This window comes from Pseudochaenichthys georgianus, chromosome 4, assembly GCF_902827115.2.
Source record: "Pseudochaenichthys georgianus chromosome 4, fPseGeo1.2, whole genome shotgun sequence".
Lineage (NCBI taxonomy): Eukaryota > Metazoa > Chordata > Actinopteri > Perciformes > Channichthyidae > Pseudochaenichthys > Pseudochaenichthys georgianus.
Window position 1 is genome coordinate 21,890,036 of NC_047506.1, and position 240,218 is coordinate 22,130,253.

The 240,218-nt window shown below is 41.3% G+C and overlaps 4 protein-coding genes and 1 long non-coding RNA gene across 10 annotated transcripts; 2 read left to right on the plus strand and 3 right to left on the minus strand.

Annotated features, from left to right (window-relative positions):
• Window positions 1-1,934: 1,934 nt before the first annotated feature.
• On the minus strand, window positions 1,935-44,969 carry dnajc6 (DnaJ (Hsp40) homolog, subfamily C, member 6). Of its 4 annotated transcripts, XM_034081266.2 has the most exons (20): window positions 44,803-44,969; window positions 42,702-42,761; window positions 41,032-41,179; window positions 34,391-34,526; window positions 29,628-29,677; window positions 26,481-26,629; window positions 25,221-25,343; window positions 23,954-24,087; window positions 23,346-23,540; window positions 23,033-23,150; window positions 22,632-22,711; window positions 22,325-22,518; window positions 20,063-20,428; window positions 8,161-8,304; window positions 7,130-7,231; window positions 6,808-6,933; window positions 6,379-6,720; window positions 5,867-6,015; window positions 5,297-5,473; window positions 1,935-4,521 (listed from the first exon to the last, which is right to left on the minus strand). In XM_034081266.2, the coding sequence occupies exons 2-20, from the start codon at window positions 42,711-42,713 to the stop codon at window positions 4,420-4,422; spliced, it is 2,847 nt and encodes a 948-aa protein (XP_033937157.1). In that variant the 5' UTR covers window positions 42,714-42,761; window positions 44,803-44,969; the 3' UTR covers window positions 1,935-4,419. The 4 variants fall into 4 exon arrangements, with proteins under 4 accessions (XP_033937157.1, XP_033937159.1, XP_033937158.1 ...); XM_034081268.2 differs by lacking the exon at window positions 42,702-42,761; XM_034081267.1 differs by lacking the exons at window positions 42,702-42,761; window positions 44,803-44,969 and having other exon boundaries at window positions 8,236-8,304; window positions 41,032-41,558.
• A 1,309-nt stretch (window positions 44,970-46,278) lies between these two features.
• ak4 (adenylate kinase 4) lies at window positions 46,279-55,085 on the minus strand. The gene is made up of 5 exons (XM_034080630.2): window positions 54,619-55,085; window positions 53,718-53,837; window positions 49,623-49,795; window positions 48,525-48,643; window positions 46,279-48,186 (listed from the first exon to the last, which is right to left on the minus strand). The coding sequence occupies exons 1-5, from the start codon at window positions 54,758-54,760 to the stop codon at window positions 48,057-48,059; spliced, it is 684 nt and encodes a 227-aa protein (XP_033936521.1). The 5' UTR covers window positions 54,761-55,085; the 3' UTR covers window positions 46,279-48,056.
• Window positions 55,086-55,971: 886 nt separating this feature from the next.
• Window positions 55,972-58,364, plus strand: LOC117445173 (uncharacterized). The gene is made up of 2 exons (XR_004551942.2): window positions 55,972-56,293; window positions 56,866-58,364. It is a non-coding gene; the product is annotated as an uncharacterized lncRNA (long non-coding RNA).
• A 4,703-nt stretch (window positions 58,365-63,067) lies between these two features.
• jak1 (Janus kinase 1) lies at window positions 63,068-115,694 on the plus strand. 2 transcript variants are annotated; one of them, XM_071202919.1, is made up of 26 exons: window positions 63,068-63,325; window positions 66,339-66,649; window positions 66,764-66,975; window positions 67,624-67,747; window positions 79,167-79,320; window positions 79,902-80,071; window positions 81,122-81,390; window positions 93,716-93,831; window positions 94,104-94,265; window positions 95,819-95,976; window positions 96,538-96,652; window positions 97,883-98,081; window positions 102,144-102,253; window positions 102,831-102,989; window positions 103,162-103,249; window positions 103,341-103,468; window positions 103,646-103,784; window positions 106,535-106,686; window positions 106,881-107,031; window positions 107,873-107,961; window positions 108,368-108,560; window positions 110,131-110,255; window positions 110,846-111,018; window positions 112,541-112,658; window positions 113,144-113,254; window positions 114,238-115,694. In XM_071202919.1, exons 3-26 carry the CDS (start codon window positions 66,771-66,773, stop codon window positions 114,355-114,357), a joined length of 3,528 nt encoding a protein of 1,175 aa, XP_071059020.1. In that variant the 5' UTR covers window positions 63,068-63,325; window positions 66,339-66,649; window positions 66,764-66,770; the 3' UTR covers window positions 114,358-115,694. The 2 variants fall into 2 exon arrangements, with proteins under 2 accessions (XP_071059020.1, XP_033936940.1); XM_034081049.2 differs by lacking the exon at window positions 66,339-66,649.
• A 4,437-nt stretch (window positions 115,695-120,131) lies between these two features.
• On the minus strand, window positions 120,132-217,607 carry raver2 (ribonucleoprotein, PTB-binding 2). Of its 2 annotated transcripts, XM_034082052.2 has the most exons (16): window positions 217,313-217,607; window positions 195,461-195,527; window positions 154,212-154,519; window positions 153,479-153,643; window positions 140,880-141,071; window positions 136,732-136,852; window positions 133,784-133,866; window positions 133,597-133,695; window positions 132,018-132,129; window positions 129,393-129,715; window positions 128,165-128,273; window positions 127,457-127,626; window positions 126,700-126,807; window positions 125,940-126,041; window positions 123,187-123,399; window positions 120,132-121,381 (listed from the first exon to the last, which is right to left on the minus strand). In XM_034082052.2, the coding sequence occupies exons 1-16, from the start codon at window positions 217,586-217,588 to the stop codon at window positions 121,241-121,243; spliced, it is 2,589 nt and encodes an 862-aa protein (XP_033937943.1). In that variant the 5' UTR covers window positions 217,589-217,607; the 3' UTR covers window positions 120,132-121,240. The 2 variants fall into 2 exon arrangements, with proteins under 2 accessions (XP_033937943.1, XP_071059021.1); XM_071202920.1 differs by lacking the exon at window positions 217,313-217,607 and having other exon boundaries at window positions 154,212-154,458; window positions 195,461-195,520.
• Between the last annotated feature and the right edge of the window lie 22,611 nt (window positions 217,608-240,218).

Sequence of the window (240,218 nt, forward strand, 5' to 3'; positions counted from 1 at the left end):
TCTTTACTGAGCTGTGTGGGGTTTGTTCAACTTTTAAAAGATGTTTGAATGGTGATATACACAGTGATAGATGGTAAGGACTAACATTTATAATAAATACATTTGTATTGATTTTAAGATCTTTAGTTCATACAATCATACGTAGGCCTATTGGGATCATTTGTATTAATGTGGACCGGAGGGAGAGGGGGACGAGCAGAAGTTTCACTTTCCTTTTGTATTTCAATTCCAACTTTGGTCCTGAAGAATATGTTTCTCTGTTGACACGTTCATAAAGCAAAGCAGCAGCATCAGAGCACGGTGCAGAGTCTCTAGATGAGTTTACAGTAGTCCCTCGTTCTTATTAAACATCCATGTTGTAGTCCGCTGTATAGAAAACTGTGGTTTCCATGGTTTCCCCACAGCAGCAGACGCACACAATGACGTCCGCTGGCGCATCATAAACACGTCGGATAGTGAAAGTGCATTCGGATTCTCTAAAGTACCGCAGTCTCTTCTCCTAAGTCCTTTTGAATTCTCCTATCCACTATCCCTTAACACTCACTCAGAGGTCAAGGAATAGACGATAGGGTTAGAACTTAGGAGCTGATTTTTAAACTATCCGACTGCAGCCCAGGAGCTGATTTTTAAACTATCCGACTGCAGCCCTGCTGTCAGACGATCAGCTGTGCAGCAGGGAGGAACGCTCCGGAGGAAAGGACGTCCCATTGCTCTTAAAACTAATTTCCCTGCTTCTAGTGGTTTCCTTGCGTCTCTCCATGCTTCCCTGGTGGGAGGGACTAGTCACAGGGAAACGGCGCGAGTGAGGGACGCAAGGAATCCATTTAACCGAAGTGAGAAGGGCCCTGCACTGACACTGCATTCCTGTTTTTCCCGGATCTCATCCCTGTGGGGAGAAAATCCCTCACTGGTAACATATGAGAGGAGATGTAGTCGTGAACAGCAGCATTGTACCGCAGAATATATCTGATTTCAGGATCATGATTGTTAAAATGCTGGCAATCCACTTAGAAAGGTCAACTCCCAGATTTAGTCACTATTTGTTTTGTTGCACTGATAAAAAAAAGAGAGAGTAATGCAGACATTTGCAAAGGGATAAGGTTAGAGTCACATTGACTGAAGGGCTAACTGACCATTATTTTCCTTTTTCAATCTACCGACAATATTCTTGATTTACAAATACCAAAAGACATTTAGTTAAATATTATTAGCAATGTTTGATCATGATTAATCAATTAAAAAAATATTGTATTGATTACTCTCCTGTCAATCGTTTAGTTGACTGATCAGCAGGTCTATATCATTTTCAACTGATATTACTGCCTGTCAAGTACATATTCCAAATGTGTGTTACTCCAATACGTTTTCTGACAGCAAACATCAGTAGTTCAGTTTCAGATTTTACATTTAAAACATTTACAAGCTTATAAAATATAATGTATGAAAACATCTAAAACCTTTGGTTTCCAATCTATTCGGCTTTAAATTATTTTCACAAAGAAGGTGTCTGGTCTTGGCTTGAGATCCTTCTGAACTTATCATATGGTATTATTTCAATAACTATTAGAAGTAAAACTATCCAGAAATAGGTAAAAAGTCCATAATGTGAGTAGTACTAATGTGTATTTTGTAGTTAATACGAACACATTTTTTATAGGACTTTACTTGTATTTGTGTATTTTAAAATTGTGGAACTGGTACTTTTATTTTGTTAAATAATGTACGCACTTGTTCCATTTATGAGCACAGTGCAGTGATGAAGCTCATTTGTTATTCATTGCTACCCTCTAGTGTTCAAAATGAGGAAAAACAATCAAACCTGCAGAGGGATGCTTTTGTTCTCTGTTGACTATTTATTTGTGTGCACTGCACTTGATCATTATGTACATCCCATGTATTGGTAAACAGAACTGAAAAGGAACACATGAACAGAATTGTTTACACAGTTTAGTAATACTTACAGCAGACAGGCAAACACATAACGTTGTCTGTGTCCAAATCGGATCACTTCCATACGCACCACAATTTCAAACAACACACATCCACTGACTACAATATAGAGCTTAGCTTTTTAACATAGCCGATAGATTGCAGGTAAAGAGTTCAGTCAGCGAGGGAGCTTATGAGGGTTATTTCACATGTAGTTCCTCAGTGTAAATAGAGCACAGAAGCACACACTACACACTTCCTGCGTCTGGTCAAGCAGTAGCCTTGAGTTCAGGGTCCAACATTTTCACCTTGAGACTCAGTGTCTTGTTCAGCGATGTATTTCAGCCAAAAAGCTCTGCCATGTAATCCATTCTGGGTCCCAAACCCAGTTGAAGAAACAGCACTTTAGAAGTCATACTTTATTTCCAGTGTTCAGTATTGAGTCAAAGTCTGAAACACACATGAAGAAACTTGGAGTCCTGGGTATGAATGAAGTCAAACCAAGGGAGATAAACCACATGACGGTTAAAAAAGATTTCCAAAACAGAGAGTATGAAAACAGTTATGATATAAAGAGCGGTTTATGAACATGTCTCTGTAGATATTCTGCCTTATTAGCTTTTGTGAAAATTGAGTTTAAACAGGGGGTTACAGTAGAGCTCTGTCAATGACTCGAAGCTGTAAGGTAAGGATGTTGTAAATAAAATGTCAGAGAAATTGAGAATTGATTCAGTTTCAACTTACTATGAGTACATAAGTATTCTCTATCTTGCATATGTTTGCCATTTGCTGATGGACTTCATTTCAGAACCGTATAATACTTTCTACACAAAATGACACCAGTATTACAGTTTTTATCGTACAGAGGAACAATACCATCAGTATATTATTGAAACTATATGGGGAGAATTTAATCTGTTTTAGATTGAATCAATCACTATTCAAAAATGCAACATTTTCTGTTACCTTTGATATGAAAGTGTGTCAGTAGAACTCAAGAGCACACAAAAAGCTGCATGATAATTACAAATAAAAGTGTCAGTGCTGTGATGTAAATGTAAACAAAGATACATTTAAAAAAAACATTTTTGCAATCACTGCAAATCAGTGTTTTGATATAAGTCTTGAAATAACAGCAGATATGTAATACCATCGATTTGAGAGAAATTAGTTTCACTAAAGCTCATTAATTCCCTCATATGATTTTACAGTATGAGAACATTTTCAATCCTGCGACTCGCAATTTAGAGACTTTGAATATAAATGTCATTTGTAATAGATATATCCACATCTGTTGTTTGGAACATGTTATTGCAGACTATAAAGGCTATCATAGTCTGATATAGTCTCAGAAGACATTCCTGTGTTTTGTCAGTAAATGAGTAAAACAGTTCCCCGCAAATAACCCAAACAACTTTACATACATTATCTGACAACATGTGCAGTTACATTTAACAAAAATAATTTAACAGGCCTGACACATGAAACAATAGATGAAGACAAACACAAATGAACAAATAAATAAATAACAATGGCTTTCCTTCAAAGGTGCACCGAGCAAAGTTTGTGCTTTCACACAACTCGCCTGCAAAAAAACATGTGACTGAATGAGTGAGAAGCCTCAAGGTGCTTCAGGTATGGATCTGTACATGTGCTAATCCCAGAATACAGTATATAACCCTCGGTTCCCTGCAAACATGGGAACACACATCAAGAATCATTCACCTAAAGTCAAAACACCATAGTGTTAATCTGTTATATGTATATAAGGTTCGGAGCAGCCTTCTGATCTGTGTTTTCATTGAAGAGCCCCTTCATTTTCATTCACTGTCAGCAGTTAACATTTTTAAGATAATTAAGAAGCCGACCTGTAATCAGAAGCAGTGTCAGCAATTTGTAATTATTCTCTGCACTTTTTAAATGAGAAAGATTGTTAATTCGTACCTCCAACCACCCCTATTTTGGATGGAAACCAATGTTTTGTGTGTAAGTGGCTTAAATTGATATGAAATGCTTACTTGTGCCTTACAGACTACCTGAATCCCCTTTTTAAAAGCAGTCTGTGTCATGCTTGCTCAATTTACTCCCTGATGTATTTTTCTCTAATCTTGGTTGTCCACCGTCTCTTGTCACTTTTGATACATCTCCTCTGAATCAAGCATTTCTTTTGTTTTTCTAGACGTCCCGGTGACTCCGCTTTGAATGCTGGGTTGGTTTCAGGGCTAAAGACACTCAACAAGGGAGGGTAATGTTGCACCACAAACATTCAGTAGGTAGGTTCATTAGAGCAGTCACACTGTTAGTCACTGGAGTTTTGTTGTCTTTTACTGTCTTTGAGAAGAGAGATATGGGTCAAAGCACAGGTATAAAGGCGATGTTGGAGGAGGAGCTGTAGTCTGTCGACCAAAGGTGGTGACACACTTTTAGGAGGGTTAGACGACAGAATCAGGAGGGACATCCTCCTCTCACTCACTTCCTCTCACTATTTATTCAGTAGAGGGGTTTTTGTCCTTGGCTGTCAAATTCTGACCAGGCGTCATTTAGTTCCATGAAAATCATCTTGGCATATTGTTCATAGGGCTGTCCTGTGGCCTGTGGGAAAGAAGGAGAAAGCAGTAACACACAGGAGAGTAACCTGAACACTTCTCCTCTTCTAGCCATATCCAAATGAGTGATGCAAAGCATCTGTTTTGCCTTTGCCAAACTTGATTGTCTCAATGGCAACAGTACAAATAAAAGGTTACAGATATACAACAGGTCAAAAGCAATAAGGACATCAAAAAAAGAATCAATCATAATACCCAACTCAATTGCGCAATAACATAATTCATCCTCCAAATGCTATCCTTGACACTTTTGAATGTTTATCAATTATCAGTTGTCACATTTTAAACAAATCAGTAATTTTGTATTGCTACTTGTATTTTGCATCTGTATCTATAAAGTCTAGTTTGTTGCTTTTTATTCTAATGTTTTAGTTTTTAATTATTTGATTGTTTTGTGTCCTTGGTGCTAGAAAAACACTATATTTTTACTAAAAGTATTATTTTTGTTGTTGTTGTCGTCGTCATGGCTGTGCAGATCAAGTTGGTTCAAGGGGAAGGGTTACAACTTCAAAACCTATATCAGGTTTTAACAAAAAGAGCAGGATATACAGTATATATTTCTGACAGGGAACATAGAGTTTGTGGGACCCCAAACAATGAAAAGAAATGTCAATAAAAACAGGGCGGATTGAAGAGAACTTTGATATAGGGAAAGAGGGATTTACATACTGTATCTCCTAGCATGCATGCAAGTAAATATCCTCACTTCTCAGTCATCATTAATATTATTATTATGAAGTCCACTAGCACATGTGTCTCACCTTATCTGGGTGCACGACCAGGACTGCTTTGCGGTAGACCTTCTTGACCTGTTCTGGCGTGACCAGGTCAGCCATGCCTACAGGCTTCCAGCGCGTCTCCCCCTCCCACAGCACCGTGTGCATGGTGGACAGTAGAGCGCGGATGTTACGCTCCTTCCCCTCGATCCAGTCCAGAATCTGGGTCACAAACAGGGAGAGAGGGGAGGGCCATTAGCCAGTGATGCCAAGATTTGGGGCAATTATTAGCAGAAATGCTTTGATGATGGTTCCTGGCTCTGGGGAAATGTTTTTGAAGGAGATATTAGGGCAACCAAAGTTTCATCGTGGGAGACCTATATTGGTCGCTTCATTAATTCTGAAACAACCAGAAAGGCTTTAACAGCCAAAGCTAAACTAAATGAAATTATGATAAAAACCTAGTGAACTGATGTCAAACCATAATTCTCCTCGGATATAGTCACATGACTTTATGGAGTTACTCACAGAAACTCTGACAGCAAATAAACAAACCAACACTTATTTCTATGACTAACCAAATGTAACTCAATTAAACTTAAGAAAAAAACCTGCCTTTATTTTCTCAGGGTCCATCTCTTTGGCCATCTCCTCCTTCCTCATCTCTGCTATAGTCCTGGGCCCTTTCTTCTCTTTGGTCCCAGCGAAGCCCTGGCCAGACAGCAGGTCATCAAAGTTGGCATTCACGACTTTCGGCTTAGTACCTGGCACACAGGGATATAAACAGAAAGTCAAAAATACATACTTTTAAAGATAATCCGTCACTTATTGTATGTTTCTGAACAACTAGATCCAATGTACTCTTTCTGGCAGATCCATTTCTACAGCATCAAAACGTTAATGTATACAGAAATCAAGTCTAAATATTACACCTACCTTTCTGCTCTCTCTTCTAAATATAGTATTTGTTTTCGTTTTTTTAATAGTACATTCATTTTGAACCATTTTGGCAAATAACGTTAAATATCTCATGCATAAAGAATTAAACACACTCCAAACTTTTTAAACTCCGAGCAAACTGCATAATGACAGACAGTATCAAATCCAAGTCCCCTTCTCCTGCTTACCCATGCTAGCCTGTGCTTTAACCGCTGCGCTGGGCGAGCCCCCTCCCATTGCTGAGAAGCTGACATTGTAGTTGGGTCGGCCCCCGGGCGATGCGTGAGGCATGGGGGTGTGGCTGGGGCTGGGCTTTGGCTGCGGGGCGGGGCCCGGTCCTTGGGGTTGCCATCCTCCGCCAACTCCAGCACCTGGCTGCCACGAGGGGAAGCCTGCCCCTGGGTTGGACTGCCACCCCTCTGCATGCTGGGGAGACGGGGGTGGTCGGGAAGGGGAGCCCATGGGAGGGATGGGAGGGATGGGAGGGGTAGGCCCAGTAGGAGTGGTCGGTTTGCTGGAGAAGCCAGAGCCTGCAATTGTAAAAAAACGGAGATAATGACATGAGATAAAAATATCAGAGAGTCGCGTTGGGCTTCAGCAAATTTTCAGTGACTGACCTCCACCGAGGTTGCCTAAGTCAGCGAATGGGTCCAAGTTTGGCTTGGATTGGTGGGTGGGGGTGCTGTTGACTGAGCCTGTGGGGCTCGTAGTGGCTGACCGACTTCCCATACTAAAGCCTGCTCCTGGATAAATCAACAAACAATGCATATACGTTTTAGAGTGTTTTTTTAATCTTCAGTATTTTTTTCAGTGACAAATTGGCTCGAAATTAACTTCCCTCGATGATTTAAGTATTAGAAAATTCAGTGTGTGTGTGTGTGTGTGTGTGTGTGTGTGTGTGTGTGTGTGTGTGTGTGTGTGTGTGTTACTGGTCTCTACCTGTGCTTGTAGTAGCGGGTCTGTTCCAGTCCCACCCTCCCTTTGCATTTTGCTGCTGAATGTTGACGGTTGGGGTGCTCGGTGGGACGGGGGAGTTTCGGCCTACAAGAAAATATAAAGGTTAGTCCAAGACTGAACACACAATGAAGAGGAACTGAGCAACATGAATCCAGACAGTCAAAGAAAATGATAAGTCATAAATCGTTACTAGAGGATGTTTGAAGTCTGAATGGATCTGGTGTTAGTTCTTGAAACTACATTTACTGTTGATATATTCCTTGCTCTAAGACAAAAAAGTGTCATACCTAACTGCGATGATCATGTTCAATTTATTGGTGGTAAGCCTTTGACTGAATATGTGCTTCTCTTGTTGGTTTTGTTGGTATATTATCCTTTTGTGAAGAGCCGAAAAACGTGTATTAAATACTTGAAATAGAGGACGGCAAATTCTACTAAATATTTATAAGGCTTGTTCAGACCGGTTTTTACAAGCATTAGTGCAAGTTAAGGTTGGGCTCAGGCCAACATGTACATTAAATGTTACTGTAAATTTAGAATTAGCAATATACATCAAAGATTAAAAAGCATACTGATAATGTTCTGGTCTTGATTCATTATGCAGACTCCTCTGTAGAAAATGTTGAATCGCAAGAAATGTCAGCAGGCTGAAAAAGTTGTTTCATAGAAACATAAATCACAAGTGCTGGGGTGACATGAAGCCTGTGCAATCTGCATGCAATACTAATCAGACATGCTTCAAACACTTGTAAAACATAATTATTTCCAAACATACAGCAGCAATAATATACAGGCTCACTCTTGCAAGCAAGCGTGTGATTAAGCAATGAGAAGTGCAAAATTATGAGAATGGAAAAAGACATTTATAACAGTGCAGGCTCATGCATTTTGGGGAAACATTTTTAAGGCATACAGTAGCAGCAGACACTCACTAACTTGCCTTAGCTTAATATGGAGTCTTCAACTAAATATAAAATGCTGTGAGAGTGTTCAGCAGCAGAAGCATGCCTTACCCGAGCTTTTAGGCTGCAGGGTGGGTGATGGAGAGTGAGCAGCATGCAGGAAGGGGTCTGGCTGCCCCACGTTACCTGTTGCAAGGAATGAACCCATCATGTCCTGAGGCTTAGGCATGGGACCTGCCCCGAAGGGATCAAATGCTGAGGGAAACACACAACAAAATAATCTTATTCTGTTACTCTATTAAATTACATAACCTAACTAGTTTATGTTGTTTCACTTAAAGGTCCCATGTCATGGCCATTTCTACTGATCATAATTCCATTGTTGAAGTCCACTAAAATAGATTTATATTGTGCAATTTTCCAAAATCACATTGGTTTCTCGTCCTAAACGGCTTGTTGGAGCTTCTGCCACTCCCTCCCTATGAGCCCAGTGGCCATCTGCGAGAGAGCGAGACACAGCGAAACCCAGCCCGACCCCACACACACACACACACACACACACACACACACACACACACACACACACACACACACACACACACACACACACACACACACACACACACACACACACACACACACACACACACACACACACACACACACACACACACACACACACACACACACACACACACACACACACACACTTAGTCAAAGGATGCTCTATCTTTGAAACATATCTTATCAAACAGAGGAAATAAATGCATGCCGAGCATGTAAAAGGTCAATCCACCTCTGCATCAGGCTACATGTCATGTATACACAAGTTATTCTCCTCAGCATGCTTCAGAGCAGATGCTTCCCCACATTAGGCTGGAATGACCAGGATCAAAGCGGTACCATATGTGAATTCTTCAATTGAGAACCATTGTCTTTTATAGCTAAATGTAGCTGTTCCATATGGAGTTTTCTTTGAAACTCTGAGAGCAGCTGCAGTGCAGACATAACTAATCCACTGCTGCTGCGCCATGGAAGTGAATGACTGCAGGAAAATTGTCTTATTTTTTATATTCTTTCTCAAAAATATTTGTACCCAGCAGTAACACATAGCTCAACTTCCCGCTTTCCTGCAATTATCATGCAAAACCAGGCTAATGTGAATCAAATTGAGTTGACTTGTTGCCTACTGTGAAAATCCCCTTAGCAGGGCTGATCAGGGCCAACGACCTCTGTGTGGTCATGGAGGAGTGCCATATGGCACTGATGCATTCCTTCCTAGACCTGGTTATGTAATGCACTGCTACTTAAAGACAGCAGCTAATATAACAAAATGAGCGATCAGAGCTGTTTAGTCAGTAATTCCTCCATATTAAAGTCATTTGACCACAGTTCAGTTAAAATGCAGCCTGCAAGTTTCACATATTGACATTAAAGTTGAATATCTGGATTGTATACTCATATTAAGGCCAGTACACAGATAACCTTTCCTAACCCTAAATTGATGTTACAAAATACAAAGAAGAGTATTTGTAGAAACTGCCTTAATTTCCTTGTTTTATGTTGTTAGAAATATATTCCACAAATCTGCAGTTTTACCTACTTATCTCCGGAAATAGCTTGTTGGCTATTAAAGGAGAAATTAGGTCAAGTGTCAGGTAGGTTTAAAAGGTGATGGCCAATAGTCACGAAGTATGCAAATGAGCAGCCTCACTGATCTCATGAAGTTAGAGCTGCAGCCAATTAACATGTACTGCAAGGTGTGGTGCAGGAAATGAAATAGTCAGGAAGGACACAACTGGAAAGAAGGGCAAAGCTGACGAAGGGGAATCTTCTCCTTTCTGTTAATCAAGGTAGCCACGATACTGTCTGAGACCAATGTGCACGTTTTAAGCATGTGTTATGTGTCTGACTCTTCTTACCTTCACTGATGTTGACTCTACAGTATGTGTATTATAACTGGCAATATCAATAATGCAAATAATTTAAATAAAGTCAATCTCTCTTTTGAACACTTTTACATTCTACCTTTGATATACCTTTCTTGTTGGTGGTATCTCACTTTGTTTGTAATCACTATAATTCAATTGTCCTTAACCTTTTATTGGAAAAGGTGTGTTTAGCTTACAGCAAAACACACCAAGCACACCTGTAATTACATCCATGAGGGTAAAGTGACAAAATCCTGTCAACAAAGGATACATTGGTTTAACACATTGTGGTTGTCAGACATAGGTGCCTCTTCCTGGTCCAGACACACACACACACACACACACACACACACACACACACACACACACACACACACACACACACACACACACACACACACACACACACACACACACACACACACACACACACACACACACACACACACACACACACACACACACACACACACACACACACACACACACACACACACACACACACACACACACACACACACACACACACACAGGCTGGGAGTTTGTGTGTGTTCACACACCGACTCAAAGCCTCGCCACGTCCCGCTGTCTCAGGGCAACACACTCTCACTCCCTAAGCGTCCAATAGCGACGTTTGGTCAGTGTCCGTGGCGTCCAATTGTGACGCTCCTAGGCTCCTTCAGCGTCATAAAGGGACGCAAATAGCTTTCGACTGATTGCAATGTATTCCCATCTGCGTCGGGATTTGACGCTCATGGAAGCACGGCATTCGTTTATGCCAGCTGCCCTTAAAGGCAATGTGAGCGTCCATTCCCATTGGATAACGGAGAATTGTACACCCGGAAGTAAGTATTCCTCTTACTGTCGATTGATTTTACAGTGATATCTGCACTACTCATCGACTAAAAAACACCAGATTATCCTTGTTAATTACACAACATTGATTGGTTTAAATTGTGTGCAATACTTTTGTATTTTTCCCCTTCGATTCAGAGAAACAAATGTTTTTTCTGAGTAAAGGATGGCAGAAGACACTACACTACCCAGAATCCCCAGCTATCGTTTGGACTACACCATGTGCTCTGTTTGACAAACCCCGTTTTTTTTCAATGGCTGGCGTCTATGTCACATGATCTTCAAATTTCTCCCTGCAGAAAAAGAAAACATGGCCGAAATTCGTTTTATTCTCGGTAGAAAATGCCTATTTTAAAGTTAGTTTGGCCATTAAAATGCGTTTTGATGTAATTTGATGCGAGAAATATGAGTTGTTATTTCAGATTATGTGTGCAGTGGATGTACATGATCTTTAGTTTGCTAGTTATTACGAAGATTACTTCAGGAAATCGCAACGTTTTCATTGTTACCAAGGTGGTTGCTCGGGACGCTGCTATCGATATTATTTCTGTTATGTTGTGTAACTGTTTAATGGTGTTATCTTTATTGCTACCCCCTTCCCCGTCAATGTATAGTGTTGGTCCACAGCCTAAACATATTAGTTTAACAAAATCCGCATCTAAAGATAGCCTACGTTATTTTCCCCCTGTGCAATTCCAGTCTCACATCTCACAGCACATCGTCATTAACAAATACCGGAAACAGACCGAAAACATTTAAAAAAAAAAATAATAATACTTTATTCCGAGTGTGCTTGCTTTTCTCTTTGAAATTCATCACATAACGGTATTGTAATACACGGTTCGGCTGCATTACATATTACATATCTGCCGTAGTTCTGTATTTATAGAGCCCTGATGAGAAGACAAACATGAGGAACTGAAAACGTGACGTGGATCATAAATATATCAGCCATTAAACAACATCTTACATTTCCTTTCACACAATACGTCTCCTTGCAGTATCAACACTAATTCGGCTCACTTTTATATTTGATCCAATTGGTAGATAGGCTGTATTTACACCATAAAGGTGCACAGCTGATATAAAGGGACACCTGGTGGTTAAAGCATGTTATTGAATTTAATTATTTTTATTATTAGATATTAATACGATCCCTATAAAGTATATTCATTACTCGTTATTCTCTACTAATAGTTAATTAAAGACTGTATGTAATGACTATTTTGCACATCCCTTTCAAGATTTCATGATTTTCTAAGGTTTATTGACATATCATATAGGCCTACACAACTGTGGTGTAGTTCTGCACTGAATGAAAAACTTGGGTCGCAGGTTCCTCAATAGTGAATTACAAGACATCTATCAATATGTGTGCATACCTCCAGCAATGTTAACTATGTTGAAGCACTTATTTTAACTGATATTATACATAATGTATTATACTCTTATAAGATGTATGTAGATATTTCATCTCCGGCCTTGTCAGGTATTGAACAATCAATAAATAAAGAACACAGAATTGTTGAATATAAAACACAGAATTTGTGTGATTATACTAAATGATTTTCAAATAAACACAACTGCATATTTAACTGTTACACATGCTGATGTAACGCAAATGTTCCAACTTGGGATCAATAAAGTATATCTTATCTTAAGCTGATCGATGGCTACTGCCATATTTGCAAAATGTGCCTCTGAACCTTGACAAGTGCATGTTTCAGGCTTATCAATTAATGTAATGTAATGTTATCACAGGGGTCACACACATAAGACCAGCTGTTAAATAAAGCTCTTCTGACCTTAGCTGGCATGTGGGTATATATATTAATACTGCCCATAATGGGCACAAGCAATTTTCACCCATTTATTAATTATATGTTTTAAATGTGAGTGTTTCCTGTCCCCTAAACCTCCAGGGATGTACACAGTTTAATACTGGCAACTTCTTATTATGGGAAATACGAAAACGTCTTTTAAAACTACAACTCCCAGTAGAGACGTGCCATAGAGAACATGTTGCGAAACAGAATAGCCAGCATGTGTAGTTCTGGAGACGGGGTGGGGGAGGGGGGACGCGGTGGACCCGTTCAAATCCAGTTTTGGACAGTCTGCCGTGGTTCCATCCCATTTCAAGTGCTGTTCGAGAATCGGCTTAACCCTCGGAGCACACTCTCCAATCACAGAGCTTGAGGACTATCACGGGGTTTGTCAAACAGAGCACATGGTGTAGTCCAAACGATAGCTGGGGATTCTGGGTAGTGTAGTGTCTTCTGCCATCCTTTACTCCTGGGAATGGACGCTCACATTACCTTTAAGGGCAGCCGACATAAACGAATGCCGTGCTTCCATGAGCGTCAAATCCCGACGCAGATGGGAATACATTGCAATCAGTTGAAAGCTATTTGCGTCCCTTTATGACGCTGAAGGAGCCTAGGAGCGTCACAATTGGACGCCACGGACACTGACCAAACATCGCTATTGGACGCTTAGGGAGTGAGAGTGTGTTGCTCAGGGAGGAGAAATCGGCGGAGCTGCAGCTGAGAAAAGATTGAGTGTGTGTGTGTGAGGAAGTCCGCGGATTGGTCCAACGTAACGGCTCCGCGGACGTAACATAACGGCTCCGCGGACGTAACATAACGGCTCCACGGATTGGTCCATTTGGATATGGGCACGTCACTGTACCCAGGCAGAAAACAATGGAAAAAGAGAAATCTCCAACGAGGCGTTCTGGGGCAGCATAGCAGGTATTTTCTGTGTTAGAGTTTTACTCGCTACAGGGTGTACTTTGAGGGTTTGTGACTTTGGAGACCACGCCAGACTATCCAAAACTGGACTTGGACGGGTCCAGCCCGGCCCTCCCCCCCCAGAATTACACTTGCTGGCTATTGTGTGTTTCGCAACATGTTCTATGGCACGTCTCTACTGGGAAATGTAGTTTTAAAAGACGTTTTCGTATTTCCCACAATTAGAAGTTGCCAGTATTAAACTGTATACATCCCTGGAGGTTTAGGGGATACGAAACACATTGGTGTTATCAAATTTAAAACATATAATTAATACATGGGTGAAAATTGCTTGTGTCCATAATGGGCAGCATTAATACCACATGACAGCTAAGATCAGAAGAGCTTTATTTAACAGCTGGTCTTATGTCTGTGACCCCTCCGGTTGTTCATTGATAAGCCTGAAACATGCACTTGTCAAGGTTCAGATGCACATTTAGCAAATATGGCAGTAGCCATCGATCATCTTAAGTTAAGATACTTTATTGATCCCAAGTTGGGAAAACTTTTTGTTACAGCAGCATGTACTACTTTGTTCTACTCCACTACAATTCAGAGGTTAACCTGGTATTTTTACTCTACTACATTTATTTTTGTTACTTTGCAGATTCTGATTAATGATGTGAAATATAAACAACCCTTAAATAAGACTTTAGTTACACCTGAGTAAAATTCAGCCTTATCAGTTTGTCTGTTTTGCACATCCTCCTGTTAATATCTTTGGACGTCCTGCACTAGGAGGTGCGGTTTAGACCAGTGGTCTAGTTAATAAAACATAATAATATCGTACATAATATGACTATAAACTTTATTGTGAAATTAAAACAGAACGTTAAAGGAAAATACAGTTTCAGTCTCTCGATGTGAAGCTTATGCATTGTACCATGAACTTGTATAGACCTGTAACAGTCAACTGCATGAGGAGTTGGAAAGGTAGTTCAGAAAATCAGTAATATCTTTAAAAACTACAAAAAAGTCCCTTTCTATCAGCTGTGCACCGTTCTGGTGTAAATACAGACTATCTACTTATTGGATCAAATATAAAAGTCAGCCGAATTAGTGTTGATACTGCAAGGAGACGTATTGTGTGAAAAGAAATGGAAGATGTTGTTTAATTGTTGATATATTTATGGTCCACGTCACGTATTCAGTTTTGGCGGCATCTCTTCCAGTTTGTCAAAAGGTCTTCTGATCAGGGCTCTATAAATACATATCTAGGGCAGATATGTAATATTTAATGCAGCCGAACCGTGTATTGCAATGCCGTTATGTGATGACTTTCTAAGAGAAAAGCAAGAACACTCAGAATAAAGTATTATTATTATTTTTTTAATGTTTTCCGATTTCATATCACATAAACACCATATCCCGACGTGCATTGCGGCGTGATTTTAGCCTATCAAAACCTCTGAAAACAGAAATGTGTCTCTCAGGATCGAAAGAGAAAAACCTATGGGAAAAACACAAAAGCATTGTACAGAATTTAAACCAATTAATGTCGTATAATTAACTAGGATAAACTGATGTTTTTTAGTGGATGAGTACTGCAGATATCACTGTTAAATCATTTGATCATTGGTTTTATTATGAAAACGGCGAGACCGGAAATACTGTTTTCAACCCGTAACTTTACATGGAAGCTTGCCGCATATACACGTTGTCCTGACGAAACCTCAAATCATCTTCGTAATATCTATGAAACTATAGATCCTACATATCGACTGGACGTGGATTCTAAAAGTACAATATATACTTCTCGCTAGAAATCTAATCATAAAGCGTTTTAATGGCCAAACTATCCTACAATTTAGGATTTTACAGAGAGGGTTATTTGTGAATAAACAACCCTCTGTAACGTTTGCATTGAACGGGAGCACTAGAGGCCGACAATTTTAAAACGTAATTATAGGTCGTATTAAGCGCTTGAACAAACGACATATTTGGTTGTATGAGTTGGAGGACTTGTTGACTCCTTTCCTTGCTCTTGACCAAGGCACCTCAGAATTAGAGTCGGTCCCCGGGCTGCCATGGCACCACTAACATTTAGGGTCAAATGCAGAGGACAATTATTGCAAAATCTTTTTTTCACTTTATTTAAAGGGGGGGAGGGGATACAAAAATGTGGTTATAATGGAAGTCTATGGTACAAATATTGTAGGTTAACAGTCCCTCATTTATTATTCAGATGGATCAGCTGATTATACTAAAAATAATCCTCTGTTGCTCTCCCTGAGGTTTCTCCCATTTTTCCCTTTAAACTGTGGGTTTTCTCCCGAAGTTTTTCCTTGTACGATGTGAGGGTCTAAGGACAGAGGGTCTGAGGACAGAGGGTGTCGTATTGTCATACTGATATTCTGTACACACTGTGAAGACCACTGAGATAAATGTAACATTTGTGATATTGGGCTATATAAATAAACATTGATTGATTGATTGATAATAAAGTCAAAATAGTTTTTAGAATATTGAATTATAGTGTATTTTTTCAAAAAAGCAGTTACTGGTATACGATCAAAACTGGTATCTAAAGGGTTACATTTGTATCGTTATTCATTAAATCATTATGTAAATTAAACACTTAAACACTTTTATTGCAGTTCAAATACAAATATTTTATGTTAACATTCCCAATGTTACAGGGCATTAAGTGCAAATTGAAAGTTTACAAAATATGAAAATATATTAAAAGATAATACAAAATAGGACCAATGTTGTCAACGGCTGCCTCCTCCACTCTCCCCCATCTCATAGAAGTTTCCAAAGATCTTCATAATCATGCTTTTTGGTCTCAATTTTTCTGGCTCTTGCTTTCGGATTGTTAGCTAAGCAATGGCTTTGAAGCCAAGTCTTGACATACCTCTGGTCTGAACTTGTTCAGTGGAGGGCCAACACACTTGATGAAAAGCAACCTGACATGCTTTTTACCTCTAGGGAGCTTCTAGTTGTGGTTAAAATGTTCATCTGACTAAACCCATGTTCACACTCAGCTGTGGAGATGACCAGAGTGTTCACTGCTTGAAGGAGGGGTTTCAGCTCTTCTGGTGCTGGTGGTATCATTTCATCAACAGTTTTGAGTCTTACCAGCTAGCTAACACGAGAGAAAAACGTAGCTAAACTCCAAACTAAGTTGTTATTGCTGCTTATGTCCATAGATTCCACCTTTGGTGACTAAAGTAGTGAGTAATGACTAAGATTACTGACTCTTGACTTACCTGAAATGTTATTTTTAGTATTTTTAAATATGAAGTCCCTCAGATCGCGTTGTCCTCCTGGTCGCTTGGCCATTGTGATGACCGTTACCTGCGCTTCTGGCATCGATCAAACAGGCGCATCACGGCGCTCTGGCGCCCTCTAGGGCACTCGCATAGTATAGCATCAGTGACTTGGTAAAAATGTCATTGCGTGTGTGCGTGCTCCCTCGCCCACAGTATTTTACTCAAAATGCGCACAATGAATGTTGAAATAGCAGTAATACCAGTGCCACGTTCATTGATAAAATGACATAAGGGATGGAAAGTGGGAATGGCAGTTTTAGAAGGGGGATGATTTTGACCGTTTTTATTTCAGGGGGGATGCCATCCCCCCCCAACTCGAGTACTGGTCACACGCCCACACTACGCCATCACAACAAACAACACGTGAATCTGACCAATCTCCTTCCACTCCCCAGGTCCACACAACCCCCCCCCCAATGCAACGTCACCTCAGAGCAGCCCTGCTCAACACACGCTCCATCCACAATAAAAGCCACATTCTAAATGAATGAATTAAAGACAATAACCTGGACTTTCTGTATCTGACCGAAACATGGCAAAAACCCCTGGACTATTTTTCTTTAAATCAAATCACCCCAGCAGGATTCACATACATTGACAAACCTCGCCCACAAGGGCGGGGTAGTGGTATAGCTGCTATTATCAGAAAGGAAATCAAAGCTACCATAATCCCCATCCCTGATGTTTCTTCATTTGAACACCTGATCTTTAAACTCTCTGGTCCCACTCCCCTGGTCACAGCCATCATCTACCGTCCCCCGAAGCCAAACCCCTCCTTTCTCTCCGACCTCTCTGACATTCTCACTCAGCTTTCTGCCATATCCCCATCTGTTCTCCTCTTAGGTGATTTTAACATTGATGTTGACGACCCGACCTGCAAATATGCCTCTGAATTTAAGGAAACCCTTCACTGCTGCAACTTCTCTCAACACATCAACTTCCCAACACACAGCCGTGGTCACATCCTGGACTTGGTCTGCTCCACTGGTCTCACCATCCATCATCTGTCCAGCCTCAATCTCCACATCTCTGATCACCTGGCCATCATCATGGACATCAACATCCCCATCCCCGCCCAAAAGCAAAAATGCACAATAACCTACAGAAATCTCAAATCCATCTCACCTTCAGCAATCACTGCCTCCATTACCTGCAAGATGTCTGTCTCCCCCCCCCCCCTTTCTGAAAACCCATCTGAACTTGTGGACTATTATAACAGCACCCTCTCCTTCTGTCTTAATGAACTGGCCCCCACAAAAACAAAAAATGTCTCTTTCATACACTCCGCCCCCTGGTATACCCCCGAACTCCGCCAAATGAAATCAAGGAAACGTCAACTTGAACGCCAACACAAGAAAACCACACTAACAGTCCATCTTCAAATCTACAAAGACTATCTCCAGCAGTACAGTAACGCACTCAAAGCAGCCCGGTCTAATTACTACTCACAACTCATTCAGTTTGGCTCCAGCAACTCCAAGCGTCTGTTCTCCACCATCAGCAAACTTCTCAAACCCTGTGACAACGCCACCTCATCCTTCATCACCGAACAGTGCAACTCCTTCCTCTCGTTTTTCCAAACCAAAATCAGCAACATTTACAGCAATCTGACACCCTCATCAGCACCCCCCACCTCCCCTCCTGGCTCCCCCCCTTCACCTCACAGCCCCTGTCCCACTTCTCCCCTGTGACCCCCATGCAACTGTCCGACTTCATGACTGGACACTTGACCCAATGCCCTCCAAATTTGTTAAAGAGAGCCTCCCTGCCATCTCCCAACTCATCGCCACCATCATTAACTCCTCCCTCAGATCTGGATCAGTTCCCCCCTCTCTCAAACGGGCTGCTGTCACACCCATTCTCAAAAGACCTGGACTCACACCTGACATCATGTCCAACTTCCGGCCCATCTCAAATCTCCCCTTTCTGTCAAAAATACTTGAACGTGTCGTTGCCTCACAACTTAAAGCCCACCTCAGCTCCAATGATCTTTTTGAGCCATTTCAATCCGGTTTCCGATCAAAACACAGCACCGAAACAGCTCTTCTCAAAATCACAAACGACCTCCTCCTCTCCTCTGACTCCGGCAACCTTAACATCCTCATCCTCCTCGACCTCACCGCAGCATTCGACACTATCAACCACGCCATCCTGCTGTCCCTCCTCGAATCATCACTCAACATCACCGACACTGCACTCTCCTGGCTGAAATCCTACCTCACCGACAGACATCAGTTTATCAACATCAACAACTGCACCTCCTCCACTGCTCCTCTGTCCCAAGGTGTCCCCCACGGTTTGGTGCTTGGCCCCCTCCTCTTCATCCTCTACATGCTCCCCCTTGGCAAAATAATTAGTCGCCACAACCTTCAATTTCACTGCTACGCCGATGACATCCAACTTTATATCTCAACAAAAACCAACACCCCCACAACACACAGCATGGATGCAAACAAACTCTCTCCAACTGAACAGTGCCAAATCAGACATCAGCATCATCGGCCCCCCATCCCGTATCAAAGACATCCAGAATTTCAACTTCACCATTGACAGCCACACTCTATCTCCCCCCCTCAATCCGCAACCTCGGAGTCATCTTCGACAGTCAGCTCAAATTCAACCACCACATAAATCACATCACCAGGACCGCCTTTTTCCACCTCAAAAACATTGCCCATCTCCGCCCATCACTCTCCTTGTCTGCTGCTGAAACCCTGATTCATGCATTCATCACTTCACGACTCGACTACTGCAATAGCATCCTCTACGGCATACCATCCAACCTAATCAATAAACTCCAACATATCCAGAACTCTGCTGCCCGCCTCCTCACCCACACCCGCTCCCGAGACCACATCACTCCCGTCCTCCAGAACCTCCACTGGCTCCCCGTCCGTCAAAGAATCAACTTCAAAGTCCTCCTCCAGAGACTGCACTGACCTCACCACCTTCAAAAAACTCACAAAAACTCACCTCTTCAATCTGGCTTTTAATGTGTGATTGTTTTTGTATTATTTGACTTTAACTTTAACTATATATTTATTTGTTGTTCCTTCCTGTTCTTTTCCCTTCACTATATCTGTAAAGCGTCTTTGAGCACCTGTAAAAGCGCTAACAAATTAAATCTATTATTATTATTATTATTATTATTAAGTTATCTCACCTGTTGGTGTCGGTGAGGGACATGGCGAGGCAGTGTTTGGGGCTACTTTATGTGGTGTGGACTGGGCAGATGACCCTCCACTGGTTGGCTGGGGTGGGCCCCCGAACAAGTCCCCGAGAAGGTCAGTTGTTGCGGCTGCAGCGGACGGAGGCTGAGATGAAGGACGGTTGACCCCCGCCCCATCGAGGCCAAGAAGATCCACTTCCTCTGCAGGTGCGGCAGGCATTGGAGCAGGGGGGTCGGGTCTTTGGGGGGCCGTGCTGGCGTTGCTTCGCTGGCTGGAGAGAGACAGCATCTCATCATCCGAGGGCTCGCTCTCCTCGCCGTGAGCCCGACCTTCTGCACCTCCTTGAGGCCGACTTGGCTCTGCAGGAGGATGAAACATAGAAAGAAGGAGGTAGAGAAAGAACGAGACAAAGGAAATGTATTTAATATCCCAATGAGAAAGAGTGAAAAGGGGTGAAAGTAAAGAGAAATATCACAGACCAAGGAAATTAATTGGGGTAACAAAGACAGAAATATACAGGAGGTTAAGAGAAAAAAAGGAAGGAATAATGGGCAAATACATAGGGAATCTCTGCTACATACCAACACTTCTGCTGATACTGTATTCTATAATGGTCTATGCTTTAAAAGAAGGCTTGGGCAGTATGACTATAAACCTAAGCTACTATTAGCTATTTCTTTTCACTTTGATAGAACATTTAACATGTTTCCCACCTATTGCTGCACTGGGCTTAGGTGCTTTTTACCCAGTTTCTCAATATTTGTCTGGATACAGGGAGAATATAGATTGGTCCACAAGGTATAAGGAGATGTTTGTAAGGAGAATTACTAAAACTAGTAGGCCTAATGTATTCAGATACCCAGCTGATGGGTATCTGTGCCAGAAACTGAACAAGTATGGGGTCTATTTCAATTCAATCAAAACAGGTTTTAAATGGAAACAGTCAAGTGTTTTTTCAATTACAGAATATTAATTAGTTAAAAGGATCAATGATCTCTCTAGATTTTTTGGTAGATGTGATTGAATTGAACTCATCCCCCAGGGTAACTACAGTACAGGTCTGTGGTCGCCATTACTGTCTTACCCTCCAGATCCAATCCCTCCATCTCATCTTGTAGGAACAAAAATAAAAGTTAATTAATTAGTGTGTTTGTGTGTATGCATGCAAGTGTGAGCTTTTGTGTTTTTGGTTATATAGCTACACTATTTTCCTAACTTATCCGTGATATTCTTCAGTTCTGCACCAGCACAACATTTGTACAGAACAATGTGTGTATAAGTTATTGTATGATATATATATATATATATATATATATAAATTAACTTATACACACATTGTTCTGTACAAATGTTGTGCTGGTGCAGAACTGAAGAACATATGTGTAAATGTAGTTTAGTGATTATTTATTAGGCTATTCAGTTGATTTATCCCTGTGTGCACCAGTCTGAGTTATAGACTTGCTATGTTTGGCTAGCATCAGAGTTACCTTAAGGTTATGATTATTTTTAAGTAGTTAATGCTTAAATGTTAGCAATGAACCACTTAGATTTTACATCACATTCAGGTTAGGAAGCTCTAACCAGTAAAGCAAGTAATGTAAAGACAAAAAGTGTCCTAATGTTATGTTAACAAGATAAAGTATACTGTATACAGTTCCACAGGAATTCATGTAGCTAATGTTACACAACAATCGGGCAAGGTTACTAGCTAGCTAACTAGCATGTAAACCAAGCTAGCTGGTGTCCTGCTAGCTTCTGTTACTCCTTGTGTTTGTTCATTGAGGTTGTGAGCTGAAACTTGATACAGGTCCATATTTTTGGTGCAGCCACTAATTGACTTTATTTCTAATTATATAGTTGATTGTAAAATGTGACGTATTCATCCCCTAAATAAAGATCTACGACCTTTTAACAAATGGGCCAACAGCTACCTCCCTTTTGTATCAGTCATGAGATAGTATGTTGTGATTGAATTAACAATATAATCTCCATTTTGATCTTTGTTTGTGTGACAAGCATATAGTTGCCAAGCCAGTATTGAACTATGAACAGAAAACCCTAATATCTTTATGATAGAGCTTTTCAGAAAGGCTGATTAAAGACAATAACACACAAAAGCTAATGGAGCATAGCATATAGCTTCCCACCTAAAGTGTGTTTTGCAGTATGTCTATGTTATTGATAAAAAAATGTGTGCAGTTCAAATCAGCAGAGGCAGTTTAGTACCCAGTGTAAGCTACCCATCCCAACGTTACCAGCGATAGCAAGGGCGTCCTGATTTTCCTGGTGGCAGGAGAAGAGCACATTGGGGTTGAGGTCTTTACAGGGGAACTGCTCCCAAGGCGGCGTCAGGTCTTTCTGCTTGTCCACCCCCTCTACTTCCACGTCCAGTATCACATGGAAAAGCTGGGGATACTTCTCAGGAGAGTCACATGCATCCAGCTCTGGTCTGACAGGGAAAATGTATGTTTGTTAGAGTGAGAGGGAAAACAGACTGTACTCAGCAGGTTTTTTTTTTCTTCCATTCTCATATATGTTATCAAATAGAAAAAAAGTCCTTACTTGCTAAACTTTAGCACGGTGGTACCAAGAGCAATGAAGCCAGTATGGAACTGAATCTGGAAGATCTGTGTGTTGGAAACCTAATAACAGCAGATCAAATGCTTGGACCATGTGCTTTTGTAGGCCTACCATTCTTAGTTGCATCAATAGTCAAATGCATTGTTGTATCACATGTTGCTTTGCAATCCTTAATACATCTATTTTCATAGATTTAGCAACAATTCCTTAGAACAATTTACCTATCATATTAATATATTTGACAGTTTGTGTGTCTGTGACTGGTTGCAAAGATGTTCAATTGAGTAGCAGCCCCATCCTGAGACTGTTTGATGATAATAGTTCAATATAATATATCTTGTGTAAACAACATTATCATTGTGAAAAAGGCAAATGAAATTGACCTTGGCCTGGAGACGTCCTCCGATGGTCGACCTCATGTGGTACACTGAAACAATGACGTCGCCTTGCACACTCGCACCTAGAGGAAAGGCGATCTTACCCTCTTGGATCCTGTGCTCTCTGGATATGAAGAGTGTGTGGGAGGGAAAAAAACATGGGCAAATTAGAGAGAGTCAAAGAAAGATGGGAGTGGAGCATAAGGAATAAAAAGCATGATGTAAGTCTCTGTGATTATACCTTCAAATGTATCATAAATACAAGTATAGATTTCTATTTAAGGCTTATACAATTAAAATAAGATAGTGCTGCCCCTACCTCATCCTCTCGTACTCCTGTGCAGTACTGAAGATCTTTGTCTCTCCAATAAGGACGTCACAGAAAGGCCGACAGCCGCTACGCTGCTTGTTAAAGCAGGGTACTGGACTTATTGTAAGACCCTTGATCATCAAGGGCTTGGAATGGGGTAGACTGGGCTTCTCCGATACCATGCTGCACACATAGCCTATGTACCTGCATGGAGAGAGAGAAAGATAATCGCTTAAATTATGTGTTAGTTTTCAATGTCAAATGCCTCACTTTGTGTTTTGTTATGTGTGTACGATAAGGATGAGTTATTGCTTCCATTTCCATAAATTCATTTTGCACTGAAACTCTAACAAGGACTGATAAATGATGCAGAACTGGCTGGCAGGGTATTCAAATGTCCATCCTTGAGGGGCGGCCAGCTCTTGGTATAACCTGCTGATTAAGTAAATGTTACGAACCTCAAAAACTGTTGTTGTAATCTCTAGGTAAAAAAGCAATCCCCCCTTCTCCTACTTCGTCTTACATTTTTTATTCCCATGTTCCTTTGCTTCTTTTCCCCTTTTATATTTTTAATTCTCTGTCACCCACACATATAAAGTATATTCGTTGAAACGGACCTGCGGTGTGAGGGCCACAGGCCAGATCCTGGTCTCTTGGCGCTGAGCAGCTGCATGGCAGGAACTGGATTGTTGAAGAGGTGGCAGAAGCAGAACATGGCACAAACCAAAACACCAGAGGGAGCCCGACCATCCTATAAACACAAAGCAAATTATATGCTGGGTAACTATTATATTTTAAAGCTTCAATAATATACTGTTTGGTGATTTCTGCCATGCAATTGAACCCCTGCACAGCGTGTAGGGCCATGAATAGATCCAGCCACTGAACATTGTGACTTTATCTCAGACAAGACACAGGTCTGTGAAAAACTGTTAAAGTTGAAGCTGCCTACTGTATGTCATAGCACAAAGAAGTTCATTTAATACATAAGTGTACAAAAATGACTAATGAAGACGTGTCCATACAGACCAACTCTAAAAACACCTGTAATAGATTTTTTTTTCCCTCTAAATTAAGCCATTGTTATACATCTTCTCTGAGTTCACTTAAGGTTACAGGGGGACAAAACATTCTTGTGATCTGGAGCAGAGAAAAAAACGGATGGACCCGTTTAGGGGAAGTTATGTAACTTGGAACTGTTTGCCAAGACCCAGCCAAACCAAAGTGACAATAACATGGTCTCCCACATTCCAGTGTACAGTGTGGCCATCACTTATTTAGAACAGACAGAAAGACCTGTTTCATTGAGTACTTCATTAGTGATTGTGTTGTGAAACATTTGTATGTAGGGTTTAAGCTGTGCTTGAAATATGCCTGACAGTTTTAAAGCTTTATCATCTTACTAAAAGTGAAACTGTATGAAACAACAGTTTGAATAATTTTCTTATAGGGGCCCTATTATGCTATTTACTGTCCCAATTGTAATCACCATGTTTTATACCCGTTTTCCCTTTTAGATTTAAGTTGATATTTTTAACATCAAGACTAAAGTTTCTCAAAAGTGCTTTTTTATATAATGACACAGCCAAGATGACAAATCCTTTGCGTTGACAACTAAATGTATGTGGTACGAAACACTGTAGTTTAAAATACCTTAGAAATCAATTGATTTTGAGTTTTAATGTGTCTGTCTATATTCAGTCAATTAAAACACAACCCGAAAAACATGGAGATGTGTTTTGGGACAACCCAAACAGGTGCTTCACAGTAAGATAACCTTACGTATGCAGTTATAGTAAACTAAATGGCAATGCACAATGTCAGGCCAACGATGAACAAATATGAAAAAAGTGTATGCTATGTATATGATGAGCATCGTCTTACCGAGCAGGTGATGACACACACATTCTTGGGATTCTGTTTGAGCCAGTTGTGCATGTTTTTACACACAGCAAAAAGGTTGTGGAGGCTGGGAGCCTGACGAGAAGGCCAGTTACACTCGGAAACCTGGAAAGAAATTGGAGCAAAATATAAGATAGGGGGATGAGGGAAACAGGCAGTGACACGGAAACAGAGGAGGCAAATGTAAACAAGCATATGAAGGCAGGGAGAAAGAGTGAATGAGTAAGGTAAAGAAATAGGAAAATATGTGAGAGATACAGCGACCTCCACAAGCAGACAGGGGGCCATATTCACTGTGTTAACGCCACAGATTGACTTTTCAGCTTTTTTGGACGTTTTCTGTCAGAGGGTGGCAGTGGCAATCTATAGATATTTGACCACTACAATCTGTGCTAAATGCTAAATGACACAAACCAAAGACCCTATTCTGAGGTTAGTCATCATAACCATAAGATGGGATAGAATAATAGAAATAGAGCATTCAGATTCAAATCTTGCTTTGTAAATGGAGATTTACAGTAGCTGGAACACTTAGTAGTTACCAATAAAAGAAATATTTATCCAAAGACAAGTAGTTATTCCTGAAGTTAACAATGTAAATGATGCATGTTGAATTTCTGCTGTGTTACATTTGGACTGAACATTTCAAAAACAATACTAATTATTCAAATAAATGTATATATTGTAATTTGTATTTTGTTCATTGCGAATATTGTAATTATCCTCAAAGCATGATAGGTGAGTTAAGTGATGTAAGCACTATTTGATATTCACTGGGAACTATTCCACTTCTCCTCATTTTAGATTTTTTTGCGGGGAGTTTGACAGACATTTTTGAAGACTGTGATCTTATTTGCATGTTGCTCCTGTGTAGTAGAGTAGCATCCAGCCCATTTAACAGAGCTATAGTAAATGCAACAATGCATTTGTGTAGAAGAGAACCAAATTTAACGCGTCACAAATGTTTTACCGGCATGTGAATGATGTGGAGTGGGGATCATTTTTGGTTCAGGCTGCTACGCTCACATGCTCTGCCAGGTGTCAGTAAAGTAAAGGAATATATCATGTTTAGGACAATATGATAGTTGCATGACATTTTGGAGAATAAATGAAGTCAAACTTCTCATATCTCAGTCTAGTGTTATAATAATCTGAAGAAAAAAAGATGCACCTACCAATAACAACATTTATATCAAAAACAAATACATCTGTAATGGCTTCATGAGGCAGAATCAAACTCACCCTGTTGGAGAATTTGGCACCGCGGTAGTTGCGCTGTGACAGATTGAAGACAGTGTAATGGTCGGCATGGCGACTGTCGAGGAAGGAGCGAATGTCCTCTACGTGGTTCTGGTAGCCAATCTGCACTGACTCTGCTGGGTAGGTCATCACTGAAAATAAGAAGTAGACAAATTATGAGTTTAACCTGTTAAGCCCCAAGCCTGTTTTTTAGGTCTCAGGCTCGAAAATGACATTCCCAGAACAAATGACTATAACTTCACTTCTAAAAGGGGTCAATTAATAATCTCTTTTCTCAAAGCAATGATAAACCTGTGAGTTGGATGTAGAAAAGTCAGAATCAATATAGAATTTTTTTATTTTAAGGTAAATTCAGATTGAACATAGTAAAACAAATTAAATTATAGTGTCCGTCCAAAAAGAAAACATTAATGAAAACCACCCTTGAATGAAGGGATAGTAGACTAAAAGCTTTAGGAATCCAAACTATAACATATAATAAGTACCCTGTATCAAGATTGATGCAAAACAAGTGACATTTGACATTTTTAGAGAGGTTTAGCAACAAACAAAAAAACCTCTGGGGTCATTTGGGTGTATTTGCCATTTCTCTGGAACCCATTGGCCGATTTTATTGATTGACACCTCTTTTTAACCGTTAGAGCCAATAGAATCGAGGGGGATATCCTAAATCCACATACAAGTACACCATGAGGAGTGAGAGTGATGCGCACGCAGTTTGCCCAAACCGAAAGCTACGTTACACTCTGAAAACTGAAATTGCCATAAATATGAAGATGGATTATCAGTAATCATTTCAAAGTGACACAGACACATTGGATTAACCATTGGATTAACCTTCAGCAGCGTTTTTATCGTTTTAATGCCATTGAACACAACTTTTGATCAGAACAACAGCAAAGGTAAAACTAATCCTGTTTTTGCTCGGTAAAGTTACGTCGTGTGATGTTTGGGTTTGCCGAGTCCGAGTTTTGGTTGCACAGTGATGATACTTATATTTCTGGAATCTGTGAAATCTCAGTTTGCTAGCTGATATTTTGTTTGTGCAGATCCGATAAGTAATAAAGTATTTCTACGGTGAGTTCTGTGCTAAGTGTGTTACCCCTACATTCCACCGGGTCCGTCTTCGTCGCGTTACGGCCACATTACGGCTGCGCCGCGGCGTCCGCGGCAGCAATCGCAGCCACTCCAGTCAATGGATGCTATTCCACCACACGCAGCGCGTTACGGCTCAGAATTGTCCCAGAAGCGTCTCGGTGCAGGACTGCTCTGAAATTAGGATGAATCCTATTTTTTACGCGACGCAGCCGTAACGGAATGTCGGGCAGGCAGGAAGTAGAACGTTCAGAGCATATATAACATATACACACACACAAACAAATTTTGCAGACCCTATCCCTCCATAGTCTTTCAAGTAGGAGGAGAAATGCCAGCGTTCTCCTCCGGTTTACAGGCACTGTGTAAATTATATATATCGAATAATTATGATGATGAATGCATTTTTTTACCACTAAAATACAGCAACACATCTTTGATTCATGTCGTTTATAACTGGAATATTACAATTATTATTAACTTTGTCTGTACAAAGTAGCCTGTCCAGGAAATATGCCCAAATCAACAAAAACTGTGAGCCGGCAGGCAAGACGCACCGCTTCTGAAATGCTTCTGAAATGCTTCTGAAACGCGCCCGGTAGGGTATGACGCCGGAGGAGGCCGGACCAAAACCGCGGCGCGGTCGTAACACGACGCAGACGGACCCGGTGGAATCTAGGGGTTAGCATTTTTTCGCTCAGGGCTAATTCAGAGGCTCAGCGTTAGACTTGTGTTTCGTTTAACAAATTTGACATATCGTCAGTTAGCTCAGTTTCTTCCCATTAAGTGGATATGACACATTCATAGTTTTTTAAATGTTAAGAAGCACTCAGACGCTGTTTCTTGCAAGATGTTGTGTTTTGGGGCTTAACAGGTTTTAATGCACTGTTGCAGATGATTATATACACAATGTAGATCAGGGGTGCCCACACTTTTTCAGCTGGGGAGCTACTTTTAAAATGACCAAGTCAAAGTGATCTACCTACAGGGCCGACCCGAGAAACTGTGGCGCGCTTAAACTTACTGTGCCACATTTGCGCTTCAGATGAGGAGGTGAGGCCCCCCTTATACCCTTTCTTTAGTAGAATTGTATAAATTGGAAGGCTAACTAGGTAATCAGCTCACCGGTGATTTGCAGCTGATTTGTTAGAAAATATGAGATCTCAGACTGGCTTACCTGTACGTTAATCAAGTGGCAAATGTCACAGTAAAGATGGATGATAGGCTAACCTTTCTTTTCATTTTTTTTATTTACATATTTTATTTTTTTCAATGCCATGCGATCTACCCACACTACCTTTGCGATCGACGTATTGGGCACCCCTGATGTAGATAATAGCCTCACACTCAATGTCCATCTTCAATTCTTCTCTCCAGTTATTCTACAATAAGTAAATGTGGAGAGTGGACCTACATTGACACACGACTATCCGTGGCCACACACAAAGCATTGTGTGAAGCCCCTAGAAGCCCTCAGGGGACAATTGTCCAGCTGACTATGCTTTACAAAGGACACACTGCTACTTCATACTCAAACGCATGTGGAACTAGAAGCAAGTGAGTATTCGAAATAAGGGACATTTCTGTGAATGTGTTTATGCTTATGTGTAGGTTGATACAGGGTCACATGACACATGTCTAGCTTATCATCTATAAAGCATTTCTACATTATACATTTTTAAGAACCTAAGCTTTTAGCTCTGAGAATTTGGAAATGGCCAAACAAGTTTAAGCCATGTATGTCCATGCACTAATTAGCATTTAGAAATGTTTGAATATAAATCAAATGAAAGTTTGTCCTAAAAAGATATTTGTTGATTAAAATATTTAAAAAATAATAATGTACCAGATTCTTGATCATTTAGTCGTGGGAGTTTTTTTCTCTCCTAGTAATTACTTCAAATTGTAACATTTCAATGTCTTTAAAGTGAAATTATTTTAATTGAGAGTTTTGGACTCTGATTTATTATTTCTTGTGAAGAGATTATCCAAACGCACACAAAAAATCTATTTTGTAAAACCAAATATGTTTACCTATGATCCTTGATGTGATGTAGGCAATGTCTAGCTCCCCTTTTGTGTACCTGCAACAAAGAAACACATATTTGAAGATTATTTTGAATGTTTGTCCATGCACTTGACATGACAAAATATCAACTCACACATTTATTGCAGGTAAACTATTAAACAGCAGGCACGTTTGTTGGTGGTTTTCACACATTTTAGGCATTTAGTCAAAGGATGCTCTATCTTTGAAACATATCTTATCAAACAGAGGAAATAAATGCATGCCGAGCATGTAAAAGGTCAATCCACCTCTGCATCAGGCTACATGTCATGTATACACAAGTTATTCTCCTCAGCATGCTTCAGAGCAGATGCTTCCCCACATTAGGCTGGAATGACCAGGATCAAAGCGGTACCATATGTGAATTCTTCAATTGAGAACCATTGTCTTTTATAGCTAAATTTAGCTGTTCCATATGGAGTTTTCTTTGAAACTCTGAGAGCAGCTGCAGTGCAGACATAACTAATCCACTGCTGCTGCGCCATGGAAGTGAATGACTGCAGGAAAATTGTCTTATTTTTTATATTCTTTCTCAAAAATATTTGTACCCAGCAGTAACACATAGCTCAACTTCCCGCTTTCCTGCAATTATCATGCAAAACCAGGCTAATGTGAATCAAATTGAGTTGACTTGTTGCCTACTGTGAAAATCCCCTTAGCAGGGCTGATCAGGGCCAACGACCTCTGTGTGGTCATGGAGGAGTGCCATATGGCACTGATGCATTCCTTCCTAGACCTGGTTATGTAATGCACTGCTACTTAAAGACAGCAGCTAATATAACAAAATGAGCGATCAGAGCTGTTTAGTCAGTAATTCCTCCATATTAAAGTCATTTGACCACAGTTCAGTTAAAATGCAGCCTGCAAGTTTCACATATTGACATTAAAGGTGAATATCTGGATTGTATACTCATATTAAGGCCAGTACACAGATAACCTTTCCTAACCCTAAATTGATGTTACAAAATACAAAGAAGAGTATTTGTAGAAACTGCCTTAATTTGCTTGTTTTATGTTGTTAGAAATATATTCCACAAATCTGCAGTTTTACCTACTTATCTCCGGAAATAGCTTGTTGGCTATTAAAGGAGAAATTAGGTCAAGTGTCAGGTAGGTTTAAAAGGTGATGGCCAATAGTCACAAAGTATGCAAATGAGCAGCCTCACTGATCTCATGAAGTTAGAGCTGCAGCCAATTAACATGTACTGCAAGGTGTGGTGCAGGAAATGAAATAGTCAGGAAGGACACAACTGGAAAGAAGGGCAAAGCTGACGAAGGGGAATCTTCTCCTTTCTGTTAATCAAGGTAGCCACGATACTGTCTGAGACCAATGTGCACGTTTTAAGCATATGTTATGTGTCTGACTCTTCTTACCTTCACTGATGTTGACTCTACAGTATGTGTATTATAACTGGCAATATCAATAATGCAAATAATTTAAATAAAGTCAATCTCTCTTTTGAACACTTTTACATTCTACCTTTGATATACCTTTCTTGTTGGTGGTATCTCACTTTGTTTGTAATCACTATAATTCAATTGTCCTTAACCTTTTATTGGAAAAGGTGTGTTTAGCTTACAGCAAAACACACCAAGCACACCTGTAATTACATCCATGAGGGTAAAGTGACAAAATCCTGTCAACAAAGGATACATTGGTTTAACACATTGTGGTTGTCAGACATAGGTGCCTCTTCCTGGTCCAGACACACACACACACACACACACACACACACACACACACACACACACACACACACACACACACACACACACACACACACACACACACACACACACACACACACACACACACACACACACACACACACACACACACACACACACACACACACACACACACACACACACACACACAAAAGCAGATACCAACAAGCACCACAGTGCCTGTTGTTTATGGTTCTTACTGGAACGCAAACATTACAAGCATCAAAGCAATTTTAGACCCGATTACAGCAGCAGAGAGGTCTCCACTTATCTTAAGTGACTATAAACACACACACACACACACACACACACACACACACACACACCACACACACACACACACACACACACACACACACACACACACACACACACACACACACACACACACACACACTCAAACACAGTGTAAGTGGGCTACATCCCAGTGGATATTAGATTGGAGTTTTCTACATTCCCTCCATACTTCCCTCAAAACGTCTTCATTGTGTTGCCGTTTTTATATTATTTTATTGGGTTGACAAAAAGTCACTAATGAAATAAGAAGTGAGAGAGAGATGAATGTGTGTCTAGTAGGGGGCTTTGCAGGGTATCTGATAGCAGACTTAGGACACTGCGCCTTTCACAAAACCACATCACCCATGTAAAAAAAAAATTGTCACCAGAATTCATCAACATTTCATTATCACTCACAAGTCACACATCAGTCATCACACACATCAGTCTATTAAGCCGCCCCCCCCCATCCCTCTGAACAACCAATCACAAATTATTTCAGGTTTCGCGCTCTGATTGCAGGTGCGCGAGATAATTGCTCCGTCACACTGGGAAAACTAGCTTACAGCACTATGCAAAAATGGTAAAGGAATATAGGAAACGAAAATATGAAGAGGAATATCGAACATTTAAAGAGGACTGGGAAATCAAGTTTTTCTTCGTCTCCACCGGTTCGGGAAAATGCATCTGCCTGCTTTGTGACAACGTCATTTCACAATTTAAAAAGTCCAATTTGCAGCGCCATCACGACACAAAACACCCGAAGTTCAGTACTGACTTTCCGAAAGGTGGAGAGTTGAGGGCGGAAAAGCTGGCGAGACTCAAACAGAACCGAACTGCTCAAAAAAACGTATTCCACACTAATACGAGTGAAAGAGCGACAGAGGCATCCTGTGATGATCAGTAAACATGCTGTCTGTTATCTGTTGTTATGTGCAGTCAGCAATGTGTGTTTTGTGGTTGCAGTGAAAATAATAAATCACAGTCATTGCACTGTACATTATGCTTTTCATTCCTTAGTAAGATATTACTATTATCCATATTCTCAAATGCATAATGGTTTCAGGGAGGAAAGGAGCGTTTTTGGATTGTGGCTCTTGCAAAAATATTTTTTCCTCAATGTGGCTCCTGATTAGGACAAGGTTGAGTACCACTGTACTAGATAGTCAGCCGGTAGCTCAGTTCACAGCGTGTTGATTTATTTATGAGGGCAATAAAGCATATAGTGCTACCTCTACCTCTGGAAACAACTTGTATTTTTAGAGTCACCTTTTCTGTCCTTCAATTCTGGGAATAAATGTATTAAATATGATGTAAACAACATGATCAACTCTCAGTGTCAGATCACAGCTGGATAGTTCATGTAGAAAGGGGATCATAAAAAAGAAATTCAAAGTGTACTGCCCTAAACTACACATTAGTCTACCTCTGCCCATCTACCTTTCCTTTCTGAGGCTTTTAGTGAGTTGCCACGGTAGCCTCCCTCCCACCACCCCATTATCACAACCACACATACTGTGTACACACACACACACACACACACACACACACACACACACACACACACACACACACACACACACACACACACACACACACACACACACACACACACACACACACACACACGCACGCACACACACACACACACACACACACACACACACACACACACACACACACACACACACACACACACACACACACACACACACACCACACACACACACACACACACACAGGGCCCTAATGAAATGAATCCTTCTGTATCAGCAGTACACTGGCCGTTTGGCACAATGAAACACCATGAATAATTCAGCCAGGAGAGGAGAAGGCAAAGAGAGGCGAGAAGGAAATGTGATGAGAGGTGAGAAACAGCCGAAAAACGACGGGGGACGGAATGACAGAAGAGTGGGAGTTTGTTGAGATGTTAGCAGCAGAGGAGGGGAGACACAACGGTCAAGCTTGCTGAGTCAGAGAGGAGCTGTGTGTTTCTGCCAGCACAGAGGCCCCTTTGTGCTGCCCTGTGCAGATGCCTGTGCACAAACACACTGGGACGACCGAGCCGTGTCAGACTCTGCTGCCTCCCTCTTTCCCTCTTCTCATCCACACTGCTCTCTTTCACTTTTGAAGCTATTTCCAGACTTACTTCACAATGTAATCAACAGCTGAAACAACGCTACATTAGAAGTCACAACATTTGATATATACTGTATATAACATTCAAGAATATGAGCTACGTTTCTGAATACCATTCAATGTTCATTAGTCAAATTAGGAGTCAAGATGTGATCAAATATCCAGCTGTGCTCAAGTTTATGAGCTAGGTTTTTAAGATGTGTTAAAAATGTCCACCGCTGTGCAGTGTGACTGTTTTGCATTATTTTATAAAGTCCTCCAAATGTTATAATATCGCTTCCCACCAGGGGTTTCTTTCGTAAAAAACTAGATTAGTCTTTATGCCAGACTATATGATATCAATAACAAGCGTTTCAGATACATTGCATGCCTGCTAATCTACATTGTAAGTAGAAAAATAAAGTTGAAAAAATCTGGCACTTTTATAGAAACATCAGATTTAAATGTAGGTACACAATTCTTTGATCACATAGTGTAATTAGTAGAGACAAACAGGGACACCAAAACAAAAGCTTTGTATGGCAGAAAGTAACAGTGAGTGCTAAGCCATAGTGCAGTTCATGTGTATAATGAAGCGGTAACTTACGTGGCCACCTGATGCATGACCTTGGTGGAGGTGTCCTTCAGAGTGTCCTTCAAGTTGTCCTTGAAGTTGCTGAAGAACTTGCCGGCTCCTCCCTTCACCATATCCAACAGTCCTCCGCCGTAATTGGCATCCATTTCTGGGGACAAAAGAACTTTCAGAAATTAAGAAGACAATTCTCAGACACACACACACACACACACACACACACACACACACACACACACACACACACACACACACACACACACACACACACACACACACACACACACACACACACTAAGGATGCAAAAAGGAGAGACACACTTTAATTGTAAATGGCAACAAAATAGACTTTTGGAAAACGGGGTAAGAGGGGATCAGTGGCTTGCTAAAGGATACTTCAACACTATCTGTAGGAGTCAGGGGTCTACTTACTGAGGCAATATGAGTCACTGTACATTAATGTGTAGATGTGAAGGAATGATGGACAAGGACAAAAGAGACACACAAATAAATGCATACCATCTGGACTGTGTGTGTGTGTGTGTGTGTGTGTGTGTGTGTGTGTGTGTGTGTGTGTGTGTGTGTGTGTGTGTGTGTGTGTGTGTGTGTGTGTGTGTGTGTGTGTGTGTGTGTGTGTGTGTGTGTGTGTGTGTGTGTGTGTGTGTGTGTGTGTGTGTGTGTGTGTGTGTGTGTGTGTGTGTGTGTGTGTGTGTGTGAGAGAGATCTTACTTTTAGCCATGATATGTGATCTGACTCATGTTTGAACCTTAGATATCCAGTCGATGGTTGGAACAGATCCAAGAGTCTTATATTAGTCAGCACCCCTTAGGAAAATTAAGATGTTCTCTCTTCCTCTCTCTCTCTCTTTCTATCCCTCCTCTTCATATATCTGTATTACTGGTATACCAATTCTGGGAGTTAGATAACCTTTGTGAAACAATTGAGGGGTACACTTTGGTGGATTTTAACAGCTTACTTTCACACTGACAAAGACATTAGTCTGTTAGGAAATCAGCTGGCTGCTTGGACGACTCTCCTGATTAAACATAAACAGTCACTGCTTATTACTCGTTCACTACTTGCCTACTCTTGATCCCTCCAATCCTCTCTCTTTCCATGTCTGAATCCCTCCATCCCTTTCCCAAAATGTGACTCTCACTTCACAGGCACTGAAATGTGTGACAGGGATTCATATTTTATTGAAAAAATAAAGCTCCTGCTTGTTAAACTGATACAGCATATGATCCCCTGAAAATTCCAAAACTCAAGTGGTGCTTTGCCAAATGCATACAAGAAAACTCCTGCTAAATGAAGAGGCACTCAAAAAGTGTTATCTGAACTTGAGATGTGGAGTTTGAAGGTTATAAAAATGTCAGTGGTGCAGTTCTAGACATGGAGGATCTGACGTAAGCTATTGCATCATGGGAACTGTAGTGTCATTTATTTTGTGAATATGAAAAAGACTATAGGATAAGATGTCTTCAGTTTAATAAAAGTACAGTGACCCTTTAAATGACTTCTGTACATCAACAGATAATAAACAAAGAGAATAAAAACATTACAAAAAATAGCCTCATCATCACCTTTATCATGGTTTTTAGTATATTATAGTTATACTTTAACTGAAGAGAACTAAAACAACATTAAAGCCGGAGTTACAGTATGACATTTTTACATGGAAACAGGAGAGTGGAGGAACATCATAAAAAGGACCAAAAGATATTTCAAGTCTAGTGCGGCACAACTGTCATCACATTTTTGCTGTTAAACCTTGAAACCCTAAGCTGACAGCAGGCCTCGTTTTTCACATCCTGTAAAACTGTGTAGCCAAGATTAACTGTCTTTTGAACTGTTTTTGAGACAGACATTTCATCTTTATTTTTCCATAAAGCATAAACTGTCAACGCTTTTTAAGAGAAAAATAAAGGGAAGGTAACATGCTGCAAAGCTCGCAAATAAGAAACATGTTCTTTGTTGTTTATTTGCTAAACTGCTGACTGTATTTAACTTCTAAGTTGTTAATTTGTTGATTGCATCTTGGGCTAATGCCATACAATCACCATTTAACCTTAATTTGCAGAAGGTTAGATTAGTAGATCAATATCACTCTCCTGTCTGCACACTAACATAAAGCTACAGCCACAAGCTGGTTAGCCTAGCTTTGTAAAAAGACATGGGAAAACAGTTTATATGGCTCTGTCCAAAAGTAACAAAATCCACTTAACAGTACCCCTGAAGAACAGTAATTAACCTAATTAATCCAGATTAAAAAATAAAGTCTGAAGGCAGATTTTATTACCTTTGAACCTATCAAGCCTAACTGATTCCTCCTGTTTCCAGCCTAATGCTCATCTAAGTAAACCAGCTGAAAAGTGTAATTAGATCTATACTGTACATACATGAGAGTGATAGCAATCTTCCTATCTAGCTGGCAAGCTTCCCCTTGCATTTCTCTCATTTCAAATGTAAATGCTCTATTCTAACCTCCTTACTATGCAAATTCCCCAGTTGGTGAGCATGGCGGGACGTATTAGGGAAACCTGGATCCTGCTCTGCATCAAAACCGACCTGGAACTGCCAATCATGTTTGTTGGGGAAATATTTTCCAAAGCCCATAACTTTGACCCAGTTTATCAGTTCAAACTGTCCTGACTGAGCACACGCACCTGTAACCTTGCCTGCTGTGCTCTCAGTGTTTTGTCTTCCTGTTCCTGCCTGTTGGCGTCAGCTGATAGAGGTGTTATGATTCTATCTTGTTATGCACAATGTTGATTATTCTCTCTGAACTAGCTATATACATGGGTCTGGGGTAGAGTTCTTCAGAATTGACGTGGCAACGTGTGAATTCTCCGGCCGAAGCTCCTAATAAACCATCAGAGTTTGACATCTAAGCTCCAGCTCTCCCCGTGTCTCCTTCCTGAGTCAGTGACTCCCACTACATTGCTACACAGAAGTTTCCCCCCACAATGTTCAGATATTTGCTCAGGTAAAGAGGCATCTGGTTTGATAAAGGAACACGCGTGCTTCAAAAAAGAGAGCTAATACATCCACCCTCCTCAAATGCATCTTTTTGCTTTCACCAATATAAACAGCTGAGAGGGAGAGCCACAATTATTCCTCCAGCAATATCTTGGTTGGTGTGAATGAGACATGGATGCACTACACAAAAATAAAGCTTGACCAGCAAACACACTGCACATGGCTGTATCTCAGTGCTGCTACTGTACACTGCACCGGGCCTTGTTGTGTTCTGGAAAAGAATGACTGCACCTTAAACCCAGGACTCAAACCTGCTCAATATAGATGCTGCTGATGAGACAAGAAGTGTATGAATAATAATTTTCTACTAAACAGCTTGACCAGAGGAAGATTCCACTGCATTCAATGGAAAGCCAACTAATGCATGCTACCAAACACGACACGTTGGTAAAAGAAGAAGCAAACTGTAAGGGACCAAAAGAGGTCAAACATTCCAGTATTTCACAAGAAATAAGATTAAGATTATAAAATAGGATTTGCGGAAGTTCCACTAAATGATATCTGAGTTTTATTTTCATGTTTTCTTTCTCTTGTCACAATCACCCTATGAATCCTTATATTTGTTGTGGATCTCATTGGGACAGATTATATAAAATAGCTAGCTTCTAACTTGATAACATTGGGCTAGGTCTGCTAAAAAAACCTGGTCATATAGTCAACTTAATTATCGTTTTGTTTTTAAATCCTTTTGAAATAACTGGACTTGATTTGATTATCTTGTAACAGTATTTTCTTTTTTTACCTTTCATTATGAAACTGGTCTACTATGTTGTATTGTAACTGGATTGTTCACCATCCTGATGATACTGTATAAATAATTATAATTTTGCTCTCTAAATGTATGCTCTCCTGTACTGTATGTTACACGCTTTGTCTGTATTATATGTTGCATTTATTTCTCTGCAAATCTGTGTGAATGTGTTCACTAGTCTGTGTGCCTCTGTGTCTGCGGCCAGATGGATGTGGGGGTGTGCAGACTGCTGAGCCAGTTACAGTGACAAACAGTGCTAAAACAGACACCAGAGGGAGGCTCTGGTACAGTCTCCATCAGGTAATACAGCAGAGAGCCTGGCCACAGTGTGAGAGAGCAGGGCATCAACAGAACAGAGAGCTCTGAGCTTTTCCAGAAAGATCAATGAATGTGTCTACCTTAGAGTGCCAACCTTTAGCCCTCAGTATCAGGCTGTGTGTGAACTGGACAGATGGATACAAAGACAGGTACAGGCACACACATACATGAAAGAGACCCTCCATAAGGCATGGCAAACCAGACAGACATCTGACACTTGATCCCCCTCCTCCACCCTCCCCCAACCCCAATCCCCTTTCCTCATTGACCCTCCTCATCCAGCTTCTTTTGTTTTACACCACTGTTCATCCCTAGAGGCTGGCTGTCTGCACAGAGCACTGCACAAAGGCACAACAGACTTAAACGTTAAATACCAAAAGTAAAATACTTCCTTATTATCCTTTCTTTATTACAAATCCAATAATTATATTTAATGCATATAAGCAGTGGTGCTTTTTTGGGGGGGAAATCCCTTTCTCATTGGAAATTACACAATACTTTATGATAAAAACAGATTTTGAAACAATAACATTTGCCAATTCCTCACTGTCTGATAGGTAAATGGTAGACCTGTTTAAATGTAAAAATTAATCATTTGAATGAAAGCAATGTAATTTGATACTTTTATTTACTTTCTTGATTATTTTTTACCGTGGCAGCAGTGCAGAGGGGTGTTGCAGTGATAGCATTGGGCACAGTAGTGGCCTCATTCAACTATTCTTCCCAAGAGGCTGTTTTACATATGACAGAATGTCATCAATTAGTAATAAGGCGTCATATCAAATGAACAATTATGACTGAATTCAATAAAGCATTAGGATTTGCCATCAGATTAATGATAAACAGATAGAAGTTGTAATTGGATTAAGCTTATTATCCATTATGACCAGTTGACTAAACTTCAGTACTGAGAGTATTTCGTGCATAATATGTACTCTCTTATCATTAGTGCTACACGGTTTCCCTCTTAAAGACCATAAGATAAAGTAAATGAGAAATGTAATTAGGTTATCTGGGTATTTTGTAATGTATTTTGTATACATATGCTTTAGGGGTGTAACGGTATACGTATTCGTACCGAAATTATTCGGTGTGGGCCATTCGGTTCGGTACACGTGTGTACCGAAGTGTACCGAGTGTACCGAACGAATATAACGTTAAACGTAAAAATAATTACAACGTGAACAACTTTTTGGAAGAAATCTTAGGTGCAGCGTTCAGTGTCATTTGCTTTGGGTTCAACGTGTCATAGAGTGAACAAGACATTTCATTGGACGGGAGGCATACTAATGATAGCTGGTCACAGGGACACGTTCAAATGTAGTCAGTAATTTGAGGAACTGTCAAAATGGGGAACGCAGATAAACTTGAGCTCGTTTGGGAACATTTTAGTTTCGCAGTTACGTACAAGGATGACGGACAAAGACAGGTGGACCGAACCAAAGCTGTTTGTCGGCATTGTTCAACTAAAATTGGTTACGCGGCTGGCAATACATCAAAAATTGCACACTCATTTGAGAAGGCATCACCCGAACGTGAATATCACCGGTACCAAAAGAAAAAAGATTGAAGTGCAAACCCAACTCCCGCTAGCATTTAAGCCTCCACCACTCTCAAAAAGTTCAGACCGAGCCAAAGCTATTATACAAACGCCAAATATCCTTATGTTGCTATGTTAGCAAAGCGCTACCTGGCTGCATCTGCTACCTCTGTCCCTAGCGAGAGGGTGTTCTCCACAGCAGGAGACATTGTTAGTGCCAGCAGATCTGCCCTTTCGGCAAGCAATGTTAATTTTTCTTAAAAAGAACATGAAAATACAATGACAAGCAAGCAAGTCCTAATGTCAAGTTGGCTGCTTAGGTACTAGTACAGTAGCCTACAGTTCAAATACAGATTATTTCAGTTCATCGAAATGCTGGACCTTAATGTTTATTTTATTATATTTTGTTTTATTTGAGTAAAAACATTATTCACAGTTTAATAATAATTTAAAAAAAACAAAAAACATTTTATGTATTTTCTCTGCTGCACCGAAAACGTACCGAACCATGACCTAAAAACCGAGGTACGTACCCAACCGAAATGTTTGTGAACCGTTACACCCCTAATATGCTTTCATATTTAGTTTTCACATTATCTTTTTGACACATCTAAAACATACCACTACATCTAGTCTGAACTGTGTGTCAAATGCATTGGTCATCTTTTAAGACTATTTACAGGACTGGTTAGCAACAGGACTGGTTAGCAACACATATTTAGAAATGTTGGACAAAAAGTCCAAAACCGTTCTGCATTTAGCCCAATTCAGCATATGGAGTCTGGGGGCCACTATGAGCCCTGAAGTGGGGTTCAAGGAGGTGCCTGCCTAGCATCATTATGCTATTATAGTATAGCCTACTTCACTATTGTAGCCATTGTGTTGTCCACTGCTACCCTTACACCAGGACAGTTGCAGGCCACATTAATACGTAGTATTCACATTTTACTCAAGCACTCTTCACGTCAGCGTACAATGCCATCCAAGTAGACGGCGGCGGTCTCTTACCTGAGCTGTCCATGGTGCTGCAGTCCTCCTCTTTCAGCGGGCCCGCCTTCGGTCCTAGGGTGGCCGATACTGAGCCTGCGATGGTGGCGCTGCCGCTGCTGCTGCTCCCTCTTCCGACACTGAAGCTATCTCCGCCACTATCGACCAACTGCAAAGATTCATAGCCATCGTAACTGGTCTTTTTCTTGTAGGCCCCCAGCAAGCTCATTACCGAAGCACACAAAAAAGAAAATTAAAGACAAAAGAAGCTCCAAAGACGTAAAGGGCAACGCCGCGCCGTCACCGCAAGCACCGCTGCTACTACTGCCGCTGGGTGCACCACATGTCCGGGGACGAGAGGACGACAGGTCGCCTCTGTTTTCTGGAGAGAAATATCCTGCCCGGTGGTCTCTCTCCCTCACTCTCTCGCTCCCCCTTCTCTCTCTCCCTTTCTGTCTCTGTCTATCGCCTCCTCTTTTCTCAGCAGCACCGCATTTTACTACGACGCTTTTGCTGCTGCTGCTGCTGCTGCTGCTGCTGCTGACGCTTTAGTCCCCGGCTAAGTAAAAGGGAAATCCACCCCAACGCTCAATCCTCTCATGTGGTTTGCTGCATCTATTATTCACATTCTATAATCAGTCCTTCTGATACTCTTTTATGTTTATTTTTCATTAAACTCTTTTATATGTTGTTTTTTATGGAAAAAACCCTGATATCAGTGTTGCAATATGCACATAATTTCTGTAACAATTAGAAATAACATTTTGTCTTTTATACTCATTGTCATTACATTTGCTCTCCTGTCCTATGTAAAAATGATTGATACTCAAATGTTATGAACAACACAGTTCTCATTCTTGGTGGATTTCCCCTTTTAAAAGCAATTTTCCAAATGGGCTTCAAGCCAATTATGATTCGTTTTCTGTGTAGGAATGGTAGATGGCATTTGTTCCAGCCCATGTTTGATTAGTTTTCATGATTGATTGATTGATTGATTGATTGATTGATTGATTGATTGATTGATTTTCCAAATATGTTCAAGAAAAATGGTTATGTCTATACAATTGTGAAAAATGCACATAACAATGCCTATACTTCAGATGTTTAAATTCCTAGTTTTGTCCAACCATGTCAAAAAACATATTCTAGTGATAAATGAGAAAAGCATAAATTATAGCCTTAAAATACTTATATGATTTATTGGTGATAAAAATAGTTGCCAGTCATTGCTCTACTGACTTGCAATACAGATGCAGACTGTATGATATGGTCTATAACCCTGACTACACGTGGCATGGTTAAGAAGATATGATAATGGTTGTGTAGTGTTAAAAACTAAATGCATTAAAACATCTAGTGAAATAACCAAATTGGCAAGGCCTAAATTATGAGTTTAGGCCCCCAATAGTGGACATTTCTCATTAAAATCCTGTGTATATAATGAACAAGGGCGCCTGGCCCTGGTATATCAAAGACGAAAATAAATTGTCAACTTTGCATAACAACTTACCATGGTTTGTCAGAAAATGAAAACTCACTCTGAATTAAAGAAGATTTCCTCTGTACTTCATTAATAGCATTCTTGAATGTTAATATCGTATTATTAAATAAATTAAAATCTAAAATGGTTGTAATTTTAGCTCGTAATTTGTGTGTAATGAGGGTGGATACATGAAGGACAAAACACTGACCACTGATGGCATGCTTCCTTCCTTGGCCTTGTCCCTTGGCAACAGAAACCCTGCATGGTTCTGAAAAGAGGACATGAGCATGGGAAACTCTTTTCGGAGAGCAGACGGGAGCTCAGTGCACAGCAGGAACGGAATGTCCGAAAGGGAGGAAAGATACCCCCGCCATCACTGGACGCAAAGCGCTGCCACTACATTGTTGCCATGGAGCTTCCTGTCCCCTGTGCCTACCAATATTTACCCTTTGATGCCCTTGTGAGTGTGACTGTGTTGGATGGAGCAAGCAGGTGCTTTAAGGTCCTAACAATATCTGCCACGATCAAAGACAGACATATCCGGAGCCACACAAAGATGCAAGTAGAGCTTAGCCTGTTCATCGTTTGATCCATGAAAGGGTCAACTTCTTGATAAATCAAATAATAATTTGTATAGTTTTAACTTCATTCACTACTTCAATCTTTTCAAAGTTGCTTTGTCATTTAAAGACAAAAAATATTAATTTACTGAGAAAATAAAACTTATCAACTAATAATGTGAATAACAAAACACTGAAAGAAAACGTATAAAAAGGATATCTTCTTACTAGAGCAACATTGCAAGTTAGTACTATTTTGGCCTATATTTTAAGACTTGGGCTCTATTGTGAGCATTGTATTGTGCACCATACGGATGTTGGGCGACCATTGACAGTATGGGCAGCTGACACCCAACAAAAAACACACAATAAAGCTTGTACAACACTTGCATCAGAGACGCTGCAATAATTACTAAATAGCCTAATGCAATGCTCAACGCCATTTTAGCAGTATGACATTCCCTTTTACTCTGCTGTGCCTTGTTCATATATTTTCATTGGTTTTTACCATCACTCTCAAGGATATATTGAGGATTAATGATTATCCTTGTAACAGTTAAAGCAGAATCCAGGAATCTGCTGGATCAGCTCTCCCTTGACATAAACAGACGGTGGACTTGAATCTGGGGTTATGTCTTTGAGACTTTAGAACCTGTAATCCATGTTCTGTGGGGTAAAAACTGAAACATGACAGATTACTCGTTGGCTGCTATATGCGTCTCTTTTTTTCAGAGAAAGACTATGGCATCAATGATGCCCTAGTTTTCCACTACCACTTGACAGATAGTCTATTTGAGCTCCTAAAACAATATCAATCAAGTTTAAATGTTGCACCAATTACATCCATAAAAAAGCATTTGGACCATTATGCATAATTAATACATTATACAGTATGTTGGTGCTAATACTCTAATTCCTTTACATTAGTTACTCAAGCCCTGTTTAACACTGCAATTGGCAGTTTACTAGCACAGCAATATAAAATAAGATGTGTGTGGATTTCTGCCTGCAACACCAAGCTGCGTTAAGCTGCTCACGTGACGTGCATGACGCTATTCGAGATGACGAAGATGGCTATTGGACCAAACAAGAGAGAGCTGTCATCTCAATGGAGAGCCAGCCCTACGTGATAAAGATAGTGATCATGATAATACTAATAATCAGGATAGAAGGGACAGCACATACAAATGCCAACTATAACCCTGAGGCTATGCGTACAAAATAAAACACCTGTCCTCTATTAATCGATTTGCAGTCGGAGTGCTCTGTGCCTTTAACTGGTGTCCTGAAATGCCGCTCCATCAGCTGATAGAAAAATCCAGCTGAAATCAAAGCGGCAACCTTCACATTGATAATTAAATCTAGTCCAGGCGATGACATTTATTAATTTAATTGAGTAACAGAAGCGATCACAGAACCAGACTGCAATATGTAATGTGTGAACATAAAATGGACATCCGCTGCACACAAAAAAACACATGTCATTAATTATGCTCTTGTGCAAACAAAAATAGAGGCCTTGAATGTGGGTTATAAGATGAATTCCTCTCATAAATTGAGAATGTAATAACCTCTCCGAGCAGAGATGCACAATGGTGGGAGGGAGTGGTGTGCATTTACAGAGGCAGCTGATATTATGTAACATCCACACACACATCGTGATGCTTCTATACCTGGGTAGGGATGCAAGATACAGCACGTCTCACGAATCAGGTATAATAGCCTACATATAAAAACGGATTACTTTACCTTTCAGAGAGCTTTCTACCATTCTCCCAGGAGATGCGTCTTGTGCTGTGGTGGGGATGCGCTTTGAACCCCGACTCCTCTCTCACACACACACACACACACACACACACACACACACACACACACACACACACACACACACACACACACACACACACACACACACACACACACACACACACACACACACACACACACACACACACACACACACACACACACACACACACACACACACACACACACACACCTTTGATTTGTCATTCGCTGCCAGTCAAAGGTCAACACGTTACACGTCCTGGGAGACACACAGTCCTGCAGGGATTCCCCTGTATCTCGCGAATAAGCTGTCGGTACATTTGCAGAGCATGCGCTACGGCTATGGCATCATCACAAATCACATTTTGGCATATGAGCAACAAACTGGGTCCAGCGATGGCGATTGGTAGATCTGTAGATGATGTGGATGAGCGTTGCAGTGCAAGGTAGTGTGGATGGACAGCAGAAAGTGCGCCGCTCAGCGAGACAGCTTGGTAAAACCTAGGATGGAGCTAAACAACGAGCTGAATGCAATGACCGATCTATTTATCTGTTTACCTTTAGAACACGATAGTCTAAAAAACAACACTGGTGATATTCACTAACATGTTGAACCTTTTTTATTATTATTATGCTCACAAAACGGCTGATCACTACCAGTAGAGGTCCCCATAACAACAAAGATAGGTGACTAAATAAACAACTACAATGCAATACTGTGCAGCATTACAGGTTTTGGACACACTAAGAGCAAAATGATGGTCCACGTATGAACATACAGTACTATAGTGCTGTGTCACGGTAAACACATCAGATGAGACTAATCCGTGAGAATCTGAAACGATTTAGATCGAGCTCTACGTCAGTGATCTAAATGGGGTTTATTTACAGATCTGAGAGTATTGGACATGAAAGGAGATTTACAGTTACACAGTAGTCGTATCTCGAACGCGTGTTCGTTGTTATACCTTCATTAAATCCACCCGCAGGCTTTTAGGTTTAATATGCAAATTAGTGCACCTGCTGCTTCCTGTTTTGCTCACTTGAAAGGCCAGAGAGCAAGAAGGGAGGGCCTTTTCTTATAGTGGGAACAAAGGTTGTTTGTAGTTTCAACCAGGAAGGACAGTATTCAAAATGTAAACTTGACATGTCTAGACAAATAAAACTGCTATTTAATTTCCAAAACACTCAGTTTTGTAATTCCTAAGGTTCAACTTGTGGTTACATGCCCACTTGCTATGATCCATTCTTCACACTGAGTATTACATCCTGAAAGCAAATAATTAAGTTGGGTCTTTGTATACAAAGACCCAACTTAATTAGTATGGATCATCTGACTAACAGTGCCAACAATGAGGACACAGTAAAGGACAGAAGATTAATGATGTTGTATACAATTAGCTACAAGTACATGATTATGTAAACCACACACACCAGCAGATTTGAGGACATATTTTTATTGTTTTTTAAGAATGTAACATGTTAGGACAGCAAGGTTTGAAAATATGAAAGAAAAAAAGCCCTTAATCCATATTACACAACAGCACTGGGGTGTGGTCGCACAAAATATTTGTACACTGTACAAACCAAAACACTGACTGGCATGTTGAGCCATCCCAGCTTTATCAAAGACATATTTTCTCAAGCTAAATATTTGTATCTTGTATCTTTGGTATGCCACAGCAAATGTTTTCAACCGACTATTTTCAGACCCTCAAAAAACGCCATCAAAAAACATTGATAAAAGGCAACATTCACCTAAAAAATATGATAAAGATGTGTATCTGCGTGCAATAGGTTGATGCATTGGTGAATGTGGTTCATAATTAATTCAGTTGTTAATTTCTGTCTAAAAAAATAACTAATTCTACAAAGCCAACATTTTACATGTTCTCTACCCTGCAACAGTGATGTATACATTCAAACAATCAGAGAAGTCAAATCTTTACACACGTGATGCTTCCCAAAAAGTGACCATCTTTAAGTTGAACTGCCACCGCAAAACAAAGCATTTTCTGAACCACTATCGGACATTTTCATGAATTCAATCTCAAGGCAACCACATGTTTAACGAAATGTAACGGCATTAGGGGTTCTCTTTATTCTGTGCATTGGTCTTCATCCCAGCCACAGAGTGTGGCGTTGAGTGCTTCTTGAATATTGGACAGGTCCAGCGCCAGCCCAGTAGATTGTCGTGCATGTTATCAACTGCAGAGTGCATAATATTCTGCAGCATTTCAGTACAAAAGTAAGAATAGAATAGCAGTTTATTCAGTGCACATTTTTCACGTATATTCTAGAAATACTGTGCGGATCAAGCCAAACAATGAGCCATGGCTTTGCAGGATTATTGCATAATCTTACAGTTTATTTCACACTCTGAACCTTTCTCGCCCAAATTGATTCATTTAATTTCCGTGTAAAATTGGCTTTTGATACAACACTATGTATATGTGATGTGAATCAATTCAATCCAAGTTGAGATTTCATTTATTTATTTTTAAAGTGATTTTGTGATGTGTATACAACATGAATACTAAAACTCCTAAGTCACTTGCCTTTGGAAAATAAGTTGGAGGGTTCCACACCAAAATTATGACTATAATCAAAGAGGCGACAATATGATATTGTTTGCCTGATTATTAAATGTTTGTTTAACGTGTAATCATTCAAATGTGGAACGAGAACAGATTATTTATAAGTAATATTCCATTTGTTTGCCATCATTAAAGTTGCAAATGTTCATAATCAATTTTAGTGTTCACTATCACTAATGTCGGACTGTGATATGTTGGTACGCTTTTCAATATTCTACCATACTCCTCTATTGTTGAAGATACAATCTTGAAACTAGGGAGCTTTAATGAAGGGAATCCTTCTCTTAAAATTTGAACTGTTTTACTTCTCTCTTAACCTTTAGTGTCACCACAGCTACCTTTTATTTTAATTCAATGTGTATTGATGCATATTGCCTTGAAAGATTTGAACATTCAGCTATGATACAATCAACCCAATCAATAAAGCTCTGACATACTTTAATTTGAGAAAAACTGTCGTTTAAATCCCAACATATTGGATAACTACAGTTTTGATCAGAGTCCTTATCCGCCTCTAAACCTCAAAATAAAGGAACCTGAAATCTGAGGCCAGCTTGTTGGAACATCACATCTCTTCCTGTGGCGGCCTCTTCATGTTTCACCCTGTTCTCCTTTCATTCATGGGGGTGTCTGGGTCTGGAAGGCATCTGACGTCTGCATGTGCATCTTGGCGCTGAGGAGGGAGTTGATATAAGGCCAAATCCTGTCCGTCTCTGTACCGGAAACGGCGTGAAGGATTCCCTGTGACCTGAGCAAGAAATGACAGAACAAATAAAAAGGAAGGATGTGTAAAATTCAAATATTGATTAAATGAATGGCAGAATATGGTTTATTAGTCTATATATTTTTAAGACAATCCAAAATGTTTAATTGTATTTTAAGTTATAAAATAGGAAACTATTGATCAAAAAACATACAAGACTTCATAGTTGACTGCTGAATAAAATAGTTTGGATAAACTACCAAATTCACACGATCCATTTCATGACCTCCATGTTTTGTTTGTGTTTGGCTTTGATTGCCCATGTGCAGCATCTGACTGCATGTAGGTATTTCACTGCTAAAAAGAGTTTAGTATATACTGACTTGTATAAATCCATGACAGGCTTGGCCACATCTTTGTAGTATCTCAGTCTGCTCAGCAGGGCTTCAGGTTTGTCGTCATCATGCTGAATGAGGGCCTCCCCGCTGACGTCATCCTTACCCTGAGATATGTAACACAAGGTTCAACAATACAACAAAGGTAAACTGAAGATCTCTCAAAATCGTACAGCATATGAGATTGGACAGTGCAATCACTCTACAGTAGGTAGACACATGCAGTTCCTACATCTGTATCAATACCACAATCCTTTGGGTAAATGTATTATAAAAGATATCAAGTACATAAGCTAATTATTGGCAATGGCATTTCTCCAGGTTGCTTCCTGTGCCTTGAACTTTCCAGCCATTGTTTAATGCAAACAAGAGGTACCATTGCGTAACTGTAATATCTAGGTTTCAAATTCCTTCCTTTTTTATCCTCATCCGGTTTCATTTCTGCATTCTGTTTAAAAAAAGTAAACTACAGCAAAACAACTTTAATCACGTGCCATATCTTCTGTAGTGAGGCAATCATTGGAAAACAAGTTGTATACAACCTATGACATTTGCTGTCAGGGCTCTGAAGTCTGAAAGTTGTAGCTTTCAGACTTCACTAACAATACTGTATTATCTAGAAAATATCCCCTTCAGAATTTTTTTAATATTTATATAAACACTTTAACACAATAAAAGTGCAGGATTTTTATGAATGTTTTACATGGTGTTGTTAGTATGTTTATTGGTCTTTAGTTATAATGTATGTGATGAACTCTGTTAACTTGTTTTATAGGTCATAAAAGATGATATCTAGAGATTTGAGTAAAGAAAGGTAACGATACGAAATACTGAACTGAGTGAACGTAACAAGAAACTTGTGAAGTTAAATAACAAACAGCAGGAGTGTAGATGGTGTTGTGTATGATTGTGGTGTAGTTAATTAGGATATTGTACTTCAACTGGTTTCAATCTCTAAATTCGACAAGCTTCCACCCTGCTGAAGCCCGGCATTCATTCCAATCAGCTTCAAAACACGCCGAAACAAATCCTGTGGTGAAGTAAATCAGAGCAGAATATTTGAAGCACTGTGACACTTGTTGAGACCTTCACTTTTGGCGGGTTAAAGCCCATGTTGTAGACTCGGCCACTGGCTGCATGCACCCAGCGGTCGCTCAGTCTCTCCCTCAGAGTCTCGTAGGGGATGTTCAGGCTGATGACCAGGTCCAGCTGGCACAAACTGTTCAGGGCTCGGGCTTGGGACAGAGTCCGGGGAAAACCTACACAGAGTACAAAGGACGAACAGGGAAGGTGAGAGACCAGGAACAGTTTGCTGATATATGACCTTTAATTTCCACAACATTTAAGATTTACAGGGTATGTTTGTTTTTGAAGTTGTGAGTGTCATTGCGAGTCACTAACTTCAGGAATAACGGGCCCCGTCACAGTTATGTACAGTTCATTTCCTGTTCCAATGATTGCTAATAAATAAGCTGACAGCAACTAAACTTTGATGAAAGTTCATTGACATTGTCTGTAGCCATGAAACAATAACCAAATTGTGTACATGTGAATGAACTTACTGTAGAGTAACAATGCGCTCAGTTACATAACGTGTATGAACCATAACCAGCAATAACAAGACAAGAGTCAACAGAGCTGTGCACAAATAAAGTGGTGCTTTGAGCTAAATGCGAACAAATGTTGATGTTTAGCAGGTAATGTTTACCCGTTTTAGCTTGTTGGGGATTTGATCATAAAAAAAAGGTGTTGACAGATTGAAAGTTTTACCTAATAGTAGTGCTAGTGAAAAAGTCAGTATGTCACCAATGTTATTGCAATTCATGAATATAACTGTATTAAACAGTTAAAAACAAACCATACACAGTACCACACACACTCAGATGGCCATATTATCTATAATGGCTGATGTCAAACAAAAAGGTTTCATCAAGCTGTAAAACTAAAAAGAATGTCTTGAAAATATTACATCATAAATAATAAGAAAGATAAATAGAGCGCAAAGTCGTTGAAAAACATATGCCAAAAGCATCCGTTATTTATTTTGGTTTCACGGCTTTCATGTCTATTGGCTTCTTAAAAGCAGCGGGGATCAGCTGTTGAACTGCTGTTGTCTTTTGCCGGGCTCCGGTGATTGGCAAATCTGGGTGATGCCTTCTGATATGATTTAGCATGTTTGGCGTGTGTTTCATTAGCATACCGCACCGCTGTCTAACAACGCCGACACACCGTCCTCGTCCGATCCACCACTCACACACGTCATCGTTATTGTAGTCCACAGGGAACCCGAAATGTTCCCACACAGCTGATTTAAAAGAAGCAGGTGAGTTCTAGCTCCTGTGTTTTATCTGAAATCGCCATACTAACTTTTCTTCTTCTTGTATTTAGTTCGTTTTGTTGTTGTGTTTCTTCTTGTTCTTCATTTGTTGTTTCAGGGCGGCTGGCAAACAGCTTTTAGGCGCAATACCGCCCCCTGGATTATAAATAGTGTAGTGGATACTGCCCTGAAGGACAGACTTTTTTCTCACTCGTAAAAAAAAAAAGTCGTATTCGTCGTGTGACTGCATGTGCCGAACCGTGACGTCCGAACCGTAACGGTACGGGACGAATACGGATACCGTTACACCCCTAATATGCACCTAATAAGACTATTTTCCAAGGAGGCATTTTCAGTTGCTAAAGCAGGAAAAACACAGGTGAAATGAATCGCATTAATAAAGGCTGCATTCCATTTAGGTTAGCCAGTTTCAGGTTTCTGGTATTGTGCATGCTGATTCACGGACATGGCTTGCTACTGCACTTAATAGAATGGCGCCATTATTATGTGATTAATGTCATCAGACTTGTATTGATATAGAGCCTTTCAAATCCACCGCATGCCCTCAGGGCTTCATTTCTAAACGCTGATGGCAGAGCTGCCATATAACGTGCCATATTGCTCATCAGAGATGTCATTCTCACACTCACACAACATCTCAAAACCTTTCCCAAGTGCACTTGAACATACGAACTGGAGGAGCCTGGAAATGAACCTCCAATCTTACAATAAGTGGACGACCCAGGAATAGGACACACAAATTCCAATATTTCCACTTATTAGTTCAGGGGAAACTTTGACCATGGGTAAAAGGTAATCCTTCAAATAGTTGCTGCTGTGATGCAAGAACAATTTCAGACTATATTTGACAATAAAGTATTACCATATCATAGTTGTGATAACATATCTGGACAGAACAACATTTCCATCCCTAGATCCTCAATGCTTGTTTGAATAAAAATAGTATTAAGTGTATAAAAGCAGAACAAGAAATAGAATATTTTAGTATTACTGTATGTCTACTTTTGTTATAAAACATGTAGATTACACTAGGAATGAGATTACATTGCTATGATGATCTCTATGGGGAAATTCAGCACCAGAGATGTTGGCTGGAATTCAAGGTCTTGCTCAAGGATCACTCCGCATGGTTGGTGGAATGCTTACTGCAAATATAGTTTAAAGGTCGCTTTTTCTTTTTTGGTTTTAGTATGCTTTGGTATAAATATGTTGGGTTTTACTTCTGTTTATTGTTTCATTATGTGGTAGAGTGGAAACTGGCAATCGCTGTGTATGTTCCATTGTTTGGTCAATAACTAGCTGTTAAATATCTCTCTAACCACCAGAGCATTATGCTGCTCACAAATGATTTACTGGGAGGCCCCAATTAAAAAGTAACATGCATAAATGTGTCCATGTTAGTTTGTTGGGCAGCATGGGGTTTATCTGTTATATTTTTATTTATACAGCCCAATATCACAAATGTTACATTTGTCTCAGTGGTCTTCACAGTTTGTACAGAATATCAGTATGACAATACGACACCCTCTGTCCTTAGACCCTCACATCGTACAAGGAAAAACTTCCGGAGAAAACCCACAGTTTAAAGGGAAAGATGGGAGAAACCTCAGGGAGAGGAAAAAATAAATGCAGGCCTTTGTGTGTGTGTGTGTGTGTGTGTGTGTGTGTGTGTGTGTGTGTGTGTGTGTGTGTGTGTGTGTGTGTGTGTGTGTGTGTGTGTGTGTGTGTGTGTGTGTGTGTGTGTGTGTGTGGTGGGAGGGGGAGGGATTAGTTTGCCCTTCTCTTTTGCTGAAAACAAGTATTTGTTTGCTGTTCATGTTTCAAGGTTAAAAACACAAAATACCCAATAGTTTCATCAATGTTTGGCATCTCACTTGGAGACAGAGGGTAATACTTAACATGAACAAGACAATGATCCGCTAAGTTTGTCATCATCTATGTTACTAATGCTCAACCTAAATGTTATCAGATAACAAGAAGAAACATGTCCTATTCCTTTGTGAGCTAACACACTTCTGAGGCAATTTCATCAATACTTGTTTTGTTTGTATTAACATTGCAATAATTTTTTTTACATATCACATATACAATAATTGACAAAAGAAAAACCTGTTTTTTTATTGACTGACTAATGTCACTTGGCACTGAATGTGATTCTATTATAACATTTCGAAACTTGGAATAAAGCTCAGGAAAGCATTTGCATCCTCCTGATAATGACGATGATCTTGTATATTTTATCTTTAAATTTGAATCTGATGCCTAATGTAAATTTAATAACAGTGTAGAGCATGCAGGGACCTGCTGATACTGGAGTCAGTACCTCGGGGTACTAATCACCCACAGATGTAGGATCATTTTTCCACTTACTTACTCCTCAGAGTAAAGGAGCAATACATTTGGCACCTTTAGGGGGCATGTTTCTAAGCATTCAGAGGAGTAGAAACTGCTTGCCTGAGCCGCTTTATTATATGATACTGCTTCAGAGCTGGGCTGAAGAGAGAACAGGAGCTTTCTGCCATGTTATTTCTTCATTTAAACTATGTTGCTGTTCACACAGCGATTAAAAGGATATTCTTAGTTCTACAGTTTAAGTGAGCTCACATGTTTATCAATCATGGGATTATGTGGGTGGCACATGGGGAAGCCAATCAGATTTAAGGAGTGGCTGACAGCTATTACTGACCACAATGCTGCATCAAGGAAGAATGTATCCCTCACTACCAATGATCAAGGCAAAGGATGGACGCTGCTATATTATAAATCATGCTAGTGTCATATAACGCATCAGTAGAATATAGAATGCACTCCGAGTGTTTAATAACTTAAAAACTATTTCATACCGTCCAGCAGCCAGCTTTGGCCAATGAGCTGTTCCAGTCTGGGCAGCATCAGTCTGGTCATCACATGGTCAGGCACCATCATGCTTCTTTCTACATAGCTCCTCACCAGCACACCTGCCTCTGATACACAACACACAGGTAAAGATGCTTCCAGCTGCTGAATTTCAAGAACAAGCCAGGACAGGGCCTGTTGAATATACCCACGCCATGATAAAAATAAAAATAAACACTTGGTAAGGCACATATCTGGTTAAAACTCTCACTGCAAACTCCAGACTGTAACTTTGTGCATCTGTGGATTATTTAAACAAACACACATTCTGAACTAATATTTTATAAATCCTAACACTATTAAAAGCAAAAATGCTTTGGTAATGACACAGCAAGTCACAACTTTAAGGAAACGTTTCAGTGATGGCAACAAAGCAGCACACAAGTTTTGAAGCAAACCCTCTGCAGTGCACTGGATTCTAATTTAGTAATCAGTGAACATGGGCTTTGCACATGCTTGGAACTGAATTGTCCCAGTTGGGATGCTATAATAAGGACGTTTAAAGAGACAAAACCAATGGTTTAAAGTGCATGGTTGGGTGAGTTATTGTGATAAAACATCGATGAGTGTTTAACTGGAGTCAATACTGAGTCATTGTGGATGTTGGGCATTTCACCAAGTTAGGTCTCGGAACTCAATACAAATCAGATAAAGATTTAAGTTTGTATTCATCCAAATGCACCGTGTGTTAACTTGGATTGTAAAGGTAATTTGTCAAATGAGCTTCGAGAAAACAACTGTGGAAACTGCGCACGTTAGGATAAAGATTCACATGCAGCATAAAAACACAGACTTCCCTTGTTCCTGTTAACACACCAGTATGGGGGCAGCAGTTAACAAGCATCATACCTGTATTTGCCGCTATGCTTTCTCGGAGATAGTGGCCACTGGAAAGATATTGCAGGTCAAAGCTTTGAGCAATCCTCTTGCATATCGTTCCTTTCCCTGATCCTGGAGGACCCATGATAGCAGCTCGGAATAACTTGGCCATGTCTTTGTAAAACCTCTGGGATGCTCAAATGTTAGGTTTGCGTGTAAAAAGAAGGAAGTAAACCTCCTAATTAAAAAAAGATGAGCGCATGAGCGATCAAACTGGTCAAAAGCCTGGCGTGCTTCTAAACATGTCTTGCCAACAAACTTCACCGTGTCTCTTTACCCTGCGGTTATTTGCTGTTAAACACTAAATGCGCACATTGGATCTATCCTGCTCGGATCAAGTCAAAACGCTCTTTTCCTTTTTTCTTGCAGGTCGTTTAAGGATACATTACACCCGCCTACGTCTTCATGGAGAGAGACTTTTGTCTGCGAATGAATGGGGGAGTCTCCCATACGCCCTATTTTTCTGCGCACATCATCCAGTAAAAATGCGGATGACTGATTCGCAGGAACTGCCGGGTAAACTGGTTACTGTAGTTTTTAATGAATTTCCAAGTAATGTACATCAACAACAACAACAACGACAACCGCGAAAATCTAATAATCCTTGACATATGTTACGAGGAACTTGAAGTGCAGAGAATGCTGTCTAAAATTATAAGATACGACGAGGGCGAGAAGATGTTTTTTTATAGTAGGCTACTCATAATTAGAAAGAAATGTATGTTTTCTACAACATAACTGCAAAAACACACACAATAATATAAATAAAAATAAAAACTGCATTGCCAATTCATTTCACTGCAACATATAGCCTAACCAGTTTATCAGAAAGGGAGTGCATTTATGTGCAGAAGGTTGAGACCAATATTATGTCCAGCCTTTTTGTTTGGGAAGCCTTATTTCAAGTTATTTTGATCTGCTAAACTAGACAAACTACCATGTCACTTATTTATTACAAGCCAGAAAAAAGTGCACGACAGTCAATGTCACACATCCCTAACATTATATTTATTTCACCATGTAAATAAATACAAAATATATTATGTCCCGTAATGTCCCACCACACAATATATGCTTTATCCAACGATTTCAAATATTCAAAGAATATTCAGATCTGCAATAAAGACATTACAACATTGACTTATATCTAATAAAGTGGGTTATTCTTGGATTTCACCACTTGTTGACAGTATTTCTCTAAAATCAGAGCCTTATATGTTCCTTATTAAGGTTCATGGGGTTCTTATTTGTCAAAGTTTCCAATGCTGGCAGCGGTTGCAGAAAAGCACATGAGTCGCTGTCATTCCGCGCAACATTTGCGGACGGGCGGATACTTGTTGCGAGCCATATCGGAGCTGTCAGATATTGCGCACAGCCTTCAGTCTACTGTCAGACTACCCAGACGAATCCAGCAGACAAACAGCTCGGAAGATTAACCTATTTGAGCCTCGAGATTAGAGAAACTAGTTTTCGTCTTCAGACCCGGACGCCTGCTTTTAATTACAAGATATTTTCTTTTTGTCACATGGCTTTGGAGAATTCAAAAACAACAAAAAATGGCGACATTCACGTTGCACTGTGTGGTCTTGCTGCGTCATAAAAAAATATTCATGTAAACACGAGGAGTTAAACGGGAAAATGTCAGGTAAGTGAGTCAAATTGATGTTATATACTTAATGTGTACTGGATGTAATTTTTTGTTGTTGATTTTATTGGAATTTTACAGCATGCAGTTTGTTTTGGGCCAGAAAGGGGTGTGTATGCTATGCTGGGCGTTAACGTTTGGCTGCACAACATTCAATACGAACATTGCACTTATATTTCGCATTGACTTGCGTTATAATGAATCCTAGGTAAAGCAGGTAGGCTTGTTTATATGATATGACATTAATAACGGTTTTGTTTGGATTTCGACAACTTTTGTTTATTGGTACAAAACAGCAACAAAGCGCTTAATTCAGTCCTCGCTCTTGTCGTCAAACAGTAGTTGTCTACCATAGACTTTTGTCAGAATCACTGCCTGTTACCTTTACGGTTAGCAGTTTACAAGCCATTCCTCCGTTATTTACATTGGGTTTATGCAATATGGACTTCACAGGGTCTCTTGTTACAGGCAAACGGAGCATTCCTCCCTACCAATATGTTTGTCCTCTGCCATAATTTTAGTTACTTGCAAATGTTGTTTTGCCTTTTCTGACATGAACATGTTTTGGACAGGGCCCCGAGCAGCGGGGATAATGGAGTTGTTTACATGAAGTGCGGAGGGCGGACTGGCGAGGAGGAGGAGAGACGCCACCGGACTGCACGAGAGGCTGCTCGTGCGGAGGGGGGCGGAGCCTGCGAGGGGAATCATAACAAGTCTGACGTCACTCGGCCTTGTTGTTGGTATGAATAATATACTGTAGTTTGTCTCGATCCAGTCTTAGCAGGAAAGAGCCTCAGAAAAAAAGTATTCGTACCCCTAGTTATTGTATGAGATGAAACATTAACGAGCCCTCTGTGTACCAGTGGAAACAACAAAATAATGAAAATATGTTCACTTGGAAATAGTTTGCGAAATAATTTAACACGATAGCATGCTTAATGCTGTAAAGCAATCTTTGTCCTCAAAATGTGCAAGTATTGTACATTTTGTTTAAATCACAGGTTCACAGCCAATAGGCCATAGGGTAGGCTACACATTGCATGTGTCTATTCATAACTGCCCAACCTTTGCAGTTAGAAGTTTCATCATATAATGAACATCAGAGTCTGTTTTTGAAGTACCAAATTAATTGTTGTGCTAAAAGAACATTTACCACAATAGACCAAATACTTGTGTAAAATACAACCTCATGTATCAGGCCTGATTTAAGGGCAAAAAATAGCTTTCTCCATTCACTTGAATGACTCACTGATGAACCAATATCTCTGTTCATAAATAAAGGAATCTTGGATAATCAGGATCATATTATCCTGCATAAAGACTGTTTTTTAATGTTCCCATTATCAAACTATGGAGAGTAGTTGTTGTATGTTTTTTACTTTACTTTGCAAAACTATTTTATAGTGGTATTATTATATCCCCAAACATGATATTGCATTTTTTTTTAATATTCTGTGCTGCTGATCACTGATGGGAAGGATATTAATAAAAACGTTTTTACACACAGAGAAGGATTGTTAGGTTAGACGTCCCTGTGACTCTGTAGACTAATCTGTTCTTATATTAGCTATTGTATGTTAACTGAACAGTATTTATATTGTAAGAATTACATGATGAAGATACAACATGCGAGGAAACCAAGGACTGCTAGAATAGTCAGGCTTCCCTGGTTCAGTTATCACAGTGCTGATGCTGTCCCCATCGAAGGTACAGTACTGTGATAACTGAAGGATGGCTGCCAACTTGACACGAGTGCAGTTATTCAAACCGAGTGCAGCTAACCAGCCAGAGGACCAGTGACCAATGAAGTGTGAGTATGTTAATAAAGAGACATATTTGTTTTCATTGTTAAGTATCCAAAAGTACTAAAGTGATTTATTCTAAAAATGTTTTTCCTTATTAAATCTGCCAGTAGATTGTTGCATGCTTAAAAAAGTCTATAAGTCTTTTATTGTCTTATTTTTAAGTTTAAGAAGCATTATACTCAAAACCTATAAATGTATATTATCTTCACTTTTTATGTAACTTTTGATCAACTCAAATAAATAAATAAATGTTTGTTTTCATTAAACCTGTATTTGTTTTATTCATTTCTGCTATTGCATATCCAGTGAATCCTAAACAAACCAAAGAACAGTCAACTATTGAGTGGATGTTGGCTTATTCTGATCAGTTTTAACATTACATTAGATACTTTCTGACATCTCTCTCTATAGCATTACCAGCAAAGTTAATTTAGCATTAGTATATATACTGTATGAGCTTCCGTCTCTGGGAGCACTGGTCTGCAGGCTGAAGCAGAAGGTAGTCGCAAAATGTTGCTCTACATTGTTGTCAACAGAGGGAGCTAAAGATCTATTAGTCATGTGCTTTGTGGTCTGAATAACATGTCTGCAACTGTGTCATTTTTTTCTGAAACTTCATATGTCATCTGACAACTTCAAAAAGTTTTAGTGAATCCAGTCTCATAAAAAAAACATAGCTTTTATTAATTGTTTCATTACTAAGTGAATATATTTCCCCCCTAAGAACAGTTGAATATGATCGAAACAACAATGTATGACTCACATTAATGACAGCTGCTGTCTCCATTTTGCCATCTCCATTTTGTTATAAGTCATTGTTTAAGAGAATCTTATGTTCAATATGTGATATCAGTATAGCACGGATCAAAACACAATTGTTCTGTGATATATGATGTCAACATGCTGAAATGAAATGTGTTTTTCATGTTTTGAATAATAAGTGCACTGTTTGAGTCATGTCTGATAAACCACAGGTCACTGCACCTGTCCTTACAATGTTTTCTGTAACGGTATAGCTACTGTGGAAATCCCCAAAGAGTCATGACAAATGTATTGTTTTTGTCCCACTCTAACCTCAATCTGCTTAACTTGACTTGAGGCGCATGTTTTTTTCTGACTCACCCTGTGCTATCTTGATCATTTGTGGCAATTCATAACTTGTGTTAATAAAGCATTAAACGTCAAGTGAAGCTAACATTGCTTAAAAGAGGTATAGCTATTTTCTAAGTGAGGTCAGGCATTCAAACCCACTACCTATCAGGGTAGTCAACACAACCATTGAAAACACCAACTTTATGAGAATATCATCTTCTTTTAATGCAAGGGGATAACTGTATTGAGTGGGATGCGGCATGGAAAGTCCCTACCTTAAAACTAACCCCCCAGTCTTTTGTTAGAAAGAAACGTTGATATCCTTTTTTTCTTTTGTGACAGTAGGAAGGTTGTTTCCTTTCCTCCACAAGGGTCACAGCCCATGCCTTTACCTGCCCATAAAATACACTTATAGACCTTACAGAAATGCTGTACAGATGTGGTTTTGTGCACAGGGGTCCACTAACAGTACTAAAGGCTAGGAACACAACCTAAGAACTGGGTTATTAAACTATTGTAATATGTTTTCATTTAGTAAGTTTTCCCTGAAACTGTTCCGATCCTCCCTGAGGGTTTGCCCTCCAGGAAGGAAACTTCTGCTCCAAATGTTTGTATACTGCTTTTCAGAGTCATATATTACAGAACTAAATATTTAAATAAGACCTGTGAATTGATTGACTTTGTCTCTGTGAGCGATCTTTAGTTTGCAGTTGGTAAGGAAACTCCATTACTTTTTTATGGTGGGACTTAGATGAGAGAGTCTGCTGGAAAGATTCAGTCACATATTTTCAAACACCTCCTTGACCTGTATGTCCGATGTTGTTGGTTTCCTCTTTGTAGAAAAAGCCCCTTTACATAAGAAACCCAAATGTTACATGGCATGCAAAATAATGTCATGATGCATGACTTACAACAACACATTTTGAATATTGGCAATGCTTCAGGTTCCAGTAAACAACCTCATCCAAAAGAGCAGTTATGCACATTTGCAAGAGATACTGTAGGGCCCATTACAAAAAATGGATTACTACGCGTTGAAATGTTTTGGAAACACAATCACAAAGATGTTTTAGATTGCTCAAACAAAGCCTTGGAAAGAACCACCGATTTGCGTGCAACCTACAGAATGGCAAGAATGAGCAATAACCCTCCCTGCAGAGGTCAGAATCTGTGCACAACTGCCAAGTCCATGTGTCCAAAGTCCTTGGTGTAAGAAGTATTCAGATAGTAAAAGTAACAATACATATTCATTTAAGGCCTCACTTTAAAATATCAAAAGTATCATTGGGCATGTTCGGTGTTGTCCTTTCTTTAATCAGAGTTCAGTTTTTTAATCTTCAGCATGCATCCTATACATTATGATCATAGCTGTTTAGAACCATCTATATCTAAAAAAATCCACTTTTATGAGCTCTGGCTAATCCAAGAAGGTATTTGATTATTTCAAATATAAGAAATGTGGGGTTTTCTTAATGCATAAAGGAATACACAATCCTTCGGTTTATCAGACAAGAAATCGCATTAAAATCTGAAGAAACGTGGATATCACTTGAAAGGAAGGGTAGATTGTAATTTAAGAAGGGTCTAAAGCTGGAAAACAAATTTTGAAAAGTGGAGTCAAAATAACAATATTTGCCTCTAAGATGTGGTGGAGCAGATGCATAAAGTTGCATGAAATTGTTCCCCTATGGTACTTCATATTTTTTACGTTCAATTATTTTGTCTTGTTCTTGTCCTTTTGAAAGATATTACATCAACTTCTCCAAAACTGTGTTTAACTTCTCAGCAGATTGAGATGCCTATGTGATGAAAAAACACATCATTTCATTTCATTTCAAACCTTTATTTAACCAGATTGGTCCCATTGAGATCATAGATCTCTTTTTCAAGGGAGACCTGCAAGACATGCAGACATGAGGTGGAAGAAGTATTCAGATCCTTTATTTAAGTTAAAGTACCAATACCATCCCATGAAGATACTCCACAACAAGTAAAAGTCCTGCATTTAAAACCTGATTCAAGCAAACGCCTATTCAGCAAAGTGTACAACTTGGTGGGAACTTGTACTCAAAGTTTCAAAATAAAACTACTCATTCTGCAATATATTGTTCCCTGCCTGTCAGTGTTTGAATATCATACATGTGGCACTTAACATATTTAAGCTTTTGCTCATTTGAAATCCTTTATTACTATGGGATATTTTAATCTACAGTGATACAATATACAGTTGCAAGAAAAAGTATGTGAACCCTTTGGATTCTCCACACATCGTGTGTTCCTTCCAAACAACTCAACTTTGGTTTCATCTGTCCACAGAATATGTTGCCAGTAGTGCTGTGGAACATCCAGGTGCTCTTTTGCAAACTTCAAACGTGCAGCAATGTTTTTTCTGGACAGCAGTGGCTTCCTCCGTGGTGTCCTCCCATGAACTCCATTCTTGTTCAGTGTTTTACGTATCGTAGATTCGTCAACAGAGATGTTAGCATGTGCCAGAGATTTCTTTAAGTCTCTAGCTGACACTCTAGGATTCTTCTTCACCTCATTGAGCATTCTGCGCTGTGCTCTTGCAGTCATCTTTACAGGACGGCCACTTCGTGGACTGATGGACATCAAGGCTTTTAGAGATACTTTTGTAACACTTTCCAGCTTTATGCAAGTCAACAATTCTTAATCGTAGGTCTTCTGAGAGCTCTTTTGTGCGAGGCATGGTTCACATCTGGAAATGCTTCTTAAGAATAGCAAATTCAAAACTGGTGTGTATTTCTTATAGGGCGGGCAGCTTTAACCAACACCTCCAATCTCGTCTCATTGATTGGACTCAAGATTGGCTGACTCCTGACTCCAATTAGCTCTTGAAGAAGTCTTTAGCCTTGGGGTTCACATACTTTTTCCACCCTGCACTGTGAATGTTTACATGGTGTGTTCAATAAAAACATGAAAACATATAATTGTTTGTGTGGTATTAGTTTAAGCAGACTGTGTTTGTCTATTGTTGTGACTTAGATGAAGATCAGAACACATTTTATGACCAACTTATGCAGAAATCCAGGTAATTCCAAAGGGTTCGCACACTTTTTCTTGCAACTGTATTTTACAACAGCATCATATTTTTCTAGCATCCCTGTTCAGTGAGAACCAATCAAGATGTTATGGAAAAACAGCTCTATTATGAGCTTTGTGACGATGCATATTTTCAGCTTTGTTACAAAGCATTTTTTGCCATTCCAGGAGGGTTTTGAAATAGTTTATTTAGCTTAAGAAGTATAGGATTTTCTCAACCTTTTAATGAGCTCTTAATTCTGCAGATTATCACACACATTCCATATCGACACATCTGGAAGTACATGGTTTTCACTGGGCAGGAGGATAATGTAAAATAGTTATGTGAAAAGTAACTAGTGCACTAAAGCTGTCAGACAAAATGTTGGGGCTAAACCCAAAAATATAAAGTTGCATAACATGGAAATACTCAAGTTAAATCACCTTCAAGTACAGTACTTGAATAAATGTATTCAGTTACATAACTTACATTCTACAAGCTCATATAGATGTTTGAATTTTATTTTATTTTTCTGGGTTCTTTAAAGATAACTGGACTAAAAATGTAGTGTGAACTATAACACAAACACTTGTTCTTTAAATGTGTTTTATTGTTTCCATATGAAAGGGTTTACAAGTTAAAACCATACGTTAAAACCATAGGTTCACCGTTCAGCATAGATAGACTGTATAGTAGATGAACAGTTTTGAACAGTCTGATGACAATACACACGCCAGCCTGAATCCAGCAAAGGGTTAAAGTCGTCATCTTGAGTGACGGGCTGAACAGCCAATGAGCAGCCGAATTCTACAGAAGGCCATTATGATGTTTTCGGGAAAGGGCCGTTACTTGTCAGGAAGGGTTAGCAAGAACAGAGGCTGCTTTTTCTCGTCTCAAGCTACCAGCCATCAACACATTCCGTGGATTAAAGTCGACATTTCTTTCCCTTTGGATACTGAATATTATTATTGGGAAGTTTCGGAATAAAGAAGCCGAGGCACGATACTTATAAATCCATCTAGAGAGGAGCTACAACTTGGTGGGAGTACAGAACGAAACGGAAGTAACTTGCCAGCAGTCTGGCCAAGCTCCGAGGTGAGTAAATAACCTTTTACTAAATGTTCCCATCGAGAAAGACATCTGTGTTCTAGATAGTTTTACTCATCAGCTCGTTTTTTATCTTTACCCGCTGTTGTCAAGTGGGGAGACATCTAGCTTTTGTTTGCTTTGCCCATTTAAGACTCATAACTTGCTAGCAAGCTAATGTTAGCCAACGATCGTCAGTTTGCCATGAAAAAAATGACACTCCATCCATGTCCACTGTGTGATGCCGTTTTATTGCGATGTAATGTAATTGGCTGGTTTCTTTGGAACATACAGTGAGTTACAGGAAGAAAGTACAATATGATGCAATGTAATGCCATCAGAAACGTGGGCCTAGTGAATGAATAAGTTTGACACTATTTTAACACGAGATTAAAGTACAGTCAAATACTAAAACACCATCAGAAGAGTTTCAAGGCTTTTCCTGCAATCAATGTGATTTGATATTGCACACTCGTGGAGAAAGCTAAATGTCTTAATAAATGAGCCAGCCGTCTATAGTCTTTTATTGTGCTGCTTATCGAGTGTGAAAGAAAAACTGAAAGCGATCCTTATGTCTTGGATCAGGGGAAACATTTGGAGTTAGGTAAAATGCTGAAATTGTATTCTGTGAACTGGAATTTACCCAGTGACATTACAGGAAGAAGCTCATGATCATATGTGTCACTAAATAAAACAGCAAATATTTTGATAAGAAATTCATTATTTTAGTACTTTCTAAAGCGAAGGACAATATTCACTTGTTTGATCTTCAACAATGTGAACATTTCCTGGTTTTCTTACTTTGTGATACACTGAATATCTAATGTTACTACTACTCTAGTCACGTTGGCATGGTTTTGGATCTTATTAACAAATTATTGATACTTCAGTTCAGAAAGAGCAATTGATAATACAAATGTGTAATCCAAATATTGTACTATATCAGACAAAATCCTGTCAACAAAGGATACATTGGTTTAACACATTTTGTTTGACACACACACACACACACACACACACACACACACACACACACACACACACACACACACACACACACACACACACACACACACACACACACACACACACACACACACACACACACACACACACACACACACACACACACACACACACACACACTACACACACACACACACACACGTACACACACACACACACACACACACGTACACACACACAATAGGCTAAAGCTTGATGCACTACCCATCAAAAGCAATTTTTTGCCATTGTGTTCCCTCGTTTTATTTTTTAACCCTGTTAGTGGAAAAGGATACTCGTTGTTTTCATGGTCACTGTTTGTTTATAGCTCTTCTCCTTAACTGTCACTTTTTGTAAAATAAATTAAGCCTCAAGAATAACTGAATAAACACCTACTGTAACTGTAAGTGACCTATGATACACTGCAGGCTGCCAGGGTTTCCTGTTGAAACTATTTAAGTCCCAATTGTCCCTTAGGAAATGTTTCACTGTAAAAAGGAAGTTTTTTAACAAAAAGAGAAGGTTGTCATGGAGAGAGGGGGGTCATTTTCGTTTCACTTTCTTCAGCTACTTTGTCCTTGTGATGTTGTCGTCAGTTTTTTTTTTATTCTCAACTGTTCAGATGGGCAATGCACCTCAGACTTAAATAGGCAAGGGAAACTGTAAACTAATGCAAAATGAAATGATGCAGAAGAGCTTGTTTGTTGGGGTTGTATTTATTTACAAGCACCCAACAAACATATAGTACATGTTATTCACAGTATATCATAATTTAATGTAACGCATAGTTTAAATCATTAGCACCAGATAATGCATTAATACAAATTCTGGTCCATTGAAACTATCAACACCTGTATAACATGTCTAGGCTGAAGAACAACGGTTTTTAGTTTTTATAGTCATCACATATTTATACCACTTGCCAACATAACATTACTAAGTATTTCAATAAAAGTGGTTTCTAAAGTGATAATGGAAGAATTGATATGGTTTCAGCTTCATAATGCAAATGTTTTGCTGCTACTTTACAATTTAATGACTACAAATAATTGATTTATCTACAAAAATAAATGTCTGATTAATCTGCAATAAAGTTATTGTTGCGGTATTTGGTGCATTCTGTTCTTGCTTTGGAAAAGGAAGAGGCATATGGAGGTAGTATTTGGCAAGCTTTTTATCGTGTCTTGATGGCTTAGTAACAGAGAGAAAAGGGAGGGAAATGGCCTCACTGTGTGATCGACACTCTCGCTGTATAAAGGCAGACAGATGACGCATTGAAAATGGCTTCGCAAGAAATTCAGCTGTAATACATGAGAATGAAGAAAAAGGACGAGTGTGACATTGAGTCTGAATAGATGCCTGTGTAATAAGTGATATTTGTGTCTGGTTATGCTGGCATCTTAGCTGTGCAAGTGCTGTCAACACAAGGGCTGCTGCTGTTTTCATGCTGCTTTTGCTATGCAGCTGGTGTAGACTGACTATTAGACCCATCCCATAGTGAGGCCCAGACTCCTCGCAGTCACTACGCAGCAACAATCTGTCCTCCATGTTGATGTCATCCTCCCAGTAGACAGGCTGACGTAATTATACTTTGTTGACACATCTGTGTGCTGTCTGCATCAGTGTTGGGGCACTGTGCTGTATTAATACAGGTTAGTGAACATTGGACCCTATTCTGGTGTTTGCTCAGCTCAGAATCAATATTTTTGTCTTACTGTGACACAGACACACACGCACATTGGTTGTAACTTGTAACACACTTGAATGTCTATTTTAAAAGCCACCCATTTCCTCTAAAATGTGGGTTATTTAAAAATGTGAGTTAAGTAATCATGTTATTACTTGTATAACAGGGTTACAATTCCACAGATCATCGACTTACAGTAACTTGTGTGTAAGAGAAATATATATTTAGTTGTTTCCCTTTTGTGTATGTTGTCATTTCTCTCATCTTTCTTGAGTTGCCAAACTTACTTTGAATGTACAACAATCTGTAAGCGAAACTTCTGTGTAGCAGCAATGCAGTGGGAGTCACCGACTCAGGAAAGAGACACGGGAATAGCAGGAGCTTTGATGTCAAACACTGATGGGTTATTTGGAGTTTCGGCCGGAGACATCACAAGTCACAGCAGCCACGATCTGACTGCACGGTAGAGTTGCCACGTCAATTCTGAAGAACTCTACCCCAGACCCATGTATTTAGCTAGTTCAGAGAGCATCATCGACATGCTGCATAACAAGATAAAATCATAACACCTTTATCAGCTGACGTCAACAGGCAGGAACAGGGAGACAGAACACTGAGAGCACAGCAGCCAAGGTTACGAGGTGCGTGTGCTCAGTCAGGACAGTTTGAACTGATAAACTGTGTCAAAGTTATGGGCCTTGGAAAATATTTCCCCAACACAACCTAATCTAACATTCTCTCTCCCTCTCGTCAAGTGTCTGAATGCCAACTCTGTGGGTGATGGAGTTGAGCAGGCAACTCTGTGGGAAGATGAGGAGATCCAGTAAGAGGGTCCAACTGTCCTCTTCTCCTTCTTCCATTCGGGGCTTGGAAATCCACTTTTACACAGAGGAGGTGCAACCGATGGAGTACTTCAAAGGCTGCTTCACCGCATTGGAGCTCTGTGTGGAGGCTGCAAAGAAATGCTGTGAGTGACTGAACTGTATAGCTGGCAAAATCAAGACGTGCCTCCTCTCCTTATTTATTCAGTTTATTGCCTGTAATGAACAATCTAATGTAAATGTTAACTGTGATTTATAGTATCTGACACATCAGTTGGACATTATTACCCTTATCACCATTTTTATATATTGGATTCCCACCTTTTAAATGACATTATATAAAGCTTCAAAATAATGTTAATCTTTATTAAACATGTACTGTACTCAATAACAATTTCACAGAGTAGAACTTATCTTCTCTGTGAGAACATTTGTCACTGCCTTACCTCGAAGTGCTGCCATTCTGTTGTTAAAATCTGCAATCAATTGCAACCACAGTTTTGAAGCTATGCATCAAATATTGTAGAACTATACTAAGTGCCACTCTTGAGGAAATAGCATATTCCCATCTTTACGCAGCAAATAGTAGCTGACTGGTTAGCAGACTGTGGTTGGCTTATGTAAGATTATTGACATGCTACTTGTAAATGATCCCTCACTTATCTTATAAGTAGATTGGTTGTTGCTCTTAAATCCTCTCTTTGGACAGAAGGCTGTAAAATAACCTCAACACCCAATACAATAATTGGTCTGAATATTGATCTTTTTTTCCTTTGTTCTCTTTTCCTTCTCAGCAATCTCTCCCTTGTGCCATAACCTATATGCCCTTTACGATGAGACAACTTGCACATGGTACCCCCCCACCTTTGAGTTCACCATCACAGATGAAACCAGTGTCAAGTTGCACTATCGCATGAGGTAAGACTACACTGGAGTTTTCATTCTTCCATTTAACTTCATTAAGTGGTGGCTGTGGCTAAGTGGATAGAGTGCTGGACTTCGAATCAGGGGGTAGCAAGTTTGAGTCCCACTGCAGTCAGCATGTCGTTGTGTCCCTGGGCAAGACACTTCACCCCAAATTGCTCCAGTGCGGATTGTCCACAGTACTGAGTAAGTCGCTTTGGATAAAAGCGTCTAACAAATGACATGTAATGTAATTGAGTCAATTGAACCACCTCATATTTTGTGTAACGTTTGAGATGGTGGAAATATGAAATTGATAAACATGACACCCATCACCCAGCCTGCAACATTAGTAAAGGGTATCTGTGCTTTGCCAGATGAGCCACAGGCAAAAGCAGGTACTTTGGAATGCTCAGTCCTGACTTTGTAAACTGGCTCCTGGTATGTGGAATGTGTCGTTCTTGTGGGATGAGCAGTAGGTAAAGCGATACCAAACTAACAGCGTGCCATAGCAAACCAGCCTGCAGGCCAACATATATTACTTGGTATGTGAGTTTTATAAATGGATTTATGTTAGGGCTGCTCAATTAATCGGATTCTAATCGCAATTACGATTATGGCTTGCAACGATTCCGAAAACAACGTAATCGAAATAAAACGATTATTTTTTATTATTATTATTACTTTTAAAAAACATTTTTAATTGGATTTTCAGTTGAATTATACTTAAAGTTCAGGGTAATCAACTGTTAAAAACATACTGTTCACATTTTATTTTCTCCAATAAATTGATGTTTTCAAACTAAATGGATTTTTAATAATCGTGATATTAATTATTGACCCAAATAATCGAGATTATGATTTTTGCCATAATCGAGCAGCCCTGATTTATGTTTCACCATAAGTGATGAGGGAGCAGGCCATCTACATTCCAACCGTTCTCATTATTACTGGAGATCTGGGTAGTGAGCAGAAGTGAGATTCAGGTGGCTGACATGTGTTTGCTTGAAGTGCTGTTCCTCCATGTTGAAAGGATACCATTTGGATTAGGATAACTCTTGTAGCTGTCCCTTTGGGCCTTTTTAGAGGCCGTGTCCAAATTGGAGGAGACAGTGGGACTAAATGTGAATACATAACAGGTATTACATAATATCCTACTCAATGACCCAAAAAGACATGGGAAGTTAGGAAAGTTTGTTTCCCATGCTGCCATCATTAAATAATGGAATATTGTGAGGCTTGTATATGTTGAATCTAGAAAGTGTCTAGCTCTGAGGATACATACATGTGTCTTTAGTAGAATAAATTAAACCTTTGAAATATTGTCAACGTTTTTGGTTTTTATTTTATCTATAGGGCTCCTTTAGTTGTATGCAACTGGGTCCTTTGCAAATTCACATTCTCTCAGCAGTGTTTTAGCGCCGGCCATAATGATCATAAGATCATATTGTGGACAGAGATTGATTTTTGAAGGGGATTAGAAGAGAAAAAGACAAATATATCTGAAACACTGTGTGGATGGAACAATTTTATGAGACTAACCAGCAATGTTCTCATTCATAACACTCCGTTCGATGTCTCACTATGGGATGCGCCTCATCGCGGAGCAAACAGAAGCATCAATCTCATTACGCCAATCCTGATTGGCTGGTGATCTTGACGTCAGCGTCAGGGAATTCACCCCCTATAAGTAGCTTGCGCCACAACGCATGCGTCATTCAAACACCTCTTCTCGCTTCAGAGCACATCTCTACGGTAGCCGGACAAGCTTAACGGTCCACAGACTGAACCCAAATACCCATTTCGGTCGACGGGCGCTCGCCGGCTACTCCTTCTGCTTCGCAGGAAGACGGTAGTACTAACGCAGCTAGTATTAATATCGACCTCGCCCTTCTCTCCCCGGGAAAGTAAGGTAGGTCTGATTTTTTTTTAAGCTAGCAGCACACCTGTCGCTAGCTCGCTTCCTCTCTATCGACACCACGGTAGCGAGGACGTTTTTTCTTTTTTCTTCTCCACGGAGGAAGAAAGGATTAAAGGAGCATACTGTCACACCAGTCAGTATTCTCCGGGAATAAAAGACCCACACCGTCCTTTTCTCCGGATTAAGGACAGGGTGGTAACACATTTTTCTCCCATCCTACCTGTCGAGAGCGGGCCCTCTCCACGCCACGAGGCGAACAAGATGGACGCCCCTCTCCCTCACACCAGAGGAGTCAGGGACTCGGTGGCTCGACTCTGAGGCTGCGGGTTGAAGATCTCGGGCGCAGACACACACCAGGTCTGCTCGTCCTGCCTCGGGCTGGAACACACCCGAGGCGCTATCGACAACCCCGGCTCGTGCGGACATTGTGTCCGCTTCACCGTAAAGAGCCTCCGCCGACGGTTAGCACGACAAGCTAGCCTGTCGGAGCAGGACCCCCCCATGTCCACGGACCCGCCGACCGGCAGTCAAGACACGGGGAGTGAACCCCTCTCCGTGTCGGTCTGGGGCTCATTATCTACGATGGCCACAGAACCGGAATCCCGCGCCCTGGCAGGCCGGGACCCGGTGACGGCAAGACACACAGGAACGGGTCCCCACGCTTTACCAAGCTGGGGCTCCCGGTTAGACCTCACCATGGTCTCACCCGCGGAGGATGTCCTCGAGCTGGACTACGAGGAGGACGAAGAAGAGGACGCCTTGGCGTTCCTCCTGTCCGAGTCGGATGAACAGGAAGAGGACACCTTCATGTCATCGGCTCAGGCTGCTCTCCCGGGCGATGGCACACCAGCTTCGCCCGGTCTGAGCATGGACCTGCAGGCCGTGTGTAAACGCGCTGCGGCCAGACTCGACGTCCTGTGGCCTGAATTGGCCAAGGAGACCTCCAGGTCCTGCTACGAGGGGAAACATTTTCCCCAAGCAGCGCGGACAAAGAGGCAACTCCTTCCGGTCTTCCCGGAGATGTTGGATGAGGTGTCGGTCTCGTGGAGAGACCGGCCCTTCAGCAACAAGGTCCCAATCCAGGGTGCCTCCTCCCTAGACTGTGACGGAATGGAGAATCTCGGCCTGCTCCGCATACCGCCCATGGAACCGCTGGTAGCGGCCCACCTCCTACCGAAGGTGGGCCCGTCACCGAGCAGGAACCCCACGCTGCCAGCAAAGTCAGGCCGACTTCAGTCGACAATGACTGAAAAGTCCTACAAAGCTGCAGCGTTGTCCACCAGGGCCCTGAATGTGTCCTCGCTGCTAACCGCTTACCAAGTGGAGCTCTGCGAGGACCTGTCGGGTAACCCGGGGGCAGCCACTCTGGACGAGATGGCAGCGATCACGGACATTTGTCTCCGTGTCCAACGCTGCGCCGTCCAGGCCACGGGCAAGGCAATGGGGATCATGGTGGTGCAGGAAAGAGCGAGATGGCTCAACCTCACCAACCTCCCAGACCGGGAAAAGGAGGATGTGGTAGATATGCCCATCGTTCCCGAGAGAATTTTAGGCTCCGCTCTCGCCTCCATGCAAAGGAGGTGTGAGTCGAAGGAGGACGAGGCACTCCACCTCTGCCTCCCTCGAGGGGTCCAGCCGCTGCCTTCACAGCAGCAGTCCTTCGCAGCAGCAGTCCTTCGCCCAACTCTGCTCTGTTTAAAGCACCGAAGACGCAGAGGTCGCAGCCCTCGTCTCCAGCCTGGGCTGGGGACTCGGGCGAGCTGGCCTAGAAAATCTCCGGCTGCAGCTCAGGAACAGCCAACCCAGAATTTCGGCCAGCAGTCGAGGAAGAAGAAGCAAGCGGCGTGACAGCCCCTCCTTCTCCCCTCTGTGACAGAGCTGGAAGTTCACGGTTCCCTAGCTCTGAATGTGTTCCCGCCGCCTCGAGAGATGCCTCAACACCATCCTCAAGTCCGCACAAACACATGTCACACATTGGTTGATTCTTCTGTTATAAAACATTTGCCGCTGACGCATCCAGGCTTCAGGCCGTGGGCGCAGCTCAAAAAAATGAAAAGAAAATCAATAAAACCAATAAACAGCCCGTCAACTGTTCCCCTTCTGAGAGCAGCTACGGCATCTCTCAAAAGACGGATTACTGGCGGGTCTGTGAAGGCACCACCGCCACGCGCAGTGCCGGCTGGGGCTTTAAGGGCACCACCGTCACGTGCATGCGCATCCTCGCTTCTCGGGCATTCTGCACTCGCAGGCCCGAGGAGAGTCAGCCCTCATTCTGGAGAAAGAGATTCTCTCACTCCTAGAAAAGAGGGCTATATCTATTGTACCCGCCGAGCAGAGTCAGGGCGGCTTCTATTCCAAGTACTTCCTCGTTCCCAAACGGGGAGGGAACGGAATTTGGCCAATACTTGATTTGAGGGCTCTGAACAAATATCTAAAAAGATATAAGTTCAGAATGCTCACTCACACATCTCTGCTGCGGCTCGTGCGACAAAACGACTGGTTTACATCAGTCGACCTGAAAGATGCGTATTTTCACATCCCAGTATATTACCCACACAGGAAATATCTGAGATTCGCATTTCAGGGGATCTGTTATGAATACAGAGTACTCCCCTTTGGTCTGTCTCTCAGTCCAAGGGTGTTTGTACGATGTACGGAAGCCGCGATAGCCCCGTTAAGACAACAGGGTATTCGCCTGGCGACCTACCTGGACGACTGGCTGCTTCTCGCTAAGTCGGAGCAGGAGGCTGTTACGCAGACAAATGTCCTCGTAAAGCACCTGCTCACCCTGGGTTTCATAATAAATACAGAGAAGAGCATGTTGTGCCCCGCACAGACTATACTCTTCCTGGGTTTACGCCTGAACTCGGTGCCCTTTTCAGCTCGCTTGTCAGCGGAAAGAGTGAAAGCTTTCAGAGCTTGTCTTGCTCTTTTCCAGCTGCGCAAACATGTTCTCTTCAGATCATGCCTGCGATTGCTGGGGCTCATGGCGTCAGCCATCCTGGTCGTACGACTGGGACGCTTACACATGAGGGAGTTTCAGCGCTGGGTGGCCACCCTAAAACTAAACCATGGCGCGCGGAGAGTGATGGTTACTGTGAAATGCGTAATGGCATTGCGCCACTGGCTGCACCCAACTTTTTTAGTACGAGGTGTGCCTATGGGTGCTGTCCTTTCACGGAAAGTGGTCACCACGGACGCATGTCTGACAGGTTGGGGAGGTATTTATGAAGGTCGCCCGGTGAGGGGTCTCTGGAGCAGAGACCTCCAGCGGGCGCACATAAATTACCTGGAGCTTTTAGCAGTGTTTCTCACCCTAAGACGCTTTCTGCCTTTCCTCAGGGGACATCACGTCCTCGTGAGGACGGACAATACGACCACAATATCGTATATTAACCGCCAAGGGGGTTTGCGTTCTCTCCAGTTACACACACTGGCGCGCAAACTTATCCTATGGAGCGGTAGACGTCTCCTCTCTCTGAGAGCGACGCACGTACCGGGAGTGATGAACCTCGGGGCAGATCTACTGTCCAGAGGTACACCACTTTATGCAGACTGGACTCTACATCCAAGGATTGTGAGCCAGCTGTGGGTGCGTTACGGCAGAGCCGCGGTGGATCTGTTCGCATCGAAAGACAACGCTCTTTTCGATGCGTGATCTAAATGCACCGTTAGGCGTGGATGCACTCGCGCACGATTGGCCCCCGGGCCTTCTGTACGCATTCCCACCCCTGGCTCTGATACCTCCAACTCTGGCCAGAGTGAGAGAGCAACGCCACACACTTATTCTGATAGCTCCGCACTGGCCAGCTATGTACTGGCTAGCGGAGATATATCAGCTGCTGTGCGGGCAGCCATGGCAGCTCCCACTACGCAGGGACATACTGTCCCAAGCGGGGGGGGGGGGTTATCTTTCACCCACACCCAGTGCACTTGGCTCTATTGGCCTGGCCGTGAGTGGTACAATCTGAATACAGTGTGACATGAAGTTGACCCCGGCAGCTGCAAAGCAAGCCAGTGGCACTCATGCGCTATCTGTACAGTCTTCAGGCCCTCGGTTCGCCCCAGGGCAAACAGAGTGTGGTTGAAGCCCAACCCTGCCTTTATTTTAAGGCGGTTGGTTCAGGTACCATATTTGACATTGAGGCATCCTCCCCGCCACTGTATTCCTCCGGGGAACAGCGGCCGGATTTGCCGTGTCCAGCCCGTGCTTTACGCACGTACAGGGACAGATCAGGGGTGCTTCGTCATAATGACCAAGCCCCTTGTGTCCTGGGCTATCCCTTATAAGGGCAAGCCTGTTACTAAGCAACGGCTCTCCCACTGTTTGTGGAAGCAATTGCTGTGGGGCCCATACGAGTCAGAGTTCGCAGGCACCCCCGGGTCCGCGAGCTCTTTTGACTCAGGGTCTGGCTGCATCCTGGGCTCTGTCCAGGATGTCTCCCATCCAAGACATTGGTGCAAGCGGCGAGCTAGTCCTCGCCGCTCACTTTTGTCCGCCTTTGGACAGTCTGGACGTTCTACTCCCAGTTTGACTCAAGCAGTGCTGGGCACCTTGTTGAGTCGGAGCCCTACCCGTTAAAGTTCTGGTCGGTTTGGTGATTTTCGAGATAAGCTCGTCTGGCAATACGGGAGCTACAATTTCCCATAGTGAGACATCGAACGGAGTGTTATGAATGAGAACTATAGGTTACTTACGTAACATGAAGTGAGATGTCTTTCGCCAGACGGCCCTCCTTGCTATGGTGAAGCGAGAAGAGGTGCTTATTTTGAATGACGCATGCGTTGTGGCGCAAGCTACTTATAGGGGGTGAATTCCCTGACGCTGACGTCAAGATCACCAGCCAATCAGGATTGGAGTAATGAGATTGATGCTTCTGTTTGCTCCGCGATGAGGCGCATCCCATAGTGAGACATCTCACTTCATGTTACTCTGACACCTGGGGTTACGTAAGTATCCTATAGTTATATTTGAGACTCACTGGGATCATTTGAAGAGAGCAAAGACCCCCTTTAGAGAATTAATTTGACATGTCAGGCCAAATTTCATGCAAAGAGGAGAAAAACATTACTGTGGTCGTGTTAACTGCACTTCCTCTTAAACTTTGCTCTGCTTTGACAGTAGCTAGTGAAGGCAGAGAATAGCGCGAGTGCATAGAGCCTAACCCCCTAAACGCACCAGGAGCGTCTGCGCCGCGTTACGTTGCGGCTGCGCCACGCTGCGACCTCCTCCTGCGACCAAACACACCAGGCGCGTTTCAAAACGTTGCGGAAGCGGAGCGTCGTGTGTGCAGCCTCGCAGTTCTTAATTAACTTTAAAACATTAATATGTAGTTGTTACCTTCCACTCCACAAACTGCAGCGACTAAAAACCAGTACTTGTCCTTTCTGATGTTGTCCTTGTAAAAAGCATTGGTTACATCGTATAACATGGTGTGTTTCTCCACTTCCATTATGAACACCTCGTCGTCCATTGTGCGTATCGTAGTGGAGGTGTTGTGATGAAGGAGGGGGGTCTGCTAAATTAGTATATATGCGGGATGGGCCTGGCCCGGATGCTCACCTTTCCACTTCCTGCGAGGGGGGGGCTGCCTGCCCGACCTTACCTTACGGCTGCGCCAAAAATAGGATTCATCCTAATTTTAGAGAAGCGCTGCGCCAAGCCGCTTCTGGGACGCGTCTGAGCCGCGTCTGAGCCGTAACGCGGCGCGTGTGGTGGAATAGCACCCATTGACTAGAGTGGCCGCGATCCTTACGACCGCCGCGGCGCGGCCGTAACGCGGCGCAGACGCTCCTGGTGCGTTTAGGGGGTAACTGTGGTGTGTACTACTATGTGTGTATTTGTGCTGAATGCTGTAGCCCAGGGGTGCCCAACCAGTCTGGGGAGATTCCCAGTCGATCGCGAGATGTGTCTAAAAATAGAACAACAATATTCTGTTTTATCGTTAATGTCCTATAACATAATCTTCCTGTGCCAGAATAATTTTTTGATTTTTTGATTTTGATATACTTTATAATCCCCGTGGGAAAATTTTTCTCTGCATTTGACCCATCCTAGTGTTAGGAGCAGTGGGCTGCCATTTTGAACGGCGCCCGGGGAGAATAATGCACTTGAACGCATCAAAGCTTTGTGATTGGCCGGCGTGTGTCGGGGCGTGGCTGGTCCGCAGTGGGCACTAGTTTTCTAACGTTGTCCGTGTCAACAGAAGTGACAGTCCGCACACACACAAGACCGCAATTATGGCAGAAGCAAAACATATATAATTTTCACTCCGAGTGGGAGGATGTTTATGTTTGTATAGATCTATTCCAATTCAAAGTCCATCTGTCTCATCTGCAATGCGAGCGTGGCTTTATCGAAGAAGGGTAATTTAGGAGCGACATTTCAAAACAGTGCACAAACGCTACAAGACGGAATTCCCTCCTGATTCTGCCCTATGCTCCCAAAAGGGGAGGGGCCTGAAAGCTAAATGCACAGCAGTCCATTTTCACCAGGCCCAACAACAAGAGCAAGGCTGCTACCAGAGCATCTTATCGTGTCAGTCACGTTATTGCGAAACACATGAAGTCTTTCAAAGACGGCAAAGTTGTGAAAGAAGCATTCCTGGAGGCTGCCGATGCGTAATAAAAATAACAGTAGCATTTCAACAGGTTTTTGATATGATAAAAACTCAAGTTAGATACCGTTATTAATCAGCTGTAAGTTTGAGTTTGTTTGAACTTATTCATTCTAATTATTGTACAACATGGTATAAGAATGCAAACTTAAATTGATTATAGTCTATTCAGGTTAAGAAACTAGTGTTGCTTGCATCCTATTTTAAAAGGCATTTATTTTTATAATCTACTAAAATGCAACAAAAAAAAGGGTTTGATTCTATTAATTTTGTCTTTTTTATTGCACTGTTGCATCAGATTCCTGTGTAGCTTCAGATCTGAGTTGTCTTATTAGTAAGACTAATTTATACTTTCGTAGCAACACTATTTTTAAATAATGGCAAAGAAAGGGTTCAGAGTTTTTTCCTGTGTCATATGTGGCAGCACTGTTCAATGTTTCTTAAACATTAGTGTGACGTGTGAGTAAACTCCAACTCTGTATCAACAACACTGTTAACTTCAGTTAAATACTTGTATGTGTGTAGAATAGATTAGAAAGAGGTGAGATAAAGGATCTGCAGTATTTTATGAAGTATTCATCGTACAAAGGTCAGTTTTATACAAGTAGAAGTGTGTATTTACCTGGTAGTAGGCTGTCAGTAATGGCTACGCCTCTCTATTTGGACTGGTAGATCTCGGCAGACTGGCAACTTTAAAAGTAGCTCTCGGTTAAAAAAAAGGTTGGGCACCCCTGCTGTAGCCTGCCCTGCGTTCTGCTGTAACCCTCTGCATAACAAGGAGATCATTGTGGTCAAGTCTGGATACACAAACAACTTTAGCATAAACAAATGTTTAACACAAACACAGGGATTAGGTGCCACCAGTTGACAGGAACGTGAGGCTGAACTTCAGACACAGTGGGGCTTTTAGAAAATACAGCTGCAGGAACATTGTTACTATGTTAAGCCCTGGAATGTTGCTCTAGCCAGAAAAATGCCGGTATGTGTTGCTGCATCTATTTCAGTTTTTTAAATATATATTATTTTTCTTTGTTTTTCGAATGTTGTCTTAATGGAGTTTTGCCCTACACCGTCTCTGCTGTTGGGGCTTGAAAGCGTATTTACAGATGTGTGGCTCTGGCTGAAGAGACAGAGAGGATGGTAAGCCGGAAAAGCACAGGCTAATGAAAAGAAAAGCTTTATAAAAAAACAAAAACAGGCAAGCAGGTCAAAACCTAAAAGGGAAGAAAGATGCCCAGTGATTGAATTCTGACATTTGTGTTGAGGTGTCAAGCCTCTTTTATCTTCACTGCTTCAGAATGTTATGGGCTTTTTGTTTAGTGCATACCAATAGTCTACCTGTATACATTACATGATCTGGAAATGGAATGGAAATAGAAATAATAATTAAAAGTTCCACTTTCAACAAATGCCAAAATCCCATCTATGGAAATGCAATTTATTATTATTATCTATTCAGATTCAGATTCAACTTTATGGTCATTACATAGTACATGTACTAGTGATGAAATGTAAGTTTAGGCATCTGACCAGAAGTGCAAAATAGCAGTGCAGGAGTCCACATAATGAGAATAATTATACATGGAATTTTTATTAATAGAATAATTATAAATAGGCTATAAACAGATGAATATATACAGTGTAAACGGCATTGACAGTAAAATATATAAACAGGTGGGTGGTGAGTATGGGCTTGAGTCTATCAGCGGGCAGAGTTCAGCAGGGTAACAGCCCTGGGGAAGAAGCTGACCCTGAACCTGCTGGTCTTGGACCGGAGGCTCCTGAGGCGCCTCCCCGAGGGTAGGAGGACAAACGGATAGTTTGCAGGATGAGAGGTGTCTTTGAAGATGTTGTGCGCCCTCTGCAAACACCGTATCCCCTGGATGTCCTCGATGGCAGGGAGTGGGACACCGATGATGGGCAATTTTCGTCACCCTCTGCAATGCCTTCCTGTTGAGTATTGTGCAGTTCCCATACCAGGCTGTGATACAGCTGGTCAGGATGCTCTCAATGGTGCAGCGATAGAAGTTCACCAGAATCTGAGGAGAGAGGTGATCTTTCTTTAGTCTCCTCAGGAAAAAGAGACGCTGGTGAGCCTTCTTTACAATGCTGGTGGTATTGTTGGACCATGAGAGGTCATCGGATATGTGGACCCCCAGGAACTTGAAGCTTGACACACGCTCCACCGCCATTCCATTTATGTGGATGGGAGTGTGATCTATGGAATCAAACATACGTCATTTCCTCTAGAAATATTTCAAAAGAAAACGTAGTAAAGAGTTTGTGGACGTGTAAGGTCTAAAGTAGTTCACCCAAAAACACAAGATGTTTTTGAATATATATTTTGAACTCCTTTAATAACCTAATGCGTGACAGCCTGCTATACTCTAATTTGCCCCGGCCACAGTATCATAATCTTCGCAAATATTTGTACACTTTTGTCACATTTAATCCTCTGTCTGCAGGGTTTGTCATGTACACAGTATAAATCAAGTTTCCCTGTAGACAAATAAATCTTAATTTGGCTTTCACTTTAATGCCACATACAAGATATTTAAAGAAATAAATACAAGAACATTAAACAATATATAGAAGAGGTATAGAGTGTATATGCGTATACTGTATGTGTGAGGTGGGGACAGGGGGGGGTTTGCATTGGTATATCCTGTATTTTCATTGGCCCCTATATTGTTTAGACAACACACATTATTAACAATAAATGGTTTTTCAGAGCACGACATATTTATAAATCTAACCTTTATATGTTGCTCTCAAACTAAATGAATACAACTTTGTAATATTCTTAGAGGAACACGGAGTCATGTTATCTAGTAATGCCACATGCATGCACACACACTGTGTATTCATTCCGTTAACCCTTTATCTCTCCTGTCAGGTTTTATTTCAGAAACTGGCATGGCACCACTGAAGGAGAGTCTCCAGTGTGGAGGCACTGCATCAGTAAACTCAAAGGAGGACTCAGCCCCAAGAAAACTCCAGAAGGAACTCCCTTACTGGACGGGGCCTCTCTCGACTACCTGTTTTCCCAGGTGAAAATAGCAATAAACAATAAAATACATACATATTTTACATTATCACAGGAGTGTTTTAATCATGGCTGTAGCCTGTGTAAATTATATTTTGTACACCAAACGGCAAGAAAAATTGGAATCCACCCAAACATTTATTTGAAAGATTGTATTTGTTATTTCTTCCTTTTTAAAAGTATGTGTACTGATCATTCCGATTAAGAGCTCAAACCTCACACTTCAGTTTCAAAACATCAACAGCTGAGAGGAAATGTAACAATACCAGGAAGTGCAGCTTAAAGTTCAGCATTAGACAGTCTAGAGCCACTGTTGTCAATACATTATTGTAAGCCATAAACATACAGACAAGTCTGAAAGAAGTTTTAACTCTTTCAAATGTTTGTTTCCTTACTCCAATATAAACCTAATTTAATTTGTTAGATCTCCAAAATATAAGAAATCCTTCTGCTTTTTCCAAATAATGCAGTCTTCAATTAATTTGGTCATAATTTTTGGTCAGTCAAAACAATTATTTTAACTTGTTTATCTCTATATGCGTTTGGTGTATCTCTGTCAAATATAAATACTTTTTTCTTTCCCAGGGCCAACATGACTTTGTGAAAGGCGTGGTTCCACTGAGGATCTCTCACTCAGAGGCAGACCAACACGAGATAGAAAATGAATGTTTGGGCATGGCTGTGCTTGCCATCACCTACTACAACATGAACATGACCACAGATATGTCCTCGCCCACTGCTTCCCATGAAATCAGGTAAAACATTATCTTTGATAACGATTCCAAAATCAGCATGTATGTGGATTACACAATCATGTAAACGGCAAGCCATTGAGCTCTCGCAGGATGTTGTCATTTACAAAATTAATACAGGTCCTTGATTAAAAGTAAAGGGAGGAAGGAAGGTACCTGTATACAGTCACTTCCTGCTAATACCAAGGCACATGGTTTAATAAAAGTTGTCTTTTAATATTGAATATCTTAGCTTTGGTTTTGGTTTTTCATCTTAAGGAATCTTTCCTTTTGAGGTCAGAAAGAGAATTGTCCAAAGATCTTTTATATGTAATTAAATTACATTGATGGGATTTATATGGTTGCAACTTCATTTCTACTTGGAAAAACAGGTCCCACTGCAATACATTTAGTAAAAGTACAGGCTCAGAAACTCACCAGTGAAATTGTTTTAATGTCCCCATGGTGAACTCAGAGCTTGGTAAGACCAGGCATGGAATTAGTTGCAAAACATAATTTAGATCTTAAAATAGCATCCACATCAAAAAATTATATTGGCAGCCTTTTATGGCTCGTTTCATCTTGCCAATTTCTACCTGCTCGTTCCAACTGTCACCTCTCAGATAAGTGCTCTGTTCACATGCACATGTTGTTCCAAAAATCTGCTAGTTACAAACAAAAGTCTAAAGAAAAAGTTGAAAAAACATCAAGAACATAAAGGCACACAAAAACAGTTTTACTAACACAGGAAGTGAAATACCTGCTTATTGAGGTTCTGAGAAATCATATTTTAGTTTTCCTAATGTCCAAAACACTTTTAAGATAAGATGTACTTTATTGATCCCAGTTTGGGAAATGTTTGCGTTGCAGCAGCATAAAAAGACAAGGCATTGTACATTAGAGAAATTAAAAGACTAGAAATAAATAATTCAAAATGTAAACATCTCAAATAGAAATAAAATAGCATTAGAAAAAAGTAGAAAATATACATGTTGAAATACTAATTTACAGTATTTTTGCTTTTACAAAGCTTTGGAAGTTAAAGTTAAGTTATCTCTGTGTTCACCCCTCCAGCTACAAACGTTTCATCCCGGAGTCGCTGAACCTCAACATTAAGCGGCGCAACTTCCTGACACGCATCCGCATCAACAACGTCTTTAAGAAATTCCTCAATGAATTCAACCAGCGCACAATGAAGGACAGCAACATCACGCCGTACGACCTGAAGATCAAGTACCTGGCCACGCTGGAGGGTCTGACCAGCGGGCTGGGCAGCGAGCTGCAGGAGCCCATGTCCCTCAGTGTGACCCAGGAGGGAGATCTCCTCAATGGAGGGTACAATGGTAAGATTTCATGAAGATGATTTTATAGGTGCAAAATGCACTTTTTGATATCTTTTATACATAAACATGTGTCCCCGGTGTGCCAGGGAACTCACAAAGTGTCAGAGAATAAAACCTTCTCTCTTTTCCTCCGTACCCACCTCCCCAAAAAACGGGGGTACAACGGAGCTGATCCAGATTTGCGTTCGATATGACGCAATATTCGAAATGTGGGCTGGCTTTACACCCTTAGCCCTATCAGAAACGTCGCCATCAGAAACAATGCGCAACGTGTTTTGGATGTAATATGGTCTTTGTTTACATTAGCAAGCATTGCTAACACTCAGAGCTAACCTGTACTGAAGAGATTATTGTGTAAAAAAAGCAGGAAATAAAAAGAGAATCAGCGTTTCTCTAACAGGGCTGAAATAGAGGGATATGAGGGATGTCTAAAATGCATAATCTGTTTGGTATTTTGAGCAAAACACATCATAAATATGTTATTTGTATATATCTGATAGCCTAAAATTAGCATGATGGGAGATCTTTAACATAATTTAAAGCTCCTAGGCACCGTTCCAGATTTGTGGCGTGCAACAGCTCAGTGTAGGTTTTTACCTAGGAATTTTACTAGTACTATTACAGGAAATTATACACTGAACAAAAATATAAATGCAACACTTTTGTTTTTGCTCCCATTTTTCACGAGATGAACTCAAAGATCTAAAACATTTTCTATATACACGAAATAACCATTTCTCTCAAATATTGTTCACAAATCTGAAAAAATCTGTGATAGTGAGCACTTCTCCTTTGCCGAGATAATCCATCCCACCTCACAGGTGTGCCATATCAAGATGCTGATTAGACAGCATGATTATTGCACAGGTGTGCCTTAGGCTGGCCACAATAAAAGGCCACTCTGAAACGTGCAGTTTTGCTTTATTGGGGGGGTCAGTCAGTCAGTCAGTATCTGGTGTGAGGGTTAGGTTGGGGAAGAGCTCCGGAGGAGCCCTGCGTAGTGCACTGGCTCTCAGTAAATAGGTGTTTAAAAAAACATTAAAAACCTCCGTAAATCACAGATTTTTTCAGATTTGTGAACAATATTTGAGAGAAATGGTTATTTTGTGTATATAGAAAATGTTTTAGATCTTTGAGTTCACCTCATGAAAAATGGGAGCAAAAACAAAAGTGTTGCGTTTATATTTTTGTTCAGTGTAGATTGCTAAGAAAGGAAACTATTTGTTTACCAAGATTATCTCCGTCAGAGTTGAAGACACCGTATAATAACTATGGGGAGAGATTGATAGAATGATCAGGATTACTATTTAAAATATTAAGCATGATGAGAAATAATACAGTTACTACTACTGTGGGATATTCTTTGTGTGTATTGAACAGATTATATAACAACCCTAATCATTGCAAGCATATATGCTCAGAAACACAAACGCTAACTGTTCATCTGTGGAATGTTCTCATTATGGGAATCCTTGTACCTGTTTAGTTAGGAAGGGAATTGGCAGATAAAGACAGCATGGTCAAAACACTATTAAAAATGACCTTGGCCAGAATGTCAAAAACACTATTAAAAATGATACAGGCCGAATCTTCATTACAAATGATCTAAGTCGAAATGTCAAACAAATGTGATTGAGTACGGGGATTCAAGATGGTGGAAGGAATAATGGTGTCCTACATAATGGAGGAAGTCAAGATAAAAAAAAGAGAGCCTGAGACTCTCCTGGGGGGTATACTGCGAAGCAGGATTTTCGCTTAGCCGGCTAAATTCAGGGAAAACTCCGGCTTTCCGGTCATCTGAAGCTGGTTCTCTTTTTAGCAGGCTAGATCTCCATGGTAATATATGCTAAGCAGCTAACCTGGTCGAGACCAGGTTAGGTTGCAGGCTAAGAGCTCAACTCAGTGAAAGCACCGCCTGCTGACCAATCAGAGCTCAGTGTGCGGAGTTTAAAGCGATCAAGTCATATTACAGGAGAAAGGAAATACAGAAAAACTGCCGTCGCAGGAAAGACGGCCGGCAGAAATCACCGACTGTGTGAACGTGAACATTAATAGAATATCACCTCCATCTTCAGAGCAATCTGACTATTATAACATTAGCGTTAAGAAAGCTTACTTAAATATCGGCCACAACATAAGTAACCGGATCAGAGTACATTAAGGACAGTCCGCGGCATATCACTTCATAATGTATCATATATCTCCTTATCTGAGTCAGCTGAGCCGTATCTGGCCGTGCAACACTCACAGTGTCACATACTGTATGCAGAAGTATTATTTTAAGCAACACATAAGTTGACGAAACACTCGAGACAAATGTAATTGAAGTCAGATCGTGTTTTAGACGGGGCAGTGATATCATAAACCTGTTAATGTACGCATTCAAACACTTTTTCTTTTTCCAGCTGTATTCACCTTGCAGGTGCAGCTCTGTGGCTTTGATCCTGGATAAAGTGTTTAAGTCATGGATGTTTAAAGTTTAACTTCTTCATTTTTGACTAGTATTAAAGTTCACTTTTCATTCAGGAAGTATGACGCTGTGCTGTCAGTACGCTTCTCCATGTTTGTGATTGGTCGAATGCTCCAAATACCACCCCTTTCATGTGAACGCGCACCTAACTAGATAGGACACGGCTGGCTTGAGCGATCCACTTGATAACCAGCGTCGTAGTACAGTTTAGCGAGAGCGCGTATGTTTTGGATTAGGCCAACCGGCCAACTCAAACATACCCAGGTTAGGTTGAACCAGGTTCGTAGTATAGGCCCCTGGTGCCTAGTACCTGAGATCATCTGATACTCCACTAATTAAACTATAACTGGGATGTAAGCCACACACACACACACACACACACACACACACACACACACACACACACACACACACACACACACACACACACACACCCCCCAACACGTTCTCACTCCCATCCCGTCACATATTGACGGACGGTCAGGGCCCCTCCCCGTCGCTATATTACGTACAGGGTACCCCTTTCCCGTCATTTTCTACGGGCAGGGCGTCCCATAGACCTTCATTGCGGACAGCGGACCCCTTGACCGTCAGGTTTCTACGGGAAGGGCGTCCCATAGACCTTCATTGCGGACAGCGGAGCCCTTGACCGTCAGGCTTCTACGGGAAGGGCGTCCCATAGACCTTCATAATGCCTATTTTAAGGTTCATTTGGCCATTAAAATGCGTTTTGATGTCATTTTATAAGAGTAATGAGTTTTTATTTCTGATTATTTGTGCAGTACATGTACATGATGTTCAGTTTGCTAGTTATGACGAAGATTACTTCATGAATGTGTACACATTCATGGTTGCTAAGGTGGTTGCTATGGACGCTGCAACAGCTCCCAGACCACGTGATCAACAACAATGGCTGTCCTTCGTGTTATTCTCGGTGGAAAAATGCCTATTTTATGGTTCATTTGGCCATTAAAATGCGTTTTGATGTCATTGTATGCGAGTAATGAGTTTTTATTTCTGATTATTTGTGCAGTACATGTACATGATGTTTAGTTTGCTAGTTATGACGAAGATTACCTTACGTCTGTGAGGAAAATGCATGGGGCTCAGAGCCTCGTATTTTTTAAATCTTTTTTTCCTTCTAATTTGTTATTCTTTTCAAAATAACACACTGTTATTTACTCACCAATAACATACAATTATCCTTGCTTTTATTTATTGGTTTAATTCCATAATCTCGGTCTTTTTTGGCGTTCGTCAGGAACTGAATTTAAAAATAAAAATAACCGGAAACAGACGTGGGCATTTCGAGCGATTACCAAAGATTCTCAGCTACGCTGATTGGATGTTTTAGCCGCAATGCATGCTGGGATTTGGTGTTTATATTATATGAAATCCGGAAAACATTTGAAAAGACTAAAATAATACTCAATTCCGAGTGCTCTTGCTTTTCTCTTTGAAAGTCATCACATAACGGCATTGTAATACACGGTTCGGCTGCATTAAATATTACAGATCTGCCGTAGTTCTTTATTTATAGCGCCCTGATGATAAGACCTATGGAAAAACTGAAGAAATGCCGCCGAAACTGAATACTTGACGTGGATCATAAATATATCAACAATTAAAAAACTTCTCAATTTCTCTTCACACAATACGTCTCCTTGCAGTATCAACACTAATTCGGCTGACTTTTACATTTGATGTAATTCATAGATAGGTTATATTTACACCATAACGGTGCACAGCTGATAAAAAAGGACTGTAGTTTTTAAAGATATTACTGATTTGAATTGGATTGCATTTTGAATGTAAGAATGTAAATTCTGATTCTGAAATAGTATAGCAATATGCTGTAAAATTATGTGAAAGCATGAATAAAACTACACATCTTCAGATGTTGTACATAAGTGTCTGTGTGTACCTTGTGTGCCTAGTGGTTAAAGCACGTTATTGAATTATTGTTTTTATGTGTTATATTTGATTAAAAAAATATTAAGAGTACATATACTTTCATAGGGGGAAAGTAGAAGGTCTGTGATAGAAATATAGAATATAAAAAATCAAGAAGATACTATAAGTGATCTCTTCAATAAAACAGTTTAGTGCAGGATGTACAAAGATATTAATAGGAGGAGGTGCAAAACAGAAAAACGAATTAACCTTTATTTAAACATTAAATAACAGATTACGGTCTTCTTTTAAATAAGAAAAAAACGTTGGGGGTATCTATCTACAGATAAATACAAAGTACTTAACGTCTAATATATTGCTTTCCTGCAATGTTAACTATGTTGAAGCACTTATTTTAACTGATATTATACATATGGATTATACTCTTATGTATGTAGATGGAATAAGAAATGTGCAGAATATGACAGTTTAATGGTGGAGGTACACACATATTGATAGATGTCTTGTACTGCACTGTTGAGGGACCTGTGACCCAAGTTCTATTTCGTCCCTACTGACCGCCAGAGGCGGTGCTTTAGTACTGGATATGTCCATCGCGCGCATGCGCAGCTCGAGTACCAATAACAACAAAGTCACCTGTGACCCACGTGACACCGGCTATATCAGCCGGTATTGTCAGATGATCTGTTCCTTTTCATCTTCTCGCTGCGCGAGGGTACCGTGGCTACGTTTTCGTAGCCTACAGCGTTCAGGCTTGAACGTTTGATCGGAGGGATTTCTCTGCAAACAGCTGGCCGCGTGAAGCTTCGCGACTGACAGTCGGAGCTACGGGTCGTTAGACGCGTCCTCCAGGAGCTGCGCCGGCTGTGCAGAGCCTCGACAGACAGGTTTGTGTCAGCTTGTTGCTAGTGATGGCTGTGTTTCCACACCCGCTCCCAGCCAAGTTGTCCTGATTACCGTCTTATTGTTTGTGGCTTAGACTTTCTGGTGACGACAGTGTTCCCGCTTCCTCTCCCATAAAGTTGCCCTTATGCTCTTTTGAAAGTTCTGCTTGTGGCGTTGTGCCCGAGCTATCATTAGCATTTGAGTCCCAGCTTTGGCTGCGTCCCTCATTCGATTTAGTATGGAAAGCCAAGAGTGTCATACTTTAAACCCGTTTTTGTTTAGATGCAGAAAGTAAGGTAAGTACTTTCTATTTTCTAGAAGCTATTATCTGGTCTTAACATTTGTGTTCTGACTTGGTCGCTTGTTTGTTAGCAGCAGCCGCTTGGCTAACACCTTGCTGTTGAGCTTAACTATTAACAGGGCAGTGCTCCCGCTCCCTGTAGCATAGGGTTTGATTGCAGTAGCGCTAGTTCGTTGTATTACTGCTCCTAGTACTAGACTCCTAGCACTAGGATGATATGATACATGATGATATTTTCGGCCCAACTGTATACAGTTAAATCGACCGGACTTCTTTCTGAAGATGTGAGCGTCCTTAACAACGGTCAATAAGTGCTTGACAGCGGTCTGTCTGTTCGGTATTAACAACGTGTCACGTGTTCTGAATTGACCAATCAGAATCGAGTATTCAACTAAGCCATGTAATAAGCAGAGAACATCTTCACGGCGGGTGCTGTGTGCTCGGCATGTGCGGTTACTACTGTAACCAGACACGGTTCTATGCGGGCTGTTCTCTTTCTTAGAAGCTAATTATCTGGTCTTAACATTGTGTTCTGACTTGGTTGCTTGATTGTTAGCAGCAGCCGCTTGGCTAACACCTTGCATGTACGGTTAAGCTTCATTATTTAACTCAGCCGGTGAGGGCAGTGCTCTCGCTGCTGCTCCCGGTAAACGCATGGTATGGTTGCAGTAGCGCTATATCGTGGTATTTACTGCTCCTAGTACTAGACTCCTAGCACTAGGACGATATGCAGAGAACAATCTTCACTGTGTGTGCCGTGTGCTCTGCATGTATGGCCATTAAGGAGGATTTCATCCTCCCAATATTATATTGTCTAGTGGGCTGACACTTTTAGGCACCGGCCACAGTTACTATTGTAACTAAGGTCCTAAGCCGTAAGTACTGGCCATAATTACTACTGTAACTACGGTTCCAAGCTGTGTAAGTACTGGCCATAGTTAATACTGTAACTACGGTTCTAAACCATGTAAGTTCTGGCCATAGTTACTACTGTAACTACGGTTCCAAGCCGTGCAAGTACTGGCCAGAGTTACGACTGTAACGACGGTGCTAAGCCGTGTAAGTACTGGCCATAGTTACTACTGTAACTACGGTTAGATGCCGTGTGAGCCCTGGCCATGGTTACTGCTGTAACTACGGCTCTGTGCTATTCTATTCTTTAGAAGCTAGTTATCTGGTCTTAAACATGTGTGTTATTTGACTTGATCTCGCTTGATCGTTAGCAGCAGCCGCTCGGCTAACGTCTTGCGTATACTGTTAGCTTCTTTATTTTACCCAGCTAGGTGAAGGCAGTGCTCTCGCTCCCGCTCCCTCTACCGGTAATGCGGATGTAGCTACATCCCTTTTTCTGTTCGGCGAGTAGTAGCACCGCTCTACTCTTCCCGTTCAGCAGGTAGCCGGTGAAGGCTGTGTTCCCGCTCCCGGTTACACTGCATCTGGCGTTCGACTCTAACTTAACCAGTGAAGGCAGTTCTCGCCCCCACTCCTGGTAGACGCCAAACGGCCTTGTTTTTCCGTTAAGCAGGTAGCCGGTGAAGGCTGTGTTCCCGCACCCGCTCCCGGTTACACTGCATCTGGCATTCGTCTCTAACTCAACCAGTGAAGGCAGTTCTCGCCCCCGCTCCTGGTAGACGCCAAACCGCCTTGTTTTTTCTGTTAAGCCGGTAGCTGGTGAAGGCTGTGTTCCCGCACCCGCTCCCGGTTACGCTGCATCTGGCATTCGTCTCTAACTCGACCAGTGAAGGCAGTGTTCTCGCCCCCGCTCCTGGTAGACGCGGAACTGCCTTGGTTTTCTGTTAAGCAGGTAGCTGGTGAAGGCTGTGTTCCCGCACCCGCTCCCGGTTACGCTGCATCTGGCATTCGTCTCTAACTCAACCAGTGAAGGCAGTGTTCTCGCCCCCGCTCCTGGTAGACGCTAAACTGCCTTGTTTATTCTGTTAAGCAGGTAGCTGGTGAAGGCTGCGTTCCCGCACCCGCTCCCGGTTACGCTGCATCTGGCATTCGTCTTAATTTAACCAGTGAAGGCAGTGTTTTCGCCCCCGCTCTTGGTAAACTGCCTTATTTAATAATCCAGCTAGGTGAAGGCAGTGATCCCGCTCCCGCTTCCTCTGCCGTAACGTGGGTGTAATTACATCCCTCTTTCTGTTCGGCGAGTAGCAGCAACGCTCTACTCTTTCCATTAAGCAGGTAGCTGGTGAAGGCGTATTCCCGCACCCGCTCCCGGCTACGCTGCATCTGGCTACCTACAGAATGGTTCATTCATGTAGCGCCTGTAGGGTTTCTCTTGAGCCCAAGGACGGCCACGACCGCTGCCCCTCCTGCCTCGGCCGCTTCTGGCGGTCAGTGGGGACGAAATTCGAGCATCTGAGGGAGGTTCTCACGGTAAACGCCTGCATGAGCTGTAGCTGCATGCCTCGGGTGCTCAGAGTGGCTCGAATCACTGAGGTGGAACGTCTGGCAGCAGCCAACAGACACCTCTCCTTGTCACGTACTCCTCCAGATCAATTCGGCCGTTCCCGGCGACTTGAGGGAGCGATGGCTTTGTGTGCTCCCCCCAATAGAAGGACTAGAAATAGGCTGTCCTCTAAAGTGGATCGGCTAGCTGCCGATAGGGGCATGATGAAGTCGCCTCTTGGCCCTATCAGCCTGGGCCCGGTGTAGGGGCTGCTAACCCCCCCCCCCCTCCTTCGGTGGGCGCCCCTCCTTCGGTTGGCGCCCCTCCTTCGGCTGACGCACCTCCTCCGGTTGACGGAGAGTCCTCCGTCGCGTACCAGTCGAGCCAGGGGAGCTGTTTAGATCAGCTGCCCTCGGAGGCACTGGAGTGTGCCGCCCAAGCTAGGCAGACCAGGCAGCAGCACTCGGGTCCTCGCAGACCTGTGCCCACTCCCAGCAGGCCCAGGGGCCGCTCTAGCAGCCGCACTCAGCCGCTGGATTACAGGGGTGGTCTGCAGAGGTCTTAGCGGCCCACTCAACGGCCAGTGGTCTGCCCAGCAGAGTGCGCGCCAGGTCAACGTGCTAGAGCTTCGGGCCGTGCAGCTTGCACTCACGCACTTTCTACCCCAACTGGGGGGCAAGAATGTGCGTGTTCCTTGGGGACAGCATGTACATTGTTGCTTAGACAACAGTCCCTTCTAGATAGTGGACGTTCTCACTCCACTCTGAATTTATGTGGCTGCGATTCTGCCCGACATGTTCGGGTCGACGGCGCCACGGCGGGGTGCCACAGGTCGGTGTCCCTCTTTATGAGAGGGGCTTTACGGCAGCGTCCCCCTTGCACCCCGAGGGCTCCGGCTTGGGACCTGCCCTTGCTGCCGGATGCCCTATCACCTCCTCCCTTCGAGCCCCTGGCCCAGGTGGGGCTTAGGTGGCTGCCCACCAAGACAGCATTTCTGCTTGCCATAGCCTCAGGGAAGTGAGTCGGGGAGTTGCATGTCCTCTCCATAAACAATACATGCCCGAGGTGGGACTCTCATGCGTTGCCCTTTGGGCAAATGTGGCATTCCCGCCCGGGGTCCTTCCACAAACTCACTTCAATCAGCCTGCCCAGCTGGCACGCTTTGACATTCAGGAGTACGGCACATCGAAGTTGCTGTGCCCGGGGGGTGCCCAAAGGGCGTATATCAAGGCTACTGCCTGTATACGGCAGGAGGAGCAACTCTTGAGTTTGCCCTGGCGGCACTAAAGGAGGTTAGGCCCTCTAACCAGTGGCTTCCCCACTGGGTTGTCGATACCATCTCACAGGCTTACGGGGCCAGTGGCCGCCCCCTGCCACCAGGCTGAGATGCCACTCTACAAGGAGCATCTCAACATATTGGGCTGCCCTGAGAGGGGTGCCCCTGGAGACCACCTGCGCCGCGGCGTCGTGGGCGTCTTCTGGCACATTCTCCAGTTGTCATCAGGTCAATGTCGCCACTCCCCATTCTTTGGGCGTGGTCCTTTTGCCGAGCTCCACTGCTTCCAGTGGTGAGCAAGGGCTTGGATTCTTCATGACATTGTTGGTATAGGTCATCCAGTGCTAAAGCACCGCCTCTGGCGGTCAGTAGGGACGAAATAGAACGATAGTTACGGCTGTAACTACGGTTCTATGAGTCCCGGATGACCGCCAGAGTTCCCTGTCACTCAGAATTCTTGTGTGCTCGCGAGAAGATTCTGGGAACAGATCCTCTGACAATACCGGCTGATATAGCCGGTGTCACGTGGGTCACAGGTGACTTTGTTGTTATTGGTACTCGAGCTGCGCATGCGCGCGATGGACATATCCAGTGCTAAAGCACCGCCTCTGGCGGTCATCCGGGACTCATAGAACCGTAGTTACAGCCGTAACTATCGTTTTTCATTCATTTCATAACTACACCGTAAGTTGTGTAAATGATATGTCAATACACCTTTAAAATCTTGAAAGGGATGTGCAAAATAGCCATAATATATAGTCTTTAATTAACTATTAGTACTAGAGAATAACGAGTAATTAATATACTTTATTACTCGTTTCCATTAATGTCAATTGCAGATACATGTTTAGTCTTCTCAAGCACAAGTATCAAATATCTCTCCTGATTGTTGGCACTTGACAATCACCTTATCTGAATTTTACTCAGGTGTAACTAAAGTCTGATTTAAGGGTTGTTTATATTTCACATCATTAATCAGAATCTGCAAAGTAACTCAAATAAATGCAGTGGAGTAATAATACCAGGTTAACCTCTGAATTGTAGTGGAGTAGAATTACAAAGTATCAATGAGCTTTCATATGGGTATATTAATGCTATATATTGATGCTGCGCATTATGGACAGCGATTTTTATCCATTTATTAATTATATGTTTTACATTTGATAACACCAATGTGTTTAATACTGGCAACTTCTAATTGTGGGAAAACGAAAAAGTTCAGTAGAGACGTCCCATAGAACATTTTGCGAAACACAATAGTGTAGTGTGTAGTTCTGGGGGGGCGTTCGATTCCAGTTTTGGATAGTCTGGCGTGGTTTCGTTCCATTTCACACAGCTGTTTGACGCTGTAACCTTGGCGCACTGCCACTCCAACATCCAATCCCAGACCTAGAAGAGTAATCACGGGGACTGTAGTCCTCAACGATAGCTGGGGATTCTGGGTAGTGTAGTGTCTTCGGCCATCCTAAACTCAAACATTTTGACAATCGCAATGATGCTCGAACTGTCCCTTATAGGCCTACGTCTGTTTCCGGTTATTTTTATTTTGAAATTCAGTTCCTGACGAACACCAAAAAAGACCGAGATTATGGAATTAAACCAATAAATAAAAGCAAGGATAATTGTATGTTATTGGTGAGTAAATAACAGTGTGTTATTTTGAAAAGAATAACAAATTAGAAGGAAAAAAAGATTTTAAAAATACGAGGTTCTGAGCCCCATGCATTTTCCTCACAGACGTAAGGTAATAATAAAGGTAATCTTCGTCATAACTAGCAAACTAAACATCATGTACATGTACTGCACAACTAATCAGAAATAAAAACTCATTACTCGCATACAATGACATCAAAACGCATTTTAACGGCCAAATTAACCTTAAAATAGGCATTTTTCCACCGAGAATAACACGAAGGACAGCCATTGTTGTTGATCACGTGGTCTGGGAGCTGTTGCAGCGTCCATAGCAACCACCTTAGCAACCATGAATGTGTACACATTCATGAAGTAATATTCGTCATAACTAGCAAACTAAACATCATGTACATGTACTGCACAAATAATCCGAAATAAAAACTCATTACTCGCATAAAATGAGATCAAAACGCATTTTAATGGCCAAATGAACCTTAAAATAGGCATTATGAAGGTCCATGGGACGCCCTGCCCGTAGAAGCCTGACGGGCAAGGGGTCCGCTGTGTCCGCAATGAAGGTCTATGGGACGCCCTGCCCGTAGAAAATGACGGGAAAGGGGTACCCTGTACAATATGTCAATATGTGACGGGATGAGAGTGAGAACGTGTTGCGCGCGCACACGCGCGCGCACACACACTATAGAAGGTGAAAACAACTGATAAGAGATGTGTATACAAAGAAGCGTGAACATTGTAAAGGTAGTCACTCCATGGACCGACTCGTGTTTACTGTAATTTGTTGAATCTTCAGTTAACTCTATTCTATTGGAACTATTTTGACTCTGTTGATTTTGTGAAAGTTAAATAAGTGTTAACATAGTGTTGTGAAGATCTCGAAGACATCCGGCCCAACTTCAGAGGTTTCTCCACGACACAACCAAAACAACTATAATTTGTTTGTTGTTATAATCCTATTGTGGTTAGCCAGGTGTTTACATGCAGAGGTGTCTTGCCCACAGTTCTATAAAAAAGAATAACAACATGTTTGAACTTTTTGACATCCAAATATACCTAAGACATTGTGTGTGTATTTTCAAATAGTGACGAATCAAAAGTGAAAGAAACAAGATGTTTACATGCCCCATTAAGCCACAGTACACCATAGCCTGGATTATGCTAACCAATGTGTAACGTTTTCAAGCACTGAGGCAAAGCTCGATGGCTTAAGCAACCTACTTATGATCAGTCTATTTCAATGTAAACAAATATTTAACAATAAGACATTCCCATGGCTTCAATAGTCTCTGCATAAGCACTGTAAGAACAATATTCAGAAGCCAATTAGCTAATCAAATGCATTTTCTTCATCTAAGTGTCCTACAACTGCAGCATTTACATTTCTGTTGCATGTGTAACTGCCTCAATATAATGTTTGCTTTCCTTTTCCAGGGTACTACCACCAGAGCCAAGTGCAGAGCCTGAGCCAGAACAAGGAGACGAGCCACGACATGCAGGTCCTGGTTTCTGGAACCACTGGCATTTCCTGGAGGAAGAAGCCTGCTACAGTGAGCGACACAATTGTCTTTTTTACACACAGTTTCGAAAAAAAGATTGCCTCCACTTTCACTAGCTTTCAGATAAACTAGAAGTTACAAACGAGTCAAATATCAAATAGGGAAAATATTAAGATATGAATATCATAGTTGAGAGGCCACAACAACACATTTTTTATAGAACAATATTATGATAAAAACGTATGAAGTCACCAAAACACTGTCATTTTTATTATCTGTTATCATTTGTGTGTTTATATTTCTTTTTATATCTTTTCAAATAGACACCTCTGATCGTCAAAGAAAAGGGCAAGTCGAAGAAGAACAAGTTGGATGAAAATCTGAAAAATGACGACTGGGTGGTGTTCTGTGACTTCCATGAGATCACACACACTGTGATCAGAGAGGCCATGGTCACCATCTACAGACAGGACAACAAGAAGATGGTGAGGCAAAATCTAAAAGCACTGTGTCCCATGGTTAAGTTACCACTGTATGAAAAATGTTGCACCCTTGCTTCCAAAATTAACCCATCTCTATTTTTTTACAACAAATGTTTATTGTATACAATCATTTAGTTTGAAATTAATATATTGTACACAGTTGATGGGTCTTTTTTGTTACAACGGCCCCAAACCTACACTTCATAGTAAATACTATTGTGATGTGTCATAGTGGGGTTATTCTCGTATAATTTAATAACCTGGACCGTTAACCGTCTCTACCTTTTTTCATAGTTAAAGGTGGGGTAGGTAAGTTTGAGAAACTGGCTCGAGATACACTTTTTGTTATATTCCATGGAATGCTCTTAACATCCTGATAGCAATGAATATCTTAAGTGCTTTGACAAAAAATCCATAAAAAGATGTCATCTGTGGAAGCCGTATTACTGTAAAAAGCACGACCAATCATCTGAGCCGGCCCGGCTAAAATAACTGGATGGCCTACCTGCCTGTCAGCCTTCCATCTGTGCACAAACTTATCTCGTGCCCTCATTGGTCATGTGTGCGTTCGTGTGTGTTGGAGGAGGGGCTCTGTAAGGAAGTGGCAGATTTCTTCCGGCTGTGTATTTTCTATTCTAGCGCACTCGAGCTGGTTTCTCCAAAATTACCTACCCCACCTTTAATGTGTCCCGACGGCAACATTTGTTTCACTTAGGCCCAATCCCAAACCACTCCCTCGACCCTACCCCTCCGTGATGGAGTGAACTCCGTCTGTAGCCACACTCGCAGCTCAACGAGGCTCCCTCCTGTCAGATGGAGGGAGTAAATACAGCAGCAAGCTTTGGGACGGCCTCCCCTCTCTCCGGCAGAAACAGGAAATGCCGTAACTGTATCTAACAACGGTTTCAAATCAGCATCTCTTAGACAAAAAGTTTAAATGAATAACTCAAATAAAACTCCAAACATCTTTCATTGTGTTTCAAAGCTCTTTTAGTTTTAAACCTGATGTTTATAAGCTTCTTAGTTTTTGCAACGGTCTGTAAATATACACAACTTTATAATAAAATGCACACATTTACCTTTTTCTAGACTAAACACAGGTTTGATCCTAAGTTAAAAACATATGAGGTTATCATGAGGTTGTTAACATCGCAGTTTATCAGTGGATATTTGCTGGAACTACTTGTAAACAGCGTGTTTCCTGACGGACACACACAGCGTGACTCCGGTCAGGTAGAGACCGGTCTCAAGTCAGCACCGCTGCAGACTTGCTGTTTGAGGGATTGATAGCCCACTCCCCCTCCACACTCGTTGCTTTGGAACAGCCCTCAATATGGCGGAGCCTCCGCGTGAACGCGCAAACGGAGGGATAGGGTGTAGGGGGCGGTTTGGGAATGGGCCTTAACATCCTGCTTGAACAAAACCTGCCTCTTGCTACACACCATATTAGCTCTGACTAATAGTGATATCATGCTTCATCAAAGATTTGAGTAATGTCATACATCACCACTGACTCATTCTCTTTATCTCCTTCTCGTCGTCTCTTCTCTTTTCAGGAGCTGCACATGCCCTCTAGGGTGGATGCTCTGTCCTTTGCGGCCCTCGTTGATGGGTACTTCCGGCTGACAGTGGATGCCCATCACTTCCTGTGCAAGGAGGTGGCCCCTGCTTCAGTGGTGCACAACATCAACAACGGCTGCCATGGACCCATCTGGTTTGTACCGGCAGTTTTATTGCGAATCTGTGTATATATGGGCATGTGCTTGTTTGCCTACAAAAACACTGGACACAGAAAGTCATACTACTCATAATGGTAACACTGTATAATAACCATTACATTACATTGCATTTAGCTGACGCTTTTATCCAAAGTGACTTACAATAAGTGCGTTCGACCAACAAGATACACACTTGAAGAAAACAGAATCATATGAGTACATCAGGTTTCATAGAGCAAAAACATTTCAAGTGCTACTCAACTGGCTTTAGATAAGCCAGTCCTTTTATTAGTATATAAGTGCTTTGTTAGTAATTATTTGTTAATAAATTATAAATTGGTAGTTTAATAACACTTTTCGTTTACAGCTATTTTTCTTTAAACAAACAATTAAATTATAAAGTATACTGTTTGCTTGGTATTAGTTAGAAATAACTTAATTTATTAGATATTTTAACAGATTATTGTTGCACACAAAATAAATTATGATTTCCTATAATATATAACAATGTGTTAAGTATTACCAATTTCCATTACCATTGTGTTTTTCCTCCCCAGCACGGAGTACGCCATCCAAAAGCTCCGTCAGGAGGGCAACGAGGAGGGCACCTACGTCCTACGCTGGAGCTGCACCGACTACCAGTACATCATCATCACTGTGGTCTGCACTGAGGTAGGGAACACTTCTTTATACAGTGTGAGGAACCCGTTTGTCATTTATCACCACATTAAAACCAGAAAATGTCTTCAGATTTGTATTATTTATTGGACTCTAAACAATATAGAAGAAAACAATATATGTCCTAACTCAAATATATAATAATAATAAGTAAATACAAATGTTAATATAATTAGTAACAATTTTTTATTGTAAGTATTATATCTGATTATTATTGTTTTAGTATTTTAAATATAAAAAGAAACATTGTCAACAAATGTTTGAGGACTATTCTCCCTGTGACGGAGCAGGTCACAGAGTGACTGACTCCGCCACTGACAGCCGACACACACACACACACACACACACACACACACACACACACACACACACACACACACACACACACACACACACACACACACACACACACACACACACACACACACACACACACACACACACACACACACACACACACACACACACACACACACACACACACACACACCAAACAAACATTTCCTGCTCTCTTCCGTCAAATGAACCATGCAATTTCTTATTTATTTTGTGTTTATTAATTATGGGGAATGACTGTTAAGAGGTAGTTAACCTGTGTATGTTTGGTTCAGATAGTTTCCTCATGTTTGAGGAAATTACATTTATGTTGAAATGTGGTTTTGAGTTGATTGTGTCACCTGTTGACGGTGAGCCTGTGGGAGGGGCCATGGGTTCAAAAGGGACGGTGTTGGTTCCTTGTTGGTTGGGTTTTTTTTGGACTGTGTCACTCTAAAGAATGTTGCAGTGAAGGCAACAGCTGGGACGTGTTCGGGGGTTTGTTGCAGAGAAGGCAACAGCCAGAACACGTTTACTCTGAATGAGTGAGGGACGGCCTGTTTGTGGATTTTATTTTGTTGTCTAACTTGTGCTGGTTCCCGATTCTTTTTTTGTTGCTGATATAAATAAAGTGTTTTTGGAGCTTAAACAACCCACTAAGCCATGTATCGAATGGACGAATTGAACCCCGTCACACTCCCACTTACTATTCATTTTAAAAGAACAAACTGAAATGTATTTGAAACATTTGAAAATAAACTCAAAATGATACTGACATAAAAGGACAAAACACTCCCTAGTTCAAATATAATCACAATGTTTTCTTTTGTTGTGAACAAAAACTCAAAATCACACCCATATTGGCCGTTTTATTGTCAGTATATAAAATCTTTCTCTTTCTCCACACAGATCGACCTGAAGGAGTCTCGTACTGTGCGTCAGTATAAGAACTTCCAGATTGAGGTGGCCCCCACTGGGTTCCGCTTGTACGGCACTGAGACGGTCCGGGCCACTCTGTTCGAGCTGCTGGAGCACCTGGAGGGCCAAAGCCTTCGCACAGACCATCTCCAGTTCAAGCTGCAGCGCTGTTGCCCTCCACAGCCTAGAGGTAAGCTTAATCAAGCCATGGACATACAAAAAATACATGGTGAACTAATCAAAGGCATGTGCACTAACCAATACCCAGATGAGGAGAAGCACACAGTACTAGGGGTGTAACGGTTCGTTCACAGAAGTCACGGTTCGGTTCATACCTCTGTTTGGGGGTCACGGTTCGGTACGGGTTCGGTACAACAAGGAAAAGCAAAAAAAAAGTCCCAAATGCATTTTTTTTAACAGTAGTGCAAGTTTTGGTATGAAAATAAGGAACTCTAACATTTGGAATCATTAACTGTATTACACAGTTAAAAACAAACCACAAACAGTACCACACACACTCAGATGGCCATATTATTTATAATGGCTGATGTCAAACAAAAAGGTTAAATAAGCTGTACAACTAAAAAGAATGTCTTGAAAATATTAAAATAAATAATAAAGTGTTTGAATCACAATCAATAAAAGGCAATACAGGACTGTATAACATCTCCTGATGTCAAAATATAAAATAAATACAATGATAAATATAAAACAAAATAAAATCTGTACCTTTAGGAGCAAAATCTAACATGTGTAATTAACTTGTGAGTGTGTGAGGCCATTATGCCTAAATAAAGGTACTCAAGCTTTACTCTATTTTCAAGTTTTTCTTCAAAAAGATGAGTTTGTCTATGTTGTCAGTAGTGAGAGCAGATCTGGTGGCGGTAACTATGTCACCTGCCGTCGAGAAAACCCTCTCGCTGGGGAATGAGACTGACTCGGATGTGATTGAGCATGTTTGACGTGTTACCACTAGCATACCGCACGGCTGTCGAACAACGCCGACACACCGTCCTCGTCCGATCCACAACTCGCACCCCATCATTATTGTAGTCCACAGGGAACCCGAAATGTTCCCACACACCTGATTTAAAAGAAGCAGGTGGGTATTCTAGCTCCTGTGTGTTGTGTGAACTCGCTACTAACTTTTCTTCTTCATGTATTGTGTTCGTTTTGTTCTTGTTCTTCATTTGTTATTTACGGCTGGCTTTTAGGCGCAATACCGCCCCCTGGATTATATATAGTGTAATACTGCCCTGAGTGACAGACTTTTTTCCCACTCGTAAAAAAAGGCATATTCGCCGTGTGACTGCATGTGCCGAACCGTGACGTCCGAACCGTGACGGTACGGGACGAATACGGATACCGTTACACCCCTACACAGTACTGCAACTTCATTAAGCTTAAAGGTCCCCTATTATTCTCTTTTTCATCAATATATTATAGGTCTCAGATATATACAAAACATGTCTCTGAAGTGTTTGGCTCCAAATACCAAACAGATCATCGTAGCATCCCATAAACCCCTCTGTTTCAGCCCTGTTTCAAAAGTGCTGATTCTCTGTTACTTTAGATGAAAAATAAGGAGCCCCTCCCCACGCCCCTCTGTGATATAACCACAATGGTGCTCTAGGAGGAGATTCAGGTGATACGGTGGGTGGGGGTTACCTTGGTTGGTTATTGGCTAATGGTTACAAAAGCCAAAAAATCGTTATGACATCATAAAGTGGCCAAAATCTGATCAGCTCATTTTCAGACAGGTTTTTATATAAATGGATCAGGACAAAAAGTGACAGAATCTTTTTTCCTGAAACTTTGAGAATCTCTTTACACAGAGGGGACACCTGTTTATGTTGAAAATACATGAATAGGTGACCTTTTAATAACTTAAAATAATGTAAGTAAAAGGGCTGACAGTGAAATATACAGCTACAACATAAAAAAAGCTGGGTTTCAAAGGTAGCAAAAGTGGATTAGAGAAGATTTGATATGATATAATAATAATAAATTATATTTCTATAGCGCTTTTCTTGAACCCAAAGACGCTTATATAGATATGACTCCTTTTAGGGCTGCTCAATTAATCGTATTTTAATTGCAATTACGATTATGGCTTGCAACGATTACGAAAACAACGTAATCGAAATAAAACGATTATTTTTTCATTATTACTTTTTCTTTTTTTTATAATTTTTTGTATAATTTGTATTGGTTTTTCAGTTGAATTATACTAACAGTTCAGGGTAATCAACTGTTAAAAACATACTGTTTTCTCCAATGTTTTCAAAGTAAATGGATAATCGTTTTTAATAATCGTGATATCAATTATTGACCCAAATAATCGAGATTATGATTTTTGCCATAATCCAGCAGCCCTACTCCTGTTTGTTAAAAACATTTAGAAACGTTTGACCCGGGGGGGAAAAACGAAAATGAAATGATTAAGAAATATTATGGTTAGCAGCAGGAATTTCACCAACACCAATTATGAACATCCTCAGTCCACACCCATACTGCAACACTTCCCTCTGCAGTATCGTGTGAAATGCTACTTAAACACTGGGTGTGGCAACGCGTTTAACAAACCACACATGCCTGTGATGTTGGGTGGGGGCAGAATTGCAACAGACTTGAACTGTATAACCCACAGAGGTCAATGAAGCAAAACCTTCCCTCCATACAGGATTTAGAGTGGAGCTGCCTGTTATAGAAGATGTGTTTGTTTTTGTCGCTAAGGGAGGGTACCTGAAGCAGGCAAGAGCAATCTGTGTGAAATGGTGTCAGGGAGGAAGAGAGTTGTAAATGTGGGTTTCCGGAGCCAAACTAGCAGATCTTGTGTTTCCCCCGCTCAGGGAAAGGTGGAGATGTGTGTGCATGGATGTGTTGAGCTGTGTACGTTTGTTGGGGTTGTGTGGTGTTGATCATTATCATGAGGTACAACTGTTTGGGTTAAGGGTTAGGCTCTTCATTTTTATCTGCCTAAAAGAACAATATAAGTGCTGTGATGTTATTTAAAATATTTAGTTTTATACCACACTCTTGCTGACACCGGTGTCTCCACATCCTGAGCATATGATCCAAGTAATACTCCTACACTAATGATATGTTGGGTCTTTGCATGGTTTTAACTGTTGGGAAAGTAATGCAGAGTGGGAATGCAATGGCAGATGCATCAAATCTGTCTACATGGTTTTAGGTTTGAACAAGTTTGTGTACTTATCACTAGAATATGGGTTTTCTCCCATAAACATGAGCAAAGTAAATGACTATGGTTAGGTCTGGATTATGTAAACGGGATAAGGATTGGGTGCATGGCACAAAGTAGCACCATTTAGCAGCAACATACTGGTGGAACAGGCTACTCGATTTGCATGACTCATCTGCCAAAACTGAGGGTTAAATAATAAATAAATTGTGAACATACATTAGGCCATTTAGCCGGCGGACAACAAAAAGTTGCTATTTTGAACCCACATTGAGTACATGTTTTATTTGTACATTTAAATCAATTATTTAGTTTGCATAAAGACCCAGATTGCATACAGAAGAGTGCTTTTAACACTCTTTGATGGTGAATGTAGGGTGATGCTGACGGAGTGCAGATACTTCCCCCTTAAACCACAGTGCGCTGGTTTTGTCACAACATCAGACACCCACAGACACACACTTGCAAGCACATATAGTACGACAATAGGCACAAAGACACATTTTTATTTCATCCTCCCACCCACAGCTCTGTATATACAAAAAATAAACTGAATCAGTGTGGCAAGCCGCCCCGAATAGCTGTTCACATCAATGCCACATTGACGTAATAGTTTAGAGCTTGTTTTACCACATGTATACACTGACTGTTGTGCTTTCACGCTGGATACCAGCGCATATGTAGCATACATGTGTTGCTTTTTTTAGGTGCTGCGAAAGACAATACCCCACGCTGTGAATACACTTCTGCTTTTATTGGTTTCGGAGTCCATTGTTGTTGCGGGAATGCATTGCATTGTTTAAATCAATCTAAACTTGACAGTTTCAAAACAACCTGACCTTGAAGACACTAGAAGCAGAAGTTTGATTCTCTGTGAGGCGATACCTAACAAAAACAGCTGTCAAGTCTCTGCTGCTTGATTTTGAAAAAGAAGAATCGAAAATACTTTAATGTTTTTGAAAATGGCCCTGTGAAAATGACTTTGTAGTATGCTCACCTTCAATAAGAATCCTGTTATGGCTTTTTAAATGTGTGTCTGTGTTGCAGAGATTTCTAACCTGCTGGTGGTAACCAAAGAAAGAGAACCGCTGCTCCTGACTCCCATGCAGGGGAGTCAGGTCAGCTTCCATCGCATTCTCAAGGAGGAAATCAAACAGGTACAGCCTCTCAACTTCACGTCTGTCTCCCATATGATGGTCAGAGCATGAATGTAAATGTAATCTACAAATATTCAAATAAATAATGAACCAACATTTTCATCCATATAATGTATTGGAAGGTTTGAAATTAATGTACAGTAGATTTTGTTTTTATGAAAACGGTTTAAACTTCCAGTGTGCTGTATATGTTGTACAGAAGACCTTCACAAACAACAGCCTACACATCTACTGCAGTTTAGTCAAATGCAAACAACTGAGCATTAATCCACACAGGATCATTTATACCTAACAACAGATTTGATCCTCTTGGGATTTCTCCTATATGAAAAGACACTTCAGATCTATACAGACATTACTTCGACTATGTGAACTTGCATATTTTATATAAATATTGACATATCTCAGTTTATATTTTTTACACAACTCCATTGTTTTGCTCTGTCTCTGTAAGTACGTGCAGAGGTTTGTCCAAACCCTAGCTAACCACACACTTTAGCTAGTGCTCTAATATTCTTGTAATAGCCGTAGTTTGGAAACTGGTTCTAACTATGCTTTTCTGGGTTGTGTGAACCAGGAGGAGCACCTTGGCCCGGGCACAAGAACCAACATCTACTCAGGCTCACTGATGGTGAAAAGTATAGAGGACGATGAGGAGAATGGAGGGAACTCATCCTCCCAGCAGGTGAAGGTGGTCCTGAAGGTGCTGGGTTCTGGACACAGGGACATCTCACTGGTGAGAAACACTCACAGATCCTGTATCCTTTGTCTTAAGAGCACTTCATCCATTCTGTAACATCTTACTATACTCAAAGATCCTACTTAGTAGAAGCAAGCTGTTTCAAAATCAAACCAAAGGTTTCTGCAGTGTGCCTTGTGTCGAGTTATCTCTGTCTTTCTGTGTACAGGCCTTCTTCGAAACAGCCAGCATGATGCGACAAGTGTCCCACAAACACATAGTGCTGCTGTATGGAGTGTGTGTCCGCAACCAGGAGAGTAAGTGCCTTAATGAGCTGTGTGTTTGTAAATGTGTCTTGAGAGTGTAAGGCTGTTTCTGACCCCTTCTCTCTCTGTTTGTGTGAAACAGATATCATGGTTGAGGAGTTTGTGCAGCTAGGACCCCTGGACTTGTTTATGAGGAGACAGCCGACGCCCCTCAGCACACCGTGGAAGTTCCAGGTGGCCATGCAGCTGGCCTCAGCTCTCAGCTACTTGGTAAGACAGGAAAAGACACACACACATGCACACTAACTATAAAATGTAAGCACAGCCCTGTATGGATCACTGTTTTTACCCCGCGTATGCAACATTTTTTGTTCTCTTTGCTATCTCACTTTTGGTCTAATAGTTGTGTTATATTGTGTGTGTGTGTGTGTGTGTGTGTGTTTTTAGGAGGACAAAAAGCTGGTCCATGGCTTTGTGTGTGCTAAAAACATCCTGCTTGCCAGAGACGGGCTGGACGCGGATGAAGGAGGGCCCTTCATAAAGCTCAGCGACCCAGGAATACCAATTACAGTACTCACCAGAGAGGGTTAGTACAAAGTATTACATATTTGATACACAGTAGTAACACATGTGGGTTGTATATTATACTGGTGTCTATCTAATGTTATGCCATACAATACACTACAATTTATAACAGTTACTTAATCCCATAAAAATCCCTATTTTAATGGTTCTTGCCGTGGTTCTGAGTCCCTCTCTGAGTTCTTCATTTAGCTTCTTCCAGTTTGTCTTCAGGGGTTAAGATTTTGATGTTTATTTTTATCACGATGTGTACGTTTTTTTATGAGGCGTAACTCTCACAGTGGAAAAGGATGGGCATGTCTCTCGACCTCACCATTAGAAAAGTTCCTATCTATACCCACACACATACACAAAGACATGGCTGCACAGCGTCCACAGCCAGTTGGATAACTTCCTGTGTCCTATCTCTGAGTGCGGATGTCTCTTTATCTTTTGCTCTCTTTTTCTCTCTCTTTTTCTGGGTTACTAAAAGTGAAATCTAAATGGTTACCAAATTGCTGCCATGGAAAATGTCACAATCACTTCCACTGTCTTTCAAAGTCAGCTGTAAATGACAGTGAAACCAAAATGAGAACACAGTGCTACAGTACAACTGCATGGATATAGGTTTCATTTGGACAATGAATTGGTCGGTTTAATTTTCATTACATTTTTTAAGTCTAACTAGATCTCCAAAAATACCAAAGTTATGAAACACACCTACTAACATATTGACAATGGTCTTGAAGAAATTAGTCAGATTTGTTTTTCTTGTCCTTAAAAAAAACAACTGAAAATAGGATTTTTATCAGAACCTTTCCAATCAAGCCTTTGTACGGTATGTATTCATATTTGTCACTTGATCAATACAAATGCATCGGGCACATTTCCCTCTAAGACTGTCATTTGTTTTGTAAAGGCTAGTTTCAGGGAAGATGGCACATGAATAAGGATATGTCTCCGATTGGGCAGTTCCTCGCTAATGTCCGCCTCGTGTTTCTGTTTGGCTGTTAGACCTGCTATGGATGCTCAGATGGATTTGCAAACCACAGGACAGACTGGAAATGTTACTCTGCAAATGTTAATCACAGCCCGCCCCTGGGAGTGCTCCTCCCTCCCTCTCTGTTCCCAGAACTCTTTATATGTCTCCCGTTGCCTCCATTACTCTGCAGAACAATCAGTCTTCCAGTTACACATCAATGTCCTTGTATATAGATTGAATTGTACGCATAGAGGGGAAAGTGCTGAAAAACCCACTGGGAGCGTACTTCCCTTCTTCCCAGCAATCTCTGATCACTTTACTTCATTCTCTTTTTTCTCTTTTTTTTTGTCCTCACAATCAATTATCTATTTTCCCGCTTTTATTTCTTTCTCCATCTTCCCCCTTCACTCCATACAGCCCCTCCACTGCCTTTCCCCCCTCTTCATTTCTCCTCCTCTTTCCCTCCGGTCAGTCCCCCGGTTTTCCTGTCTGAGCTGCACGCACTAACTTACGCCCCTCATCTGAAGCATTTGTAAAGACAGAAAGCCAAGCGTGGAGCTCAGCCAATCAGCTATCCTGTCTTATAGACTCAAGTCATTTATTTCCTAGTATTATGAATAGGTGAGAGTATTCCAGCAACCATTCATTCCAGGTTATTCCAGAATGTTGTTAGCATTTGGTGTAAGCGATCATGTGTATCTTGTACATATGACACTACCATACAAGTTACACATTTCAAATTTACGGTTGAAAATAAACACTCTGCTGTATTTACGTTTAATCCATCAATGAATCTATATACTGTAAGTTAGGGCTGCTCAATTAATCGTATTTGAATCGCGATTACGATTATGGCTTGCAACGATTACGAAAACAACGTAATCGAAATAAAACGATAATTTTTTTATTATTATTTTTACTTTTTTTTTTTTCAGTTGAATTATACTTAAAGGTGGGGTAGGTAAGTTTCAGAAACTGGCTCGAGATACACTTTTTGTTATATTCCATGGAATGCTCTTAACATCCCGATAGCAATGAATATCTTAAGTGCTTTGACAAAAAAATCCATAAAAAAATGTCATCTGTAGAAGACGTAATACTGTAAAAAGGACAACCAATCCGTTTAGCCGGCCCCGGCTAAACGAATTGGATGGCCTACCTGCCTGTCAGCCTTCCATCGGGGCACAAACTTCTCTCGTGCCCTCATTGGTCATGTGCGCGTTCGTGTGTGTTGGAGGAGGGGCTCTATAAGGAAGTGGCAGATTTTCTCCGGCTGTGTATTTTCAAATTCTAGCGATCTCGAGCCGGTTTCTCAAACTTACCTACCCCACCTTTAAAGTTCAGGGTAATCAACTGTTAAAAACATACTTTTCACATTTTTTTTCTCCAATAAATGGATGTTTTCAAAGTCAATGAATAATCGTGTTTAATAATCGCAATTACAATTATTGACCCAAATAATCGAGATTATGATTTTTGCCATAATCGAGCAGCCCTACTGTAAGTAGACATGCATAATCTGTATGTAACCCACCGCTTAAATACAATAAGTACTCTTGTTGAAAGGTGAAGTCTGTATTTCACATATGGTAATCTGTGAGGAAACACTTATTGCAATTACATTTAAACATCACACTAGCTTTATTTAAACTGTGTAAAACAGGTCTGTTGATTCACACTTCCTGTGTATCTCACTCATCTCTGAACAATGATCTTTTGTTTTTTTTATGAAGACACACATGTGTGTCTGATTGATTGGCAGTTGCTAAAGCTGACTTGGTTTGCCTCTGCAGAGTGTGTGCATCGCATTCCATGGATCGCTCCGGAGTGTGTGAACAGCATGTCCTCCCTGAGCGTCCCAGCTGACAAGTGGGGCTTTGGTACCACCCTGTGGGAGATCTGCTATGATGGAGAGGAACCCCTCAAAGACAAGAAACTGACAGAGGTACGGAGTAACAACGGCAGGACAATGTGTGATCATATATACATTCTTTATCTTCAAAATCTGAGGGCTGCCCTACTTTGTATTGTAGGCCATTTGCCTTTTTCACCTCCTCTGTCCGGTATCTCACATCAATAATCATATTATCATGTCTTTATGCACCTCCTCATGTACATGCATGTGTTTGTGCTGAGCAGAAAGAGCGCTTCTATGACATGGAGTGCCAACTGGCCACCCCAGACTGCCAAGAGCTGGCTCACCTGATGACCGACTGCATGAACTACGACCCCAAGAAGAGACCTTTCTTCAGGGCTATCGTCAGAGAAATAGTCAACCTTCCAGATAAATGTATGTATGATGGAAATGTGTGTTACTGTGCAATGTATGTTAGATATGTTCATATTTAGGGGTAGGTGAAAATATGAAGTAAAACCTTTTTTCTCTGCAGTTCTTTCCCCAAAACTTGAATGTTGAGAGTGTGCAGGTTAAATGCAGGTACAGGCTCAAACAATGCAGGCAGCTGTCTACAGTTGGAATATGATACGGCTGTTTTGCATGTTTTGTGTCTAACCTAGCAGCGCCCAGTAAGCAGTGCAAAGACAGAGCGAGAGAGAGAAAGTTGTTTACTCAACTCAGATGTTCATCAGGAAGTTCACTGGGTGCAATATCACTGATCTGCCCCTCTGCTGGGCCCCATAGCAACATAACTCTGCCTCTTCTTCCACCTGCTGGCCAGGATTAGGAACTGCAGTGTTGTTCCACCATTTTATAAAAAAAATCTAAAGAATGCAACACAATCGCCTAAATCGAACAACATTGTAATATATATTGCACCAAAACATTTTACAATATGAAGTCAGACACATATTTATCCGATTGTGAGATAGTGCTGATGTAATAAAGCTTAAAGCTGTATAAGGAACTTTCCAGAAACAGTTTTTTTAAATAAACTATATCATAATTATTTAAACTATAAATACAGAATGAGTCTTGGTTGTGTTATGATTTTTCTTTACTAAAAGTTGCCATTTGTGTTGAAACCAGAGTCTGCGAGCAGTTACATAACCACCAAACATCTTGCAACACTGTCAACCACATTTGACTTCCTCTGACAAGTGTGCTTATGTTGAAGACAATACATGTTCTACCGAGCATGTTTAATGTATTTCTTTCTTTTTCCATCACTCAGACCCATCCTTCAAAGCCCAGCCTCAAACAGGGGTGGACCCAACTATGTTTGAAAAGAGATTCTTGAGGAAGATCAGAGATCTGGGCGAGGTAAACTCTTCCTGCTGTATCTAAGCTTTTATGTTAATCCCTGTATGAAAACATTTACGATAATGATCTAATAAAACATCCTGACCATTTAGTTCACATGCATTTTGCTCATATTGAATTAAATCTATAGTTAACATGCATTCATATTTTATACGTCATCTACGTAGTTGCAGTATGTTTTTTTTTCTATTAAGGATGCCATCCGAGGTTTTATTATTATCATTATTTTCATCTTTCATAACTTAAAAACAAACTGCAAGGATGATTAAAACAACAGCAAATATTTTCTTCAGATCAAAGACACCCTGATACAGGACTAAAGGACAATAGGCAGATATCTGAAATGACCCGCAAACAAAGTAGAGTAACTTCTTCATGATCATCCTGTCACATATTCCTCATGCAGGGCCACTTTGGCAAAGTGGAGCTGTGTCGCTACGATCCTCGGGGAGATAGAACCGGAGAGCTGGTGGCGGTGAAGTCCTTGAAGCCGGAAAACCGGGAGGAGCAGAGCAACAACCTCTCGAGTGAGATTGACATCCTGAAAGCACTCTACCATGAAAACATTGTCAAATACAAGGGCATCTGCCAGGAGGAAGGTAAGAGGAAAAGAGTGCCTGCAAAAATAAACACTGACGTATGTATATTCAGCTGCAGACGCACAGAAATCCACCCGTGTGTCTGAGTCACTCGGCACAGATCAAAACAGGGTTCAGAGGGTTGTTGTATTAATACATTAAACCAGAAAGCAAGCTTTTATTGTTAAGGTACAATAATGTCAGTGTCGAAAAGCATGCTGCATCTAGATTCTAGGTGTAGACAGAGGGGGTTTCTTTCATCCTGTTCCCCCTCAACCCATAAGAACCCGACCCATTTCTACTTCTGGGAACATTATGAGGAACATCATTTAGACTTAATAGACCACATTTCTGACAAGTAACCCCCCCCCCCCCCCCCCCCCCAAGTGTCTAAGATCTGAAAAGTGACATATGTCACATTGGGCATTAATGGTAAAGTCATTCTTATTAATAACTTAATTAATGAGGATGATTTTTTGGTTGAAATTAGTTTTAACATTCTCTGAACTGAAAAAGATAGAATATATTAACTAAATATCATTGAATCAGCAAAATGAACTGAGCAGATCAGTCATATTTCTAATTGTGACATATATGGCAATTTTAAGGTTGATGTCCCGATGTGACATTAATGTCACAGCGATATTAATCTTTGTTTCATATCAATTTGATCGATAAATGTTTTCACAACAGGTTAAATGTAATAAAGAACATGTTATGTAAGCGTTATAATTATTACATGGCTTGAATTTTACCTTTAGCAGCAAAAAACAAGCTTTTGAAATGTAGCTAGTTCTGTCACATGTTAGCCTGACACATGGACATCTTGTTGTTGTTCTGGGAACATAAAATCACATGACTTGGCCCATGACCCACCAGACTGTTCAGGGTGTGTCACTTAGGGACTTCATGAGATAAAATAAAGCTTAAAGCTGTATAAGGAACTTTCCAGAACATTTAAATGTCATGTAACATCTGTGTCACCGTGGGTTCTCTTTGAAATGGTTGTGCCAACTACTACTGTTTATTTCTAGAGCAGCTTATGTAGATATGTGTGGCTTTTAGGGAAGGAGTCACTTCATGCAGAGCTTAGTGTCCTTAAGTTATACTCAAATTACAGGCCGGCATTTCAGTGATAGGAGTTTATTCCAGCATGAACCAACGTTCTACACAAAGACCCAAACAAACAGGCATGTATGCCTCTCATTGCATCTCATCAGAATCACTGACTTTCGCATCTTGATCAAATCTGTGACTGTCATTAATTACACTTTCCGCTGTTAAGCAGATATTTCCTGAATCTTTCCACTCGCAGAAAAAAAACTGGACAACTAATCTTTCATCCGAATCACAAAAGAAAAGCTTTTGACCTGTTTTCCATATTGCAGTACACGTACTCTCTAGGAAGTAACTATAAATATCTTAAGAATACAGGTAATTGTTGGTAAACTGCCTCCTGGTGTTATACTTAGAAGACATAAGTCTGGGGTTTACCAAATGCTTACACAGACACACACGAGCTGTTATTTATGAAAGACTACACTGCTGATATCTGCCTCTGCTTTCTGTTGATGTGTGAATCTGTTTGTAGGTGGTCAGGCCATTAAGCTGATCATGGAGTACCTTCCCCTGGGCAGTCTGAAGGAGTATCTCCCCCGAAACAAAAGCAAGACCAGCCTCGGCACCCTGCTCAGCTACTCGGAACAGATCTGCAAGGTAAAGGGAATGTCCTCTTACCAGCTAGTACCATCTAGTACATCTTATACGGGTAGTTAGAGAATAACAGAGTGCCTTTTTTAACCAACACCTGACCTCTTTTGTTAAAAGTATATAGTTATCCTAGCATACCCAATCATTTGAAATGCTTCAGGTTTAACCCTTCCTTGTGGTAAGTGCTTTCCAAAAGAACAACAAACAGAAATGTTCACATGATTGTTGTGAGTTGGTGATGCTGGTTGTTTGCTTTTGAAATAATATAACTTATTGGTCAAAATATTTCAGAAAAGACAACTTCACTCTGTTCTTGCTAATCTGGCCAAAAAATAAAAAGTCCTAAGGGGTGCTGTTGCCATGTTGAATGAAATACGTTAGAAACATTGTGGAAACGGTGCAGGAGTCTGAAACAAAGGCTGGTATTGCAGCAGGTATTTAGATTCATAGTTGAAGCATAATGTGTGCATCCTTAAATCATTTGCAGGTCCTCTCCCATCATACGATGTTTTCTATGTCTGCATGTTCCAATCACCCATAGACTGCATTTCTCTAACTTTGAAACGTTGAGCAATGTCCTATTTTTTTATTTTAAGGGAATGGAGTATCTTGGATCCCGAAACTACATCCACCGTGACCTGGCTGCCCGAAACGTGCTGGTGGAGAACGAGAGGACCGTGAAGATCGGAGATTTCGGCCTAACCAAAAGCATCAAGGAAAACGAGGGATATTACACCGTCAAAGACGAAAACGACAGCCCTGTTTTCTGGTGAGTCAAGAGGGGAAGGGAGTTATCAAACGTCATACTCTCTCAGGCCGGGCTGAGATGTTATTGTTACAAGAGACTTTGTAAAGGAAGGGGGGGAATACTAAAAGCGTACAGTGTTTCCCCTAGGTTTACTGCTTTGGGGGGGCGCTGCCTGAGCGGGGAGGGGGGTTGTCATTGGGATATTTTAAATCCTCTGGCTAGAGAGAGGTGTGGATTGTTGTCATTGATTAATGCATCAGTGTTTCTTAGGGTCAAAAACACTAAACTCACAACTTAAAATGAAAGCGTTTAGTTTATTTAATAAAAGAGCACATGTGAAAAGTGACAGTAGATATAGATTAGTTGCAATTTGGTGCTATATATATATATATATATATATATATATATATATATATATATATAAAAAAGAATTATTTATTTTTTTAAACACCTTGAATTTCAGGGGGGGCGCGGGGCTCCGTTGGCGGGGCTCCGTTGGCGGGGCGTGGGGCTCCGTTGGCGGGGCTCCGTTGGCGGGGCGCAGCGCCCCTCCAAGACAATGGTAGGGGAAACACTGGAATACTGGTGATATAAGATACTCTTAATGGTTTCTCATAAGCATTTCGTTGGATTAAGAAAATGATATCTTTGTCAAATCTGACAAAGATATTATTTTCTCTATTAAAAATAGCTTACAATCTGATAGCAAACATCCATTCGATCCCTTGAGGTGCTGAGTACAAATCGATTGTACACTGCAATAATCCAGGTTATTTTTTTATTCTGCACGGACAAAACATTTCCAAAAAAGTAGAACATTACGGCCCGTCTACACTACAGCGTCTACAGCGTCGACAGCGTCGAAAGCTCCAATCTGCCCATTCACTTTCAATGGGGTGACGTCACGTAGCCGCGCTTTTTCGCCGAACTGAATTGTGGGTAGCTGAGCAGTCCGTCTCACATTGTTCAACTTCTGTCGCCGGAGACGCCGGAGTAGCCAGCGCCAGCCAATCAAATCCCGTTTCCCAAAATCTGACAGCTGAAGCTGTAGCCAATCAAACCGCGTCTAAGCTGGGAGAGATATCCCGCCGTTCATTTCTATATTTCAAAAAAAGTCGGAGGAGAAACTAATTATCGCCGTAGCAATCACCCGGTTTTGTATGACCAGACCCTCTTCACCTCCCGGGATACAAACCGGAGGAACCAGGCATGGAGGGAGGTGGCAGAGACAGTGGGGGAAACTGGTAGGTTTTCGCCTGTTTGGGGAGTTTATATATATATATTGCTCCCATAAAATCCCCGGGGGTTTTTGCTTTGTATGTCGGGGGCGGGAGATTCATGTGATTGGTTGTTGGTCGTGTTGCTTGAATAAAATCCCCAAGCTCCAGACACGCCCAGCTCCAAGCTATTTTTGAAGCTGTAGTGTGGACGCTCCGTTATAGAAGTTTCCTTCAGCATTTAAAATGTGCTGTTTTTGCCTTTTTCTCTCTGAAGCTGTACAAGTGTTCATGCTCTTCTTCTAACATGTTCTGTTGTTGTTCAGGTATGCTCCAGAGTGTCTGACTCACTGCAAGTTCTACCTGGCGTCAGACGTCTGGTCCTTCGGGGTGACCATGTACGAACTCATCACCTACTGCGAATCCTCCAAGAGCCCGATGACGGTCAGTTCTACACCCTCACACAGACATCCAACCTCTAACCCTTGCTGTGTGTTTTAAGTGGCTCGGATGATAAGTCAACATTAACTACACATCACACACACTGTACCGCTCTTGCAGAGAATAAGACATGTTTTTACCACGGCTTTAATCACACAGTCGTTTGTCTGTGGCAGATGGTGTCAGTCGCTGGCCAAAGCGCCAGGCGACGGACTCCACCGGGAGCTAAGAGCTATCATGAAGATCTTCCATTTACATCCAGCTTCTAACTGCCACTGTTATCCTGCTTTACCGGTCACTGTTGCTGGAAGCCAATTGGTATTAAAGATCAGCACAGGTCAAGGACATTTCAAAAAAGAGATCTGTAAAAAGGAATGAAAAAAACAGAGCTATTAAATCTGCACTGGAGTTTTACTTTGATGTTTCACGATTCATTGAAAAGCATTGCACGTCGTTTCTTTTATAACTGGCTCTTGTCTCCCATGCAGCTCTTCCTTGATATGATTGGTCGAACTCAAGGACAGATGACCATCATCCGCCTGGTGAAGGTGTTGGAGGCTGAGGGGAGGCTGCCTCGTCCTGAGGGCTGTCCTGAGCCTGTAAGTCTCATCACCATGACAACACAATGATAGCATCCACACAGACTTTAGACCACAAATGGAAAGAAAAGTAAAAGAAGGGAAGAAAAACTCAAAACTGTTTGAATGTTTGATCACAGGTGAGGAGCAAACAATGACGAAACAGCTTCTTATGTATACTAGGTCTGAGGTGTTGGAGAGGAAAAAGAAATTAAAAATGGCAATTAATAACATGTTCTCTTTTACCTCTCATTTAAAAAGAATCATAGTAAATAATGCAACTTGTATATTCTTTTGTACTCTCATTCCTTCTACCCCCAACATCTTTTTTTATATTAATGCTCTGAATGCCTAAAATAATATTTGTTGGTATATAAACATTGAAACAAAAGTCAAATGTTACCAAAAATTAACATTTGTAACTGTCTTAAAAATTCTAAAAGAGTCACAGTTTAGTATTTGATTCATGGCATTTTAAGTCATTCATATACAATTTATAAAAATGCCATATTATAGTGTGCCACAAAAAAAGGTCATATTATAGGCCTACTATGTCATTTAAATATGTCACCAAAAAAAAAACGGACATTTCCTGAGCAATTACTCTCCTAATGTATGTACACTTGATGTATAGGCTAGTTTTAGTTGTCTGGACACAAGCCTGCAAACACAGTGGCATGCAAAGGAGGCCGTTGGTCATCAATATTTGTATTGATATTTTAAACGTTGTTAAATTAGTAAATAGAACCAATTAGTGTGCCTGTCTGGCTTGTCAAGCGGTGAGGGCATATCCAGTAGTTATTACATTTAGGGAATCAGCAAAAAACCCTGAAAAACGTTCCCAGTATTAGATGCAAATCCCCTCGTCACCTTCAAACTGACATACACTGAACAACTTTATAGCAGCAGTATAATAGAACATGCTGATACTGCAGTTTCTTCCTTTGTTAGGTTTTTACATCTCCACCACCTGTTGTCTACAGTAACACTGTTCTTGTTCTCAGGTGTACGAGCTGATGCGCAAGTGCTGGGAGCACAAGCCGGAGAGGAGAATCACCTTCGAGCGCCTGGTGGAGGAGCTGAGCAGCATGCAGCAGCAGCTCCAGCCTCAGAACCACATTTAAACCGCCTCAAGTTTGGAAGGGAAGTTATCTTCTGCCTGCAGACCCCAGATCTGGATCTGCATGTGTCGCTTCATTTGGCTGAAAGACAGTCCTGAAGAATCAGAGCTTCACACAAACCTTCAACAACCCTGAAAAAACGTATTGTCCCATCTGTCATTTTACTATGTTTTTTTATTTCGATGTTTCCTCATTTTATTCTGGATGAAACAAGTACATATATATGTAGCCTTAGCTCACGCTAAATGTGCCGTTATATCTTACAAAAGGACTTCCAAGTGTATCTAAGGGATTGAACTGTCCGCGTCGCCACAAATGTCAAACTCGCTGCTCCGTAATGTGCGCCGAAGGCCTTTATAATCATGTGGACTCTTACTGATGGACGCTTGGAAGATGGAGGCCGAGCAGAGAGTCGTTGTTTGGATGGATGGACACAGGCATTAACACAGACACTGATGGTGTGTTTTTCAACATGTCTCATGGACTCCTGTCGGGAGGAAATCCCATGATTTTTTATTTTTGTAGTGAGAGACGGAGAGATCAGAGCGATCTGTGGCAGATGTGTTAATGAAGTGCAGACGCAGTCTCTAAAAACTGGCTTAAAGAGTCAGTAATGTTTTTTTCACTTTGTTGTTGACATTAGATGTTTTTCCTTTTTAGCTATAATGCAAAACCCTTTGTTCTTGGGGAGTTTCTGCTTTTATTAGTTTTATACTGTCAAGCTATTTGGAGATATCTTACGTTTCATAACATTGTTAAAAGCATTTTTCCTCATTTTCAAACATTAGACAAATGAATCGAGGAATTATTCCACAGATCACTAGATATTTAGTTCGTGGCCGGACACAAATGAGAGCACTTTCTCTGTCAAAGAGCTGTATCTGCAAACAAGCAGGAAATCTACTTTTTATTTGACTAATGTCTCATTTTCCATATGGTTTCTTCAAATCTGCAGACATCACATATATTGCACCGAGTTATAGTTGGAGGTAGTTCAGTTTTTGTTCTGTTCTAAATGTAATTGAACTCTTTAAGTACCTGGGAGAGACACTTGAGGGCAGTATCACTTCACTACTCTACTGTTTGTGTTGCTTTCAAAACAATATATTATCAAATGTCTATACTATACAGAATATTGCAAAAACAAAAGAGCCATGGTTAGGATTGTATATGCAAGGACTTCAGACAGTTTCAAGAGAGAATATTGATCATGGATTATTCACATGGCATTTTATGTTCAGCAAAATATATATTTTTCTTTTTGTGACTTTCATAATTAGGTATGTGTAATTTCTATCCAATATGCCAGAATATTCATAAAAAATGTATTTTATCTGCGAGTTTGTGAAATGGTATGAGCAGTTTCTTTTTGTTTCGACTTTAGCCGTTTTATTTCACTCAGACTTTCAAGAAAAGTTCATTTGCTTTACTGTGGAAAGCGTGGAAAAACTGTAAAACAAAAGACACAATTGTGCTTCAGTCCACATTTTATTTAGGAATTTAAAAGACAATTCCTTTTACTCAAAATAAGAAAAATAAATATTTTTCGAAAATAAGACACACATATGAATATGGAAGGTAAAAGTATCCATAAATACACAATGAAAAAATAAATAAAATCAATGTTTTTTGGGTTCTGTCTGCGTCAGTCCAAATGCGATATATAATTAACTAATGAAAACAGTTTGTTCTATTCATTTCAGTTTTAAATAGGCATGCTAAAATTGCTCTCATACCTTATTCACAATAAATCGATGGCAATGTCAGTGTGATATAAAATGTAGCAAAAATCTACAGTATATTTAAGGTCAGAAAATAATCCACATATGCAAAAAAAACTGTTTACAGAAGCACAGCAAATGTAGATTTAGAAAAATTTGAATATGTTCACACACACACACACAAAAAAAAGTCCAGGCTGACTGAAATACGCAGAATCCTTCCTGGAACATAGCGATGCTCTGAAGCTTAGAGGACGCTCCGTTTACACAACAGAAAAGTCTGGATTTGAACCTGAAGTGATACAGCTAGAAGAAAATCACAACTAAACTACAAGACTACAAATGAGACTTTCTGTTATGATGGAAAAGAGCATCCTTTGAAACCAACAGCATTTTTGTATGTCATATTACTATTAACAAAAAAGATCATCTGCATTTACACAGAAAGATAAATGTGTGTGTGCTGTGTCACTTCTGGGGAACCTTTGGGTACAATCATCATGAGGACTTCACGTCTGATTGGTGGCACAGGGAGAAAAGCATCCAGACACAATGCTTTCTCCATCAACCTATAAACTCCATGTTTCCCAAATAAGAAAGACAGAAATTTAAATGTTATTTAATGGATTAAAGATAATTTGCAACATCATTCAGTTCAATTAAAGATCGATCCTTTGATCTTTCTACAAAAGTATTTGAAGGCTTAGAACTAGACAAATGCAAAAATGAAAACCAATCATTTGGGAGCAGAACTACAAGCACAACAGGACCTGTGAAACAAAACTAAGCAACGCTTTTATTTTCAAAAGAAGTATGATGTTAGCCATGGGGATGAAAATAAATGATGTAATGGGACCACAAACAAGTACCAAACAACCGCTCATTGCATCACTAGATCGCTTGAATTTATAAAAAGGTAAATATCTGACCAGTGTGTTTTAAAACACCTTGTTTCTGCAAAATGTGTTAAAAAAAGATCACATTTCCATTGCCAGTGTAAAGCCCGGATGACCCAACGATCAATGAAGTATTGACTTTTGTAAGACTGAATCAGGACAACGCTCATGGTAAATAATAGAAACGTAGCTGTGATACTGGTGTCGTTTATGTCATCACAAGTTCATTTAAAGCATAACCTATAGGATAATATTCCAGATGTTTCTGAATATTAAGAAATGCCATGAAAAGACCAAGAGCCACATATTATTGGTTCGTCTAACAAGTTCTGTTTTTATATGAACATAGTTTTTCTGTGTTATAGAGCACTATTGTTCTTTAAAAACATTAAAGACATATCACTGGGAAATCTGCACTACGTATGCATTCATATTGATACTGCACATCTGAAAATAGTCCCAAACAAATGCATTATTAACTCATACTTGTGTGCCGTTTGATAACAACTAAAAAACCATGCAAAATTAGAAGAATTTGAGGTTTTTTTTAGCAGTCTTTGAAATGTACGTCCTCATTCAAGTCAAATGGGCTCTGGGCAGAAAACAGATGTGCAGATTTAGCAGGATGACTCTGCACTAAACAGAGACATTTGCAGATCCTGTGACGGACAGCTTCGGAGGCTCCAACTGTGACCTTATGAATGTGAGTGTACAATTAGACTGCCGTCAGATATCTGCTCACCAGGGGGGGGTTGATGCTTGTCATTTGGCCTTCATGGAAAATGCAAACTGTGAGGAGGGCCATGTACTCTACGGAAGGTATGGTAAGAATCACAAAAAGACAAAAATGCATTCATATTGATTTGGATCACACCAGGTAAAGTAGTGTGAAAGTCCAGCTAACAGAAATACCAGGAGACATTTCCTGTGTGTTGGAGTGTGACAGCTCCACAGGAGTCTGGCAGACAGAAGGAGAGAAAGCCACAATATTGAAAAGTCAAATCTAAATCCCTGCAGGCTGAGCAGCTGGAGTTGTTTTCGTTTCCTCTCTCCTCGCCCCCATTACCTGCTAAAACTACATTTTTAGAGATTCACACCCACAGAAACAAACACGCCTGCATTTACTGATTCCATAAAATATGATATGGATGCAGGCTTTAAAAATATATCACAGTTTCATGTTAAAAGGGTTTACTAGAAACTTAAAACAAACAATGAAACACTTTTAGGTCAAATTGACAGCAAGAGTCGACACAGATTCAAATAATAGAGGAATATGTATCCACCTTTAGTTTAATGTTAAGCTGTTTTATTAGTCCTGAATAAAATCCTGCCCAGTGCACCAACACGGATACCATAACCATTGTGTCCGTGCGTACATCACGCACTTCCTGTTACAGCCAGTCATCGTATCTGGGCTATCCTGATGTATTGGCATTATCTGATCCCACCTGCTATTGGCTTTCACAGTGTGTGAGCGTTGTTGCCATGACGATGCAAGTAGCACTCTTCTCTGTGATATATAATCAGATAAGAGCAGAATACGAAAACACATACAAACAGGGAAAGAAAGCTGTTACCATTACGTAGGAGTTTAATACTGTGTGAGGAATTTAGAAAAATTTACATTTTACATTCAACTTTCTACAGTAGAAGGAGCCTTAGTTATTGCCGGTTTGTGCACATAAAAGAAAAGCTAATGTCAATGCCGTAATATTAAAATACCAATCGCTCTCCTAAATGAACAACATCAAACCTTGTGGACATGGAGTATAATTCACAGCCTTTGCTCTAACAAATCAAAGCATCTAACTAGTCTATTTTCACAAAGTATGCATACAAACATTATCTGTTAGGTTTTAAAAACAGTTGGCAAGAAATGAGCTACGGGAAGATCATAGGTAATAGTTGCTTTTTCTCTATAAAAACTGCCCATTGATAACAACTAAATATCACAGTGGCTCGTTATAGTAGCATGTGATGAGCAAAAAGCAAGAAAAGAGCTACAAATGTTTGATACTAAAGTCCCAAAAACGAAATTAAATGTGTCCCAATCTCACACTATACCAAAAGAATATATAAATATGTATTGTATACTTTGTATTGTTATAGTATACTGTGGCAAACAATATACAAAAACATATAGTGACGGGAAATTTGGAATATCACCATCATTCACAAAGAGAATTACACAGAAGCTTCATGTTTTTCAAAAGATTGATTTGTTTGGTTTTAATTCTGGAGAAGATTCACAACTATCAACCAATTGATTGATTTTTTCCCCCAATCTTTGGAAAGCTGCTCAATTTGCGTGTTTTTCAAATACATGCTAAGTGGTTTTAAAATACTTTCCTTTGGCACTTTAACAGTGCAAACTACATAATACAAAACAGCTTTGAGTCAGTATGTAGTATTGATTTAGGACAAACTGGCAGGCTTAATATTCAAATTGCAGCTAGAAATAAAAGTAAAGCTTCAGTTACAATCCGACAGATCTTCCCAAAAACACCCCAATCTGTTACGACAGAGAGATAGAAGAGAAAGGACTTCTAATATTTGGCTTAATGTTAAAAACCAAACCAGATAAATACATTTAACACAATTTGATTTAATATTGATAAATTGCCTTGGAATATTATTATATTACAAAGATATAACAGTATAGATAAAAAAAAAGGGTTGTACACGCAGTAAATGTGTTCCTGTCATTCGTGTAGTACAATACGCTCAAAAGAGCTGGGAAACGTTTATCATTGTAATATTGTCTGTTACGCATGGCTTTATATATTCTGTATTACACACTGTATTTACAGCAGCCTTTTATTTTCTGTCCTGTCTTTATAAAGAAAGGTCCATTCGATAAGGGAAGCTATTGTAAAGTCACCACAATAAAGGGCCTTGATTGGATCAGGCCCTTTCTCTTTTTTCCTGATGTGCTCCCAAACCTTGGGATTGAAATGGCTGACACTTCCTACAGAAACAGCATATCAACAGGCATAAACACACACACACACACACACACACACACACACACACACACACACACACACACACACACACACACCACACACACACACACACACACACACACACACACACACACACACACACACACACACACACACACACACACACACACACACACACACACACACACACACACACACACACACACACACACACACACACACACACACACACACACACACACACACACACACACACACTCTTAAAGGTGGGGTAGGTAATTGTGGAGAAACCAGCTCGAGTGCGCTAGAATTTGAAAATACACAGCCGGAAAAAATCAGCCACTTTCTTACACAGTCCCTCCTCCAACACACACGAACGCGCACATGACCAATGAGGGCACGAGATAAGTTTGTGCCCCGATGGAAGGCTGACAGGCAGGTAGGCCATCCAGTTATTTTAGCCGGGCCGGCTCAGATGATTGGTCGTGCTTTTTACAGTACTACGGCTTCCACAGATGACATCTTTTTATGGATTTTTTGTCAAAGCACTAAAGATATTTATTGCTATCGGGATGTTAAGAGCATTCCATGGAATATAACAACAAGTGTATCTCGAGCCGGTTTCTCAAACTTACCAACCCCACCTTTAATGTCCACGGGGAGAGATATAACAGAGGAAACCTGGGCAATACAAAGAAAAGACACTGAAGCTGGTACAAACAGATGTCAGCTCGACTGACGGATCAAAGCGCGGGTTTGAAAGCAGAGAGAGAGAGAGAGAGAGAGAGAGAGAGACACCTGACAGTTTCAGCCGGCAGACACACAGATCGCCTGGCTGCAGATACAAAAGCAGCTTATACGTACAGATACAGTATACTTTAGTTTACATTATATTAGAAAAATGTACAAGATAATATTATTTGAGTACAGTTCACACACTGACTGAGAAACAACAGTTTAAGTTAAAGAGTAAAGTTAAGGCTTGAACAGGACAAAAGCAACACCGTGTTTGTGGCTATGTGCGTGTGTGTGTGTGTGTGTGTGTGTGTGTGTGTGTGTGTGTGTGTGTGTGTGTGTGTGTGTGTGTGTGTGTGTGTGTGTGTGTGTACATAAGTGCCAGGATCAAAGAAGAGCACTATGGCTTACTTTCACTTTAGCCATTTGCAACCCCTAATTCTATTAAACTCAATACCTACTGTAGGGATGCAAAATGGCAGCCACAGAAAGGCCACTAGAGGGAGCTGTGGCATCCAGCGGATTCCCTCCATAAGCTTTAGGCTTCAAGGTGGTTTGGTTCATTTTAGAGCCTCTTCCTCTTAAAGTAGTCAGCGTACTGCCCTCCAAGGCCCTGGGAGTGCTGCCCGATGTAGGCGCCGTCTGATGCTGTCACTTCCTGCACCGCCAGCTGAGGGTACTCCCTCTTATGACCCCGTGTCTGGTTCTGAAGGGAAGAGTTAGGGGTGAAGAAATTATGTTTTGTAATATTTAAAAGTCTAAAAGGATCAATGTTACTGCTGTTTCACTGCCTGATGGATGTCTCATGTTGTGTGTTGGATTGTAATTATTTTAAAGAAAATGCCATCAAACTTCAATACTTTTTCTTAAACATCAAAGAAAATGTCATAGTATATTTATAGAATTTTCTTTGTAACTATATTTTTCAGACTGACCTTTTATTTAACTTACTCTCTTGCTGATTAATGATTCGTCAAACATATGGGAGTCTTAATGTCTAGACTACCTGATCAAATTGGTTGATACCTCAAACTGGAGTTAAACTAAAGTACTATTATCTTTGTTTTTAAATGCCAGTTTATAATATGTTTCTTAATGCTCTTAATGTCTTTCATTTTTGTAAAGCACTTTGCATTGCCATGTGTTGAAAGGTGCTATATAAATAAACTTGCCTTGCTTTGGCTAAAGAAAGAAAGAGATTCCAAAACATTTGGAAATAATCTTGTGGATTTCACAAAAATGCACACACATCCTCTGTGTGTGTGTGTGTGTGTGTGTGTGTGTGTGTGTGTGTGTGTGTGTGTGTGTGTGTGTGTGTGTGTGTGTGTGTGTGTGTGTGTGTGTGTGTGTGTGTGTGTGTGTGTGTGTGTGTGTAAAGGTTGCTCTCTCCACTGAGAGAGGGCCACAGAAGCTGTCTGTACAAACACATATAAATCTATCCAGAGACAAGGCTTAGCTCAGGCGTCTGGATGCTCTCTGCCTCTCTCTCCGAGTCCTCTCCTTCTCTCATTAGCTTTCATGTCCTTAGACTTTGAGGACTGTGGCTGTGTTTTAAGGCTGTAATGTGGTTACAGCCTTAAAACCTAGACAAAAAGGTCACACACAGTCCGCGGCCGCTGTTCCTTAAAATGGTGGCATTTGACCCTAAAGGAAAGCAGTGTGCACCAAAAGGATTGTGAGCACTCCAATAGACTTATAATAAAAGGACATGCAAGGTGACATCAAGGTTTGTCACTAATGTATCTTGCTTTTATCTGCAGTCAAGTCGGATTGAGAGCCTCGTCAGTGTTTTATCATTTGGGTAGTAATGCATTTACAACAGCCGGTAACGCAATAAACACTTCCTGTCTCTGCTTCACATGAAAATCCTTTCATTGACTTTTCTGTTTGCTTATATTGTGAATCAACAACAGTAATCCTTGTACTATACATGAGTTTCAATAACTAGGTTTTCAAATGTAAACAACAGTTGTGTGACTCCTGCAGACCACTCCTTAAATACATATTCATAAAGGTGTCTGTTTTATATTACTTTGGCATTTGTTTAAGGATAAGCTTATCACACCTAAATCCTTCTTTCTGCTGAACATGAGTGAGCTGAACAGTGATCCACCAGCAACCCACTGTCAACAACGAATACTGCACACTAATATCAGCAGTCATAGGGGAGACCCTGAAGTGGTTAGCGGGAAAATGAAATGTTGGGATTGTGTTGCTCTGAACTATCACTTCAAGAGAGAAAGAAGCAAAACCAAAAAAGAGTTTTCTCCAGTTTCACTCACAGAGGTACTAAAATGTCACATCCTTTATTACAAGTGTGATGGATGAAGAGGTAAGGAAGAAATAGTTATATATTTCACTTCAAAATACTCATTCAAAATCCTGAGTTTGAAATGTAGTGAGTATCCAAGTTATTAAGTATTGTACCTCAGAATTATAACTCTCCAACCCTGCTCACATATGTACCTAAAGAGTCTCATCCTGTATTAAGTGAGCATTTTCTATACTCACGTAGTAGTAGGTGTTCCAGTCGGGGGCTGCAGGGTGTGTGACGGGGCTGGGTGCGGCGGCCGCAGGGTGTGGCGCCCCCAGGAAGCCGGGCATTAAAGGCAGGGTGCTGTAGGCAGGGAGCACGGCAGCAGCTGGCAGGACGGCCGTGGGAGGGGGGGCGCCGTTACTGACTGGGTGCAGAGACACTCCGAGAGGCTTACACACATCCACCTCCTGGAAGAGACAAACACATATTGAACGCCAGCTGGTTGACTGTCTTGAGACTACAAGTCAGAAGCAGCACAATAAAGACAATGTTTCCTGAAGCACTTTCATTTTAGGATCTGTTTTATAAAAAAATAAATGGACTCACGCTCTTTTATTATCCCTGCCGAGGTTTGTTTTCTGTTTTGTTTGTTTGTCAGCGCGATTACTGACAAACTACTTGTCTGATTTTCATGAAACTTGGTCGAGGGTGAGGCATGGGCCAAGGAAGAGCCCGTTACATTTCAGACGTATCGGAATTACACTGGCGGTTATACAGCCTTGGTGGACTGAGCCCTACGGTATAAGTGTCTTTCTTGTCTCCTTACTGCTAATATAAGACATACTTATGTCGACAGATGACACATTCAGTCTGGCTCACTTATATGCCTTAAAGGTCCCCTATTATACTCTTTTCTAACAATATATTTAGGTCTCAGATAACATGTCTCTGAAGTGTTTGGCATGAAATACCAAACAGATCATGCATTGTAGCATCCCATAATCCCCTCTGTTTCAAAAGTGCTGATTCTGTATCTTTAGCTTTAAATGCTAATGAGCTGCCACTCCCCGGGCCCCTCTAAGAAGTGATTGGTTTAAAAACAAAAACACGATGGTGCTCGAGAAGGAGATTCAGGGATATTGGCTAATGGTTGCACAACCGTGAAAATAATTGTGACATCACAAAGTGGCCCAAATCTGATCAGCTCATTTTCAGACAGGTTTTTATATAAATGGATCAGGACAAAAAGAGAGAGAGAGTAATTCTTCCTGAAACCTTCCAAATCTCTTAACTCTGAGGGGACACATATTTATGTATGAAAGACATGAAGAAGTGCATTTTGCATAATATGTGACCTTTAATGTATGTCTGTTATGCCTGTTGGACGGCAGTAGCTCAGTCTGTTGCTGGTACCTGGAGAAGTGCCAGTTTGCATTCCACCTTTGGAGTGGACAGGAGGCTGACATTTCACTGTGTTTGCTGTTCGGTGTATGTGTGATCATAAAGACAAGAATAAAGAAAAAATAGCACTAAGTTGTTGCCATGGGCTTCTTGTTTTTTTAAGGAAACCAGCCAAAACTAGAAAAAAAGGTGTCCTGCTATCACCCTGAAGTGAAATACGTCTTTGATACTGGAGAGTTTTTGTTTTATTCTTATCTAAAAACAGAAGGACGATAGACCATGGCCGTTTCTCAATGTCGAGTATACCTGCTGCAGAGCCACTATTTCAAGTATACTACAGTACGTCATAAATAATTTATTTTACCGGACAAATTTGAAACTTACCGGTCATGTTTCAATAATAATAATAAGAATTGTGTCGCAGAGTTTCCGTTAGCAGGTAATTAGCGGACTATAATCGTCACCGGATATGCTGATGTTTAAAACTCAGTTAATGGGAGTCATTTTTTTTATATTGCTTCAGTTTATAATCGTAATAGATTGAAAAGTTCAGATTCATTTTTCAATAAATGATGCGCTTCCACAAACAACATAATTATTACATTCAAACAAACTACTTATAGTAGATAAAGTACATTATTCAAAAGTTTACATTGGATAATAACACAGGAGAAACGGATCCTCTCCCTCCCTCCCTCTCCTGACAGCCCGTCTGTATCTCATGCAGCTCGCTAAACAGTGGGCGGAGCTTCAGGTGATCACGCAGAGCTGCGTGTCTCCGTCAGACTCAGCAGCTGATCTGATCTCTCTCTCGCGTCCGGTTATACTTCACTCGCGTTTATGTCCATATCGATCAGATCCAGCTCTCCTGATCGGCCTTTAGAGAGAGCACCGATCAAACTATTAAGAGTGAATATCGACGATAATGATCGGCGGCCAATCGATCGGAGCCTCCCTAATTATTACCGGACATTTTGACCGGCAGGTTTTGAATTTACGGGTTTTTAATAAATGTTACCGGTAATTACCGGCTAACGGAAATCCTGTTCCAGAGGTGCTTTGGTTGATCGGATTACATTCCGTCCTCACATTTTCACCTTCACTTTTATGTGGTCATGCACACTCTATCCGATTGCAATGCGATCACCGGAATTGCATTTTATCATATGGTGTAAAGCTGTAATAATGTCAGGAATCCATCGTGTCATTTTCTCCGAGATATCTGTTTCTCCACCAACAGTCACTCAATGGACCAGAATGCCACTCTGGCTGCGTCTTCAAGCATGCCCGCCTCCATAGCGGCAGATAAGCCGGGTCTTGTCTGCTATCAGCTGCTGGGTGCAGAGTGATGTGTTCCCTCTAACAGGCTATTAGTGTCTTAGAGAGAGGTCAAAGACAAACATGTAAATACCAGCATGCTCCTCTGAAGGCCGCGGCTCAGATCACTTACACAACTGGACAGGATGTTGTTTTGATTTAGTTTTAAAGAGCTTCTGGTTTATATGGAGCTGGTCAGGTATTATAGATCACTTACTCATGCTTTCAAGACATTTTGAGGGCTATGCTGGGCATGTATTGTTTGGGGAGTGTGTGTGTGTGTGTGTACCTTGCTGACGTAGGCCTGGCTGGCTGCAGCAGGCTGAGAGTAGTACTGAGTGACAGCCTGCATGTAGGAGTTGTAATCCCCATAGGTGGTCACTGGAGGAGCCTGGGACAGAAGATGGTAATTGTACAAAGTTTTTAGTAAGTAAAGGAATTGATGAGTATCAACTATACATAATAAAAACAGGCATTACTTTCTGAATCATTAAGGTGTTAACATGCTATTTAAAGTCAAAACCCTAAAAAAGAAGACAAAGCAAACAAGGGATTGAAGAGAGTTGAAAAAGAGTAAGGAAATATTGCCACTTATTATAGAACTTATCAGTTAGCTCCCCCTGAATATCTAATCTTCCCTAAATTTAGAACAGACTTAATATCACAGAGCCACTGAGTGCTCGAGGGAGCTTTACTATACTTCCAGTGAGGAAGAAGATCTCTTCAATTTCTGAGAAAGTATTCTGAGCTCCCATAACCACCTGCTGTTCTCTGTGGTCTGAATTAAACAAATGTTGTGTATTTGAAAATTAAAGATTTCAAACCAATCAACTTATTGTTGGAGAAATAAAATGTAACAAATACAACTACAGCTTAAGGCAAGTTAGGTTTAAGCCTTTTTCAAAAATGTTAAAGGTTGTATAAGACATTTTAATACAAGAGAGACGTTATTGTATATTTGTAGGACCTGCATGAACCCTGAAACAAATCATAGATTTACACAGACAAATACATGCTACATCCCACACAGTTACATACGTGTGTGTTACCTGTGTGTGCTCCTTGCTGTAGTCTGTGGCCGTGTTGTTCTGCTGAGCGGCGGCGCTGTAGCTCTGGGCTTGTGCTTGGTAGTGCTGGTACCACTGCTGCATGGCCTCCTATGACACAAAGACAGATTAATGTTTGCTCGGGATTTTCTTGTCTTTGCTTCATTTATACGTCCCTTTTTATTTTATTCTTTCTTTCTAACTTATAAAGTATTATTCCTACAAAGAGCTCTCCTCCATTACTCGTCTTTGTCTCGTCATAGTAGCAAAAGTAAACTGACCGTTTTATTGGTTATCTAATAAGGATTAATTTGTTTGGATTAGTGGATTGTAATTAACATTTAAAAATGTGGTTCTCTCCTTTGTGAAAATATCCGATATGTCACTTGCTGCTGGAGGAAGCATAACAATGATGAGAGCTGAGACAAACCGGTGAAAGAAAGAAGAAGGAAAGACAGAAAGAAAGAGAGAAAGAGATGCAGACCAACATGACGGATGAGTGTGGCGTGTTAAGAGAGACAAAGGGACAGATGGAGTGAAACAGCTCTCTGTGCCAAATCCTCTCATACTGTCTGTCCAAATATCCATATCCATTCTCATCTCTTCCAGCGCCTTGCCTCCCCTACTTACAGCTCTCTCTGCCACTACAGCTCTCATCCATCCACTCATTATGTATCTCTCTCTCTCTCTCTCTCTCTCTCTCAAACATCCATCAAACATCCTATTTCTACATGTTTCTCTGTTGAGTCTGTTTCTGTACCTGTGTGTAGGCCTGGTTGTATTGGCTGTAATCATTGGAGGTATCTGTGGTGTATTGGGCTGTGGTTGTAGCTGCGGTGCTGTGGGAGTAGGAGCCGGACCCCTGGGAGACCACCGGGCTGCCGTACACCCCGGAGCCAGGCGGGCATCCCTGTGCTTTACTCCCCACCCCTGGGCAGCAGAGGAGGAGACACAAGAGTTACGTAATGTTGCGTTTTATCACACTTCATTTCATTTTGCCACCATGACATTATTTCATGGCCTACTTGCATTTCATATTGACCATAGCCATTTTGTTGTTTCTTTCTATAATGTTTGGTGTTTTCTTTACATGTTGCTGTTGTGTTTTGGGACAAATGCTTTGGAGGAAGACCTCAAAAGAGTTGCTGGGATTTTTTGGTTGGAAATCTAGCTTTCTCATATGCAAAGCTGTAAACATGTCACATTTCTTTGATATGATTCTGGATTGCTGTTTACATTATTTGTACAGTAACTGCTGCAAATCCAAGCTGACCACCTTTGCCTCGTCAAAAAAAGAAGGAAGCTATAAACTCCATAGGAACAACTTTCAGGCAGCTCAAAAGATAGAACTATTTTTATTAAAAGAAGGGAACGTGTGGTCCTTAAGGCACATACATAGTTTTTTTATTAATAAATGGGTTCAGAATAGACCCTTTATCTGGAAAATGTGTAATGTTTGTGAGCTCACCTTGCAGAACCACTCCCGGCATCACACTGGCCAGGTTCAGGTAGGGATTGGAGGGCATTCTGACTTCTTTAGGAGGATCACCCAACAGAGAGCCCTGGCCATTGCTTACCTAAACACACACAAATTGTATTATTTACGATGCAGTTAGCAGGTTTTCAGGTCAATGGAATCTTCACGCTGCAAGTCCAAAAGCAAATGACATTCCTTTAACCTCTAATCCATCAGTTTTGCATCCTTTATATCCACATGTTGTATTGGAGTTTCAACCACACCAACCTGGACATTAAGCTTTTTTAATTTTTGCAACGATTCTGACTTGGCTGAAGATGCTGTGGAAACCTGGGAGGATTGGACTCTGTTTAATTACACTTTGCCTCCATTAAAGACTCTTTAGAGAAGACAGTGCTGGGACAGGAATCAGTTCCCCGAAGAACTTTGGCACTGTGATTATCTCCGTGCAATAACGTATTACGGATAACGACGTTGGCATAGCAGTGCTTTATTTAAACCAGGCGGAGGCAAAGAGATTCAGTGTGTGCAAAAAGTTAACCAGAAGGTAGACAGCTTCTTCCTGTATTAGTAAATATGTGTGAGACAGAAGTGCATTATGGGAATTTCCCCAAAGAATAGCCCTTATGGGACTGTGGCTGTTATTCATACACTCACTCACTGTGTGTGTTTTGAAGCCCTGATGAGGCTAAATCAGGAATAAGTACCAGTCCACAAGAGACACATAGTTCATGGGTAGAGAGAGAGAGAATAGTGAAGGACTGAAACAAACAAATCGCTTCATTATTATCTAAATCGGGGTATCTACAACATTTCATGAAATTGTGAAAACGCCCATTGCGACTCATTCAAAAACAGGCAAATGTTATATAATGTGTGCTACCTTATTATTACATTTGAAGAAGTTTTTAATCCTGCAAATCCAAACAATGTAATGTTAGGCAATGTTCTCTTTGTAAAATGTGAAACACTGTAAAACATAACGTTGCCTGTTTTACATCAGTTTGAATCAGAAACACTGATTAACATTTAAAAATAGATAAGCAAACCAGGTCAGAATACCATTAACTGTGTGGGATTTCTTTAGTGTGTGTTTGTTACAATAATATCACATTTTCTCTGCCTTATACATTTCGCACAGCAACAGCTTCTTCACTTCAAAGACAAACGCATCAGCAGCGTAAGACACCTTTTTTTGTGTGTGTGTCTTTGTGCTCACCATGCTAGCCAGGGGGCAGCCGTCTGAGCTGCTGTGCTGGCCTGCTGATGTATAAACCCCTCCTGGAGGTATGGGTGGAGGCGGGCCGAGGCCTGAGTGAGTGATGCCCAGGGAGTAGCCCTGTCCCTGGGGGTGGCAGCCGCCCAGGGTCCCAGGGGGAGCGGGCTGCCTGTCACAGGAGAAGGAAGCAGAAGGGTGTGTGGAGATAGCATGGTTGCTGTTTTGTTCTCCAGCTCGACCCTGGAGGTATGGCACCACACCTGCTGCAGATACCACTACTGAGGCATTGTGGGTAGACAATTGCACAGACTCCTGGCCCAACTCTGAAAGAGAAGAGGGAAGAAAAGTTAAGGGGGAAAAAGCATTCGTGAAAGGAAATGCAATAAAAAGGATGAGGTTAGAATTTAGAAAGGTAAGGAAAAAAGGAAGCAAAAAGTCAAGTTAAAGAACGGTAAGAACACAGGAAATGAAAGAGAAGACAGACGGAAAGGAAAGGTAAAGGTGGTAAGCAATACAAAGTAAAGGGAACAAGAGGAACATAGTTTGGTTAAGACGCATAAAATACAGAGGCAAAGTGAGTGAAATGAAAGCAAGGATCAGATACGAAAAGTCTCTTTATTCTCCAGTGGAAATGTAGCTTAAGCTATAGTGCTGCGATCAACTTGCCAGATAAACACTTGAGTTTTTTTCACTTATGACCATCAGCGTCTCTGTTTCCTGGACAGAGGCGAATCACTCAGACAGGCTGGAAACTGAGAGCTCGACCGTCTCTGCAGAGCCAGTTGTAATGTTTGAGAGTCAGTTTCCTGCTCATACATCATCGCTTATCATGTATATTTACAGCCCAGCACTTTGCTCCGCACTACCGATATTTCACTCACTCCAGGGTTTAATAAACAAAAATATGTTACCACAAAGACAAACATAAAAGGAACATACACAGATATAAAAGCACACATAATTTAAAGCTGCTCGCACACACAGTAAATGTGCAAACAAACACAATCACACTTATTATAAATCCAATATCGCTGTGACAAATGGCCTCCAGAGCACAATAAGAAAATCAGCCTTAAAGGGGACCTATCATGCAAAATGCACTTTTGTACGTCTTTTATACATGAATATGTGTCCCCGGTGTGTCAAGGAACTCACCAAGTGTCAGGAAACACAACCCTCTCTCTTTTCCTCCATACCCAAATCTCTAAAAACGGGGCTGCAACGGAGCTGATTATTATTTGAATTTTTCTGACGTCAGAAAAGGGGTGCTCCGCCTATATGGGCAACTCTCCACCTATCAGGGGAATGAGAGACCGCTCGAAAGCGCTGGAGACGCTGTAGTACATATGCCAGGCCTGTAAGTGGCGCTGTAGTCTGCCACAAAAGCAGAATCAGCTCTTGCAAAAACAGGGCTGGAAAAGAGCAAATAGAGCGAAATGAGGCATGGCTCAAATGCATGATCTGTTTGGTATTTTGAAAAAGAAACTTCACAGACATGTTTTATATAGGTATGACCCTACAATATATGTTTCAAATATAGCATGATAGGTCCACTTTAAGCTAACAATCCCAGCAGACATGTACGGTGACAAAAGCTTCACATCACACACACACACACACACACACACACACACACACACACACACACACACACACACACACACACACACACACACACACACACACACACACACACACACACACACACACACACACACACACACACACACACACACACACACACACACACAAATAATCAAAGAGGAACACACATATACATCAGTACACGAACACACAACTGCTTATGTCTTTGACATAGCGTTTCACATCCTTTAATTGTTAAAAAATGCTCTGTTCCCAGCTGTTTTACATCAAATTATGTTTTAAAACTTCTGTAGGTTGACTGGGTCCTTTAATGACAGTGAGAAATACCTGAGAAAATACAAATACTCTCTGGGATACTGGGCCTTTGTACTCTCTTCACTATTAGAAATTAGCCTCAGCTTGGTAAGTGCCAAGTGGTATATTAGTCAAAGCAAAATGTGGGCTTTTGTTATGTTACATTCGATATGTGTGCAGCCCTAACACACTGAAGCGTTAGAGACAGGTGAATTGCTTTTATTACACCCATTTTACAAAAAATAGCGTGTCTCAGTTTATAGTAGATTTCTTTCATGTGCTATGCCCATGTATAGTCAACACATCGTAAGCCCTGTTCAGTTGTGGGTCAGTATACACAAGGTCGGTCGTTTAAATCCCATAAAGTCTGCTTAGAATGGTTTTAAATAAACTTGATTTATATTTCCTTGTAAAGATCTCATTTTAAATAGCCACAAGTTCAAGTTAAACCTACATTTCAAAGTCAATAAATCATTACCACATTCATTTTGAGCCCTGGGTATAAATAATAAGTAAGTAGCGACACTCAGAAGCTGCTTTGTTTAACAGCATGTTAAAGTTTCCAGATGCCCATGAACAGCAGATGACTGAAGAAGACAAAGAAAATAACTATGGGAGTTTGATTTAACAAAACACTGGTGAGAGACGTACTGCCGGTCTCACTATGGTCTCATGTGTTTGAAGTAATGACACCCAGTCATCTGGAGCGGATGCTCGCCTGCTCACCAGTAGGAGAGTCTCCCAGGAGGCCTTTTCCCAGCGGCACCAGGCCTGGAGGACGCATAGACAACGCTTTCTGTATCAGCAGCCGGGACGGGTCCCCGAGCAGACTGCAGACCTGCGCAGAGGAGAGGAGAAAAGTCAGTGGAAGGGAGTGGAGGAAGAAAACAATGGGACAGCAATGAAGGTTTGAGTATCATGCATACAGTACAATGAAAATGACACTCAAAACACTTAACTGTATGTTTTATGTATAGACAGTTAAATGATCATTATAGTTCTCCTTTTGCACAATCTCCTCTGCACTGTTGTAACAGTATATGTCAGAGGTGGGGACTCGAGTCACATGACTTGACTCGAGTCGCATATTTTTTGACTTGAGACTTGCTTGACTAACATTGATAAAAGACTTGACTTGACTTTGACTTGGTATTCATGACTTGAGACTTGACTTAAGCTTGAGATAGATGACTTGAAAGGACTTGACTGTTTAAAATTAAATATTTGCGTTTGTTTTTGTATTGAGATATTACGTTTAGTTTTTTTTCGAAAAACGTGATTGGGTGATTATAGCGCCATGCGCGCAAACCTGGCAACCCACTAGAAGGCAGGAGTCTCAGTTAACATGGTAGCGGCTAGCTTTACTCCAAAAATGGTGATGTTTGGATTGAAGGATTATGTTGTCGATGACGGTAATAAGAAGAGAACAGCGGTAAACTGGGCTTATTCATCAGCATTTTGTATGACTTGACTTGAGAAATGACTTGACTTGCTTGACTCTCACCACAGTGACTTGGGACTTGCTTGATACTTGTAGGTCAAGACTTGAGACTTGCTCATGACTTGCACATGTAGGACTTACTCCCACCTCTGGTATATGTTATTTGGAGAGCCATAGGAAATGAAAAGGGAAACACTTGAAAAAAAAGCCAATGAAGTATACCCAATGAAAAGTAAGGGTTTGATGCAGGTTCAAAGAAAAGTATTCTCCTTCTCTGGAATATGAATCTAGTTTTTGAAACAACATCGGCTATGGTGTCTTTTAACTTTCACTTCAGCAATTAAAGGAAACATCAGAGACATTTTAAAATATGCAAATCTAAAGAAGAGGGAAACTTCAACACCTCAAGGTCTTTCTTTTAAAACAGAGAGGAAGTAATTAGGTTGCGTGTTTTCAGGGGTTTGTTTGGTTTCATTATGCATTAAGTGCTGAAGAAGAAAATGTAAGAGCACATAAGAACATGCCCACGACTATGTTTAACCCTCAACACTAACCTATGCAAATGAAAACACACACACACACACACACACACACACACACACACACACACACACACACACACACACACACACACACACACACACACACACACACACACACACACACACACACACACACACACACACACACACACACACACACACACCACACACACACACACACACACACACACACACACACACACACACACACACACACACACACACACACACACACACACACACACACACACACACACACACACACACACACACACACACACACACACACACACACACACACACACACACACACACGCCTTACGCTGCTAATGCGTTTGTCTTTGATGTGAAGAAGCTGTTGCTGTGCGAGCTGCATATGCAAAAGGTTCTGGAGGACAAGTCCATTACCAAGCAAAGCATTCTGCAAGACAAAGAAAAACAGACATTATTGTAACAAACACATCAACACACACTAAAATATCCCACACCAACGTTATTGTTATTCTGACCTGGTGTGCTTTTCCCAGTGTGAGCAGAGCAGTAGTGAGAGGGGGTCTGAGGAACGGCAGGTTGGCGTGACGCCCGTATTTCCCTAAAATATAAAAACATCAATCATTGCTCCTCAGTGATTTTCTTTTATACATTTTGGTCTCCACTAATGCATTAATCAATCTGTGTCATCTTAACGACAGTATATTAGTCAGACACTCAATCCATTTCACTGTCTGTTTTATAACAGGCACAAGTAAAGCAATATTGGGATATTATGTTAGGAGCAAGCAAATTGCCTCCCTCATAACTTTTTCCAAGTTTAAACTTCATTCTGGTGTGTATGATGCAATTGAAAAGAAGCACAAACAAACAACAAAGTAATCAATAGAGAGAAAAGGAGCTGAAAAATCGTGAATTATTTTGTAAGTGTATTGACAGTTTCCTTAAAAAACAAAGAACAGCCCTGAGCTTCAACATTTCAATGGTTGTTTTTCACAATTTGGGGAATATTGCTCTACAGTTAATCTCTTTATTTTGACTCTTTGTGCATGTTTAACATATTACTATGTTGTGATTCCTACAGTGGCCTAATGTTGATATTCCACTGATGATACGGTTCTTCATCAGATACATTATGCATAGTTTTCCAGTTTGCTACAGTTTAATTTATGTTTGCAATATTCTTGTTCATGATATTTCACAATTTTCACTCTAATTGAATTTGTCCAATTAAAGTGTTCCAATCCGGTTTATATAGTTTCACTTCTGGGACAACAGCCGGTTTATACCTCTCTTTAAAGTGGGTTTGACTCACTGAAGCTGTAGCTTTGATAGAGAAAACCTGACTGCAGAGGAATGTAAACAAATTGTTAGCGCTGTGCATGTTCGTGCACCAAGAATTGTCTTTTCTTCCTAAAACAATCAAGTAATGAATAAACAACAGTTTCATTCTTCTGATGATACAGATCAAGTCTGGGGGAAGAAGAAGCATCGTCACATCACGCTTTGTTGCAACTGTTTCAGCGAGTGTAGTTCTCTTTGTAATGCTGAATACTTCAGTGGAAAAAAACGTTGAATAATCATCAGCAGCGGACAGAGAAAAATCTGACCTCTTGTCTACTGAACACCATGGAGTATTTCTGCATTGGCTCATTGATTATAACTAGTGTGGCTTGCTGCGTTTAAGCTGCAGAACATATGTTTATTGAGTGGGAAAATAATGTGTGTACATTGATAAAAAATTAAGGATGGTGTGCAAATATTCCCACACTCCCAAACATTTGATCTTTTGGGGATTTATATCAGGCTTCTCTCAGCTTCCGGCAATGCCCACACACACACACACACACACACACACACACACACACACACACACACACACACACACACACACACACACACACACACACACACACACACACACACACACACACACACACACACACACACACACACACTTCTTCTCTTACGCGTTTTATGTGATTTCCTTTTCTGAAGTCCTCCTCATGAAAAATGTAAGCATTAATGCTAATTGTAGCTTCTTCCAGACTAGTTGGAGAAAGTTCAACATTTAATCAAGGCCCTAATTTTAGACTTTAATTGCGCGTGCTCTTTTTTAAGAGAGCCTTTCCCATCTTCTCCCCTTCCTGTTCCCATTTGTTTCACTAATGTCACACGATTTCATTTTAATTCCTGATTAGTCATTCATCAAATAATGAAGCCGGCGCAGAGGTGATTACAGTATATGAGAAGGCCTAACACAGGGTCACACTTTTACTGTGGGACTCTGAATATTATCTAAGATGCGAAGAGACTACTTAAACGAACCGGTTCAGGGCAGTGATTTGCTTTAAAATGTCAAAGTTTTCAATCAGTGTACATGCTTATTTGATTAAGTATCAGGTTAAATTAAAGGTTTGAGTTGCACCATAAGGGAGTGTGTCTAGCTGTGGGATCAGACTTCCGCAGCATACGTGATTTCATAGCCTCTTCATCATTTTCTACCCTGCAAAGTAATTTACTATACCATTTGGCAGCCAAGTTTTCAATCTTCCAGGCTCAAATATAGCATGGAGGTCAAGTGAATGGCTGTGAAGGTGTGTGGCACTTAAGAGTTCCTACAACAAAAAGGCATAGAACTTGAAAACAAATTCACATACTATGGCCAAATTCATTTTTCGGAGGCATTGTTGCACTCAGCAGAGCGTTTTCCTTTCATTGTTGTGATTTTGCGCTGCTTACTACACAAGCCAATGTTATTCTGATTATATTATATTTTGAAACATCAAATTGCTTGGGTCATTGCTTTAGTGTTAATATAGACCTGCGTTGTACATCATTGTGTGTGTGTTGAGAGTCTTGCAGGAACATGATGCAGAATGGCCCTCAACTTCAACCTTTTTATTGCATTATTTGCTTACATTCACACCACTGTCATTCCATTGTACAGTTTATTGTAGTTTTAGTGCACTTCTATCTATTCAGCTCTTCATAAAGTATGTCAGGGCTAGCTACTGTAGCACAAGGTTGCTGCACACTAATAGCCCAAGGTGTTGAACAACATTGTCTGATGAAGGTCATTATGTTTAATTCAGTGGGCAAAAAGAAACTATGAAAACAAAAATGGCTATATTATAAATTCAGACTTTGTAAAAATAATAGTATATACATCAGAAAGTATTGGGTATTCATCATAAGACCTATATCTAGGCAAACCTGACACAACAGATGTTTTTTTAAAGAGAATCTGACAAGCTGTCATTCGAGTGTTTGAAAAAGTACAGACAATGTAAAAAAAATACTTGGCAGGTGATAGGATAAACCGTCTGTCTATCACTGTCAATCACAGTCTAACTAACACACACCTTAATCATACCCGCATCTTCCTCAATCCTGAGATTATGGATTGTTGTGTGATGTCATGATAATTGCTAGAATCAAACCGCTGTGCACAGTTATCACATACCTCCTCTTTTCCCGGTGTGGTACGGCCTCATGAGGATCTGCAGGGCAGCGGGGTTCGTCATGCTGGTCAACAGCTGAGCGATGTTGGGTTCTGGTAGCAAACCTTTCCTGTTACTCAGAATCTGGAAAACAAAATAAAATACACACATAAGATAAAAAGAGACTGTGTGGTGAACAGTACGTTTGGATCTTATTATTAGGAGTCCCTGATGGCTGTAGTAATCATTACACTAGTTTACATCAGCAGGATATGTCTGCGATGTCAGCAGAGGGGAAACAATCTGGGAGACAAAAATAAAGGAGACAGAGCTGTGTGGGAAACAGCATGGGGGGGGGGGGGGAGATGGGAAACAACAAGGTGTGGTAAACAAAGCAGAAGATGAAGAAGAATTGAGAGTAAGCAAGTAAAGGCCACATTTCAAATACTAATTTATTATTTCTCTGCCAATTCGATATGTCTACATCATGTTCAGAAAACACCGTGAGACTTTTCTCTGTAAGCGTGGCAATCTACCACAATCTTGCTGAGGTGTGAAAATAGAAATCACTTCGAGGAAATGCACAATCAAGACAATAATATATCTTCCGTTCAGTGTACAGTGTGCAGAACTATCAGTACTACTGTGTTTTGGTAATCTTGCTAATGCTAACAAGGGGAAAGGCAACCCCCTCCTTACATTGCCTAATGGTTGTAGTATTGCGAGTACTTTTAAATGTAAAGTTACAGTCTTTAATTAAAAATGTTTTAAAGATGATTCTTGTGCATTTGTCATCTATATAGGATAGCTGCTAGGACAGAGATAGACAGTGAGTGGAATTAGTGGTGGGAGGTCTATAATGTCAAGGAGGTTAATGTCTTTAAAAATGTACCCTAAGTATGTTAGAAAGGTGTCTGTACTAGAGCTACTTGTTTTGAGTTGCTTGGACTTTTGTGACTTACTTTGTTATTGCATGAGCATCACATGTTGTAGCTAAATGAGTGTTTTTAAATGCCATTTTATAATAAACTTGCCTTGCCTTAGCTAGCTCCATCGTGTATCTGATGTTGTTTCTTATCACACATGTTGTGTGTTTTCCCTGTTGATAATATAGCTTACACTTAATTTGAAATGACCTGCATTTCCAGGAACTGAAAGGACGTCAGCATTTAAATCGAAATAAATACTGTAATTCAACAGACTCAAATGAAATCCTATTGGATTAGACTGCATCAAATTGAATGTAGCAGCCCTTCTAGATCCTCTTCAGCCCTGATAGTGCGGCGGCAGAACTCGCTGTCGGGCCCAAAGACACAGCTATTTAAAACAACATTAGCAGGATGGTGATATTTCCTCCTCGTCTGCCCTCGAGCTACAGCAAGACTTCAGCTCAAGTCAACCTTGTTTCCTCCCTGTCACATCCTGAAGAGAGAGCATTACTGACGGGGACGGAGCGGGTCTGACTCACTGTCAGCAATTGGGGAAGAGACTAGTGCAAACATACAGTATGTGTATTTGTGTGTTACAGCAGAGACATTGGCGTGTGTGTGTGCGTCGAACAAGGCCAGTCATAGCTGACAGCGTCTTTCAAGGGAAGATAGAGAGAGGAAGGAGAGTAGGAGCACTCTCCCATTTCTTTTTTCTTTGCTGGAGAAAATGTCAGCGTGCATCAGTCTGTTTAGCTGCTGGCACAAAACGCAGCCACACACCCACACACACAAGCCAGGGAGGTATGGGAGCCGTGAAGAAGAGAAGGCGAGAAATGTCGCGTAAGGAGAGGGATGGAGGGCGAAGAAAGAGGAGGGAGGAGAAGGCCATCTGGTCCTCAGCATTCACACTCGCATTCACTGACTGGAAAATCGCCTCAGAGGAGAACTGTAGCCAGGAGCAGGTCTTGACCTCTTTCTGAAGGTCTGATGTTTCCTTTACCAGCTGCTCACATTCACTGCAATAATCCTATAAGGAGCCTGAGGGTACGAATGTAACCTTGCAGTCCTCTCAAACCTATTCTGTCTCTCTTTCTCTTCCTTCCCTTTTCTGGTCTCTTTCTTAACCAATCCTTTCGTCTCTGAATGTCTGCTTATACAATATTTCATTATTATCTTTGTTGCAATCGCACTCTGTGACCACTACCTTCTCTGCTTTTCAACACATTCATCTCAAGGGCACGACCTATTTAAGCGGCGACTTATAATTCTTGCTCTGCAACAGTCAGGGATAAAATCACAGAGAATACTGCAGGATGATAAAAAAGAAAGAAAAATAAATATGTTGTGGTAGTGTATCAATTTGAGATTAAGAATTAATTAGTGTTGCACGGTGTACCGATACTTGAAAGGTACCGCGATACCCTGCCGTTAAAAACGTTACGATTCCTCCATTTCATTAGTATCGGCCGGCATCCAGAGCTGTTTAAAGAATTTAAAGACAGACAGGTTAGCGAATGTGATAGATAACATAATTACATCATGCTCAAGCCCATGCCCTAAGTCAAACCAGTGTAATTTATTTTGTGACAAATGAACGTTTTCGTAGTTTGCCGAGGCAATTAATGGCAATGATAACTGTCTAATATGGCTATCTTTTTAGCTAACTTTTTTTTTTTTAAAGTATCGAAAAAGAATCGGAATCGCAATTCTTGACTTGGTATCGGTATCGAAACCAAAATGTTGGTATCGTGACAACACTAAAATTAATACATTTTCGTACACTGCTTCGAACCACTGGGTCAAATGTATCGACAGCTGTTTGCAACAAATGATGACTTCTAATGGTAGCCCTCTATAGGTTGAATAAGTGTAATGTTACATGTTATCCCCACATGAGAGTAAAGCAGCAAGCTGTATTGGCCCTAGACAGTATGTAACCCATAATAAAACATAAAGCTGGAGTTCATGTGAAAAGGTAATTTGTGCCTATAGACTCAATGTGCGAAACCTGATCAAATTACCTTTAGATGGTGAATGAGTGCCATTATTCATTTTGATCATGATATTTTACTGGACTCCATGTAAAGATGAAAGAAAATAGGAAAATGGATCGTAATGATATCATAATGCATTTACTGATAAAACACAGTGACAACAAGACCCTGCTTTCACAATGTTTTCACATATTTTACCCTCAAGAATATTTAATCTAAATATTTGTTTTAATCAGTTTTTTATATTGAGTTTATACAAATTACTTGGCGAACAGTTTTTTTATATCATGTACCACCTACCAAGACATCTAGCATTTACCATTTATCACACTCATCTGCAATTGATTGCAAAAAGGTGAAATGTTTTCTTTAATCAAAATGCTGTACCTGTAAGTACACAGCTCCAGTTAAATCCATGTACTCCTGAAGAGTAACACCTACAGATCATTTTCCAGAACTGATCACTTGTATTTACATCCTGTGCAATTTTGCTGCATTTATTTCAATGACTGTGTGTTTGAGTGTCAAACTGTGCCGAGACTTGTTGTATTTTAGGCAGCAGGAGACGGTGGAAGAGCCCAATCAGTCTATAGAACTATAATTATCACGTCAGTGCCTCTCTGCTGCCACAGAACAGCGTAGGAGGGATACAAAAGTTACAAAAATGATTTCAGCCAGACCTTACATGTGTACCAGAGGTTTAACAGATACGTCAGCCTGTAGTCAGCTAATGTGCTTTTACTTCAAGCGAACAATATCTCCAGCTCACACAAGCCTGCGTGGTTCTGTCCAATCTGATGCTGGCTCATCTGTAAACGCCCTATAAGAGCTAAGAGGGTATTTTCCTTTAATGGTTTTATTACAGGCCTTTTGATGAGTGTCGATCGCTGTTATTTGGTGAAAAGAATATGATATCTCAATTAGTCAACTATACTTTTTGTGAGTGGTTAATGACCACTACAAAAATGTGTCCTTATGGATACTGTATATGGATATCTTATATTTGTAAATCCGAACGATGTATGTGTAAAAACCAGTTGGCGCTAGATCACAATCAGCATGTCTTCTTATTTCCATCAATCAATCTAAGGCTAGTAAAAAGCAAATTACTAGGAAGAGATATTTTGTCTGCTCATATGCCTGAAAAATCCAATGTTTTGGTGGTAAAGAGTATTGAGCGAAATGTTTCTATGGAGGAAATCAATGTTTTCCAAAACAAAATAAAAAGCTCAGTGCATCAATACTCACCATACCCTGGGCGGCGATGAGTGCAGCCAGGGTGCTTCTCCCTGTGGTGCCGGGGCTGCAGAGAGACAGCCGGACCTCCTGTCCTCCCACCAGAGTTCGGTCCATCTCTATCAGCACGGCCTCCGCCTGCTCCGCGCTCTCGTACTCCACCACACCGAAGCCTCGGACGGGGCTGCCCTCATCCTGAGCGAGCTGCAAGATATACAAAACATTGTACTAGATCAGGGCTGGGGGGGGGGGGGAGTTTTCAAATTCAGAAATCTTAACTCATTATAATAATTTAGTATTGACTCAACCTCTCACACTCACATTCAGTATACACACAATGTGCTGTAGTAATTATCTGCTTTGGGGCAAAAAAAAGGTCCCTTATTGATTTATCTATTTAACCAATAAGATTATGATTATGAATACTTATGCAGCAACTATGAACCAAGACAACTTTAATTAAACCTACAGTAGACTGCTTTTTTTTTTACCTCTGCGAAATCTGCAGTGTGATTGTTTTCATTAGTTTTACCAATATGTTTCCTCTCCTCTGACTTATGGGTTTTAATAAGCCAACCATCTCTGTGATATCTTGTCTGCTTTGCTTTTAGTTACCTCCCATAGGCCAAGAACATGCAAGTGATCTAGGGTAATCTGCACTTGGGTGAATGTAAATGTGTTTATGTGTGCTGTGACAAACTGCCCAATGTGACTCTGAATAAGCAGGAACAGAAAATGGATGAATAAATTATCTGAAGTGCCTCACTGGAGATGTTCATTTTCAGGAACAAGTGAGCCAAATGAAACCTTTCACCACTGTAGATGGCAGCATACAGCAGTGCCAAGGAATGGTGTTATCTTTGGTCCCAGCATTAAAGAAACAAAAACTGTGCCAAAACACAACATGAACCACTCGAGCCACCGTAAATCTGCCTCTTCTCTAATGGATTTCCTCTTGTATCATTGTTTAATCTTGACAAAAGACTTCACTTCTGATTAACCGACACTAAAACCTAATATCTACCGCCCATTCTGTCCTTTCAAACTTCATCAGTCATCTGAAAGAATACAAAAAAAGCATTTTTGTTAAGAGCTGTTTTAATAAAGTGAAGGTTTTATGGTTGGGTATCTCTTCATTATGCAAAATCAAAATGAACTCAGAGATAATTCTTATAAACTAATGTAAGCTGCATGCTGCTCAAAAGAAGCCCTCCTTTTTCCTGACCAAAAAAGGTAAAATGCCTGGAAACAAGTACATGACCCCGTTTAGGGATCGTCAGACTATTAATCCAAAACAATCTCTGCCAGAGTAGGCTATCTCTGAAGCTGAGGTTACCATGGTGATGTAAAAGTGTGTCAGCAGCGTGAGACTGCAAAACAAGCCACAAGTCCATTGTTGCTAGCTCATGCTAAATCACTGTTTAGACATTAGGCGAATATATGCATTCCATAGTTCATACAAACACACCAACAAGGACTTACAACATGTACAGAGTTCAACTCTTTGTGCGTGTGTGTGTGTGTGTGTGTGTGTGTGTATAATGTGAAGCTTTTGTCACCGTACATGTCTGCTGGGATTGTTAGCTTAAGGCTGGTTCGAGCTGATTTTCTTATTCTCTGGAGGCCATTTGCAGGCCCGGTTCTACGGGGGTGCATAAGGGTGCATTGCACCCTCAGTTGAGTCGTTATGCACCCTCATTTGAAAAATGAAAAGTGAAAAATATTACATTTTGCCTACTATTACTAACAATAGTAGTAATAATAATAATAATATTAATAATAATAAGAAGAAGAATATAGTTGAAATAAAATAAATTGTAATTGTGGTTGAATAACATTGTCTGCTGCATTTATTTGGTCAATTTAAACGGTAAGTAACGTTATTATGTCAGGTGTGCGTGACCTGTGCCGCTGCACATTCATCATCTGCAAGGTGCTTACACAGCAGTCAATGATGGACATCAGAAAATGGTTAAAACAACCAGCCCTTATCGCCAGCAGTAACACTGCATCTACTGCAGGTAATAACAGTTCAGATCATGGGGACATTACGGCTACAACAACTGGCGCCATGCTCTTATAGGCTACGTGATAAGGGACTGGGAAGGCATAATCAAACAAAGAACACATAGATCCAGAGGTCTCTTAATGTTGCTCTCATAGTGCACCAGATTGATGGTTTTAACTTCAATATTAAAAAAAAAATGCCCCCGGACCCCCCCCAGGGGAGGTGAGGACCCCCCTAGAGGGTGTTAGGTCCACTCCCCACTTATAAAAATAGCACTTTACCACTGCACCCTCTCTAATCTCAGATGCACCCTGAGTCATTTTGTTCTGGAACCGGGCCTGGCCATTTGTCACAGCGATATTGGTTTTATATTAAGTGTGATTGTGTGTGATGGCACATTTACTGTGTGTTAGAGCAGCTTTAAATTATGTGAGCTTTTATGTCTGTGTATGTTCCTTTTATGTTTGTCTTTGTGGTAACATATTTTTGTTTATTAAACCCTGGAGTGAGTGAAATATTGGTAGTGCGGAGCAAAGTGCTGGGCAAATACAGTTCAACGGTTTTGTGTGTGTGTGCTTGCGTGCGTGTGTGTAAGTAACTGACAGATAACTGTGTTGTGGTGGGGGGGAAAAAGCTTGTCTCAGCTCCTTTTGTCAAAAAAGTCGGGAAAGACAAAAAAAATGAAAAGGCATGATGTAAGAGTTACATCCTTGTCTTGCTTTTCCCAAAATGCTTCAGGGAGGGACCACACACTTTACAAGGTTCTATATGTTTGTTAAAGCAGCAAATTATTATAAAATGCTGCTACCCCTGTAATGGCCACATTTTGAGAACAACATGGAAAGTTAATGGGAAAAGTTACCATAGTTGCCTTATGGTTACTTAAGGTCAATACAACACATCCCTCAGGGCACTAAAGACTGCTGACCAGTAACATTTCTCCCGAACATGATAGACTTTTCTGTCAAGAAGGTTCAGTCATTTCCAGTGTGTGAAGAGCAGCTAAATAATGCAGGCAGGCTAATAGCTAATAGCTAATGGATGATGGTGGATAATGACAAAAGCTAAGAGCTAATGGCTTATGGTCAAAAAAGCACACCACTTGACTTGTAGTGGCCAAATTCTATTAAAATACTGAGCAAATTGATTAATCTTACCTTTACAATTATATATCCACTTCTGAGTCTGTTTAAGCATTTATTTATGTAATACCTATATATGTTTTTTTGTAAATTACCATTGAAGAAATTATGACTTTTTTTCCGCATTCAAATATCATTTTGCTGCCTTAATGTGTATAAGTCTCTTCCCTCACTGTATATTCCATGTGGATAATTTATAAATATAGCATACAACTAGCAATAATACTAGCATATTTTATTATTGCTATTATCAGTATAGATAGTATAAATGTGGCTTTTTTTTTATGTTGTAGAAGATATACATACATAAATATTACATAATGTTTTACATTGCATTTTTTGACCAACTAAGTTAATAATATTCAATTTATAACAATAGAAAGCAGAGAACACCATCAAATATTCACATCTGAGTAACTAGTAGGCTACCACTGATTTTTAAGTTAAGTAACATTATCATTTACAAAATAGGCCCACTCAAGTTTCAGAGGATTTGTGATTGCAATTAAACTTCCTTGCAATACAATCATATCAATGATTTCAATGTAAAAATGGACATGTTCCAAATCAGCGGGAAACAAAGTTATTTTTCTACGAATGCTGATGACTGTTACCATCAGCACTCAATCAAGTGGCCCTTCACTCCCCGCCCCCACCCCTCCTCTCATTGGTCTGCAGCTCCCTCCGGTCTGAACAGAGGATGGATGGAGGGAGAAAAATGTATGTATGTGTGGAGGAGTGGGTCGATATGCTATTATCATCAGCATACATTAAGCAAACTATGGAAATAACATGAACCACTCTACCACTTGAGATCGACGGATGGATGGAGGAGGGAGAGAGCGTGGGAGTGAGGAAAAAAAGGAGTAAATGAGGAAAAAACAAGAGTGATTGATTATGTGACTGACGAGTGAAGAAAGTGGGTAAACTGTGAGTTTTACAGTATCAAACTGGATTGTGTGCAAATGGTATCATCAACATATGTGCATGTGTGAATAATGATGTGAAGACTGAGTGAGGCTCTCTCTTTTTCTCCAACTGCACTCACACTAAATAATATATTCAATCATTACTAAGATCTGCACAAACAATTATGCTAATCATATTTGTACTATGTACTGTAGCCTTCTATATACAGCTGCCTTTTGTTCTCTCTTTGTGTGCATTTGTATCCTCATACAATTCAAATAAATGCATTTTTTCTGCTTGTCTTTGTCAGGGCAAAGATAGTGCTGTGTTGTTATAATGAAACACTTTTTTTTCCAATGGCACTTCTTTAACATCATAGACATCTTTCACTTTTCTTGTAATGTATGGCAGTTTTCCTCAAGGTATGATTTAGAAAAGAGTAATCATTGTTAATTTGGTACTTCATCACTTATCTTGTAAATTATCCTTGATGTAAATCTAAAGAAGATTGGCCCAGGGGAAATGCCTGCAAAGTGTAATTAACCTTCATCAGTCTAATTAACAGAATGAAGATTTTTATTTCATTACATTTCCTGTCATGATGCATAATACAGATCATCTAAACCAGAGTCCTGCACAGGTTTCAGACCTGTAGCCTGTTACCCTTAAAACAATTCATCTGAACCCAACTTGACCCATTTGAAGTCCTGGGACCCCAACCATGATTACAGTGATTACAAATGATTATGCTTCTTCATATTATCTGATATATGCTGCTTTTAAATAGCCAACTGTACTTAACTGTATGCATTTTATAGGGGAGCAGGAGGGTGCAGTGCATGCAAAGTTACATATGCAGGTTGTTCCTGATGTTGTATTTCATTTTCATTTCATTTCAAACCTTTATTTAGACAGGTAGGTCCCTTGAGATCATGGATCTCTTTTACAAGGGAGACCTGCATCAATTTAGTTCCACATGAAACATAAAAACAAACAATAGAGGACATCATATTTACATATTCACCAACACTTACAAACACCCATAGTGTCAGAAAGCATCTCATGCAGACGTGCCTTAAAAACATTCAGAGAAATAAAATTGCTCAATTTTAATTTGGACTGTAGGCTGTTCCAAGCAAGTGCCTACATCATACTCTTTTGACGGTTAAAGAAACATTACTTTGCCATCCTAAATTTTGACAACATAATCACAAAGCTCTGACAAATGAGTCAAGTCAAAGTGCAGTAGCACTTGAATTATAATAATTAAAAGTAGATGACAGACCCATTTTCTCCTTGTACAGTATAATAGCATGTCCCAGAAACATAAACTCCTAAACCCATCGTTTCTGGCGGTTTGCAGTCAGAAAAACCTGAATACTGTAACAAGACATAAAGATTTTTTGTCTCAAATCTTGTTTTATAATAATAATAATCCTTATATTTATTATAGCGCTTTCTCAATGACTCTCAAAGCGCTTTACAAATACACATTACACATACAGATCATACATGTAATGGTCATCTACTGTGGACAATACCCACAGGGGCAAATTCGGGTGAAGTGTCTTGCCCAAGGACACAATGGCCTGACGCAGTGGGGCGGGAGCGGGTTTCGAACTGGAGTTCCCCAACGCCCCCTTGATCTGATGATCAAACGCACAGACCACTGCGCCACCCGTTATGTTGTTGGAGTTAATGCAGAAGCGAGGTCCATTACAGAAAACATTTGTAATGATTATAAAACTACGTAAGGACCAAACTCTAAAATCTGATCTAATCAGTGAAGATTCAAACAGACACAGAAGTTACGATTTTAACAGTTAAATACCTAAATCAGTCACTTGATTGGTTGGGGCCAACTGTATGTGTTTCTGCATCCAAACACACAGTGTTATTATTATATTATTATGCTATTATAAGAGATCATTGTCTGAGATACCTTAGTATATTGCAAGTATATTGCAAGTATATTGGTTTAAAGAAAATACAAGTGAGGACATTTCACTAAAGTGAAAAATGCCAACAAGATTTGGATGAATAAAGAATAAAAATACTGCAGGTGGTTTTGCAGGTATTGACGGTTCCAAAGATAAAGAAATATAAAAATATAGATAAACTGTATTTTCCTGAATGCATATACAGTATACAGTAAGTCGGTCTGTGGGAGTTATCAGTGTGTGTGACAGCTCTTGACCTCAAGTCGTGGTCCACAGCCAAGAGATGCTGACTGAGGCCCGACAGGGCTAAGTTTGTGTGTGTGTGTGTGTGCACGTGCATGGGTGTGTGTGAGTTTAAACTGCTACATCAGCTGTCTGAATCGGGTGATAAGGTCACGACAGCCCTGTCACAGCTGTCTGTGAAGTCAGGTACATGACCTGTCACAGTGAAGATTTTAACTGTAAAGATTATGATAAAGAGAACGAGTGAAGCAGAGTATGTGTGTGTGAACATGGGAGAAACTGAGTGGGAGACCATCATTTAATACAATTATAATTTAGAAGTGGAAGACTAGATCAAATAATTAAGAAATAATAAGTATTAAGATAGGTGATCTCACATAAAAATACAAAATATGGTTTATTACATATACTGGGTTCCCCCACTACAGCAGCTTTGGTTCATTTGCCAACAGTGATACTTGTTGGCTGTTTATCAATCATTTAATTCTGTATATCCATCCATTCATTCCTATTTTATGATTTGTTTTTCTCGTTTTTGTCGTAGTCCTCCTATATAAACATTTATCTAGAATTATCTCTGATTTAACCTCAATTCATGCAAAATATATTTTATTTCACTTTATGTTGAGGAAAATATTTTTGATTTAGTTGATATCTTTGACTTTCAGCTAATGTAATGCTTTATGACTGTGACTGTGCTCGTCAACGTTAACATAAGACATGATACATTTTTCGTTGCAGCAGTATAAAACAAACAAGGCATTGCACCTAATTAGAAATTAAAAGAGTAGTTATAAACAATTATAAAATACAAACATCTCAAAATAGAAATAAACCGGTATTAGAGAGTAGAAAATATACAGTTGACCGTGAAGATAAAACATCTATAAACTATCTGACAAATAAAACACTATTAAATGGCCAATTTTCAGTTAACACAATAAAGCAGTATATTATTAAGCCCTGAGCCTGTTTCTCAGGTCTCAGGCTCGAAAATGACATTCCCAGAACAAATTACCATAACTTCACTTCTAAAAGTGGTAAATTAATAATCTTTTTTCTCAAAGCAATGATAAACCTGTGAGTTGGATGTAGAATTGTCAGAATCAATATAGATGTTTTTATTTTAAAGTAAATTCAGATTGAACATAGTAAAAAATCTTTAATTATAGTGTCCGTCCACTTCTAGTGAAAACCACCCTTGAATGATGGGATCGGAGACTAAAAGCTTTAGGAATCCAAACTATAATATATCATAAGTACCCTGTATCAAGATTTATGCAAAACAAGTGAAGTTTGACCTTTTTAGAGAGATTTCGAAAAAAAAACCCACTTCTGGGGTCATTTGGGTGCATTTTCCATATCTCCTCCATATCCATTTCCATGGCCCCCCTTGTTCGATATTGATGATTGACATCTCTTATTAACCGTTAGAGCCAATTGAATCGAGGAGAAGTTCCTAAAATCCATCTAAACATTACCCATTGGTGAATGAGGGCTGCGAATGCCAGAATGCCCCGGAACCGGAAGCTGCGATACACTCTGGTGGCTACCATTAGCAGCTAATATAAAATCTCTGATTTTTACATAAAAATGGAATTATGGATTATCAAAACATTTTAAAAGTGACAGACACATTGGATTAACCTATGGATTAACCTTCAGCCGCGTTTTTATCGTTTTAATGTCATTGAACATGACTTTTGATCAGAATAACAGCTACGGTAAGATGATCTCCCGTAAAGCTACGTGTTGTGATGTCTGTGTTTGCTTCCCCTGTCGCGAGTTCTGATCGCTCAGTGATGATACTAATACCTATATAATCTGTGGAATCTCAGCTTTAATCTGATATATTGTATGTGCAGTTACGATAAGTAATGAGGGGATTTTTACCTTGAGTTCTGTGCGTTAGCATTTTTTTGCTCAGGGGTCATTTAGACGCTTCTTATGAGACTTGTGTATTGTCAGTTAGCTGAATTTCTTCCCGTTAATCTGGTATGACACATTAACAGGTTTTTAAATATTAAGAAGCCCTGAGACACAGTTTCGTGAAAAAAGAAAAACCTGCAGCCCCCTCTACCGGGGGCTCTCAGGCTTAACAGGTTAACATATCACCAGTAGCTGGACATGATGGCTGTTCTACTTCCTGTTGCTTATTGTAATGTTTTCTTCCCAAACAAAGCATCTCATGGTACTGCTTTAACTCCTGGATCAGCTTTAAGAACAGCAATTCCAGGCCGATTATCGGGGGCCGATATTCCTCATTTGACCGATTATCGGTATCGGCCTTTTTTTTATAAAATTGCCGATAACACTTTGGCTCTGATGCGGCCGTTTCTCTGTCTGCAGTCACCACTCTCTGTACACGAGCAATGTCCCGCCCACAGCGCTATCTGATAGGCTATTACTGAAGTGTCAATCAACACTGAAGATTTTCCGGGCGGGAGCCAGCCATAGAGGCGGGACCTTCTCAGATTACAGGCAGGTGCGAAGAACGCAGACACAGACTGACGGCCCCTACACACGGCGGCGTGCGTTGCTGCTTGGCGGTGGGCGCGTCTTGAGCTTGGGGAATCAACGCGAGCAGCCCGACCAACAACCAACCACATGAATGTCCCGCTCCGGACATACAAAGCAAAGCATTCATGCTACATCCATGCTGGCTAAATATACTGTCTATGCTTGCTAGCTGTCCATTCAAACGAAATACACTGGATATAAACTCCCCAAACAAGCGAAAACCTACCAGTTTCCCCCACTGTCTTTGCCACCTCCCCCCATGCCTGGCTCCTCCGGTTTGTGTCCCTGTATGTTCCCTACCGCCACGATCATTTTCTCCTCCTTTTGTTGACATATGGGAAATAACTGCGGTCTGGCTCTCCCAACATACACCCGGTTTGATTGGCTACTGCTTGTACTGTCAGATTTACATACGAGGGATTTGATTGGCTGACGCCTCCGTAGAGGTGGCAAAAGTAGAACATTGCTCTACTTTTGCAGCGAGCACCTCGAGAGAAGCTACGCTTTGCTCCCGCAATGCAGTTCGGCGAATCGTGACGTCACCCCATTCAAAGTGAATGGGCAGAAGCGTTTAAGCGGCAACGCACGCCGCCGTGTGTAGGGGCTGTGAGGCAAGCAGCAGCGCTGAGCGGCAGAGCCATACATGTGTTTCGAAGGTAAATCAGTTGAAAGCCGAAGTTCAATAAACATCCCAATCCCATATGCTGAAGTTGCAAAAACAGCACGATCTATTGATCCAATTCTATCAACTATTTAAACCCCTGTTTGGAGGGATGTCATCTGAAGCATGGGCACTTTATATCATTGTACTAAGACATGACAACTTTATAGAGCAAGACAAGGGTAACTGTCTGCTCACTCTGCCATTAAATGAGCGGACGTATTGTTTCATAAACCTGTCTTCATCCGTACTCCGTAGGTATCATCAATCTATCCTCCATAACTTTGTTAAGACATCTACTTGTACATGCTTTAACATAGATTTATGGAAGCACTGAGAGGCATGTGAGGGGTAATATATGTTCTAAGTTTAATCCAAAATATTTTATCTCCTGTGTTTATGACTGAAGAGGAGATGAGGAGCCAAAAAATGCCAGCGTTGATTTGCTAAGCAACCTTTATTTTCAACTGCGGTAAACAAAAAGCATTTGTGTATTCTTCCAGGTTTCTTTAAGTTTCTCCATGCAGTTTAAACACATTCTAGCAAGTTCTGTTAAATAGCTGTCACATCTTTAAAACCTATGGCTCACCTGAATTAAGTCTGATTTGAATACATAGCGTGCATTGCCACTTCTTGTGGCCAAGATAGTTATAGCAACAGCAATCACCTATTTGTTAAACGATTCTGAAAACAATTATTCACTAGCCAAACCTTATTAATAAAAAATAAAAAACGTATTCTCCAATCTGATTCATTTTTTTTTAAAGAAAATAAAGGAATTTAGAAAGATTATTCAAGCATCACTTTTTGCAACCTGTTCTTAACTCAGTAACACATAAGAGAAAACAAATTAGGTCTAACTAAAAAAATGGATAATCAGAACATTTTCCAACTTGCCTTCTAGTTGCACAAACATTAGTCTTTGACTGACACATTTGGTTCTTTTAGTCTCCCAGTTAATATGAGTTTTAGCTTTTCAATCAATCAATCAATCAATGTTTATTTATATAGCCCAATATCACAAATGTTACATTTGTCTCAGTGGACTTCACAGTTTGTACAAAATATCAGTATGACAATACGACACCCTCTGTCCTTAGACCCTCACATCGTACAAGGAAACCCCACAGTTTTAAAGGGAAAAATGGGAGAAACCTCAGGGAGAGCAACAGAGGAGGGATCCCTCTCCCAGGACGGACAGACGTGCAATAGATGCCGTGTGAACTTTTATGATTACGTTTGAAAAATATGCCAACAAACAGACTTGCCCCGGTGACTGACAGTCCACCTCTCTTAACATTTCACTTCAGCTGTCCGTCTGCCTCCGTCCCCTTGCCTGACACTGTCAGCGCTCACCTCCATCACTCCAACCTCTTTCTAATAGACCTGGCAATCTCAGCATCGTCCCCCCTCCTTTCCATCCGTCCTTACTGTCTCCATCCTGCCGTCCTTCCCTCGTATATAGTTGACCTAACCTTCTCCTCCCTCTACCTCTCCTGGATGACTTAAGCCAAATTGCCGCTTGGAGGGCCCTTTTGTGGGTAGCAGAATTATAGTGCTCAGGGCCAAGGCCACAAGTTAAGTGCACTCTGCACCAAGGAAAGGTAACAAGAGGACTGAGCTTTACATATGTGAACAGAGGAGAAAGAAGGTTTATGTAAGACAGACTGCAGCTCGCAGCAGTAAGATGAAGCTTTGATTTACAACAAGGACAGCAAACAAGTAAACATCATATATATAATAGGTTTGCATGTCAACAATTCATTGAATGTTGCGATTACATGACGAGCACCTTTGGGAGGAATGCCCAAATAGATCAATTATTATGATCTAAAATGGTCAGACTACACTAACAATAGCTAGGTGTGCCCCATTAAGCACGGCTGGAGTTACGCTTTTCACTCAATGCTTGTGTTTTCTTGCATTGAATTCAAGTGTATCCTCATTTAGTGTTACACCTGATATCTGACAAACTTGGACATACTGTGCTTCAATTGAATGCACAGTATGTCAAAATAGTTAAAATGGCTTTGCAATACTCTCCCACACAGGCGGGTTAGTAAAATAAACGTTTGAACGCTACCATCTTTGTTTTCATTTCCCTGTATATGTTGTTTCTGCTTCCTTTTCATAGGTTTACAGGGTTTCAAGAGCTTTATGCCTGAAGTATTTCTAGTGCATACTGTAGATGCAGTGCAGCAGTCACACACACACACACACACACACACACACACACACACACACACACACACACACACACACACACACACACACACACACACACACACACACACACACACACACACACACACACACACACACACACACACACACACACACACACACACACACACACACACACACACACACACACACACACACACACACACACACACACACACACACACACACACACACACACACACACACACACACACACACACACACAGTACTGTACATGAAACACGCTGAACCATAGGTCAAAGCCTGCTGGCACTGCAACAGTGAAGCAACATGAGCTAAACACCCACAAAGCATCATGGGAGCAGGACGATGTGGGTGTATTGATTTCTGTGTGGGAGAGGGGCAGAGGGGTGGAGCTAAAACTGGAAATGCAGCGATGAGTGATACACATTGAGTAATGTCTAAATGGCAATGTGGGAGTGGATGTGATGGGGCAGGGTGGTGTATAACAGCAGCCACACCTCACCATGGAAACAGTTGCCTGGTGATAATGTGAGAATGGCCAATAGTGATGCTGCTCCCTGGATCAGCACCTCCCACCTGGAAGTGTCCAATTGATAAACATGTTCGGGATAGGAGGTAACAATTTCAATGTGAGAGCGTTAGCCATTTTACTGTGATTCTCGTTGGAGCTTGTGCGATAGAATCAAGGAAAACATATTTTCTTTTAGAGCTTCTGCTTAGAAAATAAAAAGCAGAATATGGCAACCTTTATCTCAAATCTTGGTTTCACAGCAGAGGCACGCTCAATGAGCCATACTCTCTTGGATATATCATTTTGCAGATGTGTTTTGCACATACAAGTTGTGAATCTGTATAATTTTATTTTACATGAAATTCTGAGAATAAATTACTAGTATCTGGACAATGTAAATGTGTAATTGAAAGAGCTACATAATCTAAATGTGTTGATATATCACACACAAAGAAGTACAGACACTCACTTGACAGAATACAGGTTTGTATGTTTTTGAGAAGAGCTGGGTGAGTTCCTCAGAGTCACACAGATCCAGCGGCAGCCGGTTGATACACAGACACCTGGAGTGGAGGTTCTCCTCTTGGCCCAGCTGGTTGACGTCCATCCACTGCACCATCAATGAGCGATCCTCCTGCACCATCAGAGAGCAGCATTACATTTTGCTAAGACCCTAAAGTACCTTCACACTCCCACACTGTAAATTCGGCATCCATTGTAACAAATATTAATTCATATTTTGGTACTTTTTTGTATACTGCCATCCTCTCTTCCTTTACAGAGCTGATATAAAGGTGTCAGCCGGTGAGATGAAAACTTCCATCTAGAATGTTTTTTTTACTTTCCTGATCACACAAGCAAGGTCAGTCTTCATTAACGATACAATTAACTGCTCTTATTTATGAATATAGAGATGTTTTTCGATCAGCATTTCTCGACACAGACAGTTTTTGTGTTCAACTTTCATGAAGTTATCACTTCGATAATAAGGCAAGGTTAAAAATATAAACATAGGCTATAATGTAATCAATCAAAGTACAATTTGCCATGATTTGACACAGCAAACTGAAATTCCTCTTGTACTCGTCAGAAAGCATCCAAAGCAACAGGATGCCTTCATTACACATTTTTTCAGTCTTATATAAAAAATAACAACAACATCAAACATGAAGTGCTTATTTTAACAACCAACTTTAACGTACTATCGGTCGGCCCAGCAGCTCCGAGCGGGCCCGTGAAGCGGAATCCTTCTTCATGTATTCAACAAACCCATATCCTTTGGAGTGGCCCGTCAGAAGGCTGTACACCAGGAAGGAGCGCTCAATGTTCCCATAGGCGCGCACCATCTCCTCCAGCTGCTGGGCGGTGAAGGTGTGGGGCAGGTTGGTGAGGCAGAGCATGGAGTCGGTGGGCTGCAGCGTGACATTGATCAGACGCCCCCGGACAGTGCTGTGGTGGAGGGAGCGGATGGCATCCTGAGCCTGGCCCCCGTTCAGCAAAGTCACAAAGGCTGGAGGAGGGGACATTATGGAGACAGGGACGAGGCGAAAAGATAGACAAAGACCAGGATGCACACATAGAATGACATACACAGACATATGTGGACAGGGACATGTGAGAGACAAGCACAACACAAACATACATTTAAAGCAGACATTCAGAAACAGGCAGAAAGCAGTTTGTGGAGATCGTAGAACACACAGTCAAAAGACATGCAAAAAACAAAAAACAACTCGCATCAAAAGCAAAGAAAATGAATGACAGGCCGAAAGTGGCAAAGTGACAGAAAAAATAAGGGATAAAAGGCACAAACGAACAAAGTCACAGACAGTCATAATGACAGACAGACAGACAGACAGATACACAGAGAGAAAGACAACACATTAGCTTGAAAGCCAATAGGGAGCCACTATGCAGGGGGAATGCACTGTGACACACACATATACACAAACTAATCATTTAAAAAAGTGTGTCAGATAAAAAATATTATTTATGAATGCTTAAATACTATTGGAAATGTCCACGCATTGCAAATAAAAAACTACTCCTCAGAGGTTCCCTCAAATGAATGCGAGTATCATGTTTTTTTTCCTTTTTATCCTTCCAGATATTACTCCCTTCCCTGAAATTGAAATTGTCAGCTGTCTGGCCGTCAGTAGTTTCAGTGTTTAGTTTTTTTTGCCATTAAAACGAGAAAAGCCTACTGTGTCTACTGTGTAGAGAAGAGGTCTTTCATATTTTATGTCATGTCATTCCCAATAGACTTCCTTTCCTACTACCCATGCATATGGGAGGAACAGTGTGACTGTAAAGAACACTAATAGCCTCGAGTGAATATACCCTTAAACAGCCTCATATGAAAACAGCCACTGACAGATTAATGGGCTGTGAAAAGAGGTGGTAATAAATTGATCTGCGAAGTGTATCTAAAAACCCAACGTGTGCGTGTGTATGAAACTCAAATATACAATAATCTGGCTCGCTAAATCTAGGCCACCACAAAACTTAACAACAGGTCAAATCTTACACCTGAATCATTTGCACTAGGAATTATTACATCTCCTTTATGACAGATCAACTTAGCAAAGCCCAATAGGGGCCTGCAGCATAAATATGAAATTGCATTATGCAGCGCTCAGCAGGCATGGCTGAAAAAGAGCAGTACAAAATAACGACAGCAGTGTCTGGGCACCCTAAGGTGTCAAAAGGAGAAATAGTTAGAATTGTAAACATCTAACTAGGCTAACATAGTAGGTACACTACACACAGAACATGTGCAAGGCCAAAACCATATCAACTGAAATTTGAAATTGAGAATCAAGCTCTCTGGGTCCAGTGTAACTATGGTGATAGAGATAAAAGGTTTTGTAATGAGCACCTTGTTCTCAGACTTAAACTGAATTGCATCACACCCTTTCACCAATAAGAGATTAAATAAAATGTATTAAATGTATTACTGATTCATGGTACTGTAGAGTGGCACACTGTAGATTCTGCCAATATTTAGCTTTTCACATGCAGATAGATATCACCCTGCCTCAGGACGATGCCCCCCCCCCCCTCTACCTGAGCGAGAACATAACCCAACGTCTCTCAGAGCTCCAACCTCCTCTTCTGTTACTCTAACCCTGAAGTCTTACACTGTTGTTCTTGAGAAAGTGTTTCACCACAAGAAACGTTGCATGACTCACCAGAACACCTTGTTTTATTTTAAAGAAATGTTATTGGCTATCTATTCCTCATCAGGTCGGTGCTTTAAGCTGTTTTCAGTCACTTTCAGTCATTTATTCCTTTTAAAGAATGTAGACAAAGGAAACCTTTAAACCGCGACATTTTATCATTTTCAAGTACGCCATTTCTGTGTTCCAATTAATGATGCTTCATGTTGGAAGTGAAAGTTGAGTGTCACTTGTAGCTCTTGCCTTCCATTAGTGGAGATGAGTGATAGAGAGGCCGAATCCAGCAGACAGAGTTACAATTTAGCATTATTCACAGGGCAAAGACAAAAGAGGCTTCATCCTTAAATATTGTGTTCCAATGTTTATGATAAGTGAATAAAATATATTTGTATGGGTGAAAATGTAAACTATGCACACAATTGTCATTACTTATCTGTTTTGATTGACCACTGAAAAGTAAAATAGAGCCCTAGCTTAGCTTCTGGAACCATAGTGAATGTCAATCAGAGTAAAAAAAATCATGTGGCATGTTCTGAGGTCACATGTAGACGTATATAGTGTCCTTACTGTAAGGTAATTATTATATGTACAGCACTTTGGCTCGACCAAAAACCGTTTTAAAAATGTGCTATATAAATAAAATTTGATTTAAACTTTTTGGCCAAAGGGGGATAGATACATATAAGATACATATTAACATTGGAAGAAAATGCACATTCCCTTTCTACTCTGGTGCAGGCTGGTAAATCAAAAAATGTATTCAAAAGCAAAACACATGTGGAGCCGACAGGAAATCTGGAGGTGGCTAAAACACATCTGTAACGCACGATGCCCCAACTGACCTGGACACGAACACCACGTTTAATGTAACATCAAAGCTAAAGTTTAGGTACATGCATGCATCTAATCCTTAAACATAGAGATCGGCAGGGATGCAATGTCTACTTTCTTTTGATTAACAATGTAGAGCCTACAATTACATTTTACACACTGCTCCTCTATATGTGCAGACGACTATGACTCAGATCAGATGGGCGGTGGAGTCTTGGGTGGAAATATTTGCCAATACGTTGTTGAAATGAGCAACAATTGGGACATCTGCTCAACAGGCGTCTGCGCCGAGAACATCAACGTAGGCAGATCTAATGCAAGGTCAGGGTTGAGCTGACACAAAAAAAACTACACCCATCTCTCTGGATCTTTATCGGCTGGCCTGTACTTGTCCCTCTACTGCATCTGTATCTCTTGATGTCTGAGTTTTTGCAGCTTTTTCGGCTCTATCTATTGGCTTTACACTTGTCTGTTTTTGGTCTCCCTCACTACTTCTCTCCCAGTTTCTGTATCTCTATTTTCATGTGCCTCTGTCTGTCTTCAGATACCGCCTCCAGCCAAATCAATTACACCACACACACACACACACACACACACACACACACACACACACACACACACACACACACACACACACACACACACACACACACACACACACACACACACACACACACACACACACACACACACACACACACACACACACACACACACACACACACACACACACACACACACACACACACACACACACACACACACACACACACACACACACACACACACACACACACAGAGTAATAGATCTCTTACACTAAACAGAGAGCCTAATCTGGTTTTAACCCGCTAAATACGCTACCTTACATTAGGCATTAGGAGGAGATAGAGAGAATACTGTTTGGGCTTTATGCTAAAGCTCTCTCTCTCTTTCTATTGCCTCTAATAGACACAGTGCAGCCGTCAGGCGGGGGCTGACGTCAAATCCTGCTCAATACTTTCTCCAACAGTGAAAGGGATAAGTCTAAGATGCTTAAATAGTTTACAAAATAATCTTATAATTCACAGGCTGGCAATCATTGAGTGGGTTTCCAAGTGAAAACTCACAAAAGCACATACAACTTAATTATGGGTCCCCGCTTCTGAAAATGTCGATTATTCAGCATGATCCTGTGAGAGGTGTGTAGGGGCACAGGAAAATAAAATCTTCAGTTGAAACCCCTCGAAGGAACAATTCTGACGCCACATTCCCTGATGAAGGAGCTAATTAAAATCAGGGGAGCTACGAACAGCGCGGCGGAACCCTGAAACTCCAGAGGTTGGTCCCTTGGATGTGTGAAAGGTGGTCCTGCTTTTTCATCTCGGCCCGAGGCCTAGATGAAAGTCTCAGGTGGAGAGAGGAATCTCACAGAAATAAACATCTCAGTGAGCTAACAAGGGAAAACCCCAGGATCTAAATTCAATCCACGTGCCGTCGTCACTTTGTCTTTGAGCACCAGCATGCAATATTATCATTATTATGACTAGAAAAGTTTGTACAATTTAGACATTTTAAAGAAATTGCCTTAGACCTGGCACACACATTGTCAGAAACACACAAGTATCAGAAATTATGAATATAGAAAAATAATATATATTAAACACAATAATCAATTTCCATACTGCTGAGGAACCCGATTATACATGAAGCCACTATGGACACTGTCTCCTTTTAAATAATGCTTTCAATTGTTGCATTTTTTGCTGCCATTTAATACAATAATTAAACTCTGGTTCTTACATTTTGTTGGCTAAGGATCAAATGTTAATTAGAATATGTTAGGCAATTCCTGGCCTCTAATAATAAAAACTTGACCTACAGATAATTTCTTTCAGTTTTTTTATTTAAAAGCTTTCACCTAGAAAAGCAGGTTATTTTACAATAATTATTAAAAAGAGACATTTCCCCAAGAACCAGCCTCAAAGTTATCTATTATCTTGTATGATACTTTCATCCCTTACAGACCATCAAGTGAGAAAATTATAATTGTAACCATTCGCCTGATCATTCTTCTGTGCTAAAGGTGAGAAGTTGCTTGAGTAATGATGTCGAAGATTTCAATTTGCTCTTAGAGATGAAAGGCAGATACGGGGAAGCCAGGGAGCCGAGGACGATGTTTAAAAATGACATCATCTTTGCCATTTCAAACTGAACTAAGGTAATATTATCTGTGTGGCTGACAGGCCAGGAAGGATAGGCTCTCTATGGATCTGCTGCTCTTTGATATCAATCCCTCCACGCACGCACGCACGCACGCACACACACACATTGATTATGCACACCAGTAAGAGTACTAGATCTGAATCATCCTAACAATAAATCCCTCTAAAATGTTCTTGACTGCAAACTGCAAAGTGTATAAATCCTTGGATCACAGCAAACACCATTTTTAAAATGTTACAGCTTTAATCTGAAAGGCTTCCCAAACATTTGTATGGTCTGAAAGGCATAAATTCAATAAAAACATTTGAAAAATAAAAGATACGTGTCTCTTTCGCTTTGAACTATCTGGGGTAAAACATCATTAAGCAAGTATGTCTACAAATACACACAAACACTAAATCAGCTATGACACAGCCATGAGTTGTGCCTATTAGTTATGTAGCACCAATAAACCTCATCCATCCTCTGGCTTTTTATATTCCTCCTCTGCTACAGCATCTACATGAGTAAACACTTCAGACGAGTCCTCCTCACTCATCCTCTCCTCTCATCCTCGCAGCCCTTTGTCTCCCAACACATCGGCCCTCCCACACCCTCCTCTCCATCATCACCACCTCTCTGCTCGCTTTTCCTCTGCTCTCTCACTGTTTCCATCCATCAGTCCTCTCGTCTCCAGACACTTCCACTTCAAGCTTTCGGGGGACATTAGGGGTAAATATTTGTAGGTTTAAATCAGTAGCAGATCCATAGAGAGCATGTTAACAAATATAGATGATGTACAACTCCATATCGCAAACATTTTTGCATTACCACATTTATTTTTGACAACCAGCCTAGTCTGGGTCACTCTGTTTTCTATTATCTCAACTTCCCTCAGTGTCATGGGTGATTTGATTTGGATGTGTCTGGACCTGCCTATTACAGTCTCTGTGCTCCATTGAGTCCAGTTGGTGTTCTGTTTGTTTTTTGGCCTTCCTGCCCAACATTGGAGGCTGCTCCCAGTTCTGCAACAGACTGGAGAAGCTGCCTTGTTGACAGTCAGCTGTCAATAATTAATATCCCATTCACTGTCATTTAAATGAGCAGGAGATGCTTATTTCTTCACACAAATATGAAGAAATTATAAGAGATATAACGTGTTTGTAATTATGATGGAAGCCACTAATTCAGGCACATTGATGGGTTGCTTGTACTGATCCCATATCATTATTTTCTCTAGTGAGCGATATGTGATTTGTACAACAGTAAGACAAGAACATAAAGTATACATTTGGCACAGTATTCTTTTTGTTCTTCAGTCCAACTTTAAATCAATCTTGAGTCAATCATAAAACTGCTGAAGCTTGGAGTTACATTCGACTGAAGAGGTCTCTGCTACAATATGAAACAATTTTACTGGCCTCTACAGCTTATATAACACTCGGTCACTAGGTTTTCACACGTTCTTCCAGCGTTTTTATAGAAAAAGGTAAAAACATCCTCATAAATAGGTTTCTTCTCAAATAACAGAAGCTTGAACCTGTTGTCGAACAGGCAAGTGCTAAACATTCCTAACAAATGTGACTAAACCTTTGTGTATAATAATCTTTTCCTAACCCAAATTAAAGCTGAAGTATGTTTAAACACGTCATCACTGTGTTACCTGGTAATCTTCCAACCGTGGATATAGCAATGATCCATATGTCCACACTGCAACTGAGTGTTAGAATGAGACACGTTATCAAATACAAAACCATATCGCTATAGGACTCAAAATGCAACAAGTGTGGAGCAAGATGCAGGCTAGCATGAAAGCTAGTAACGTTACAATGTTTCAAAAATGCAAACATTTGGACAGATTTTTTATTATTGTGTTGTTGTTATCAGCTGTAGCAGTAGTATTGATAGTAATAGTTATAGTATATTGATGTTAAAGAGACCTATGTGGAGGTTGATGAGTGGGTGTTTGATGTATAGGCTTTAGAGATGGAAAATGAAGGGATAGAGGGAGGAGATGCATGAGAGGCTGAGTGGATCTACCACTCTGCATCTCTTCAACCAGCCGCCCACTCACCCGCCCACAGCTGCTTTGTTCACTCTGCCGCTCAGTCCCTCTTTACAACATTTCCCACAAAAAATAGATTTATTATTTAAAATATTGACAAATGTAATTTTGTGTGGTTTTATACAGTTTAAGTAGCCAACATACGGATATTTGCAATGGAAAAATAAAATGTAATAACTTAGTGATTTATATCGGATTTTTTCTTTTTAAAGTAAACATTTTTAGAAATGTTAAGAAAAAAGTCTGTCATCAAATACTTTCATGAAGTAGTCAAAAGGATAGTCAAAACAATAATAGTTTAATTGTGCATATGATCCCTCTCCAACTCAACTCACCATCTATTGATACTTCCAGTACTTCGCTCTGTCTTTCACATTTTTCCTCCACCCTCATGCACTCAGTCTGTCAGTCTCCCTTTCAACCAATAGTCATACAATCTGTAATTTAAGTCACTCATAACCTTCATCCTCACCTCAGTCTCTTAACATCCTCCCACCACCCATCCTGCTGATGGTTTTAACCTTCCATCTTCCTGTCCTTTCTGCCCTCCCACCGTCTTTCTCACAAGTCTCAAGTAAAAGATAAAATTACATTTGAACTACGGTCTCACCAAATACCTTAGATCTAATCTTATTTAATCAAACCTTACAAACAGATCAAGCAAAACCATATGGGTCACTTAGTGCAGGTCAAACCTTACACAAACATCCGTCAGCATTGAGTAACACTTTTAGATGTGACTTGATTTCATACTTATGGGCATTTTTCACCTTTTTTAATTCTTATTGACAAAACTGTTATTTGATTTTTTAGGAAAATGATGGGCAGATTCAACAATATTAAAATTAAGGCCACGCTCAAATGGACTTTAATGTTATTTTCTCAGTCACATTAGTAAAACCATGCACCTGTTATGTCTCACACTTGACTGAACACGAGTATAACACAAAAGGTTCTGTTTTCTCAGAAACGACATACACTATACAAGTTAATTAAACCCCAAAGGCTTTTGAAATATCAAATTGATAATGTTTTCATCTTTAAATTAAAAAATTAAAAGTATTGAAACAAATTACTCCGAAAAAATGCTTAAAATACAGCTTATTTAATATATGTTTCTTCCTCGCACAAAAAAAGAGGAAGAAAACACGGAAAAATATGAATATTCAAAACTGCTTCTAGCAATACTTTAACTTCCCTTTTTTTTTTATTATAAAGGAACACCTAACTTCAGACTAGTTTTAGTGTCTGTTTTTGTGGTCAGCTGGTTTTCAGAAGTTCTTCTTATCTATAATGTGCATTTGTGTGCTCCTTAAAGATAGACACATGGGAGCCCTGATAACTTGAGAACCAGAAGTCTCAGTCACTAAGATATGTGTGTGTCCACATGTGTGTATCTCTGTGTACACTCATGATTTCAACAGAAGCGTTCACCCAGAAGAGTGAAACCATGTGTGTAGGGATTTTTTATGTGCATTGGTGTGAATCATAGATAAGACAAACACTTCTGACACAAACTTTGAATACTGTAGAAATCTTGAGGGTTAATACACAGTATATGTGCATATTCCTCCATATTTCAGAGATGCCTAAAGCACATTATATGTGAACAGGGATCTATAAAAGTGTTTATTTTTCAAAAGCTGTTTTTAGATTTTTTACATTTTTCCTACAGCAGTTTCTTCAGATTTTGTTTACATTTTCAAAAGTCTTTACACACCACAACTGCACTCTCTAGGCCCTTGTGCAAGCTGACATTGGTTGTGTGAAGATTAAAGAAGCCACAATTATTCTTCAGTTTTAGGATGCAGTGATTATTGCAAAATGGTTGAAGGCAATAATGAACTCCAAGAGATTTATCTTAGTCTTAAGTCTTAGAAGTTATGATTTGTTACAGATGAAAGAAGAAAAAAACATCAGCCATGACCACCAATGGTTAATTCAACATGAATTACAGGTGTTGCTGACACTGTTGTGTAAACTGGCAGCTTTTGTGCAGTTAAATTCAGCATTTTATGCCAATACTGCATACATGAACAGGAGGAAAGCAATTACCCAACAAATGTGGGATCCTTGTGTCCAGTGGCATCATCCTGAATCATGAGAACATTGAGCTTAGTTTACCCGACTAGCATGCTAAAGCTGACAAATGGTACGCTGACAAAACGTTACGGGGAAAAAACTCGCTCTCCAGAATTTCTATTTGTGAACAGTAGACATCAGGGCCGTTTCTAGCTTTCTGGGGGCCCTATGCAAGATGCTGTTTGGGGGCCCTAGTTTTGACAGTTGTTTAACTACAATGGGGGGGATTCCGAAGCCTTTAAGATGATCTGTGGAGATGCATCAATCTGTTATACTTTAATAGGAAAACAGGCTAATTTCACGAAAACCAAGCAATTGAAATTTACAAAAAATGATATTAAAAAGGTAAACAATAAGGCTCCTCTATGTCAATAAATGCAAGAGATGCAGCATTTTCTCAACAATGTTTAATTTACATTTTTCATCTTCCTCAGACGTCACTCATTGGCTGACAGCCTAACGATGATTTGGACTTTATTACCCCAAAAACCCAAGCCACAGCTTTGCTATCATTGCAGTTTAGTCGTGTTTATATCTTACATTGGATTTGTAAGCATATAATGCTTCACTGAACACAGGAGGGGGCTTGGCTGTCTACAAATAAAGACGGCTCATTTTAATTCTCCCCAAATATATTGAGGCTGAACCTGAACTTTGAATTCTCTGCTCCCATCATAATCTTGGTGATCTTGTTAAAATTGTGAATGCAGAATTAGAAATACTATGTAACTGGTTCGCAGTTAATACATTATCCCGTACCTACAAAGACCGTACCTACAGGGTAACTTGGAGAGGGTCCGAGTCCGACCCTTGTCAATTAACTACAGGGGTCCCTCAGGGCTCTGTTCTTGGTCCCCTCCTCTTCTCCCTGTACACAAACTCGCTCGGATTTGTCATTAGCCCGCATGGTTTTTCATACCACTGCTACGCTGACGACACCCAATTAATTCTGTCCTTGCCCCGCTCAGAGACCCAGGTCGTCGCACGCATCTCTGCTTGTTTAGCTGACATCTCTCAGTGGATGTCCGCTCATCATCTCAAGCTCAACCTTGACAAAACTGAAGTGCTTTTCCTTCCGGGAAAAGATTGTCCCACTCTTGACCTGACTATCAACATCGGCACCTCTGTTGTTTCCCCGACCCAGACTGCAAGGAATCTGGGTGTGATCCTAGATAACAACATGTCCTTCACTGCAAGCATCGCTGCTACAACCCGTTGCTGCAGAAACACGCTTTACAACATCAGGAAGATACGCCCCCAGCTGACCCAGAAAGCGACGCAGGTTCTGGTCCAGGCTCTCGTCACCTCACGCCTAGACTACTGCAACTCCCTCCTGGCTGGTCTACCTGCATGTGCCATCCGACCTCTGCAGCTCATTCAGAATGTAGCGGCTCGTCTGGTCTTCAACCTTCCTACATTTTCCCACACCACGCCGCTCCTCCGCTCCCTCCACTGGCTTCCGGTAACTGCTAGAATCCACTTCAAGACAATGGTACTTGCGTACCATGCTGCGAATGGATCTGGCACGTCCTACATCCAGGACATGGTTAAACTGTACACCCCAGCGCGTGCTCTACGCTCTGCATCAGCCAAACGACTCGCGGCACCCTCGCTGCAAGGGGGACCCAAGTTCCCATCAGCAAAAACACGTGGGTTTGCTATCCTGGCTCCAAAATGGTGGAATGAGCTCCCCATTGACATCAGGACGGCAGAAAGCTTACACACCTTCTGGCGCAGACTGAAAACTCATCTCTTTTGACTCCACTTCGAGCGATAGAATTACTAACAAAGAACTGCTAACAGAGCACTTATATACTAATAAAGGACTGGCTTATCTATAGCCAGTTGAGTAGCACTTGACATACTTGGCTCTATGAAACCTGATGTACTTATATGTGTTAGGATTTGTCTGTGTTAGTATTTTTCGTGTCCTTTTCTATCTTTGGGTTTCCTATTTTATTTTGTAAAGTGTTCACCCCCGTTTCCTGCCTGTTTGCTTTCTGTCGGTTTCCCTCTCTGATTACCCAATTGTGTTCACCTGGTACCTATGTGTTTTCTCCTCCCTCCTCACCTGTCTCGTGTTTATGTGATTAGTCCTGGGTGTATTTAAGTTCTGTGTTTTCTGTCTCTCTTTGTCGGGTTGTCTTGTGATTTGGCTTGTCCTCGGTGAGTGTTCTGTTCTGCCTGTATATATATATATATATATATATAGAGCCTTGAAATAAAGGAATTATTTTGACTTTAATCTGCATTTGGGTCCTACCTGCTTCCTTCGCTCTACCGTAACATTACAACCCGACCAAGAATATGGGCCCAGCAGATCCTTTTGAGCAGGAATTATTGGATTTTACTTTTTCTTTGGCTACCTGCTCTTATCAATGGATAGGAGCGGTCAGGGTTCAGCAGCGAGATGCTGCTCTGGCAGAAGCAGTCCACCTTACACTGAGGAATCAAAGTTTGGTGAAATTCTTACCTGCCAGGCTTTTGGATTACCTCACAATTTGTTTTCCCAGTCCTGACAGACCCAGGTCTCCCAACTCCTGTTTTGACACCACACGCATTGGTGTGGTCCGTCTGGCGTCAGCCCCTGCTTCTCACCCAGTGTTTGCTACTGTCCAGGAGCCATTCGCTGGTACTCGTCTGGCCTTTGGAGGTCCACGGAGCCTCCAAACGGCTCCTAAAGGAAGGGGTCGCAAGGCCAGGTTGGCAGCACGAGCCCAAAGGGCCAGGGTTCCAGAACCAGTTCAGCCCCCAGCAGTCATGGTTCCGTGCCCCAGTACCATCCCACATAGCCATGGTACCGTGCTCCAGTACCACCCCACACAGCCATGGATCCGTGTTCCGGCTCCAGTGCCGGTCCCAGCAGCCATGGTCCCTGCTCCGGAACCGGACTTTACAGCCATGGTTCCGGCCCTGGTTCCGGCCTTAGCAACCATGGTTACAGCCCCAGTTCTGGCCCCAGCTGCCATAGTCCCTACTCAATTCCTTTCTCAAGTCCCTCCTCTAGTCACTTCCCTAGTCCCTTCTCCAGTCCCTTCCCGAGCCCCTCCTCTAGTCTCTCCTCTAGTCCCTTCCCAAGTCCCATCTCCAGTTCCATCTCTAGTCCCATCTCCAGTTCCATCTCGAGTCCCCTCTCCAGTCCCCTCTCGAGTCACCTCTCAAGTTCCATCTCTAGTCCCGCCTCTAGTCAATTCCCTAGTCCCATCTCTAGTCCCTCCTCTAGTCACTTCTGGAGTCCCCTCTCCAGTTCCCTCCTCTGGTCCCTCCTCTAGTCCCTCCTCGAGTCCCCTCTCTAGTTCGCCTCTCGAGTCCCCTCTCAAGTTACCTTCTCTAGTCCCTCCTCTAGTCCCTCCTCTAGTCTCTCCTCTAGTCCCCTCTGGAGTCCCCTCTCCAGTTGCCTCCTTTAGTCCCTCCTCTAGTCCCTCCTCAAGTCCCCTCTCTAGTTCCCCTCTCGAGTCTCCTCTCGAGTTTCGTTCTCTAGTCCCTTCCCTAGTCCCTCCTCAGGTCACTTTCCTAGTCCCTTCTCTAGTCCCATCTAAAGTCCCTACTGAAGTGCTGTTGGAGGTCCCGCAGACCACTCTTCTGCCGGGGGTCCTGCCAACCCCAGGTCCTGTGCCGTTGGAGGTCCCGCAGACTACTCTTCTGCCGGGGGTCCTGCCAACCCCATGTCCTGTGCCGTTGGAGGTCCCGCAGACTACTCTTCTGCCGGGGGTCCTGCCAACCCCATGTCCTGTGCCGTTGGAGGTCCCGCAGACTGCTCTTCTGCCGGGGGTCCTGCCAACTCCATGTCCTGTCCCGTTGGGGGTCCCGCCGACTGCTCTCCTGCCGGGGGTCCTGCCAACCCTGTGTCCTGTCCCGTTGGAGGTCCCGCCGCCTACTCTCCTGCCGGGGGGCCTGCCAGCTCCTTGTCCTGTCTCGTTGGTGGTCCCGCCGACTGCTCTCCTGCCGGGGGTCCTGCCAACTCTTAGTCCTGTGCCGTTGGAAGCCCCGCCGACTACTCTCCTGCCGGGGGTCCTGCCGGCCCTTTGTCCTGTCCCGTTGGGGGTCCCGCCGTCTGCTCTCCTGCCGGGGGTCCTGCCAACCCTTTGTCCTGTCCCGTTGGGGGTCCCGCCGACTACTCTCCTGCCGGGGGTCCTGCCAACCCTTTATCCTGTCGCGTTGGGGGTCCCGCCGTCTACTCTCCTGCCGGGGGTCCTGCCAGCTCCTTGTCCTGTCTCGTTGGAGGTCCCGCCGACTACTCTCCTGCCGGGGGTCCTGCCAACCCTTTGTCCTGTGCCGTTGGAGGCCCCACCGACTCCTCTCCTGCCGGGGGTCCTGCCAACTCTTAGTCCTGTGCCGTTGGAGGCCCCGCCGACTACTCTCCTGCCGGGGGTCCTGCCAACCCTTTGTCCTGTCCCGTTGGGGGTCCCGCCGTCTGCTCTCCTGCCGGGGGTCCTGCCAACCCTTTGTCCTGTGCTGTTGGAAGCCCCGCCGACTGCTCTCCTGCCGGGGGTCCTGCCAATCCCGTGTCCTGGTCCTCTTCCGTGGGGGATCCTGCCGAGGCCTGTCCCACCAGCTCCGACACCGGGTCCTGCCCGGCCTCCGGCACTGTCCCGTCAGCGCCTTCCTGCCCGGCCTGCGGAGCTGTCTGGTCTTCGCCCTTGAGCCCGGCCCCCTGAGTGCAGCGGTCCTCGCCCTCGGGTCCGGCCCCCTGACTCTTCCTGCCGCTGCCTTTGCCCCTCCATGGTCCCCACCTTGGACTCTGTCTTGCCCCCGGGCCGTCCGCCCGAGTCCCCCTTTTTGGACTCCGCCTTACCCCCGGGCCGTCCGCCCGAGACCCCTTCCTGGTCCTCTGCCTTGCCCCCGGGCCGTCCTCCCGAATCCCCCTTTTTGGACTCTGCCTTGCCCCCGGGCCGTCCGCCCGAGACCCCTTCCTGGTCCTCTGCCTTGCCCCCGGGCCGTCCGCCCGAGACCCCTTCCTGGTCCTCTGCCTTGCCCCTGGGCGGTCAGTTCAGTCCCGTCCTCCTGACCCCCTCCTCCCACCCTGGTGGCTTAGTGATGCATCCCTCCTCCGGACCCCCTCCACCCACCCTGCTTGAGTTTTTGGATTTTTGTTTTTTGTTTTGGGACGTCTGGGATCCGTCCCTTGAGGGGGGGGTACTGTTAGGATTTGTCTGTGTTAGTATTTTTCGTGTCCTTTTCTATCTTTGGGTTTCCTATTTTATTTTGTAAAGTGTTCACCCCCGTTTCCTGCCTGTTTGCTTTCTGTCGGTTTCCCTCTCTGATTACCCAATTGTGTTCACCTGGTACCTATGTGTTTTCTCCTCCCTCCTCACCTGTCTCGTGTTTATGTGATTAGTCCTGGGTGTATTTAAGTTCTGTGTTTTCTGTCTCTCTTTGTCGGGTTGTCTTGTGATTTGGCTTGTCCTCGGTGAGTGTTCTGTTCTAAGTCGCTTTGGATAAAAGCGTCAGCTAAATGCAATGCAATGCAATCCCTTAATGTGGCCAAAACAAATTACATGTTATTCAATACAAAGTCTGAGAGTAGAAATGACTGCATTATACGGATTTGCAATACCGAGATAGAAAAAGTTGGTGCATGTACATTTTTAGGACTGCTTGTTGACGAAAAACTCAATTGGAAGCACCATATAAATTATGTATAGACTAAACTGTCAAAAACAATATGTATTTTGCATCATACTAAGAACATTCTTGAAGAAAATATACTCTTTATAACAGTCTATTTCTCCCTTACCTTTACTACTGCTCCGAAATACGTACTCAACAAATAGTACATCCCAAAAAAAAGTATTACGAATAGTCTGTGGTGTTGGTAAATATGAACACACAACTCCCATATTTAAAAAAACTCAATCTATTAAAATGTGTTGACATAGTAGAGCTTAAAACAGTACTGATTATAAACAAAATGTTCCATAACAAAATGCCTAATAACATTCAAAAGCAGTTCCAAACCACAGCGTGAACATATGAATGTAAAAAAAGTCACTTGAAAATAATTGTTCACAATGTTTATATGCAATTATGCATATATTATTATTATTATTAATTTGCCAAGTACATGTGTACATATGTATATATTTATATATAGTATTTTCATTTCCAAAAAAGGATAGAAAATGACCTATATCTAGTTTTCGTATATATATATATATAAAAATAAAAATTCTACTAATTTTGTTCATCTTTGTGTGTATGAAGAACCAGCACCTTACCGTGGTAGAGAAGTTTATGTGCCCTGATGAACCTGGGGGCTGTGTTGTCTGGAACCTTGTGTTCCTGGTAGGGTCTCCCATGGCAAATTGGTCTCAGGCAAGGGGCCAGACCAAGATTGGTTCAAAAGACCTCATGAAAGACGACACAGGAAGTGAGGATACCCGGCCCGGAGGAAGCCCGGGGTCCCCTTCTGGAGCCAGGCCCAGAAGGAGGACTCGTCGGCGAGCGTCTGGTGGCCGGGCTTGCCACGGAGCCCGGCCGGGCACAGCCCGAAAAGGCAACGTGGGCAACACCTCCGCTTCTCCGTCCCGCGGGCCCACCACCTACGGGAAACAGCGATGGAGTCGGGTGCGCTGCCAGAAGGGTGGCAGTGAAAGCAGAGGGTCTCGACGGACCAGAACCGGGCGGCAGAAGCTGGCTTTGGGGACGTGGAATGTCACCTCTCTGGGGGGGAAGGAGCCGGAGCTTATGCAGGAGGTGGAGCGTTACTAGTTGGATCTGGTTGGGCTCACCTCTATGCACAGCGTCGGCTCTGGAACCTTACTTCTGGAAAGGGGTTGGACTCTTCTTCTTCTACGGAGTTGCTCAAGGTGTGAGGCGCCGGGCGGGTGTGGGGATACTCACAAGTCCCCGGTTAGGTGCTTCGTTGTTGGAGTTTATCCCAGTAGACGAGAGGGTCGCCTCCCTACGCCTGTGGGTTATGGGGGGGAAAACTCTGACTGTTGTGTGTGCTTATGCACCAAACAGCAGTTCAGAGTATACAGCCTTCTTGGAGACCCTGGAAAGAGTCCTGTATGGGGCTCCTGAAGGGGACTCTTTAATCTTGTTGGGAGACTTCAACGCACATGTGGGCAATGATTGAGACACTTGGAGGGGCGTGATTGGGAGGAACGGCCCCCCTGATCTGAACCGGAGTGGTGGTTTGTTACTGGACTTATGTGCTAGTCATGGATTGGCCATAACAAACACCATGTTCGAACATAAGGATGCTCATAAGTGTACGTGGTACCAGAGCACCCTAGGCAGAAGGTCCATGATCGATTTCGTTATCGTATCATCGGACCTGAGGCTGTATGTCAAAGAATATTTTAATCCGATCTGTGTATTTAGAGATTCTCAGTCCTTCTTGCATGTGCCCTGTCTGTAACTTGAGGAGGACAAAGGTCAAGAGGCCTTCTGCCTTTCCTGTGGGTGAAGGGTTTTGGAAAATGAGGAGTTGCAAAACAGAGGTGTTTTGTTCCGATGCCTGGTATTGATTAGAAGGAAAGGCGGGAATATAGGCCCCTCCTCTTCTAATGTATAGATGTGTTCCTGTCCCTTTGTCTTCAGAGCTTGCTTGGGATCTCATAATGAAAGTTGTGAATATACCTTGTGAACTCTCCGGCCGTATTTTCTCTCTCAATAAATATCAGTGTGTTGACTAAAGACGTTCCAGCTTCCATCCTTTCCTGAACATTGGTTCTGCATTGCTGCACAGAAGTTTTCTTCACAAATTGGCGTCACGAACAAGATACCAAAAGATCTTCAGAACTGGTAAATGTAATTTCAAATCTATATTTGGACATTGCCTTACCAGAATCTGTGATTGACGGTATCATAAAATTACCTGTGAAACTGAGCGGCTGCTTTTTTTTTGGTTTCTCTACTCGTTTACATTTGGGGGTTTAATTCATAACCTGGCGAATCGGTGTCTATTGGAGATGTTGTCCTGGCCGATTTTCCCTGTGATTGCTGCTGGGGCAGGTGCCTACAGAGCAAGCACAGCTCATGTAAAAAACAATAAGAATATTTGGGGGTAATAATAACCTAGGAATATCGATTTTGACTGATTTCCTCTGTGTGTGTTTCCTGGAATTAAATTACCAGACAATTACACACAGCAAATATTCGGAGAGACCTTAAAGAGAGCATCAGTAAGGTGGACTTCTGCATTAGGAGCAATGTGATAGATTTGTATTGAAACAAATCGCCGAATTCTGGAGGTCTCAGTGGTCAACTGGTTGAATCAACGGCACGCTCAAAATCTGCCTGCTGCTGCTGCAGAAAGGGTGTGTGTGAATTATCCCCCCCCCCCCCCCCCCCCCTGCGGGGAGCCGCAGGCAGAGAGGAAGAAGCACCACATATTCTTTTCCTCACACCATTTGTCGATTTGGAACTAAACAGAACGATTATAAATGGGAAGGGTGGTATGCGGGAAATGTGACATAGCGCTGTGTTTCATAACTGATGAGTTGTTGAATTTGGCTGTTGTTGGAAGACAGGGTACTGGATAAATAAAAAGACTCTGCTCGTTGGACGGGACGAGCAGAGCACCACTAAATTAGCATAGTGGTTGTTGATTTGAGAATAAATTAGTTATTGCTCTTCAACAGATTCCGTTCTTAGCACTTGTACAAGTATGAGTAAGAAGGCACTCGTATTAAACAGATATTTCCCTACCCCCACTGAGATCTCTCTAATTCGGATTAAATTAAGTTGGAGGAGCTTTCTGTCACGCTGGTGTTTGTTACGAGTTTCATGTTTGTTTGTCTAAATTGCAGTGTTTGTTTTATTGTACTAACCGTTAAACATGGGTAATACTGTCTCCACAAACGATTCAGTTGGTAAGAGGAAAGCGAATTCACGCACCAAGACACTTTCAAAAAATCCTATTACAGACAGCCATTACACGCACATGTTTTCCCCTAATATGCCGTCTGGAATTGTCGGAAGAAGCTTGGATTGGTCTAAAGTTATGCCGTTTACCTCGTTACTTTGTGAACACTCACAACAGAATAATCAGAAAGGGAAGATTCAATTTGATTGGCCTTTAACTGGTACTTTTGACATGGCCGTGTTGTGGCAGGCGTTCAAATTGATTGAAAATGAGGCGAATTGCTCCTGGGATATAGGATACATGAAAGAATGTGTTAAAGCTTGGCTATTGCAGAAAAAAGAGGTTATGATGAGCGGAAAAATGAAAAATCAGTTGGCACCGAGCGAGGCTCCATTGAGCTCAAAGCGTTGATTGATAGGGTTTCTAAATGTGCGGCGAGTTATCATTTGCTTAGCCTAGAGGCTGCTTTTGATGTTAAATCAGAGAACATGTCCAGAATTAAGGAAAGACACGGAAAGGACGTTGCAGCCATTGCCAAATCAGTTATGTACGATGGGCTGAAAAAACAAGGAAAATCGCCCAGCCCCTCTCAGCTAATTTGCATCTTAACAGACGCCGGCCTGCTGGAGGAAAAGCAGGCTGTAGCTCTCTGTACAAAAATAATTCCCGCGATATAACTCTCAAATCCTGTTGCGAGAAACTCCGATGATGATCTGTTAATGACAGCTGCAGCTATCATGAATGAAAATGGGTTGAGATATCAGTCAGGACATTATAGAGAACCAGATATTGAGCAGCAGGAACAGAGTGCAGCGGACAGTGGAGGGGATGTTTCAGACAGCAGCCCGTTACAAACCCCCTCTCCTCGTCCTCCGCCAAAGACATTATACAATCCAGGGATGCCGTACGGCAGCAGTTTTAAAAAGCCTGTCCCGCATAGAATTATCACGAGACTGCAAACATCTGAGAATAATAATTCTGCTGAAACTGTAACCGCCCGAAAATACTAATAGGAGAAGTTCCAGTTTATAAGCCTTGGACACCCGCTGAGGTCATGGATGTCACTAATCACGCTCCCAGTCCCACTAAAAGCCCAGATGAGTATCTGTCGTGGTTGACTAATGTCTGCTCAGTTTATAACTGTTTGGTTCATGATGTTAAACAGCTGATAATCCTAACATACAAGGCAGATTGGCCCACGTGCAGAGACGAGTTTACATTTCCTGAGTGTACGCCTGCAGGTGACTGGCCTCTGACACAGACGCGTGATATATGGATTCAAACCGTCGCTGCTTCGGCTATTAGAGCATGCGCTAAGACTCACACAGATTTTTCCCAAGTGATGGCTTGCGTACAGAACCCAACAGAAACTGTCCCAGAATTTCTCCAGCGTTTCATGACAGTGTGGGATAATAATGCGGGCATTAAAAGGGAGGGCAATGATTTGTTCGCCATACAGAGTTTGTTACATAATTTAATCCCTGAGACAGCTCAAGTCTACATGATGGCGACTCCTGACTGGCAAGTTAAACCCTGGAAACTCACGATAGCCACAATGCGTGCCCTGCATAGGAGCCAGATATTTCTGACCCCCAGAATTGCCCAGCTGCTGCAACAATTGCCTCAAAATACACAGGCTTATCAGAGTGCGGATAACTCCCAGCAGTTTCAGGGACAAAACCGCACAATGCAGTATCAAAATCAGGGAAGATCACAGGGTTATCAAGACAAGAGCAGACAGCAGCAGAACAAAAATTCCAAAAAATTGATGACATGTCATGTTTGCGGTGCAACGGACCACTGGGCGGGGCAGTGCGAAAAGAGGTGGGGAGCTCAGCAGAACACACAATCCTTGCCTGCTCTCCCCCAGCCCCCCAGGCATCCTGCATTATTGCCCCCCCCCCCCTTACCAGTCACTACGACAGACAGGCTCAACAGGGGCAAAACGGTAAGCAGAGTGGATTTAATAGAAGATAGGGGTACCATGGAGAAATAGGATCAGATTCACAGCATTTCCCCATTCAAGCAGCAACAATTCACCTTTCCAATAACCCGCGTGAAGATCCGATTATGCCCGTTGATTTTAGTGGTACAGCTGTAGATATTTTGATTGACAGTGGAGCCACATTGTCTGCAGTACGTACTAAGGAGAAAGTGTGTGAAGCAACTAATAATTTTGTTACAACAATGGGCGTTTCTGGCATTCCTATGTCCGAGCCCATTTCAGAGAGTACTAATGTTTCAATCGAAGGATCAAATGTCCAACACTCTTTCATTATTCCAGATGGAAGTCCTATTAATCTAATGGGCAGAGATTTGCTTTGTAAATTACAGGCAACAATACATTGCACTCCAGACGGATTTTTTTGACCATTCCTGACAACAAAGTCTATCAAGCTGTCCAATTCATTCAATCATCTCAAGACAACCTTTATTGTTGGTCACTTCCAGATTTCAACATGATTTCTGTTTTCTCCACAACAGGGATTCATAAAATTGCTAGCATTTCCCCTGTGTGTGCTTCCTTAATGTCCCTTATGCGGCCTGTGTTGAATTGTCACTGCACAGCTGCTTTTAACCCATCAGATGACTATGCGCTATCAGTAAGAAGTTTTTGCAACAGCTCAGATCAGTTGGAATGTGAGCAGTTTTTGTTCCTTGGACCCCAGGGGTGCGCATTGCCCCTTAGGCTCACAACCTATGTTGCAAATGTATTATCTTTTCAATTTACACACGGCATCTATTGCACATCTGTCCGTCCTGGGAGAGGGATCCCTCCTCTGTTGCTCTCCCTGAGGTTTCTCCCATTTTTCCCTTTAAACTGTGGGTTTTCTTCGGAAGTTTTTCCTTGTACGATGTGAGGGTCTAAGGACAGAGGGTGTCGTATTGTCATACTGATATTCTGTACACACTGTGAAGACCACTGAGACAAATGTAACATTTGTGATATTGGGCTATATAAATAAACATTGATTGATTGATTGAACCACACAGCAGGCTCTTTATGTTGCAGAAACGATCCCTCACGTCACACTAGCTGTCACTCCAGGAAGTGATCCTAAGGAGGTGGGGGCTATGGCAGCCCACTGCCATGCTCGGCTGGAAGCTGTAACAGCCTCTCACACACACACACACACCTAATCTAATTAACCTCGGAAAGGAGCTTTACATGCTGCGTCTCTCTGAGCAAATTTCTCTCCCCCAAAGCACATTTCTTCACTTACAACCACCTAACCTCACAGAATATGGACCCCCTTCAGATTTTTCAGAGGTTCCGGCCACATTATGGGCTAAACACAAGAATCACGTGGGTTTTTTTTGTTCAGCCCTTCCACACAGAGTCACACTTAAAGCCAATGCCAGATTACCAGCTATCCGGCAGTACAATTTACCCCATAGAGCCATTTTGGGAATTGAAGGAGTCATCCAATCTCTGCTCGATCAGGGCGTGTTGATCTACACGACCAGCCCGTGTAATACCCCAATTCTACCCATACCTAAATACAATCGCCCTGATGAGTGGCGTTTTGTCGAAGATTTGCAAGCTATTAACGCTATTGTCATTCCGACAGCTCCTATAGTGCCTGACACTAATTTGATCCTTGCTTCTCTGCCCCCAGACTCTAAGTACTACACAGTGATTGATTTATGTTCAGCGTTTTTCTCTGTTCCTCTGCATCCAGACAGCCAGTATCTGTTTGCATTTACTTTTAAAGGTAAACAAATCACATACACGCGCCTCCCACAGGGGTATGTTGAATCGCCTACTGTGTACGCAGCAGCGGTTAAGAGAGATCTGAACAGTTTGGTCCTTACAGGAGGTAGTACCTTGCTTCAGTACGCAGATGACCTGTTGTTAGCTTCTCCCAACATGGACGCCTGTCGCATCGACTCCATTCTGCTCATGAAAAGACTTTCTGAATGCGGACACAGAGCATCCCTGGCTAAGTTGCAGTACTGCTAGACTGAGGTCACGTATTTGGGTTACATTCTGAGGGATGGACACCGACTCCTCTCGCCAGCAAGGATTTGTCTTTTGAACAAAGTGCCACCACCTCGCACAAAGAAGGAGATGCTTTCCTTCTTGGGCATGGCAAACTACTGCAGACATTGGATATACGAGTACGCTGCTATGGACTCTGTCCTGCGTGCTGCCACTCTGCAGGCTGCCCCTAACATTGCTCAATGGTCTGAGGACATGCACACAGCTTTTCAGGACTTAAAGCGAGCCCTGACATCAGCTCCTGCCCTGGGGCTCCCTGATTACCATCAACCTTTTCATCTACACATCCATGAAAAGGGGGGCTTTGCAACGGGCATCTTGGTACAGAAGCATGGCTCTAATTTCCAGCCTGTTGCATACTACTCATCTCGACTCTCCCCTGTGGTGCTCGGTATGCCTTCATGCCTGCGTGCAGTGGCCGCAGTTGTCATTGTTATCAAACAATCCTCTCCTATTGTACTGGCCAGTGACTGTGTAGTACATGTCCCACATGCAGTTTTGCATATTCTGAACACCTCTGCTACTCAGCATATGACGGCAGCAAGGCGATCTGGTTATGAAGCGATAATTCTTTCAAGCCCACACATCACACTTAAATGCTCCCCCCCCCTAAACCCAGCTACGCTGGTGCCAATTCCAGATTTTGAAATAACACATGACTGCGTCACAACGATTGACATGTCTTCTTCCCCCAGAACTGATATGTTGCAAACTCCTATCCCTAATTCAGATATGATTCTATACACAGACGGGTCTGCGAGCAGGCCGTCTGACACAGTACACTTAGCAGGCTATGCTGTTGTGAACGACTGGGAGGTCTTAGAAAGCCGGGCCTTGCCAAATGGCACGTCGGCTCAGGCTGCAGAGTTGTATGCTCTGCTGAGGGTGTGTATTTTGGCTAAAGATAGAGTTGCAACCATTTTCACAGACTCCAGGTATGCATTTGGTGTGTGCCATGATTTTGGTGTCTTGTGGAAAATGCGCGGTTTCTTAACATCGGCTGGTAAGCCTATTCAATATCATGCGTTAGTAGCTGAGCTATTAGACGCTATCATGCTCCCTGCACAGCTAGCAGTAGTGAAGTGTGCTGCTCACACAAATTCTGATGATCCTATTTCGCGTGGAAATGCGTTAGCCGACACCGTGGCTAAACAAGCAGCAGTTTCCTGCTCTTCTATGGTGCTCCAATGCCCCTCAACACAACCCGCAGAACCCATTTGTTTGTCTTCCTTTAATGATGTCGCGGACATGCAAGCCCGCGCTGATGTTAGGGAGGAAGATTTATGGCTAAGACGAGGTTGTACACTTGACGCTGAGTCCAGCTTGTGGCTCCACCCAGACGGACGGATGGTTTGTCCACGTTCGTTCCTCCATGTTTTGGCACATGTTGCACATGGCAAATCACATGTAGGAAAAGGAGGGATGAATGAGATTATAAAGTCACAATGGTTTGCTCCAGGCATCACACTAGCTACACAGAACCTTGTAGATAGATGCGTGATATGCCAGCAGACAAGAAGAAGAAGTGGTCCAGTTCAGCATGAACACTTACCGCCCCCCTTTGTAAATATGCAAATGGACTTTTCGCATATGCCACCATGCCAAGGATTCAAATATCTTTTGGTAATAGTGTGCCAGTTCTCCAAATGGGTAGAGGCCTACCCTACCAGAAAAGAAGACGCTAGAACAGTTGTACAGTGTCTTCTCAAAGATGTTATCCCTAGATTTGGTGTTCCAGCAGGGATTAACGGTGACAGAGGTCCAGCATTCATTTCTAAGATAACCCAGAGTCTAGCTACAGTGTTAGGGTTCAAATGGCAATCACCCACAGACCTCAGGCCAGGTTGAGAGAATGAACTTGACTATAAAAGGAGAAACTCACTAAAACAATGTTGACCACTGGACTAAAATGGGTAGACGCAATGCCGCTAGTTCTGTGCTCCATCCGAAGCTCACCAAATGCAACGACAGGGCTTAGCCCACACGAAGTATTGATGGGAAGGGTAATGTTCGCAGGGTCTAGCCCCCCAGTAACACCCCACAAACTCACTCTTTTGTGGACAGATGATTACATGACTAACTATGTCAAATATCTAACTGACATGTTGAAAAAGTTTCACAGGCAGGTGGCTGACAGGCTCCCCCAGCCTGGAGAGGAGCCCACCCACCCTTTTCAGATTGGTGATGATGTACTAATCAAATCTCTTGAAAAAGATGCTTTGTCTCCCAGGTGGAAAGGTCCTTTCCAGGTGTTAATAGTGACCAGAACAACCCTGAGAGTACAAGGTAGACCGGAGTGGATTCACGCCTCCAGATGTCGTCTCTCTCCTCTACCAGATGCTGGCGTGTGAAGGCAGTCATCATCATCGTCATTCTGGGTCTACTATACCTGGCCAAGGACGCCCTGCTAGATGAAGCTGTGGAAATCCCAACGACAGGTGGCGAGGGATCTCTCCCCTCTGAGGGAGAAAATAAGGTGCTCTTATCGAAGAGCGCAGACGACTTGACCACTCAGGGCCCAGACCCTGAGGGCAAAACGACACCAACGGGCAAATCAGTGCCTAGCGACAAGGACAAGTTGTATCCAATCACCACACAGACATTCATTATGGTGCGAGAGACACAAAGAGAGAGAAAAGGAGGGAGAATCAGGAGGATTGTCTCCCTCCCTGATCATAAATCAGAGACTATTTCTTTTAACTACCCAACTTCCATATGTGACTCATCTAACTGTATTATTGTGTTTCCTGTGTCCTTAGTTTACTCAACGTGGGAGATGTATCCAAAGAGCCAGTACCATTGGTTTAGGGTCTCATCAGAGGGGGTAAGAATAGCTCTCAACACCATTGAAGAAATGCCCCCAGAACTGTGGTGTAGCACTGTAGAACAGTTAAAGACACTGATAAGGGATAAGGTAAAATGTACAATGAGGAAACCAGATTACCAGGTTCCCAATCCAGGTGTTACTGCATGCACATTTACTGGACCAGATAGCAAAACAAATATTCTATCCACTCCACTTAAACAATGTAGATTTTTCAAAAAAGGCCTTAATCACTCCTTTTAAACGAACTAAAACTAATTCTGCAGTAAGTTTAATGTTAGACTACGCGCATGAACGCAATATTAGCAACTGTTGGCTGTGTCAAAATATGCCAGAATCCATGCATTCTCCCATGTTTAGCCCAATTCCTTTCACGAAAGCTGACTACGGTTTGGTGAGCTGGAATGACATAGCATCCAGAATTAGCGATGAGGCTGAGGACTGCTACACTCCTTCCTACCCCATAGACTCTGAGCAACCTTTACAGTACGAGGGCTTAGTCTCTCTCATTGTTGATACAGTAAATACAAATTACCTGCCTGACGGTTTCAAACGGTTGATGTTTTTAAAACTAATATATGTGAAGAAATACGTTAACCTATTTTTTGAATACAGATTCCAGTTAGCTCTAGCCCAGACTAATTGTTCGGCTAACTCTACAAGTCCAGCATGTACAAAGCAACCACACACGCTATCTTTGTTGGTTGAAGCCTTGTTAACAGTTGGGCCCTGGTTTGGCTCCAGAACAGTGGACTCCGTTGAGGTTAAAATACATGACTGTACGCAGCCAATACCCTTAAGCAAGCCCCCTACACGTGACTGTTCAATATATGTTCCCCCAATTGTGGTACATGAATGGAAGAATGTGTCCATCTGTTTCCAGAATGAAGCAGGATCTCACACCTCTCCAGATGTGGAACACAGCGACTGTAATACCATAGTGAGGGTAAAATTAGCCAGAATTCCCCTCCCACAGAGAGTTTATTTAGTTTGTGGGGACCTATGGCTGTGTGCCCTATGACATTTTTTATGGCACCTGTTATCTAGCCTACCTAATTCCTTTAATCCGTAAAGTAGAGGCTAATGAGATTGCAGCAATACTTCCCTCTCTACACAGGAACAGCAGGTCAATTACACAAGGACAACAGATAGCGAGCCTATTTTTGCCTTGGTATGGTATTTATGTTACTCAGCAGGAAATCGTGATATTGTCCAAAGTAGTGGAAAATCATCTAAATGTATCTAACACAGCGATGTTAGCTGAACACAAAGAATTGCAGGAAGTTAGGACAGTAGCACTACAGAATCGCATGGCTCTGGACCTCCTCTTAGCTGCCCAGGGGGGCACATGCAAGGTGATTGGAACCGAGTGCTGTTCTTTCATCTCTGATGCTACACCTGAAGTTATGGATATGGCTCATGATACTGCTAAGGGAATAAAATAATTGCATGAAACTCATGGGTTTACATTTGGGGATTTAGGTGGAACCCTTGGATCCTGGGGAGCGGGGTTGGTTAAATTTGTTATTACTGTTTCAGTGTTTATCTTGGTTGTGCTAATCCTAGTGACCCGTTTGATCACTGTAGTTAAATTAGCCATACGCAGGGTTGCCAAGACTGCCCTCCAGGCCCCACAGAGGGTAGTGGGATATTCAACTGTAGATGACACAATGTTGATGTACGACGCCGAGCTTCCAGACCCATGGGTCTCCATCGCAGTTTCTGCACCTTGGGTACCCCCATTCAGCGATTGATAAATTGATTAAAGTTGACACTCAGAATAAAGAACAGATGTTTTGATTTTTCCTTGAATAAAGAAAAGATGTTTTGATTTTTCCTTCTCAGGTTGCTATACAATAAAATGTCTGATTTTTCCTTTTCAGATTTTGAACAAATGTATTTGATTAAAATGTATGTACTACTAAGTGCCTTACTCTTGAATAAGCGTACTGAAGTAAACGTAAAGTAATGTTAAAGATTGAGGACACTAACTTTACAGATTACAGATTGATCGATTCATCACTGTGAATGTATACCTTAACTGGGAATTTTAGCTGGATCTCTCATGATTCTGATTTTATACCTCAATTGGATTTCTTATAATCCTAAATTCTAATTGTGTTTTAATAAGTACTTGCCTTGAAGTAAATCTTTGAGATGTAAGCTGATTTTGAATTTGTGTTTGATGAATGAGATTAACTGAGTGATAAATGATAAAAGATGTTATTTTTGAAACATATATTTTACTATTATGTTTTTGTATTTCATGTGTGTTATTATTGTGCTTTTTGACAAAAGAAGTCAAACACTGAAGAGAGATGATTTTTCTATTATGATTGACTGTGTTCATTCATGGTGATTGAAATGTTATCAATCTTGTTTTACTTTTTGATGTAATTGATGTATGGGAGCACACACAACCCTGAAGACGCTTATTGATTTAAGTAGTGACTGAAATATTCTTAGACTAATGTTAATTGGTTATCAATAAATTGATAAAAAGAAAGGAACTGTCAAAGAATATTTTAATCCGATCTGTGTATTTAGAGATTCTCAGTCTTTCTTGCATGTGCCCTGTCTGTAGCTTGAGGAGGACAAATGTCAAGAGGCCTTCTGCCTTTCCTGTGGGTGAGGGTTTTTGGCAAATGAGGAGTTGCAAAACAGAGGTGTTTTGTTCCGATGCCTGGTATTGATTAGAAGGAAAGGCGGGAATATAGGCCCCTCCTCTTCTAATGTATAGATGTGTTCCTGTCCCTTTGTCTTCAGAGCTTGCTTGGGATCTCATAATGAAAGTTGTGAATATACCTTGTGAACTATCCGGCCGTATTTTCTCTCTCAATAAATATGAGTGTGTTGACTAAAGACGTTCCAGCTTCCATCCTTTCCTGAACATTGGTTCTGCATTGCTGCACAGAAGTTTTCTTCACACCGTTTGTTTTGGACACTCGGGTAAAGAGAGGGGCGGAGTTGTCAACTGATCACCATCTGGTGGTGAGTTGGGTCGAGCCTCTGGATAGACCTGGTAAGCCCAAACGTGTAGTTCGGGTGAACTGGGAACGTCTGGAGGAGGCCCAAGTTCAGGAGGCCTTCAACTCACACCTCCGGGCATTCCTGTGGAGGTTGGGGATATTGAACCAGAGTGGTCGGTGTTCAAAGCCTCTATTGCCAAAGCCGCGGCGGGGAGCTGTGGTCTCAAGGTCTTAGGTGCCTCAAGGGGCGGTAAAGAAGAAGTAGAGAAGGTAGAGAAGTTCGGAGAAGACTCTCCGACACCTCAGGAGGGGGAAGCAGGGAACCATCCAAGCTGTGTACAGTAAGGATGGGACGTTGTTGTCATGAAGTCCTGCACGGGTCTGATTTTCAAGACCCGCTCCCGCCCCGCACCCGCGACGTGCAATACCGAACCCGCCCGCTACCCGCACATATTGCCAATTAGTTCCGCGACCCGACCCGTCGGCACAAGATCCGCAACCCGACCCGAACCCGCATAGCCTATATATGAGCAGTGAAAACGTGCAATTGTTAACACACGCAGTTGCATATTTGTCTCAAAAAGCGTGGGATGTTGGTTATTTTCTCCATCTAGGATCACACCAAAAGCCTCCCAGACGTTGGATTTTGCTCGTATCATGTATCTCTGGAATAATGAAAGTTATGAATGATAAAAGTAATAGCCATCGATTCCCGACCGAGCTGAACGTTTTGATGTTTGAACGGAGTTTCTGCGATGTTCAACGCGGGAGGAGAAGTGGCGCAATATAACCCGGCAGAATAATAAAGAATTTTGTGCGTAGCATAACAGATAGTTGGAATGCTGTGTCAGCATTGTGTAAACACCGACCATATTACGTCCAAAACAGTCAGGCATTGTTTCTGATAGCAACTTTCTGATAGTGCTGTGGGTCCACATTTCCGATATTACGTCATATCGGACGCAATCGGAAGCTATTGGTACCTGTTTATGTGGATAATTTTGTAAATGATGCTGTATGATGTCCTTTTGTTGTTCCATTTATGTTTTTATGTTTCATGTGGAACTACTTGAGCAGGTCTCCCTTGGAAAAGAGATCAATGATCTCAATGGGATTTTATCTGTATAAATAAAGGTTTGAAATGAAATGAAATGAAATCTGGATCAGCTCCGTTGTACCCCCGTTTTTAGAGGAAAAGAGAGAGGGTTTTATTTTCTGACGCTGCGTGAGTTCCCCGACACCGGCAGTGGAGAGCCGTCAGGGCCCAAGAGATTCTACAAAATAATATTTAAAAACATTAAAAAAAATAAAATAACTTGATTTAATTGTATTTAAAATAACATTTCCAAAGAAATAAATCCTTCGAATCTGCCTATTCAGTTTCTGTTTGAATGTTAAGGGTTAAATGAAAGAAGCTCGTCTCTGCGAGTTACTGTGAAGATAGAAGCTGATTGGTGGTCCAGCTATGAATTGACAGAGGGCCCGCTATAGTAACTGAACGAGAGAGTAAAGTAAAATGACAGTACAAATGACCAATCATATCTTCCCTCTAAATGGGTGGGTTTTATTATCACAGACTTTATGACAAGTTCTGCCCTTTGTGAAGCTTTTCTTGATTCCATAGCAAGAACAACTTCCTGTCAACAGCGTAAACTCGCCTTCAAAAATAATAGCATGTACATACAAAATAGGAAGCCAAGCCAAACTACACTTAAGACATATATACAACCGCAACGAAAGTAACAAACACAATGCAATATCCTTTTCAATTTCAAAGAACACAAATTGGGTTATTTACAGGTGTTGTTTTGTGTGGTAGAGGGTCGCTTTCATTGATGCGTTTTGCACCCCAGGTTGTTGTTTTGATATTCCGCTGAAGTATACGCAATAAAAATCCAAATTCATTCCTGTAAAATTGTATTTTGCTTTATAGCTACAAAACAACATTATGGATGTTCACAAAATAAATTACACCAAATGAATAACCAAGAAGGAACATGCTATGTTTTTTATGTTTTACATTAAAAACATTATTAAACAGTAATACAAGTTAGTAAATTGTCCAAGAGTAAGAGCCAAACGAAGACATCGTTTATAAGGTAGCTATCAGTGTTTGCTTGATTACAATTCTGAATTGTTCCATTTAAAATCCACATTCAATCTCCAACCCTAGTATTGCTGCATAAAATGAGTTAACGGTTTTCCAACATTTGCAGTAACCACAAGGCAGTGAACCACAACCTGTTATCTGATCATGACCTTCCACATTCTGCTTTCTAAACTCAATCCAATCTTCCAAACCGACACCCAAACTAATCAACTCTGCAAAAACACAAACTGTCAGCAACCCAAAGACGAAAACATGTATCCTTGTATAGTACACACACACACACACACACACACACACACACACACACACACACACACACACACACACACACACACACACACACACACACACACACACACACACACACACACACACACACACACACACACACACACACACACACACACACACACACACACACACACACACACACACACACACACACACACACACACACACACACACACACACACACACACACACACACACACACACACACACACACACACACACACTTTTGCCAGCATGTGTAGTCTTCATTACTGGACAGTGCAGCGGCAAACACAATGGCCTCCATTGAAAGGCTGGGATTCCCAGGATAAACCCTGCTATTATATTCCCAGATCCCTGGTTCCGCAACACTGCCAAATGAGTACACATACCTCTGGACTAGTGCCCGGTTGGGACAGGGGGCGTCAAGTGGAAGCGGCTCGGACAACATGGCCGGTGGGATGGATTGAAGCCTGCTGATACCTCACAGGCTAGCAGACAGCTTTAATCTGCCCATCTGTGGGTTCATGTGTAATTGTACACATCTATACAAGCTGTGTGCATGTGTATCTGCCTGTCTGTCTGTCTGTCTGTCTGTCTGTCTGTCTGTCTCACTCTATGGCTGAGGTTTTAATTTATTTCAAACTTCTTTGATATTCTGTAGTCAAAGGGTAAAGTTTGCTTAAAGGTCAACTGTCTTTCTGACCTGCATTTGATAACACTCCAAACTCATATAAGCTAAATGTATTAGCTTATGTGAGTTTGGAGTGTTCAAGGGAGTTTGTGATCATAAATAATAATGAATTGATTAAAATTGATTGATGACACGTATCGCTGCATAAGGCCACTGAACTGATGAGATAGAATCTGATAATGAGAAATAAATTATTTAAACTCATTAGGATATGAATGTGCATACAAATCTTGTTTGGCTTGCTCTGTAAAAACTAAGACAGGTATCTAAGTATTACAATCAAATTGACTGTGAAACAGCAACATTTATTTGAGGACTTTTGGCTGCAGGGTTGAAAAATGTGGAAAGCCCGACATTTTAAATCACACATCAATAGAGCTGGAGCCTGAACACGCCAAATGTGCAGCCAACACAGAATCTGCTCTGATAATGAGAATCTATTCAGCGCTGGCATTCTCACCACAAAGTAATGTGAGCACGGAGGCAGATAATGATGGATGCTTAACTTTTTGAACGTGGGCCAGGGGCCAACTAACAAGCTGCTGGTAAAGTGCCTTGAATTTGCTAATAGTAAGGAAAGGACACGAAAGAGGAAAGGGCATGAGGGATTGATAGGCCTGGAAGCCGTATGATGTGGGAAAGAGGCATAGATCAAAAGGATGCGGAGAGAATTTGTTAATTTTTGAGGGGACATGTTGGCTAGAAAAAAAGAGCTCAAGAAGAGCAGAGGTGCTCTTGTGTGTGAGTGTGCGGAAGGAGGAAAATCATCATTAGCCGAGGAGCTGAAGCAACAGCCCGAAGCAAAGCCGCAAATGGAAACACAGAGTCGACCACTCAAACACACACACACACACACACACACACACACACACACACACACAGCAGGACACGCTTAAACACACACATTAACACAAATATGTGCACTGCAGGACACATAAACACTCCCGTTGGTATGACCTAATAAGTCCAACGGTGGAGGCTGGCTCAGTGAACTCATATGGTCATGAGGTGCAGATGCATGCCAAAGCTGTTCCGAGCAGCACTTTTCAATCAGAGCAGATGGAGACGAGCCAGGAGAGGGTCCACTAACCGGTAACCACACAAACAGTAAGACAAACACCCCAGACATGGGCCGCGCCAGGATTTGTTTGCTGCAGTAGCTTAGCAGTTGCTATATGACAGCACGGCGTTGCTAGTTAATTTTCAAAATATACAAACAATACCAGTGGGCAAAGCACGAGCCTGTTCATATTGTAGCGTTCACCGCTATTCAAGATCACTCAAGCCTTCAATGTTGAAAACGTTCTCTTTATTTACAGAACCAATCAATAGTGTAACACTCATGACTTTCACGTAACACACACCGGAAAACGCACACACATACACACCTGGAAGGGGCGGTCTCTTCCTAACTCCCACCTACAACATTGCCTAAATAACGCACTTTTCCCTCCTCTCTGGCCTCACTCTGTGACTCTCCTCCTCCTCCTCCTCCTCCTCCTCCTCCTCCTCCTCCTCCTCCTCCTCCTCCTCCTCCTCCTCCTCCTCCACAATTCCCCGTGTTAGATCTCACTGTCACCACGCCTCGAACAATGCGCCATGTCGGAAAATACAACACATTCTTGATTCATTTAAAATGACCATTTGTAACTGAGAGGAGTGACTGCTCATTTCTGCCGAGATGCTCAAAGGGTGAGACGCTGTGTCTGAGAATCACTGACTAGCAGAAGTTGTATATTCTGGAGTGGAGCTCTGCAGAGAGCAGGGTGGAGGAAATGAGGGCAGTGGATCATCACGGTGCGGAGAGGAGCACTGCTGGTCCTGCTGCTGCGGGTGCAGCGGGTCAGTTGGCGGGGGCACCTGTTCTTCATTGTCCCAATCCTCCCGGTTTTCATAGTGAACATCGGGATCCTTGTGGATAGCAGGGTTGTCCGGCTGGACCGGCTCCGTTGGAGAACGCGGTCGTTTACGGCTGACTTGTGACTGTGAGAAATGTTTCCATTTTCGATCTACTGAGAATTAGCCAAGTAACAGTTCACAGTAAATTACAACGACCCGCCCCTGATAGATCCCGCGAAAATGTATCATATGTATACACATTCTCGCGGGCTGCGAGAATGTGTATACATATGATACATTTTCATATCAAAACAATGGGGTTGCTAAGCCGTTGCTAGGCCAATTGTTGGAGTTGCTATAGCAACTCCTAGATACCCCCTGGCGCCGTCCCTGACCCCAGAGGATGATAAGACCGAGAGAGAATGACAGTTTATCATGGCAATATCTTTCGGCACACCCAGGAGAGTAAATTAAAGGAAGATATTGTACCAAGAGCAAAATCATGGTCAATTTATAATGCTTCCCCTGATGGGATTATCTTTGGTGTAATTGTACACCTGCTGTAAATTCCAGGAGAAGTCAGTTTCATACAACCTAAGGAAAAGCCTCATCATTGTTTGCACTACTTGACCTGTGAAAGCAGTTCTACGGCTCTGGAGTCTCTGAAAATACCCCTGATGACGTCAAAGTGTTGTCATCAGGGGTATGTTTGGTCAGACTTAGAGACTACAAATCCATAGCAAACAGCCAGCATTACAAACTAGGGGTAGACAGAGCAGGTCAATAAAAATGATGCTATTGGCTACATTATCTCTTGTGTATTCTCCAAAGTTTTGTGCAATAGAACAGTATTTGTAATTATTGTGAAGATCATTCATTGCAGAGGCTAATTTATTGGTTGAAATATAGCATCATGGTAATATCTGTATTGGCATAATGTTGATCAAAAAGTTCAAAAATGTGTTAAAGCAGTTTAAAAAACGACATAGCCTAGTTTGCCCACTGGAAGGCATTGAATACAGCTCCAACATTTCCTGATCTTCACCAGCTTGGTCACATGTCCTATAAAAACTCCCAAGTAAACACAAACAGACATTGCCTAACAAACAGAGATACTGAAACTCCCGAGTGACTACCTCGCTGAGCATTCAGAATATTTTTGAGTCTGGTGCATGCTTGACTGTGTCTTTGGGTCTGCATATGTGATACACTCAGCTCAGGGAATATGTGTGCATTTTATACCAATTATAAAATAATTAAACACAATAAAACAATGTAGCCGTTTCCTCTTGCCCAGGGGAAACATGACTTTTTTGATCCATACAAGATGCTTTTGATTTATATGAGATGCTTAAAATTAAGCTATTTTATATATCAGCTAGTTGTTTAATTTATCATTTTTTACATATGTGTGCCAAAATGAGCCCGATGACTAGCGTGTTCAAATGTCTGTATTAAATCATCTATAAATATCCAAAGAAAATAAACAATATTTCCATGTTGAAACCAATGTCCTCTAATAAACTATTAATCTCATCAACTTTGAGACATTACAGAAATTGGATTCATCTGATGACACAGAAACATTTTAATCAAAATTCTTTCCACAAAGGTCACAGAGGAACATTTTCAATTCCTTTGAATGAAAATATTCTATGTGCGTTTATTACACAGCCCAGAGAAAGATAACAATATATTTAAAACCAATATGGAACCATTTTAATATTCTATGATAATTTGACTGATCACAGCTATGTTCTGCCTCTCAATGACAAAACACAGCTTCTTTTGTGAGTATTAGGATATGAAATATGCAATAAAGCTTAATTCTTTCTCTATTAACAAAATACCCTGTAAAACACATGTTGGGGTTATTGAGCACAGTTTGAATTTCATGGAAGATGATCGAGCATACTGCATGATTTGCAGGCAAATAATTCCACCTCGTAAAAAATACCGTTAATATTTTATAATCAACCTTGCAGGAAGTGCGAGTGAACCTGGTGACCTTTTGTTTCTGCCGCTTGTTTAAGATGAACAAATTGCAATAAAGTCAGCTACGTCCTGCAAAATAGATGAATAGATTATGTAGACGGGCTAAAGCTAACTGTTGGCTAATTCTCTGGTGAGAGCTCCGCAACAATATGAGCTGAAATTGATCTAACTTCCTCTGTTCACACTAGTCTCTCGTTCTCACCTCCTGCTGATACACTGAGCGAAAGTCACTTCATGGTTAGCTTCCTTTCTTCACAAAAAACATACTGGTCTAACCTTTCTCAGCTTGAACCCTGCCCAAAGGCAATGTCTTATATCAACAACTCTTTCTCACCACTGCCAGATAGCTGATGTTAAGCTAGTGTTTATTGTATTGTATTTACCCCTTTACAAAGTCTTGCAAGTTTCTTTTCATATTTCAGTACATCTGAGTTTCTGATATAATTTACAGAAAAATAAATGAGGATATGTTGTCAGGGATAATAAGGTGTTTCAGAAGGAACAGGAAAAAGAAGAGCACAAAAGCTACGATGAGAAGGAATAAAATACATAAAACAGTGGATATTTTGGTAGCATTTAACAATAATGACTCATGGGATATGTTATTGTTAGATACTAAGAGAATAATCATCATTTAATTCCTGTTTCTGTAAAAGATATATCAAGTAATAGATTTTGTGTTAATTCCTGTAATGCTGTAAGCTTTATCAACAACAGGGATGAGTATATTTCTAAGCCTCTAATGCAATGTTGTGAATCTGAGGAGACATTTTCTGCTTCACAGCTAAAGAAACAACAACTGAAGCGAAGCCTCAAAGACATGAACGTACGGAAAAGAACACTAAATCATAATTTCAGAAATAAACAAAACATGACAGAGCATTTTCAGCTAGAATGGCACTCGGACAGCTTAAAGTTAGAAGTTAAAACATAATTTCTGTATCCGCCACCGGGCTGGGATCTGCTCCAAAATGTAATTAATTGGCCATTGCTAAATGCTAACCAAGTTGAGCTTACAACTTTCCATTACTTTTGCTGTAATTACATTTTCCATGTTTCAGAGGATTAAAATTACTGCTGAGTTAGTGTCCTCACTCAAGTGGAAATAGTCATAACAATATGTCTGATTCTGTATGAGACTATGGATCTCCATTTAAAATATTGGCATTCTTTCCTTTGATAAACAATGGAAAATATACAGACTGTACAACTAGGGTTCCCAAAAACGTCTGAGAGTCTGGACTTTAAAAGATTTCAATTCTGAAGTTGTTATCACTTTAGGCTCATTCACTTAAAGCGTTTCACAGAGGGCTGAAAGAGACAAAAGAGAGAGGGAGGAAGGAGAGAGTGAGTCAGACTGTAAACACTTGGTGTGGGTGATGTTATCCAGCTGCCATGAAAAATTATCCGATGGTGAGCAAGTTCAAGTTTATCACCAAAACACACGTTATGACTAAATCAATATGAACAAACAGGCATGTATATATCAGCAGACACACAAACACCCGTATAAATCACAGAGGTTGAGGTTGGATAGAGGTCTCTGTCTGTTTGTGATAAGTAAAGACGCGACAAGCCAGGGGTTTACCGGATCAAGAAAATATTCACACCCACACACACACACACACGCGCACACGCACACACACACACACACAGCGCAAAGCAGAGGCTTGAAATCAAGCCTACAGTAAAAAAAAAGACATTCAAAAATGTTGAATTTGTTTTTAAATGATAAAGTAGAGATATCCATATTTGATGGAGTTGGAGTCAGAAACTCAAAGGCTTTTTCCACAATGTTGCACCATCTCTTTAAAAATAACTTTCTACCACCTCCAACTCTCTCTCTCTCACATGTTTTCTATCAATACACAATGGCTGATCGTGCCATAGTGACACACATCACTGCTACACGGTTGTTCCCAACAGTATCCCTAAAAGTTGAAAGTCATTACTTTAAAAGAAGGAGAAAAGGATTTACTTTAGTCAAGGCATTCGTTTACTGAATGAATTCTTTTTCTGGCACTTCAGCTTAAAAAGCAAGCTTTTGGTAAACATTACGCTCTCTGTGTGGCTGCTTCTCTCTGTGATATTTAGAATGTCCCTGTAGTCCCTTTGCCCCAAAAGAGAGACATGAAGAGCATTACATAAGAGGGAACCAATGTGGTCTCATCACTATGAGTAAGGGAGGAATATTTGTACTTTCTTTCCCAAACCTTTGATGTCCGGGACGCTGGATTCTGATCCCACTCATCCCACCTCAGCACATCGGAGCCCAACACCCTATCACAGCGGGACTCATTATTAAAGTAACATGCCTGCCAGTCTGATGAGGACCTGTTTCATCATGCTCTCATTTGCTCCTAAAACCCATTAACCTGTTTGACGGACTGGTGCTATGATATCTCAGCTGTAAATCTCTCTGCTTTCTAAAAGCATTATGTTTCAGGTGCTTGGCTGACTGCACGGACTAAATATAGGCAATATTTAAGATTTCCCTGGAAAGGGACATACTCCAGAGGCAGGGGGTGGGTGTGAGTGTGGGTGTGTGTGTGTGTGTGTGTGTGTGTGTGTGTGTGTGTGTGTGTGTGTGTGTGTGTGTGTGTGTGTGTGTGTGTGTGTGTGTGTGTGTGTGTGTGTGTGTGTGTGTGTGTGTGTGTGTGTGTGTGTGTGTGTGTGTGTGTGTGTGTGTGTGTGTGTGTGTTCTTGTAATTCAGGACTCATGAGGACCAACTGTACTCAGGAGGTAAGGAGAATGAGGGAAACTCAAGTAATTTAAAATAAGATTGTCACTTTTATGTGATTTTTGCTTAAGGATTCAAACTATATTCAACATGTGACAACTACAGCTTAGTGCTAAGAGACATAACTTAAATACATAGTGGTATAGATTATATTTACTACATGTGTGTGTCTGTGCAAAAGTGTACTTGTAAATATGACAAATTGCATTTGTTTTGAAAGCAGATTCAACTATTTGATTTTAGTCCATTTTAACTGAAGCATCAAGATGTCAATCAAATGCTTTGTAAAACGTTTTTTCTTTGTTTTAAACCACACAGACTGAACCAATCACTGACTCCACATGCTAATCCACTAATGCTCATATCCCTCATCATGCAATCAACAACAAACAGGAGTTTGTTACTCGATAATAGTAGTATAGTAATAACTAAATAATAGAAAAGCCATAACGTCTTTGTCAATCACGTCAAGTCCATTTTTATACTCCAGCTTCGCAAATTTGCCTTAAGGTGCTTTTCATCTGTATAGAACACTACAGCCTTTCTCCTTAGACTTACTTTGTATTGATATGTAAAAACATCCCTCCTAAACCAGCAGCATAGTTTATTATATGTGTAACTGACAGCCCAAAGTCCTGTTATCCTAAACCTACATATGTCACATTATCACATTACATTACATTGCATTTAGCTGACGCTTTTATCCAAAGCGACTTACAATAAGTACATTCGACCAGGAAGACACAACCTTGAGGAAAACAGAATCATATAAGAACATCAGGTTTCAAAGAGCCAATCGTTTCAAGTGCTGCTCAACTGGCTAAGCCAGTCCTTTATTAGTATATAAGTGCTCTGTTAGCAGTTCTTTGTTAGTCATTCTATCGCTCGAAGTGGAGTCGAAAGAGATGAGTTTTCAGTCTGCGCCGGAAGGTGTGTAAGCTTTATGCGGTCCTGATTTCAATGGGGAGCTCATTCCACCATTTTGGAGCCAGGATAGCAAACCCACGTGTTTTTGCTGATGGGAACTTGGGTCCCCCTCGCAGCGAGGGTGCAGCGAGTCGTTTGGCTGATGCAGAGCGTAGAGCACGCGCTGGGGTGTACGGTTTAACCATGTCCTGGATGTAGGAAGGGCCAGATCCATTCGCAGCATGGTACGCAAGTACCAGTGTCTTGAAGTGGATTCTAGCAGTTACCGGAAGCCAGTGGAGGGAGCGGAGGAGCGGCGTGGTGTGGGAAAATTTTGGAAGGTTGAAGACCAGACGAGCCGCTGCATTCTGGATGAGCTGCAGAGGTCGGATGGCACATGCAGGTAGACCAGCCAGGAGGGAGTTGCAGTAGTCTAGGCGTGAGGTGACGAGAGCCTGGACCAGAACCTGCGTCGATTTCTGGGTCAGCTGTGGACGTATCTTCCTGATGTTGAAAAGCGTGTATCTGCAGCAGCGGGTTGTAGCAGCGATGTTTGCAGTAAACGACAGGTTGTTATCTAGGATCACACCCAGATTCCTTGCAGTCTGAGTCGGGGAAACAACAGAGGGGCCGATGTTGATAGTTAGGTCAAGAGAGGGACAATCTTTTCCCGGAAGGAAAAGCACTTCAGTTTTGTCAAGGTTGAGCTTGAGATGATGAGCGGACATCCACTGAGAGATGTCAGCTAAACAAGCAGAGATGCGTGCGACGACCTGGGTCTCTGAGCGGGGAAAGGACAGAATTAATTGGGTGTCGTCAGCGTAGCAGTGGTATGAAAAACCATGCGGGCTAATGACAGATCTGAGCGAGTTTGTGTACAGGGAGAAGAGGAGAGGACCAAGAACAGAGCCCTGATTATCACCATATCTGTGCTAAAAACAGATACTTCAGAATGATGGACGGTGTGGCGCAGTGCGCTGTGCAATGATCATCAGATCAAGGGGTGAAACCCGCCGCTGCTGCGTCTGTAAAGCCGGTGGGTCCTTGGGCAAGACCCTTCACCTGAACTTGCTCCTGTGAGTATTGTCCACAGTTTCTGACCATTGCATGTATGATGTGCAATGTGTGTATATGTAAAGCACTTTGAGTCATTGATAATGCGCTATAATAAATGTAAGGAATTATTATTATTATTATATTTAGCAGAAAATGTGAAACTGTACTGAATTAATTATGAAACGGACACTTGAGTCCAGGGCCGTATCCAGGATTTCCTAAATACCGAGGTCCAAACATGCTAGGGGGGTTCGGGTATCCCCCGAGATTTTTGGGATGTTCATGGTCTAGTTAGGTGCTTTTTAAGTCCTGTGGGGGGTCACAAATTGGATAATATATTGATTTCAAACCATGTCAGTGGGCTGACAATGTCAGCATCAATTATTTTTATAGTGTAATACATAAGAATCAGTTGATTGTTACTATTAATGATCTGGACATGCAGAAGAGGCTAAAATGATCACAAAACATTGTCAACATTCATTTTCCATGTGTCTCTCCTTTCCATAACCTGCAGCCTCTCTTCCATCTTCTTTAGTCTCTCTAGCAATTCAGCTATTTAGTTCATTTCACTCGTTTGTTTGCATTCTTTTTTTGTATTTAAATCTGTTTTGTTTGATTCTCAAAAGAGAACAAAGATGTAAGCAAATTGTGTTTTATACAATTGTATGTTATTATGACATCATAACTGTAATATCTATTACAGTTATGTATGTTTTAAAATTATGCCTATTGTAAATGAAGACTATTGTTATAGATACATAGATAGATAAATAGATAGATAAATAGATGGGCTTATTAAGCCTACATTATGTTGTGTACCTGCAGTTCCTGCCTGACTTCCATCACTTTCTCTCTCTCTCTCTCTTTCTCTCTGCCTGTCCTGTCTCTCTCTTACCAAAGCTGAGCTTCGACTGACGTGGTCTTTTCATTATATCTGAGTCAGTGTAAAAAGAAAACAATACAATTTTATATCTTCAATGTTTTACTCAAATTGAAATGAAAGAAAAGCATTACAACGTTTGTTAAAAGGTAATCCTTCTGACATTGGATGAACGTAATTAACTTTAGCTCTCTAGCTAGTTTATTCACGCAATCTAAACCAAAGTATAGCCTATAGCTGCAATATAAGTTAATGTGCATGTTGTCGGACGTCCACTGACTAACGTACTGCGTTCACACTGGATCTGCTGGTCATATGATGTCCTGATGAACAGAAACACAAGCAGCCCGCTGGACTCAGATCTCTAGATACTTCATCACTCCTTCGCTGCTCCGATACAAGTCCGAGCTGCGGTGGTTTGTTGATACATGTCGTCTTCTTCTGTTTGCTTTAACAGAGGCTACGTAGTTATGCAGCGCCCCCATGGTCAGTAAATGGAAGTACTACAAAGAACCCCGTTTATTTGAATTATTTCACAAGTTTTGTTATACACAGCTCGGAAAATATTACCGAGGTCCGGACCTCGGTGACCTCAATGGTAGATCCGGCCATGCTTGAGTCAAAGTATCTGTCCCTCCACCAGATTGACCCCTCCACTATTTCTACAGTATGTTAAACAAGTGCTTTAGCCATGCCTCACACTTAGATCACTACCAAACTAGTTTCCATATAAATACATACGTGTGATGACATATATGACATCGCTGTATATTTAGGCTTTGGTTTACAAGATCATCTGATCTGAACATGAGTGTATACTTGTATTTCTATCATCGTGAGGACCAGTTCGATATTTAACATGCTGGTCCTCTATGCTTCAAAGGGGTGTTAGCATTAAGGTTAGTGTACTGTTAGGCATTTGGTTGCAAAGGTTAAAGGGTTAGGGAATTCATCATAAGGGTCCTCACAAGTATAGTAGTACACATGTGTTTGTGTGTGAGTTTTACCTGTGCCCTTGTTGCGGTCCACAAAGCAGTACTTCAGCTCATATTCTTTCAGGATCTCATGGACTTCCTGGAAAGAGACAGAAAGAGAGAAACACAAGACTTGAGCTTAGAGATCAATAAATCACTGGAAAAACAAAAATGCAAAAACTTGTTAAAAGTGTACAATGGTCATGAAAACATGTTTTAATTAGTCAAGAATAGTGACAAATGACCAAAGTCATGTCTTCAAATTACATATTTAAATGACAGATGTACAGATAATACCTAGTTGGGGTTCTATCTTCACAACGGTAATTGTATGTGATTATTCTAAATTGTTAGGTAATCTGCAGTTCATCAAGTAACCTGTTTATCAGTTAAATAAATTAGCATTTATATCTAAAGAAAATGTGCATTTAAAAATCATCAGCACATACCACTCTGTATTGAGTCAGGAGATAAGTCAGAATATCTCATGAGTCTCATCAGTACAACTTTTAACAACAAGACAATTATTATAAACTAACCAACAGTTTTCAATATTTTTATCAGTATGCAAATATTCCTGTGCCAATTTAAGCTTAGGTACATTTTATAAAAAAGATTTTTCCTCATCTCAATGATGAAACCTTATTTTTCGTCACTTGAGAAAACTCTTTGATCGGTGACTTCCCCAATGGCAATAATTTGTCTCTAACCAGTAATTATGTTTTTTTTAAAAGTGTAATTTTAAGATGAAAAGCTTTCCGTTTCCTGATTTTTTGTCTTTTAATAAGCGTTGTCCACGATCCTGAAGACAGCTCAGCAAGAGATCCTCACATTCTCTCTCACAGAGTGTCTCTACTGCACATAAGTAACTGACAGCACAAAGTGTTTTTTGTATACAAATATATGCTCCTGTCATATAAGCAACCTTGTGAATCCCTTTACAGTAAAAACCTGTCCAACAGTTCCAGATGTAACAGGAGCACAGTGAGTGTAGGCGCAAGGACTAAGCAATGACTTACAAAACAAAAACATCTATCAAAAACTCCAGCTCTAAAACAAGACGCAAGAAAGAGTCTAAACTTTGTGGACCTGGAAGGGTCACTTCAGTATAAAGAAATGATTGTTAATGGCCTACAGAGACAACATGTAATAGCCAGACTACAGCAGTAAGATGCATCAAAGGCAAGACATTCAAACTGTTTTATCCTTCAGAGGGGGAGCACACGCTAAATTCACCATAATCATGTCTGTGTGATGTGGACACTCTGTCCCTACTTACTTTGTCTTTCCTTCTTCCGACTACTTTTTCTGTTCAGCAATAAGTCAAGGTATTTGTCCAAGCATCTCATGTCGTTTGATAAATAAATAATCCACCAAAGAGCACATGTTCAAGTTGTATTTAAATATGATTCAGCTCTGCTCACCACACACCACTGTGTTTCTCATTTACCTTAACTGGAAAAAAGCAAAAGCAGTTGATCTCTTCACAAACACCACTTTGACACAATAAAGCACTTCCTACCGCTATTTTGTTTTCTTTTTAAGTGTAGCAGCGTTCTCTCTACATGTTCAAATAACTTAATCTTAATTAACTTTAATTATGTGAGTTTAGTTTTTTAAAACTTCAGTACGGCTCATCATTTGAACTGTTACATTTACTTACTGCTGTTTTACCAAAACATCAGTAAAACCAAGGAGGGATAATGTAAAAATCATATTACAATGTGCGTTGCCAGGCGTCTATGCATGGTCAGAATGATCACCGTTTCACACACACACACACACACACACACACACACACACACACACACACACACACACACACACACACACACACACACACACACACACACACACACACACACACACACACACACACACACACACACACACACACACACACACACACACACACACACACACACACACACACACACAAATAAGTGCTCATGGGCATGGCCTTAGCGGAGGTCTCCATTATGCTGCATCCAGTCTATTAAAGTTTTGAAATTGAATAAATAAATGGGAATGATTGTCATTTTCAAGAACTGGTTCAGAGCAAATCAATTGGGTTTACAAATGGGCCTGAATGTGAATAAAATAAAATGTGAACTTATTATTATTGAAGAGGATATGGCTGTTTTGTATCCTCAGCTAATGATGCCCACATCCTGAACTTTGATTCACCATAAGCTACTGCGGGATAACGTTGTATCATTTAAATTCAAAGGACACACTGTTGCATTGTAGATAGGATGCACTCATGGTGATGCATTGATCACCTTTCACCAGAGTGAATGAAAGTTTGACATCAAACTAATCACATCTATCACATCATTTCTACAAATACAAAAAGAAAGGGAAAACATTTCTTTCTTATTTGTAAATGTTTCGCTTTTTCTATCTCTCTAAACACCATCATCCACCAGCCCACTCTTGAACAAAGTGAGCAGGCATGTTCCATATCAGTGTAGGCCATGCCCACGCAGAGGGTCAAACTCGCCCGCTCTGTAAATCAGCGCAGGGCGAGCTGCAATCGCTGAGAGGTGCAGAGAGAGAGGGAGAGAAAAAACAGAAAAGAGGTGTTCCGTGCTTCATAACAACTATCTTGCCACAAGGGTAGAAGTAGATTACTCTAAGGAGAGAATGAAAAGAAACCGCCTGAAATCAAAACAGTGAAATACAAATCTTAAAACATTATTGGTCTGTAGCTGAGATCACTCTTTACCATAGTCTCTTGAAAAACAAGTGGTAAAATACTCCTGTGCAGTCAGAATGTTTCAACCAATAGATATGGCAGAAATAAAGTAGGTTAGAATGGTTTTAAGAAGAGAGACTTTAAGGAATTAATGAAAATCAAACAACAATTTAGAAGATTATAGTTTTTCCCCAAGTGAGTGTTAAGTGTCTTTACAAACATTACAAAGCAAACACACACTTTTGCTATTAGGGATGGAGACAATTTAACAAGGCAAATGCAATAAGACTAAAATAGGATTAAACTATTTAGACCAAAGCAAGCCTGTCTCAAATGTGTAGGGATTTAAGCAAAGTGGTTTTGAACTACAATTGCCAACTAAAGCGCCCTTTCTTCTTCTTCTTATCTGCCTTTTCCGCTGTTACATGCTTCATTTCTATGTTCTTAATGTAAGTGTATCAAATGCACTGATTTCCGGAGGTTCAGAGCTTTACACCTATATTAATTACAATTATTTCGACATAAAAGGTAACAGACCGAAAGAAAATCTAATTTCCTACATGCAAGAAATACTGAAGGAAGAAGCAACAAAACAAGAATTTACATTGGTATCAAGTGAAGAAAAAGAAACTGCCTCCAGCTTTTCCCCCACTTAATGAAAGTTATGGTTTATAGTGCACAGGATACAGACACTGACATTGCAGAGTACTTTGAGACAGGCAGCCCGGGTTGAATTAGGCCACTCAGAGTTCATTCTCTCTCTGGTGGCGCTTTATCACTCGTCCCTGTGCTATTCTATACTTAAATCCAGCTGAAAGTTTGTGAGAGCACTGGTCCATTACAAGACACCCAAAGACTATTTTTAGGAGCCCTGCTCTTCATCTCAGCCACACAATTTACCAGATGAGCATACCTTGCTGCACAGTTTTATTTATGTATGATAACAGTTTCACTTCATTACCTTTTACCTTCCATGTTTTAATGATCTTTCACTTTCACTACATCCCTTCATGCTGTTCTACAATGCTGCACGCCGATTCATTGAGATTCCCGCTACGCTATTTCAACAGCTTCCTAATTAACATTGCCGTAATAGCTAAGCGACGCTCACAAGTGCTCTAAAGCAGCCACTGGGCTCCGTAAATAGACGGTGTGAGTAAACACTCGTAATGTAAACTGAAAACACACACTGCAAATCATAAAACACTGATTTTATATTTGAGGGAAATCCAGCTAAATGGCTCTTAACAGAGATGGATACAGTTACCATAAACCTTGACTTTAATCATCATTTCATTTAAAAAAGATACCTGCCCCAATGCATGAGAACTAGACAGTATGTGGGCAGAAGCAGCTGGACAAGCCATTTCCTTTTCTACAGTATGTTCCTCTATGTCAAGCTGTTCTGTAATATATAAGTGTGTTGTTCTGTTCCATGCTGTGCTATGCCCTCTTCGTGTTTGAACGCCTTTTGAAGCTGACATTTTCAGCAAGACCAGTCAGTACCCCAGCACCAGCCTCAAGCCCAAGGCCGATTTCTGCACACACACATACACACACCCACATGTTGGTGTACAAAACTGCCCTGAGAGGATGAACATGATGAGGAATGTGATAGCAGACCGGCACCTGACACCTGGTAAGATGGAGCTCATAGGCAGAGATAGTGTAGACTAGAGGATTCGGCTTAGTGTGCTTTAAATGAAACGGTCTGTAAATAGCTAATAATATTTAAAAACTTGTCTATTCTAGACTGATTATAAATGTTATAATAAAGAATCATTAAACCTTCACTGAGGATGTCAGTGCAATCAATGCATTTTGTTGTGTCATCAGGCATTTTGTTAACATTGGACAGACAATGAAGGGAGACACATAAAAACCTCTCTTTCAACATGCTTGCATTGTTTGCTAGAGAAGGCTAGTGGTCATAAAATGTAAACGTAAAGGAATGTGCAACCTGCCTTCCTCAGTGAGTTCTACTAGCCTTCTCATTCACTAAATCTCCATCCATCTCTTCTGCTGAGTCCTTATTTGTGGTAAACGAGACATTGAACTGAACTGAACTTTCACTGTCTTCAACAATCACCAGAAGATCTACTTCTTCAAGAGTACTAATGCACCTAATGTGCTCTTTCTTTCCAACTCTGTCTATATTTTTCTCTCAAAAAAGGAATGCTTGCACTGAAATTCACCTTCAGCCTTGTGGCCCTTTTCGTCAGGTGGAAAGTGGAACTGAGTGCTGCAGCACTAGTTCCTGAAGGCTTCTCTTTGTACCTTTTTGGTACGTTGCTTGGAGGGACGCCCAGAGAAGCACTTTCTATTCCGGACGCTGCATTGTCAGTCGAGCCATACAATCAAACTAAATTGTGTTTGCAGAAATCGTAAACTATTACAACAGTGTTTGGAACAATAATGCAGCCATTAAGCCAAGATGTAAAAGAGGAGGTGTGCGTGTTTATGTTGCAGTTTTTATCTGATCAACTAGGGCTGCAACAAACGACTAATTTGATAATTGATAAATCTATAGATTAATGAAACGATTAATCGATTATTCGGATCGTTAAGGTTTGAACTGTACTACTACTTTTATCGATACTGCTTATCGATCCGGTCCTTTAACGATAGTCTTAACGGTCCTTTTGAAAATAAATAAGGTAAATTAACTAAACAAATTGTGAACAAAATTAACATTGCTTTTTATTTAAATTAATAAATAATATTTCACATCAAAAGAAACAACAATGTTTTAACAAATCATATTAAATAATCTGATGACAGAACTGTAAACAGAATAGCTGAAACGTTAACAAAATAAATAACTCAGTTTCCTCTAATCATTAACCCATGTTTGTATAATTGAGTTAACTCCGTGTGTTGCTGCTAGCATACATAACACCTGACGTGGAAACGTTACTCGTGGACGGGGCTACAGAGCTGCTAGAAAGACAGTCGAACCCGGTGCATTTCTCCGTCTGGATGTGGAGCACTTTTGCTAAATGTTTAGACAAAATGCTCGTGTTACCGCCCTTACTTGCTAAACTCTTATTGCACTTTTGGTAACGAGCATTGTCCACATCGAGACGGGTAAAGTTTAACCACACCTTGGAGCGCTTCTCTCCGCCATCTCCTCCATGTGTGTGTGTTGCATGCATGTTGCAGAGCGTGTGTGTAAACTGCCCCGCCCCCTCGCACACAGACGGGAGAGAGAGAGATCTATGGGCTTAGATATGTCTGATAATTATTTGTGTGAACATAAAAATAATTTGTGTGTAAATATGTGATTTGTAAATGTACACCATCTACAAATGCATTTAAAAGATTTGCAAACTCACAAATACATTTGCAAATGTAAAACGGATCTGCAAATACGCAAAATATTTTTACAAATAAAAAAAAGATCTTTGAATATCTCTTTAACATTTGCAACTTTCAATCAGGCATTTGTGAATCCATTTTGTATTTGTCGACCAAAAATGCGCTTGTGGATCTCACATTTCTGCTCGTGGATCTCACATTTCTGCTTATGGATCTCAAATCTCTGCTTGTGGATCGTCTTTTTACACACTCTAGCCTCATCCCAATACCCCTCCTCGACTCCTCCTTTCCCTCACTCGCGTCCCTTCCTTGCATCTTAGCTCCGTCTCCGTAAGATGCGAGCGAGAGACACGAGGAGGTGACGAGAGGACAGAGGAGTCCTCAGGTATTAATTGGGATGGCCTCGTTCACTCAAACGTCACTCTTAAACGACGTCTGTTGATGATGACATGTGCATAGCTGTATCCCCTCTCATCGGGCTTAACTGAATAGCCCCTTAGAACCGGCCCATTTTTGGTTAAATATTTATTTAAATGAATGAATCTTTCTCTTGTTAGTCAAGGAATTCAATGTATGATGGTTAGTCCTGCTTTTGTGTTCCGTTTTGGTGTCAAATGTAGCCTACATTTAAATAAAAATATAATTATAGTAATGTGAAAGCCTTTTAGAAATGAATTGCACATAATAATTCCCACGGAGCTGTGAGCACTTTAATACATTTATGTGACGCATTTCCACTCATCTTCCAGTTGTCGGTTTCCCTCTGTTGAAATCGACCAGCTGTGAAGGTGGGGGCGGGGCTTTTATAGTAGTGAAAACACTTCGGCGTAGTCTGCTCGCGTGTATCCTCCCTTTCGTCTCCTCCCTTTTGTCTCCTCCCTTTCGTCTCCTCCGGCACCCCTCCTCCCTCACCCCTCCTCGACTCCTCCGTGTGCATTTCAGCTATTGGGACGTCCTTCAAAATGGCGTGTCTTGATCGATTTCCGGGTCAAGTCCCGGAGGAGGGGAAGAGAGGAGTCGAGGAGGGGTATTGGGATGAGGCTACAGAGTTTTGACACAAACTTTCCGCCGGTCTCGGCTAAAATCTACTCGTGTCACAATGTTTTCCGGATTTCATATAATATAAACACCAAATCCCAGCATGCATTGCAGCTAAAACATCCAATCAGCGTAGCTGAGGATCTTGGGTAATCGCTCGAAATGCCTACGTCTGTTTCCGGTTATTTTTATTTTGAAATTCAGTTCCTGACGAACGCCAAAAAAGACCGAGATTATGGAATTAAACCAATAAATAAAAGCAAGGATAATTGTGTGTTATTGGTGAGTAAATAACAGTGTGTTATTTTGAAAAGAATAACAAATTAGAAGGAAAAAAAGATTTTAAAAATACGAGGCTCTGAGCCCCATGTATTTTCCTCACAGACGGCAACACTAAAGGTCTAAAATAAAGACCTAAATGAATATTTGGGATGTTCTTGCCTTTAGATTCTCCCAATAAGTCCAAGTACAGAGGCTGACTTTGCTGTGAAAAACACATTTCCACCAAAAAAACTTTAGCAACCATGTGTACACATTCATGAAGTAATCTTCGTCATAACTAGCAAACTAAACATGTACATGTACTGCACAAATAATCAGAAATAAAAACTCATTACTCTCATAAAATGACATCAAAACGCATTTTAATGGCCAAATGAACCTTAAAATAGGCATTTTCCACCGAGAATAACACGAAGGTCGACCATTGTTGTTGATCACGTGGTCTGGGAGCTGTTGCAGCGTTCATAGCAACCACCTTAGCAACCATGAATGTGTACACATTCATGAAGTAATCTTCGTCATAACTAGCAAACTAAACATCATGTACATGTAGCCTACTGCACAAATAATCAGAAATAAAAACTCATTACTCGCATAAAATGACATCAAAACACATTTTAATGGCCAAATGAACCTTAAAATAGGCATTATGAAGGTCTATGGGACGCCCTGCCCGTAGAAGCCTGACGGTCAAGGGGTCCGCTGTCCGCAATGAAGGTCTATGGGACGCCCTGCCCGTAGAAGCCTGACAGGCAAGGGGTACCCTGTACGTAATATAGCGACGGGGAGGGGCCCTGACCGTCCGTCAATATATGACGGGATGGGAGTGAGAACGTGTTACACACACACACACACACACACACACACACACACACACACACACACACACACACACACACACACACACACACACACACACACACACACACACACACACACACACACACACACACACACACACACACACACACACACACACACACACACACACACACACACACACACACACACACACACACACACACACACACACACACAAGGGGCCGATATTCCGTATTTGACCGATTATCGGCATCGGCCTTTTTTTAACAAATTGCCGATAAAACTTTGGCTCTGATGCGGCCGTTTCTCTGGCTGCAGTCACCACTCTGTGTACACGAGCAATGTCCCGCCCACAGCGCTATCTGATAGGCTATTACTGAAGATTTTCCGGGCGGGAGCCAGCCAGAGAGGCGGGACCTTCTCAGATTACAAGCAGGTGCGAAAGAACGCAGACACAGACTGAAGCAAGCAGCAGCGCTGAGCGGCAGAGCCATACATGTGTTCAAACGAAGTTCAATAAACATCCCTATCCCCTATGCTGAAGTTGCAAAAACACCACGATCTTATGATCCAATTCTATCAGTTTCCCAGTTACACAGGGACGCGGGAAGTCAGTCAGAGTTGGAGGTGCGTGCAGCGTCTCGCAGCGGAGTAACTGTGGTGGTGGGTGGTGGGGGGGAGGGGCTGCGAGTGGAGCCTCGCAGTTTTTCAGGTTGATATGTGAAGCTCGTTAGCTAACCAACATGTATCTAGCAAATGTTTAGCAAAATATTAGAAGTGAGGCTACTAGACTAACGTTAGGTCTACTGTAATAGCCTCACTTTTAATAGTTTGCAAAACATTAGCCAGCACTAGTGTTTTGCAGTTGCTAGCAGTTTATTGGGATTTTATGCTAGATAGACAGATATAATAAATTAAGCATTATTGTTAGTTAAGCATGTCAGCCTGCAGCCCCACTTCTTGTCTCTCTCTCTAACTCATTGCAGATGACTGCACTAAAGAAAATGGCACAGAGAGGAAACCAGTTGTAAGATGTTTAAAAGTTAATTAAACATAATATAGGCTATGCTTAAATGCATTTCAAAGAAGTTGTGTTGAGTTGTGTTATTCTACATTTTGACACCAAGATTATTTTTTTTACTGCAAATGTATATCGGTTCCAAATATCGGTTATCTGTCTCCTTGATTACTAATAATCGGTATCGGTATCGGCCTTGAAAAAGCCATATCGGTCGATCCCTAACACACGCACACGCACACACACACACCTTATGTCCTGCAGTATCAGATGACTTACAAACACAAACAGGGCCACTGGGGGAAGAAGAAAAAGGGAGCCATAATTTCTGTGTGTGTGTGTGTGTGTGTGTGTGTGTGTGTGTGTGTGTGTGTGTGTGTGTGTGTATGTGTGTATGTGTGTGTGTGTGTGTGTGTGTGTGTGTGTGTGTGTGTGTGTGTGTGTGTGTGTGTGTGTGTGTGTGTGTGTGTGTGTGTGTGTGTGTGTGTGTGTGAGAGGATAGAGGGATTAGAGGACAAACACTCTGCATGGCCTCCTTACCAGCTGTAACCGCGTCCTTGACCTACACATAGAGTGTTATATGTGCTACTGAGAGAGAACAGAGGATGAAGCCCACGTCTGCCAGAAAGCAAAACACTACTCCCACACACACACACACTGCTGTATGGTTTTAAATTATTAGGATTACAATAACCCAGTTGTTTCACATTTATTGAGAAGATATACAAGCTTTTAGTGATTTTAGTGGCCCTGTACTTTAATTAGAAGTGTAAGCTGCTTTAGTTTGTGATGAGGTACACAAACACCTTTGATATTCATCTACAAAACCCTGATTTCTATATTTGATGATGCATTACTATAAACAAAAGTCCACCGTGAATATAGATTTCATGTAAAACCCATTGTGATGAAAACTGTCTAATGGAATCAAGCAGGAAATTAAAATGTTGTCGTAAATACTAGCACTCAATCTCATAAAATATCTTAAAGGTCACATGGCATGGTCATTTCTACTGATCATATTTCCATTGTTGAGGTCTACTAGAATAGATTTAAATTGTGCAATTTTCCAAAATCACATTGGTTTCTCATACAGCATCTCTGTATGAGTATTCACCAGGTATTCACTCTCTGTCCTAAACGGCTTGTTGGAGCTTCTGCCCCCCACTCCCTGTGAGTCCAGGGTGCTCTGATTGGTCGGGACGTTGCGAGGCTCGTTGCGAGGCTCGTTGCGAGGCTCGTTGCGAGGCTCGTTGCGAGGCTCGTTGCTGCTCGCCACTGCTGCGAGGAGCGGACAGGTTTCCGGGTCAGCGAAACACAGCGAAACTCATTCTGTTTCTGAGCACACACAAACACTCACAGCCGAAGTAAAAACAATAAGTGTGGCTTGATATTGAGTAAGAAAAAGGTTTATAACGCTGTGAGAATGGGTCTGCGGAGAGCATTTCTCCGCGATCCCAACTCGTCTATTACCGGCGTTCAGGGAGCTCTATGCAAGTCAATGGGGACTCCATGTTACTTAGCCAAGGGATCCTGGTGTGTGAGGTGTGCCGCGGATTGGTCCATTTGGGCCAATCCGGTCATTTGTTGTTAATTTGGGTATTCACACATCACAGAACCCAGGAAGAAAACAATGGAAAATGAGAAATCTCTAACGAGGCGTTCTGGGGCAGCATAGACTAGTTTTACTCGCTACAGGGTGTACTTTGAGGGTTTTTGACTCTGCAGACCGTTTACATGCATACAAACCTTCATAACACACAAGGGGACGGGTAATAACCAGAAAAGTATGACATGGGCCCTTTAAACCTTTAACAGCAGCACTCCGCTATAAGCCAACAATGAATTTCTTATAGATTCAAAAATCACCCTTTTCCCATACTTGGTCCTATTGCTTGGTCAGTGTGTTTGTGCGTGTGCACGTATGTGGCAGCTCAAACGACGCACACCACAGATCGTTGGCCTATCACATGCCGGCAAGGAGAGCTTCTAAGTAAACATGCACACTCACATACAGAGAGCAGACAACCATCAACGGTGCAGACATCTCTTTTCCTTTCTCTCTCAACACGTTCTCAAAAGTTTTCACACCTTGTATGTTGGTTTAACACCGGCAATTTGCACTGCTTGGATTCCTCATTTTAACAACTTGGTTTAATTCGTCTCTACTTCTGTTCTATTTATCACTTTCTTTTTATCCAGGCTCTCTTCTCCCCTCTTTCTCTTATATCCCTTCCTCCTTCTAATGTCCTTGTGCCTTAAAGGTCCCCTATTATACTCTTTCATCAATACATTATAATTCTCAGTTATATACAATATATATATGTCTCTGCATGTTTGGCTCGAAATACCAAACAGATCACCCATTGTAGCGTCCCATAATCTCCTCTGTTTCAGCCCTGTTTCAAAAGTGGTGATTCTGTGTCTGTTGCTTTAGATGAAAATAAGGAGCCACTCCCCACGCCCTTCTGAGAGATATTTGGTTAAAAATAGGTATGCTGCGATCGCCAATCTTGGGGCCGATAGCCGGAATCAGTATCGGCCGATACCGATCGCCGATCCGATTGAGTGGGTGGGGGCTATGGGGATCTTCCATTTAAAGTGATGTTCAAAACTCAGTTAATGGGGCTCATTCACTGGCGCTTCCACAAACAACAACCAACATAACTAGAGAATGCAATTCCTGAAGAAATTGCTAGTGGGAATGCTTTATGCTGAAAAGCTGACGCTAAACTGCTATGCTGAAATGTAATGTGTAAGAACAAAGTGAAGAATTTAGATTGAAATGATACATGAACACTGGGGGCTTGAATGTGTGATAAGAAGAAAATAAAGTAAAAAGGCTTGGAAAAGCAGCAGAATATTTGAACTGCAAACTTTTGAACTAACTCGATGGCGAATGATCTGTCGCCATGCCAACGGCATTTGATGACATCCCATAATACGCTTAGATGCATTGATGGCTGCATCGTTACCAAACCTGTGAAGTTTTGGGCCATTTGGAGCATTTTCACTGAAGTTATGAGAAAACCATGTTTCATGGTGAGCATTGTGTTGCCATGGCAACAACATTTGAAGAAATCTCAAAACTGTCCCGTAGATGTCTTTACGGCTGGACTGTTAGCACACGTGAAGTTTGAGCACTTTTTGAACATTTTCATAGGGGTTATAGTGACATCGTCTTTTATGGCGAGGGATACATTTCCATGGAAACGGCATATGATGACACCCCATAATTGACGTAGAGCTGTTGAGGGCTGGACCGTTAACCATTATCTGAAGTCTGGTGCTGTTTTGACCCTTTTCATAGGTGTTACGACAACATCGTGTTTTATGGCGAGGGATACGCATCCCTCGCCATCCCTCGATGGAAACAGCATATGGTGAGATGTCAGATTTGACGTAGAGCTGTTGAGGCATGGACCGGTGATATACAAGCGAAGTTTGGGGGACGATCGTACCGTGTCCATTGGAGTTACAGCGACATCATGTTTTATGGCGAGGGATGCGTTTCCATGGAAACGGCATATGATGACACCCCATAATTGACGTAGAGCTGTTGAGGGCAGGACCATTAACCAGTATCTGAAATCTGCTGCTCTGAGCATGTCAGTTGGAGTTATGACATCATCGTGTTCCATGACACAGGTGTTTATATTTGAGCTAACGACGTGTCCAGAGATCAAAGGTTTCCATGGTGATGTGCAGTAATCAGTGAGAGGAGAGCACTTGCATTGTTCTGAATGAGAGATAAACCTATTACATGTGAACATTTAGTTGAAGAACCGTAACAGATATCGGTGACATTTCAAAGCGTGAAGCATGTCAAGGAACTTGAGCATCTGAAGTGTACTTTTTGTGTACTTTCGGGTTAATAACGTGGCCTTTTTGGCAGATTAACTAAAGGTGTGCGGCTGCTGTGGTGGGGAAAGATGAGGCTGAACTTACAATGGGGTTTAAATGGAGACATGTTGAAAGTTTTTGTCACTTCATGCCCTCAAGAGGCATTTTGTTTAATTATTTTGCTTAATTTATTTTTAAATGTTCAAGCTACGAGATGTTTTCCTACGTTTCTCATGAAAAATTATGTCTCAGGAATGTAGGGTTCAGGAATTATGGCAGGTTTAAAAGAAAACATGAAATGCATAAAATGTGAAGTGTGTGTTTTGCTCCGCTCACCAGTCCGTCACAGCGGGTGGAGCTGCAGGATGTCTGCTTCACACATGTTGCATACCGCTATTTTATTGTAATTTTCGGACACCTTAAAATACTGTCAGACTGGTGAAGCCATTTTGGCGAGCTTGTTTTGCCGTGCACAGAGAAAAGTGTCATGTATTTTACGCCATGTGATCGGCTCTCACAATCGGCCTTTATAGAGAGTACCGATCGATCGGCAGAGAGTGAATATCAGCTGATATCGATCGGCGGCCGATCGATCGGAGCATCCCATAGTTAAAAAGAACACAATGGTGCTCTAGGAGGAGATTCAGGTGATAAGGTTGGTTATTGGCTAATGGTTAAACAACCCAAAAAAACATTATGACATCACTAAGTGGCCAAAATCTGATCAGCTCATTTTCAGACAGGTTTTTATATAAATGGATCAGGACAAAAAGAGAGAATCAAAGTGGATTTTGCATAAAAGGTGACCTTTAAAAACTCAATTTCAGGCAAAATGTTGTGGAGATGTGGATCTTTGTACGACAGAAAGTAGGGAGTTCCTAAAAGTAAATTCCTTATACGGTTTCAGGTTGTCCATTTTGATATTTCATAGGGAAGCAGGATGATTTGATATGAGGAAAGGATAGAACCAGTGGGCTGAGGGAAGCAGGTGGCTCGCCCTGAGACAGGACCGATTTTGCTGTCACCCGGTGTGACCCCTCCTCCCTCCCCCATCCACACCCACCCATTTCTGCTTGGCTCTGGCCCTGAAGCCACAGGGATCAGATTGGAGGTTATGTTCCCCACTGAGCCGGCAGTCACTTCTCTCTTATCAACAGAGCCCTAAAGACATTAGGTTAAGAATATTCCTTTGTTTGCTTGGGGTTTGCCATTATTTGAACTTTGTTCATCAGCTGGGTTGTGTTACAGTGGTATGATTGTGGTCAATTCTAGCTTAGATAAAACAATCTTAAACTGTTTTTATAGCTGGGGGTTGGCAAGGCTAACATATTTCTGTTATCATCTATTTTTGACATTTCACTGTATCTTTGTGACAGTTTAGCTTTGGAATAATGTGAAAACTTCACTTTACTGCAACTCCGCAACTGTGAGGATATGTGAGACCGGCAGAGAAGCTCTCAGACATAAAAGCTATATAATGGCTTCTCGTAGTCATTTACACTGTTAGGCGCCAGTGAAAGTACAATGCACATCAACAGGCCGGATGTGGACATGTCTTCTTCTACTTGGACTACGCACAATTTTCTTTCTTACCAAAATGTATAATCAAAAGAAGCTTCCCATTTCTGGACATAAACTAAATAGTTTATCCAGTGTATAATTGGTTATGCAAAAACCTCAATTTAATATATAACAATGAAATATTACCTTTGTCAACATATAAGGTAAGAAATAATGATGTTATGGAACTGTGCGTTTGAAAAGCGATATTCACCTGTAACTGAAAAAAAAGCTGCTAGATCTGTTTAAATTATCCAGAGATAATTGACCTTACCAACAATAGTGACATGACATTTTTTGTATTGGTTTTTCAGTTGAATTATACTTAAAGTTCAGGGTAATCAACTGTTAAAAACATACTGTTCACATTTTTTTTTCTCCAATAAATTGATGTTTTCAAAATAAATCGTGATATAAATTATTGACCCAAATAATCGAGATTATGATTTTTGCCATAATCGAGCAGCCCTATGCTGTATGCTTTCTTTGTATTCTTGTGTGAAGCTGAACTTGACATTGTTTTCTTATTTGACCTCTCTCATTACTGAAGTGTTTTCCCTCATATTATTTTTCTATCTCAGCTATTATTGTTGGTTACTATGTTCAAGTGTGTCAGGTTTTGAAGTTGGTTTCTTGATTTAAGTATCAAAAGCAGTGAACTCCAGTCATCTGTGTTTTCTGCAGCCTGAATGTCAAGAATCCAGAACCATTGTTAACAAGGAAACCAGCAGGATCCTAAACAGTGTCAAACAACAATCCACCTGCTCCAGCTCACACTCATACACACAAAACAATCACTTAACAGTTACATGTATCGACTTTCAGGCTGTGGCCACATGAGGACGAAAACGGCTAAACGCATAGGATTAACGCAAACGCAAAAAAGCTTCCGTCCACACACAATAGTTATCCGGATAGTGTCTGTCCACACGAGACCGCTCCGTTTAGCTCCAACCGCTGGAGAAGCTGCAGTACATATGCAGGAGCCTGTACGTGGCGCTGTAACTTCTTCCACAAAAGCAGCGACGAAGCATGGTTGTCATGGTTGCCCTTCTGTTTATTCTCCGCGGTGGGGGCCGAGGGAACCGGGCAGAGTTTTTCGCCAGTCAACGTGTATTAAAGTTTAAATCTTCCGGACAAAATTATAAAAGTGCCGGTCAAAGGTCTTCTTTGTTATTTATTGAGCTTTAAAACAAATGAATAACGACTCTATATAATATAATAATAAAATACACGGAGCCTCTCTTTTTCCTCCCTCTCTTCAGACAGCGTCAGTGTCTGTCTCATGCAGCAGCTGATCCAGTAATGAGTGACCCGGCAGACAGTAAAAATAAACATATTTATAACTAGTTTAGGGAGTTTGAGAGGTAATTAAAATAGCTAAGGGTGATGATCTGACTTGAAGTGTGTGTTTTGCTGCAGCGGGAGGAGCTGCAGGTGAGCAGAGCTGCGTGTCTCCGTCCTGTCAGATTAGACTTCACTCGCGTTTAGGTCCATATCGAGAGAAAGATAAATAATCTGAATTCAGTGTGCAGTTTACTTTGACGCGGGGGTGAGCAGCAGAGGTGGGGAGAGGCGGGGCTATTGCCTCATCATTATCAGAAAATTATCGTATAGGGCGTACACATGGAGCCGTTGGACCCCCCAGAGCATTGTGTATGCCGTTCTATCCACCTTGGGACCCGTTATCGTTTCCTCAGTCATTTAGTGCCGTATTCGGTCGTCCTCGTGTGGCCGAACGGTCTACAGTATATGACACTAAACAGTAACGCAAACGACCGTTTTCGTCCTCGTGTGGCCGCAGCCTCAGTTGAGTCATATCATGACCATATGTCATGTGTGCACTTTATATGTCGTAGCTGCTATATATTGTACTGCCATGTGGTAAATACTTGTGTATGCTGCTCTTGCTCTTTCGCACTTTTTGCATATCATGTATTTTGTATTTTTTGCTATGATTGTAAAATGTAATTTTCTTAAATATTTTATGTGAGGGATGGAAATTAGCTCAAAACTAAATCTGGCATGACACATGTTAATGTTTTAAGTGTTCATTATTGTGCATTGTCATTTACAAATAAACGATTAAATTAAATTAAATATGAAAGTATTGCATTAATCAATTTAAAATAAATGTATTGGTAAATAATAATATGTTGCAAATGTATTATCTTTTCAATTTACACACGGCATCTATTGCACGTCTGTCCATCCTGGGAGAGGGATCCCTCCTCTGTTGCTCTCCCTGAGGTTTCTCCCATTTTTCCCTTTAAACTGGGTTTTCTTTGGAAGTTTTTCCTTGTACGATGTGAGGGTCTAAGGACAGAGGGTGTCGTATTGTCATACTGATATTCTGTACACACTGTGAAGACCACTGAGACAAATGAAACATTTGTGATATTGGGCTATATAAATAAACATTGATTGATTGATTGATAATAATAACCAAGTTATTGGAAAGTTTAATTAATAACAATGTATATTCACGCCTGATATTGATTTAACCATATCACATATAGGTTCAACTAAATTATGGCATACAGAAAGTAGATGATTATACTCTATCAACCTGTTGCTTTGTCCTGAATGTACGGTGTGTATTCAGGCTCTATTTTAACCGCTTGCGTGCACAAACATCTGTAAAACTTTGCCAAAGTAAATGGCTAAATCACAACATCCTGTGTGCATGCTGGTTTGTAAGTGATTAAGGCTGCCCACTGGCAGGAGGGGCAGATTTCATGAACATCTGCTACTGACACACGCACACTCACACATCGCAGCATATAAAGCGAGAGGAGGGAGTGGGTGGAAAGGCAACAGCTCAGGCACATGCTGCTTTGTGACATTTACATGTATTTGTGTTTACCTGTACTGTACATATGCAATCCCAACTGCACACACATATAAACACACACATACACTCAGCGTGATGTTCAAAAACAAAGCAACATATGCCCATGCACATCTTGCCAAAGGTTTGTGTGTCTTTGAGGAAAGTAAATAATTAAAAAACTTAGCAGAAGTCCTTGGAAGCTAACCTCAAAAAATCTTTTGAGTCTTTTAGAAATTCCAAGATTCTGGGTGCACAATTGGGGTATGGCCCAAATTCTTGCTCAATACTTGGGTTTGACTCTTACTCGAGCATCTTTCAACATAGCTGCTTGCATGAGAGAAATCGATTAGTGATAATATCTAAGAATTGGGTTATGATTCAATGATATTATGGATGGTGTGATGCCCCTGTGGGTTAATCTGGAGAGGGTGTGGCTGTACTGTATCCTGCCTTGATTGCAGTAACTCAGGGCACCTGGGTCTGGTGCCCTGCAGCTATATAAAGCCTCTGCTCCTCTCTGTCTCTCTCTGCTTTTCCCTACAGGCCCCCGGTTTTGTTGAGTATATGCTGTTGTTACTTTAGTTGCTTTACGTTGTGCACCTCAACACCCTCACACATACATGTCCATGCAACCCTCGCCCTGCATTTACACTCAGGGCCGTATCCCCCGAGTTTTGGGGATTTTCATGATCTACTTAGGTGCTTTTTAAGTCCTGTGGGGGGTCACAAAATGGATAATATATTGATTTCAAACCATGTCAGTGGGCTGCAGCATACATTATTTTTGAAAGTGTGATGCATAAGAATCAGTTGATTGTTACTATTAATGATCTGGACATGCAGAAGAGGCTAAAATGATCACAAAACATTGTCAACATTCATTTTCCATGTGTCTCTCCTTTCCATAACCTGCAGCCTCTCTTCCATCTTCTTTAGTCTCTCCGTCTTCTTCCTGTTCATTACTCTCTCTGTCCTCTACTCTTTCTCTTTGTTCAATCTCTCCCTCAGTTGTTCACGGTTTGCTCCTCCTCACTTGTCGCTCCTGCCAGTGAATTAAAAGCAATTCAGCCATTTAGTTCATTTCACTTGTTTGTTTGCACTTTTTGTTTTAATTAAATCTGTTTTGTTTGATTCTCAAAAGAGAACAAAGATGTAAGCAAATTGTGTTTTATACAATTGTATGTTATTATGACATCATAACTGCAATAGATGTATGTTGTTTAAAAATTATGCCTATTGTAAATGAAGACTATTGTTATTATTATTATGTTACTATTGTTTGTTATACACAGCTCGGAAAATATTACCGAGGTCCGGACCTCGGTGACCTCAATGGTGGATACGGCCATGTTTACACTACTGATATCACTGACGTCCACACCTCATGCTTTACTTATTGTTGCACTTCATTAAATGTGGCTAATTTGAATTGTTTGGTTAAATAAAGATCTTTTATTAACCGTTGATATGGTGTGTCTCCTCTTTGTTGTGGCCTTTTGAGCCAGGTCATAACAGATGGCAAAATACTCAGGTTCACTATGGTGTCCTATTTCTTAAATGTAAAACGATTCAGGTAGCAGCCTCATCAGTCAGTTAAAATGCACCACAACGTGTCAAATTAACACATACATTTCTGATTGATGTTGGGACACACTAAATTGCCTAAAGTGATTTGTAAAGTTAAAATGTAGTAAGGTTACCCGATACCTAGTCTGTTTGATTAAGTTGCTAGTAGCATTACAATCTCATTCCAAACTGTAAGAGGTTGACTTGAATTATGGATAATGTGGGCCAAAAGATCTGAAAGAGAAGTAGGATGCATGATATGTAAAAGACGATATATTGTGTTGCCCTACATGGTCAAAGAATGAAGACAATGAAAGAGCAAAACAACATGGGTTAATCTGTTATATACAATAACTCTAGTACGACAATAACTACTGCCTAAGCAGAATTCCATCTTGGAGACAATTAGGTATACAGTATTTTATAAATCTATTTCATTTACTTTATCTTTCATCCCTCCTTCCTTTCCTCTCCTCTCACCCAACTCTTCTATCTTCCTGTCTCTCCTTTCTTATTGCACACTTCCCTTCGTTGTTCCCATCCCCCCACTTCTCTCTGAGATGAGGACTGTCAGCGAGGCCATATATTTGACACAGTGCACCAAGGACTCCACACTCGCACCACATATATCCAATCTACAAAACAGTGTTCACTTATAGGGCAGCGGATCTGAGGGGAGTGGGAGATGGGAGTCGGCTGGGCGTTGTTGAGTCCATCACACATGTTATATAAGACAGTGACAAGGATTTTAAACATACATCTTTAACCATATGGAAAATACTGTACTGTCACTATATACTATGAGTATCACTGGATCCCTGTACACCCCCAAGCAACTACCCAGATCCCTAGTTGGCATTTGAAATAGCGTTTTTGGTTTTAGTTCAACCAACTGTTGAAAAACTATGAGTTTTTAATTTAGCAATTTTATTAACCGGAGAAAAAAGCAGCCAGCTCTTACATTTGTTAAGCTGGAAAAAGAAAATGTTTCGCATGTGTAATACAAATATGACTTATATGTGTTTTTGTTATATATTTCTTATATCAATATATATATATATCAATCGCATTATCAACTAATACATTCAAGCACATCTGATTTATGGACATAAGCTCAGGCTGAAATCATGTGATGGTAAGAACCCTTTTAAACAGAAATTAGTGAACATTTAGAGCGTTTTGAACACACCATTGAAATTAACTATCCACAGCAATGGATTTCATTCTGTTATTGGATGGTTACAATATTTGGCTCATGCTGACATGGTAATTCATATTTTCTGCCATGCTCCTGGATCACTGTGTTACCTCCACAAATAATCTTTGTAGCCTGAGCTTCAACTGTTTCACTAGCAGTCAGTTACTCATAACGTGCTTTTACAGTATGTCAAAGACCCTGAACTACTCCTTTAAATTCATGTGGCACATTCAGCAGGGCATGCTTCATGCAGCTCTGCTCTGTTCAGGCTCACTAAACATATCACACTTGTTCTGACACATGAATAATGTGGAAAATACAAAGAGAGAGGGAAAAGAGACAGAAAGAAATTCCACTTCTGTTCCTTCAACTGATCCAAGTGACTTTTCCACTCACTCCCCTGTGTCTCTCAATCGTGCGTGCGCGCACGCACCCGCACCCGCACGCGCACGCACACGCACACACACACACACACACACACACACACACACACACACACACACGATGAATGTCACTTCAGAGTAGGAGACTGTTATAAACAGTGAGGACACTTTGTGGTCTTTTGACGAGAAACATGCATGCAAAGTTATTGCGTTAAATCCAAACATAAAACAGACTGATGTGCTCTGAACGTAACTATTTGACTTAGTTGTTACTCTTGTTTACATTAAGAACACAGGTGTTAAGGCTGAGGACGTTGACTGTACAAAAGTATATTGTCCGCAGGAAATAAGCTGGAAATTGTGATTGTTATCATGTTGTTCATGAAAATGTATGCTGCAAGAAGATATGGACGAAGGAAAAAGCAAAGTCACAACAGATGCTGCCGGATAAAGGCAAAACATATGTGCATATCAATGCATTGCTCTGAGAAGTGAAAATATCAAATCATTTGGTGGTAGAAGAAAATGTTAAACTATAATGCAAAACTGGTATGCATGGGAAATAACCTATCAACAGAAAGTAATCTTGTTTTCTAATTTGACCTATATCCTTTATCCTTTAATTTACACACTTGTAATGTTAGAACAAATGCATGAATAAGGTATGGATTAATCTGAGTGGGAAATATGGAAGCTTGTGCACAGTATCTCTTCTTGTTACAAGAACAGCAACAGAACGTACTAGCTCCATTCAGCTTTTGAGAGAACGCACAGACATGGTGCGTTGTTTTTCAGTCAATGCAGCTCATCAGAAAACATTGACACAAGCATGTTTGTTTAAGTCACAAATGTTGTAAAGACAACAGCAAAACCAAATTTAGCAGCCACATTTTGCAATATTGTGAACTGCTATAACTGTGGCCAAACAACAATTGAGCCTTATATTAGATTAGTATGAAAATTACAAGATAGCTTATTAACTCAACAAGAGAGAAAAAACATTACATTAATGAAAAACAGGCTGTTTTCAAAACTATATCGTAAATGTGGGACCTATTTAAATACACGTTTGTAATAGAGATGTGGCTTTTATACTGTATTCATGAAAAACCATATTAACAAATCTTGGGGTAAATAAAGGTCGAAATGGACAGCGTAGGGCATCAGACAGTTGTTATTATGACCAAACAATAACGTAACGCACATTTTAAAAGTGCGACGCTCAGTGCAAACTAAATTAATTCGCACAAGCGACGCAAAAAAAACAGAAGACTAAGTGAGCCAGGCTACTTTTACTTCAGTTTCCCAAACTACCGTGTAGCCTACCTGGTTAGTGGTGTCAGGCGGAAGATTCTTAATGAGGATTTTCCTCCTGTTGCTCAGCTCCTGGCGAGTTTTGGCCAGCCTCTTCTCGATCTCCTCCGGCTCCAGCTCGGGCAGGTCGCGGAGGCACATCTCAGAGTCCGACGGCGGCGCTGCGGCCGCCGCCTCCTCGTCCTCCGGCTGCCGGGTCTCTGGGCTGTCCATCCCCGGGGAAAGTGTGCCGTCCCCGGCAAGAGAAGAGTGAACGCTCGGCGGCTGGATGGATGACGCTGCCGCCATCTTGGGTAGCTGAGTGAAAAGTGAGTGTGAGGGAAGTGAGTGAGTGAGAGAGACAGAGAGAGGGGGAGAGAGAGCAGGTGGGAGGTGTGTCCATAAAAGAGAGAGCCCCCATTGCAAAGAAAAGCTTAATTAATTGAGTAAAGTCAACTTCCCTCAGTAGCCTATGCCTTATTCTTGGAGTCAAACATTCATTTAATTATGCATTTCTATATTTCCCGGCGTCATCAACTTGCGAAATGTTCCTTTGGTTTGTTTGGTTGCTAGTTATTCTGTTTTATTGGATGATGTGCAGTTTTTGTAAGAAAACTGTTTACCTGCATTGTATTCCTTTACAATCATTTTGCATTCGTTTAAAGGTAAAATGTGCAGGATGCAGTCAGTTCATGATACAACATGTTTAAAGGGGCACTTTGCGGCTCACGTGCTGTCTAGCATGTCATGCAGCACCTCGCGGACTCCCGGCGACCCCAACCGTCTGCTGGATGTATGGAAGCCAATTAAGATCCGTTACAATCACCAGAAGTCCACACAGTTTGTTCAGTTCGTGTTAGTGTTGACACCAGAAGCTGCTTGATTCTGACATGGCATCAATGAATTACTCCACTTCAATCATGTAATCAACAGGTTTTACAGGAGAGCATATCAACATCCACATGTTGAATCTTACAAGTATTTTATGGTGTTTGAACTGTGAACAATACATTAAAGAGAGACATTTGCTGTTAAATACGAGCACAAGCCTAAGCACTAGGTCTTATTTTTTGTTGTGAAGCCCAATTAACACATTGATTATTTTGCTCGAAAATTGAAAGAGAGAGAGACATTCACTGTAGAATATCTCTACACCACTATAGCGTTCCTGTTCCCCATGAGAATAATGTGACCATGAATGGCTGTGTTCCTTCCCTCCTTTCTACCCAAGTCATCCAGTGAATGCCAAACTAGCAGCCAACCGAGCCCGCCTGCCTGCCCACCGTGGGTGGAAAGCTGCTCCTGGCAAACACAAAGGGAACAGAGCTCCCTGCCGAGTCTTCACAATGCCTATATAGCTTCCGCAGGCTCATGAGTGGCTGATAGGCACGCAAACACACGGAAAACTCACACTCTTGTAGGCCCACAAACATGTCAGCTATTGCACACTTCAAACCACTAAAGGAAATATTTAGAGCGTGATTATGCTGAAGCCTTTAAGATATGGTGAAATCTAGCTCCTATCATCCAACCTCCATGTTCTCTCTCTCACCATCTGTGTGAAGCGTTTCCTGGCAGATTGCAGTCCAGACACTCACAGTTGTCAGTGGGTGAAAATGATCTCACATTGCCAAGTGGCTGAAGCAGTGGAACTGTCACACACCAGTATGGACCGTTTGTATGAACGTTTTAATCAAGTTTACGCTCAGTAGAGCCAACTGCTAAATGAAAAGCAAATAAAGGCTGACAAAAGCTCTTTCAACATGGTGGGGACGTATTCGATCTCTAAAAACTATACCAGTTTTCACTTTATTATTTCTCTTCTGATCTGTGGCAGGCTGTTTTCTCTTAAAACGAATCTGTTTATTACATGAGCTACAAATCACAAACTAATGTCCCACTGCAAATCAAAAGGTGGGAAATGCCCTTGACCAGCATCCAGCCAAGGGAATATATGCAAGAAACGTTTTATGTCAAATTAAAATCTGCTAAAAAAGGAATTTACACATGAAAGGCATTGAGTAGAAGTCCGTTTTTAATCTAACTGCCGCTCATACAATAGGCCTTCTGACAGATTGTGGGACATGAATGATTGAGCAGTGGTTCTCTGAAACGACAGCAAGGACTTGCTTGTCACTCGCACAGGCTGATTTTGGGAACGCATGAATCACTCCACTAAGTGCTAAACAACGTTTCCATGAGAGAACAATTAATTTGTTCTCTCGGTCCCTCTGGAACGAAAGTATCTCGTATTAACACTCACAGACACACTTTAACACACACACTCACAGACACACTTTAAAATACACACTCACAGATACACTTTAAACACACACACACACACACACACACACACACACACACACACACACACACACACACACACACACACACACACACACACACACACACACACACACATTAACTTGTGTCAGCCTGCAGCAAAGTTAAGTTGCTCAAACTCTGTATCTTTCATAGCCTTGTACCTATGTGCAAGTCAAACCCCACGATAATGGGCTATGCTTCACAATCCAAGGGAAAAGGAGATGTAAGTCTCTCTCCATGTAAAAACACAAGAGCCATGCTAGTGCTTCAGCGTGTCAGCCAGTGATTCACAGCCTTTTGGAGTGGGTGGGAGTAGAGAGGAGAAAAAGAAAGCGGGGAAAACGCTTGCCACTGCTTGCTGGGACTGAGAGTGTGATGGTGTGGGTGGGCAGAGCTCAGTAGGCGTGAGGATCGCAAGGGCGGGTTTGAACCCTATGGAAAAGTGGTTGATTGCGCGTGGGAGTTGACAGAGATCATATACACGTGTGCATATCCAGTATGATAGTGCAGTGTGATTATCGACATCTCGCTCTGTAAATCCTGGAAAAATGGATTGTAGGTTCTCTCTACATTCATGAGCTGGTGCTGTGCTATCATAAATGATCACATATGGAGTCTGGTGGTGTTGCTTCCTTTTTCTTCTAGCATAGAAACGATTAAGGAAATTGTGACCTAGTAAAAACTGCTGACCTGAACCCACAGGAGAACGTGCATATTAGGTCCCTGCCCAATTCATGTCCTAATTACAATGGTCAGACGCATCCCTGTTCACCGGTGCTTCAGGGAGGTCACTTTTTTGTGGCCAGTAAGTGAATCAGTAATGAGAATTTTGCATACTTTAACATGAATTCAATTAACCCTAGCATAACTCATGTTTCTTTTTCTTTTTTTGGTCCTTCTAAAAAGGCCCAGATTTCAGTTTGTAATACTGTAAAGTTGTATCTTTGAGCAGAACATCACATTTCTCAACAAACTTCCTCCAAGGAGATTTTGCTGTTAGATTCAAGTTCTGTCACTTTTTGCACATGTTCACATATTTTCAGTAAAACCCACATGATGCGTTGAAAAGCATTGTCTGACATTTTCATTGTCTGATTTTAATGGGCTCTAAATTGCTTTCATGCAAGACTTAAAATGATCATACTGCTTAGATGCATTTGGGAAACTGTTACTCTGGACTGCACAAAATATGCAGCTTGTGCATGTCTGCTGTACTAGTTGGCAGAGAGAAGACTGACTGAAAAGACCCGAGGGTGCTTGGACTCGAGCTCAGTGCTCTAATTCACAGCGTTTCCCTGGCAGGTAGCAGCAGACAGTTGGTTAAGAAGAGGGAGAAAAGCAGAGATCAAGAGAATAGTGAAAAAGAGACAGACAGGGCCATGTCGAGAGGTATGAATGAACGCAGACAAACTGATAAGGTTTATGGGACGTTTGGACAGGCGGACTGACAGAGCCATGAGGAAAGAGTTGCTTCTCTCCTTCAGCTATCCAAAGTGCTGAACTACTTCCCAGCTGATGCTCATTAAACTGAGACCCCGGCAGGCGCCTCTCCATTTTCACCTCAAGGAGAAACTGTTTACTTAGCCTCACTCTATGACCTTCTCTTGAAATAGACAGAGATAGCCACCTACCCAGTCTATAATTCATTATTCAAATGTGATATCACAAAAGATACGATCAGATGAAAGGTTTAAAGACTGACCTTGCAAAATCAGATGCAAATAACTCCTTCTATATACTACAAACACAACACAAACAAAGAACACATGAGTTCTTTGGTTGTTCCCTATGTTATCAAGAATCCAACTATAATCAACTCTGTGTGCCAATCCGCAGAACAATTATCAAAGTTTGCCAAATATGATCAAATTCATTTCATTTCAAACCTTTATTTAACCAGATTAGTCCCATTGAGATCATAGATCTCTTTTTCAAGGGAGACCTGCAGCATATAGGTTCCACATGAAACATAAAACAATAAAGGACATTATACATTATATTTACAGGATACATAGTTATAGACATTGACAAGTGCCCATTGTATCAGCAAGCATTTCATTTAGCCTAGCTTTAAAAACATGCAGAGGAATAAGATTGCTCAGTTTCAATTCTTGCTGAAGATTGTTCCAAGCAAATAATACATTAGTTTGGTCAGAATATTACACAAATTAGAGGGAAGAGAGATTTTACAAAGGATTAGCCTGCGCCGACTCACTTAGGAACAATAACAGCACACATATAGTTATATACTGTAAATATATTCTGTTCTAAGGTACAATAAAAAGAGACAATACTGGTACTGCATACAGAAACCTGCAATTAATTTGGGCTTGAAACATTAAGTACACATTAAACCAAAATACATCCATATTTTTTCAAAAATCATGACACCACTATATATCCAGGGTTCTTACGGTCATTAAAAACCTGGAAAAGTCATGGAAATTCAAAATGCAAATTCCAGGCCCTGGAAAAGTTATGGAAAACAATATTTTTCCCAAAGTTTTGGAAAAGTCATGGAATTGTAACTAAAGTTGCATAAAATATAATTCATATTTTAGCTAATCGCCGAAATAGTAATACTATAATGATAATACATACTGTGTCGTATAGTAATGGTATTTTGCTGCTGAGAGATTTTATTTGCTTTAGTGTGTAGAAGCTAGTAAGCCTACTATTGGATTTGTTTTAGATAGGCACAACATGTTTCATATGCAGACCTTATTTTCCTGTTCCATGTTAAAATAAACCATTTTCAATAGTACCGCTGTCATGGCTTGGCTCTCAGCCACAACAAACGCGCGACAGAAAACGAGGGCGTGAATAGAAAAAGAGTTTATTCACTGCTGCTGAAGGACACAAACAGGCGAAAACAAACGACGAAACAAGAGGTCAGCTGGTCGTGGCAACACACTTTCACTCCCTAAGCATCCAGGAGCGACGTTTGGTCAGTGTCCGTGGCGTCCAGTTGTGACGCTCCTAGGCTCCTTCAGCGTCATAAAGGGACGCAAATAGCTTTCAACCGATTGCAATGTATTCCCATCTGCGGCGGGATTTGACGCTCATGGAAGCACGGCATATGTTTGTGTCGGCTGCCCTTAAAGGTAATGTGAGCGTCCATTCCCATTGAATAACGGAGAATTGTACACCCAGAAGTAAGTATTCCTCTTACTGTCGATTGATTTTACAGTGATATCTGCACTACTCATCGACTAAAAAACACCAGATTATCCTTGTTAATTACACAACATTGATTGGTTTAAATTGTGTGCAATACTTTTGTATTTTTCCCCTTCGATTCGGAGAAACAAATATTTTTTCTGAGTAAAGGATGGCAGAAGACACTACACTACCCAGAATCCCCAGCTATCGTTTGGACTACACCATGTGCTCTGTTTGACAAACACCGTGATAGTCCTCAAGCTCTGTGATTGGTGAGTGTGCTCCGAGGGTTACGCCGATTCTCGAACAGCACTTGAAATGGGATGGAACCACAGCAGACTGTCCAAAACTGGATTTGAACGGGTCCACCGCGTCTACATACATCTTATAAGAGTATAATACATTATGTATAATATCAGTTAAAATAAGTGCTTCAACATAGTTAACATTGCTGGAGGTATGCACTAATATTGATAGATGTCTTGTAATGCACTATTGAGGAACCTGCGACCCAAGTTTTTGATTCAATGCAGAACTACACCATAGTTGTGTAGGCCTATATGATATGTCAATAAACCTTAGAAAATCTTGAAATCTTGAAAGGGATGTGCAAAATAGTCATTATATACAGTTTTTAATTAACTATTAGTAGAGAATAACGAGTAATGAATATACTTTATAGGGATCCTATTAATATCTAATAATACAAATAATGAAATTCAATAACATGCTTTAACCACTAGGTGTCCCTTTATATCAGCTGTGCACCTTTATGGTGTAAATACAGCCTATCTACCAATTGGATCAAATATAAAAGTCAGCCGAATTAGTGTTGATACTGCAAGGAGACGTATTGTGTGAAAAGAAATGTAAGATGTTGTTTAATGGCTGATATGTTTATGATCCACGTCACATTTTCAGTTCCTCATGTTTGTCTAGAACACAGTTGGTATTTTTCACAAAATTCATTTTTAAACACATTATCTTGATACAGAGACAACCCCGACACTGTTTTTACATAGGTAGAAAACAAAAATGCTTTTCTTTGAAGGGTCCTTAGTTTAAAATGATCCGTGAGGAGGGTGTGACTTGTTATGTTGAGTGGGAGGCGGAGTCCTCTGTAAAGGTGAGAGTCTTTTTCACCAGTATAATGTCCATCGATGTCTGACTCTGTTTAAAAAGTTATTTAAGCATTGTAGCTTCTCCATCAATCATTTTCAGCCAAGCAGTCAGAGGCACCCGCAAGGATGTCTGAAAATGTAGAGTTGAAATACTCCAAAACAAAATCATCAGAGGGGTCCTTCCCCAGCGTCACCAAACGGCTTGCGCGGTAATACCATCGCCCCGATGGTCCGCTTTTAGTTTCCCAGACGGTGCTTGTCAGGACTCTTCTCACTTCTGGCAGCGGGGGAATAACTCATTCTTCCTCCACATTGAGTGGTGGCGGTGAAAATTCTTCTTTGATCTCGCATGCTGTCTGTGTTTCTTTGCTTTTCTTTACAAATATCTTGTACACCGCTGGTTCCACTATGGTTTCTTGATGCACTACTTCTTCCGATACAGTGGTTGCTTGGAGATCTCTGGAAGACACCAGAGTTAACACAGCCCAATCTGTTGAGGTCAGTGTCGCTTTAACACTGCGGGGTCACAGGCGTCTCGCTGATTAAACCCATATCTATGCTTCTCTTGGCCATTTTTCTTTTTTGAAAGGTGACTTGGTGAGTGGAAATGACTGGCCTGTTATTTAAATTGAGCGTATTTATTTTCATCTATTTCCATCCCCTTACTTTTAAATGTTCTGGTGAGGAGGGCGGGACATGTTATGTTGAGTGGAGGCGGAGCCCTTGTACAAGCTGGAGGCTTCATGGAGTGAAATGGAGCAGAAACACTTTTTTTAAAGATACTTCTCTTTTATGGGTACAGCAAAATTCTAATATTATCCCTAGTACAACCTCACACAACTTAATATTGGGTTTCCTTATAGTGGTGTAAAATAATTATAAAAAGACAAAGATCATGTTTTTACAATTGTTTTATTATTTCCCCCTCTTCAGAGAGACTTTTCTTATAGTTAGTAAAAAATTAATTACACATTAGTTCACAGTCCCTACAATTAAAAAAGAGAATATCCTCAGGTATCACTATTAAAAAACCTAAATAAGATCTTTTAAAAATAACATGAATACCCCCTTTGTAAAACATATACTGCATTCGTATACTTCCAAGAGAGTCCTAAACATCTACTTGGGCAGTGTGAATTGTTCTTAAAGGTAGGGGTAGGTCATTTTGGATAAACCATCTCGAGTGAGCTAGAATTTGAAAGTACACAACCGGGGGGGGGACATCTGTCACTTCCTCACAGAGTCCCTCCTCCAACACACACAAACGCGCACATGACCAAAAGAGGGCGCGAGATAAGTTTGTGCACAGATCTTTTGGCTGTACTCTGAACCCGGCCCAGATACTGCATTCGTTTCTTGACTGGCGCTTCGGACGGGTGGCTGCAAGTTGTCACACAGGCTAATTAAACCCAATTCGAGACGTCTCTCGGCCATTTTTCTTTTTTGAAAGGTGACTTGGTGAGTGGAAATGTCTGTCTTTTTTTAATTTAGTTTGAGCATATCTCTATACACTCCTCTGCTGGCCATAGCCTCAGGAGGGGTGGGGCAGAGGGGGGAGGCTGGGAGGGTAGGCATTCTCACACATAGCTTCAAAAGATATACAGAGATTAACATCAGAGGCTTTCACCAATGTGAAATCACACCTGCCTGTTATAACACATCACATCAAAGGGCAAACATCAAAGGCTAATTAGATTAGACAACAAAGGGCTATGAGGGGCAGGGGTCAGAGAGACTGACTTAATCAATACATCAAAGAACTAGACAACAAAAGAGACTGCCTGGGGCTTTTCATTCATATCTGATTGCAAGGCTAATTATTCAACTCTCAGGGGCAGGGGTCAAATACCTTAACTCAAAGAGACTATCTTAATCAATACATCAAATAACTATACAACAAAGGGACTGATAACACACACATCAAAGACTGGGAGGCCGGACAATGGGAGGCGGGACTTAGCTCATTGGCCAATGGGAGACGGACTTAGCTCATTTTCATAATTGGGGGCATGTCCACCTGTCACTTTCTATGCATACTAATTTGACGAAAGCGGTATCATTATAACTACTCACAGCGCAAACATATTAGTTTAACAAAATCCGCATCTAAAGATAGCCTACGTTATTTTTCCCTATGCAATTCCAGTCTCACATCTCACAGCACATCGTCATTAACAAATACCGGAAACAGACCGAAAACATTTAAAAAAAATAAAATAATACTTTATTCCGAGTGTGCTTGCTTTTCTCTTTGAAAGTCATCACATAATAAGCATTGTAATACACGGTTCGGCTGCATTAAATATTACATATCTGCCGTAGTTCTGTATTTATAGAGCCCTGATGAGAAGACTTCTAGACAAACATGAGGAACTGAAAATGTGACGTGGATCATAAACATATCAGCCATTAAACAACATCTTACATTTCTTTTCACACAATACGTCTCCTTGCAGTATCAACACTAATTCGGCTGACTTTTATATTTGATCCAATTGGTAGATAGGCTGTATTTACACCATAAAGGTGCACAGCTGATATAAAGGGACACCTAGTGGTTAAAGCATGTTATTGAATTTCATTATTTGTATTATTAGATATTAATAGGATCCCTATAAAGTATATTCATTACTCGTTATTCTCTACTAATAGTTAATTAAAAACTGTATATAATGACTATTTTGCACATCCCTTTCAAGATTTCAAGATTTTCTAAGGTTTATTGACATATCATATAGGCCTACACAACTATGGTGTAGTTCTGCACTGAATGAAAAACTTGGGTTGCAGGTTCCTCAATAGTGCATTACAAGACATCTATCAATATTAGTGCATACCTCCAGCAATGTTAACTATGTTGAAGCACTTATTTTAACTGATATTATACATAATGTATTATACTCTTATAAGATGTATGTAGATATTTCATCTCCGGCCTTGTCAGGTATTGAACAATCAATAAATAAAGAACACAGAATTGTTAAATATAAAACACAGAATTTGTGTGATTATACTAAATGATTTACAAATAAACACCACTGCATATTTACAACTGTTACACATGCTGATGTAACGCAAATGTTCCAACTTGGGACCAATCAAGTATATCTTATCTTAAGCTGATCGATGGCGACTGCCATATTTGCAAAATGTGCCTCTGAACCTTGACAAGTGCATGTTTCAGGCTTATCAATTAATGTAATGTAATGTTATCAATTAACAACAGGGGTCACAAACATAAGACCAGCTGTTAAATAAAGCTCTTCTGACCTTAGCTGGCATGTGTGTATATATAGTAATGCTGCCCATTATGGGCACAAGCAATTTTCACCCATTTATTAATTATATGTTTTAAATTTAAGTGTTTCCTATCCCCTAAACCTCCAGGGATGTACACAGTTTAATACTGGCAACTTCTTATTATGCGAAATACGAAAACGTCTTTTAAAACTACAACTCCCAGTAGAGACGTGTCATAGATAGAGAACATGTTGCAAAACAGAATAGCCAGCATGTGTAGTTCTGGGGACGGGGTGGGGGAGGGGGGGAGGGGGGAACGCGGTGGACCGGTTCAAATCCAGTTTTGGACAGTCTGCTGTGGTTCCATCCCATTTCAAGTGCTGTTCGAGAATCGGCGTAACCCTCGGGGCACACTCTCCAATCACAGAGCTTGAGGACTATCACGGGGTTTGTCAAACAGAGCACATGGTGTAGTCCAAACGATAGCTGGGGATTCTGGGTAGTGTAGTGGCTTCTGCCATCCTTTACTCAGAAAAAATATTTGTTTCTCCGAATCGAAGAGGAAAAATACAAAAGCATTGCACACAATTTAAACCAATCAATGTTGTGTAATTAACAAGGATAATCTGGTGTTTTTTAGTCGATGAGTAGTGCAGATATCACTGTAAAATCAATCGACAGTAAGAGGAATACTTACTTCCGGGTGTACTGGCGCTTCGGACGGGTGGCTGCAAGTTGTCACACAGGCTAATTAAACCCAATTCGAGACGTCTCTCGGCCATTTTTCTTTTTTGAAAGGTGACTTGGTGAGTGGAAATGTCTGTCTTTTTTTTATTTAGTTTGAGCATATCTCTATACACTCCTCTTCTGGCCATAGCCTCGGGAGGGGTGGGGCAAAGGGGGGAGGCTGGGAGGGTAGGCATTCTCACACATATACAGAGATTAACATCAAAGGCTTTCACCAATGTGAAATCACACCTGCCTGTTATAACACATCACATCAAAGGGCAAACATCAAAGGCTAATTAGATTAGACAACAAAGGGCTCTGAGGGGCAGGGGTCAGAGAGACTGACTTAATCAATACATCAAAGAACTAGACAACAAAAGGGACTGCCTGGGGCTTTTCATTCATATCTGATTGCAAGGCTAATTATTCAACTCTCAGGGGCAGGGGTCAAATACCTTAACTCAAAGAGACTATCTTAATCAATACATCAAAGAACTATACAACAAAGGGACTGCCTGGGGCATTTCAAACCTATCTGATTACAAGGCTAATTACTCCACTCTCAGGGGCAAGGGTCAAATACCTTAACTCAAAGAGAGCACTTATACAGTACATCAAAGAACTACGCCGGGGGGCCTTTCACTCCAATCTGATAACACACACATCAAAGAATGGGAGGCGGGACAATGGGAGGCGGGACTTAGCTCATTGGCCAATGGGAGACAGACGTAGCTCATTTGCATAATTGGGGGCGTGTCCACCTGTCACGTTCTATGCATACTAATTTGACGAAAGCGGTATCATTATAACTACTGCTGTGGACCAACACTATACATTGACAGGGAAGGGGGTAGCAATAAAGATAACACCATTAAACAGTTACACAACATAACAGAAATAATATCAATAGCAACGTCCCTAGCAACCACCTTGGTAACAATGAAAACATTGCGATTTCCTGAAGTAATCTTCGTAATAACTAGCAAACTAAAGTTCATGTACATCCACTGCACACATAATCTGAAATAACAACTCATATTTCTCGCATCAAATGACATCAAAACGCATTTTAATGGCCAAACTAACTTTAAAATAGGCATTTCCCACCGAGAATAAAACGAAGTTCGGCCATGTTTTCTTTTTCTGCAGGGAGAAATGTGAAGATCACGTGACATAGACGCCAGCCATTGGAATGAATGGTGAAAAAAAACGGGGTTTGTCAAACAGAGCACATGGTGTAGTCCAAACGATAGCTGGGGATTCTGGGTAGTGTAGTGTCTTCTGCCATCCTTTACTCCGAAAAAATATTTGTTTCTCTGAATCGAAGGGGAAAAATACAAAAGCATTGCACACAATTTAAACCAATCAATGTTGTGTAATTAACAAGGATAATATGGTGTTTTTTAGTCGATGAGTAGTGCAGATATCACTGTAAAATCAATCGACAGTAAGAGGAATACTTATTTCCGGGTGTACAATTCTCCGTTATCCAATGGGAATGGACGCTCACATTGCCTTTAAGGGCAGCCGACACAAACGAATGCCATGCTTCCATGAGGGTCAAATCCCGCCGCAGATGGGAATACATTGCAATCAGTTGAAAGCTATTTGGGTCCCTTTATGACGCTGAAGGAGCCTAGGAGTGTCACAACTGGACGCCACTGACACTGACCAAACGTCGCTCCTGGACGCTTAGGGAGTGAGAGTGTGTTGGGTCGTGGCTGCTCTTCGCGTTGCGTCCTCCTGCCAGAGAAAGATTGCAGGTCTCACTCAGGCCCTTTAACCCTCTGGTACCGGCCGCCAGGTGTCCTCAATCCCAGCTGATAGACCAAAGGGAAAACCTTAAAGGAACACACTCACCCCCTTAAAGTCGGTGTCCCCAGGACCACCGGCACACCAACCCTGACAAAACAAAAAAAACACCAGTAATGAACAACAAAAATACAAGACATAAGGCACCCCACTTCCAACAAAACCAACAATTGCAACATACAACCCTAACACTGCCAACCGCTCCTCCCACACCCAGCCACATCTTTAGCAACACAGGTAAGCAACCTGAGAAGCACACTTTAAAAGGATGGGCAGAGCGAGAACGATTTATCAAACAGTATGACAGACAATACATTACCGTCACGGCCCATGCTTCCTCAGTTGTAGCAGTTAGTTTCACTGGCTTTACTGCAATGCACCGCAACTTGGCCAATGTCGCCACACCTGTAACATTTCACCCTACTGCAACGTCTCTGGATGTGACCAAGCCCACCGCAGGAATAGCACTTCCGGTCGTTGGCATGCCCACAGTCACGAGCCATGTGTCCTTGGTCTCCACACCGATAGCAGGACATTTCCTTGCCTCTTCCTCGACCCCTGCTGCCGCCGCCACGACCACCATCAACGCTGACGCCACCACGACCACCATCAACGCCACCGCCGCCACTTTGACTAGTGGGACAATGCGTGGTCTTCTGTTTTCTAAACATGTTTTTGTCCATAGCACGAGTGATCACACAAGAGGACGTGACGTCTGCCAATACTGTAGAGCTCTCCTCAGACCTTGACTCAATCGGACCGCCAGTCACACTAAAAGCACATGGGGAACATCAGTCCAGACTCTGCTACCTGCCAAACCGTTGCCCAGGATGAACTGTATCCCCTCGATTGGCAAAGCTGGACGTACACCAACAGCCACCTCACCCTTAACAAGACCACAGTCAATATACATCCTATGAACAGGAATAGGAATAACTTTTAATCTCATTCCCCAACTCAGAAGGGTGTCACTTTCATAAAACAGAGGCAAAACAGAGTCAACAATATAGGAGTCAAAAGCCCCTTAGTCTCGCAAGATTTTGATTGGAACTCTGACATTACTACCTACCAATGACACCAAGCCGTCTCGTATAAATGGAGCATAAGATGCCAAAACCTCAGATCCACCTAAGTGGGATGTAAGCACATCGGCAACACAGCAGCTTTCCACAGGAGCAGCCAACGCAACAGGCCCAACAAAATATCTTCCTCCCTCAGATTTTGCTCTAAGCGCAGGACAGTCTGCCTTCCAATGGCCGTTTTCGCGACAGTAGTGGCAAATATCATTATTATCCCCCTCAGATTTGACCAAACCCAAGTTCCTTGGCTCCATCCCAAATGAACCAACCTTTCTACTTCCCTCAAAAACAGCCAGGGCCCCAGAGCGCCCTCCGAACCTGCTCTTATGAAGCAACACAAACTCATCAGCTGCCACAGCAGCTTCAGCCGCAGAAGTGACCCTGTGTTCTTATGTAAATAGCAATCTTGTCTGGAAGAATATTTTTGAACTGTTCCAAAGTCATGAGCTCACACAAATCGTCAAAAGTAGTGACGTCAAGAGCAGTTAACCAACGCTTAAAATGAACAGACAAATCCCTCGCCATCTCCACATATGTTTGATCTTGTTTTTGCTCAAAGGACCTAAAATGCTGTCGATAGGCCTCTGGCACAAGTTCATATGCTCTAAGCACCGCCGATTTTATTTTACTATAGCTAGAGCTATCCTCAAGACATAAGGAGGAATATGCTGACTGCGCTCTTCCTGTGAGAACACACTGAAGCATCAGAGCGCAGTCCGCATCAGGCCAATCTCTAGCCCTAGCTACACGTTCAAATAATAAAAAAAACGTGTCGGGATCACTTTCATTAAAGTGAGACAGCAAGCGCAGGTTATTAACATCAAATAGATGAGACCTGAGCATCTGTTCACCCTGCCCCTCACCGGACAACGCGCCAAGAACAGACAGACGATGTCCCTCCAACTTTAACTTGGCTATCTCAGTTTCTTGTCGTGTCCGCTCCACTGCAATTTCCTTTTCAATTTCCAACGCATACTTTACTCTGTCATGTTCCAGCTGCAACAACAACATTTGCTGCTCAAAAGAAAGTGCACTAGCCTGAAAAAGAGGTTTTAACAAAACCCCCTCTTCCTTTGCAGCAAACACTCCTGTCTCACTAAATGTCGACACTATAGAGTCTTTTAGGTTGTCTTTCACCCTTCTATCACCGACAATAGACACAGAGAAATGCTCAACAATTAAGAGCAGCTGCTCTCTTGAGAAAGTGGCAAGAGACTCCTGAGACGGAGTTTCAATAAATGCCTCTACGTCCAACACACTCTCACTCCCTAAGCGTCCAGGAGCGACGTTTGGTCAGTTTCCGTGGCGTCCAGTTGTGACGCTCCTAGGCTCCTTCAGCCATAAAGGGACGCAAATAGCTTTCAAGTGATTGCAATGTATTCCCATCTGCGGCGGGATTTGACGCTCATGGAAGCACGGCATTCGTTTGTGTCGGCTGCCCTTAAAGGCAATCCATTCCCATTGGATAACAGAGAATTGTACACCCGGAAGTAAGTATTCCTCTTACTGTCGATTGATTTTACAGTGATATCTGCACTACTCATCGACTAAAAAACACCAGATTATCCTTGTTAATTACACAACATTGATTGGTTTAAATTGTGTGCAACGCTTTTGGATTTTTCCCCTTCGATTCGGAGAAACAAATATTTTTTCTGAGTAAAGGATGGCAGAAGACACTACACTACCCAGAATCCCCAGCTATCGTTTGGACTACACCATGTGCTCTGTTTGACAAACCCCGTGATAGTCCTCAAGCTCTGTGATTGGAGAGTGTGCTCCGAGGGTTACGCCGATTCTCGAACAGCACTTGAAATGGGATGGAACCACAGCAGACTGTCCAAAACTGGATTTGAACGGGTCCACCGCATCCCCCCCCTCCCCCACCCCGTCCCCAGAACTACACATGCTGGCTATTCTGTTTCGCAACATGTTCTCTATCTATGGCACATCTCTACTGGGAGTTGTAGTTTTAAAAGACGTTTTCGTATTTCCCATAATAAGAAGTTGCCAGTATTAAACTGTGAACATCCCTGGAGGTTTAGGGGATAGGAAACACTCAAATTTAAAACATATAATTAATAAATGGGTGAAAATTGCTTGTGCACATAATGGGCAGCATTACTATATATACACACATGCCAGCTAAGGTCAGAAGAGCTTTATTTAACAGCTGGTCTTATGTTTGTGACCCCTGTTGTTAATTGATAACATTACATTACATTACATTAATTGATAAGCCTGAAACATGCACTTGTCAAGGTTCAGAGGCACATTTTGCAAATATGGCAGTAGCCATCGATCAGCTTAAGATAAGATATACTTTATTGATACTTTATTGATCCCAAGTTGGAACATCAGCATGTGTAACAGTTGTAAATATGCAGTGGTGTTTATTTGTAAATCATTTAGTATAATCACACAAATTCTGTGTTTTATATTTAACAATTCTGTGTTCTTTATTTATTGATTGTTCAATACCTGACAAGGCCGGAGATGAAATATCTACATACATCTTATAAGGGTAAAATACATTATGTATAATATCAGTTAAAATAAGTGCTTCAACATAGTTAACATTGCTGGAGGTATGCACAAATATTGATAGATGTCTTGTAATGCACTATTGAGGAACCTGCGACCCAAGTTTTTCATTAAATGCAGAACTACACCATAGTTGTGTAGGCCTATATGATGTCAATAAACCTTAGAAAATCTTGAAATCTTGAAAGGTATGTGCAAATTAGTCATTATATACAGTCTTTAATTAACTATTAGTAGAGAATAACGAGTAATGAATATACTTTATAGGGATCCTATTAATATTTAATAATAAAAATAATGAAATTCAATAACATGCTTTAACCACTAGGTGTCCCTTTATATCAGCTGTGCACCTTTATGGTGTAAATACAGCCTATCTACCAATTGGATCAAATATAAAAGTCAGCCGAATTAGTGTTGATACTGCAAGGAGACGTATTGTGTGAAAAGAAATGTAAGATGTTTAATGGCTGATATATTTATGATCCACGTCATGTTTTCAGTTCCTCGTGTTTGTCTAGAAGTGTTCTCATCAGGGCTCTATAAATACAGAACTACGGCAGATATGTAATATTTAATGGAGCCGAACCGTGTATTACAATGCCGTTATGTGATGACTTTAGCCGCGTTCACACTGCGGTACTTTTCCCACAAAGGTTCATGCGAACTTAGTTCATGATCGCGTTCACACCAAAAAGAGCCGGTACTAAAAGAAGTTCATGCGAACCTTTTTACCACCTCGAAAGTCCCTGCTAGAGAGCAGGGACTTTCGAACGGCTCTTTTTTGAGAAAAGAGCTATATTCCCGATTGGCTGGGCGGATTGCAAACCACGCCCCGTAAAACTCCCAAAAAGTTTTGTGAAGCCGCCATTTTATTGTCCTCGCATTAGCATTAGCATTAGCCCAGCGCAGAAACGCAGAGAGACTAACTTATGGCAACACAAAATAAAACATGGGAGCGGTGGAGATGAGTTGTCGGCGTTCTGGCGATTTACTCGGAAGGCTTCACCGGTCCCCAACTCCGGGGACTTCCGGCCGGGGACTTTGGGCGGCAGTATACGCCGTGAAGTGGTTTGCGGCCTGCCAGTAAACCCAAAGCAGAAGAAGAAGAAGTGACGTCAGCAGCTTCATTTGCCTAATCCACCCCCAGGGACTTTTTCTGGTGTGAACGCGATCTGTACTTAGTTCATGCGAACTAAAGAGTTCGCATGAACTAAGTTCGCATGAACCTTTGTGGGAAAAGTACCGCAGTGTGAACGCGGCTTTTCAAAGAGAAAAGCAAGCACACTCAGAATAAAGTATTATTTTATTTAAAATGTTTTCGGTCTGTTTCCGGTATTTGTTAATGACGATGTGCTGTGAGATGTGAGACTGGAATTGTACAGGGGAAAATAACGTAGGCTATCTTTAGATGCGGATTTTGTTAAACTAATATGTTTGCGCTGTGGACCAACACTATACATTGACAGGGAAGGGGGTAGCAATAAATATAACACCATTAAACAGTTACACAACATAACAGAAATAATATCGATAGCAGCGTCCCTAGCAACCACCTTGGTAACAATGAAAACGTCGCGATTTCCTGAAGTAATCTTCATAATAACTAGCAAACTAAAGATCATGTACATCCACTGCACACATAATCTGAAATAACAACTCATATTTCTCGCATCAAAATGCATTTTAATAGCCAAACTAACTTTAAAATAGGCATTTTCCACCGAGAATAAAACGAAGTTCGGCCATGTTTTCTTTTTCTGCAGGGAGAAATTTGAAGATCATGTGACAGACGCCAGCCATTGGAATGAATGGTGAAAAAAAATAAAATGGGGTTTGTCAAACAGAGCACATGGTGTAGTCCAAACGATAGCTGGGGATTCTGGGTAGTGTAGTGTCTTCTGCCATCCTTTACTCAGAAAAAATATTTGTTTCTCCGAATCGAAGGGGAAAAATACAACAGCATTGCACACAATTTAAACCAATAAATGTTGTGTAATTAACAAGGATAATATGGTGTTTTTTAGTCGATGAGTAGTGCAGATATCACTGTAAAATCAATCGACAGTAAGAGGAATACTTACTTCCGGGTGTACAATTCTCCGTTATCCAATGGGAATGGACGCTCACATTGCCTTTAAGGGCAGCCGACACAAACGAATGCGTGCTTCCATGAGCGTCAAATCCCACTGCAGATGGGAATACATTGCAATCAGTTGAAAGCTATTTGCGTCCCTTTATGACGCTGAAGGAGCCTAGGAGTGTCACAACTGGACGCCACGGACACTGACCAAACTTCGCTCCTGGACGCTTAGGGAGTGAGAGTGTGTTGCTACGTCAGCCATCTTAATTTACGCCGACCCCTCACCGGAACACAACACCGGACCTTTAAACCGAAAGAGAACAAAAACAAAAACAAACCGGACAGATACCACCACGTTTATTATGCGTCCAAAGTGGACGTTTCCCCACTAACTCACCATCCCATTGACTAATCTCCTCCCTAGTCTTCATGCAGTTACTTGTGGTGGGTATTTATGCACTGGAGACCGGTAATCCAGCAAAGCGACTAAGCTAGCAACACTACTGAGACCACGGCCATGTTCCCAAGCCAAAGCTTCAACCACTTTCTCTGCAACACTAGACACCCCGCTCAATGATCCCAAGGGAACCGCCGCTTAACCTACAAGGGAAAACTCCGCACCGTTCCGCACTGCTCCACATGCAACGCACCAACAAACCCACACAAGAGAGAAAGGAAAAAAACAAAACAAACAGCTGACCATGGCTAAGAACAACTAGAAGCAACCACTCTCCCGAAATATAATACCAAACAAATCAAAGCCTCACAAAGTAATCAAATCAGTCCCCCAAACAACAATCTGAAATCTAATGTCCTTCCCACAACGAGCCGAAACAAAGAAACCAGCCGCACTGCAAATGCGCTCCCAACAAACTTTATACACGTGCACCAACTCCCAACACAAATCTCACCTATATCCGTTGCTGTATCACAGATAAAAAGAAGTGGACGAGCCCCCAGCTGTCATGGCTTGGCTCTCAGCCACAACAAACGGGCGACAGAAAACGAGGGCGTGAATAGAAAAAGAGAGTTTATTCACTGCTGCTGAAGGACACAAACAGGCGAAACAAACAACGAAACAAGAGGTCAGCTGGTCGTGGCTGCTCTTCGCGTTGCGTCCTCCTGCCAGAGAGAGATTGCAGGTCTCATTCAGGCCCTTTAACCCTCTGGTACCAGCCGCCAGGTGTCCTCAATCCCAGCTGATAGACCAAAGGGAAAACCTTAAAGGAACATACAGATACCAGAGATAACAAGGCAGGGGTCGTCACACCGCTGAGAAAGAGTAATTTGGTCATGGAAAATTAGGTAAAGGTCATGGAAAAGTCATTGAAAATCATTGGTGAAAAAGTGTATGAACCCTGATATTCGTGACCATTGTTTCCTTAATTACAGAACATGTCACCCAGTGGAACAGTATGTCTTATTGATATGTCTGAATAAGCTTAGGGTCTTTTCAAAGGGATTTCATTACATTACATTACATTGCATTTAGCTGACGCTTTTATCCAAAGCGACTTACAATAAGTACATTCGACCAGGAAGACACAACCTTGAAGAAAACAGAATCATATAAGTACATCAGGTTTCATAGAGCCAAGCATTTCAAGTGCTACTCAACTGGCTATAGATAAGCCAGTCCTTTATTAGTATATAAGTGACAGAAGTAAAAATACAATACCATTCAAAGTAAAAATGGTGCATCTAACTTTGTGACAAAACAAAAGTTATATACACGCTTTGTGGTTAAACATATTTAAATGTGAAATTAACATATTTCACATTTAAATGTTACGTTTTAAATGTTTTTTTCATTCAAATCTACTAGAATATGACATACTATTCCCCCCCCCTTCTAATAAAGCTCCCTCTGAAAATGATTGTGAACATGTTGTCTCTCCATCTGTGGTAGATCCCCGTTCCCCTGGCAGGAAACCCTGTATGTACAGAAAGGCCTCGTAAATAAATGATCCGATCTTCCAGGCAGTATGTACTGCTATTCACCCACAAATGGCATGACCTACAGCCAACAGCATGACACACATTGAAAAATACACTTAACAGATTGTGACTGAAAGCCCTTTTACCCTGAAATACTTTGAAAGTAGGGGTCAAGTTTCTTAGACAAAAGTTGTGGTGCTTTTGCAAAACCGGAACACATACAGTTGCAAGAAAAAGTATGTTAACCCTTTGGATTCTCTACACATAGCGTTGTGTGTTCCTTCCAAACAACTCAACTTTGGTTTCATCTGTCCACAGAATATGTTGCCAGTAGTGCTGTGGAACATCCAGGTGCTCTTTTGCAAACTTCAAACGTGCAGCAATGTTTTTTCTGGACAGCAGTGGCTTCCTCCGTGGTGTCCTCCCATGAACTCCATTCTTGTTCAGTGTTTTACGTATCGTAGATTCGTCAACAGAGATGTTAGCATGTGCCAGAGATTTCTTTAAGTCTCTAGCTGACACTCTAGGATTCTTCTTCACCTCATTGAGCATTCTGCGCTGTGCTCTTGCAGTCATCTTTACAGGACGGCCACTCCTAGGGAGAGTATAGCAACAGTGCTGAACTTTCTCCATTTATAGACAATGTGTCTTACCGTGGACTGATGAACATCAAGGCTTTTAGAGATACTTTTGTAACCCTTTCCAGCTTTATGCAAGTCAACAATTCTTAATCGTAGGTCTTCTGAGAGCTCTTCTGTGCGAGGCATGGTTCACATCTGGCAATGCTTCTTAAGAATAGCAAATTCAAAACTGTTGTGTATTCTTTATAGGGCGGGCAGCTTTAACCAACACCTCCAATCTCGTCTCATTGATTTGAATCCAGGTTGGCTGACTCCTGACTCCAATTAGCTCTTGAAGAAGTCTTTAGCCTAGGGGTTCACATACTTTTTCCACCCTGCACTGTGAATGTTTACATGGTGTGTTCAATAAAAACATGAAAACATATAATTGTTTGTGTGGTATTAGTTTAAGCAGACTGTGTGTGTCTATTGTTGTGACTTAGATGAAGATCAGAACACATTTTATGACCAATTTATGCAGAAATCCAGGTAATTCCAAAGGGTTCACACACTTTTTCTTGCAACTGTAGTTACTCAAGGTAATTTCATCCTGGATTAACAAACTGCTTTCTGATTTCCAAATTAGCTAGATGAAAATAAACAGGAATATTTGAGCCTGATAATAGTGTGTTAGCCCTGAAGTGCCGTATACCTTACTGTTTAAATGACTGATAACAGCACAGTCACAGTTTACTGTGTAGATTTGTATGTATGTATGCATGTAGATTTACATTATATAAAAAAGGAGGGCAAAATAATTGAGCAGCAAATAAATACAAAAACAGGGAACTTTAAGTGTAAAATTGATTTTATCACATTCATATTGCAATACATCTCAATTTGATAACTTTATATGATACATGAGGGGGGTGATGTACACATTTTCCTTCAGTACATTATTTAATGCGTTTCAGAGTGTTTTGTATACACACACACGCACACACACATTTACTCATTTAAAACAGCTGGTAAATACTGTTTAAAATGTATCCAGAAAAAAATGCCTTTAAAAACAAACTCAATTTGGAAAAAAGAATTTGCCCCAACACACAAACAAATCAAAATATATCCTCTGAAATGCTACAAAACTGCTTCAATGTCTTGTTCCACAACAATGATGTACCATGTGAAGTGGTGAGAAGAAAACATTTACCTAACTTGTGTTAAAAAAATTGTTTTGAAATGGTTATACGGTCAAACTTGTTTCAGTAAATGGTCAAATGGTACAGTCGCAGGATAAACCCTTCTGTTATCCAGGTCTTCAGTGGAATATAAGCTACATTTTTCCACTGCAATTATATCAAGAACAGTAGAAGCCCACTTTAACACGATTGGGCTATAATAACACCACTTTGCGTTAACCTCTATGTTATATCAGGTGTCAAATTATTCAGCACTTTTGCCGCTTGAAGTTTAATGAGCTCACATTAGATGTGCTAATGTATATATTCTACTAAAGTGGCAAACATACTCAAGAAACAGTACATGAATATGACTGTTTTAAGTAGCAACAGAAACAGCCCTGAGTCTAAATTATTTTGTGGAGCGATAAGCTTTTTTATAAAACATTATTTAGAAGGGAGATAAAACTTTAAAATCTAGAAGTCTCTCAAACATATAAAGTTTGTGTATAATTTTTCCAAGTACTGACTTCCATCCAATATGGACCTAAACAAATTAATCTAAAAGAACATCCAAGGCATCAAAAATATAGTGAGAAACCATGAACAGACAGTAAAATGTCAAAACCCAATATCTGAGCATCATTTGAAGCATAACTCATGTTTCACAAACATAAAAAAATGGAGTGTACAGGACATCGATAGCTATTTGTGATTCTGTATTTACACTTCACAATGAATCTCTGAAAAACAATAGACATTTTTGACAACAGAAATAAATGGATATCACACTGAGGCTATCTTGACCAGTTGTGTGCACAAAGCACAGATCAGGTCACGTGGCTCTTCATCAGAATACAAATAAGTGGATTTCTCAATCAGAATAATTTCACCTAAAATTATCTAATACTATCTTGAAAAATACAATAATGCATTCAATGAAAATGTTCCAGGTTGATAATCATTCTCTCTTCACACACACACACACACACACACACACACACACACACACACACACACACACACACACACACACACACACACACACACACACACACACACACACACACACACACACACACACACACACACACACACACACACACACACACACACACACACACACACACACACACACACACACACACACACACACACACACCAC

Bases quoted from the DNA above. Each gene is read 5' to 3' on its own strand.
- dnajc6 (XM_034081265.1), bottom strand. From the start codon at position 41,239: ATGAGCTTGCTGGGGGCCTACAAGAAAAAGACCAGTTACGATGGCTAT. The intron at 34,527-41,031 runs GTAAGAGACCGC...TTTTGTCCCCAG, and splicing joins CAGCACCATGGACAGCTCAG to AAATGGATGCCAATTACGGC. The intron at 23,541-23,953 runs GTCCGTTTCAAC...CTCTCCATGCAG, and splicing joins CTGTGGCCCTCACACCGCAG to GTACATAGGCTATGTGTGCA.
- ak4 (XM_034080630.2), bottom strand. From the start codon at position 54,760: ATGGCCAAGTTATTCCGAGCTGCTATCATGGGTCCTCCAGGATCAGGG. The intron at 53,838-54,618 runs GTATGATGCTTG...GTTGTGTATCAG, and splicing joins AAGCATAGCGGCAAATACAG to AGGCAGGTGTGCTGGTGAGG. The intron at 48,644-49,622 runs GTCTCAACAAGT...TACATATCTCAG, and splicing joins TTAACCCGCCAAAAGTGAAG to GGTAAGGATGACGTCAGCGG.
- jak1 (XM_071202919.1), top strand. From the start codon at position 66,771: ATGCCAACTCTGTGGGTGATGGAGTTGAGCAGGCAACTCTGTGGGAAG. The intron at 67,748-79,166 runs GTAAGACTACAC...CTCTCCTGTCAG, and splicing joins AAGTTGCACTATCGCATGAG to GTTTTATTTCAGAAACTGGC. The intron at 108,561-110,130 runs GTAAGAGGAAAA...ATCTGTTTGTAG, and splicing joins GGGCATCTGCCAGGAGGAAG to GTGGTCAGGCCATTAAGCTG.
- raver2 (XM_034082052.2), bottom strand. From the start codon at position 217,588: ATGGCGGCAGCGTCATCCATCCAGCCGCCGAGCGTTCACTCTTCTCTT. The intron at 141,072-153,478 runs GTGAGTGTCTGT...TATATCTTGCAG, and splicing joins ACAAACCTGTATTCTGTCAA to CTCGCTCAGGATGAGGGCAG. The intron at 127,627-128,164 runs GTGAGCTCACAA...TCTGCTGCCCAG, and splicing joins GCCGGGAGTGGTTCTGCAAG to GGGTGGGGAGTAAAGCACAG.